We start from the raw sequence: 212,618 nt of genomic DNA, 5'->3' as shown, positions 1-212,618 counted from the left end.
CGGGGGCTCGAGTCGTTCTGTTCTATATATCTGATCAGATCTCTATTTATTATACCTATACGTTTACTCGATCCGGGCAATAACACCGAGGGCGATCATCTCCTAGATAACAAAAATCGAATGAAGCGGACACCTTGAAAGAAGGTACAATCCGCCAAACAACCCTCACTCTTCACAAAGAGTTGGGGCGTTTACATGTAGGAGCAGCCACTAACTTGTTTCGTCGTTCGACAAAGTTCACTAGTTTGATGTTGACACGTTTCCTGGTGTTATCCATGGTCTGAAGTTTGAAGAAATCTTTCTCGAAATCGATATCCACATTATCATCATTGCTATTTAGCAATTCTGTTGTAAAGCGTTTTGAATCCGTTCATGATGACCCACCAGCTGGCATCCTTTGTGGCATAGTTCTGTCAAAAAGATTTTAGCAATGTGGTAAATCCGTTTTTTTGGTGTGTGTGTGTGTGTGTTTGTTTGTGGTTTTTTATAGCTGCGTTCTATGACATACCAGAGTAATACAAGCGTGGATCAAGAGCATAGTAGCTTAAGCAGTCACCCCTAAAGTATTTTAACTAAATGATAATAATAATAATAATAATAATAATAATACTGGTCTTCTTGCAGCTTCATTCTATGACAAACCAGAGTAATACAAATGTGTTTCACATGCAAATTCGTCAGCGAGCAACAGAGTTCCGGTCATCGGATAAAGATCATGGAACTCTCGCAAGGTCCTGACCTAAAATGTCTTCCACAGTGATGTCGCGTGCTCCAAGTCAGCGTCTGAGGTGCTAGAATCTTCGAGCTTACGATAAAAAGCATTTGGTGATAGACATATTTCAGAAAATTTGGTCAAAGGACATATGTTCCCAAGGTAAACAAACGATCACGTTACATATTTCAATCGGTCACTAAACTCAGATGCAGTGTGTGTAAACTTCTTCGTATTTTTGACAAGATCCTCCAACGATGCATTTATGAATTGTGTGCTTTCCATTAAGTACCACAGACTGAGGGAAAATCCCACGTACATTTCTACGTTTTTGGATTGGCAACTTATCGTTTCAGAACAATTTTAAAAGTGTTTCAAAATAAGATGAGGCTCGTAGCACAATAGGAATAAAAGTATGTACAGTGAAATGTAGATTACAAATATTATGGGTAGAGCCTCTGTAGATTTCAATAACGTTGCAGTGATCACGTAAACGATCTTGGCCAAGTGGTTGTCAGCAGATCTAAAAATCAACAGCATTTGTAAATCTCAATATACCTCTTCTGTGGTAAAAATTAATGTGGAGATTTCATAACGTTAACATATGAGATCTCACGTAGTAAACTTCTGACGGCGTCGTTGACGCAATCTTCTCCTCGGTAGAGCCTGGTGGGCTTGCCGTAGTTGTCTTTCGTGCCAATCAATTTGTACAAATAGTAAGAGATGATATTTCAGGATTATGATTATCACCATCGATGGATACGGTGAGTGAGTCGAAATCTGAGTGAAAACTAAATGGCACACGCATACGATGGGTGAAACTTATATTTGATAATGTGTTTGTCCTTCTTTGGCATTTCTATCTGCATGATGTTAACGCAATCGGTTTCATGTTGCTTCGGCGATTATCGTTTGGAAAACCATGCAGGCTGTTTTGACAGTCGAACATATTTTGCTGGTGTTTGTTGATATGATCGTTCATCGGCCGGGCAAAGTGTTTGATCCAACAATATTGACTGTCTCTGCTTTAAATATGAATATATAAGTCGATGCACTGACACCAACAAGGAAATGAACTTACGTTTCTACGTCATCAATCTCCGCAAACAACACGTAGATAGTGACCAAGTATTTGCTGGCTCGATGAATAGCCAGCTCAATCCACACTAGTTTGTCCTTTAATGTTCGGATGAATCACTTAACAACTATAGCTTTTCCCTGATGATGCATCGAAAACTTTCCAATATTGATTTTCTCAAGCCAACTTTCAAATACTTTGTTCTAAAATTCACCTCCTCGATCCACCAATAGATTTCATGCAAGAGTGTCGCGGATAATAGCTCCTGTCATTTTGCGGAGAATATTATCCAAGCATATTTGCTTTCATTTGATGCCACTTAAACATTGTATGTTTCTTAGTACTTTCAAGGCTGGACTATTGTAATTCATATCTGTCTGGTTCGTCTCAGTATCTGCAACAGCAACTTCAAAGAGTTCAATACACGGCTATCCGTTCGATCCAGAATCAAGCACAAAATATGTTCGCTATGCTACAATTCTTTGACTGGCTCCAGTCAAATATACCTCTCTGACCTCACCCATGTGTAGATCCCATATAACAACGTACGTTCCTGTTCGAACACTCGCATTCTTATTATTCCACTGTGAAAACGAAGTTATATGGACAATGTTCTTTTGCGCATCAGGGCCATATACGTGGAATGAATCGCCCATAGATCTGAGACACAAGGACACTACGATATCGTTCAAGAGGGCTCTTAAAACTCACATATTTCGACTACAAAAACAGATTAAAAAAGTTAATATTTTACTTGTTTACTTCCTTAAAAATCGTCTGCATGTATCTATTTTGTAATTTTCATGGCATTTGTTTTGCAATGTTGTCGAGATTATGCGCTTTACTAAGTCCATATTATTATTGTTATTATTATTATTATTATTATTATTATTATTTGCTAATATTTGTTCAGATCAACAGCTGATGACCAGATATCATAAACACCAGTAGCAACAACGCGGCGTTTCGGAAAGTTAATTACTACTGGTTTGTATTTTGTTTTATTCATCTTCTCATCGAACGCCATATTTATAATTTTCTCCGATTATGCCCCGGACAAAACCTCAGTCAGTCCATTCCCGTAGAAAAGTAGGCTGCGTGGTTCTCAACGAGTCCAGCATAATCTCGGTAGCGGATATGATTGTAGGACTCTTGGCCAGGCGGTGGATTATCATAAGGCTAATTAGATACTAGTTTTGCAATGTTCGTTGTCAGTTGATTGCATTTATCTTAATCAATCCCTCACACACATGATCCCTTGCTGATTCTAGTGCACTTAGCGTAGAATATCTGTATTATCAGCCGGATTATATCACATACTTCGATAGGTAGTTCAGTAAAGCCACCTGTCTTTTCAGCTGTCTATTCCTCCACTGGGGCTTCCTGATTTGGCTTCAGCAGCTGGTTCACTTGGGCAACTAACCGATATTTTTTCTACACATGTCACACATCATTTTTCCACATTTTCGTAGTTGCTTCTGTTTCATCCTTGCTTTATGTTGCTTTTGTGCAACGTAGGAACAAAGCGACATCTTCTATACTGTAAGTGTTGATACAAACATCGGGTTTGTCATTAGCCTCTATCAACTGATCGTCACTGCCACCACACTTTTCATGACCGGTTGACTACAACTTGACCAATAACTGGACATTAGCTACTGCTGGCACAGAGTCAGTTCAGTGCTTACATTAGTTACTTTGCACGTGACCCTATTTATAGAAGTTGTTACAAAGTTGTTCTCCGTACAGTTTATATTGAAATTATCGCAGCTCTAACTGATCACATGGTTGCGTTCTGATCATTGGCAATACTTCACGACGTTTACCAACTAAAGCAATTGTAATTATTCCTCTATTGTGATCATGGTACCATCCGGGCTGCATCTGAACCTTTTGATGTCTCTGATGTAGATGTTGTTGCCAACGCTTTTTGTTTTGTGCTTGATCTCAACATATCTTCGGATTACTGAATAATATCGCACGCGCATGGTAACGTGTAGGCCGATAAATCAGCCCTTCCCCCGTGATGATATTGATTTTCATGTGAGGGGCTGATATCACCTATTCATTAAAAGCTGCAATTATCTGCATCTAAATTTAGCTGCACACATCGGTGTATATTTTATACACTTACCGGTATTTCTCGTGGCTGTGCAGCTACCGTCGGCTGAATGGTTCTTTTGGTGACATGTAGATTATATTTCCTAAACAAATCATATGTTTGGTGACTTGTAAATCCACCTGGAATAGCACAAACATCTGCCCTGTGGCCATTTTGAATTTCGCGCTTGATATGTCTGTTACCAATTACCGGTATGTGTTTAAAGTGTACGCGGGTTTGTTCCGGAATGATTTGCATGCAACAAAATTGCATATTTTAATGAACAGGTGACATCATACCCACAACATCGTCCATCGGTATCAACAACAGATTTGTGGGGTTGGTCTATCGGACTAGGGAACGTAATACCTTCTGATTATTGATTCAAATAACGTCCCCGCGCGCATGGTAACGTAAATGCTTATGACTGTTTCTTGACTATTTTTCTCGTGATGTCATCTATGTCAGCAAAGGGAAAACAGTCAGTCATTGTAGCCAACTCCGATCCACCTAGGGCCATGTCCAAAATGATGTACAACTCTTCTGATTTTTGCTTTAGCGTTAGTTTCTCCGACGAGATAATCTGATCTAGGATCATTGCAAGATGCATTTTTACATAACAAAATTATATAGATCACTCGCCAACATGACCCCCATGTGGGGGCACAGTGGGTGAGTCCCTTATCTAATTGTAAAGAAAACTTTGTGTAACGTATCTAATTTTAAAAAAAAGGCTGATGTGCACCAGATTTTGGTCCTTCTCAGCCATTTTTAAAGACTGACAAAATCTGGTTGCTCGTTGAAATTCGTGTATTTCAGCTACTCTGTAGTACAACACACAGGACTGTTTTTTATACATTACTACGTTAATCAAGCAAACCCCCACCCCCACCCCCTACTAATTCCATAAGCAGTGTGCATACACATTGATTGTTACGATGTGACTTGTATAGCTTGAACAGTCATTTGAACACAGATTGATAAATAGAAACAACGATGCGCTATACCGATTATGTTAGCAAGTGGATTATTTTCAAAGTTGCCTTGATACAGTCCATTTACAAACTGATATAGTAATAGGGTCTCAAATTAAAGATTGCCTTTTGGAATAGGGAGAAAGAGTATTTTAAATGTGGAAAAGAGGTTGTGTACCTTATGTAATGCAAACAATATTGGAGATGAATTTAGTTATTGATTTGAATGATCTTACACGGAATAAACGATATATAGCAAACCTGAATTACAAACGTCCTGCTGTACTCAAGTTACATGACCTGTTCTACAGTACAAGCGAAACACTGTTAAGAAATATTAGTAGATTTAGGCAAACAAAAGTCGATACATTTCAGTCCTCTGTAAACTGAAGTTTGATGTCATTTAACTCATTCTGTTTATTTACATGATTATATAAATCGGTGTGTTTGATCTACCTTCTCTACAAGCATTTCATTGTTAATTGTATTCTGTGTACGGACATATTTAAATATTACATTGACGTGAGTATATGTAATGCTTTTCTTCGATGTTTTACGGCACACCAGCTCAAGCTGGTTATTTAGTACCTAGGTTATTGAAGTAATGTGCAGGTATTGCACTCATATGTATGTCCTACCCCATCCCACCCCAACCGATTTCCAAGGGGTAAGGGAGATATACTTGTCTTGTGCTGTCCATTCGTCAGTCTAGCTGTCATATTATACCTTGTAGGCACGATCTCAACAACTATTAAGCCAAACCGGATCATATTGGATATTTCGATGCATTGTGTGTTTTCTAGAACTCAATTTGGTTCTAGTGACTGACCTTGTTTATGAATTTTGTAAAATACATATTTGAACATTATGTCTCAAAAACCATGTAATCAAGTCGAGTGCAGTTGAATATAAAAGCAGTATTGCCTTTTGCACATAAAAAATCAATATTGCCTTTTGCACAAGCTGCAAGTTTTAGCTATCAGGTGTCTGAACAATTCCAATAACAGGGTCCTCTTTGCGTAAAATATTGATACTACAGTATGTAAACACAGTTTTAAAGTCGCCCTAAAGTCACAAGCACACGTCACCGAGAGATAAAAAAAGTTCAAATTTTTCCTCTGGATTCACCGCTCCGGTGGCCTAGAGGTTAGAGCGTCCGCCTCGGAAGCGGAAGGTCGTGGGTTCAATCCACGGCCGAGTCATACCAAAGACTTACAAAAATGGTACTGACATCTGCCTCGCTAGACGCTCAGCGTTAAGAGGATAGTGTTAGGACTGGTCAGCCTGGTGTTTGGATAATGTGACTGGGTGACATCATGCTACATGTCTGCGGCATGATGCTTCAGTGCTAGACATCACTATAAACTGCCACACTGCAGACATCGTAGCGATATGACTGAAAACTTTTAAAGCTACGTTAAAAATCCTAATCACACACACGATCCTCTGGATTCTTTTATACAACAGGTACGAATAATGATTAAAATATTGACAGAAAACAAACATTAATCACAGTGTTTGCATCATAGAGACAGAAGTCACTGTGAGCTTCAATTTAGTTAACAGTCATAGACCCTGTTGTTCATACTGCTGAATTTACTTCAATACTATGTTCAAACTTTGAAGTCACAATGACATGAGAGGTCATTGGAAACTTCACTGTAGGAAACTGCACTTTACAAGAAGTTTCCCCACAACAAATCCAGCATGATCAAAGGGATAAGATATGATAGTTACTGTCAACTACTTTTGGTACAGGAGAAAAGTGTTCCTCTGAATGTACCACACGAGAAAATCTTGGAAATTTTGAGTGAGTACTCTTTATATAAAAACAAACTGACCATATGTTATAATGATTTTACATGTGCTTACACTTATATTTTATTTTATGTGCTTTTTAAATAATCTTAAGACCGCTCCGGTTGCCTAGTGGTTAGAGCATCCGCCTCGGATGCGAGAGGTCGCGAGTTCGAACCCCGGCCGAGTCATACCAAAAATGGTATAAACGTATAAAAAATTGTACTAACAGCTTGCTAACTAGGCGCTCAGCATTGATGTTAGTGTTAGGGTAATGTGACTGGTTGGGACATCATGTCTGTGGCATGATGTCCAAGTGCTCGACATCACTATAAACTGTCACACGGCAGATATCGTAGTGATATGACTGAAAAATTGTTAAAGCTTCGTTAAAAATCCAAATCACACGGACACATAATTTGCATTATCTTAAAGTTTTACAAACTATCTGTTTTACTTCGTGTTTAGATTTTTGGAAGGATCTATGTTCCTAAATGTATGTGGAGCTTATTTTACATTTTTTAACATTTTTTTGTTGTTGGCTCCATATGGCCACTACTGTGCTAACATACATCCATACATCTATCCATCCATCCATACACGCATGCATACATAAATACATGCATGCATACATACATACATACATACATACATACATACATACATACATACATACATACATACATAAGTACATACATACATACATACATACATACATACATACATACATACATACATAAGTACATACATACATACATACATGAAGTTTTGCAAAGAGACTACATAATACAACTGCATCCAGACAAACATATTCGTATCAGAACCAAGATTTTAAAATGAACCATATCTTGTCTCGGGATGTTTAGGAATGCCTTCATCCGACAACAGCATTAATTGCTTACTACTAATACTCTGTTCAGCTTGAAGGGAACTTAGTCTCCCTCCCCCCCCCCACCTTGACAATGTTAGTCGATGACACTGCCCCTTTGCAGAAGCAACCAAAATGCTAGCAAGGTGAATGAAAGAAGTTTTGTTTTTAAGTGATATGGTAAGCCCTGATTTCGAAGGTCAACGAGCAAAATTTTGTGTATAGAAATATAATTATGTGACAGATATATTTCTGGTATCAAGGGACCAACCCTGACCTAACTCTAGTTGAAGTGACCCAAATTCCCTCGGTCATTAGCTGATATTTACACTAAGGAGTGCAAATCATTTGTGTGTAGGATGAACTAGAAACTATTTGTGTTTACATTATTATTTATTTAATGTTGATAATAGTGGAAAGGAAGCAAAACTAGTTACACTTGAGAACCAGAGATGAGGGGGCAGGTTTTCCGGTTCCCACCCAAGGAAAAAAAAAAATCGTACACACACAAACGTAGTCATTTGTCACTTGAAATTTGACTATCATTTTATTTTTGTGAAATGTTATTGGGCATTATGCACACTTTAAATAATTAGACATTAGACATATAGACGTTTGCTTTGGTGCTCTTTCGAGGAAAGTCAAAGCCCTTTTGAAACTTTGGTACCCGCCCACCCTCAACACTGATCCGCCCCTGCAGTTAAACCTGCATATAAAGGTTGCTCGTTGTATGTGCTCTTAAAGCAGGTAAATCTGAGCATTGATTTACAAAGATTATAGCTAGAAGAGAAAGTATTCCGATAGGTCCCTTAAGAGCAGGTGTCTTTAAGGAAGATGAATTAAGATATCTTGCTTATATGCAAACTAACCCTCCCTTAACCAAGTATAAACCACGTATAAATCATAACTTGACACCAGAAGTGTACAGATTTTACAGAGGACTGAAATGTATCGACTATTACTTGCATAAATGTACTAATATTTCTTAACAATGTTTTTCTTGTACTGTTGAACAGGTCATGTAACGAAAACAGAAAACGTTGCAATACAAGTTTGATATAAATCGTTTATTCCGTGTACTAAACTCAGATAATTCAAATGAATAACTAAATTCATCTCCAATATTATTTGCATTACATAAGTTGCACAACCTCTTTTCTACATTTAAAATACTCGTTCTCCCTAATCCAAAAGGAAACCTATGATTTGAGACCTTATTAATATAACAGTTTGTAAATGGACTGTATCAAGGCAACTTTGAAACATAATCTACTGACGAAAAACGTGTAAAGTGACCATCCTTGTTTCACATTTGTAATTCGTCTTCACATGATCGTGCACACAATTCAAGTCTCACGGCAACGAACAACGTTTGTGTCAGCTGTTTATGGAATGGGATGGGGTAGCGGTAGATGCATTCAGAATTATACGAGATTGCTACAAATAAAAATAGGTTTGTGTTGTAATAATGAATAGTTGAAATGCGGCACTGTTAACCGTAAACCAGATATTATAAGTCTATACAAATAACAGAACGATTTGAAAATCCAAAATGCGATTTTTTTTGTCAATAATTCCAAACCCCAATTCCTTTTTTCTTTGAATCAGCTCAGCAAAACAGTCTAAAACCCAAACGATGTTACGCTAGATATAAAGTTTAATGTATTATTTGCTCCAAAAAATTTATTTGATTGAATTCTTTTAAATAAATACTGAAAGCATGAGTACACCATTAACTTTGTGTATATTGAGTGCAGTGCCCTCCGTCATTTTGTTTTAGGAAAGGTCACAGCAAACTTCAAATGTTCACACCGCTCCGGTGGCCTAGTGGTTAGAAATTCCGCCTCGGAAGCGGGAGGTCGTGGGTTCTAATCCTGGCCGGGTCATACCAAAGACTTACAAAAATGGTACCAACATCTGCCTCGCTAGGCGCTCAGCATTAAGAGGTTAGTGTTAGGACTGGTCGGCCTGGTGTCAGGATAATGTGACTGGGTGGGACATCATGCTACATGTCTGCGGCATGATGCCCCGGTGCTAGACATCACTATAAACTGCCACACTGCAGACATCATAGCGATATGACTGAAAAATGTTAAAGCTACGTTAAAAGTCCTAATCACACACACACAAACTCAAAAGTTCAGGTGTTTTTCAAAACCGATCCCCTATTTTAGGCATTATAGGATTGCTGACTACATCTAAATTTTACTTACCTCCGAAATCTGAAAGGCTAACAATCTGCAAATGTGCTCACCTTCGAAACTGAAGATTTGAGAACTAAAGCGCTCCTGTAAAACACGAACCTATTTTACGTTTTGCAAAACACATGTTAACACAATTTGCTGCACAGACGTTTACTTTGTTAAATTACAATCAACAACACGTGTATTAGTTTCACCTTAGAAAGTCATGAAAATAAATAAAAGAAATGGGGACAAAAGTTTGGAACAAGTTTATTACTCTTAACATAGAAACGTGTCCTTTGAGTTGGTCGGCGAAGAGATAATATCCAGATAGTAGAGACGCTTCCTTAGCAAGTGTCGAGTGAGGTCGCAGTTAACAAAAGTCTGTGTTTGACTCATTAGTTTTGCGAAAAGAATGACAGCGGATAAGTTTATAGTGATGGAAAACAGCGGATCAGTTTATCGCGATGGAGGCAAGCAGAGTTCGATCATGCATTCATGAATAAAATATGTTTGTATGCAGAATTACACGGCACCTCTGCACAAAAGTTGTCCAAGATTTTCTGGGATGGTACGTTCTCATACAGTGTCTTCAAGCAGTTCACGTCAAAATACTTCTTTCTGACAGAGTTGAAATCGACACAATCGACAATAATATATTTCGCTCTCAGTAGACACTGGAAGCGATACAATCCAGTCGTAGTTCAACACCCAGGTCATTTGAAGGAGACAGACATGCGTGTCCGATACACGATCGACATAATGCTACCTCATCTCTATGGGTTTTTTTTTTCTGTACGAGAGATGGCAAACTCCAATAGTGGGTTTGATGTTCTTTTATTGGTATAGTTTAAATTCCACATGTTTTGCAAAGCATAACAAACACACGGATTTATACAATATTTTGAGTCAGTATATGGAACGGGTGACTGCAAGGCAGCTTGGCTGTTTTATCTGCCTTTTATTTTTTTATAATATCTCCCTTTTTACCAATATGAGATGGGAGTCAAGAATAGAGGACACTATAAAGGCTAATTTTAAGCTGATGTAGATAGTCCAGTGAACACCTGATTTAATTAAAATAGTCTCTCAAATTTACCTCCATCGCGATGAAATAAGAGAAGGGGGAAGGCAGGGAGTCTGATAAGGTAAGGGTAAAGCGTAGAGTCCTTTGTGGTATAGTCCTCTCTATACACTATATCACTCACTAGGAACTCCAGGAGTTACTCTTGCCGTGGGGTTATGCTGTCTTGTATGCATACGTCCGCAATTAAAAAAGGTCAACACACGATGGATACACAGATGTTCGGTTCTGAGAGGGATTACTACTTTTAAAAAAATCAGCGTTCTAATGGATTTAATATGAGTCAAAAGAAGCGGGATTTTACTTACCATTCGCATACAAAGGTCAGTCCTAATAAATTTATTCATTATTAGAGAGCGACTGATATTCCAAAAGTATTTCTGCGGAAAGATTCAATGTGAAATGCTGTCAAGCCCGGTTGGACTACGCTACCAGTAATGATAGCACTCACGCAGGCAACACACCAAAAACGCGGAGTGTATTTATGGCCCAACAATGCAGACACAGCAAGAAATAGTAGAATCGTTGACTGTCTATTTTCAAGGTTACAATCCAATGCAGGCAGTCATTCGTAGCCCTGTCCCACACTACAGCATGTTTCTGGGCAGCCTAGACAGCCCAGATGCTGCCAATCCATGTACACCTGGCGTCTTTGTCTCATCATAGCCACATATTAGCGAAGGGCTGTTTTCTACAGATGTTGTTTTGCTGCACTCGAACATGCAGTGAAAACAGCTAGACCACCTAGGATTGCAGCACCCACAAGGGAAAGAAAGTGTTATTTATCCTCTTTTAATGACTCTACGTCTCTGACAACGCTACCTACATCGGTATGCAACCGCTTCGTCGGCATCATTGATGGGTACTACCTTCTCTTTTATTGTATCGTTGCATGCTTTGCCTGTTTCGTCTGGTGAAATCCCTTGAATCTGATTTGAGAAAGTAATATATTTAGATCTGATGATCATATCTTTTATATATAAAAAAAAACTTAAACGCATATTTACTCGTATACAAAGAAAACGATATTGTCTTTTGTATGTCACTATCATCTAATAAAGCAGAACGAATGACATTCCCTAGTTATGTATCCTCATTGACAAACAACAGCTTTTCTCCGCAAAACCTAACTACAGGCATGTACACCTTTTTCAGATTTTGAGGTCTCTAACAAACACATAGTCTTTTGTGTTGCACATAATACCTATTCGAATCATAACATATGGTCATCCATCCATATATATATATATATATATATATATATATATATATATATATATATATATATATATATATATATATATATATATATATATATTAAACAGAAATGGGGATAAAACACCTCCATGTCGCACTTCATTACTCACACAGAAAAGATATGCAAGTTCTCTGATGCACTTTACACAAATTTTTTTACTTGTCTTGCCAATTAAAAACAAAATAACAAGATACAATTGAACGTTTATATCAATTATCTTTTTGATAAGGGTCCAGTGGTATATGAGGTCAAAAGCCTTCTAAGCATACAAGACATATATAAACTGGAATGATATTAACAACATAGTAACTAATGGCTTTTTGAAGGCAGACATGCATCAGTGGAGAGATGTCACCAAAAGTCAAAATGATTGTCTTAAAGCTTTATTTCACATATTCGAAGGAAAATTAATTCTAAAGCATTGGATGTTTCAGTGGCCATGGTGATACGTCGATAATTGTTTTTGTATATATATATATCATCGGTCTTCGACTTGATTATTGGTATTACAGTTACTCTTTTGCGGTCAAAAGAAATAAAACGATGTGCCCACATGCGCTTAAAAATACAAGTCGCACATGCAAGCTTTCACTAGCATATTTAAGGTGCTCTACTTGTATATAATCAGCACCACGTGAAAGATCGGTTTTGACTTAGCAATATTTTTTTTTTATCTCATGCAGATGTACAAAGACAATATCTCCATATACAGTAGTTTATTTAAGTCAGCCAATACAATACCTTGTTGATTCCACCTTTATCTGAATTAAGCATTTCAGAATAATGACTTTCTACTTTACAGCGATATCTTGCTGGCCTGTCACATTACACACAATATATCCTAGAAGAGATTTTTTTTTTTTTTTTTTTAAATCCTGGCAAACATCTTTTCAAAATGAATAAAATCTTTATTGTTCAGCTTCTTGGTAGATGAGTCAGCCCTGTGTCTAGTTTCTTCCATCATGCATAATCATAAGGCAATCTGAAACTGGGCCGAGAACTTCCTCATCAAATCGCATGGAAAACCACGCATAACATTCCATTTTCATGCTGTAAGATTCAATAATCCCTTGCGTATTTATGCAAAACCTTTTATATTGTCATGCCATCCCAGTACCATATACGTTTTCCAATTAGCACTGCGGGCAATAGTATTACCAGTATCTGCAAAGACTTTTACAACAACACAAAAAAAAGTATCAATAGATCTTGATGATTAATGTTACATAACACTGCCTTATACAGTATATGCACATTACAAAGCGGCATACCAGAAATGACCGTATAACGCCCCTTTTCATCTACAGTCACTTAACACCGGTGTATATACATGTACCATATTTTGACGCTTATCCACTGTCCAAGCTCTGTGGTTCAGTTCTTGGTTGATTAACTATAGTAACGGTAAATAAATGTGGTTTCGATTTGATGTCAACCATTCTCCCAATCTAACTAAGTTTGGAAGGAAGAAAATGATTTGTTAAAATCAAGATTTTAGGTTTAAACGATGATCACATGATCATTTTATAATTAATGGGTGCCATCATTTAATTGAGTCAACGAAGTCGCTTGTAATTCAGTTCTTTCTCGGGAGTGCTCCGAAAGTACTGATTAGATACATTCGACAAATTCCTTTAGTGAATAATCTAATAACAACATTTACACTTGACGCATAAATTGATTAGAGACGGAATGAAGAAAGGCATGCCCGCTTTTTGAAACAGATCTGGAAAAAGTGCGCATTAGATAAAAATATGACCCGGGTGAATATTGATAATCAGGTGGGGCGCTGGAATAATTTGAAGAAGAATTTGGGCTGAAGACAATCCGACATAGCGCGGTGTTGACTTATTATGTTTACAACGGTGACGTCATCAAATCTTGTGTTACACCTTTCGACTAAAAGCGATTGACCCACGGCTGTTGCCAATCAACATCAGATTAATTCGTACACATGTGAAGAAAAAAAAATGGCAGGGATTCTCAGTTCGCATAGACATTACATTGCTAATAATGTGATGAAACGTCGATTGAACGTCTGGTTTTAATGAAACCCAACGATGTTTAGGACCAATATCTTTTCAAGATTCAGCATGAGTCGTATAAATTGGCATATACGACTTTGTACTTACGGTGGCATTGGGTCTTTAATAACACCTTAGTAACGCTCAAAAGTATGATGGCGGGCGGATTGCGATTCACACTTAAACAAGCAATTTGTCAGTGAAATTAATATTTGGAGACTTATGAAGATATTCACAACAAAACTTAATCATCTATATCAGAAAATTAGTATACTACACTAAATAGTTAAGTGAAATAGAACTTAAAAGATACCAAAACACAACAACCATAAAGACCAGTTTTGACCAACGCTGACAGCGGGAGACAAAACCGTATAATGGCGTACCGTATTATCTCGATACCAAGCAAGAAACGAATCACAAATAAAACAATAATTTTCCTACTAATGAAAGTTGCCGTACTTATTCGTTGATCATTTATCTCCATTCCTGTATCCAGCAAATATGGCAAATGAGGCCAGTTTTGCAATAAACAACGTCCAACTGAACATGCTATATGTACTGCAATATAAAACGAGATCTCGCAAACGGTTTAATCGCTGTATTGGGCCTTCAACAGGACATGAAATAAACTTGCCACATTGTCGTGCGTAGCAAAATATTTAACATTAACACTTTTAAAATATTAAATAGTTAAAATTGTTACGAGAGTATACAAAGAAATTGATCTCGTACATTCTAGAGGCAGCTATGGTGTTTTCTTGAAATATCGCTCTTCTATTTTCATTACTTTAGTTCCCTCTTTATTAAATACATGAACTAACTACTTATTACATATTCATTACAGGTTTTCTCATAATGTAGTATGGATTACTGGTACAATTTCATTTACATATTTTGGGATGTCATCAAATATATCTATAAATGGAGTTGTACACGATTACAATATTCCTGAAGAACGTCAAGGTTTCAGTACAATGACCCTTATTCTCTACATTGCTTTTATTTGGCAATGAGCGATTTATTAGCAAGGTTAGTCATGTTATTTTTGCTTTTAGAAGTGCAAACATCATTAAGTCGGTGGCTTTATTCAACCAAGCTGGACATTATTCGGCTCTCGGCATGAGAAGTAGGAGACTTGAATTTGGATTGGGGTCAACGGGAAAGTAGATCTTTAATATGTTTCCAGAAAATGAAACATTGTTGAAATAATTTCTTACTAGATATGATCAAATACTTGTATTTCATTAAACCACGTTATAACGACCGGCAGATGGTGCAAGTGTATATTTAGAACAGAAATAGTCAAAACCGCGAGATTATGGACCCGCAAGAATACGAGAAACCAGTATACGAAGTATGTGCCTAGTACAACCACCCACAGTTATAGTATATTAATAATTTAAGGTCATATAATGTGATATAATAGATGTGCAGTTATTTGTTGTGCCTAGCGACCCTTCAAGTCCTATATATCTTCATGTATCTCATCTAAATTCAAACAGTCTTTTTTAGCAATGTACAATCTGCATATCGCCCTTGCCACAGTACTGAAACTACTCTTCTAAAAGTAGTTAATGACATTCTCTCTGCGTTGGATAGCGGAAAGATTACAGTCCTCGCCCTCCTTGATTTGTCTGCAGCATTTGACACAATAGACCATGATATATTACTTCACCGTCTCCAGCATGTATTTGGCATTCATGATACAGCCTTACTGTGGTTCAAGTCCGACTTGGTCAACAGGACACAAATTGTATCTGCAAATGGAATACACTCCAGCCCAGTTGATCTATGTTGTGGTGTTCCACAGGGGTCTGTTCTTGGACCTGTTCTCTTCCTTCTGTACACTCACTCGCTCTCAAGTGTCATAGATCATCATCCAGTGTCTCACCAATTGTACGCTGACGACACCCAAATATACAAATCTAGCCACCCAACTGAAGTTGATGCTACCATCCAAGGTGTAGAGAGGCGCATTTCTGATGTGAAATTATCGATGACATGTAACAAGCTGCAGATGAATGATGATAAAACTGAGGCCATTCAGCAACACCAACATTAAATTCACACAATCAGTACGAAATCTAGGTGTTACTCTGGACAGTACTCTCACACTGCACCAACATGTCATGAACTTATGCAAGGCTGCATATCTTGAGCTGAGACGCATCAGCTCCATTCGCAAATATCTTTCAGTTGATGCCACTAAAACACTTGTGTATTCATTAGTACTTTCAAGACTGGACTATTGTAACTCAATTCTGTCTGGTTCATCTCAATATCTGCTCCAGAAACTTCAAAAAGTTCAAAACACAGCTGATCGGATCATACTTAGAGTACCACGATCAGAGCACACCTCCTCGCTGCTCTGTACCCTACACTGGCTATCCATTCGATCCAAAATCAAACACAAAATGTGTTCTCTGTGCTACGTTTCACTGTCGGACTCTAGTCCAACATACCTATCCGACGTCACCCATGTGTTCACACCAGCAAGACACTTACGCTCCTCTTCTGACAATTGTATACTCATTATTCCCACTATGAAAACAAAGTCATATGGACAGCGTTTTTTTTGCATACCAGGGCACAGCAACGTGGAATGAATTGCCCAATGAACTTAGACACAAAGACACAGTGATAACATTCAAGAGGGCTCTCGAAACTCACTTATTTCGACTGCAAGAACAAACTTAAATACCTAATAATGTTTCCTACCTTAAATATTCTCAGCATGTAATTTTTTTTTTAATGTTTTCTAATTTCATAGTGTATTTTTTTTGTGATCATATCATTATATGTTTTTTTTTTATCTTATAGGTTTTGTCTAATGTTGTAAAGCGCTTAGAGCTTCATAAGATTGGGCGCTATACAAAGTCCCCATTATTATTATTCTTATTATTATTCATTAAAATGTATCCGATATTGTTGACCATTAACATAAGCATATGAAACATTGACAGTTAACATTTAATGCCGAGACTTGTGAGTTTAACATCAGCTACACTCTGTTTATCTTGTATGACACCGGAATTTATCACAGAGTCCTATGATCTGAGTCAGCTTCTTCATATAGAATTTGCATATCCTTTATAGACTGCTGACCAACGCTCGTCGAAATATAATGATCTAACCATGGTTCTGTGTGATGAGCATCACTGACATACGTGTGCGTAATAGAGTCAGTGCCAAGTAATGATCTGATTAAAATCAGATTTCCACTGTCTTGACTGAAGATCAGGTGCGACGGCCTAGTTGTCATGTTCTGGTGATCTCTGAATTAGTCAATGGAAATGCAGGTTTCAGAAATTTGAAAGTGAAACAAATCGTTCCGCACACATTGATGCTCTTTAGCCATACTTTTCAGTCTCCAACACGCGATGGTATATAACTTAATCTGGTTGGCTAATAAAATGAAGAACGATTATGTTAATAACATACGTCACTAGAACATGACCCCTAGGCGGCCGCTGTCAGATCTTCACGTAGAACAGTAGATATCTGATTTTAATCAGATTGTGCCAAGTAACTAGATATCTTCGTCATCTGTAGGTAAATACACATTAAGCAATAAGCAGTATGTGTCGTTGCATATAAACTCTAAACACATTAGCCATGGGTCATCAAACGTACGAACTTTCATATATGACTCCGGTGTCTTTCTCCACAAAGCAGCTATACCAGCATAGGGTCGTCAAACAAATGTTGTTGTTGTTGTTGTTGTTGTGGGGTTTAACGCCATTTTTCAGCACACGATAGACTATACATGGCGGTCAGTATTAATGGTGGAGGAAGAACTCGAGAAAACCCACGAGAACGTCAAACAAATAACCCTTTACCAGAGTCAATAGGCGTGACAACATGAGCAGAAAAGTTGGCTTCTAAAGATGAAAAATAAGATAAATTCTGACCTGTCAACCAGTGTTCCTGTATATAAAAAAATATTCGACAAATTACATAATTCTTTTACGTGTTGCACATTGTACCGCACCTATCCACAATAGACCAGTTTCACAATATTTGAAATAATGACCTCGCGTTATCTCGCAAAATCTCGAAATTTCAAAAGGATGTTTTCAATGTTGGGAGATTAATATGTTTTATGATATTTAACTGGATATTTGAAATAAAAGTGAAGATGTTTTATGCGTACAATTAATATTTGTGTTTTTGTTACATGTACCAATAAAGCCTGGATATGATATGAATCTCGATCCATTTAGCGCCTCGCTTTGGAATTTCGAGATTTTGCGAGATAACGCAAGATCATTATTTCCAAGGATTGCGAAAGGGGCTTATTGACTAAGAGACACTGATCGAATGGAATCTCTTTGCTGCGGATATCTCGCCACCCACTGGGTTCGCTGGCGCTGCTACGTCACTACCGCCTTTCAGGGCCGAAGACTTGAATGTGAATTCAGTAAGGGGCTTGACGGAGCATATCACCGCTATATACAGATATAATATTAGCACGATGAGTTGGTAGAAAATCCGGATCATTACGACACGTGAAGCGTTGAGTCATGATCCGGATTTTCTGATGCTGACAACAAAAATTTGCAAGCTGTCAAGATCAAGTTAAACTCACAAAACATAACTGAGAAAAGAAATTGCTTAAGATTTCAACCTTTCTCATAAATTTCAGTTTTTGGAACAGCTGAAAGGCGTATGAATATCAGTTTTATGAACAAAGTGTGTGTTATGGAAGTCTCATATTGTCACTACTATCATTGGTAATAACAAGAGTTCTTCGACGCATTGGAGACAGCAAACCTATATATGTGATTTATTTTTTTTGGTGCAGTTGTCAAATTGTCCATCACAGAAGTTATCACCAGCTGAATAGCTAGGAAAATTTCTATCCGAAGCTCGTCCGGTTGCTTTTGAATCAGTTTTTGGCGATACATTGTGAGAGGCTCCGGTGGGGACATGGAATGGGAATGACAACATTATTTAAAAGTTATTAACAGCGGGATTGAACACATTTTTGGAATTTGATGATACCGAGTTGTATGTCAAATGTGTAGCTACGGTATGCTTGTTTAGTTGGAATGAAGAATCCTCGATGAAAAAAGTCGTTCCCGCCTCTCCCGAGAATATGGTAATACAGAATAAGAAAACAACATTATCGTTTTCCCACCTCTCGGATTTGGCCGTAAAATTATGGCTCATTCTGGGGTAAGAAAACTGATATGCATATAATAAATGTTGTTAAATTCATTCGGTGTCAGATTGGTTCACTTACCGAATCACGTGACATGACAGCCTATTAACCTCCGAGAAACATTAATTTTTGGGCAAAGAAAAATGTTTCAATTTCAGTGATCGGTTTCTTAAAAATGATTCTTATTAATCTAAAAAAATATAACATTGCCAAGTTGCATAAAGTATATTGCAGTGGACAATATGCTTGTGTTTCAAGTTTGTATAGTAATAACATAAGTGTTTTATAACAGTACATCACGAAAATAATATTAAAGCGTCTTGAGATTCGTATAAGAGAACATTTATTTCAAAAGATGTTATTGTATTTAGTATACAGTCATATATTTATTAATTTTAACTGACTTGTTTAGGTTGTCTTGAAGGTAAATGAATAAAAAATATAGCAAAACTGTAAATAGTTAGTGTCTAAAATCATACCGTTTACATACTAATTTTAAAGTTCTACTCTGTTCATGAGATGGAATTTTTAATTAGTGATTTATGTCAGTGAAAACATAAATACACGCTTAATATATTCACCCATATTCTAGACACGTTCACTTTTGTTTAATTTCTATTTTGTTATATTTTACCTCAAATTATTGACCGGACATGCTTTTTCAACTTTGGTTTGTGCAAACAAACATGTGTTAATTGCCATAACCTGTGTCAACGTTGAGTTTATCGTGCGGGCGACAACAAGCTTTTTTGTAATCCAAATTTAGTCAATGTATAATAACTTTTGCATTTACCAATCCTTTATTGACACTTCACCATTATTAATCTAAGAATTGACGAATCGCTGCAATGTTTCTAAACATTTACGATAGCCAATTCATTATTGCGACTAACAGCTTGTCGGAGGGAAATGACTGACGTCAACTGTGACTGGAGGAGTGTCATATTTACGCTCGATGATTGGTAAATCAATCAGCATGATTGACAACTGGCGAGAGGTCAGAATCTATTGCGGAAACCTACTCCAGATCTTTCAAGATGGCGACCATGTTCCCATCACAAATTGTCACTGGTTGTAATTTTGCCAGGTCAAGAGCTGGAAAGCATGGTGCAATGTGAGGATCCATAGATATTAATAAATTCATGGTCTCTTTCTTTCACGTTTTCTTTTTAATAATAATAATTATAAACTCTGTTTTTTAAAAATATTTATCCTAGATATTAAATTCAGTTGTACTCACTGACTTTAAAAATCAGTGTCTTAAAGTCATGCTTTGTGTGTTTTTTTTCCGAATCGGTATTTATGTCATATAATGTGTCGGATGTCTTGCAAATCATGCTTTTTGTAATGCCTTATTTGTTCTTTGTAATGTCGGTAAAAGGTTCATTACAGCTTATGTTGACTTGTCACTTTAAATCTTGCCAACGTTAAATAAATCTTATATTATCTTATACTTTGTTTAGACACTTTTCCTGTCCCTTGCGATAAATCAATATCTCGTAAATTTCCACTGTAGCGTATGTCTAGACAGTTTCATTATAACATCATACGATAATAAGACGATCTTGTTTTGAAACGAAGCACAGCCGTTCATTCAATATCACACTGTGATAGGAAGCATCCTTGCTAGAACAGCGTCCATTGATAGGTTTACACTGATTCTATCAATGCCATCACGCTGTCGGAGGTTGGTGGGCGGCCGTGACACCATTACTTCTTCGAGAACGAAAACTTGATGACCTTTTTTAACATATCAGCTTCACAATAATTTCACCCTGACATTAGTTACACGGTCTTGAACGTCTCTGTGTACAGCAACTTATATATATTCTAATAAATTGGGTGGGGTTATGAATAAGCGAATCAGTCATCAAAGTTGATATAAAATGTCTTCCCTCGCTTTCCTAAGCAAGTCCAAGCAATGGGACACAGGTATAAATAGTTTAATTGCCGTAAATAACACTCGTATTAGAAAATAGATTTTAAAATAAGGCATTGAAACCTTTTTATTTAAATACATACACAATTAAAAAAAACACAGTTTAAGGAATATTGTGTGCGACCGTAAAGCCCCGTTCATTTAGAAAGAGGCCTTTGAAATAAGCGAACCAGTCCTGTATACATTCATAGCATTTAGTAACAAATCAAGTACGTCAGTTATATATGCAGCAATCGGTAACTATGTGCATAATACTGTATATATTGTGACATTCGCGCACTGGCATTTTTGTCAATGATTAAACCGGCTCACAATTCTGGCGTCGGGCCTTGTTATAACAAAGACATAAGCATATATTCAAAAATAACACACGCAAACAAAGAATAGCATTTAATATTCGGTGTGGCGACCCTGAAAGTCCAGCCGCTTTTGTAGATATTTATCAGTTCCGGATGCAAATTAAACTTAACCGCGAAAGAATCTTTCAGTTCGATATGAAGCAATATTTCAGGCCGATAAGAAGCAATCTTTAAGACACAGAAACTGAGATTGAATAGCAAATCAGTATACGTACATTGGCAGACTTAAAAAGATGCCTTAGAGAGAGGTTTATATATATATATATATATATATATATATATATATATATATATATATATATATATATATATATATATATATATATATATGATAGTAATGTGTCTTTTAAAATGTGTCTGGGCTAAGAAAGAAAATACTCAGTATGTTTATGTTTTCCACTTACTCGTACAATACAATGTCTTAACTAGGATATGGTTTGATGTATTATAAAACTTTACTGATCGATATAATGAACCATGCATTAAATCTATAGACATGTTGCCAATTGATTGTGGGAAGGAAACGAATCTAAATCATAGATTAACGTAATCGATTATCTTACAACAGGTGTCCAAGGAAGACCACAAAAAAGAAAATAAAGAGTTAGCAAGTCAAAGTCGCAAAACATAAATTTATTTTTGCTATAGGATATCTTCCTAATTTCGCGAAAGATATTACGATATTCAGACAAGCATAGGAAGCCCTGCAGTATATAAATCAAAAGACCTAAAGGGAGAGAATACTGGGAGAATATTTTACGAGGAGAAGTTATCTCTATACGACAAGCAAGATTATGTCTTCAAGACAGATAACATTTTAAGAAGTAAATAATACAATGTCCTGTTAAAATGGAAAGGATGTAACAATTCTTTGAAAATGTGCGATCCGGAAGAAAATGCTGTCTCACTAACGTAGTCCAATAAATCATTCTGAGAGTCATGTGTATATATGGTACACTATATCAATGGAAATAAATATCTGTTATACTTAATAATTTTTTTAAAAAAATGGATAAAATTGTTTACAGGCAGTTTGACTGAGAGAAAAAATATGTAATTGATTGATACGAAAACACCAAAATGAGAAAAAAAGAAACTTAACTGCCTCTAATTTGTCATCAAACTAGAAGAGAAATAAGAAGGATTGTGAATGAAACTAAAAGCAACTTGTGGCAAGAAAGCAAAAAGGCTCATTTAAAGAAAAAAAATTAAATACATAAAGATTTAAAGTTAAAGAAGAAACTAGCTGGATTTTTATTTGATTTGCTAAAGAGGTTGAGCCATATTTATGGAAAATAACAGCTAGAGAATTTAGTCATTTTGGCACAGTAAAGGTCCGGCTATATTTATCAGCTGAATTGGTAAGTAGAGAACCAGTGATGATGGCGTGCACCATGATCGTTATTTAGACTGGCATTATGGAATACAACCATAAAACACAATGAACTAAAATGAGCTTGAACGTAAAATTGAAAAACAGTTTGACAGACTAGATAAAATATTTGACTCGGAAATAAAAGTAGATATTAATTTTTTTTTACCAAGATAAAATGATCTACTTTACATATTGATATATTTAGGCCAGTAGCAGCAGAGTCATAGAAAGGTTTATAAGACTGGATCGGAAAAACCAAAGCAAAATACCAAACAAGTGTGTATTAAAGTACAAAATAAACACTAAAGATTTGTTGTCTTTTTTTCTCCCAAATTTATTATGTGCAATAGAAGCAAAGTTTAAACCGTAGGACTCATCCGTATGCAACACAAAAATATAAAACTGAGAAACGTAAACATTGGCTTCATAAGTGTCTAATGAATATACAAGATATAACCAAAGTTGAAACCGAATTAGATGTTTCAGTCAACGTAAAATCTATAGGACCAGTGACAATAAGAAATTAAATATATCAGTCAGCGTAAAAACTATAGGACCAGTAAGAATAACGAATTGCGAACGATATCAAATTATACTGAGAAAGCATTTTGTACTCAAAGTGTTTGAGAGAAGACGCGATGGCACTGAAAGCATAGAAGATTTTCTGTGAAAAGAACGGAAAAGGTCTGATCAATATAGATTTATGGGTCAACTACTATAGCAACTTCCTAAAAATCTAAACGATCGTAAATTGACAGAAATAAAATTATTAAAAATTAGCTAATCCGAAAGGCTTAGCAAAGACGGCGAAGCCTATTAACATGACTACGATAAAAGCACGGAACCCGAGATTGTTTAGAACAGATATTTATCCATACCAATCATGTGGATTTATTTGAAAGATGTCACGAAGAACTGAACTACCGCCTATCGAGACATTTTATTAAAATCTCAGAAATTTGGCAATTAGCGCAGAGGATGTTATGAGACTCTTCAAAACGTTATTCTCTCGGCGATATTTACTCGTACGTAAAGAATGGTACTTCAATGGTATGCTATACATTTGAAGAATTTTACATTTGTGCGCATGAATAATTATAAACTAAAGCAAAGACATTATTTTAGACTTCAGAGGCTAGCTCACGATCTTAGTTTGAAAATAGGCAAGTTACAATTAGAATTACTAAACAATTATGTTTTGTTTTTAATGATTTACACTGGAAAATCAGAGGAGAAATAAGTATTATGCCAAAACATAGCGTAAGTATTAAAGCGAGGATAAATTTTCTATATTAATAGCGATGTGATTGTGTTTGTGACTTCGATTTTTAAAATAGCTTTAACAATTTTTCAGTCATATCGCTACGATGTCTGCAGTGTGGCAGTTTAAAGTGATGTCTAGCACTGGGGCATCATGCCGCAGACATGTAGCATGATGTCCCACCCAGTCACATTATCCTGACACCAGGCCGACCAGTCCTTACACTAACCTCTTAATGCTGAGCGCCAAGCGAGGCAGCTGTTAGTACCATTTTTGTAAGTCTTTGGTATGACGTGGCCGGGGATCGAACCCACGACCTCCCGCATCCGAGGCAGACGCTCTAATCACTGGGCCACCGGAGCGGTTTCCATATTAATAGTAGTTGAGAATACGATACATCATCAAAGTCAGGATCATACAGTGTAACGTGTCAAGGGTCAAGGTCAAATAAAATGGAATAGATGGACAGCTCACGCCTTTTTCAGTTACTTGATCTCTCCAGTGTATTGTAGTGTCAAGAAATGGTGTGTTCACCAAAGTTCTTATTTAGATCATAAAAGCACAAAACAAAACAAATATAAATAGTCAACACAGTTTATCATATGACTTCCAGGCTTGTGTGTGTTTTCTGACAAAAAAATTAGTGCTCAAAATGGTGAAATATAATATTTGCAAATATGCAGGACAGCTGTTTGATAAAGCATGTTGAAATAACAACAATAGTTGCCGTGGTAAATTGCATGTGAAAATCAGCATAAAGGTTCAATTTGTCCTAATGCACATCTCTGACTCAAATAATCCAAATTTCCAAATAATCTTACACAGAAAAATAAGTTAATAGTTCTCAAAATTTGTTGATATGACATACAGAAGTGGCTGCATCCAATCAAGGTTCGGAACCAGACCCAGGTTTGTGTTTTATAGTCCAATGGTGACTACGGTAGAGGCACAGTCTGGAACCGGATGTTAATAGTCGTTTCGTTTCACAATTAATAGTTCCGGTTCAGTATCCATGTAGTTCTAGCCTACTTTTAGAAGAAAATAATTCCTCTCTCATTTTGGCGGTGATAGAAGCGTTAGATTTATACATTTTTGGTAGGGATTTAAAGGTAATTGTTTATTCTTGAGAAAATGAGATCAGGATGTGGTTGTCCGTATGTATTTCGGCAACAGTGCACAGTAAGTAATAAGGCCAAGATTTCATAAGGACATGTGCAGTGTACTGCCGTAAGTGACCAAGATTAGTTCATATCACCACACTGATATATAGCACCTCAAAGACACGGCTTAGGTTTTCATGAGAAAGATTAGCACCATTAAATTGAGCGCCTCCAGTAGTAAAAATGGCGCCCGATTTCAAACAACAAAAATGCAATTATTTCACAATAAATTATACAAAGATTCAACATTGATGATGAACAGTTTCATCACACTGGTGACGAAAAATTATGAACTTACATGAGTATTACCTTAATCCTGGAGAAAAATGAATACAGTTGCATATTTCTCTCTCAGAATAGAAGGTAAGTGATAACAGTTTACAATCCTATCATATACACACTAGGCTTCAAAAATCTTTACCAAAGATGATAAATATTTGAACAAATCATTTTTATATGATTTGCATATTGTATCAAATTACTTTTCTTTTGTGCAAGGGTCATATAACAAAAAGTGTTACTACAGTTACTATTATTTGCATTGGAAACAAAGGTACAACTTTCCAGCATGACGGGAATGTTAACAATAAAAGGGTATTTGCAAATGCACTTTATAAGAATATAAGTGGACAGGTAGCCAGCATTGTTTCAATAGTATGCATCTAACCTCACAATTTTTATGGTTGAGTTATCATATGTCAATTAATGCCCATTAGAAGTTTTTAAATTGGCACATAAAGAAGAAATGACAAACAGTAATGAAAGTATGTTGCCTTGTTGTCTTACCATAAAACTAGCGGAGTTGTAGGAGTAGATTTAGAAATACCAGCCTATTTCTACGACCACTTTAAAGAATATCTCTCAGCAAATCTAATTCCTATAGAGGATGATTTATATTTACAAAAAAATTAATTGAAGGAAGATACGATGGGTACAAAATATTGAGTAACACAATTATTATGTACATTAAAGAACAATAAATATATTCTATTCACTATCGTAATTTGAAGTTTTTTCATCGGGTATTAATAAAACTAAAAAAGATACAAACAGCAGTTATATTTGATCAAGAGCCGTGACAAAAATCATACATAAAGCATAATATATCTCAATAAAGGCAATACAACACTGAATCAGACTTTTTAAGTTAATGAATAAAGCTGTCTTTGGGTAACAAATGGAAAATTTAAGAAAGAGAACAAATATAAAAATCATGTACAGAAAGGGAAATTTGACGAGACTTTAGAAAATAACATGACTCCTCGATAGAGACGCCCTTTTAAAATATAAAATCAAGAAAACAAAATAGCGTGTCACCTTCGTGGTTACGCTCCACCACAATGCCCCAGAATTAAAACAGATCATTCATAAGTATTGGCAGCAAATCGAATCTTCCGAACATCAGAAGGACATATTTTAAAAAAGTTCTTTTGTTTGTTTGTGTACAGTAGACGTAAAAAGAGCAAGATGTAAAGTTAACATGCAGACCAAAAACGCAATATATCTCCTGACATCTAAGATCTGTGCCAGTCAGCATGTTAATTTCAGAAAAACGAACGAATAACCCCAAATGCCACGTTCGCAATAATTTCAACGCGAAACTCTGCAACCATTACAATTCGACAAGGAATTCATTCGAATTCCTCGAGATTTTACCAATCGAGTCGATTACCCGGATTGACCAATACAGAACGCATACGTGGCGAAAGAACGATGCTGGATATATCAGTTGCAAACTCATGGGGAATTTGTCCCATTATTATTATTATTATTATTATTATTATTAATCTTGTTTTCAGTACGAAAATGCAACATTTTCCTAATATATTTCCTTTGCTCCCTCAATGCATGACATTTCCGGGATATAATTTCCAAGTATTGTAGATGGTGTTTACTTTCGTCAAACGTGGTTTCCGTCTTTTGTCCTCAGCCTGGAATTAGGTCAAAACATTTTGGATGTCCGTGCGTTAGTCACGAGCTTCCCACTTTTACTTTTTTGAGAACTATGTCTGATGGTAGAGCAGTATGACATGTGATTTACCATTTAAAGACTTATTTTTATTATTTCTTTCTTCCATTTAATTGTCTGTAGATTCTTTCTGTCCTATGCAGGAATCCATTTTTCTCTTAATTTCTGTGTGTAGTGTTCGTTTGTTTTGTGAATATAAAGTGTTACTTACCGGTACCCTGATGAAGAGCTTATATATATATATATATATATATATATATATATATATATATATATATATATATATATATATATATATATATATATATATATATATATATATATATATATATGTACACATATAACAGGAGGTATACAGTAGCATAATAGAGACCAGAAGAAAACAAAACGTTAGAACAGAAAATCCAGTTTATTTAAATAAATTCCTTTCGCACAATTACTTGTATCTTTCTGACTTATCCCTTGATGCATCTTTACCGTAAAGAATTGTTTTTTGTTGTTGAAGGAATGATCTGCTTAAGTCCAATTCTTCATGGAAGTTGAAAATTGTTTTTAAACATTAGTACGCCTCTGAGATATCGCTTGCTTCATTATGGCTCTACTGGCGGCAAGCCTGTTCCACGTTTGTGAAAGAAACCCTTAAACACGTGCGCAACGTTCACGTGATCACGACAAAAGGGTTCAAGAGGCTTGCGAATGGGATGACCATAAATCGAAGAGGCCTGCACTGGTACAATGCGATTCATTTCCTGGAAGGGAAGAAGTCAATTATACATTTGAACATTAGGAACTTATATCTTACCAATTCTTCATTCTAATCTAGCTGCACTAATTCAGTATAAATACTTCTGTATGCCTCCTTCCTGCGTGTGGAAAGTCTGAGTTGAAGAAGAAAAAAAAACAAGTTGCTAAAGGGGAGGGGGCACATGTCCATCACATAAATACAACTAAATAGGAGAAATGTATTTGGATCAGGCCTCGAATCAAAGTTTTGGACAGGAGCATCTTCGAAGTCAGTTTATCTAACAGTCCATGATTTTGAGAAATTGTTAGGTGCTAACTCTGCTTCATTAGGGAATGTTGCTTAGTTATAGCAAACAACTAGGTTACATAACTAAAAAGTAACTATAATTTACAAAAGAAAAAGTGTTTTCTTACGGAATATTTACGTGGCACTTTATTTTGTCTGTTCTCTGCTTTTTCTAAAGTGAAAATATTGCGATCATTTTTTACTATAAACTTTAAAACTGATTATCTTTATAGAAAGAAGAATATGTGCTTAAATTTTTGTTAAAAGTTAAAGATAATTTATTATAATGTCTTCTGTCTCAAAACTATCGCCTGTCTGTGTAAGGCTTTACTGACGCTATGCCTTCTAGTCCCTGCACATCAACAAAAAACTCGTTATCATATGCGTAACGTCTACGTGATCACGACATAACAAACTGGGCTTATTTTTCTGCGATATAATAGATTTCTGGTTTCACCTTTTCTATCGTTACTATTCATCAGGTCAAACAAATTTATCCTTTTCTTTTGATCACTTTTTAAACAACGGAAGTAGACTAAAAATAATGAAGTATTAGGGATGGTAATGCAATCAATCCTCTTACCTCTCTGTGGATTGAACGCCCTATCGCCAAAACGCTTTTCCTGTCGTCCCTGTGCATCTTCATATCGAACCCGTGTCTATAGTGAAAGAGGCGGTCGTAGGCGTTATGGCATTCTCCCTGAAATGATAATTAGATGGCTGTAAGACTTACTTTTGACAAGTCTCACTTTTACTAAATATTTCAAAACTACTGTTTCGTGGCTATTATTAATTGTGCCGTTTTGTGATGTAAAGAACGTTCTAGACAATTTAAATTCGCAGGTCGGCTACGTTTCGTTCATCCGATTAGTAACAAATAACGTGGAAATTTTGATCATACGGAACCAATCCTCTCGCGAAATCCGCAAAGCAAACAGTCAGTCCTAAAGCTGGCTTGCTCTACACTCGTGCAAACGTGAATAGGTTTGACCATATTGTTATGTATAATTGATTTAATTATATCTGATTTAATATATAATTATTTCAATTTAATTGGTTGTCAGTTTTAAAAAGATATTTTTCATTAAATGATATTGTAATGTAAATTTATTCACTAGAGATGATACCTTTGTTAGAAAATAGTTTGACAATGACATACATACATACATACATACATACATACATACATACATACGACCTTTCCAACATATATACATATATTATTGTTGGAAAGGCCATGAATTCTGAAGTCACATGGCGTGAGCTTTGCCCAGCTTAAGGACTGTTTTTGGACACAGAAAGCGTTTTTTAACAATGTGGGAACTTATCGCAACTCCAGAGCACAAAGATGTGTCCATCTACTTTAACGTGTAGCATTTTATGGAACAAGGTACGCATTTCGTGCCCAAGTTTGTTATGTTTGGGGAAAACTGTCGTATCTTTGCATTTCTAGAGTTCTGCCGTTCCTTACAGGTAAGAGGCAAATACATTTTATTACATTTTAAAGATTTTTTCTTCCAGTTACAAAATATAATTAAATTTTTATCTGATGACAATGTCCAAAGTATTTCATATTTTTCTTAGATATGCTGTATTATTTTTATTATATAATATCAGTTGTGAAATATGTTTTATGGATTGTTTAATTGTACTAGCAGTTTATATGTATTTGTAATTACATAATTAGATTATTGTCGAAAACGACTTGCTGCCAACTTCATGCCCCATAATAATTATTTTTTGGAGATAAGAGGCCATTAAAGTTACAAAGCATCATATTGCGGATTTTCATTTCCATCATTCAATATTTTGTATTTACTACAAAACGGTTTCGGCAGCTTAGTAATATTTTAATTGTACTTTAATATTCAGTGGAGTAGCCCTGGAAAAGAAATACTTATTTGCAATTGACGTACGTTCTACTTTCTAGTGTGAAGAATTTAGCTGATTCATTTTAAATAAAATTATGAAAAAACGTTACATAAAATAACTTTTTTTGGCTATTAAAGTGAATAGATTAAGAGTGAAAGAACTACATATTCCTTGATAACTTGATGTTTTTTTCAAATATCACATTTGGGATGCATGCGGGTAATGCTGTATAATAAAAGTTAACTAAATTTCCGTTGATGATTGCAAATTTGTCATAGTTTACCGCATATACAATGTGTTGGACAAATTGAAAGCATTTTTTTCTTCTTCTTGGAGAGACAATTATAATATCATTATAATTATTTATAATTATGTGCATTCTATACCAGTTAACAAAGTATTGAGTTACCAATGTTTATTAAAACCACTACATGAGCGTGATCTCATTTTATTAGTAATAGGTGTTAATTTAATAACTCATTACAAGACTAACAGTAGTGCTCAAACTGTATAAGACTAAAAGAACATACTGGACCATTCAGAGTGGGGAGTTATGTTTAACAATTATTAAAAAAAAAACACACTAGACCAGTCAAACAAGAGGTTATTACATCACAAAATATATCGTTACCAGACCATCCAGGTCATGGTGACTATCGAATGGCGAAAGCGATGAAGCGGACAAAAAATAATAAACTGGCTTTTTAACACATATTATATAAATTACACAAAGCAACATTGTATTGAATTATACAGCTTTCTGTGAGGTAATATACATATTTTACAAGTTGAACATAAAATAGCAATGTATGTATCATGAGATAATGCTTGTTTCTTAACAAATAGATGAATAAAATTGAACTCAAAGTAGATGTGTCGAACAATAACATTCAAGAGAAAAACAAAAGTGTTAATTTTGCGGATGTCAAACATAAACAAGAGGAATCGTGAGCAATTCTCAGTAGTAAATGGGGGCACCCTAGCGACAATGGGAATTAGCATTACAAGACCCCTTGGGCAACTCTAGCGACAATGGAAAATTAACATGCAGAAAAATCGTGGGACAATCTGGCGACAAGGGAAATTAACATGGAGGAAAATCGTGGGTCACTCTAGCGACAAGGCGAATTTAACATGGAACTATAGTGTGGGTCTGTCTAGCGACAAGGGGAAATTAACATGGGAATAGAGTTTGGGTTTGTCTAGGGACAAGGGGAATTGAATATGGGATTTTTTTTTTAAATTTAAATTTAAATTTAAATTTAATAAAAGGGGTAGGCAATGGAAAGGCTATCTCTTTTCGAGAAATATGGCTGGCCCTGTAAAGGGCCTTTGGGTTTATGTTAATATTAATATTAACATAGATGGCATCTGTCACATCTTCTTCTTCTTCTTCTTCTTAAACTCCTTCTAACTGCCGGTCCATACACAAGTACCCTCTTGAGACATCCTTGTCTTTCTATGTAAACTCTCCTCATCCATTGACTAGTATCTGTCCTATCAACAACAGTCCACTTGGACCTGACATACATGAGCATGTCCGTCCTAAACATCATGGAAGACACAAGGGTGGATGACTCAACTGTGGTCCTAAACATCATGGAAGACACAAGGGTGGATGACTCAACTGTGGTCCACATCTTGAAGCGACGAGAATAGGTGAATCAATGCAGTGAACTGCGCTTATTTATAGGTACAGGAAGGATTGAAACGGATTGAATTCATTCACCAATCCGAACACGCGTTACAAAATTCAGTCAGCTCGCATCCAATCCGAAGAGAGCAGTCTGTGACGTCACGTGGTCTATATAGATTCGTTAGCGCTTGTGTGCAGTCAATCTATGCGACAGTGATTCAACATGACGGAAACTCAGAAAACGATCCATTGGGGTGCACCAGCAGGGGAGACTGCCCAAGGGAACCCGGACTTACTTTCAGAAGAGGTACATTGGGATTTTGTGGATTTTCTTACCTCGCAAGAATTTGTTCCGGAACCTCCGTTACCTTCTTCATTACCGCAAGTGGAGAATTTTAGACAGAGACAGAAAGAAGAATTGGAGAAATTTATGCAACGACAAAAGGAAGCGGAACAAGCTTTTCTCCTACAGCAACAGCAACAGCAACAAGAAGAGGTAAGAAAAAAACAACAGCAACAACAGCAAGAAGAAGTAGCAGCAAAGAAACAAGAGGGTGAAAATCAAACGGCTACGGTACTGTTGAACATTTTAGCGGAGTTAAGAAGTCTGAAACAAATGTATCAGACTTCTTTATCACGACCGAAGACAATACGACCTTCCCGAGCTAAACACGCCAACCCTGTGACTAAGCCTATCGTACCACCCTTAGTGATTTCAACCCAATCATCAGAAGTAGGCCTTGGCCGTGGCAAAGGCTTAAGGCAGTTAAAGTTGATTGGTTAAACTCACCCCTACACCAAAATAAAAAGGCCCTTTTCAGGGCCACCCACATTTCTCGAAAAGAAATACAATTTCAATTTGCCAATAACTCAAAAATAAACCCCACCCATTTTACCCTTATAGTACGTGTCTGTGTATGAGTGCGTGAGTGTAGCTTCTTATTTTAAAATCAAAACTCAAAGACACTTACCTTATATCATTCATGTATTCTTTTATCCATTTTTTACAATCCAATTCACAGCACAACACTTTAATTAAAAGTTCATTGACTTCTTCTTTCTCCTTGTTTAGTCTCTCTGTTTTTTGAATTTCTTCACCGTTTTTTCCTCATTTTCTTCCCTTCTTCTTTTCTTCTCCTGTTTCTTTGCTTCTTTTAAATAGAATTGTCTTCTTTCTTCCTCTGAAGAATCCCTCTCTTCTTTCGAAGAATCCCTCTCTTCTTCCGAAGAATCCCTCTCTTCTTCTGAAGAATCCTTCCTTTCTTCTGACTCCTCTTGTTTCTTTTTTGGGCAATCTGGAGACCAATGTCCTTTTTCTTTACAATAATAACAGGTATCTTGACTTTTGTCTTTTTTAGCCCCTGTTTTTTTTTCTTTTTTGACGGTCTGGACACTCTGAAGACCAATGCCCTTTTTTCTGACAGATATAGCAAGTATCCTGACTCTTATCTCGAAAGGAAGGAGAGTAGTCTGTCGGCTGGTCTGAAGAGAATTTTCTAATGACCCCTCGCAAAGCTCTGACGAAACGTTCGATTTGGCTAGTCTCTTCCATCGTTGTGCTCGGTTTGAGAGTGAAATGAATAGTGAAAGGACAAGACACACCCTTTTTATATACGCTGGTTTGCCATGACTATAAATTAGTCTATGGTGTTTGAACTTGAGTCATTTGACGTTTTGCACTCAAGATGAAACGATCCTATTCATTCGAGAAGAAAGAAGAAGAAGAAAGTAAGAGGCAGAAACGTGATCTATCGCCTCGTACCAGGGCTGAAATCTTGGCACAAATTCATGCCAGTGATTTTGAAGAGGACATGAGTGAACCAGAATCCGAACCCTCTAAACCAAGTTCACCACCCTTAGTCAACCCTGAAAAGTACTATTCCATTCGAGAGACGGAAAAGCGCTCCTCTAGAAAATTTAGAACCACGGCTTACACCTACACAGTGAAGTTTAAAGATTTCAAGGCCGACGTACCCTTGGAGAAAGCAGAAGTGTTTATCACCGAGATGTGGGATTCTTTGCTCACCGCACTCAAGCGACAATGTCAACCCAAAGAAGACGATCGCTTGACACTATCCATAGATCACGACGGTTTGAAATCCCCTGTTTGGATCGAGTTTAGCAGACCCGCACAACTAACCCCTTCCAAAATCATGGACAAGATTCAACACGTACAACAATCTAATGACCAGTTTGACATCACCGATGGTAAAGCCACACTGAAAATGGCCCACGTCTCTCTTCCTCAAGGGACAGGACGCAAAAAGATGTTATTGGTGGACAACCTTCGCAACACCAAAACAAGTCTCGTCCGAATTCACAACCCTCAAGACCAGATGTGTTTAGCCCGTGCCATCGTGGTGGGACGAACCTATGCCAACAAGAACGACACGGTAGAATGGAAAAGAACCTGGAAAACTATTCAACGATCCGATCGAGCCAAACAACGAAATGAAGCAGAACTCCTGTTACAACAAGCCGGACTGTCCAAAGACACACACTGTGGCATTCCTGAGATGCAAAAATTGCAAGATGCCCTAGCTCCACGCTACACCTTGAAAGTGCACCCTCAAGAAATGCGTGGAACTCTGTTGTTTCGAGGCCAAGATTTTAAGGACGGAAAATACATTCATGTCTATTATCACGATGAACATTTCGATACCATTACCAGTATCACTGGATTCCTGGGATACAGTTATTATTGTGAGAAATGTGATTATGGTTATAACAATCGAGAGCAACACAAGTCTTGTGGATGGAAATGCCCAGGATGTTTGGCCTCTCCACCCTGTCTGAGCGAAGAACCAGTGCCTTGTTCAACTTGTCTGCGCACGTTTGTCAGCCCTACCTGTTACCAGCAACATTTGAAAACACAAGGTTCACAGAAGAAATGTGCTTGTCAACTCCTGAGATTGTGCCCTACGTGTGGACAAGGCATACGTACCAATAGTACCAAGGCACACGTATGTCGAGGAAAGAAAAAATGTCACATTTGTCACCACATCGTGGACTTGGAACACGAATGTTACGTGCAAAAATACCAACCCCCACCAGAGGAAGAGGACGGTCACAAGAAGAAAGGCAATTTCATCTTTTTCGATTTCGAATGCATCCAAGAGACCGGCATTCACATTCCTAATTTCTGCGTGGCTCATCGAGCGTGCGAGAAGTGCATTCAAGAACCTATCTTCAGTCATTGCCCTCACTGCAGCAAGATTCCTGGAGGACGTGAAAAAATCTTTCGAGGACCAAACACGTTAGCCGATTTTGCCCAATGGGTCTTAGACCCCATCGACAAGACATGGAGCAAAGAGGACATCGAACGTTACGGAGATTGTCATCGTCATGCCACGGTGATGGCTCACAATTTCTCCGGATACGATGGACAGTTTCTTCTCAGATACTATACGGAACAAGGCACCGAACGTCCTAAAGTCACTTTGAACGGAGCCAAAATCATTTTCATGCAAGTGGGACAAGTACAGTTTAAAGATTCGATGAGTTACTTGGCCATGCCTTTGAGTCGAATGCCTAAAACGTTTGGAATGACAGAAATGGCTAAAGGGTACTTTCCACACTTTTTCAATACGGAAGCCAATCAACACGCCGTTCTACCCCATTTACCTGAGGCTCACTATTACGACCCTGACAACATGCGTACCGAACAACGAGAAGCTTTCTACGCTTGGTACCAGGCTCATGCCTCTGACCCCTTCGACTTTCAGGAAGAAATGTTAAAGTATTGTCGTTCCGACGTGGACATTTTACGACGTTGCTGTGGAAAATTTCGAGAACTGTTCATGGAACACGGAGGGGTCGATCCTTTGAAAGAAGCTTGCACCATTGCCAAAGCGTGATCCTTAGTGTATCGACAACGATTCATGCCTGAAAACACCGTGGCTGTCATCAGTCCTCAAACGACCCACTATGTCAAGCGTCAATACTCGGTCAAAGCCCTACGTTGGTTACATTACTTGTGCGACAAGGAAGACAAATGGATTCAGCATGTCCGCAACGGAGGAGGCGAAAAGACCATCGGAACGTATTCGGTCGATGGCTGGGACTTAGAAAACCCCAAGATCGTGTACGAGTTTAACGGTTGCTTATTTCACGGATGTCCCATCTGTTACCCTGACCGTGACACTAAAAATCAGTTTTTGCAACGAACCATGGAAGACTTGTACCAGGACACTTGTCAGCGACGCCTAAAGTTAGAACAGCAAGGATACCAAGTGGTGGAAATGTGGGAACACGAGTACGATCACCGTTTGAAAACCGATCCCGAGTTTAAACGCCTCGTGAAAAGTTACCAGTTCATGGACCCGCTGAACCCGAGGGATAGTTTGTACGGAGGAAGGACCAATGCCACCTGTTTGCTGTACCAAGCCGACGAAGAGAAAGGAGAAGAAATCAAATACTTGGACGTGTGTTCGCTGTATCCCTACGTGTGCAAATATTGTCGCTTTCCTGTAGGGCACCCGCAATTGTTCACGGAACACATCGACCTGAAAAACATTCGACAATACGAAGGCTTGATCAAGTGTAAAGTTTTGCCTCCCACGAACCTATACCATCCCGTCTTACCTCACCATTGTCAAGGCAAACTGATGTTTCCCTTGTGCCGTACTTGTGCCGAAACGTGCAACCAGGACCAATTTTGCCATCACAGCCAGGAAGAACGTACCTTGACGGGAACCTGGGTCAGCGTGGAATTGTTCAAAGCTCTGGACATGGGATACCAACTGTTAGAAGTGTACGAAATTTGCCACTTTCCCAAGACACAACAGTACCACAAGGGTGACCCTACTCAGAAAGGCATTTTCGCCGACTACGTGGATGCCTTTTTGAAACTGAAACAAGAAGCCAGCGGCTATCCTTCCTGGTGTCACACTCCCGAAGACCAAATACAATTCAAAGAGAAATACTACGCACAAGAAGGCATCTCTTTAGACCACATCGAAAAAAACGAAGGCAGGCGATCGTTTGCCAAAGTGATGTTAAATTGATTGTGGGGTAAAATGGCACAACGACCGTGTTTACTCAAGACGGAATATTTGACAGAACCTTCCCGCTACTTCCAGATGATTCACGACAAAACCAAATACATGAAACACGTGGACGTCGTTCGAGAGGATTTGATCTTGGTCAATTACGAAGAAGATCTGGACTTTATACAAGACGACCCTTTTGGAAATGTCATCATTGCGGCTTACGTGACAGCTCATGCTCGCTTAAAATTGTACGAAGCTTTAGAACTGTTAGAAGAACGCGTCCTGTACTTTGACACGGACAGTTGCATTTACATCCATCACCCGATTCAACAGCACCCTGACATCGAAGGAGACCGTTTAGGAGCCTGGACAGACGAGCATCCCGACGACAAGATTCTAAGTTTCGTCAGTGGTGGTCCCAAAAATTACGGCTACGAATACCGGGACAAACAAGGAGAAGTGCACACGACGTGCAGAGTGAAAGGACTGACTCTGAATCATCGTACCAGTCGAGTGGTCAACTTTGGGGTATTGAAAGAAGCCTTGCAATCGGGAGAGAATGGAAACTTTAAAGTGACCACTTATCAACCGAACAAGATTGTACGTTTACCCACTCACCACATCGTCAGTCGGCCCCTGGAAAAAATCTATCAAATCGTGTACCAGAAGTGAGTGAGACTTCCCAATCACTTTACGTTGCCGTACGGTCACATCGATATTGGTCAGCATATAAAAAGGGACAACGTCCAAGACCAATAGTTCATTGTTCATTGAAGTAACTTACCATGTCGTTGACGAAGAAGAAACCAGATTGGTTAGGAGTCAAATGTTGGACATCACCGAGACCAGGGTTTTGAGGCTTGGACACAAGAGGTGGTCCAGTATGCACGAGAGTTATTCAAGGAAAAAGGTTACTTTTCAACCTGTGTTAGTGACGGTCCCAGAAGAACCCGTCACCCAGGACAGGACTGTCGTGGACAGGCCTGAAAGACCCTTTCGGGAGGACACTTGTGTGACCTTACCCCCTACTATAGAACTGGTTAGAACTTTACCCAAAACATGTGGTTGTTGTACAGACACTTGTTTTTTATTCCACGTTCATGTGCCTTTTATACTTGTACTTAAGCCTTTGGCTTTTATGTATTTTTGTCTTTCGTATTCATGTTTGAAAAAAACATTCAATAAACGTGTTCTGAAAAAGTATATAAACTCTTGTCTTGTTTGTTTTTTCGTGTCACAAGTGACATTCCTCACACCATGGCTACCTCTACTGTCTCTGCTCCCTCTTCCTCTACTGTCAAAGTCATCGACGAACACTTAGATCGTGCCAGTTGGGAGGCTTTGTATCTTCGCCATCCCTTTAACATGCTCATTGCTGGACCTAGCGGTTCTGGCAAAACTGAATTCGTCAAACGTTTGATCGAACATAAACATCATTTGATCGATCGGCCACCTCAACGGATCGTGTGGTGTTACAAAGAGTGGCAATCGGTGTACAGCCTCTTGCGAGAAAGTCAAGGCGATTCCATCGTGTTTGTGGAAGGCATTCCTAAACAAGACGACGGCATCGTCTCTGACTCCCGTCAAACCCATTTGGTCATTTTTGACGACATGTTAGGAGAAGACGAAGAAGAAATTAAACTGTGGTTCACGCGCAAAGGGCATCACCGTAATGCCAGTGTCGTTTACATCACCCAAAATTTGTTTCAACAAAGTAAAGCCCATCGCACCATCAGTCTCAATGCGCATTACGTGGTCTTGTTTAAAAGCCCTCGAGATAAATCGCAAGTGCAAGTCTTAGCCAAACAGTTAGGAACGCCTTGGCTGACTCAGGCGTACGACGATGCCACTCAAACGCCACACGCCTATTTACTCGTCGATTTGAAACCTACGACTCCCGAGGATTTGCGATTTCGTACCCACTTGTTTCACCACTGGTGCCAAGACGGAGGGCCTGTCCTGTACACGTCTCCGTCCTCGACTTCATTTCACTCCCCATAAAAAAATCTATAAAAACCTCAGACCCTTTTTCGTCTGTCTCACACAGTGCGAACATGACGTCCCTTCAGTCGCATCTTCCCGTCAAATTGATTCGTGCCTTGTATGGCATCAGTCGAGAAAAAAATCCACAAACACGAGCTCGTGTCTTAGAAGCTAGTCTCAAAGAAGTCTTACGATGGTTCACGGTGACGGCACGTCAATTACTCCAAGGAATCATTCAGATTCCTCATCAAACCAAACGCTTTTTTGATCGAAACAAAGTCGCTTTGGTCCAACTGGCCGATCCCCGCATCGACACTCAAACCAAAAAACAAATCATTTTGAAGCCTGGAGGGAGCGGTACTCTAGGAGGGGTCATCATTCGCTCACTCTTAAGATGGGATCCTAATGCCCCCAAAGTTATACCCAAGACAAAAGTCCAACGAAGCCCCAAGAAGAAAAAGACCAGGTCCCCAAGGAGAACTTCTCCAGTGGCAGGACCCTCCTCTGACCAGACACCACCACCACCCCGGAAAAAGAAAAGAAGCCCCCAGAAAAAGAAAAGCCCACAGAAAACTAGTCGCAAGAGAGGCACTTCGGCCAGGACGCAACCTTACACTCGCAAACCACGACCTGCCACGGCGGTGACTGCATCTCCGGCAGCTTCACGTTTGTCCACTTCTCCGTTAATGACACCCAGAACTGAAGAGTACTTGGAGACGTTGATCACACCAAGAACTTCTCCGTTGATGACCCCCAAAAGAACTTCCCCAGTGGCAGGACCTTCCAATTTAGTGGCAGTGGCTGCTGCTCACAAAGTACCTTCTCCCAGAATCAAAGTTCAAGAAAGATCGGGCATGTTACAAAGTTTACTGGATTTGTCCAAGCAAGAACTGGCTCGATTTAGTCCGTTACGTACCCCTGCACGACGTGTCATGCCTGTCCTCAAACTAATACGACGTAAAGACAATCAGTGGCGACGCGTTCCAGTATAAAAAAGGCCTGTGACCAAGTCGGGTATCAGTGTTTTTTGGTGCTCCTGAAGACTCAAAGATGTCACCCTCCAGAAAACCCCAAGGAAAGAAAAGGAAAGGACTGCCACCACGTTTAGCCAAACATGGGGACATGTTATCTGTCCTGTCCAAAGCTTCTCCACCCCTACGAAAAAAACTCATTCAAACAGCCTCCAAAGAGGTCATCGATACCGTGTGCGAATGTTGTTTGAACGTTTTGAAAGGCACGATCCCTTTGTCCAAACACCAGAAACAATGCTTAGGCAAACATCGTCACGTTCTTCGCCAAATGGTTCAAAAGAAAATTCCCATTCGTCAAAAAAAGAAGATGTTAGTGCAACGTGGAGGTATTTTACCTCTCTTGTTAGGCCCCATACTGAAAGGAGTCTTGGGAACCATGTTGGGAGGACTGGTGGGAGCAAGATAAAAAGGCCTCGGAAGTTCCAAGATCTCAGAATCGACCCCTGACAACCCCATGGAAGGACGAAAACTAGCTTTAGTGCCTTACAAACGATGGATGGAATACCATCGGTGGCAAGAACAACACACCCCGCATTTACCTCCCAATCCCCATTTGAGCGAGATGTCCCAGTTACAACACGAATTGCAGTCCTTGATGGATCGCCAAGATTTGTCCGAAACAGAAAAATCGCAAAAGTACGGTCAACTCTTGCAACGACTGCAACTCTTTCACCAGAAAGCTTTAGACGAAACAGCTTTACCCACTCTGAAAGATTTTAAGACCTTAATGAAAAGTCCAGCACCAGTACCAGTACCAGTACCACCAGTACCCGTGACCAAGACAGAAAAAGGAGAAGAAGAGGAAGGGTTTCAAACTCCACCAGAAAAAGTACGCACGTTAACAACACCACCTACCTCCAGAATTGGATGGATTAAAAAGATGATGGCCACCCCTTCTTCCTCACAAGAGAAAAAGAAAGTGAAGACAGAAGTGAAGACAGAAGTGAAACAAGAACCGATATCCCCCGCTCAGACATCCTTCTCCTCTTCGACACCTATTGCTGACCGCACACGCAAAGCATTGCAATCCAAGAAAATACCCCAAGAGAAAAAGAGTAGCATCCTCCAAGAGTGGGTGTCTTATTAACTCACCAACCAACACAAAAAAATGGAAAAAGTCTTAGGCAGCATTTACTACGATCCCTCCCATCCTGCAGGTTACGCAGGAGTTCAAAAATTGTATCGTGCTGACAAAACGCGACTGAAAAGTCTCCGTTTACCTCAAGTGCAACGATGGTTACAAGAACAAGCTACCTACACTTTACACAAACCCATTCGACGCAAGTTTGCCAGAAGTCGCACCCGAGTGGAAGGCATCGATCATCAATGGCAAGCCGATTTAGCCGATGTCTCTCATTTGGCCAGCTACAATCGTGGCTACAAATATTTGTTTTGTGTCATCGACGTCTTTTCCAAATTTGCCTGGGTCGTGCCCTTGACTTCCAAATCGAGCAGCGAGTTAGTGCGAGCCCTGCAACGGGTGTTGAAACAAAAGCGGTCGTCACCCTCTTCGATGGCAAACGGACAAAGGCACCGAATTTCTGAACCAAGCTTTCCAAAAAGAATTAAAGAAACGTGACATTCATTTTTTTACCACCGAGAATCCCGAAACCAAAGCCAGCATCGTGGAACGTTTTCAACGCACTTTGAAAGAACGCATGTGGAAATATTTTACGCATCACCACACTCTGAAGTACATTGACTACTTACCGCACCTGGTGCAAGCGTACAACCAATCTTACCATCGAAGCATCGGACGTGCCCCGCAAGACGTGAGTCCCGACAACGAAGTGTTGGTGTTTGAGCGCCTGTTTGGTACGTCCCCGACGAGGGCTGTCCCCAAGAAAAGTGGAGAGTTGGCCGTAGGAGATTGGGTGCGCATTGGCAAAACCAAACGCACTTTCGACAAAGGTTACTTACCTAACTGGACGACCGAATTGTTTCGCGTCACTGGACGAGTGCATGGCCGTCATCCTGCCGTCTATAAATTGGAAGACATGAACGGAGAAGTGCTCAAAGGAACGTTTTATTTGCCCGAGTTACAACGTGTCACCAAAAAAGAAGACGACGTGTACGACATCGAAAGCATTCTCGAACGCAGAACCCGTAAAGTGGGCAAACGACGTGCCAAAGAAGTCAAAGTACGTTGGAAAGAATATCCACCCAGTTTTGATTCTTGGATCGACGCTTCGCAAGTCATCGACTATAAAAAGAAGTGACCATCATGCCCTTTCACACAGCAGACGCAGCTAGGTCGACCACTCCTCCTTCACCTAGTTCTTCTGTGCAAGATTTACAAAAACAACCCTTGTGGGTGTGGTGTGGAGAACGTGTGCCTAAAACGCAAATCGTCTTTTTCTGCCAAATCTTCGTGGTGTATTGTGTCATCGGGGCAGCCATCGCCAATTTGAGTTTGCAACAAGGAGACAAACAATTGTGGACCATTTTATTGAGCACTTGCATCGGTTACCTGCTTCCTAATCCCTCCCTGAAATTCACCTCGAACGGGAACCCCGGGAACCTTGTGTCCAGTGCCAGTGCCAGTCACCACTTCAATCACAACCAGAACCCCATTTTAGACGGAGACACGCCGCTGACGTCCAGTAACCCCTCGGACAGCCACAGAACTCTGGAATTATGAGTCACCAAAACCAATTTTACTTAACTTTACCCAGTGACAGTTCCATGGAGGTGTTTCCCAAGAACACGTTGTGCTGTTACACGGCCAAATTACCTCAGGCCATCCAGTTAGATCACGAAGCCCATTGGGAAGTGGCTTTAGTAGAAATGATTCACCCGACCCAAGTCCTCAATGTCCTTCCCAATCAAAATTTTTTTGATGTGGAAGTTCATGACGAGCAAATGCAACAGTGGATGGATAGCAATGTCAAATATGACAAGAAAACCCGTACACAAAAGTACACCACCTATCACTTGTTCATTCCCCCAGGCTATTATTTTAGTGGTCAACATTTGGTCAGCACCATAACCTCCAGGTTTAATGTCGTGTTTCTGAAAGCTTTGGAGCATGTCGACAAAAATGTCACCATGGAGTACCACAAAACAGCTCGTCGCTTCTTGATGAAATTTGAACGGAGTAAAATCCTGCCCATTTTATTTTGTCCTGAATTGTATGACATGTTGGGCGGAGACATGGACATGAGAAAGACCATGATGAAGAAAAACGAATTACCCATCGTTTACGACAACGAGTCTTTTAGCAAGTTATTTCGTGCCCCGGTAGAACTGAACCAAGGACTGAATTTGATGTTCGTGTATTCCGATGTGGTGGAGTACAACGTGGTGGGACACACCTCCGTACCGTTACTGCGTGTCATTCCTTTCAAAGTGGATTCTGCCACGAACACTGACGAGGAAGGTGGAAACACTTACCACGTCCACCGCGAATTTGTCCATCCTCACTATTTGCCGGTCAGTAAGTCGTATTTGGACACGGTCAACATTGCTATAAAAGGAGATCTGGGACAAAATATTCCATTCACCAAAGGAAAAGTCACTGTGAAACTCCATTTTCGAAAACGGTTCTCTCACGACTCTTAAGTCATGTATCCAGTGTACCGAGGGGTTGCTCGACAGCGAAGACACGGCTTAGGAGATATGTTAAAATCGGCCTTTCGTTCGGTGGCCCCGGTGTTGAAACCGATGGTGACACGCGGATTGCACGCCTTGAAAGATGCGGCACTGACGCAAGGCAAAGAATTTCTCCAAAATGTCATCATCGACAAACAAAACCCTAAAGAAGCCTTCATGAGGGCAGGCAAAAATGTCTTGCTGCAAACGGGCAAAGACATTTTAGGCCAACGAGAAACACCTATAAATGCCCTGCACGCTACCGAGTCAGGCATTCAGCAAGGACAAGGCAGAAAGAGACGACGAAGAAAACACCCTTTCACCAGACTTCAAGCGAGAAAGGCCAAGAAAAGAAGAACCGTTCGAGACTTAGACGTTTTCGATTATTGAGAAAAGAGACAAAAAAATGATGCACCGAGAATCTTGCGCTTGTTCCAAGACGGAACTGGATCTGTTTGCCATGCCCCCCACGATGATGACGATTCAAGAATCCCAGTGGGTGGAATTTCACCCCGTCTCCTCACTGACCGATTCCGCTCCCATCGAGTTTGAAATCAAAGGACAGCCCGAAGATTACATCGATCTGAATAGCAGTTACTTGTACCTGAAAGTCAAAATTCTAGATAAGACTGGAGGTGCTATAGACGATGAAGCAGTAGCTCTCGTCAACAATTTCATGCATTCCTTGTTCAGTGGAGTGGACTTGTATTTGAATAACAAACTGGTCAGTAGCAGCATGGATACTTACCCTTATCGTGCCTACCTGGAAAATCTCTTGACGTACGGAATAGATGCCAAGAACACTCATCTCAATGCCTGTGTGGTATGGGAAGCTGACGAACCTACCAAGTTTGAAATATTGGAAACTGATGAAAAGAAAGACAACAATGATGGATTTGTAGAACGAAGAAAGAGAATCACGGGAGCCGACACAAGTTTAGAACTGATTTATCGTTTGCATTTGGACATGTGGTTGCAAGAAAAGTATTTGCTGAACGGGGTGGATGTCCGCCTGAGACTGAATCGTAGCAGTGCCGCTTTCCATTTGATGGCTGATAGTGACGGTTACAAAACCAAAATCCTAGAAGCCAGACTCTACGTACGCCGTGTGGAAGTGTTACCTAAAGTGGGAAACGACATCAGTCAGACGTTGAGCAGAACGGCCGCCAAGTATCCCATACGACGCGTGGAAGTGAAAACCTTCACCATTCCCAAGGGACAGCGATCCATGATCGAAGATCATCTGTTCCAAGGACAGTTACCCAAACGTTTGATCGTTGGTATCGTCGAGAATACAGCCTTCAACGGAGCTGCCGAAAAAAATCCTTTCTACTTTCAACACTTTGGCGTGTCCAAAATCGAAGTCAGTCGCGATGGCAAGACCTTGTGTACCCGACCTTTCGAACCTGACTTTAAAAAGAAGAATTACTTGAGATCGTACTTGTCCTTGTACGAAGCCACCGGACAGTTAGGAACCAATACCAGTCACGGTATTACGTACGAGGATTATGCAGGAGTCTACGCTTTGTGGGCTTTCGATTTCACTCCAGACCAAGGCAGCGACGAGGGACATTTCCACCCTATAAAATCCGGCCAGATTCGTGTGGAAATTCAGTTTAAAGACCGAGACCCTGATGAAACGGTGAACGTCATCCTGTATGCAGAATTCGATAATACGATAGAAATCAACAGTTTGAGAGAAGTCATCCTAGATTACTAGAAACCATGGAAGACTGTTATCCCTCTTTACCTAGTGGAGAAACTTTTAGTGTTGCATTGTTGTTAAAAAATGTTAGAGTTGTTGTTGTTTAGTGTTAAGTGATTTTTGAATAAAAAATGTTGTGTTTTGAAAAAAAATGCCTTTGTCTTTTGTTTAGCTATAAGAATGTTGGATTGATGCTCTTTCATTTCTTACTATCCCTCTCATGACACTCACTGAACGTTGCGACTCAAAAACCGTGTGGGGGATGTTTTCCTTCACGTCCGCGCTTTGACTTTAAGAACCGGGTTGTTTCCAGTCTAACCATCCATTGTCGACTCATCCTCCTAAGAAGATGTGCTCCAAACTAGCTAAACTCAACGAAGCCTACGTGAATTTGCATAGGGTCAGACACAGTCTGATACCGAAGCCAGAAGAAATAGAGAATGTGAGAATGTTAAAAATCACTAAAGACCTGATAGAAAAGCTCTTCAGAGAAGAAATGAACAGGGAAAAAGAAGAATGGACAGAGAAGTACAGACTTCAGAGACAGCAGCAACAACAACAACAAGAGCAGCAGCAGCAACCTGAAGCTGACAGAGGCTTTGTCGATTGTCGTATGGACACCAAAGAGTTCTTCTTCTCTTTCCGAAGAAGCAGACCTATCGCCAGAAAGTCTATCCTCAGAGGACATCGCATTCTTAGAAACTAAAAAGAATGCCATAGCAAACAAAAAAAAAACAGCCCTTTTCAGGGCTACCCAATACTCTAGAAAAGAAATAACAATCGACTTGCCAATGTGTGTAGGTAGAGTAGTGTGAAAATAAACACTAACTCTTTTTTAAAAAATGTGAGGGTATGTGTTTGTGTGTTTGTGTTTGTAAGTGGTTAAGTAAGTTGGTATGGATAGTAGATTAAAATGATGTCTTTGTTTTTTTTGGTGTTTGAGGTGTAAATTTGGGGTTAGATTGGATTGCTTTGCGTATGTGGATAGTCTATTGAAGTGATTTATAAAAAATTTTACAATAGTGATGGGTAGCATAAAAAGTGAGTGAGTGTTTCTTTTAGGTCCGCGCGTTGTTGTTTTTTGGTCATGATGTAGGTAAGATCAATTTTATGTTTTTAGGGGATGTTTTCCTTCACGTCCGCGCTTTCACTATAAATTGAAACTCGTTCGGCAGTCCAGCTACCCTTGTTGATTCATCAACACCAAAAATGAACACGAGACTGGAGAAACTGTTGGAACTTCATGTGCATCTGGAATATGCCAGGCGCATATTAAATGAACTGGCCGCGGAAGCCATTGTGGAGCAGGGAAGGATAAGAGAGGAGGAGGAAAGAAGAAACAAAGAGGAGGAGAGAAGATATAAAGAAGAAGAGGAAAGAAGATACAAAGAGGAGGAGAGAAGATACAAAGAAGAGGAGGAGGAGGAAAAGGAGAGAAGAAGAAGAAATTTCAGAATCCCAGAGAGCGAAAATTGGGATTCTGAAGCGACATATCCTGCCTCTGCTCTCTCCCCCAAAAAGGTAAAAAGTAACTGGGGGACAAGATGTGTATGTGGCGCTAGGCCTGGAAGGTGCCACCATTAACCAGGTGTCCATGAAGTTCAAAAAAAAAACAGCCCTTTTCAGGGCTACCCAATACTCTAGAAAAGAAATAACGATCGATTTGCCAATGTGTGTAGGTAGAGTAGTGTGATTATAAACACTAACTCTTTTTTAAGATAGTGTGAGGGTATGTGTTTGTGTGTTGGTGCTTGTAAGAGCTCAGGTATGTTTGTGGGAATAGTAGATTATGGGTTTCTTTATTGTTTCTTAGCGTAGGTGAAGAGTATAGTTAGGGTTCTGTAAGCGCTCACGTACGATTGTGTGGATAGCAGATTATGGATTAGTTTATTGTTCTTAGCGTATGTGTTTGTGTGTTTGTGTTTGTGTGTTTGTGTTTGTGTGTTTGTGTTTGTGTGTTTGTGTTTGTGTTTGTACCCGCTCACGTACGATTGTGTGAATAGTAGATTATGGATTTGTTTATTGTTCTTAGCGTATGTGAAGAGTATAGTTTGGGTTTTGTAAGCGCTCACGTAAGATTGTGTGGATAGTAGATTATGGATTTTGTTTATTGTTTCTTAGCGTATGTGGAGAGTATAGTTTGGGTTTTTATTATATGAAATGAGAAAGTATAGTTTGGGTTTTATTATATGAAATGAAAAAGTAGGGGGATGTTTTCCTTCACGTTCGCGCGTTGTTTGGTCATGATCTAGGTAAGATCAATTTTACGTTTTAGGGGGGATGTTTTCCTTCACGTACGCGCTTTAAGTATAAGAACCCATAGTATTCGTCGTTCAAACCATTCCGCAAAGAATAAAAAAAGAAGATGGCTTCTAACCAAATGGACAAAATACAAACATTACAAGACGTTTTAGACAACTTAGGAATGATGGAGCAGATGTTAATAAGACTGGTTGAAGACCATTATTCCTATAGTCCCCATCGTGTAAAGATGGAAATTAATAACTTAAAAAAGGTAAAGGACAAGATTAGTGGTGTCATGAAAGAGATAAAGGAGGAGAAGGAGGATGAAGAGGAAAGAATAAGAATAAGCAAATGGAACGAAAAGATTGAAAAAGAAGAAGAAAATGAGAAGAGGAAGAAAGAAGAGGAGGAAGAGAAGAAGAAGAAAGAAGAGCAGGAGAAAAGAAAGAGAAGAAGAGAAAGAGTGTTGGAGATAAAATAAGAACTTGGTGGAGAAAAAGAAGAAATTAGAAGCAGAAGAAGAAGAAAACCCAAAGGCCCTTTTCAGGGCCAGCCATATTTCTCGAAAAGAGATAGCCTTTCCATTGCCTACCCCTTTTTTTAAATTTAAATTTAAATTTAAATTTTTTTAAAAAATCCCATATTCAATTCCCCTTGTCCCTAGACAAACCCAAACTCTATTCCCATGTTAATTTCCCCTTGTCGCTAGACAGACCCACACTATAGTTCCATGTTAAATTCCCCTTGTCGCTAGAGTGACCCACGATTTTTCTCCATGTTAATTTCCCTTGTCGCCAGATTGTCCCACGATTTTTCTCCATGTTAATTTTCCATTGTCGCTAGAGTTGCCCAAGGGGTCTTGTAATGCTAATTCCCATTGTCACTAGGGTGCCCCCATTTACTACTATTCTCTCACGCCCCCGTCTCGACCGCATCCCTCCCCTCCCATGTAATAGAGATTAGACTTGAATACAAAAAGCGCACAATTCTTCTAACAGCATGTGGGTACAGTGATCTATCAACATGCATATTTTAAGACGACGACCTCCAGTGTGCATGCTACGAATGCATACCTCTTCACCCTACATACGTCACTCTTTCAAAAGTACATAATAACTGGTGAGCGCCCAGTTGTTCTTCTTAACAAAATGTGGGTTCCGTGATTTATCAATATACATATCTTACGATGATGACCTTAATATGCATTAAGTTTTATAACAATTTTAGAGTTCATACACTATATCCAGCCGTAAATAAGACAGGTAAGAACTATTACAAACATCAAAGTGAAAAAAATTGAAAACATATGCACCTTCAAATAATGATAAAAATATATACCAAATTTCACACTGATCCTTACTGAAACGTCCCAGACAAAGCGAAGAACATGCTACGTTAATTAGATTGTGTCATACTAACCATCAAGACTAAAGGGCAACAGCTATGACAATTAAGGGAGCAAAGTGATTTGTCGATATGTGCATCGTCAGTGATGATGATAATATTTACCAAGTTTCATTTCAATCCATTAAAAAGTGTTGGACTAGTAGAGCTGTTTTCATTTGGTTATATTTTACACCAAAAATATGAGAAGAAAAGCAAATCATACACCCCAAATTTATTTTTCCAATTAATTTTCGTATTCTTCATTATGCTTAAAGCAGTAATCAAAAGTACTGTCATCATCTGTAGTTCCCACTTTACTTAATAAGTGTTAAATGGATCACCTGTATGTCATCATCTTTTGATGTACAAGCCTATTCACGTGGACATTCACTCTGTAATTGTGTTCAAACATCGAATTCTAGAAGGACCTCAACATTGCTGATGTGCAAAATGAGTTAACAAAATACAGCACATGCGATACAGTATTATGTAGTTATTATAATGATACATGTAACCATTTTCAGTTCTCCTTTGGCTATTTTAGGTCAATTTTTACAATACTCTAAAATGGTAATTATAATAATATTTTGATTAAATTTTATACCTTGCAATTATAGAAGTTCTTTACAAATGTAAGACCTGATTATATATGAAAAGAAAAAGAATATAATTTAAAATTCTTTTATGATTGAACATATACTTTAATATTTTTGTAAACATTGTACACGAGTCGACCTACAGACTTACAGACTAACGGACGCAAGGACAAATGGACAGATAATATATATTAGCTTTTTACAGTGATATTTTAACAAGTGCACAGTAGAAAATGTGATCATCTAGACAGATATTTTACCAATAATTCAAGTATATTCATTCATTATACGAGCGCATTGGTAATTTATTAGACATGTACTATCCAGTTTAAATGTAGAGTTTTATGTTGTTGTTTTCTGTGTCTGCTTTGAACATGAGCACATTATTATTATTCCAGGATCAAAATGAAAAATTATTAACATACACATATTACAATAACGGGATTTATCTATCTAGTAGGTTGCGTTCCGTAAAATACTCTCCGTCAAAAAAATATTCCTACCCTAACTTATTGTAAGACAAATGACCCAGGCATGCAATGCAATGTTCCTGCAATGCCTCCCGGTAACACACGGCATTGATAAGAACGTTTGCATGCTGTAAATATAATGGATTACTTTCGTAATGTATCCCCTTGAAATTAAGCGACATTCACACTTAAACGTTCCCTGAAGATATGCACAACAGTGCATTACATTCCATGTACATATGATGTTTAGAAATGATTTCCATGATGTCTGATTCCTTCTGTGAACTGATAATTTTGGTTATGCCGTATTTTATGCATAGACTCGAAATTTATATTTACCGCTATAACCATGGTAACCAACGTTGACATAACAATGTTAAATTGAAGATAGATGGTCAGTTAAACATAAACCACACGAGAACATTAACTGATACAGGACAACTTTTATTAAGAACACCAAAATTTTTAGCTTATTTATGATCAAATACTTTTATCAATGTCCGTTTGTAACTTGTTCAATATTTATAAAGAATATAGTCTATTTTGCAAGTATCAATACAGTAATGTTTTCCCTCGTTCGAGGGATAACTATTGTACCAAATATATCTTAGACGGTCCTTAGCGCTCTTTGTTCTGAATCAGATGGATTAACAATGTTGTGATATAAACTGCGTGTAGCTGCAAGACAAAACTAGCAATAACACTAAATTAAACTGCGGGAGCACAGTGATTTCTTGATATGCCTATATTCAAGTAAGGTATGCGCGTCTTTTTTTTCTGAAGAAAATTATTTAAAATTACATAAATTGTCCCTATTATGTAGATTCTGGCAAGACTATGACACGTACGTCAGTGCTAAAATAAACATAAGCGAAACGTTTTCGTGGAAACAAAATAAGGTGTCCGAGGTAGTCGGCTGTACATAATGGAAATATTCACATAATTTAAAAATGTTGCAAAACAAAAGCGAGTTTTACTGATGCGATCGTTGACAATTATGCATATTGTGATTCTTGAATATGAATGCAGGAGTTTTAGGTATAAAGTCAATATTTTCACCATCATATTATGACATCACCTTGTTATTTAAATAGCAACGATTGTCCAACTGTGAAGAAGTAGAATAATTAAATGAAAAGTTACTGTTAGCAAAAGTTTTATAGAACAAACAAAACCTAAATATAGCTATTGCAAGTGGAACGTTTAAAGGTATGATGGATACAAATGTAACTGAAAAGAGTTGGAAAAGATGGACGAGAAACAAATGCTGAGGACAAATGAAATCGTTACAAATGCTACATCTGCTAAAAAAAAATCAGAATTAATGTTAGATACCAACATAGCTATTTATACTGTTATATCAATGATTAGCAAAATTATTCCAATTGACAACATAACAGTTTGACCGATTAGACAGAAAGAAGAAAATATGACATCAGATAGGAACTAGCTACTTCACTGGATGTTTATCATTCAAGTTAGGATTAACTTCATGCGCGTTGACTCAGTGTTTAATACTATTCACAATATCTATTTCAAAAGTCCAACAAAAATAAAGAAGAAGAAAATGATAGGAGAAGAATGTTAGGTAGATGAAAGAATGTTGATAGTTGATGCGTTGTATTTCTGACAAGCATTATTATTACAACTTTTGAAACCGCTTCATGTCATGCAGTCAAATTACTAGTGAAACAGACTAGAGGAAAAAAAAGAGATAAAACAGGTTAGTGAATGTTTTTCGAGACCTCCTCAGACATACACTTTGCCACCATGAATGATTCAACTTTAGTATTGTGCTATTCTATCTTTTTCTCGAAAACATTTTATCATATTTTCATGTTTTCACTGGCTACTCTATATCTACTTTTTTTAGCAGTGAAAACGTTTTCTTTATTGATTAGCGTCAGAAGAAATTATCAATATAAAGTTTATCACCACCAGGCTATGTAAAGTTTAGACGCCTACGGTAGAAGCCAATTAATGGAACATTTTACAACTGGTATCTGATATACTGTTGGTTTTAAATGAATGTAAAATTTTATTTCTTGTTATTTTAACGACTACAAAATATTTATAACTGGTATTTTTGCCGGTCTTATTCATGGATAAACTTTCATTTATGCATTTGTCTTGCACCTTTTAAGAATGTTCGCAGCAAGAGCTGTTCCGTAATAATCTGTCTTGTCTTGTCTTTCCTTTCATTTCGTTTTGGTCATACTATTATATATATATTATTGTTATGTACCCAATTACTTTTCAAGTCAGAGTAAGTAACAATGAAAGATGGTTTGCATTAATAATAATAATAATAATAATAATAATATCATTGTTACAATGAAAAAAAAAACGTTTAGCTGACTTTCAAAATTTCATTACAATTCAGTAGAAGTTTAACAAGACAAGAAGCAAGCCAAACCATACCAAAAGCAATATCTGCCAGAGGCACAATCATAACAAAGCCAAAGATCTACGTAGAGTTGAACTTGGCAGGCAAATTGAAAACGCTCAGAAGAATTAGAAAAGCAAAAGCTGCATTTTTAAAGAAAGAGCAACGACAGTCTAACACATCACAAAATGAAATAAGACTAAATTTCATTAGATTTATACGGTGACCTACACACAAGCCCGCCCATACACATGTAATGAGATATTATAAAGCTTTACTTATATTCTTTCATTTGATTATGTGATCGCTGATCTCGGCTCAAGGCAAGCCCGTTTCGCTAATTGTCTTTACAGTTTCACTGCTGTAGTGATATGTTGAAAAGTGAAATAGGGTGAAATCTCTGGTGACAGGAAAATTGACCTTGGTCAATTATCCTATGTCAATTACCCGCCGGTCAATCACCTCCTGTGTCAATTACCCTGTATGAAAAGAACGGTATGTGGTGCGTCCGTACGATATTAATAGCAAGAAGATGCCTTCATGTGAGAAAGATGCTTTAATCAAACAAAAACATGTACATCTTATACAAAATAGTATCTGTCAGCAACAGGTTTTAGGAACTTAATTAAGATGAGAGCTTCCTTATAATTTGGATAATTTCCAAAACTGCCAATATTATATCTTTAGTCCGCTTACTCTATGTTTAACATATGTTCCTGTTCAATATATTATGCATGGGGTGGCCGTACGATATTAATAACAAGAATATACCTAGTAGTTGATAATTTGTTGATCAATTTGTCATCAGTAACTGTCAGAAAACGTTAATTTGCATTCAAATATGAATTTGGAATACCTCTTGTGCACAGATATGTACCACATATGACCAATTTTTAGTTGATTAAGCATAATAACAATTTTGCAGTGAGAACCAAATGTATGCTAACTGTTTTGACTGACATTAAATTCCAGTTATCCGCCAGTGTATATTCCTAACTATCACTCACTTTACACTTTTAAAGTTCCATAGTCCTAAACATGGAATACAATTCTTTTCCTCGCTATCCAGGAATTAAAAATTAATCCGATATTCTATAATGTGGTGTGAACTATCACGGGGTTATTTAGTCAGATCTATTAGGGTTGGCACTGTTTTTACTAAATGGAACGTGATTTTGACAAATTTTCATTAGTCTCATAGTACCAATGAGCTAGTGACTTTGACTAGTGCAGTTAGTAATTTCTGATTGGCTACTTGGTCGGTTTAACTCTGGGCCCAGCCATCCTATGCACAGTCAAATTAACCATTTTACCAACTTTTATTTACCATTGATTTTTGTTGTTGTTGTTGATTTTGTTTGTTGATGTTGTTGTGTGTTCATATTCATATGTTTCAATAGCGTATATAACTTGCTTTTGCTACCAACCTCAGATGGATGCAGGCGAATGCCAAAGAAACTATCAAGCCTCTCCTTTTTGGCCTTCTCTGCATCCTCGCTGGTCCAGGGCTTGATCCCTGGGAAAGACTTTGACCCGTCCCCACGGACTGCAATGTGCCTCCTCCTGATTACTTGGCACCGCTGAAAAAAAATAATATAAGGCTGGTAAGGAGGTAATGTTATATGTTCGAAAATTATATATTCGGAAAATAATTAGCTATGAATTCTTTAAAGTATTTACCATTATTCCTTAGCGTTCCTGCACTCAAAGTTGGGAGATCATTGTCAGCCAACACATCTGTCACTATTACGTCTTTGAATTGCAAGTTTTGATCGAATGTTTTTAATTATTGGAGTCATTAATCATTCCTCTGTGATAAAATATTTTTAATTATTGGAGTCAATAATCATTCCTTTTTTTATAGAATGTTTTTACTTGTTGGAGTCATTAATCATTCCTCTGTGATAAAATATTTTTAATTATTGGAGTTAATAATCATTCCTTTTTGATAGAATGTTTTTACTTGTTGGAGTCATTAATCATTCCTCTGTGATAAAATATTTTTAATTATTGGAGTCAATAATCATTCCTTTTTGATAGAATGTTTTTAATTATTGGAGTCAATAATCATTCCTTTTTTTTATAGAATGTTTTTACTTGTTGGAGTCATTAATCATTCCTCTGTGATAAAATGGTTTACTTGTTCGAGTCATTAATCAACCCTTTTAACTTGGAACTGAGATCTCCTTTCTAATTATTCTGTTGTAACATAATGTTGCTAATTACAATTAGAAGAATGGTGATAATATCTAAGTGACCTCATTTAATTTGTTATGAGAGTGTTTTGAGACACTGAATAGTAAAGATAATGCATTGTAGTCATGTTTGAGTGAAACATGGATAATACAATAATAATAATAACACCACAATGATATCATCTATTTTGGACAGGATTTCTTGTAATAACTTGTTGAAGATATTGCTCGCGTAAATTGTATCATCATAAACCAAATTTTCGACACAGTTTGATTTCAAATTCCCATGAACATATGTAGTTAAAAACTCTCGCATTCGCCACAGGCTGTTATATTTCCATCTCAAAATCCAACAATAATATTAACATTAATATTATTACACATATTTTGCAGGATAAAGTTATGCGTGTGAATAGATAGGTAATTAAGTTATTAGGTGTATTGGCAGGTGGGTGCATAGGTAATTAGATACATAAATCTGTATTTTAGGAGATAAAGAGGGGAGTTAAAAATTAGGCAGGTAGGTAAATAGAAGGAAGGTTTGTTTATTTGTCTTTATCTGTTCATGTTCCATATCCAGGCAAAATAGAAAGAACCCAACAGGCTAATTATCGATGTAATTTTGGTGTTGATATTTTCGATATAACAAAAGTTGAAAAGTTTAAAATGTTCTGCTAGCAGGAAATGCAGGCTACATAGAAGTTTCGCAGTGGCAATGCAATTACAGATCGTTGTCAAAGTGTCTGGATCTACAAAAAAATTAATTATCCGCTGCTAGACCATGCGCGCAAGATTTGAACTGTTCCCATCTTCGTTCATAAATATTTAATCATGACTAATGTAAGGTTTGGTTTGTTGCTTTACGGTTCAGCAACACGAGTTGGTTTGTGTGCCGAGACTATTTGAAATAAGTACTTTGCCCCAAAACACACTAGGGTAGCTGGTCCAGGCTTGTCTGATGCTAGTATTCGAACCCGCATCCTTTCGGTCTTGAGTAAGACAGGCCAACCACCGAGCCACCGCGGCTCCGACTAAAGCAGGGAGAAAGGTTGCTAAAACTGTAATTAGCTTTATTCCAAACCGTGTCGAAATACTCCAGAAATGAATTAAAAAGAATAATAGTATCTGAGATCTATGGACAAATTAATATTTTGTTAAATTTGTGTATCGGCTTTTTTATTGGTTACGTATGTCACGCTGATGATAATTTGCTCGAATCTACAGATCATAGATACAAATTGTCTCCAAGTCTCAATCATTTTGCTTCATATTTCTACAACGAAGTTCAATCTTCTCTCTTCTTACTTATTTTGTATTTTTTTTTTTTTTTTTGCAAAGTGGTAAAGTTCAGTTTTATATTGACATTTCATAAAAGTTTAGCCATGAAACTCATGGGACTTCTACGGAATTTCAGGCTTTACTATGCCGACGAAAATGACTTACTTCTAGTTCATTCTTCCAGAAACCATCCCTTTCTTGTGGAGTCCATTCGGATATTCCATATATGGATCTATGGTTCTCCTCTGACATGTTGGTGTCTCTTTTCACTTGATCACTACAGTAACGTCTGGTTGCTATAACAATATGTTCGATTACGTCACTTGCTGTCGTTAACGCCATGATAAGAGGGGAGTGAATCAACCAAGAGTGTATTTTAGTTTAATACAGCCTAAATAATTAACTTATCGTCTTTCAATGATAAATACCCATGCGATTTTTATTTTACTTTTTATATTTTTGTTTTTAGGACCACTTTTAATTTTTAAATTTCTTTTAACAAAGTAAAAAATATACAAGGTCTTTTTTTAATAGCAAGTATAACCAGTGCGAAAAACCTGCGAAATTCCTTATTTTTTAAAACTCCGACCCTATGCAAAGTCCAAAACTGTAGAATGGCACCTTAAGATAAATATGAAAATTTGTGCATTTAATTTTCTTATTTTCATATCATCATGCATGATTTTCTCAACAAAACGGTTCATTATTTTTGCTATGCATGAAAATAAGTTAATTATGATTAATTTGTTCTTGCTTCCTAACATACCTTGTGACCGTATTGTGTGAAATGATCTTAATTATAGGGAAATTAGAAGTCTTAGAACACAGGAGTGAAGTCAACTTAAATTTAAAATTGCTGCATTAAGTGAAAGAAAAACATGCTGAAAATGTTTTCATTCATTTTTAAGGAAATTAAGGAAAAACTGATGAGACAGCGGATTAGCTTATATGTTCATTTCCGGATGTGCTCACCTGTCTTGGAACACTATACATCCTCATTTCCAGATGTGTCCACCTGTCTTGGACCAACATACATGCTCATTTCCAGATGTGCCCACCGTTCAAGTTTCACATCAGTAGTTGAAGTAGTATAAAAACTATTGTCTACTCAAGGAGGGTGGGCAGACGGCAAAAGCTGATTCTACATATCGCCTCCCCCCACCCACCCAAGACCTTACGGGCAGGGCTATGCAAAAAGAAAAATCAATGAGATTTCATCTCTATGAATTAGGCTAGCTTCTCTGTCTGGAACAATTCGTAGCAATTGTTTTTCTTCGTAAACTCAAGTCCTGCATGAGTTACGTTTTCATTCAAGCTATTAGCTGTTTCGAGTTTATTAGTGTCGAAAGGCAAGATAAAGCTTTGTGCTTCAATGAGCATGAAATTTATTCGTGTATTCGTGTGATTAGTGTTTTACTTTCCGATTTTTCCTGTCTGCTTATATGAACACGAAAGCAGTGTGTCGCTCCATTTAATAAGAACACAAAAAATGAATGCTTTAGAGTTACCATGTTAAGATGTTTCGGAACTGGATCTTCAACTTGCAATCAAAACGATCTCGGACATAATTCATGTCTCAAATAGTTAAAACCAAAATAACTATTGGCAACTAATTTTCCAAGATGGCTACCAATATGTATGAAGAATACGTTTTGCTACGTATACCTTCATTAGCTGTAACACACTACATGTGTTCATTGCCAATTAAAACATTACATTTGCAAACCATGTGTTCTCTCCCCACCCCCACCCCCATTATATTAAAAATATGATTTTGTGCACATTTATGAAACCCCCTCATTGTTGTGACAGTCTGACTTATCTGTGGGACGAAGAAATAAGATACTTGGCAAGATCATGAAGGTTTGGTTTGTTTTTAAACCAACTACGCTTGGTGGGGTTGTAAGGGGCCGACCATTTAATCTTCTAATAAAAAAGCCGCTTCCTACAATGCCAGATAGAGAATTTTCCCCCGATGTGACTTTCCGTGTAGGAGTAGTGATATGATTTTCGAGACAGCCGCTATGGTGGCAAAATTGGATGTCTGGGCAGCATCATTTTCATTTAGGATGAACTAGACATCAGAAGAATTCATGTGGTGAAAACCGCATGCTGATATGAATTTCCGTTCGTAACAATAAGAAGATTTTCAAGATGATCCTAAGGTGTCCAAACTGTAAGTCAGATCGGCATTATTTTCAACTCGGACTAATTGCACATTTTAAGTTCTGTGGTGGAAAAGTCGTGCAGACAAGAACATCCTTTCAGATGGAGTAGTGACGACACTATTTTTAAGTTGGCCGTAATATTGTATGTCCAGGCAGCAACATTTTCATATAGGATTAAGCAGACTCATAATTTGTACTCTGGTGCAAACCCCATGCCAAAATGACTTTCCGTTCTGGCAGAATAATGGTAGCAAGATTTTCAAAATTGTTATCATGGCGGGCATTTTGATTTCTGACCAACGAGACATCGTTTAGGAACAATCCCATGTTGACATCATCATCCATTTAAGAGGCGAAAACGATATTTTTAAGATGGCCACTGAGGTGGCCACAGGCCCGGTCCTAGGGCAAGACGAATGAGGTAACCGCTTTGGGCCCCGCGCTTTCAGGAAATCAACTCCACAATGCAATTTTTTTTTTTTTTTTTTTTTGGCTTGGAGGCCTCGCTCATCATTTGCTGCCTTGGGCCCCGCACATCCTAGGGCAGTGCCTGGGTGCCCATGTTGGATGTCCGGGCAACACCATTTTCATTTAGGCCCATGATGGTGCTCTACAAATTATTGCGTAATTCTAACAGATTGGCATGTATAAGGTGAAGTTGTTTGCATTTGCAACATCCACATTAGAGAGAATGTTGGCATACCTCTAGGATTCTTTACATATTTTAGTTGTGGAAACTGATCAAAGCACACGGCTAATCTGTGAATGAATTTTGCAACAGTAGGACATACTAACTTCTGAAAGAGCAATGAATGAAGTACAAAATATATTTATATTTATTATCCCTAGATTATCTGATAACCAGAAATGTTTGATTGTAAGGTGACATTGGGATGGTTTCCCGACCCAGTGGTCAACCTAAAACGGGGTTAATAAAAAAAAAAGTAAATAAAAAAATAAAAAATAAATATATAAAAAGTAAAAAGAAGTTATTGGCTCCTTTGTTTACAATTTACCTTTAAATTCCACGAGGGACAATGACCAAGCAGAGATAGCTGTTTGTTGACAGGTGCACATATGAAGCAAGGAAAAGCCGTATACTATACACCAAACCAAAGTGAATTAGAAGTTATTTTAACAATGTATACCATACCATATAGTGTCTTTCTTTCAACTAAACAAGATAACCAGTGAGGAAAATCTGGGAAATAAATTCTTTTTCTTTAAATATTGAACCCATTGTAAAGCATGAAACTGACATCACATTTAGTCTTCCGATGAAATCCCCATGCCGATCTGACTTTCCGTTCAGGAGGAGAAGCAATATAAAGAATTTCAACATGGCTGACATGGAGGTAATATTGGACAACAGATCAGCAACATTTTCATTTAAGACCTACTAGACATCATAAGAAGTCTTTTAGTAAAATCCCCTGTTGATATGACCATCATTCGGGAGGATTAGCAATAGCAAGATTTTTAAGACGGATGTCCGAACATTTTCATTTCAGACGAAATAGGCCTTGCAATAACTACGTGTTTAAAGTTTAATGGCAACCCCCCCCCCCAAGTACTTTCTTCGGAGTAGCGATAACAAACTTGTTCCAACGGACGGACGCCATACGACAACAGGCCATCCCATAAGCTACTCTGGTTTATTACTAGTCGAACGAAAAAGTAACAAGGTCCCCTCCAAGGGAAAGACGCTCCAGGAATAGAAGAGTGGACCGTTTCTTCTTTTTAACTATCAAGTGTTGTAATCACATATGATATTCTTCAACGATTTTTAAATTTAGCTGACGTGGTAAACATATTGGATGTCAGCTTGGCACCATTTTTATTTAGGACAACATAGACATTATCATAAGTCTTTTGTTGAAAACCCCAAGTCATAAGATCATGCATTAAGAAATAGTGACAAGAACAAGATGATCTTTAAGTCAGTCGTTGTAACAGCCATATTGGATTTACGAATGTAAGAACTACCGACCTGTGGAAGATATTGGTAAGTTCTCTTCCTACCCAAGTTAGTCCAATTCGGGACTCGAACGCACGCAGGTAGGAGTGGGATGTGACTGCTCTGTGAAGGGGAACGCCTTTGGTCATTCAGGGCCCTCAATACTGTCGTGTTATGTATATTTAATTTTATTGTTTGTTTTACGTTTTTTTAATTCCATTACATACTATTGTAATTAACATTGTATGCTAGACTTGACCTTGTCCAAAACTGAGCTAATTTCTGCTTGACCGGATTGTTTTATTTTTTTATATTTTTGTATTATATTTAAACAACTAATAATAGTTTCATTATTATCTGTGTATGAGCTTATTATCAGGATTATTATTCAGGTAAACAAAGAAGTAAGTGTGTTGATCAGGGTCATGGTTTTGGAGTTACCCAAGTGAAATTTGTCGGCTATTGTGTTGTAAATAAATAAGGCTCATTAGACATGCTAGAAGGTTATTTTCCAGTAGGCAATGGTTATTTTTAGAAAATGCTAATTGTGACCCGAGGTCAAGCAGAAAACTATTATCATCTTCTGTATGGGGATTTTATCAATATTGCTTTAACATCTAGCACTTGAAGTTGTATTATGTTGCGACCAGTTTGGGCTGAATTTTATTTTCTTCAAATTATTAAATTCAAGTGATTATTTTCTCTGGAAATACAAAGGTGCTCTGATAAAAGTCTTGGATAAAGATATTCACTGGACTTTATACTGAATTCAAACCTGGAATAATATTTCACATCAGCACTTACGCAGCCCATAACTGACACATCATCACCTTCAATTTTGGAGTTTTATTCAGGACTTTTTATTACTAGGAATTGTGTCTTTAATTCTTTGATTATTTTTGGATTTAATTCGCAATACCGTAAGTTCTTTTAAATTTTTTTTTATCATTTTTCACTTTGTATTCTAGAGAAATAATTTGTTTAATTTTACAAAGCTTGTTGTCTTCACTCTTTTCTGTTAATAATTTTAAGAGCTTATAAATCCTAACAGTAGGTGTAGCAAAAACAAGAATTTCAAGATGGCCATCATGGCAGGCATATTTTCTTGGTTCTGTTTTCATTTAGGACCAACTAGATAGTTACTCTTGTGACAACACAATATCACTACGACTTTTCATCTATTGGTTGTAGTAATGACAAGGTTTTCATGATTGCTCTTGTGGTGGACATTTTGGTGTATTTTGTGGGCTTAACGCCATTTTTCAGACCATGATAGGTTGAACATGGTGGCCAGTATATTTGGTGGTGAAGAACCTGAATAGACCCACAGGAAGCTACTGGCAAGCCAACTCGAACCCACATGGACAAATGCGAGTAATTTGTAAAGCAAGAGCTTTAGAGAGCCCAGAGTGGCCGAGTGGTCTAAAGTGCTCTCCATTACGGATCACTGCCATCTCACCTCTGTCTGCGTGGGTTCGAGTCTCGGATTCGGCCAATGTGGATCTGTGAGAAAGCTTGCCAGTAGCTTCTCGAGGGTCGGTGGTTCTTTCCGGGGATTTCCCGGTTTCTTCCTCCACCATTAATACTGGCCGCCATGTATAGCCTATCGCGTGCTGAAAAATGGCGTTAAATCCTACAACAACAACAACAACAACAAGAGCTTTAGACCATTTGGCATTCTGGCGCCCACAGCATTTTGGATGTCAAATCAGCACAGTCTCACTGGAGACCAATTGGACACCATGAAAAGTATTCCAATGAAAACCCATGTTGATACAATTTTTCATTCAGGACAACATAATGGAATATGCTTTGCCATATGGCAGGTTTACAACATAAAATGTGTTCAATGCATACAACCCACATTTTTATGACCTACAAAAAGCATGCATCTGTTATCTTGTCAAATAGTGTTGTAGTTTACTTGATATTGTACTGTCCTTGTTCTACTGTTTTTTAAACTGCTGCCGTTTTGTCTTTATCTATTGTTGCACTGTCTTTTAACCTGCTGTCAACCCTGGCATGCTAATGCCTATATCGGTGTTTTTATAGTTTAACTATGTACAATCTGTGTACCTGTCTGTTGAATTAGGAAATACTGTGTCAGTAAAATAGCTCGTACAGGGCCAGCGTTTAATTTATTTTACGCAGTCCACCTATGTTAATGAAATTTCTTACAACTTGCAACCAATGTACATAAAATAGAACCTAAATATGCAGACTTTGCCACGTTTCCTATAACCCCAAAGAGTTGTATATTTAAGGGCTTTATCATGGCTTGCACAAGTTTTCAAGCAGCATTTTCTTTTCTTATAGAACCAGAGATTTCTTCCTTGTTCAGTACTGCAAAGAAAACAAAAAAAAAAAAAACGAACTGGTGCAACCTACAGAAAAGGGATGCTACTCCATCTGGCAACTACCCATATTGTGTCATTTAAGCCAATTTTCTCTCGATTTACTGCAATGGCTTCGTGGTACAGGTGCTGGCTCATTACGTAAAGTGTGTGTGTGTGTGTGTGTGTGTGGGGGTAATCCTACTATCTGACCATACCGGTGGCCATTTTGTGGTCTTTTGTGGTGTGCCCTTCAGCAAGTTACTTTACTCCACCTGCCTCAAAACTAAAAAACCTACTTGTGTTCCTGTGCCATAAAACACCAAATAAAACCAATTTTTTTATCTTAGTGTCCTGGTCAGCCAAGAGGTCAAAGGTACACACCTTTATGGTCACTTGCACATCTCTCCATACAACTTTGAGTCTAGGATAAACCAGTTCAAGTATGCCAGAAAGCATGCTGGTTAGCTTTCCCATGGTCTATGGCGCTTTCCCATTTTTTTCTCTCCACCAAATATACTTGCAATCATGCATTAAACCCCTTGAAGCAAACCAAACTTAGCTATTTTTGGAGAATTAAATAACATTATTTCCACAAAATACAATCTCACTCGTCGACATCTTTATGTCAAAAACATGGGAATGCACTGCCATCCTCATTTTAAAAAAACAGGAAAGGGGGGAGCATTATTTGGCTGTTTAATGGTTGAATACTCATTTAATACACGTTTGGAAAAAAATTTAATAAAGAACTTTTGCTAATGAGTTTTGATTTTCTGTGTAAATTAATTTTATGTTCAAGATACCAAACATCTGAAAGTTCATTAAACAAAATAATTCCGTGTGGTTTCAACAGCCGTGATGTATACACAAAAACATTGTGTATTACATCAATTTGTCGATTCACAACAAAAACTAAGGAAATTTCATGAAACAACTTTCAATGTCAAAACTATATTCTTTTTTCTTGTTCTGTTAGTAAAATGTTGATGATTTCATTTGCAAGTAATAGTGAAGCTTCTCATTTCTCATCCTTGAGGAAATCTCCGAATGTAAAAATAATTTTTTTTTAGTTCACTACAAACTTGTTTCTCCATAATGAACCATATATGTAACAAAAACTTGTTATCCATCAGGTACTCAATTTGCTTGCCCACCTTACTATCTTTTGATCACATTTGTGAACGAGTCAGCTAGTTTAATTATATTACTTGCACATTAATATTTAGAGCGGCACTTGATTGGCCAACTAAAATGACCCCACAAAGGACCACGACTGCTAGCTCTTGTGCAGTTAGGATTTGCATGCCTTTCAAGTTTTCCACCCACTTTATTAGATTTGATACAAATTACATCATTAACATGATAATATAAAAGCAGGTCTTCTTATAACAGAATGGAACAATACAACAAATTCTTCCAGAAGTCGGTGATCACAAGATGACCAACACTTAATTAGGTTCTCAGAGAAATGCTTATGAACATAGCTGTGACAGTACATTGACATTTTTCATGTCTGAATACAGGATGGCAGATTTCATACACGGTAACATTGAAACCAAATAAAAAGATGGAACTAAAACATGAAATTTCACTTGACAAAATTTGTTCAATTAAAATTTATTAGTGTTGCCACTAGTAGGCATTAGTTACATTTTCATTGATCAAAGTTTTGTAAAATAATGTTATTTTCAGCGAACCAAGAATGTTGTTTCGAAAGAATACTTAATAAAATATACAACTTATTAAAAGTTAGGAATTTCATGATGCTTATTCAAGTTCTGGGGTATCATCCACTTTTTTCATCAATATATCATGGTTTCAAAGATGCATCCATAAAGCCCTGTATGTATCAGGGTTTATCAGCATGTCAGCATAATAACTGCTATGTGCAGCCAACTAAAGGTAATGTTCTAAAAATGTAAATATAAGGAACTGCATAAAAAAACTTTAGGAAGATAATAATTGTAAATATTAATTCCAACCATAAACATTGGCAAAATCTTACTGAAGATGAACTTCCAAACAAATTTAGACAAAAGACAAGTGGTAAAAATCTGAAATTCTGTAAAACACACACACAATAAAACAGCTAAAGGTAAACATAAAATAGGTGACTGGCTAAAATGCCTCAGAAAAAGACCTACAATAATTAAAATACCTCTTTCAACCCTTTTATACACATAAGAGATGCATACAAATTGTAAAAAAAAAAAAATCAGCAACATTTTTAGTACATACAAGTTTATTGCTGATATTTTTTAATTTTTCATGCAAATAAAGTTTAAAACTGGAAGATGTGTTTGAGAGTTCTGGTACAAAGCAGACAATTATTAAAAACCTGCACAATATTCCACACCACTTTTAAGTAGCAAAGATTTTAAGACCGGTTTGTACAAGATGGTGCCAGCCATTAACAATGGAATATACATGTAATTAAAATGAAATCACTATAGTAACTTTGGCAGTTTTGATATACAATACTTAAACGGAGCCACAAAAGCATTAAATGCAAGCCACAGTGGCCTAATTTGTAATGATGGCATTGTGCTCACTACTGTGAATTCAAACAAAATGCATGCCTCTGTTCCCAATGAAACCCAAGAAAATGTCCTAAATACAAAACACATTTCACAGACTAGACATCCATGCCTCTTAGAACTGCAAAATAACCAGTTCCCAAGTTACAACCTTTCTGTCCTTGGAAAAGAAACTTTGTTCCCATTTCATCATCATTATATAGCCAATATCTTAATGTGCTGACAATACCAAAAATTTTTAAATACAAAAATCAAGTTACTGATTAGCCCCCACTTCTTAAGTAGACAAGTCCATTACAAAGCCACTAATTAAAGAAAGAACACACACTGCAGTACCACGAATGATATTTTTTATTCAGCTGTCAAGACACATTCATTTCTTCGATTTAGGCTTTGCTGTCTTGGGTTTCTTCACCTTTTTTGCAGGAGGATTTTTCTTTTCTGCTTTCCTCAGTTTGCCAAACTCAACATTGATCAATCGATTCCTCTGAAATAGAAAGACGGCATTGCAATTCTGACTTCAAGTAGTGGCCCTATCAGTAGCAATTAGATTAACTGATTACTAACTATCAACTATCAGCTATATCTAAGACGGCTGCAGCGTGTTAGTTTATAGTGATGTCTAGCACTGGGGCATAATGTGACAGACATTAGCATCATGTTCCACCCAGTCACATTATTCTCAGCAGGCCAACTTGTCTTAATGCTTAGCACCAAGCAAGGTAGCTGTTAGTACAATTTTTAAAAATCTTGGTATGACCCAGATGGAGTGTGAATCCATGACATGCATCTGAGTCGGATACTCTAACCGCTTAGGCCACTGGAGCAGGACATAACTTTAGATTTTTGTGAACTCATTCATAGATGTTCTGGACTGTATCACTGTGTTAGATCAGGAGAGTCAAGATATTTAGGATTATGCAGAATTTAATTCACAAGACTGCAAGTTTCTCTCATATTTTCACTTCATAGAGAATTTAATTGCTGCATGATTTTTCTTAAATTGTTGGTTTCACATTCTTTCTGTTACACATTTTAAGACCTAAATTAGTAACACAAAATCAGATCTGAACCGAGACTTCCAGAGTGGCAACAAACTCAGCCAGTAAGATGAAGGTTATCCCAATTTATGCGTGTAATGTGATTTGGATTTTTAACATAGCTTTAACAATTTTTCAGTCATATCGTTACGATGTCTGCAATGTGGCAGTTTATAATGATGTCTACCACTGGGGCATCATGCCGCAGACATGTAGCACGATGCCCCACCCAGTCACATTATCCCACACCAGGCCAACTAGTCCTAACACTAACCTCTTAATGCTGAGCGCCAAGCAAGGCAGCTGTTAGTACCATTTTTGTAAGTCTTATCCCAATTTAAATAATATGCTTAAATTTTGCTCAACATCTTACTTGTCCCAAATTCTGATGATATAAGCATATATTCTAAGTATGATCAAATAGTATCAAAAATGCAATATTACCTTGTTAACATGTGGATACTGCTCACTATCACACCCTTCTAAAAATTTGCTAATTATAGACCTGCCAACCGTAACAAGTCATTCTCAGCAAGGCAGTCAAAAAATTTCAACAAGTTTGAGCAGTTTTCATTAAGTTGCAATGAAATATCATGCACTGCTATTGTCCAATTGGAACTTGTGAATATAGGACTCACGGTACTAATTCCACTCCAATGGTAAACATATGGAAACACTATCATATTCAAAATTCAATAACTTAAAATTTATGGGTGCTGATAATGACACCTATAATTTTTCGTGCACATCTAACCTTGGTGCAAGCTTATGTGTGGAGAACACCATATGACCCGCGGCAATTTGTTTACATCCATGTGCATGAAACACGTGTTATTGATTCTGCACCAAATGAATCAGGTGCTACTTTCAGTATTGAGTACTCCTGAGTCAAGCCTGTAAAAATGCTAAAGTTGCATCAGTAGAAATTTGTCAATATTTTTTTTACATTACATATAGGATAAGCTCTCAAAAGATATTTTTCCTAAAATTTTAATTTTCATTATTAACCAATTATGGACCACCAAACCTGTAAATGCTCTATCATTTCTTCACCCATTTCTAGACTGGTTCACAGTTCTTCCGTATAATTAGTACCGTGTGTCCTATAACCAGATTTAATTTTTTTTGAAAAAGTTGTATTTTACTCCTTGATATTAGAGCATAATTGTAAGAAAGAATTGGCCATGCTTGTGCATGGATAATAGTGCAATAGCATTTTATGTGATACCAATATCTGTAGTTAAATTGCATCCGCATTACATGTTGCTGTGTTGTATTGTACTTATTAATGGCTTTTTCTTGTTATTAAAATAATTGTTTTCTGCCTTTGTATCTTCATGTTATCTTTCTATGGCATGCATGCTACACAAAAGAAACACAAGCATGCTGACATCAGGAAGTATGACATCACAGGGTATCAAATTACATGACGCATTGTATTTTCATCTCTCACTGGCTATAAGACAAGTTTTAAAAGTTTTAAATTTCAAAATTGCATTTCTTTTCTTGCTGACTCTCACAGAAATAACACACAGTGTATCCCTATTCACATCAATCAAACAAAACAAATAAGTGTGCCACATGACAGGTCAAAATGATATGAGGCCATTGCCCTTTTGTGACTAAAACAAATACACACACCCATGAAGCATCAAGAGATGCTGATATTCCAAACTTATTTAAACTATCATCACATGTGATTCATGACCCCCAAATGTTAATAAAAAGGTGTAAAAGCCAAGGAAGAGTTCCATAAGCTGTATTATACTGAATAATTAAATAACATAGTGCTACTTTTTAGTATAAAACTATGGGGAAGGGTGAATAAGCAAAGAATAGACAGAGTAATTTCTTCAAGCCTGGTAATGTTCCCCACAACAAAGGGGGTGGGGGGAATGTATATCAACCCAAATAACACATCAACATGAGGTATGTTACATAAGGACATCAAGAAACAAATTTGAAAAAGCTATCCAAAGTTCCTATAATGCTGACATTGATGTTGGAGACAGAAAGTGTATGCACAAACTGTTATGACTCAAGCTATTAAGTATGCTGGAGGTGGAGAAATGTGTGAAAAACTTTGCTATGCCAAGACAAGTTCATGACTCTATGCAATATGCAGACACTGATAAAAATTGTCACTGAATACACTACTTGTTAAATTTAAGTAATAGAACTGAATTGCATATTGAAGTTGTCTAATACATAAACATATACCTACATTTACCCAAAGCTCATAAAAAGTTAAGAAAAAGTCTAAAAATCATTACTGTGGCTGCTTTCCACCATAAGCAGTGTTAAATTACTTACTTTTTAATATAAAGCTGAAAAAATGCATACATTATTGAACAAAAGAGAAACAAAGCAAACATTGCAATCACTCAATTACAGTCAAAGGGGAGGTAATACACCTTGATTTGGCAAACCAAATAGCAAGGTCTAATTTACAGCTAAATGATTCCTTACTATTACTTGATGGTAAGAACAGAGCAATGTAGGTTTTATAAATAGCTTTTGTTTCAAATATGAAACCATATTTCTGACATGAAGCTTGTTTTCATTTATTCACAACAACATATATGGTGAACAAAACACATATCGCTTAGTGCACGCAGTAATCAAATGCTGAGATTTGGAATAATGTGTTCTGAGACCACAAGTTGCAACACCCTGAGTATGAAGGTTTTCTATCATGGGACTTGGTACGTGAAGAAAAAAGAGATCTGGTTTGGTGGGAGAGAGCAGTATGTTCACCATGCAGTTATACATCAAGAATGTTTCAAATGTATGAAGAGAGGTTGGGGAAGAAAAACTGCATGTGTAAAGAATGCAATACAGATAGGACTTTTGCAGAGTTATATTTGGAATGAAGGGTTGAAAACTATTATTTTAAGTGAAAATATCCCTCCCTGCTCCCTCAACAAAAGGAATGCAGAAAAGTTCCAATACTGTTTACCCAAAAATGTAATGTACCAATATGAGAAACATGCTGAACATAGAATAGGTGTCAAGGAGTTTAATTCTAGGATAAGAAATAAGACTGGTATAATTGATATTCAATGTGACTCGACATATAATAATTCAATTTACAGGTTGAGGCAATGCAGCATGTGCAGTTTTGTGCACAGTCCTTATTTTTACAATGTTCTCTGCTTTGATCTGCTGAGTGTGTCTCTAAAGATAAATGATCAGTACTGATACATAAGTGATTGTGACATAAGTGGCTTACATATAAAATCTCCCCCACCCCCACCCCATTTTGGGGAATTGTTGCATGTGTTAAATGGTATTTAACCATATAGGCCAATCTATGGGTACCATCATATGAAATTCTGCCATCAGGCCATACTATGCTCTTTTCCCTATGGCCTGAGCTATCTACTTCCACTCTCCATTGTATAAAACCATCCCCATCTGTCTTTTGTATAGAATTTTTCTCCAAAATCACATTCAAACCATGATAAAAAGACTCCATTATGATTGTCATATGTAAAAACCACCAAATTGATACCCTGTATGCACGTGGTAACCATGGAAACAACAAACTCCTATTATGGTATAGGTCGCATATAGGACTCACGGTACTAATTCCACTCCAATGGTAAACATATGGAAACACTATCATATTCAAAATTCAATAACTTAAAATTTATGGGTGCTGATAATGACACCTATAATTTTTCGTGCACATCTAACCTTGGTGCAAGCTTATGTGTGGAGAACACCATATGACCCGCGGCAATTTGTTTACATCCATGTGCATGAAACACGTGTTATTGATTCTGCACCAAATGAATCAGGTGCTACTTTCAGTATTGAGTACTCCTGAGTCAAGCCTGTAAAAATGCTAAAGTTGCATCAGTAGAAATTTGTCAATATTTTTTTTACATTACATATAGGATAAGCTCTCAAAAGATATTTTTCCTAAAATTTTAATTTTCATTATTAACCAATTATGGACCACCAAACCTGTAAATGCTCTATCATTTCTTCACCCATTTCTAGACTGGTTCACAGTTCTTCCGTATAATTAGTACCGTGTGTCCTATAACCAGATTTAATTTTTTTTGAAAAAGTTGTATTTTACTCCTTGATATTAGAGCATAATTGTAAGAAAGAATTGGCCATGCTTGTGCATGGATAATAGTGCAATAGCATTTTATGTGATACCAATATCTGTAGTTAAATTGCATCCGCATTACATGTTGCTGTGTTGTATTGTACTTATTAATGGCTTTTTCTTGTTATTAAAATAATTGTTTTCTGCCTTTGTATCTTCATGTTATCTTTCTATGGCATGCATGCTACACAAAAGAAACACAAGCATGCTGACATCAGGAAGTATGACATCACAGGGTATCAAATTACATGACGCATTGTATTTTCATCTCTCACTGGCTATAAGACAAGTTTTAAAAGTTTTAAATTTCAAAATTGCATTTCTTTTCTTGCTGACTCTCACAGAAATAACACACAGTGTATCCCTATTCACATCAATCAAACAAAACAAATAAGTGTGCCACATGACAGGTCAAAATGATATGAGGCCATTGCCCTTTTGTGACTAAAACAAATACACACACCCATGAAGCATCAAGAGATGCTGATATTCCAAACTTATTTAAACTATCATCACATGTGATTCATGACCCCCAAATGTTAATAAAAAGGTGTAAAAGCCAAGGAAGAGTTCCATAAGCTGTATTATACTGAATAATTAAATAACATAGTGCTACTTTTTAGTATAAAACTATGGGGAAGGGTGAATAAGCAAAGAATAGACAGAGTAATTTCTTCAAGCCTGGTAATGTTCCCCACAACAAAGGGGGTGGGGGGAATGTATATCAACCCAAATAACACATCAACATGAGGTATGTTACATAAGGACATCAAGAAACAAATTTGAAAAAGCTATCCAAAGTTCCTATAATGCTGACATTGATGTTGGAGACAGAAAGTGTATGCACAAACTGTTATGACTCAAGCTATTAAGTATGCTGGAGGTGGAGAAATGTGTGAAAAACTTTGCTATGCCAAGACAAGTTCATGACTCTATGCAATATGCAGACACTGATAAAAATTGTCACTGAATACACTACTTGTTAAATTTAAGTAATAGAACTGAATTGCATATTGAAGTTGTCTAATACATAAACATATACCTACATTTACCCAAAGCTCATAAAAAGTTAAGAAAAAGTCTAAAAATCATTACTGTGGCTGCTTTCCACCATAAGCAGTGTTAAATTACTTACTTTTTAATATAAAGCTGAAAAAATGCATACATTATTGAACAAAAGAGAAACAAAGCAAACATTGCAATCACTCAATTACAGTCAAAGGGGAGGTAATACACCTTGATTTGGCAAACCAAATAGCAAGGTCTAATTTACAGCTAAATGATTCCTTACTATTACTTGATGGTAAGAACAGAGCAATGTAGGTTTTATAAATAGCTTTTGTTTCAAATACGAAACCATATTTCTGACATGAAGCTTGTTTTCATTTATTCACAACAACATATATGGTGAACAAAACACATATCGCTTAGTGCACGCAGTAATCAAATGCTGAGATTTGGAATAATGTGTTCTGAGACCACAAGTTGCAACACCCTGAGTATGAAGGTTTTCTATCATGGGACTTGGTACGTGAAGAAAAAAGAGATCTGGTTTGGTGGGAGAGAGCAGTATGTTCACCATGCAGTTATACATCAAGAATGTTTCAAATGTATGAAGAGAGGTTGGGGAAGAAAAACTGCATGTGTAAAGAATGCAATACAGATAGGACTTTTGCAGAGTTATATTTGGAATGAAGGGTTGAAAACTATTATTTTAAGTGAAAATATCCCTCCCTGCTCCCTCAACAAAAGGAATGCAGAAAAGTTCCAATACTGTTTACCCAAAAATGTAATGTACCAATATGAGAAACATGCTGAACATAGAATAGGTGTCAAGGAGTTTAATTCTAGGATAAGAAATAAGACTGGTATAATTGATATTCAATGTGACTCGACATATAATAATTCAATTTACAGGTTGAGGCAATGCAGCATGTGCAGTTTTGTGCACAGTCCTTATTTTTACAATGTTCTCTGCTTTGATCTGCTGAGTGTGTCTCTAAAGATAAATGATCAGTACTGATACATAAGTGATTGTGACATAAGTGGCTTACATATAAAATCTCCCCCACCCCCACCCCATTTTGGGGAATTGTTGCATGTGTTAAATGGTATTTAACCATATAGGCCAATCTATGGGTACCATCATATGAAATTCTGCCATCAGGCCATACTATGCTCTTTTCCCTATGGCCTGAGCTATCTACTTCCACTCTCCATTGTATAAAACCATCCCCATCTGTCTTTTGTATAGAATTTTTCTCCAAAATCACATTCAAACCATGATAAAAAGACTCCATTATGATTGTCATATGTAAAAACCACCAAATTGATACCCTGTATGCACGTGGTAACCATGGAAACAACAAACTCCTATTATGGTATAGGTCGCATATAGGACTCACGGTACTAATTCCACTCCAATGGTAAACATATGGAAACACTATCATATTCAAAATTCAATAACTTAAAATTTATGGGTGCTGATAATGACACCTATAATTTTTCGTGCACATCTAACCTTGGTGCAAGCTTATGTGTGGAGAACACCATATGACCCGCGGCAATTTGTTTACATCCATGTGCATGAAACACGTGTTATTGATTCTGCACCAAATGAATCAGGTGCTACTTTCAGTATTGAGTACTCCTGAGTCAAGCCTGTAAAAATGCTAAAGTTGCATCAGTAGAAATTTGTCAATATTTTTTTTACATTACATATAGGATAAGCTCTCAAAAGATATTTTTTCTAAAATTTTAATTTTCATTATTAACCAATTATGGACCACCAAACCTGTAAATGCTCTATCATTTCTTCACCCATTTCTAGACTGGTTCACAGTTCTTCCGTATAATTAGTACCGTGTGTCCTGAAGACTGGAAGTATGGTATAATGTAGCATAGGCAACAATGAGTTCAATTTACACTTTGATCTTAGTGACCTCCAGTTCAATTTCGGACTCCACAGTTCCAAATACTATGGATGTCCATGGGTTCTTGTTTTATATTTCAAGTTTATGTAATCCAAGTTTGCTTGGGGTGGGTGGGTATTTTTTAACTTAAATTTTTACATGGCAGCAGTAATCATCTCTCCCACTGTAAGCAATATTCAGACTAAACCTGTACAAGCCAATGTTTGGATTTGTCCACAACAGCTATACTTTCATATTTGTTTGCTATTATTCCAAAGTGTTACACATTAGCTTGGGCTCACAGGTTCTCCACAATGCTTTGTCTCATGTCCCTCAAATACTGACCCTCTGTACAATAGTTGCCCACAGAAGAGATACCAGAAGCATATTCTTACTTAAAATAACCACATCATGAAAAAGTGCTGATTTATTATGTTAAGTGGCCTTATTCAACTATTAAGCACTATCTGACAGGCATTATTTATGTGCACATCGAATGTCAATTCTCAATACTCACTGGACTCACCCAAAACTCCGATAAAATAAGGAAAAAACTTAAGATATTCTAAATATGTATGCTCAACTGTTGAAAGCTGTGTGAACACTGGTTTTCAATGAATTTCTTCATTGTGAAGAATTTTTTATGCAAGGCAATTTGGCATGGACAAAAATGTGTGCCACAATGATATTACATTTGGACAGTATTCATTATAGAGCATGGTTAAAACTGACCCTTTTCGTTATGAAATGCTGGTCCAAATGTTTGCAACTAATACTTACTTCGGTCAAGTAAAAGTAATGATATATTATTTACATATATAACTCGTGTGAATGCTGCTCAGGGATCACTGTTTCAGATACCATAACAGGTTTATTCTTTTCTTCATTGTTCACATAAGCTTCTTAAGCTATCAGCCTGAATGCCAATTTGTACAATGATCCTTCTTTTTGCATCAGAAATGTAAGTACGGCAGCTAAGACCTGATTCAGACTTTAGACCTTTGTTTGTGTACAGATGATACGAAGTCTGATTCATTTATACATGCTTTATCCTTCTTGAGGGTCAATCTGCTGTACACCATGAACTAGCTTGCAGCCAGAGACACACTCATTGAAATAATTTGCTTTGTTTTGATCCTTTACACATTGTATGACTATAATCATTGTATGGCTGAATAAGTACTACTGTTTTTAATAAACCCCTATCAGTCACAGAAATCTACTGTCACTTATTTACAAGACAAAAAGTTCAGTCAGGATGATCACCATAATTCCAAATTATAGATATTAATAAAAATGTCTTGAACTATCATCTTTGTTGTGTGGTGGTTAATATTACATTTATTTTTTGTACAATTCCTCACAAGTTATAAATGGTAGAAAGTGACAATTTTCCACAATAAAACTCGCAACACTAAATGAAGCAGCCGTGGCTTGAAACCGGTTTGTGGATTGTCAATTTTTAGAGGCAGCTGATGGCAACAATTTGATAGTAATCAAAGAGCAAGGTAATGATGTTAATTCAAAACAAGTCAAGCTGTGCACATAGATCAGACAATTCATTTGAATCGCACAGCAAAAAGCATTTTGGAATACAGACTTCGGATTAATGATGAGAAAAGGTCCATCCCATGTGATGAAAATCCAGCTTGATTTAATAAAGTGTCTTTTCTATGGTAATTATTTCATTTTTAATTCATGTCTATATGAAACTGTAACAAAATAAACGCTATTTCTATTCCTTTTTTGTAGTAGCTTTTATGTAGAAAAGAATTTCTGATTCATTAACAGCAACAACAGGAGTGCCTCTAAAACACAACTGAAATTTGCAGCCTAAACTTAGTAACCTAACGGGGGAAATATTTAAGCCTGGCTAAATCTAGAAAATCCTACAAGTCTGAGATATTAAAAGACTGAGCATAATGGGCCGACTGCACTGTTCATTGTACTTACAGCCTGTTTGGCCTTCATCAATTTGAATCGGTCAAAATCACTCATCTGAGCCTTCTGAAAAAGAAATGGACTAAGAGTTAGCAACCTGTCTGGTTTCAATAAAAAGTTATCAAAAAATTAAATGACAGTACATGATTACAAGAGAACAGCTATTCCAATTTTGATCTTATTTATCTCAAATGAAAACTGTAGGTGTGGCAAGCAACTGTTCATGTAAATATACCCATACCTCTCCTGCATCTGTTCCAGCAATGTCATGGACTTAATGGATGACATTGACAAACGGGGCAAGGTTAGTAATTGGGTTAAATTGTTGAAGACCTATTTTATAATGGCACTTAGAATAACTGACACCACAACTTTTTTCAAGCTAACCAGTCTCTAATGATCAATAAAAATATTATTCCAAGAGATTTTGACATGCATAACATGTAAACTGGCGTAAACATTATGCACTAATTGTGTCAATGCTTTTGCATGTGAATGTGGATACATTCTAGTGTTATTGTTACTGTTGAGCCACAACACATTAACAAATAAAATGGTCAGCATTCATTTATTTTAACAACAATGAAACTTACACAAATTGGGTTCTATTAGAAAAATAAAGAAGTCTTATGTTAACCGACACATAATAGTGAAATTTCTGCTTTCTTTCAGCAAATTTCTTTCAGGCATCCCCTCACCACATTTTAAGATTCCAGATATAACGGTATTTATGCAGTATGAAAAAGACCTAGATTTTAGCAAGACTACAAATAATTTATTTATGCATATGTATTTAGCAATCTCAGCTCTAAGGGGGGGGGGTGCTATGAAACTCACTCCAAACTGCTGCCTAGGACCTAAGAAGAAAGAATGGTTGCCATTCAGTGAAGATGTACATATGTATATGATTTTAACCATACACACCAACACTGATGGTAATAAAAACTGCAGGTTGACAGTAATTTATTGATATGTGCATCTCAAACGATGTACACAACATGGATCAAGTCTCACAGAATCCACTAAAAACTATGAGACTAGTTACATTTACAAGAGTCAATCGCAAACTATATCGAGTTCCATTTTTGAAATGGCAGTAACAACAGGAGCACCATTTGTTGATATGCAGATAATAACTGTAATATTTACTAGTTTTGATGGTGATCCAATGAAAACCAAAATGTGGTTTACTGACAAGATTTTGTAAATTGCAGGTTAAAAAAGGACAATAACTACTATATGAAAAACATTAAAAGTGTTTTCTCTCTCTCTCTCTATATATATGCATCTTTAGATGATGACCATAATCTTTTTACTATTGTGACAATCCATTCAAAATGGAGATAAATGGTGTTCGTAAGAATTTTTGATGGAAGGATCACCAGATGGACACAATGTACAAAATACTCCTCCCTCAATAAAACCATGCTTATAACCAACATTTACATGCTGCCATATTGGTTTATACATACAAGCTGTAAGCCTGCCAAAAGTTTCAATTCTATACAATATGGTGTCAAATTTCTTCTTCAAATTTCCAAAACTTCAATGTAAAACTAAAAAAAATATCTTAGAATGGGACATTTGGGGCAAATGTTTATAGAACACATACAAAAATAGCAATCAAATGATAGCAATAATCTCTTGATGGCAGCAGTGGCAGCCATATTGGATGTGCGAGAGCACCATTTAGGACAAGCAAATGAAATCTTTTGGTGGAAACTACAGGTCAGTAACTCTTTTTATTCAGGAGTGTACCAATTGCAAGACACTGAAGATGACTGCTGTGGTAGCCATAATGGAGATCGAAGAGGCATCATTTTCATTTAGTACATCATAAAAAGTCTTCTTGTGAAAACCCCATGCCAATATGACCATCCATTCATGAGAAGTAGCAATAAGATTTCAAAGATGGCCATCAAGGTGGCCATACAAAACAGATCAGCACTATTTTCATCATGGCCCAACTAGACGCTAAGTAATAATCTCAAATACAGCGTTCTGTACAGGAGGAATAGCAACAAAAAAATTTTCATAATGGCTGCCATGTTGACCACACTGAATATATTGGATGTCAGATCAGCACCCTTTTCATTCAGGATCAACTAGATCATAGAAAGTCAGCTGGTCAAAAAACCTGTCAATATGACTTTCCATTCAGGAGTAGCAATAACTCAATTTTGAAGATGACTGCTATGTTGGTCATACTGGATGTCAGATAGGCACCTTCTTTTTTTAGTGAAAAACCTGTGATGGCATGACCATCCATTCAGGATGGCTGCCATGTTGGTCACATTGGAAATCAGATCAATACTACTTTCATCATATCACAAAGTCTTTTAATGAAAACTTCATGCTGATCTGACCATCCCTTCAGGAGTAGCAACTGCATTATGTTCAAGATGAATGCTTCGGTGGCAATAATGAATGTCCTAGCGACAAGATTCATTTAGGACCATCAAGGCAATGGGATGAATATGTAGCAAGTTTCATGACAGTCCTCCAAGTGGTTTAGAAGAAGGAGTGATAACAACCTGGGGTTAATGGATGCACAGATGATGGATGAATGATGCATGGAAGACCATCCCATAATACTTGTTGATGAAAATTAGAGCAAAGAAAAGCAGCAACTGGTGGTACAGACTGTACTTCTACACAGCATGAAACATTCTTTAAATTGTCAAGTTGCAATCTATGTAAGCATTCGAAGCTTGTGACGGGGGCAATTTTTGCTTGACATACAATATCATCTTGTTTAATTGTGAAGCACAAACTTACTTCACATGTCAGATAAGGAGTTGACCACATAACTTTCAGACGGCAATTCCTATCATATCCTGTGTTCATCATTCATGTGAGACAGTACACTCCCAATTATTATCAAATGTACTTTTGAGTTTAGAAATACCGTTTAGGCTAGCTCATAAAAAGCTGTATTTCCTTCCATGTGGATGTCACTATCAACAGGAATGACTTACCAATTTTATTTAAAATGTTATATGCCTATTTTGACTACTTGATAATTCTGATCACTTTAAAGCAAATAGCCATACTGGATATCCAGGCAGAACCATTTTCAATTACAATCAAAAAGAGCATCGCATTAAATCATGTTCATGTTTGTTGGTTTGTTTTTAGCTTTTTTAATTTGAATCCTTGAAGCAGTTTAAGAGGAGTAGTAATAACAAACTTGTGCTATTGGACAGCAAGCCACTGCACAAGCTCTTCTGGTCTACGAACAGTAGGACCAAAGGGGATAAGGTCATTGTCTGACAGAACTGTCAAAAGTCTTCATCTGCTTCAATGTTGGGTCAGCCACAAAAATTTGACTATTTGGAGTTCTCTAAATCACCTCTCAATTGCCTGGCTTCAAACTCATCAATCAAGGGTCTTTGAACTTGATTTTTTTTAATGGCAGATAGTTAATATTAATAAATCCCTGGCCATATCTAAGTTTATATTTTGATTAACACTATTGCCAACAAAATTTTCAAATTTTTTTCTTTTTCATGTCCACATTTTTCAAATCCAAACAATACTTCGAGGCTGACTGCAGAGGTTATGGATTTGGTCTCTTGCAGGCTGCAAGCCCAACTTGACCCATGTAAAGGTGACGTACTGCAGGAATTCCCAGAAATGAAAATTGACTATGCTGTAAATTAAATCACATCGGCCAATTGTTTTAGCGTAAGATGTAGTATATGCTTGTAATTAAGAGCTGACATTGTCTTCAACCCTTTGATCAGATAAGCATGGTATTGTTAAAAAAACAGTAGATTCAGAGTGAAATGACTCTGCATTCCAGTACTACAGTGGTAGATGGCTGATGTGTCAGTCATACTGGATGTCAGATCAGCACCAATTTCATTAAAAATCGTAAGTCCTTAAGTAAAAACCCCATGCTGATATGACCATCCTTTCAGAAGTAGCATTTGCTGTGGTGTCCATTCTGGATGTCCCAGAAAAACCAATTTCATTAAGAGCCTTAGAGCCAACTTGTCTGTAAAGTTTCGTGTCAATCCTCCAAGTAGTTTAGTAGGAGTAATGATAACAAGCTTGTGTTAATGGAAAGCCTGATGGATGTATGATGTACAAAGGATTATCCCATAGCTCTTCTTGTCGATTAATATCAAGCTAAAATTACCACTACTATACACAACACCACCTTCTTCAAATTTTGACTTTGTATTCCATGCAAACGTTGGAACTTATGACAACTGCAGTATTTGCTTTATCTACAACATGCTCATGTTTTAATTGTGAAGTGCAAACTAGTTTCACATGTCAGATAAGGAGCTGACCACATAACTTTCAGACGGCAATTCCTATCATAGCTTTGTGTTCATCATTCATGTGAGACAGTACACTTCCAGTTATTATTAAAAGTAGAGTTCGGAATACTATTCTGACATATGAAGTTCATTAACAGGGCAGTGTCTAGATTAAAATGAACACAACAATGAAAGCAAACAACAAAATGATTAACATAGGTCATTCCACTGGGCTATTTAAGCAAACATTCTTTTCGTCAGTTCTGATTCAGAAAAGCAGTCTACACTGCCTTGTCACAAACCAGCACATATGGATACTTCCCCTATTTCTCCAATTGAAACTGTTTATATTCTGCCCAAAATGATGAATATGGCCTAGTTTTAGTAATAAAACTTTGTGTTTTATAGGCATAAGGTAGTACAAGCATGCTTTATTAACTTCCGTGCAAATTTAGTAGCTTTTGATGCCCTCAAATATACACTGTAATAATTATACCCAGAACCATATGAACTTGAAACTCGTGGGAGTTAAGTCCCAATCCAAAACCACTACTAAGAAATTTTAAGACACAAGAATGGAGATAACGACTTTGTCCAAGATTTCACCTGAAAACGAGGACTTGTCACTGATGAGTAAAATGGTCACCCATTTTTAATAACAGCTGTTTATTGTGATCATAGTCCAATTTTATTACAGATGTTAATGTTGCAGTTTTTAAGATTAAAGTTTGAAGTTTATGTCTTCTAACACCAGTCTGCTGACACACTTGCTACCATATTTCATGTAATTTTTTATACACAAAAAAATATTAATTTCAGTGTACAAAAAATTACATGTAAAATAAATAATTAGAGAAAAAAAGAGAGAACATAATGTCCCAGTGTGCTAGCTCATCTGCATGTAGAGCACATTTCTTTGTAGCTGTTAAGTTGTGTAATGTTGGCAAAATGATTAAGATGCAGAGCTGCAAACCCTCCAGACTTGCAACTAGTGAAAAGTGGGATAAAAATTAGTGAACTTGAAACACAATTAGTGAAAAATTATATCATGCCACTAACTCCATTCACTTTGATGGTCAGTACTGCATTATATGAAAATCCCAAAATAAAAATAAAACATATTATTTACTCTGATTACATGTTCCACTATATTTGCAGCCAAAGGTGTCGACACGTGCGTGGAAAACTGAACTCAAGCAAATTACAATATAATGCTAATATTTCAATCTAAACACTCGAAAATTCATGTAGTTTCCCAACCTTTATGTGCTACCAATGTGTTTCCTCACATCGTCTCTGCCACCATGCCCAATGCTAAAATTTGTGGCACACTGTGCAAAAAGCATGATGTACATCGGTATTTGATGGCTGGTTGCACGGCAAATGTTTTGTATATTCCAAACTTAGTGTCACTTTTTGTGCAATACATTTCTTTTTCCTTGGTTGTGAAAATGTTTTAAAGATGCAGTGCTGAACGGTAATTCAAATCAGTGTTGGCAGCACATGCGTGGAGAAAATTCCACTTAGGCCCTAGTTTCTTTCAAAAGCATTTGTAAAATTTATACATGTAGATTAAAATACGCTAAAATGCTTGCTACCAGACCAACGTTACCAATTGGCTACTGTTCTACTAATATCACGACTAGCAGAGCAGAAAATTTGTTAATGTGATATCAAGACCACTGTCCATACAGCAGATGTTGTCAAGACCAGTGATCATAAACATTACTTGTTATTTGAACTCGCTAATAAAGATAACAATAGAGGGGTATATCACAGAATAGATTCATAACAAAATGTTAATTATATCCAAGTCAAAACAATACAAGCGCTTAAAATATTATTAACGGAGTCTGTGACCTTCAAATTGACTACAGAAAATGACAAGGTTTTTCATACTTTATTTTTGTACGACTACAATGAAACAATAAGACTAGTTCATCATTAGTCTGTGGCCTTCACTTTAGCAAGTACTCAGATATAATTTTTGTTGGATAAGAAAACACCACAGGGCTTCTGAACTCATTTTAAAATGCATGTGGTGTTTTGTTATGGAGACGGACTTAATAAAGGAGAGCAAATTAACGATAATTAAGGATTATGCTCTATGAAGACCTTTGTCCAGTTGTAATGACAATAAGAAAGCTTATGCATCAATCACTGTATTTTTCTCAGCAACAATTATTTATTTTTGTAAAAACAAAATGGCTATACAGTATCTTCGATCTTTTAAGTAAATGCAAATCTTCTTAGTAGAAAGGTTATGTTCGATAATTTTAAGGATTTTTACAAAAATTCAAAGGAATATGTACAAAAAATATGATACATTTAAATAATTATTGGTTTAATAACTGGATTGTGTTTAAATAATTAAAGGGTACCCCAAAAATACATGAAATATGGTATACAGTTTTAAAAAATCCAACCTTTCACTTATCCATATTTTCCCATCCTTTCACATGGGGCAAAAGGGAAAAATCACTTGACTTTAAAGGCCAAGTACTTTATGACCATTGGATTGATTTGAAAGGCCAAGTACTTTATGACCATTGGATTGATTTGAAAGGCCAAGTATTGTATGACCCTTGGGTCAACACAACTAGAGTCTCACATGTCAGATTAGGGAGTTAACAGCATTAAGTTTCAGACGGCAACTCCTATCATAATTTGGGATCATCATTCATGCGAGACTAACAAAAGCCAATATGAATTACAAAATCTAATTAATGTAATTTTTTGTTTACACTCTATACCTACAGTATATATGTTTATTATATGCCAAACCCAGGTTTACATAAATGAAATTTGCACACAGACGAAACTTCTTTGTTCAGTGACCTTGATCTCTGACGTTCTGATCCAACATTGAAAAGGCTTCTTCATTACCCAAAGTTCAAGCCATCCAAAGCTTGGTGAAGATCTGAACAGCAGAACTAGTGTTATTATACAGAAACCATTTCTACTTTCAGTCCCAGTTACCTCAGACTCGGACCTTTTGACCCGAAAATCAACGTTTTGTCCAGGAATGCAATGCAGACTACTGTTAAAATCGTGCAGAATCTGCTTCTTCTTGCAGTCACAATGACAAATTGAAAGACAAATTGAAAGTCATCCAAAAAGTAAAGTTCAGGTCTCGGATGTTAATTAAACATTAGCATGCCATAATCATTTTTATTCTTTAAATCACAATTACCTTGATTTTTAACCCTTTCTAATCATGAAATCCACTGGTTTCTTCCTTTCCATAAACGCAAGCCTTCCATAAAGCTTGGTAACTAGAGATGATGAACTTTAAATAATGTGCAGAAACCATTTTCATTCTTCTTTCAATGACCTAGACACTGACTTACTGAGCCTGAAATCAACATGGTTCTTCCTTACACCAAGTACAAGCCATTAACAAATTTTGCTAACTGGAGGGCAGAAAACTAGATACTGTGTGGAAATGAAATTAATAACTGATAGAAAGACCTCATAACATATACTCCACCATATCTCGGACATATAAAACATGGTAAAGAAAAAAAGAACAATAAATCCAGTCCTTAAGCTATACTCATTTCATATATAAGAAAAATATCTCCTGTACTTCACAGTGCCTTTCCTTTTCATCAGTCACAAAATAATGATCTTTCCCAAATTAAAGTGTTTAATCTAGAGCACAAATGGTGCAATAAAAATGCCAGACTCCTTATAAAAATCTTGCATGCTTTTGTTGCAACTGTAAGCGATACACTTCCTTTATTGAATGTACTGCCATTGTACATTTTTTCCTGAACAGTACAGTTGTGATATTAATATTTAAGACATCTATATCTGTGAGATGCTTATCAAACTACTGTGACGGATACCTCACAATGCGTGAACAAATTGCCTAGTTATGTCACCATGGCTCTGTGACAGCAACACGCACACTTAAGAGTCAAACTGCAAACTACACAGACCCAGACCTGCCAATGCATAATGTGCCTTCAGATATATAACACAGACCCCAATCTGCAGGCAGATTACATGACAGCACATCATGATCTTTGCTGATTTAAATTTGACTTAACTCTAAGCGAGTATATACATGTTCTTGACTCTTCTATATCGTATCAATGGTCTCTGCTGTACATTCCACTCGATACAAAATTCTGGCATCTCGATATTCATTTTCTTAGAACTTTATATTGTCAAGATTTTGATCTAATAGGGCTTTGTAACTTTCTAGGTCTGATCTTTGAACTTGCATGTTGATTTTACCATATTGTTGCTACATTATTACCTTCTCTCTGGTGGCTATTTTCTTGGCCCATGTCGTCTCTTCCCATTTTCTGGTTATCTCATTCTTCTCCCAGGCCTTTCTCACACCTTTGCTACGCACTGACCTTGGAATTTTCACCTTGAACTGAGTCAGATGCAGGGCCTTGAAGTTCATCTGTTTCCTGGCCACATTAGAACAGGGTCCATCTATTAAGGCCTGCAAATTGAGATATCCTTGTTGCTTTGAGAAAAACGGTTTGTCAAATGCATTGTACTAAACCAACCTCTTCCATTCCTGTCCTCGCACACAATATACTAAGCTTAAAGATAATTATACAAAATTCCAACCAATGCACACAAGCATTTGACAAGATTCAAGATAAATATATTTCAAGGCATTTGCATATCATTCTGTACAACAATACATGGGAGTGGCATCTACTGTATGAATTAAAAGAAAACTGAAAATATATTTTTAAATGCGCAGCTGATGGCTGCATTACAAGAAAAACAGGTGGGGGAAAAATCCGACAAATGAGGGTGACATGAAATGCTGCCATCATATGCACACTCGATAGTGATATCCCACTTAAACATCTCCACCCAGTATCCAAATAACTGCCATCATATGCACACTCAATAGTGATATCCCACTTAAATATCCTAACATCTTAGGTATAATATCTGTGAGGATGATAAATCAAATGGATGTAGATAGCAAAGTAAATGAACCATCAACCCGTTGTGTAATGAAACGTCTTGTCCGCACATGATGCTTACACTGTATAAAGGAACAAAAGTGGTACATCTTTTCAATATCAATACATAACAGAACAGTTCTAAGCATAAAGTATATAATAGAACTAAACTGTTTTCAGACCTACGAATTCACACACCATTCCCCCCACACACTCGTGTATTTGGGGGTACATGCAGCCAATGGTCAGACTTAAGGTGCATGGATATGTATTTTGGGGTACAATGATTTGGAATCAAATCAAATGCTCAACAAGAGTCCCTAAAAGGGACCGACACTCTGCTGTAAAGACCTTCTATAAATCCACAAATCAGTTTGTGTTCTTTTGTTCTTTTGTAACTTCCGAGTACTGAAATATATTTTAGGCCCACTAACATACTTAAATGGCAATATCTTCCTGCAAGTATTCGATAATATTTTTACTAGTACTAAATTATTTTTCACAAATATTGGTCCTTTAACATGGATAGGAGATAACTGAACATGAAATCGGAAAATGTCAAGATATATCCACTATCAAAGCCTGATTAAATATTTGTAAACAGAAAAAAATTACTGAAATGGTATACCTCAGATATAATTATTAAGTATTCTATGGATATATATAAACTGGGTTTCAGAAAACCCCATTAAATCATCCTTGGATCATCATGGTATTATTTCTTACCGTTATATACATTTGTGGGAAAATTTTGTTCTGACACCATAAATCAACTTTTTTTGCACATTTTTTGAGATCTAAATTCCAGGACACCTTTTAAACCATTCAAAAGTACAGGTCAGAAAATGCACTCACTTCATATTTTATTAAAAAATATATAGCTGTGTACTCTAGGTAAACTCTTTAGCCGACTACAGCATCACCTCATCAACCCAACCCTTTTCCTGCACATGTACAATCCATCCTTTCAGTGCATGAATATTTTTTAACTCCCTCAAGCTGCAAAAATTATCATTGAAAGCAACACATTTCCTGCTGCAGAAACTGCAAGGACCAAGTAATGTCTTCTTTATCTCAGACAGTCATGCCAATTCTCACTTTCAACCCCATTATTGGCAGTCCATCCAGGAATGAAATCAAAGTACAATGAGTGTCATCCATGTTAAATGATCATATGGTAGGCAAAATCATCTTTGTCAGTAATTTTCTCCTCAAAATCTTGGAGATTCTGGATCATTGATGTCCGTTCACGAAGCACAATATCATGTTCAATTTATAAACTGTTCCAGTGTTTCAATTCATTATCAAAATTCCTGTGCATACCTGTAAAAAGGAACCAATGCTGGCTTCCTTATGTTGGCCGACTTTGTATATTATTTTCGTTTAAACGGCACTCTTAAAAGAATGCAAATCAGCTTCCAGGGTCAGCTTGCTGTGTAATAAAATAACCTTTGTATTTGATTCTGCTGATATGTTTAAATAATGGGTTATTGCTCGCTGCCAGTTGTGTTTATTCACCACCCCAGCTTCTGTTTAGTCTGCCATTATTAATCATAATTTATTAAATTGGGCATTGATGTCTGCAGGGTCGTTAGTATACACAGCAATAACTTGCTTTATTAATAAATTTTGTAACTGACACTAACGAAAACATTGTCATTTGTACTCACACTGAATGCATTTTCAAATAATGACTTTTTATTTGTGAGATACTGTTATCTAGTAGTCAACATGTATATAATACAATCTTGGTTATGTTGCACCTTACACTTTGTCATGCATGAATGGCAGGTGCCTTCAAGCAATCAGTTGGTATTTCCCTCTCATTTGCAATTTTGTTGGCTCCAGTTTTCAGTCTGACGACATATTCAAACCTCTCAGTACAACCACACACGATCTGTTTCTCTATAATTCACATAAATGAACAATTTGTCATGTGTTACCTAACATAAGCAATACACACTACAGTATGGCTGCATGCGCCAACTGGCATACGCTACATATACAGAGGTCATGTACAAATTTTTTAATAAATTGCTCATGATAAGATCTACAATGATTATGGTGGCTTACCAGCTCAAGTGTTTTTTACTTATTTAAATAAAATATTACTAATCCAAGTTTATGTTAACAAAAAAGTAAAAAAAATGATGTTTCACAAATTTTTTATTAGCATTATTAGTAGATCAACCTGACAAGCAATGTTATGTAAGGTGTGCTGCAACCGATTCTTATCAACTTGGGCTTTATTGCTCAGATGCCACACTCCATTTGAAGATCATACCACCATTAAGAATCTGTAACAGGTAATCCTTGTGCCTATGACGCATGTTTGTTTAGTCACCGAACAATTTTGTAAACATCAATACCTAAGTTGTTTACATATGTAAATGTAACTTTAGTCTAGGCCAGGCATCTGCAAACTTTTAGAACTGGTGTGCCAGGTCTGCTCAATTGTAGAGTGCTGTGAGCCAAGACATATTCATTGCTTCAACTAATACAATGCAGAATAAAAGCCTGGAGTGTGTAGGAAATTTCAATGCAGTATTTATGGCTTTATGATCATTTTTACTACATACAATACACAAATACAACTTGTGTCGCATGTCTTTCCAAAAGAATCTGGTATGCTATTGAATGCCAACACCTGGTCCAGACCATCTCAAAGCAGGTACAATAATTTTTTCAAAACTGGTCAGTTATTCCAATTTCTTATGTGAAGGATAGAAATAAAACATAAAGCTTATGTTAAGTTTAATATCGATATGTGGTATCAATTTGGTTATTAAAGTCTTTAAGAAAAACTGCTCCTGAAACCAAAATATTTCTAAAACAAAAACCAAATAATACATAAACAAATAGATACATGAATTTTTTCCAAAAGTTATTTTATAAAAAATTGTTGTTTACCCTGTTCTGATCAATGACATCTACAATTACACAGAGCTTGCCCTTGTCTGGACCATAGGCAATGTAGGCCACACGGCCGATCTCCACAAAACGGAACTGAAATGACAAAAACAATATGAACATTATTAATATCAATTATGGTGTGTTCATTATATTTATGAATAGTGATAATGTAGTATAGAGCATGTCTACTGCTGACATTAGAACTGACGATGTAACAATTATACTTCAAATGGTTTGACCTAATAATTGCTACCATCTGGCATTTTCCTCAAGTTTGTTGTGTTCAAACCTGTTCTTCCTGTTGGTGTTCACAGACTAGCGCAAAAACCAAACTATGAACACTGCATGGCTTTGGAAAAAGGACACTATTACCAGTCTGCAACATGCTATTACATACAATCAGTGGAATATGATAGACTGGCAATATGTATCACGCATTATGCATATTAATTATGTATATTTAGAATAAAATGTACTCAGGTTTCGTTACTGCATACTGTGTTACCTGAGGGTGCTTTATTTTTATGTCGAAATGTGTCGCATGTCTTTCCAAAAGAATCTGGTATGCTATTGAATGCCAACACCTGGTCCAGACCATCTCAAAGCAGGTACAATAATTTTTTCAAAATTTATTTATATGTTGAAATTTCATATACATGTATTTTTCTGATGTACAAGTTCGGTTCACCACATGCTGCATGAGCAAAGTGCTTATGAAGGGAAAACCAATATACCTGGAGCACACAGGTCATACACTGCAACATGGCCAGTGGACATAAAAGCTCATAAGAGATTCAAACTTTACATAAGAAAAAGTCTTCTCAGTGAGCGGTCCACTTTATGGCACAATACAGTGTGACTCCGCTATAGTGCGCTCCGTTATAACGCGAATTCGAATATAATGCAGTCGTGGTGTGGCTCCCGAAATTTCATATACATGTATTTTTCTTGTACACAAAAATTCTTTCTTAAAAGTACAAAAAAAAAAAACGTAAAAACTTTATTATCATTTTGGAGAAGAGATTACGTATGAATAATACAAGACGATTGTGGCGTGGCTCCTGGAATTTTTTAAATATATTTTTCTCGTACACGAAATAGTTTTTTCTTCTTAAAAGTACGAAAAATAACGCATCAAAAGTTTATTCTGGGATCGCGTAGGTCTTCACCAACGTCGCAAATTTGGATTGTTTTTCCTTATTGGCAGCAAAACATACCATGTGGCAATTTTTTTTATTGGCGACATTGTTGGCTGTTTGAAACTTTATAAACTTTATATACAACCATTGGTTTGGAGTGCATAAATTCAGAGGCAACATGAAAGGAAGCCGCAAACTGGATATAAAATGCACTGAAATTTATCTATTGTTACATAAACAAATTCTTTGTCCATATTGACCAGCCATTTAAACAGTGCATTGCTATATTATAATCCGCTTATCCAGACATCTAGCATGCGTACTGTATGTTGTGAAATATCCGCTTTTTTGTTGTTGACATTACTGGTAACGGAGATCAACCGGACGAGGTATTATCTCATAATCTATCTTTCATCGGATTTTTGGCCGCTCGCTAGTAATTAACATATTTACAAAGACTGACAATTTGTATGTGGATGGTAAGTAAAGTTCCTCTTCTTTTCACACAGAATTAAATCCTTCGGATCACTCACATTTTCTGTAATAATCCCTGTCATCAAACCTGAACACCTGTGTCTCTATCGTCTGTTGACCCTTTGTTAATTTTCAGACACATGCGTGAAAGGCAGCACCTGGTTTATTCAGTAGGCATGGAGGGACAGTAACTAGAATAGTCTAAACGAAGGCAAATTCCTTTATGAAAATGTACCCAGATAAAATAATTTGCTGAAATTTCAAAGGAAACAGGTTACCTTTGAAGCACTGATTGTTATGAAGACGTAGTGAGCAAATGGAAAAAAAAATCGGTCTCAATCATGCAATACAATTATTTGATGTTGCCGCCGCAATAAGAAATGGGCATTTGTTTGGTTCTCCAAGGCTGTCCTTTAGCGGTGACTTCAATAACGCATGCACCCTTCATCAAAGAATGCCGACTACAATCTTTCAATAAAACAAAGAACTTTTCATCAAAGGTAGTCAGTACCAGACTTACATGAAAGTGATGGAATCTGATGGATTTTTGCATTTTCCAAGGTGACTCAAACACGTTAACTATGTCGTGAAAGTTTTCTTTTTGTAAGGGAAAATGTTTATGCTTACGAACGTTACCAACAGCGACTTAAAACGCAAACTAGCTTTTACCGACTTGGAATGTACTGAAAAGTAAATGTGCTTAGTCATTCGTTACGTGATTGTGCTACATTTTCCCACTGAATTCAGACCAATACAACCTGTGACAAAATTATTGAATATTTTAAAGTTGTGTGTGCATATTTTCGATGGAATCACTTGTATTGTGGATTCAGCATACATGATGAGGTTCGTGGGTGAGTACACGGTGTTGATACTATTCATGCTATACATTAGACAAGTATATATAAACAGTATTCATGTATATGTACCAATTCATGGTTCTCTAAAATAAACTATTATATATGTCTTCCCTGTTTTCACTAAAGGTGGATTTCTCATTTTATATGCATCGATTTAAGATAACTGTCTCGAGGAAGCACTTATTTTACCGCCTGCATTTATTACCTACACCCACTCCCCCCACTTCATAAGCTAACTGACCTGGTTGCTAATAACACGGTTCGGTCTATAACACGGTTGGGTTCTATAGCTCCCAACTACCGTGTTATAGCGGGGTCACGCTGTATCTCCCGATGTAGACGTATGTGAATTTATAAAACTGGTCTATTCCTATCTTAATTATCTGTTAGAATTGTATTCTAATACTTATTCTCGATTTTAGACAGGTCCAACTTGTGTCACAAAATGCAATGTTTTTCAATTTATTATAGTCTGTTTTCAAGTTCACCAATATATAACTGAACAGAAGAACTTTATTCACATTCACGTTGCATGTATTAGGGGACAAGAGAATGTTACTTCATGTTCTGAATGATTCTCGTTGGATACAGGTTCACATATGAACCTGATCATCATGATAACCTTGTACAGTCGTCCCAATGATGATTTTTATGAAATAACTCCACTTACATGCATGCATCACATGTTACACATGACTTCCCTCCATTTCTTTTTCCTTGGTGGTGAAGACATTTTCAAGATCTTACATGTGATGCTGAGCTGTGAGTAACCTTAAAAACTTCAAAGTTTCTTTAAAATTATTACAGGGTGGGTGGTCTTATTCTTCAAACAGAAAACAATCACATCTCATCTGTGAAGCACCAAGTATAAATTTGTGTTAATCTTTTTCACTACTACATTAATTTCTTATCTAAAGGTATCAAGCAGGTTTTACACTATTTTGTAGCAGTAAAAATAAAAAACAAACTGCTGGTTACAGGTAGCGGTTGAAACAATATTTATATTCATTGAGTATATAGTTACTAACGAAGGAGTCTGGCGTTTTATCAGTAAAGTACCTTATGATAAATCACCTTAATGTACTATAAATAAATGTATATTTATTATACTTATATGGTGATTTCATGTTGTCACAAATTTCATTATACTTTATTGTTAAAACGTCTAACTCTGTGTTGCTACCTCTACCAGGTGCTCAACAGAGAACTGACACATTTCTGGTTTAAGATGAGATGGTGGGTATGTTATAATTCAATCTTATTCCCTCGAAACGAAAATAAGTACCACAATATTGTTGGCACGTTCTATATTTAGATACATAAATAAAACCTCTCCCACGTGAAACCCTCCATGATCCACACTTTTTGTGGATTTTTCATGAAAATATTCTCTGAACCATATCAAATTTTTACCAATAAGTTTAAAATGGTTTTCTTTGTGCAGGTTATCATGTAAAATGTTCCAGCTATTCAAGAAATTATCCAATCAAAGTTAAAAGAATGGGAGCCCTGTAAAGAGGGGTACCCTCTCTACAAAAGTTTTAAGATTGTGGCACTCAACCGGACTGAAGCACCCTCTAGTTACGTTATGGCTACTTGCTGCCTAAATAACCACGCTGTGTTGACCAACATAATAAATTCAAATTCTCACCAAAAAAATGGACCCAATTTAAAGTTTCGTTGGCCTACATTTCGGTTGGCTGGAATGCGATGGAAGCCGGGAATGACAAAATTGGGTTAAGCTGAAGTATACTTTAACGACACGAATGCAAATGTAGTAATACTGAAGAAACCGTTTAGATAGCTTGGTTTCGTTCAAGATTCTTATCTTCCTTTTACTTGATTTCCGTATTCCCGCTTCCATCACACTCCGGACAACTAAAATGTAGCCCAACGGAACTTCAAAACGTGTCCATTAGCTTTGTGTGGGAATTTGAATTTAGTAGGAAAAAGATGTCCGAGTAATTAAAAAAATTAGTCCAAGTTCTTGGTACAAGCCAGATGACGCAATGAGAAAAACGTCAGTCAAGCGATGACTGTAAGAACACACAAAACCATCATTCTCTTTATATGTCTTACTCATTATATGTTAAAGCTAAAACTTAAATTTGCCAGCAACACCCACCCACCATTCTTCCGTACCACGTGCAAAAACTGCGATTGATAATTTCGTAATTTAATTTTGATTTGCATAACCAATATATTGATTGGTGAGTTGGTTAACTTCTTGACAAAAATAAATAACTCCCGTTGACAATTTTTTTGAAAAAAATGTGATAAATCTAAAGGAAAATAACGAACGATTAATACCTGGCTCAACACCATGATGGTGGTAACCGGAAAAGGAAGGTTTTGAGCATTGTGGGTAAGAATATCTTTTGCGTTTAGAAAACACGCACAAAACTCACATAGTTATTTTTATTTTGCCTTCTTCATTTAAAAATCATTTAAGGTTTTCTTTGATTTTGATTTCACACTGATGAAAATCTTGACTAGTATGCGACTTCATCTTAACTTGCAATCAAATGACTGTTCATGAAAACCATTATGAAATAAAGAGTCATTAGATTAACCGGAATAGAGGCATTTACCGAAATAATTACCGGAATAAATGTAATTACCGGGATAATTGTGTAATACCACGATAAAACAAAGATTTAAGAGTAAAACTTGCTGTATTTAGAAACAGAACTGGGTTTCATTTGAAACTCAACCTTTTGCAGCAAATGGTGGTATATTTATTTAATGTAAATCACGTATTGATTACAATAGGTACTGTCTAAAGACTTGCTTTAAACAAAAATCGGACATTTAATTCATTTGACAGGAAAAATTAATTCTGTAGGAAAAGCGCATGTTGCAATTGAAAAAATTTAAAATTAAACCTAAACCGGAATTGTTCATGAAAGCGTGCTCATAGTGTGTGTGTGTGTGTGTGTGTGTGTGTGTGAGAGAGAGAGAGAGAGAGAGAGAGAGAGAGAGAGAGAGAGAGAGTTTAATTTAATTGGCATCCAATTTCGTTTAGACCCTCGTGTCAAGTAGTGTCGATCAATAAAATGGTCTACAAAACCGATGTACTTGATTTTTCACCGCCCAAATTCACCTTATAAAGAAGTCAATAGAAAACATTAATTGTGTTTTAACACCAACATTTTGCTGAAAAAAGATAAACACCTGATTCTTTTTATTACATTTATTTTGAATTACGTTAAATCGAGCACACAATAATACACATTCAAATACGTGCATAATACAGAAAGGAAATAAAAGCTAGTACTATTGATTTTCTATGAAGACACTGGGCAATAAAAATACACACGATATATTTAAAAATATAAATATTGTTATATGATAGTGACGTTAGACGCTTCGCCATTGTAATTACCATTATAAAAAGAAAAATTGTACATCTTAATTTAAACATAAAACAATCTAACATAATTCACTTTGAATTATCGATGTTGAATGGAATATAATATTGGATTTAGGTATGCATGCATTTTTTTAACAACTGAAGAAAGGAAAATATCTCATTATGATTTTTTTTTAAATCTTCAAAAATATTGAGCGCATATCACTGACCGCTTGTGCTAACCCTAACCCTGATGTTTACGAAAAGGTAATCTCAGTTAAAAAATAAATAAGTCTCTCAGATTTAAAAATGTCAATAACTTAACATTGACAAACGTTGATATAAATATTTGTTGACATCCTCTTCCGTCATTTACTGTTGAGTTTTGTGCGTTTGCTTGTTTTTTGTTTGTTTTTTTTTTGTTTTTTTTTTTTTGTTGGAGGGGGCTTTTGTTGTTTTGTATTTTGTCGGAGATGACGAGTGCAGAAAACATGGTTTGACACAGGAAATGCAAATGTAATGGCTTTCACCATACCTTTTTCATCATCACTTCAAATTACCATGTCCCTTGTGTCTACGTTGTATAACTAAAACTGTAACTGTAATTTTAAATGCACAAAGAAATGAGAGTAAGTTTTCAGATCACTATTGTCGTGTTTAAACAAAACAAACACATAAAAAGTGTATATTCTCCTGTATCTGTCCTGATCACTGTTAATAGTTTGTGTAGCATGTAACATGTTACGAGCATTCCTCACAAGATGAACGTCTCGTCAATTCCCAAATCCGTCTGTCCATTGTCCATTACAGCACAACGTTTTAAAGTCCAGTAGTTGTTCATTATTGTGCAAAGTTACACAAGGTGGCTTATATGAACTTCTTGAAATAGATTGAATGCTTTAGAGCCACTAACCTTTATTTCTATATTTCTTGTCATATAATTGTTGCTTACACGAAGAGTCCGAAAGCTCATTGTTTTTAAGTTCACGTATGTTAAATACTTTTCTTGGCTTCTTTGCTTTTAGTAATTCCGTCATTTCGTTGATCATATCAGTCTGCTGGTTAATTTACCCCTCTGTATTATGTTTAACATTCCAATGAAAATAAATCCCAGGAAACTGCCCAATATATTCAACAAGAGCAACAGATGAATCTGATGATAACCACCTCAAACGTTTCTTGTACCTTTGGCCACCTTTTGGTGTGGCATAGTAACGCTGGATGATAAGGTTATCCTCAAATGGTTGAGCAGACACAGGAACGTGAACTTTGTAAATGAAAGTTCCCTAATTAATTTGTGAATAAGTATATACAAGGTAAGTTTGTCACTTACTAGTTCAGTATATTTAATCATTATAATCTTAATGTCTTAAATCAGATCAATATGTCCTTTCATGTCTAAATCGTAAAATCGTCGATTTAGTATTATTTATATGGCTTCAAGTGGCCTATATAGAATATAATTGTTCTTGTGACAGCGACAGACATTATTTCTTTCTTTTTTCATCTTGTAATTAATTATTTTAACGAATTATTATGAAACATGCTGAATACCTTTAAATAGTATGTGAATGAAAACGTTGATTCTTAATTATTGTCTCGCTTTAATGTACCTTCATTCAAATGACCCGTAGAGTGTGGATTTAGGACATTATAATGAATATCAATAACTAAACGAAAAATGCAAAAAAAAAAAAAAAACACCCCATTCACACTTAGACAGAGCTAACCTATCAAGTTGGTAACATATTGTACTATCGGTAAATTAATATTTAAAGTATCCTCAAACGCCATATCATTTTGATATAGCATTCTACATAAAAAACAAGTAATCTTTGCCATGGACTTATATAAATATACAAATTTCATATTTATGACGTAAATGATTTGTTTGAATAAATTAGTACTAATGAACTTTTATTTTCTTCTTTCTTCTATACATGTAAGTGGACATTATTAGATATTGTCAAAGAAAATGCTGTCGATATAATTTATTGCCAAAATTTTCTAAAATCATAGCTACAATAATTCCTTTAAAGTTTAGGTGAGAATTTAAAAAATATTAACGAAGTTCCAATCCAAGCAAGCATCGGTTGAACAGTGTGAAATGACGATACACAAACATGGTCGGTTATCCTGTACATTAGTTGGAAATATAACACTTTCTGTATGTTTTATTTAATGTAAATAATGACATAAACACGTTTTCTGCATGCTTATGATAAAGATGACATTTCTACGCTCATCATTATACGTTATCTAAATTCAGTAAATGTGCATTTCGTGATTTAATAGTGTGTGTGCGCACGCGTGTGTGTGTGTGTGATTTGTATTTTTAACGTAGCTTTAATAATTTTTCAGTCATATCGCTACAATGTCCGCATTGTGGCAGTTTATAGTGATGTCTAGCACTACAGCATCTAGACCAACAAGTAGCTTTCCGCTTTTTTTCTGTCAGAAAAAAGCGGAGGCCTACCTGTTGGTCTATGAAGCATCATGCCGCAGACATGTAGCATGATGTCCCAATCATTCACATTATCTTGACACCAGCCCGACCTGTCATAACACTAACCTTTCAATGCTGAGCGCCTAGCGAGGCAGCTGTTAGTACCATTTTTATTAGTATTTGACTCGTCCGGGGTTCGAACCCGCTACCTGCCCGCATCCGAGGCGGACGCTCTAACCACAAAACCACCTGAGCGGTTTAATATTTATTTCAGTAATCAACAACTGTACGTACAAAAACATCTGATAAAATTAACACAGATTTTTATCTGATGAACACCCTCGCATAATTCGTAAAATCGTGAACAAATTAACTTTTGATGACGATATAACAAGAGTATATTTAAGCCTTAGTTAAATTTATATTGTCTGTACGCTTACGTTTCATTAATAAATCTAAGCCATAATCTTCTTGAAAAGTGATGAAGTCTTCGTTTTATTTTGGTACTAAATAATTATTCAGGTAATTGCTTTTATTCCCGTATTTATTCCGGTAAATACTTTTATTCCGGTATTTATTCCGGTAAATACCTGTATTCCGGTTAATTTAGTATCGTGAAGTAACTGACCTTGAGCCAATAATAGTTGTTGTCAGTCCGTCGGTGCAGTCAGTTTTGGCAACGCTGGGAGATGCATTCTCATGGAATAATTCGTAGCTATTCAGCTTTATTTCGAAAATTAAAAATTGTTACAAATATCCAGCGGCACAAAGCTCAGGTAGGTTTGTAAAATTTAAGTGTGACAATTTCGACATTTCGAAATTTCGCTATCTGGAGCCGCGTTAGATCACGAGCCTTCTTAAGATTTGTTGAGGATTTTTATCTAATGCTTTTGATAAAAATGATAACAGCCATAAACTACATTGCCTTTTGTTATTGAAAATATTCTATTTTCCTTTATATTCAGTTGTAGAATTTATTAACTTTTGTAGAATATTCCTTATACTGTACTGTACTTACTGAGAAATGGTACAGTACATGTTGAGAGGGAAGTACCCCTGCTATAAGGGTAGTCAGGAACGATATATTATCGCGGTACTTAATGTTGTTATTAGTACATATTAAAATCGTGGTACATTGTTAAATTTTTTTAAGTTTCCCTGACATTCCATCTGTTTGTTCCTATAAAAAAAATATATCAATCCTATCTCGTAAATGTAAATGAAACCACTTATGGCGACAGATCAAGATCACCGTACCATGGGGGACAACTCTATATTATCGCGGTATTTGCCCAACTTAAGTATGGTAGCACGCACAGATTATAATAAACATAAATTTCAACTTACCGATAAGATGGAATGTCCACGCTTGCACTGGCTGAATATTTCCTCAAAAATGAAGGATCCATTGTTAAAAGTGAATACACTAAAGTCATGTAAGTTAAAATCCACGATAGCAATTGTAGAAATTAAAATAAAAAGAAATGTTTAACTTTGTCAGAATTTGTCTGAATTTGAAGTGCAATGTAGGTGAAGAAATCTATAAGTACAGATGAATCTAATAATATTATTATGATTACTGAAATGTTTCTGATTTTGAAAAGGTTACCTATTATTGCTTTCCTATTTATGTAGGGTAAACAGGATCATGAGCAACGTTTTGTAGATTTCTGTCCATATTTCTGGTATGAAATTCCAAGTGCAACCTTGTAAGTACATGTATGTCACCTCCTGAATATGGCTTATAATTATCAAACTGGAGACGATACACTGAGTATATTTTGTAATCAAGGCCATGCGGATATAGTTAGTTTGACAAGAGTTTTGGATATGATGATCAGTGGAATGGCATGCACTTTATAAAAACTGATGTTCATTGTTCTTCGATGTATAATTTAAAAAAATGGCACTTTTTTAGGTAATTGTGCTTTGACAGATTTTCGTACTTTCTGGCTATAGCTTTACATCTGTAAATAACCGATAGACGCCATGTGTTCAAAATTATTCAGGAAATCCTGTTTGCCATGATAATACAGCATTGGAGTATACTTGTATTTTTGTCAGAAATTGAAATTATATTTATTCTCATTTACAGATGTATTTATCATAAGATAAAAATAATTTATATATTATTTTCTTGAAAATAAAGAGAAAGGGTCTGATGTACTGTTAAAGACAATTTTAATTGATTTAAGTTGGCATTCCTCTTTGGTGATGTCATCAAAATCAAGAAAAGGTAAAAAATTTGTGACAAGATGTTGCCCTGAAAAAAATCCTTAAATGCTCATGCCTTTGAAACTGTTTCATCATTGTTTATGATAAGATCTTGTTTTTTTGTATAATGTTAATCTGTGTCACTTTAAAAGATTTCCTATGATGTCTTGTTGGTCCTAAATGAAAATAATTCCAATCTGACATCCAGCATGGTCACCATGGCAGCCATCTTGAAAGTTGTGTTATTGCTATTCCTAATTAGAAAGAGGCACTGATATGGAATTTTCATCACATTACTGATTATGATATGTGGTTGGTTTGGAAAGAAAATGATGTCAATCCTACCTCAGGTATAGAAGTCGTGAAGAATATATTGAAAATCTTGTGACTAATTCTCCTGAATGGTTGGTCATATCAATATGGGGTTTTCATCAAAAGTCACAAGATTTTGTTTGCCTTTTTTTCTTGAAGCTGAATGCAATATATGACAGAATATTTTGAATGCAACTAGTATTAAGTTTTAAATGATTCTGTAAAAATTAATAAATGTTATGATCATCATCTGAACATGCACCTGTTAACAAATCAGTTGGCATACAGTCTACCCTTATCTGCTAAGAATAGTTGTATTTCTGATGATAGGTACTTGTCTATTTTTAGCAACATTTACCTCCTGGCCTTGAAATAACAAAATTTAAATGTTAATCCTGAGAGGAAATATTTGACTCCCTTAATATCATTTGGCCTTTTCTGTGTTGTACTTCAGAAAATACATTTATTGAAAATGCACATAAAAAGTTATTAAATCACTACCTTTTCTCAGAATGTTGAATCATTTCTGCACTGAGAAATAGAGACAAGAAAAGACTTGATATTTATATATGATTACATGTACATGTATTGAGGGGTATTTGGTTATGATGATAAAAAGCGACATGGTTACCACTATTGAACAATTCATTTTCATTCCTTTTGATCCTGCTTAATGTACCATATTATTAACACCATTCAAGTTATCAGTATTCTTAATACTTTGATTGTTCAAGTTGCAACTTTTTTTTTATTTTGCTGGAGAATGCCTCGTATGACAGAATTATGTGAATGTAACTTGTATGAGAGGATCTTGTTAATGCATCAAGTCTCAGATTTCAATGGATCATCATGAAGCTCAGAAAATGTCATAATAGTCATCTGAAAATACATATATAATCAATCACTGTGCTCTTGCAAATATTGTTAGAGTGATTGCCCTTTATGACATCAAGTCTGATATGACAGAATCTTGTAAATGCACCTTGTTTTATAGTTTTCATTGGCTTGTCCTGAGATTTGTAACTGTCATGGTCATCATTTGCACATGAAGTATCAAGAGAATCACTATCCTGCCATTTTTTAAAGATTGATTGTCCTTTATCATTTTATGACATGGAGTCTGCTCTGACAGAATCTTGTAAATGCAGTTTCAGTTTTCATTGGCTTGTCCCTAGTTTTGACAAGGAGACTTTTCTAATGATGTCTAGTTAGTCCTACATTAATTTGGTGCAAACCTTACTGCAAATATGGCCAACATGGTGGCTATCCTGAAAATCTCACTACTTCTACTGGGTGGTTGATTTATGAACATGGAGTTTTCACCAAAAGACTCTTCATGATGACTACTGAAGTTGGTCTGAAATAAACTTATTGCTGATTTTATGCCCAGTTTGGCTGACATGGTGGCCATCTTGAAAATCATGTTATTAACAGGAATATTGTTTCAGCACTCATTTGTTTAAATGAAGAAATGGACCTATCTTGGATTCATAGAAATTCTTTTCAACTGGTAGAGCACGAGTTCCTTAAAGGAACTCGTTTTCCCTTTTGTCTTAGTTCACATTTCTACTGTGTATCAAATGCAGTCAAAGCAAGCCATCAGGAGACTTTGGCTATTTGGGGTAAGAGTATGCATTGCCAAACTTGATCAAAGTTCTTTTTTCTTTTCTTTGTAGCACGTTGCTGCGAAAATCCCAATCCCCAGCTCCTTTGCAGCAGACCTTGCACAGATTGTAGGGAAACACAATGTGTCCACAGCTGATGCAGTAAGGGAGCAGCATGGGCATGACGAGTCCTATCACAGGTTAAGCTTAAAATAAAAACGGGGGCTAGCTATTCTTACTAGCCATCTGTTGGCATTTCACTGTCTACATAATGTAAAAAAGCTATGGAAGGTGTACATGCCTTACATCAGTTTCAAGAACAAAACATGCCCGAAAGACCTTGTTCACAAATATAGCCTATCTTTAATTAGTAAACAATAACAGCTGAAAAGGTCACACCATAGTCTTAAGTTAAGAAATTTGAGATGGGTGAATTTACTTGCGTCCTGAATTTGGATTTGTGTCGTTGATGTACTTGGGTCCTCTACTCTGCAAACACATTTCAGGCGTTTTTCAATCTGCAACATGAAAACCACCATGAACTTTGTCAAATCCTTGAATACAGGATTGTTACACTTACATTTTTATTTGAGGAATTAACACTGGCTTATAAGTACCCATACAACTTTTTCATCAAAGAAAGGGGACTGAACTCCCATCCTCCAACCCTTTCTCAGTTGAAATTTTGTTTGGTTTCATAATGAATGTTAATGCACTTTCATTTCTTCAAAATTGCAGGTGTGCACCATTAGCAAGTTTTTCTTTAAATCTCAACCAAACAAAATCTAATTGTGAATGATCAGTCTTCCAAGCCGTCATATTCTTTCAAGGAGAATTTTTTTTACATACCTTCCATACGACAGCTTATTATGCTATCATGTTGTCCACTTGTCTGTTATTAATTTTGTTTTCCACACACACACTGTGGATGGCTTGCACTTAGGATCTGGACTTTATTGATTTAGGATCCAAAAGATCAAAAATTAAGATTACTGTGATGGAAAGAAGGAGAAAGGTTTCTGCACCATAATTTGAGTTCTCCACCATTAACAGTTATCAGATTTTGTGGATGGATCACTCTTAGCGTAAAGCAGAACACTACTGATTTCAGGATCAAAGGTAAAGGTTACTGTGACTGAAAGAGAGATAAAAGTATCTGCACAATAAGTTTAGTTCTCCATCATCTACAGTTGGGACCCCAGGTAGCTGAGTTTTCTAAGGTAGCTTCCTTTACAGATCACTCACATCAAACCTCTGACCATGTAGATTTGAGTCTTTGTTTCTTCCACAAAATATACTGGTTGCCATGTATGGCCTATTATATGCTAAAATATGGCATTAAACTCAAAAAGACCAAACCATGCTAACCTTTCTAAAGTTTTCAATCCTTGTGGATGGCTTGCACATGGGGTTAAGGAAGAACTTTGTAGATTTCACGGTCAAAAGGTCAAGGGTCAAAATGACTGCGATTGATAGAAGGAAAAATGGTTTTACACAATGACCCAAGTTCTCCACCATCTGCCAAACTTGAGTAACTACTCTGTCGGATCTACAGATCACACCTCAAGTGTATGCTGTTAGCTGCCATTTGGACAACCTTAGCTATTTACAAAACAAGGATTGACTGAGAAATTTTAAATGCATCAAAATGTTTTCATTCACAACTTCTTAGTTAATCTGGTTGTAAAATTAACCAAGATGGTTGAAATAGATTGCAGTTTCTTTGTGTTTTTCAAAGAAGAAATTTTTGATAAATAAAATATATGATTTTCATTAAATTATTATGCCAGCATACATCCTAGGTATGTTTCTGTTTTATACAAACAGCCAAGGTGGTCCGAATGACCCATTCTTAAAAACCCTAAAATATAGATTATGTTACATCAAAAGCTGATCCTTTTGTCGCTCAGGTCAGCTCCTGGATTTGGGAAAACATTTCATGATTCTTTTTCCTCTACTTGCAGCGTAGAGCTTCCAGATATGGTGGCTTTTACTGAGCGTACAGAGCAAGTGAGTGAGGTGGCCAGACTTTGCAACCATCACGGCATCCCACTGATTCCATTTGGTAGTGGAACAGGCCTGGAGGGTGGAGTTAATGCTATCAAGGTCTGAGGGAGTGACCATGTCAGAAAAAATATATAAAGAAAAGAAACAAAATGTCTGAATATGAGCAAAATATTGTAAGGTTCATATATCAGGGTCATTAAATTAACCCATATTTGGCCAATACTTTGACAGTGAAATGATCTATTTGAACGTGCTGCTCCTCTTTCTCCACCTCATTAGAATCTCAGCTTCTTCAGAATGGCAGCCATCTTGAAAATCTTGCTATAGCTACTTTTCCTGAATGGATGGTCATATTTGCATGTGGTTTTCACCAAAATTCTTTTAAGGATGTCTGGTTTGTCCTGAATGGAAATGGTACCAATCTTATATCCAATATGGCCAACAACTTCAACTGGTTGGAAAATATTTTTCTCAGTAATAGCAGATGGTTTCATCATTTGTGAGTTTAAATGAAAAAATAGTCTTATCTTTTATTCCTGAAAATTCTCATCAGACATCAGTACATTATGTCAATTGTTTTTCATATTTAATCTTTAAAACTTTTTTTCACTTTTGATGTACATTCAATTCTGACTGCTGATGACATTCCTCCTTTATTTTCACACCTGGATAATTTCCCTTTATGCATTGTAGGAAGGGATAATTCATCTTCGGCATCATAGGAAAAGTTAATCCTTTTGGTTACTGATGGGCACAGTTTTAATGTGGCAGCTGTATGAATGTACTGCTGATGCTTGAACAAAGGTGTATGATAAATAACTTAAAATTAAACTGTTCATCAACATAATGGCATTTATAATGTAGTATAATAATACCACTGTCATATGCATTATAATACATGTAATAGCAGAGATATAATATTCAAGTATTGAAACTAGTTTTCTGCTATTTACAGTTTACCAAGTGTAATTGGTAAAGTGCTTTTAAATCTGTGGAAGTTTCTCTTTCCTTTTATGCAAAATAGTTACTGTATGTATTTGCTTATAAGTTGAGTCCAACTTCATACAATGTTGACACTGATCTGCCATCACATAGGCTCCAGCAGATCAGAGTTGGTGTTGTTTCTTCTACTGATTACTCCTAACAAACTTCATAGACCCTGTTCTGCTAGTACATTATACTGTGGCAGATCTTGTGTGCAGTTGGCAGTTAGACTCAATTTATATATGAGTATATATATGGTCAAGTCACTATGAGATATTTCATATTTTTATTAAAGATGATCTGTTTCACTGGTTTCGTAGAAAATTTTGCATTATTTCAATTCACTTTTAGCATAGATTCTGATTGTGCAATTCCATATCCTGGAGAAAATACTGATCAGGTGCACTAATTAACTGACCATGTACAATAATTGACCGACCATGTACTCTATCTGACCATGTATACTATTGGACTCGTGTGTTGAAATGAGATGGTCTTTAAGGTGAGGAAATCTGATAACCTCTAGAAAATATTGCAAATCTTGGATGGTTGAGCAGATGTCCCAGAACTGTGAATGAAACCAGAGATGCAAAGCAAGTGTGTTGTTGTTGCAACATTATTTTTATGATTGTGTTTCTATGCACCCTGATGGATATAATGGAGGCATTATTTGTTCCCCTTTTCTGTCAATACATTTGCACATCCAAAACAGTTCTGTGTATAGGTCAGTTTTTCAGGTCTGCTAGGACATTTGTGTTTCATGAGTACATGTCTAGATTCCTTTGTTTTGCCTGCAGGGTGGAGTTTGTTTGGATCTGAGTAAGATGACTAAAATTGTCGCTGTGAATGCTGGGGACTTTGATTGTACTGTTGAGGCTGGTGTCACCAGGAAGACCCTGAACAACTATTTGAGGGATACTGGCCTTTGGTTTCCTATAGGTATGTAAACAGATGTCCATTCAAGGACATTATTTTATACGACAATCATTTTGCAACACTGACTTTTAATTGTTAGCCCAGCCATTTTATTAGTGTCATTGAATAATTTCAGAGGACACTCGTATTTATTAGATGGAACCTTGATAACTCCATGATAGCACATTAACATTGCAGCTCTACAATCCTGGGTCTTCTCACTTGTTCCAGCTTGTTTGAGTATAAAATTATTTGTCCATTCATTGCAATATCAGTTATCAGCGTTCTCCATTTCCAGTACTGTGCCAACAATCAGTTTCACCATCCTTCATCAGGAGTATTTAGATCATTTTGGGATTTTCTAAGTTACCTTTAAATCTCAAATGATTGAAATAGTTAGTGTCTGAAGAAATCAGAGCCCCTCAGACAAGTAAATCACCTGAGATTAATAGCTGTTCTTTGGTGTGCTATAATGTTTTCCAAAGCAGATATGCACACCCACAGTGAATGTTGTCCAATCTTACTTCCTAGGTCCTAGGTAGGCAGTTTGGATTGGCACCCACCTGCATGAGAAGAGGCAGAGGGGACTAAATTTGAACGTACATGGACTTTGCATTTAACTGAGATTTTTTTGCACACTGTGTAAAATCTGTTATCCATGGGATCATGAAACTTGGTGAAAGGATGATGAGTACCATACCCTCATCACAAAATAGGTCACTGTATTTCACACTTCACTGGCTTTGGTTAAATTTTGTTTCAGGTTTATTTTTCAGGCTTTCATGTAGAATCATTAACCAAGGTGATTGTATACGTGCCTATTATTACCCCACCCTTACAACAAAAGAAGGTCATTGTAACCAACTTTTTATATATAATGTTTCTGGATTTAACTCTTGACCACATTACTGTTTTGTCTAATGTATAATACTGCTGTTCCATGAAATTTTGAGATTGGATGCATCTCAAAGAGTACTACACCATCATCCTTAAACAAGGTTATATGACCTATATTTTATTTCGCTTTTGTTCAGTTTGGTATTTTTACTGCTCATGCTTTGATCATTAATCTCTGGGATTTTATACATCTCTTAGTATTATACCCAAACCAAAAAGTGACCTATATTTCACATTTTACTGGCTTAGGTTAAATTGTTGCATTTTGCTCATGGCAGGTTTTGGGCATGTACTTGGGGATGCAGCCTGATGAGTACTGTTCTCTCATTTCAGTAGTAGGTCAGTATAGACCATTTTTTACATTCACTGACTTGGGTCACTGTTGTATTTTTGTGTTCATTTATCATGTGCTGTTTATGCTAGAATCGCAAAATTGATGATATGCATCTCTGTCACTCCCACACCCTTACGGCAACAGAGGCCTGTTGTGACCAATGTTTGTAGCTCATGCCCACAGAAGTTTTGGCATGCTATATGTATACTACTATCATACCTTGATTTATGAACCTTAGTGAGGGGATGCACTTGACAAGTTATACATCCTTTTCAACAAAAGAGGTCTCTATATATTTCATGCTCAGTGGCTTTCTTTAGATTTTTGGTTAAAAGTTCATCTTTTGAATGATGTTTATGTTCCAGTCATGAAACTTGTTAACTGGATGAATCTTTTTTACTAATACAGCCTTAAAACCAAAGGTGCTGTGACCTTCATTTATGCCAGTGGTTCCCAGCAATGTATTTGCTGTGACTCTAATTTGGCCACCAACGGGACCTCCTGACCCTTAGGCTACTTTTCAGCATTAAAAGGCGTAAAAAAAATTTGTTCTGATTACCCTTGGTGACCCTCCTGAGACTTCCTTCTCTTCCTCAAGCTTGATTTGGCTGGCAACCTGAGGTTAGGAACTGCTGATTGATGCTTTATTTTAACATGGGTTGATTATTTGTGCATATTATGGCATTGATTCATCCTTGCTTGACCTATATACATCATAGCCTATTTAGAAGGACCTTTCTCATCATTGCAGTTGAAAGTCAGAATAAATGTTTATTCAGTGGAAAACTTTCCACGTTAATTACTATACATTTTGTATTGGGATATGTTACCCATGGATGTTAACTGAATGTGTACTGTAGATGTGAGTGGATATAGGAATTATGGATATGGACTTTATGCTGCATTCTGTTCATGGGAGGCCTTAACAGAAGTGGTTAATCAGGGTGATGCATGAACTGTGTATTGCTGGCAAACATTTGGACAAACAATGCAGATATGGAATAAGATACAAAAAATAGAGAAACAGTGAAAATATTCATATCCTGTGCAGTCAACAGGAATAGAAGAAATTTTTGTAAACTGTATTCTACAGATCCAGTGCTCTTAGCCATCTGCTCTTGCATTTGGCTGTTAGGTAGACATCAGACATTTGAGTGATCCCAAGCCCACTTGATCCTCTTGTTTGAGTTAAGTTTTAAAAATTACCATGGTTTCAAACTAACACTATGCTAAGCTTCAAAAGTGAGTACAAAGTTCTTGTCTTTCCTTTGAATGGTGAGACAGAGATAATTGTTCTGGCAGCAGTGGCATTGCTATCAACATTGCTAAAGTCCTATCACTATGTTTTAAACAGTGATGCATCTTCTACACTAGTTGCCATATTGAACTGAAACTTTTGCACAACATTATTATTTGCCTTAACTTTGTACCCTGGTTTGCTAGCATCTCTGTCTAGAATGCATTAGCAGAAAGCTAAAGTGGTTCACAGTTGGAACACACTGTTGTGCACACAATTTTTATTGTGCGTATATGCCCATTTTTGAACTAAGAATTACTGAATGATTGATTGATTGGGGGTAAGTGGAGATAGCAGTACATCAATTTTTGATTTTATATACAGATCCTGGGGCTGATGCCAGCTTGTGTGGGATGTGTGCCACAAGTGCATCAGGAACAAATGCTGTAAGATACGGCACCATGCGGGAAAATACCATGAATCTTGAGGTGGTATTGGCAGATGGGACAGTGTTTGACACAGCAGGGAAAGGCAAAAGGACAAAGTAAGCTATGATGCTCAGTAGTTCGTCTTGGTACTGTATGGCATGTCTCAAAGCAAATAGGTTATTTATTGCCAGGGCAATTGGAGTAAAGTGCCTTGTCCAAGGACACACCATGGTAGCTGATCCAGGTTTTTGGTTGTGAGTCCAGCATACTCAACACAGAGCCACCATAGCTTTCCCACAGTAGTTTTTTTGCTTGCTATAAAATTTAATTTAAAGGTATTTAGTATTTATCAGACAAATAATAGGAACAAAATTTGTGATTGTGATCAACAATGATGAAAGTTGCAAAAAGAAAGCACTTAAAATTATATTTTTTATATGCTCTTTTTGTTGGTTAGGAACTGCAGCAACTTTGCGATTTTAAATTTCAGCATGTATTATGCCATTTACAGACTCAGAAAATTGTAATTTTGCAAAATCAGCAATTCACTTGATTTGTACTATGCATTCCATGTGAATTGCATTTCAGCTATCATCTCATTTTTCATTTGTGGTCCAAGAATTGCATTTTAATTTTGCATTTATCATTTCCATTTTTCATTTGATTTTATTTTCCTTCATTTGGAACAAAAAAATATAAATTTATTTAATGTCAAGTTCTAGAGTGTTCAGTGGAGAGATCTATTGCTTTCATATCTTGTTTTATTAAAAGTGCTTTATTATATTGCCAGTCCATACATTTCAAATGACAGTATTGAATTTAGATAAATATAATTATAACCATAATTGCAAGTAATGTAAAAAATATAGTTTAGAGTATATTTTGGTCAAATTTTAATTCCTATTTCATTTAGTTTAAATTTGAATTGTACAGATGAAACTTCCAGTGGCAATGATAGCACATCGATGGGAGGGGGTTGATGTGTTAAGTCTGCCTTCTAAAAGAACATTGACATGGATTAAAAGAAGTGAACAATATTCAGTTTAAAGAATCATTTCTTGCATTATCTTGTGAAAATGATATCGACCATGGAAATTTGGTAGCAGCTTGAAAATAGTTGGTTTTTGTATCTATTCATGAAGTGTATTTAAATGTCATTGAATTTTTGTTTTCATTCTTTGTTCCAAATTTTGTATTTGTGCTTTCCTTTATCTTTTAAATGCATTCATTTTTTTGTTTGCATTCATTGAGCATTTTGTTTACATTCATTCTGCATTGTTTTTGTTTCATTGGTATATTTAAGTTTAATGTATGTGAATCTTTTGCACTTCTGTTAAATCTCATGTTCTAAAGGAGTCCTCACATCATTTGTCCAATCCTGAAAGACATTTCTGTCCAGATGCTTTCAGTCAAGTAAGTTACATTCTGCTGAGCAGTCTTTCTGTATATATCAGTTCATCCATCAATAATACAATCTTGTTAGTGCAAATAGTCCCAATTTTTTTTAATATGGATTACCCTCCAACTCTTTGCTAAAGCAGTTTCCTGTTAAAGAATTACTGCCGTTTTATACTTGCAGACTGAATGCATTGTATGGCACAATATTGTGAATGCAGTTAGTCTCAAAGTTTTCATTGAATGAAACATTAAACATTGGTAAATATTATGGTCATCATCTAAATATGTGAAGATATAGTCAAATCATTTTGCTTCTGTGTTTTTTGTTGATCCCATGTTAGTTGGAATCAAGATAATAGCAGTCTGTTTGATGGTGCCAGTAGTGTTTTTCATTTGCATATATTTTCTAAACCCTATCATAGATTCTCATCATACTTGGCATGAGTATTACAAAATAAAACCATTTATTCTGAACCATGCTCTCTTGCCCCATTGACCTTGGAGTCAAAGGTTATGGTCCAAGAAAAAATTGTTAAGGTGGTTTCATTTCCTTAAATTTCCTAAAGACTTGGCGGAAATTTTAGCCTGAGAAGATTTAAGTCCCTTCCACATCTGTGGATTAATATCCATTCTATTTGACTAAATATAGCTTGTATTAAAAAAATAAGAAACAGTATGTCTTAACCATTCTGGTGGTCTTAGTGGTTAGAGTGTCCACCTCAGCTGCAGGAGGTTGTGGGTTCAAGCCCTGATGGAATCATACCAGAGACTTATAAAAAGGGTACTTGCAGCTGGTTTGCTTGGCGCTCAGCATTGAGAGTTGTTGTTGTTGTTGTTGTTGTATGGTTTAACGCCATTTTTCAGCACAAGATAGGCTAAACATGGCGGCCAGTATTAATGGTGGAGGAAGAACCTGGGAAAACCCCGGAAAGAACCACCGACCCTCAGCATTGAGAGGTGTTAGGTGTCAAGATGATGTGACTGGGAGAGACATGATGCTACATGTCTGCAGCATGATACGTCAGTGCTAGACATCACTATAAACTGCCACACTGCAGACATCATAGCAATATGACTAAAATTGTTAAAGATATATTAAAATTCATAAAAACACACACACACATTATGGTCTTGCTGAAATTGTGGCAGAGAATGGATCCACTGGCCTTTCAGATCAATTTTTATATGTTAAGGGAGGCAATTTAAATTTAGTTAAAATGATTAGACCTTGTTGTTATCTCATGACTACTGTTCCCCTGATGGTAATACTTGAAAAAATGTTAGAAAATGTTTTTTAAAGATAACAGCCACAATAATTCCTAAAATAATGCTTTAAATGCATATATAATATCTTCGGTGACAGAAGAAAATTTAGAATGTTTTAAAGAATATTAGACTACTATTTACAATAACCAGGACTAGTCAGATCTCTGGATTTACTTTTTTCCATCTGATCTTATGTCAGTTGGTATCACTTCAGCCCTGTCTGCCATTTCAAAGCAAGACAATTAATCTTGCAACATGCTTGCTCATCTGTTTTGGCCTTCAATTCAAGGTCACACATTTTACAGCAATGCCTTGATCATTGGGTCAACATGCAGGCTATGGGCTTGTTTCGTTTTTGTGTTATGTTCTTGATGATTTCACACATTATTCAGAGATGCTACCAGGCCACGGGATCATGGGTTTCTTGCAACAAAAACCACTAATTGTGCAACTTCTCAAAACCAATGGGGGAAAGGTCATACAAAATTATTTGTGTTTCCTGTAATTTGTTGTACTCCCAAGGTTTGTCAAATTAAGTTTTGGTCGTCCATTTTGACAATAATCTCAATCAAGCTATCTGTATGATTAACTACAGTTTTTCAGAACTATCCAGGGGTTCTGATTTAATTGTCTCCTAGAGGGGTATAACAAACTGATAATTGATTAGTCATAACAGAAATTTATGTGTGTGTTTGTGTGTGATTTGGATTTCTAACATAGCTTTAGCAATTTTCTGGTCATATTGCTGTGATGTCTGCATTGTGACTGTATACTGAGTGATGTCTAGCACTGAGGCATCATGCCGCAGACATGCAGCATGATGTCCAACCCAGTCACATTATCCACACACCAGGCTGACCAGTTCTAACTCAAACCTGTTAATGCTGAGCACCTGGCAAGACAGCTGTTGGTACCATTTTGATAAGTCTTTGGTATGACTCGGCTCTAACCACTAGGCCACTGGAGTGGTAACAGAAATTTATAAAGAGTAGCAAGCAGAAATGCCAACCATTACAGTTTTTGCATAATCATTACATTTTTCCCACCTAAGGCCCCCCAATGCGTATTTCCTAAAGCACTGCTTTTGAAATTAAATGCTTGTATTAAATTAGATACAGTATTCATGTACATCATTTTAATATAACCTTTTAGGTATCATTTGACATTATACCCCCCTGATTCCCCCTTCTTTTAGAGGGTAGGTGTTAGGTACCTCCCACTCTTAAGAAAATTCCAGGCAGCATCTCTGATTATTGGCATATTATGTCAGTGGTGTTGTCAAGTTATTGTTTGCTTCTGTCAAACCATGCATCAGTCACTCAGTCATGTGCAACTTGTCATAGATTTTGATGGATCATTAGTAATCGGATGGCCAGAAGAGGAATGAACAGCTTGGTTCCATAGTCCTATCCAACATGTAGAATATCCTCCCCATTTTCCTTGAACTCTCATGCTCATACACAGGTTTCTGGACAGTCAGTGAAATTTGTGTTCTTTGTTCTCTTTAGGTTTCTTTTTGGCCAAATAAAGCTGTCAAAATTTTAGAAAACTTATACCAGGTACGCATTAATGCTAATGCTAATGATCAGTTACCCAGTTTCCCGATCAAAGGTAAATTTTATTGCGGGTATACAAACCTGAAGTTAACTCAGCATTTTTTTAAAAAATTCACAGTATCCAATAAATATCACTATATAATGTCATCTTCTTCATTGTCTGATACAGTTCTGAAATCCTCCATCATTGTCTAGTAAATCATCATGGTGTAGTCATCAAAATATTGTCAGACTCCCTTTCCTTGGCCACTTTGTCATATGCTGATGCTTATTTAGAAACTGAACTTGATCTTTGAAAGTAACACTTTGATCCTACAGTTTGTGAATCTATGATAGATTGTAGCTAAACACTTGTCAGTTGTGTGGCAAGATCAAACAACCATTTTGTTACTTGCCACTGCACCACACTCACAGCACTATGAAAGGGTTCTTATGTGAGAAAACAAGCTATGAAATTTAGGTCAGTGATTTACTGGAAGAATCATACCTCTGCTTGTCACTGAAAAAGTACACATATGGTTCATTTTATTACCTGTTATTATCAACATGCGAGTACCAGAATACCTGGACACCCATTGGCATCTTTGAATATATCATTTTGGGTATTATCTTTGTCACTGCTCCAGTGGCCTAGTGGTTAGAGCAACCGCCTCGGATGTGGGAGGTCGTGGGTTCAATCCACGGCCGAGTCATACCAAAGACTTACAAAAATGGTACTAACAGCTGCCTCACTTGGCGCTCAACATTAAGAGGTTATTGTTAGGACTGGTCAGTCTGGTGTCAGGATAATGTGACTGGGTGGGACATCATGATGCCCCAGTGCTAGACATCACTATAAACAGTCACATTGCAGACATCATAGCGATATGACTGATAAATTGTTAAAGCTATGTTAAAAATCTAAATCACACACACACAAATCACATCATCTTTGTCTTTTTCTTCACAGTCCTTGCCTTTTTGTGTTTGTGTATTTTTGTTTTTTTTTGAAGGGTTTTTGCACCTTGATTAGTGAAGTGGTATGTCTTCCCATCCATTAGGACCCTCTTTGTCCCACCCATCAGGTCAGGTCACATGATGGAGGAGGAGGAGGAGGCTATGGAAACTCACTAAAGCAGACAGCTATCAAAATGGCTTCTCCCAATGTAGTCAAAAAATGAGCCAGAACTGGTACAGTAACTGGAGCATTTATTAAAATAGGGAAAGTGAATTTTCCTATTGTACCAGCTTTTGAAAGTGCAATTAATGAATCATAAAATATAAAAAGGAAAAAAAAGTTATTGGCTAGCTTGTTGTTTTTTTTCTTCCAATTTACCATTGAAGTCCAGAAAGTGAAAATGACCAGGTGGAACTTGCAGTCTTTTGAGAGGTGTAAATTTGAAGTACAGCCATGCAGCCATGCTGTGTACTCTATAATCAAATTACACCCATAAAAATATGTTATTTTAACAGTACCTAAGATATACAATGTCATTTTTAAATAACCAGGATAATCATGCCTAATGCACAGTACAAAGCTACATTCCTCTATTCTAAATTTGGCAACTTTGTCAGCAGTTTATAATATCTGACAGTTCTCATTTTTAGGAAGACCTCAGCTGGGTACAATTTGACAAACTTGTTTGTGGGATCAGAGGGCACTCTTGGAATTATCACCAAAGCTACTATCAGGCTCTATCCACAACCTGAGGCGGTAAGCCACATAATTATTGTTTTGGGGTTTTTAATCTTAGCTTTAAAGCATATGTATGTTAAATATATCACTTGTCCAGTGGCAGCTTTGACTGAGATTTTATTTTGAAGCTTTGAATGTTGTGTTCAGGTAGTGTAGATCAAATGACATTCTGCTGGAGCGACATTACAATATGTAACCACCACAGTGGCTATCTTTAAATATTCATTATTGCCACTACCCCTAAATGGATGGTCATATCAACACTGGGTTTTAGCCATAGACTTCTCATAATATCTTGATAGTACTTGTTGAAAATGGAGTCAGTCTGATGTCCAGTATGGTTGCCATTTTGAAAATCTTCTTATTGCTATTCCACCTGATTGAAACGTCCGATCTTCATGGCGTGTTCACCAGAATACTTTGGTGATGTGTAGTTGGACCCAATTGAAAATTGTGCCAATCTGACCTTCAGTATGGCCACCAAAGTGCATATGTTGAAAAATCTTGTTATCACTACCTTATCTAGATCAGGCATCTGCAACTTCCTCCATGGTGCGGGATGGATAAGTGATTTTTAAAGCCACACCCTGTGATATAAATTAGCAGATAAAACTAGGTCACAGGCCAGATCATGCAGGTCATATTTTGCCCACTCTTGATCTAGATTGATGGTCATATCGGCATTGAGTTTATTATGATCTATTTGGTCATAATGCTAATGGTATCTCTCTGACCACCATGGCTGTTATCCGGAAAATCTTATCACTCTTTCCTCCAAATAGAAAGTCATATCAACATGGTGTGTTCACAAGAAGACTTCTTTTTCAGTCTGCTTGGTCCATGATGAAAATGGTGCAGTCTGTCAGTGAATATAATTCATCTTGAATATCATTTTATTCCAAAATGGAAAGTCATATCAACATGGGGTTTTCACCAGAATATTTCTTATGAGGTCTAGTTGGGCCAGTGTTTCCCTTTACCCTCATTTGCTCTTCAGAGACCCCCAAATATTTAATTTGACCCCCACTTTTGATACCAAAGTTTGTTTTTTACACAGTCTGACCCCCAATTTTTACTCTCTGTCTTGCACCCCTAGGGGATACACTGAGTTGGGCCTAATGAAAATGATGCCGATCTGACATGGAACAAGGCCACCATCTTTAAAATTATGTTATTGACACTGCTTGTTAATGTACAGTCATGTTCAGGTAGAGTTTTCACCAAAAGAGTTCTAATGATGTCTAGTTGATCCTAAATGAAAATGGTGCCAATCTGACATCCAATATGGCCATAGACTGGCTAATTTGAACATATTGTTATTACTGACAAATATGAGATGGTTTCAATACTTTAAAAACTAAGGCCTTATCTTAAATTCCTAGAACAGACAGTAGAGCATCAGTCCCTTCAAGGAACTCTTGTTTATTTTCCTGGCCATAAGACTAAGTGAACTCATAATATGGCCTCATATCTGTTATGCATCATGCATCCCTCAACAGTTGTAAAACATCTTCTCAAAAACCACTAGATGAGTTTCTTAATTTGACAGATAACATCTTTACTAGAACAGCTTTCAAATTATACAAATGATGCCTAATCACCATCATCCACGATATTAGGTTCAAGGTCAAAGGTTGTGACAAAGATTTTTATACTGTATTTATTGTGTAAATCTGTTAACTCTGACATGTCAGAAAATATTTTGTTGCTGAATTGGGTTATTTTGGATTCCTTCAAGGAAGGAAAAAAGGGACTTCTCATGAATTCCTACAAGTTCTTTTTGGCCTGTTGAATATTTTAAGTTATATGCTTTTTGATGCTAAATGTAGGCACTGTTATATGATGATTCTTTTGTCTAAAGCTAATCCTCAAACCTCTGGTGATTTGCCTCAACATTGGCAGATGTTATTGACATGAGGTTATACTATGCATACAAATCTGACATAATGCTTAAATGTAATATTCCAGAGTTATGTCCCTTTTAGTGAACAGAGTGTACACAGGAGTGTGTTGTTTTTGCTGCTGTATGTCCATATATTTAGATCATGCCTGTATCGTCCAGAATTTGTTTTAGCATGATGATGCAAAACTATTAAACTAAGAGCCATGAAATTGTACACCTTTTATTTTGGTCATAAGATGTCCTGGTTTGATATTTTAGCCATTTTATCAATTTGTCCAAGTGAGTTTATGGTATGGCCACAAATATTATTGAGGTGATCTTGCATCAGATTAGTAAACCTTGTTACCACTCTGGAGGCCATTTTCCTGATCCAATTTTGATCAAACTTGTATGCTTGTATCATTGAGATATCAGTGAAGTTTAATAATGAGCGAAATACATGCTCTGTAATGAGGTGATCTTATATCTTATTGACTGAAATTGTTACCTGTATGCAGGCTGTGTTTCTGATCAGCTTTGATCTAACTTGGAATATATGCTTATTTCATCAATAACTTGGACATGGTCAATAATGAGATACAGACATATTAATGATGTGGTCTGGCATGTCATTGGCTGAGGTTATTATCACTCTGGAAGTCTTTTTTAAATCTCATTTTCATCAGACCTGAGGCATGGGCTTATAAAGATAGTGTATGTGTTCAATGATGACCTAAATCCGTGCATATTAATGAGGTAATCTTGTATCTGATTGGCTGACTTTGTTAACATTCAGAATGCCAAAAATTTGATTTAGTTTTGAAACTGGAGGCTTTATTTCTGATCTAATTTTGATCAGATTTGGAATAATATGTTTATAAGACAAAAATCTTTGACATTTTCAGTAATGAGCAAGAGTCATGTTAATTGAAAGATCCTGCTTTTTACCATGCTGTAAGCCACATTTTTTTTCTTTCTGATTTTGATCAAACTTTTAAAATTAGATCTAAGAGCATTTCCACTAAGTTTATTTATGCATAGTTTTTCCATATTTATATAAAAATTTATTTAAATATCCCACTGCTGCATCATAAGTTTGTTAAAAGTATGAGTTATTTGTTAAGAATGGCATGTTTCATGCATTCTTGCAATTTAGCAGCTACCAGGGGACAAATTGGATGTGGCTAAGAGTGGTATCTTTGGTGGACAGGGAGAGATGACCCTTTAGCTTAATCTAGCTGGATAATTGCCATGGTCAAGATAGATACTGTGACCTCCTGTCCCAACATCATATACATTATGTCTACCAAAAATGAAACTGTCACAGGGTGGAATTGCAATATTAATAGATACTGCTTTCTAATTTTTAGACAATATCTGCAACATGTCATTTTGAGACTGTACAAGCTGCCGTTGATTCAACAGTTCAAGTTTTGCAGTGTGGGATCCCAATAGCCAGAATTGGTACTCTTGCTCTCACTTTCTTTTGAATCCTCATCTCAAAATCTTACTTTTACCTGTCCATCCACCTGTCCATCACACCTTGATTAAGTTTTGTATTTTGGACTTTTTTTCAGGCACTGTAGTGGGACAGCCATCTTTCAAGAAAATATCTATATATTTCTATACTTGCATGATATGGAGTAGGTAGGAAACATTCCAGGCCAGGTACTTGTGAGTCTGGTTAATTTTTGCACCAGCTGCATAATTCCATGCATCTTTGCTAGCAAAGCATATTATTAATTTAACCTATCTCTTTTATTGTACATACTTTTCACACAAATTTTCATGTATAGACAAAGAAAAAAAGTCTGGTATTATTACAGAATCATTTCATATGTAATGTCATGTTGGAATGGCATGGTATTAATCGTATCTACATGACATGTGACATGCCAGGACTAATGGTAAATTTTAAAGGCTTGTCAGGAATTTGTTGATTTGTCATGTGGTTTTTATGATTTTGATTTCATGTGTATATAGACCCCATTGTTTGTGGGGTGTTTTTTATAAGGGTAATATACTTTTCTATATAAGAACTTAGTAAGTTTGTATTGTTTTTAATGTAGCCAGTATACATTCACCATTCCACTCAAATGGGGATGGGAATTTTCAGTCTTTTTACCAGTTTCAGATTTTGTGATGACTCCAGAAGTCTGATTTGTGAAATAATTGTTTTTGAGACTTCTGCAGGTTGTATTGAGCAATTTCAGATACTGTGGTAAAATATTCATAGTATTTCCTGAAACATTTTTTTGTCTAACAGATACACAAACTTTCAGAGAACTCAGATATCATTGACAGACCAGCTCAATGAGAAAAGATGCAACATTACCTAACATGCATAAAAAGCAAGACCTCTGGTGCAAAGCTTCTCTTTCATATCCCAGATTTGCCATTTTTGGGCACGGTCAATAAAAATAAGGTTTTGATTCCTTCATGTGCTCCTTCTGTTGGAGTCATTATTTAAGATAAGAGTCCCCTGTAACACATTGGTAATATACTAATTTTGTAGCAGTGTGATTGCAGGTTTAATACCTGCTTCTGACAAGTGCAAAAGTAAATGGTCTTCTATCAAAGATGTGCAGTTTCTTCCAACTCGATAACTGTGGAGAATATATATTATTATCATCATTACTTAGCTGGCAATGTTGTAACACTGCGTCTGCATGTCTGTCTGTTACCATATCTTCCCCTAAACCACTTGGTCCAAATTCAAAATTCATTTGCCTTTTGGGGTAACCGTTTATAAGAAGAGTGTGATTCATAACTTTCCACCCCTTAGGTTCCAGACTGATGTCCAAGGTAAGATAAACACAAATTTCAGTTTCAATTTCAGTTTATTTTTAGACACTGTTCCACTCATACATTAGATATGCACTTGTAGCAGAAGACACTTAATGTTTGTGGCATATTCTGGATCAGTGTATGTGGGTGGGTGAGGTAATATTGGTTGAGGTATGGAGGTAGAGGTTAAAATATTGAATAAAAAGTATGGAGATTTGAAATGGTAAGCCATAATTGCAGTTGCTCAGATTATAGAGTATATAATTGAGAATTTGTTTATAATCAGCTTAAATTAAATAAATATTAAAACATTCTAGAAATAGTTCCAATTGTTATGAGTTGACCAAATTTTCTGCCATCTAATTAGATATAAATCATCACATGATACTGATCAAGAACTTTTTTATCCATCTGTAAATTCTGCAGACTACTTTTGGTTCCCAGTTTTGTAGGTCATTTTTATGTGAAGCTTTATCTACACAGATGCTTTACACCATGATAATAACAACAAGAAGCCCCATCCACAACCTTCAAGATTTCCAACCAAATTCTGCAATCCCCTGATTAAAAATGTCCATTAGAAGTTTAATCATTGTAATTGCAGTTGTTCCTGCATTCCAATTCTCACCCTTTTGCCAAAGAAAGAATATGGCAGACTTAACAAGCCAATCTTCAGAAATTATTGCATTTTGCTGCAACAGCGTTTCACCACCTGTTATTAAAGGTCAGGGTCGTATGATGAGAAAGGTATCTCACTAAAAATGAACATGATTTTTGCTTTGGAAGGATTTAAATGTATAGAAGGCAAGAGCAGTGTATGCTATAAGAACACTGCAGTGTATGGTAATACTGTTAGCTTATGCAAATTGTGTTTCCTTTCACTGCAGTTTAACAGAACTAATTAACAAACTTCCATTTGATAACCAGTGATGTCCATAACAAACACATTTGTTCATTAGAAACACTGGCCTGAATAGAATATACACTGTTCACTCACATGATGTGTATTCCCTACTTTAAATATTTTGTTATTTTATGTTGTTTGAGACCCGATCATTCTTGTTTTTTAACAAAGTCTGTGATCTTTTTCAGCTGTATAATTTTCAAGGGCTCAATATCCTGGCTTTCTAGCAACATCAGCCCTTTCTCAAATACACATATGGCTTCAGACTCTGTAAGAGGTATTACCTGAGGGTCCTCCTCATAACTGTCAATAATAGCTCCTACTTCCTGTTGACTGAAATAAGGACTCGTATCATCAAAATCTTGGGTGATATTGAAAGTGAACAGGATCCAAATAAATTAATAAGTTGACTTTTTATCAGATTGGTGTTTCCACTCTTGAAGCTATATTTTAGATCAGATTTTTATCACATTTCAGATATAGGCTATATTTATGAGATACTTTGCATCTGATTGCAGTGTTCCCATGCTACCGGGAAATTGGGGAAAAAGTTGGGAGAAATGATAATTTTTTTCCTGACTGAAAAGTCCTTGAATTTTGCAATTATTGACGAAAGTCAGGAAAACCCCGAGAATTTACCTCTACAACTTGACGCCTGAAACAATTACATAATTGAGTTGTAACTGAACTGATCATGAGTTATATTTATCGAGTTCTAATCAGAATATTAGGAGGTTGCAGTATGGATTATTTGGGTGCTTGCCATAAATATATTTGTTGAGACAATCCAAACACTCAGTGGATTAGGGTTCATCTAGTAGACTTTTTGTTTCACACACAGTTCAGTATCCATATCTTTTTTTATATGGATGGTATGAAAACCAGTCTAGCATCACAAGAGAAGAACATGATGGCATTAAAGCACAGCCACTTAGCGGACGGGCTAGCAAACTTTAACGCTAAATCGAGTTATACCTGCATAAAATCGATATGAAAATGTCTTTCTTCTGCTGAAAGATGATAAAACTAGTCCGTTTATGAGATTTTAGCTGGTACTAGCGATTTCGATTGCTAGTTGCATGAGCACATATAATCTCGCAACCATCATTTTCAAATATTGTAAGAAGACAATATATTAAAGGAAAGTCGTATACTGGTTGTAATAAAAATACAAACACAAAAGAGCAAAAAATTCTCAATATTTATTCTGAGACTTACTCCCAGAGTTTTGTTGTATCACGTGACTACCACGTTGATATGTGCTCTTTCACGCAGGGAGCATATGAAGCAGGGAACCAGGCTACTCTGCTTGATGAATCAGACTGGCTAAGTTTCTTGTAGTTGTTCTCAAAATAAATATGTTGAGAATTATATGTTCTTTCTGGTTTTTACAAAAGGTATCAGACTTTCATTTAATATAGCTGAAATTTTCTATGACGACATTAAAAAGAAGTTTGTTGTTGATATCACGTGGCTATTGGACTTCCAATGTCTTTTTTTTGTGAGTGTGTGAAGTCATGTGACAATGTAACTATTAACGCAAATGGCGAGTACCGGGTCAGGTTTCATTTATGCCGAGTTTCGTCTAGTCTGTCAGCAGATTAAAGACATAACAAATATAATATTTGCCATTTTTGAGAAAATAAATAATTTTCCAATTGATTTTATGCTAGTATAAGTCGATTTAACATAGTTTAAATTTGCTAGGTCCACTGGTAAGCTATCTTACAGTGGTGGCAGCTTCCAAATTTTTTTATATGTAATTGCTCTGAGCCCACACTCCATTCGAAATGTCCAAATGTGAAAAATGGGGTTGGAATATTCGGAGGAAACCCGGATTAGAAAAATGTTGAATCTCTGAGCCAAAGTTTGGTGCGAAACTATTACACAGTGACATGTAGCTTGAAGCGCTTGTTTCAGATCTTAAATAGAGTGCAGGAGAAATGGGAAATTGTCATCCTTTTGTTATATATTAAGCAACAATAAGAACCCATGTATCAATACAGGTTTTGGGACTGGTTTACTGAATTACAAGAAGACAAGTTGAATTTACAGAATATTCAGTCCTTGTTTATACAACAGTATATAATTTTGAAGGTCTTTTGTCAAAATTTAAATTAGTCCTTTTGTAGATATCCTGAAATGATGGAATTTGCAACCAAATAGTCTTAAAGAGTTTAGGTTGGTTGAAAAATCTGATGAGATGAGCCATCATTTGTGAAATGGTCAACTGTTAAGTTCTGTATGTGTGTGATTTTGATTATTAAAATAGCTTTAACAATTTTCCAGTCATATCGCTATGATCTCTACAGTGTGGCAGTTTAAAGTGATGTCTAGCACTGGAGCATCATGCCGCAGACATGCAGCATGATGTCCCACCCAGTCACATTATTCTGACACCAGGCCAGCCAGTCCTAATACTAACCTCTTAATATTGAGCGCCTAACGAGGCAGCTGTTTGTACCATTTTTGTAAGTCTTTGATATGACTTGGCTGGGGTTCAAACCCACAACCTCCTGCATCTGGAGCAGACGCTCTAACCACTAGGCCACCAGAGCGGTCATTAAGTTCTGTAAGCAGATGAGCAATATCATAGTCACTTGAGCCTTTTGCTTACATCGGGACAATCTGCTTTCTCTTTTTACTGTTTCTGATTAGGGCCCCAAGTGGCCGAGTGGTCTAAAGCGCTCACTGTTCCGGATCACTGCCATCTCACCTCTGTCTGCATGGGTTTGAGTCCAATGCTCGGTTAGTGTGGGTACGTAGGAAAGCCTGCCAGTAGCTTCTCATGGGTCGTTGGTTCTTCCCTGGGTTTTCCAGGGTTCTTCCTCCACCAGTTATACTGACCGCCATGTATAGCCTATCTTGTGCTGAAAAATGGCGTTAAACCCTAGAACAACAACAACAACTGTTTTTGATTCATGGATGGATGGATTTAACACAATTGTCAAAGGGAATGAGGATTTACAGGGCAAAATGAAGTTACAGGAATTCAGAATACGGCCATTTCTGGTGAAAACATCATGTCAGTATGACTTTGCATTCAGGAGGCGTAGTGATAAGAGTTTTAAGATAGTCACTGGCAGCCATATTGGACCTCACATTGGCACCATTTTCACTTAGGACCAACTAGACATCATGTATAGACTTTTGGCAAAAACCTTGTTTCCTTATAAATTCCTTTTTAGGAGGAGTAGTGATTACAAACTTTTCAAGATGTAGATTTTGTGGGACATCTGATTGTCACCATATTCTCTTATGACCAACAAAATATAAGAAGTCATTTAGTGACAACCCAATGTTGATATGACCATCCATTCAGGAGGAGTAGCAATAACAAGATTTTTAAGATGGCCATTGTGCTGGCAATATTGGCTGTCCAAGGAGAACCATCTTTATTTAGGACGAGCTACACCAGATGACTATGTGTGTCTCTATGTGTAAAATTTCATGGCAATCCTCCAAGTAGTTTCGGAGGAGTAATTATTAGAGTATAGGAAAGCTTGGGGATTTGAAGCTCGTGCGATCTCGAGCTCGATAATTTTTTCGAGCTTTCGAGCTCGAGTAGTACGAAAAATAATTTTCTTTATAATTTATTTAAACATCATTCTTGTTAATATAATAGTATTTCAAAAAGACAAGAGCATGCAGAGATTTATCCGATAACTTTGATCGCAATTTTGTACAGAAATTAGTAGCAACTGAACATGCTCTTTCTGAATCAATTGAAGTCGGTTTGATTGTACTGATGGCATCTGATAAACGCCTCAAATTTTCAGTCAGTTCACCATTACTTTTTGACAAGGAAAATTCTTGGCATAATTTCTTAAATCGATCAGTTTGAAGAGATCCCTGAGTGCTAGAAGCTTCCAATCGAAATCTAAGTTCATCAGCAAGTGAGAGCTCGTTATGGTTACTTGTTATTTTCATATTATGTGCTTCTTCATTTGCAGTATTTGCCAATGGAAATAGCCGCTTCATCAAATTTGTCGCTAATTCAATAGAAGTTTTGGATGGAACATTATCCAAATGGTGCAGAGAAATCATAAGATCCATAAGTTGTTGATTAACTCTACCGTCGATGTAATGATCAATATTTCTAAAAAAGTACGACTGATCTCTGTTCCTTGTGCAGATAATTTTTCCCTCATGAAGCTAATAGCAACATAAGCGGTTATCAGAGAAGCTTTTTTCTCGCTCATAGCATTAAGAGTAACCTCAACCGGTTTCAATGCCAAAACTATGGATTTCAATAATTCTATGTTCAAATTAGTTAAGAGATGCTCGGATCTGATTTCACTCAGCACTTCATTGGTGACATCGTATAATTTAATAAAGATTTCTAGCATTTTTAGGATGGAATTCCATCTAGTTTTGCAGTTGAGGGACAATTGTTGTTCTTTGTTAAATTCTTTGTTAAATTTTTCTGAGCTTTTAGCTTTAAACGCATCCGATCGTATGGTTGAGCCTTTGAAAAATTTAACGATTTCTCTCACAGTGTTTATGTTTTCCTTCCATGATTCACTTTGTATCTCAACTTCTTCAGCACTCAATTCATCGTCGCTTTCATCGAAATCATCAGTCTGTCCAGTTTCTTAGCGTGAAAAAACTGAAATTCCTTGACCTGGGCAATTTTCTCTGTAAAAAGTTTTTGTAACACCCAAATGCAATCCGTGATCAAGGCAGGCTTGATACAGAGCAGGCGATTTTTCTCCGAACTTGATCATGACACTTGCTCCATCACCGGTAGAGGCAACAATATCCTGTTTGAATGAGACACCAAAAGAATTAAGATGTTCCTCAATGAGCTCGTTCATTCTTTCAGCATTACAACTTCCGTAAATTCTGACAAGACCAAGATTGATACATTTTGACGAGACCGTATGAAGGTTGATGTTGAGAAATCGATGATTTCCGATACTTGTCCATTCGTCCAGTGATATTGAAAATCTCTTTGATTCTGAGAGTTCTTTCTTAATGTCCTGTATGACTTGTTGCTTCACTTTTTCTTCAAAATCACGAATAAGGGCCATCACCGATCTTTCATCAGGTAGCTTCATTCCTCTTAATGACAGCGATTGGCGAATAAATTCTGAATGAGTGATTTTCCGAATCGAGAATCCATCGACTGCAGCGAGTTTCGAGACTATTTCTTCCAGTGAAGTTTTGACAACAAAGTTATCCATTATTCTCATTTTCTTCCGCTCTATTTCAGACTCATCCTTGTTGACGTCAATATGATGAATGCTAAGCAGATGTCGACGCATTGTTGAAGTGTTTCCTTGTGGACATGAAATTGTTTGCTTACATTCATTGCAAGCTGTGAAATTATCCTTTTTGCACTTGTTAAAAAAAGTCCAAACAGCTGATTTCTTATTTTTTGACATCGCTACTGCTTTAGAAATAAAATATAAGTAAAAATTAACAAACAAAGAGCAGATACAATATGAAAAATCGCTGATAACACATTTATGTCGTTTGAACTGTTCAAAAATCAGTTTAAAAGAAATCCCTCAGGTGTCAGTTGTGCGCCTACTGCCCCTCTAGCACCACTCATCGTCAGGCCAAACGCTTGAGAAGTTCACCGGTTCTCTCGCTTGCAGAAGTTGAAAAACCTCTTCTCCCCATCAGCCGCAATCATAATAGTCGGAATTATTATCTTAGGAGCCCCCAGCGATGACCATTGCAAGGCATGACCGTTGCAAGGCAATGACCGCCCACTGGTTGACCAACACATGGGGAACCGTAGGCTGTGTGAATCAGTAAAGCCGCTCATTCCCACAGTCAATTAATTGTCACACGGGTTTATCCAGATAATATAAAAAAGCGGAGAATTTTTCTAGGCGTAAGCTCGAAGCTCGTCGAGCTTCGAGCCTCCGAAAATGCTCCAAAATTATCGAGCCTCGAGCTCTAGCCTAGGCTCGTCCCAAACTCTAGTAATGATAACAAACTTGTGCTTATGGACTAATGATGGACAAAAGACCATCCCGTAAGCTCTTACAGTCCTGATCAGTAGAGCTAAAAACATCAGTAGCATAAAAGAAATGGTCCAGCCGCATACCTGTCGGTGTGCACGTTTATTGATGTGTGGATATTTTTTTTAACTATTGTTATGCGTCTATGCTCTTAAAATAAGTAACAGAAAAGAGTGAAAAGCATCAAGCTTTGTAAAATTCAACAAAGAATTTATTTCTGAGAATACAAAGTGAAAATGTTGTTGTATGGTTTAACGCCATTTTTTAGCACACAATATGCTATACATGATGACCAGTATTAATGGTGGAGGAGGAACCGGGGAAAACCCCGGAAAGAACCACCGACCCACGAGAAGCTAGTAGCAAGCTTTCTCACATACCCACATTGGCCGAATCGGAGACTCGAACCCATGCTGACAGAGGTGAGATGGCAGTGATCTGTAATGGAGAGTGCTTTAGACCACTTGGCCACTCGATGCCCACAAAGTGAAAATGAAAAACAGAACTAAAGGTATTGCGAATTAAATCCCAAAATAGTTCTAGAATTATAAACACAAGTCCTAATAATAAAAGTCTAATAAACTTTAGTGGAAATCCAAATTAAATCCAATGCTAAAAGTGTTGATGTGTCTGTGATAGCCTGTTTCAAGGTGTTGTACCAAAAGTCTTTTGTTTTAAACACAGTAATATAATTCCAGGTTTGAATTCACTAATCCCAGTGATGTCTCTGTCCAAGAATACTATTTTTTTAATGAACACTATGTAATTCCAGAGAAAAAAATCACTTGAATAATTTGAAATAAATTCCAGCCCAAATGAATTAATGGACACAGCAATAATACAGATTGATTCTGCTAGATCTTAGAGCATGAATAAATAATTTTTCCGGTAACATGATTATATTGTCTTCCACTTGACATGAGGCCACAATTAACATTGTCTATTTTAAAAAAATTACCCAAGGGAAAATAATCTTTTGGAAGGTTCATAATGTTAACAAAATAAAAATGTTGGTTATAATTAGAGGGTCTTTTACTAAAATTATAATATATATTGGACTATGTCAGGTACACCAGGGGAATCACAATAACCTAGACCCAGGCCCAAATATGTTTACTTCTATTAATAATGATCCTAATATTAAACCCATACATATAGGGAGTATTTTATCTTTCTATTAGTTGTTTACAGAATAAAAAAAAATCAATAATTCAGGTCAAGTAGAAAATAAACTTGATATTGGACATGGTTTAGTCAAACATACAATGTTAAATTACAATAGCAAGTAATTAACTAAAAACAAATTTTAAAAAACTAAGAAACAAACAATGCAGATTAAATATACATAACACAACACTGTGTACTGTATACCTGTCTGTGTGCACATTTATTGACATATGGATATTTTGTTAAACTATATACCATTCTGACATGAGTCTAATTACTAGTAGATTCTACTTATTATTATTTTTTATATATAATTACATGTACAATGAAATATACAGTGAAGTGATAGATTCATTAGACTGTGATTTTTTCAGTGCAAATTTAAATGGAAGGGATGATGAGCATAGAAAAGGCGGGGCAATATTCTTATCCTGTTCAGTGCCCATTATATTTCAAGGTCTGATTATATTCTTTTTGTAAACTTCTTTGGGCTTTTACAAATGGCCTCACACCAAAATTTACAGATTCATGTCATGTGCTGATTAAGATCTAAACCTACTTATCAACTGTACCTCTGTGTAGTGCGAACAACACTATATAATATGCTGCAGTCAAAAACTGCCAAGATACCATGTTATTTGTCAGAGTGGATGTAATTGCTAGGCACCATTACCAGTGGGCACAGCATAGTCACTAGGTCAATGAGTCACATGTATTTAAGCATAATTTACAAGATAAATTGTTCACTTTTGATGCATTAACATTTAATTATTTTAAAAACAAAAATAGGTAAATTAAAAATGTCAGTAAGGCAGTTTTCATTGCTTTGCAGAATTCCTGGATGAGGTATCTGTTGATGCCTGTAACAAGTTCAGCAAATTGAACATGAAAGTAGCGCCATCACTTTTTCTGGAGTTCCATGGAAATGCTTCTGTCCTTGAAGACCAGACTAAACTTGTAGGTAAGGTCCTGACGTTATTTATTTATAGGAATCAATTCTAGAGCTAAGTACCATGAAGACTATTGTACCATGGTATACCGAAGTATTTCTGAATATACCGTGATGCATGCCATTGTATACTGCAGTTATATTAAGACTCACAATTTAATGTTCTGGGACAGCAGCCTGACACTTTTTTAATAAAAATATTAGTGTATTACTGGAAACAATACTATTTTGAGATGAATGAAAAGAAAATACATTAGTATCATTTATTTCTATACTGCTCATTTTTCATGGATTTTGTATTTTTTTAAAAAAAGATTTTTGTGTGTACATAAACGCTTTTTCTCTTTTCTCTCTATCGTTACTTATCTCACATTGTGATTAAAGGCAGATTAAAGGCAGCAAGTAGTCATTGAAACAATAAAAAAATGCTTTATAATTATTTTTTCAATGGGTTAAATTAAAACAATATTGTAAAAACAGATATTTTATTTCCAGATTACAGTATTGACTTTGATTTATCAAACAATAGTAGCTCTGTTAATATATAGGAATATAACACAAAAAGAAAATAGGCAGAGGTTGGGGCACCATTGTTTAGGCTAATTTTTTGTTGGGTCTTTAAATTTGGTTCTGGGCACCAATGAAAGCCATAAAAATTGATCAGCACAAAAATTTATGATACTACATTAGCTCTAAAGAAAATCACAGCTCCCCCTCCCCAGGATTACCTAATACATGTAAATAGTAGATGAATTTGTTATGTTTATGTTAACAGTTGTAATGTGCAAACTGAAACTTAAATGGGATGATAAAGCGTACACTATAACTGTGAAAGACATTGTGCTGACATTAGACGGCTTGTTGATAATAATAAGTAGCATTGACACTGAAGCCTACAATTTAATAGCTACACTATTGATATATTGGACATTAAATTCATAACAGGATTACTCAGGAATTTCAGTACATGCCTTTAGTGAAGGAAACTATTGATGTATTGGTAACATGAAAAAGCACCGTGGTGCATACCACTATAAGAAATACACGAGGATACAGTGCACTTGTAATAAATTTTAATGCATATCAGTTTACCCATTTTTGCACTCCATGTTTTGAGAGCAGTCATTTGTGTTTTTATTTTGTTGCGATTTTAACAATTTTTTAGCCAGTATTGGTCCTAGAAATGGTGTATAGTTTTAATGTTATTATATTTTTAAGAAGTTTTCTTTTAGTTTTAGCTCATCTGGCTGTAATGACAAGTAATTTGATGGTGTGGCCCTGCATCCATCATCTGTCATCTATCTGCCAACTTAACGCTTCTTACCAACTTGGAGGCTTTTGAATCAAATTTGGAACATAACATTTATATCATTAAGGTCTGAGATAAGTTCATCTATGAGCAAGATCCACACTTACTAATGAGATGGACTTGGATTTAATTCACTAATCTTGTCACAACTATGTTAACCATATTTCTGATCCACTTTTGATTAAACTTGTGATATGGTCTTTTGTTATAAAGATCGCAGATGAATTTGGTAATGAACAAGATCCATTCATATTAATCAGGTTATCATGCATCTGATTGACTGGGCTTGTTACCACTCCAGAGACAGTTTCAATAAAATTTTAATATGGATCTTGGACGAACTTGATAAGGAACATGAGCCACACATATTAATGAGGTGATTTTGTATCTGATTGACTGAACGTAAATCACTATAGAAGCCATATTTCTGATTTCATTTTGATCAAACTTGGAATATAGGCTTATATCATAAATATCACAGAAGAGTGGATAATCGGTGAGATCCACACATATTAATGAGGTGATCTTGCATCTGATAGATTAGGTGCCACTCAGTAAACCAGATTTCTGATCCAGTTTTGATCAAACTTGAAATGTGAGTTTATGTATTATAGGAACATGATAAAGATGAGATTTCATGCATATTAATGAAATGATCTTAGATTTGATTGGAAAATTTATTTGGAGGGTGCAGTATGGATCATTTGGTTGCTTGCAATAAATATATATGCTGTGTCAATCCAAATGCCCAGTGGATCAGATTCGTCTAGTAGACTTTTATTTTCAAAGTCAGCTCGATATTCGTTTCTTTCCTTACGTGGAAGGTATGAAAACCAGTCTAGCATCACAAGAGGCCAACATGGTGGTGGCAAAGCGTAGCCACTAACCGGATGGCCTTGCAAACTTTAAACGTTTTTAGATCAAGTGATACATGCATGAAATCGATATGAAAATTACTTATTTTCTCAGTAATTGTGAGTATTAAAATCATTATGTTTTTAATCTGCTTAAAGACAAGATAAAACTATGTCATTGATGAAATGTGACCTGGTACTCATGATTTTCATTGCTAGTCGCATGAACACAAATCTAATTTTCAAATGTTGTAGAGAAAAAAATACAAAAATATTAAGTGAAAGTCGTATACTGCTTGTAATAAAAATACGCAAATGAAAGAACACAAAATTCTCCATATATATATATTCCAAGAACAACTTCTGGAATTTTATTGTATCACGAGACTACCACATTGACATGTGCTCTCTGCTTGATAAGTCAGACTGGCCAGATTGCTGGTTTTTACAAAAAGTATCTGACTTTCATTAATATAATTGAATTTCGGTACAACAACATTATAAAGGAGTTTGTTGTTGATATCATGTGACTATTGGACTTCCAATATCATTTGAGATTTGTGAAGTCATGTGACTATTAATGCAAATGGCGAGAGTACTGGGTCAGGTTTCATCCATGCCGTAGTTTCATCTTGTCTGTCAGCAGATTAACTGTCGATATAACATAAGTTTAAATTTTCTAGACCCGCTAGTAAGATACTACCATATGTCGCTACCGCACAGTGGTGGTAAATTCCAAATTTTCTATATGCAGTTGCAGTGACCCCACACACCACCCTAAATGTCCAAATATGAAAAATGGGGTGGGAATATTCGGAGGAAACTCGGATTAGAAAACAGACTGCTATTTGTATTCCAAACTGTTGAATCTCAGAGCTGAAATTAGAAATTGTCATCCCTTACATTATATATTAAAAAACAATATGAGCCCCTGTATCAGTACAGGTTTGGGGACTGGTTTAACAAATTACAAGAAGACAAGTTGATTTTACAGAAAATTCAGTCCTTATTTATACAACAGTACATAATTTTGAAGGTCTTTTGTCAGAATTTAAATCAACTCTTTTGAAAATGTTTTTTAAATGATTGATTTTTAACCAGATCATCTTAAAGAGATTAGATTGTTTGAAAAATCTTGTTTGGGATTTTATTGGCACAGATACATTCAGGGTTAAACTCTTTTCATTACAAGGCAAGATTCTAATTACTGGCATTTATTGTTTTGTTTTTTATATATTGCAATAGGAAATGTTTAATGCATATATATATATTGCTATAGAATTCTTTAGAATTAAAGGTTTGAAAGGAAACAAAACATAGTTTACGTTCATTATGTCGTTCCCACTTAGCAACATAATTGCGCAAAATATAGTTAGAATTTTTATTCTGTACATTGAAATGACTTTACATGCCGATATAATCAAACTTGTTTTATGTGATACATTTTGTGGCTTTGTACATGATCATCTTTTCTGACTTCAATGTTTTTGGAGACCCTTGAAAGAGAAACATCTTTCGATTTAGAAAAAGCGTGTTTTTGTAATCTAAAGTGTTCTTTAATTCCATTCAGTAGTGGTCATATGTGAACATTGAAAAAAGTAATTTCTAATTTTGCATTCATCTTTGGAAATCATTTTTATCAAATTTCTTTAAAATAGGTACGGTCTTGTTTGGGAGGTAGTTTGCATAGAATTATGTTGATTCATTATTTAATCAGCTTACTTAGTGAAATGCTCAACTGTTATGTATGCCAAGTGAACTGTAGGAGGTCCACATGGGTCTCCTGTTAGTAAACATGGCCATATTTGATGAAGGATTATCATCATTTGTACAGACAGGGAAGGACATATTGTACAGATGCCTTTTATCAGATGCTGATAAATTCTGTACAGGAATTCTCAAGGAGTAGCCATGTAAAGGTTGTATTATTTTTATTAATGGCATAAATATTTGTAGCAAGTTGGTTTTATTTGTAAAGACTTCAATATGTTTTATTTATTTGTACCACATGATTTCTCCTTAAACAAAAAAATGACATAAAAACAATGAATGCGTGGGACCCGGCCTCTGTAAAACCAGGAGTATAAACTGCTAACTTCTAATTTTTATATTTAATAGATATATATTTCCATGTATGCAGACAGTGAGGCATTTACTAATCACTTTACCAATTATACTCACTTATAAGTCTAGTCAGATTACAAACAACAGCCTGCAGATTAGGGTTGATTTTATTGGTCTACTGATTACTCCTAGCAAACTGCACAGACCCAGAACTGCCAGCTCATCATATGACGGTAAATCTGGTTCTGTACAGTTGCAGTTGGACTCATCTTCTAAGCGAGTATATATGGTAATATTTAATGGAAGTTTAGATTTGGGTTTACATTTTAGCTCTGACTTATAGATTGATCAATTACAAATGTGCACACACAATTGCAATTTTTGCAGCTGAGATTGTACAGGAAAATGGTGGTTCTAATTTTGTGTGGGCCAAAGATCCAGAAGTACGAAATCATCTTTGGAAGGCCAGACATGAGATACTCTATGCATGCATGGCCCTTAGACCAGGAACAAAGGTAAAACTGTCACTGGAGGGTTCCCAAGGTGGAACTTTCTCTTTCTTTTAAACACTTACATTCACTCAGACAGAATAAGGATTACAAAATTAGAGAGCTACAGTGTACCAAGAGTTGTAGATTTATGTATTTCAGGTTTGATTTTTAGCTTACCTGTACAGAATTCTGGTGAGCTTATCCTATGACCCCAGTATTGTTGGCAACTGTGACCTATATTTACCACTTCATTGTCATTGCACAAAGTTATTTGTCTAGGATTGACTCTTAACATGTACATGTATGTATATGTTTATGGATCAGTTAGTATTATTGCTCTCCAATGATTTTTAGACATATCTTTATAAGCAGGTTTATATTTTTGGACTGGTCAGTCTCAATAAGGGAATGGTAGGTATATGTCTGGTGTGAATCAAATTGATAGAGATTGGCTTTTATTGTGGGAAATTTTTTAATAAGGACAGTACACTAGTACAAAAAGATAAATGCTGCGCAAATATACATAGGCATTTGTTAGCTCTACAGGTCATAGACTAGAAAAGCTTATATGATTGGTCTTTCCATCTGTCATCCTCTATCTGTTGGCAAAAGTTATCACTACTTCTCTGAAACTACTCCCTTTGAATGGATGTTCATATCATCATGGGGTTTTCACTAAAAGACTTTTTATGATGTCTAGTTGGTCGTAATAAAAATATTGCTGATTTGACATCCAATATGCCTGCCAGATCAGCCATCTTAAAATTCTTGCTGTTGCACCTTCTCCTGAACAGAAAGTCATATTGACATGGGGTTTTCATTAGCAGACTTCCTGTGATGTCCAATTGGTTTAATATGAAAATGGTGTTGATCTGATATCCAATATGGCAAACAACAGCAGCTATCTTGAAAATCTTTATTATTGTTATTGTTAACGCTATTTCACCTTAGTTGATGTTCATATCAACATGAGGTTTTCACTGAACTCCTTATGATATCTGGTTGAACCTAAATGAAAATGGTGTTGATCTGAGGTCCAGTATAGCCACAACAGCAGCTGTCTTGAAAACCTTGTTATTGTTTGTCCTCCTAAATGGAAAGCATATTGACAGTGGGTTTTCACCAGAAGACTTCTTACATTGTCTGACTGGTCCCCAAGCTGAGGTCCAATCTTACTGCCACAGTGTCCTTATTGCAAACCTTGTTATTATACTCCTTTGGAATGATAAGTCATATTGACAGGGTGTTTTTCCAGGAGACTTCTAGTGCCTAGTTAGTCCTAAATAAAAATGGTGTTGAACAGATATCTAACATTGCTGCCATAGTGGCCAGCTTATGATTCTTGTTATTACTACGTCTGAACGAATGGTCATATCATCATGGGGTTTTCACTAAAAGACTTTTTATAATGGGTTTTTTTAATCCTAAATTGAAATTTTGCTATCTGATATCCAGTATATGACCATCTTGAAAATCTTGATTTTGTTACTGTAGCTTCCTGTGTGCTGAGGTTCTTCCTGCGGTTTTCCTGTGTTCTTCCTCCACTAAATGTACTGGTTGCCATGTATAACCTATCATGTGCTGAAAAATGATGTTAAACCCATAACCAACAACCAACAACAATCTTACATTTGATTAGCTGAATTTCTTACCACTCACCAATCAGAATGCCACATTTGTGATTCAGTTTAATCAAACTTAAATATGGGCTTATATGATCAAGATCTTGCATGGGTTTTGTAATTGACTCGATCCATGTATATCAGTGATGTGATGGACTGAGCTTGCTACCACTCTCAAGACTATTTTTGATCCAGTTTTTTTATCAGACTTGATAGAGACTGAAGTCATAAAAATCATTCTGATTTTGGTTATGTAAAACTTTGTGCAAGAGCTGTGCATATGAATGAGGTTACTTTGCAACTGATTAGTTGAGCAAGTTAGCAATTTAGCAACTCCGTTTCTGATCATAATTTTATCCAACATGGTAAATTGGCATAAATCATCAAGATATATGTGTTTAGTGATCTTGCATAGAATTGGATGAGCTTCTTACTACTTTAGAGGGGGCCCCGAGTGGCTGAGTGTTCTAAAGCGCTTTCCGTTATGGATCATTGCCATCTCACCTCTGGCTGCGTGGGTTTGAGTCTCGGATTCAGCTAATGTGGGTATGTGAGAAAGCTTGCCAGTAGCCTCTTGTGGGTCGGTGGTTCTTTCTGGGGTTTTCTCAGGTTCTTCCTCCATCATTAATACTGGCCGCCATGTATAACCTATCGTGTGCTGAAAAATGGCGTTAAACCCTAAAACAACAACAACTACTTTGGAGACTGTTTCTGACTTGATTAAATTTGGTAGAATGTGTGAGTTTTATTATGAGTGAGACTTGTGCATATTTATGATGTAATTTTTATCTGATTGGCTGGAGTTTTGTTACTACTCCAACGACTATTTTTTGTATAGGATTTTGTAAAAACATGGTAAATAATCTTGGTTGAGTATTATGAGTGAAGTTCGCACATTAATAATGTGACCTTGCATCGGATTGGCTGGGCTTATCAACAGTCTGGCAACTATATTTCTGGTTAGATTTTAATCAGATTTGCTAAATAGTATTCTATTATCAAAATGTTGGATTGGTTTGATTATAAATACGATCTGCACAAATTAAGGTAGTCTTGTCTCATCTGATTGGCTAAGCATTTTACCATTCTGGTGATTTCCTATCATTATTTTTTTGTTTTTTGATTCAACAAAAATCACTTGACCACTTGAGCTGGACAAATGAAATGGCATATGCATTATTGCATGTGAAGATGACCAGAATAGAGTTTCATCGCATTATATAAATTGCTTAAATTTTCTAAATTTATGTAATTTTGAGGGCTTTGGAGGGAATTCTGCAGCGTGGACATGTGTTTTAGAGAATTAGTTCTTTCATAAGTGCAGCTAGAGTTGCTTCCCTTCATCTGTGAGCAGTGTGCATCAAAGTAGTATGAAACCAACAAAAATATATGAAATCATTTACCTATCTGTGTGTTCTTTTTATAAGCTGTAAATGGAAATCCACCAAACATTATCATCATTGATAAATAGCATTTGTAAACTTAAGTTTGTTTGCCCCGATGCACGGATTTATAACTTGGTGAGTTTTAATCTGACAGCACAAGCCTGTACTTTGCAACAGATGAAACATACATGTTTCACTAAAGCTTGTATGAAAACTTTCCTCCAAAAATATATCAAACAAGGAAGAAAACTTGTCGGAAATATGACAAACTAGTTATAAATGATAGGAACTAGATGTGCAGTGAGGCTTCAGAGAAAGTTGTTTTAGTAAAAACATTAATGTGGACATAGCCAGGACTTAGCATCAGATAGTGTACAGTATCATGATGGCATTAAAAGGGGCCAGTCTGCTAGCCCTGTAAATGTAAATGGAGATTATTCTGGGGGAAAATGGATAGGGACTCTGCCATGACCTAGCATAAGATAGTGTACCTTATGATGATGACATTAATAGTTACCAGTCTGTTATTATTATTATTAATTATTATTATTAATAATATTATTATCTTCCTCATGTGCTTATTAGCCCATCTTGATGAAACAAAGGTAAGCTGTTCTACTACCTGCAGCATTGGCATCCACACAGATAGAAGCTTATAGATATGTACATACTCAATGAATGTCAACCATTCTTTCTTCCTAGGTCCTAGACAAGTTTGAAGTGGGTTTCATAGCACCTACCTCCAGAGGAGGAGGCGTAGGTTGCTAACTTTAGTTGTACATTCTTGATTAAGTTTTTGTTATTCACCGAATTGTAAAAACTTGGTGAGGAGGTGAATGTTGATTGCACCCTCTTTACACAAGGAGGTCACTGTGAACTATATTTTATGCTTCACTGACTGGTTAAATTTTGTGTTTTTTCTGAAGCTCTATTTATGCTAGAATCATCAAACTAGATGACTGTATGCATCTATATTAGTTAACACACCTGTACAACAAAGAAGGTCATTGTAACCTACATTTCACATTTTACTGACTTGGATGAAGTTTTTGCATTAGGTCATAATGAAATACATTTTTATCACTCCATATCTGTACTCTTATACCAAGATTCATGACACTTGTTGAGAGGATGTGCTAGATTTGATAAGTACTGCAAAAGATCACTGTGACTCATATTTCATGCTTCAGTGACATGCATTCCGACTCATGACAGGAACATCAAACTAAGTTATTGTATGGATTTATATTAATAACACACCCTTCAAAAAAAATGAAGTTCATTGTGACTTACATTTTACATTTTACTGGCTTATTTAAGTTTTTGCATTTAGCTCATGACACCATTATTTTTTCCAACTATTTTACAATACTTTTATACTGGAATCATGAAACTTAGAGGAAGCCTCATGATTAGTACTAAACCCTCATCTTAAAAGTAGGACATTGTGACCCACACTCCACTAACATTGGTTCAATTTAATGTTTATGCTTTAAGTAATAAACTAGATGAATCGTACTACACAATTGTCAATACACAAGTGTATCTTCGACTAGTTGTGTCTTTAATCAAAAGCATTTATGTGCCCGCATTTATTAACAACCCACCCCACCCCGACCATTTTTTGGGTACATGCATCATTTTCTTCAGCTAACTGACTTGGTTGGTTATAACACAGGTTGGTTATTAATGCAGTCAGGTTCTATGGATCTCAACCAGTGTGTTACAGCAGAGTCACTTTGTATGTTACTCTCAGCAGGTTAACTGTGTGTTGTACATATGAATGAGAATAGGAATTAAATGTATGAACTAAATGCTGTATGCTTGCTTTTAATGGGGTGGGGGGTGGGGGCAGGGCATTACCTGTAGTAGTTGATCAATGTAATTATTGATGCATGAGATTTAATACTGCTGGCTATCACTCCTCAACACCTATGATTTTCACCCAGTACAGTATCAGGGTTATAGAGCTTAATAATAATACACCTACCCCATGATAACTCATGCACAGACTGCAGCATAAGCGAGGCCACAAGTTACCGAAGGACCTTTAAGAAAGGGATGGACAATGAGTGTGAAGGGGTGGTAGTACGGGTTGTGTGCTTAATTGCTTGTTTAATAGTTATGCTGGGAATAAAGTTAAATAAAAAGCTTTTCCTAATAAGTTCTTTGCTTTTCTAATATCATTTGCCTTTATTTTCAATATATTCAATACGTCTCCGGTGGCCTAGTGGTTGGAGCATCCACCTCAGATGCAGGAGGTTGCTTGTTCAAACCCCGGCCGAGTCATACCAAAGACTTACAAAAATGGTACTAACAGCTTCCTCGCTTGGCACTCAGCATTAAGAGGTTAGTGTTAGGACTGGTCAGCCTGGTGTCAGGATAATGTGACTGGGTGGGACATCATGCTACATGTCTGCGTCATGATACCCCAGTGCTAGACATCACTATAAACTGTCACACTGCAGACATCATAGCGATATGACTGAAAAATTGTTGAAGCTACGTTAAAAATCTAAATCAAACACACACGCAATATATCCACTCGCTGGAAGATCATTTAAAACATCACTCACATCACATCTGTAAATCTTAGATTTTCATGCACCTAGTACATGTTTTGCTTGGTCCTTTTGCTATCAATGGTCACATTTGTGAATGAGTATGATAAACTATTGATTAATGTTAAATATTTTCATTATCTTACATGTACTTACAGTGTTTTCAGTGTCCAGTTAGTCAAATGAAATGAGTTGACACAAGACCATAATTGCTAACTCATACACGTGTAGGATTTTCATGTTTTTTTAATTTCTTCTGTTCTACCCCCATTTACTTGATTTGATACAGAAGGCTAACTAATGTGATAATAAAAAAGCAGGTCAACTTTTAATTGAGTGTATAACAGTGCAGGCAACACTGAAGTTGGAGATCAAACACACTCAGTTCCTAATTAGGTTCTGATGGAAATGCTTGCGGGTATTGCTGTGACACTTGATTGACACTTTTAATGTTTGAATACATGAGAGCATATCACATTTATGATGATTACACTGAAACCAAATTAAATGACTAAACCAAAACACAAATTTCACTTGCCCAAATTTTTTTAAATTGGTATTATTTTTTAAAGTGTTGTCACCAGTAGGCATTACTAATATTTTAATTGATCAAAATTTCACCATATATTGTTATTTACAGTTTACTGAGATGATTTTAATACAAAAAAATTTAAACATAGGATGTCTTATTAAAAGTTGTGAATCTCTTGATGTTAATGCAAATTTCTGGACCCTATTGCTCTGTGTGACTATATAAATTAGAGATATATCAAGGTTTAATTAAGTAATTTTCATCACAGGTTTATTCATGTTCAGCAAAAAGAGGCCAGTGGGGTGGGGGAAGGGTCTTTTTCTATAAGAAAAGTTGGGATCCATGCCTGCCTGTGCATTATAAGCGGATCAGCTTGTTATCAGGATGTACTGTAGCAAGGGAGTGGTATAGCTTGTCAAGCAGTTTCTAAGACAAATTTTCTTTTTAAAAAGTAAACACAAAAACATTAATCACAGGTTTTTATCAACTCATTACAGTACCACTGCTTTTGATGTTGTATAAAAGAATGTTTTTATTGTTTTGTATATTTTATGTCCTATCACAGAAGTTAGATAGGTGGAGGTGGTTAGTTTGGTAGGATGGTAGCTGGGTAAGTGGGTTCACAAAATGTTAGCACAATACAGGCTATATATTACCAATTGAAAGTTCAAATATTTAATTTGAAAATTATTCAAGGTTCTAATATTAAGATCTATATTTAGAAAATGAGCTAAGAAGAATTTACTCTGAATTTATTTTCTACATGATTATGTTTAGAGTGGTCTTTGAGACTAGTAAAAGTAGATGCAAGCTATGTAATCATTGAATAAACTCTGGTTATTTGGCAGTGTTACATTTATTATGTAATTTGGGACAGTAACCTACATTACCTCAAAAAAGATCAATAATGCATCCATTATGTAATTTGGGACACTGACCTACATTTCCTCCATAAAGATTAATGTTACATTTATTATGTAATTTGGGATAGTGACCTGCATTACCTCAATAAAAATTATTAATGTTACATGTACTGTATAATTTGGGACAGTGGCCATCGTTACCTTAATAAAGGTTATTGTTACATGTACTATGTAATTTCGGACATTAGCCTTCATTACCTCAATAAAGATTAATGTTAAATGTCTTATGTAATTTGGGCCAGTGACCTACATTTCCTCAAAGATGAACATTAAATGTATTATATAATTTGGGACATAGGCCTACATTACCTTAATAAAGATTAGTGGTACATGTACATATAATACGTAATTTAGGACAGACTTACGTTACCTCAGTAAAGATGTTAACACCATGTAAAGCTTGCATGAATAAAAATATAGCATTTTATGTGTTCAGCACTTGAGTATTTTCTTAGCACTGGAAACATTTTGTACTAAAATGTTAGCATTTGCAAAATTACAAATACAGATATATAAGCTTTATGTTCAGAGAAAGATTCATCAGAAAGTACAATATTATGGCTCCCTTAGTGCATCATACAATATGATACCATTATTGATAACATTTTACTGTGGTAAATAATTTTTTTATCTCATTGTAGCCGTACTCCACTGATGTTTGTGTACCTATTTCTAGCCTTCCTAAAGTTATAACCAGGACAAAAGAGATGATACAAGAAGCAGGAATTATAGGCAAGTTATCTTCCTTTGACAAATGCTTGGTTTAATTGTAGAGTTATCACTTTTCAGGTCTGTAACTCTGACTTTAAGAATGTAAGAATTAAATTGATATATCAGGTTCACATGGTATAGTGGTCACCTTATCTACAAAGAAAGATGTCCTTTAAAGGGATGACATCTGAGGGGGGACATAAAATAAAAGTGTATTATTTCAGTGTTGGTGTTACAGATTCCAGTTGTAGGAGACCATCTTCAGAGGAGCTTTTCAAAAGAGGAAACAGTTTACAACAAAATAAAGAAATTATATAACACCATGCATAATTCATCATCAGTTCAAAATAATAATGTTTATTCTAGCTCAGTCACATTTCTATTCATATTACTTAAAAGGTATTTGACATATAAGGCCATGATCTGATGCACCTTGGTGACTTAGTTAATCAAAGAACCTAGACCTTTTTGTTTTTGACTGCATTTTATTGCTTTCTGAATTGCCTCCAAATAGGAGTCAACCTTGAACACTTTTTTAACAGCTGAAATAATCATGTATTGCATGTTATATACGGAGTAAAATCTGGATTCAAAGAAGCATTGCTGCAGTTCACAAACTTATCAATCATCTTTAATACAGATGGTTTAAACATTCTTATTCAAGACAGTGATATGTAATAACTTTTGTTCTCCTAAATGCATCTAGATCTACCTATATTGGAGTGTTCCACTTCATAATTAATACCTATGCAAATTAGCACAATGGGCTCAACCTCTCCAGCCTTCAAACACACCATGTTAGCGATTGTCAGCCAGTTAAGTACTATGTAAAATACTGGCTTATACCTAACCTTTTAATTGGCAGTGTTTAAACTGCCCAATGGATAGTTTTACATCACCTCCAATCAGGACTGTTTACTGTTTATACTTGCTACATGTAACATGCATGTACTGAACTGGTCTTGTTTTTTATGGAGATACTGAAAATCGTGATATTTGTAAATTGACCATGTCGGGGTGGGGGAGCTTTGGAGTACAGAATCATGTTTTTAGCATGGCACGCCATGTTATGGTAGGTCATAGTTCTCATTAAAATATTGCATGTATTCATCTGAAAATACATTTATATTATATAGCAATAAAGATTTATATATGTCATTAAACATAATCAAATTTACATTTGAAGAGCACATGTGCTCATATTAGCATATGATATTGTTTCTAATTTACTCTTTGCCTCATATAAAACCTTGAGTTTGTTGTACCAATGTTTAAACGGCTATTTTCCATGTGGTCTCTTCTTTTTCACAGCTTTTAATTACATTAATTCTCTCCTCAGTATTAGAATTTGTCCCATTTTAGTTGGAGGTTCAGACATTGTTATTAAGGTGCTAGGTAATAACATTATCAGTGCTCAATTGTAATGATGACTGTAATGACATTTTTGATCGGGCTATGGGGAAATAATATACAGAATTCAGATGGTTTATCCAGAAACCTCACTGTCCAGACATATTGAAACAGGAATGGAATTCATAAATATTATTTTGCTCCCTTAATCCCTTAATCCAGAAACCTGTGTTCTAGATCTGGAAATCAAAATCCAGAACCAGAGTATAAAATTACTATAAAACTATCCTCAGTAATCTGGAAATGATCTGTCCAGAAAAAGAAAATGCAAAGAATTGCAAAAATGAAAATACAATCAGTTGGGTAACACTGATTTACCTATGCAGATCTAGAGATGTGTCAATCTATCTATCTGTCCTTGGTCAAATTCTAGTGGCCTGGCCCATTAAAGTTCATAAATTGATCACATAATCATGTCTATGGAAAATGTGTGTTTTTTGCTACTTGCTGACGAGTGTGTTAATAACTAAATAAACACACTGGGATCCAAACGTCCTCACTAATGACATAACCATGTGGTTAATAAATTATGTGTGTCATAAAGTCTTGTTGTTTACCAACTGTATGTAAGTATCACAGTTTGTTGATGCTTGCAGAAATAAAGTGGATTGATTTAAGCTTTGGACAGTATAGGGTTTCATTTTGGAATAAAAAGCATTGTCAGTTATTGAATCCTTAGCAGCTATAACAGTAGTTAAATACAACTTATAAAAATGACTTCATTTTATTAGTTTTCCATAACACATTTAACTGCAAGATATCAGTTTGTATTTATTATATTTTTTACATTACATGTATCATAGTGACATCATATAGCAAGCTTAGTCAGGTAGAGATACTGCCCAGCATAAAAAATATTTGCTAGAATTGTTTAAACTTATCTTTATGTATTATGGCATGTTATAATAAATTGAAAGAAACATAAGTCAGCGGAGGTATTAATTAATTTATTTCAAACATTATTGAATATAAATGTACAGCTAGAAAATACATGTACCTGTATACAGTATGATGACATGGTAAAAGAAAAAACGGGTTTGATTCAGTTATTCAGAAAACTCGTTAATCGAAAGATATTCATTGGGAACGAAGATGTCCAGATTAACAAGGTTCCACTGTATATACATGCACCATGTATATGTATCAATTAATGAAATAAAAATAGATAATAAACTCATTCAGAAACAAAATAATTTATCGAGAGACAAAAGTCACTGGCTTGATTCACAGATGACAAAAGGGATTAACTCTATAAATAATGTTTGTAATTGGCTGCACCAAATTTAACAGACAACAGCTTAGTATTTGGGATGTTATGACTGTAACATCGAGAAAAAATATATACACATACATACATACATACATATAATCCAAAGGCTTTGCTATAAAAAAAAATTGTTACCAGGTTTAATTCAAAGAAAATAAGCTCAATTATATTTGTATCACCTGACATGTCGAAGCAGGTAAACAGTAGCCGTTTTAAATACCAACGGCATGATTAATGCCTTATTCATAAACATTAATTTAGAAATCTCTGGTTGCAGACTCAGTGCAATTAAAGCATAAAAAGAATAATTGTTTTGTATGAACAACTGAGTACAGCTCAGATTGACACACCTGACTTTCCTTATGAACTTTTGCATGTCATTCAAAACCACGGAAACAAGTCTCAGGTTCATTTTTAAAAAAACAGGACTTTCAACAGTTTTGGACAAATTTTCTTGTCATAAAGTTAGGGCTGTTCCAGTAAAACATACATAGGACCCAGGGAAGGCACTTTTAAAGTGGGATACTCATCCATAGATGCAATTTAGAATTGTCTTATCATTTAAATATGAATTCCATTAAATCAAAGTACTCAAGCATATATCTTTTAAAAACTGCCTTCCCTGGGTAGCATGTATGGAACAGCCCTTAATGAACAAAGATGTTTCCACACAAAATTGATTTTTATGATTCACCAGCATATACATGTACATGTATGTTGACACTTCCTGCAGGTAGTAAAACTTGGTGATTTACAGGTGTTTTTTCATGATGTATTTTGAAAAATATTTGAAAGTGAAATCACACCAGTAATAATTGTTTACTCCATGATGTATAACATTTACAACACAGATGTGAAAAATAAACAATAAATTCTAATACAATCTGGTATCTTTTCTCTGTTGTAATGTTATAAAATGATCCCCATTTTCAATGTATCATAAAAAATCTTTACTGTTTACATATATGTATGTATGTATATATATATATATATATATATATATATATATATATATATATATATATGTGTGTGTGTGTGTGTGTGTGTGTGTATAACACATACATTAAAAATAACAATATCAAATTGTGATCCATCCATGGCTCAGTAATACAAATATATAAACATTCTTTAAACTGCAAGCCTATAGATCAATGACTCATTCATTAATCATAAATGACATATGAAAATAATGATACAATGTATTAATAGTGCTTGTTTTCTAAATGAAATTAAAATGATACAAATTTAATCTGAATCCTTTCTTTTTTTCCATTACCGTCTCCCCTCTCATGCGTAAGGGACAAAAAAAGCAAATATCAGGAGCGAGAGAGGAACAACATATGGTGCTGATTGAAAACATTAAAACTGAACTTGTACCAAGTAACCAACAGTAATCTGGTTTGTCGTAACAGTATGTTTACGCTTTCCTTGGGATCTATCTAGCGTTCATAATATCAACGATACATATTTGCAATTGCCAGTCGACACTAGGCCTATATGTTAAATTTGTCTGTTACGAGGCACACATACTGTAGCGTATTTAATGCTTTGTTGTTTTGTTTCTTAAACCTATTATAATGTTCTAAAACTCAGTTATTATTTATTAAATATAAAAATGTCTAAATGGTCACCCCAACCCCTCTTTCTCTTTCTGGGTTATCATAGCTAGATACACGCGAAAATTCATGCACTGGGTGACACCAACCCTAGTGGCGCCACAGAGGGAGAGTATTTTGGCCACATGACTTGAGAGCAATGTAGAAGCTATACATTGTAATGAATTTTAACTGCTAGGACTAACAAGATTGCAGTATTGTACTTGCAAGTTAGTAAAAATGCTGAGGGCTGTTCCATTAAAACATACATGGGACCCAGGGAAGGCACTTTTAAAGTGGGGTACTCACCAATAAATGCAATTTATAATTTTCTTATTATTTTAATATATACTCTGTGAAATTGAACTGCCCTGGCATATATTTTAAAAAAACTGCCTTCCCTGGGTACCATGTATGTTTAAATGGAACAGCCCTGAATCGACTACCCTTAAACAAAAACTATTTTTTCCTAATTTATTAAAATACACTATAAAATGGCAGTTGAAAAAAAATTGTAAACTCGTTTGAAACAAACCTTGTAACCTGTAGATGAGAACAAGTACACACATGCCTTCATACCATTTTGTTCATCTAAATTTCTTTGTTGCAGATAAAACATTGCCATTACTAAATACTCATTAAAGTTGGTATATGAAAGAACTAAAACCGTCTTTCTAACCGCCAACATGAGTGCATCTATTTTCAGAAAATCGCTTTATTAATATAACTATTCACAACAGTTAATTGATAGGATTGCAAATTTATGGTTTTATTATTTGCATTTGTGGAGTAACGTCAGGCATTGGTTAAATAGTATTTGCTTTGCTACTTTTTTTCCTGTATTTTCCCAAAAATTAGTGAAAACAATTTTTACTTGACAGCGCTTCTCGAATTCTACAACAAGGCATTGTCCCATATGTTGGGACCTCAATACAGGGTCTGACACTAACAGAGGTCTGCTGGCCTGAGGTCACCTGATTTTCAGAATGACCACCACTTTCCTAAAGCAGGGTGATCTGTGGAGCCTGCAATTTTAAATTGTGGATATTAAAAGTATATCTATCCCATGTTATAGGATTGTATAAATCTTTCTTTTAATTATAAACATGTCAAACACAGCAAAAATCGAAAGTAAAATGAAATTGAAACAAATAAAACTCATGCTTATGCCATTTAATCCAAATTATCATTGTTGTTTCGGCTCCTACTGTAAATTATCATTTGAGCGCTTATTTTTGTTTATCATATAAGAGCATCAAGCATGTAGGCGATTGACTTTTTGTTATTTGGTTTCTCTTGTTTGAAAAATATGGAGATTCTTTTATAGTGTCCATCTGCCACCCCACCCCACCCCACTCACCCAAAAAAGACAAGAAACTCTAAAGATGTGTGTCGATATAATAGAACAAAACTCCAGAATTCCTGGAAGCATTAAGTTCCTTGGCTAACCCACAGCAAGAAGAAGGATGAGATGATATTCAGTTTGTTCTGCATGTAATACGATCGGGAACATTTGTATAGTACAAGTCACATGGGTCATGTCAGCATTCAACACCCAACTGTTTCAGTAATGGGTGTCATTTTTTAGAATTCGATTCTCCATGCCTTTAAATGGCAGGTATTCACTTAATTTGGATTAGTATACATCCGTATTCCTTTGGAAGGTTATTATTTAGATGCCCCTAGAGGTACATACAGCAGTATCATTGTTAAAAGGACGTAGACATTTTTGGATGAAATGAACCAAAAGGTGTGATCCAGTACAATCTGGATTGAATGTCATTCGTTGTGATGTCAGAATGAAAACTACACATATTGATAGACTAATTTGTAAAACCCTCAATTGTAATGATTCCACTCGAGTCACTGTTATTTTGACCAAAGTTTAGTCCATGACCATCATTGTAAAAGACCATAGAGATTGATAATTTACATCTGGAAGTTTCTTGGTGACAATTAAGGTGCAGGTAATTAAAAAATCAGGATTGAATAGACTTTGGTTAAAGAACATTAGTGTTAAATTTTAAAAGAACAATTTATGTTTAATTTAAAATGAGTAAGTATGCATACATGACCCATGTGACTTGTGCTATAGTTGGCTGCAATAACTTTAAAATTGGTACAATCAGAATCCATGAGCTGAGATTTGAGCCTCTGGCTGTTCTGAAAGTGAGGAGTCTGTTACGATGCTGAATAAGAGAGCCTTCAAAAAACTACATGTCATGTTTCAAGATGCTCATTATGTCGAGTAACATGCATGCCTATGTACCGATTATGTGAAATTATGTGAGTTGGACAAGATCTGGAAATAGGCAGTCTCTACCTGATGAACAGATTTATCAGGCCTATTGCTGATAATCGTAGGGTCAGAACAGGACCATATCATTTCCTCCAGTCTGGTTTTTTTCTTCAGTTATTAGTGATTGCTCCACTGACAATGTTTAACAAAGAAGCAGAAATTGTATACATTCTTTCAAGTGAAAATTAAATGTTAGAAACTTTCATTTTATACTGTTGAATTTAAACTGTTAAACAGAAATTTAAACTTAGGTCCATTCCATTTATAATACTGTGAGCTCTTAAACCGCCAATTGAACATTAGATCCATTCTAGTTTATTTAATTTTGTCAGTTCAGCAATTTATTTTTTCTTCGTAGGTTTTAAATTAATTTTTTGGGTATAAAAATATACCCAAGGTAGACAGTTTAACCATCAGTCATGCTATTTTGGGCCTTATGTCAGAGAGATATAGGAATGAATGGATGAAAAATATTGTTGCAGTGGGAATTGATAGTGCATCTTACAGTGATGTTGATGCTGCTTGTGATGATGATGATGATGATGGTAATAAAAACCATGCACAAGATTTGCCAGCATTACAAAATAAAGCATATAAATTGTTGATGATTTTAATGTAAATTGTGATAAAATAACAACCTTGTATGCATGTTTTATTTTGTTGTATAAATTACACATTTTTTTTCAGTAAGTGGATCCGTAAATGAGAAGGACTTTCTGTCAGTTAGAAGGAGCACCAGTTTTCAAAAGCAGGAAGTCCTGCAGCTTCACACTTAAAAAAGCTAGTGTCAGACCCTGGCATAATTGCATTTTTATGCTATATCGTGAATAAAATAACATTTAGACTTTGCTTTCAATAAGTTAAATATTTTCCTTAACATATCCCCCCTCCACAAAAATTATATCGGTGGGTGATTTTCTTGTTCAATAAATTCTATTGGTGGATCCTGAAAGACCTTCATCACATATAAGGGCGGCTACCTAATTTCAAAACTACCTTCCCCCAGTCCCATGTATATGTTTTATAACAGTCATTATTTTTCAGGCAGTTGGGGTTGCAAAGGATGAAATAAATATCAGTATTGTTTGTCTCAGTTCTTGTGATATGGTCGTTCATAATGATGGAACAATCTGGATGTACTTTAGTTTGGTTTACATTGTACAATATGTGACACTAATTGCATAACCTGCAAAATTTTCTAACTCTGTAGCTGGCCTATTTTGTTTTATAGAACAATATAAGCAATCAAAGTCACAAAGGATTAAATAAAGATCAGTAGTGTTTATCTCAGGTTGTGCAATATGGTCATTCATAGTAGTGTCAACATGCATATTTTACCAAGGCATCTTGATCACTGGTCACATTCAGCAGGTGGTTGCTCTCAACTATGTGTTTATATAATAAAAGCGATCCATACATTATGACTGGTCATATATGATAGGTGGTCGCACAAGACAGGTTTTACTGTACAAGGTATTATTTGTAAGATTTTGGATGAAAATAGCTATATTTGAAACAGATGAATAGAAGTTTTGTGCATTGACTTTTTGGAACAAGCTGAATCACATTTGTCTGCTTTGTCATCCTCTGCAGTAGTCAAGAGGCTGAACTCTGAACATTTTATTTTCAATTTAAGCTTTAATGCGGCCTTCAGCAGAATACAAGTAAGTTTCTTTACTGGTTAGAAAATATACAGGAAAAGTTGGACAGATATTATTGATTTTCATGGGGACTACAACAGTTGATTGGCTCGATGAGTGTTGTGATACTGTGTTATAACACAGTGGGTGAGACATAGGTTACTGCAAAATCCTTGTTCAAACTGAATTGTGAAACCTTTTAATCTGTTCCTTCAGTATATTGCATTTTTATGCCCCTGACAAAATGCCAGATGAGAGCATATTGGTTTTGCACCTGTCTGTCCATACATCTTTATATCATTAAGTATATATAAGCACATCTATCCAGAACCAGTTTTAACTCAGTAACACAAAACTATTAAATTTTGAGCTTTAAAATTGTACACACCTTCTTTCAGTCATAAGTAGATGACCCATTGTGATTTTCAGGGCATCATGGCATTTTTTTCCTCAAATTTTTTTAACATTTTTTAAACTTTTCATAATAACAAAATCTTGATAGCACTATTACTTAAAAAACATCTTTTGGTAACATTTGAAGTTTGAAAGCTATATTTGTATTTATATGCGGATGACCTGATCATATTTTTTGATCATTTTATTGATTATTCCAGTTTTTGCACATTTTTGTAGATGACCTGATTATATTTTCACACCATTATGGCATTTTTTGACATTTTTGAAGTTTTTCTCATTGAGACCTTTTGGATCTGCATGTGTATTTTACAAACATAAATCTTAAGTTCCATTTTGATTCTGTTTAGGTCCTATTGTCGGTCATGTGGGAGATGGAAATTTCCATGTATTCTATCCTGTCCATCCAGATGACCATGAAACCATGGCCAAAGTTAAGGATGTATCCTATAAAATGGCTCTGTAAGTAACAGCTTCTATTTTCAGAATTTCTTCTTTCAGGTTCATTTGTGTTTGGTCATGTAGGGGATGGAAATATTCACTCCCTGTTTGTGTTTGACCCACAAAAACAGGAGGAGAGACGGAGAGTTAAATTGATATCAGATAGGATTGGAGAGTAAGTAAAGTCTTCAGATGAATTTGATTGGTTTTCATCCGTCATAGATCTATATTTAAACTGATTGTCAATGTTGAGTAAGGCATGTTAACCTTATATTTTACCACTCTTTGCCTAAAAGTCAAGAACCAGATATTCAGAGTTGGGGAGAAAAGAGATGTCAGGAAATACTGGTACATTTTGAGCTTTGTTTTCTTTTCAGAAATTAGGAAACAAAATAAATTAGTTCTTTAGTTTAATAGCTTTGTTCTTTTATAAAAGAGTCTCACCCTTAAAGAAGTGTAATCAATCTTAGGCATTGTGCACTTTATTTTTAACATTTTCTGAACAAAATTGCAGAGAAGGTCATTGCATATTTTTTTCCCATAAACAATAATGTTAATGTTTTTAAAAATTACGATACAATCATGGTAATACTAGCCTGACATGCGTACACCCTATGCATAATTTATCCATGAGAAAAATGTTTAAAAAGTTCCAAATATCTGTGTAACTTGTTTTTAAGAAATTTTCCCATGTAGGTGCCCATCATCAGAATCTGGCCAGTGAAATCTCCCAATTTATACAGAGTAGTACCATTGCGACAACAGCAGTGAAATATAAATGGTTTTAGGTTCACACCTGTTGTTGTAGACAGTTTAGCTATATATAGGCTTCTTCTGGAAAATTATGATAATTGTCTGCAAGTAATTAGTTTGAGCCTGGTCAAGGATGTTCATTCCTTTAAATATGGTCTTTAATATTCTACCACATATATTCTGGTTCCTTGTAAAATAATTAGTTTTCAACATTTTATACTTTTTTATATGCTTTCATATATAGAGGGATTTGGTGTTTGCATATCGTTCTACCTAGCAGTATAAAAAAAATCACGTACCGAAAGCTTCATTTAGATACCTTATTTACTCACTTAAATGTCAATTCCAACTGCATACTGTACAGACCCAGGTCTGACATCGCAAAATATGCGGACAATTTTTTTTGCAGTTTGTTAGGGGTAGTACTTTGAACAAACAACATAAACTAAGATCTGTTGGCACATTATACCATGGCAGATCAGGGTACATGTTGTAAGCAATTGGATTCTACTTATAAGCATGTGTAAATGATCATGTTCATATGTAAAAAAAACATCAGCTTAAATAAACCAGTTTCTGCCAGTATCATGGGTGACCTTGACAGACCAGCTGGACTCTGTGGTATTAGTGTTTTTGACCCTAAAAGATGTATGCTTGGAGGTTTGATATCTCACCATTAGTATTTCTTCCTATTACAAATTATTTGTTGATTATTGTGAATCCTTTCTAATGAGGAACAATAGATGGATTGCATTGTCTACCTTTTAGGTTGGCTCTTGAATTGGATGGTACTTGTACGGGGGAACATGGGATAGGTCAAGGTAAGAGGGAACTCCTGGAGCAAGAAATTGGGGAGTCTGGCATCAAGGTGATGAGGCAGCTCAAAATGGCACTTGACCCCAGAGGAATCATGAATCCTGGAAAAGTCTTTTTCTAATAGATTAATTCTTGAATTGATTGTCTCAGCTAAATGGAAATTTTGCAAAAGCATTTGTTTTTCTAGATTAACAATATCAGTGTCATTACCAGTATTGTTTAGTTTATCTGAGATGGACTTTTCATACTTCCTAAATTATAGTTGACCAAAATGCTTTTGGTATGAACACTTGCAGAATAAGATAAACATGTGCAACAATGAAATTGTACTAAATTCCAATTTTTCAGCAGTGTTGGTTGATCTCTCACATTGTGAACACTTTGTATGGAATTGTGATGTTCAAGTTTTAAATAATTGGGGATTATTTTTTCTAAACGATTTTCTTATGGGATTAGGAGTGAGTCATGATTTCATGAATTTTGACTTGGAAACATGTTTGGAGTAGATTGCAACAATGAAAATAATATCAATGAGTTTTTGCACTTAAAATAATAATATTTACAGATATAGTTATTTTTTTATGAATTACCAGTCTTTCACATTTCAGAAGGTATTTATATTATGTTTACTGTCAGAAAAGTACTCAATTTATCTCTGATGCAATTTAAGAGATTTTTTATCTGAGATAAAGTTTTGTACAAAAGACAAATTCAGTATACTTTTTAGTGCTTACCTGTTTCTTATGCAGGTATATATATGGACAGATGAATAAAGGTAGGGAACTGATTGGTTTTAAATTTAAATATGCATTGTATAGTCCATATTATGCATGTATACTGACGGACTTTAAACACAACAAGTCCTAAAGACATCGTAACACAAATAAGGAAGGTAGTTAGGAATGTTTTTATACTGCTCTGTGTATTATTGATAGCTTTTTGCAGTACTCGTAATGACTTAGTCCAACTTTTGTCCAGATATTACCATGTAATTACATCTTTAAAGAGAATAGTTCAGTTTTTCACATGTGTGATAAAATACAGGAAAATATCTCCACTTTTTAATTGTTGTGCATTTCAATATTTGAAGTCTTTATATGTGTGTTTGTATGTATGCAAATTGTGTGATTATATTAATTGATAAAACTAAACAAATGAGTAAGATAAATACAGCTAATATTTGTATACAGTATTAATATATACTACTTACACTTTGCTGTTATTGATATAGGTGTACTTCACATAGCTGAGATTCCTCAAACTTTTCTTTTTTCTTTCTTTCCTTGCTCTTTTTTCTTTCATTATTTTTTATGCCTGACTTAAATGTTGAAAGGCCATATAGGAACACGCTTGTCTATCAGTCCATAAAGTTATGATTTGAATCTAAGTCACTATCCAGGCATTTTGTTGGGGGTACTCATGTTCCATGAGTACATATTTTTAGTTTTCAAATATTGCAATAATTGAAGCATGTAAAATATATAATTTATATTTATATTTACTCTATGGAAGTGTTTATTGTTACCATTTGTTTTCTTTGGGGGTGATGGGTAATCAGTTGGTTCAGGACTTTCCAGTTTTAACATTGTTATATGTTTGGTTAAATTTATTAATTGTGCACATAAAATAATAGTTCTGTTCAATTGTGTATGGATATACTTTTGTCTGTGTGTCCTTCTGCCTGCCATAGTTTTGTTTACTTGGTATCTCCTGAAGCCTTGGGTTATGTTCATAAAACTTGGTATGCAGTTATAACAGAGTTCTTTGTCACATATAAGAATGGGCATTGTCAGATTATTACTTTAGAATAGTGGATATTTATAAGCACTTTTTCCAACAGGTCTAGTTTAAATTACATGGTTAATATTTACAAATGCTGACAAAATATTAAGTTAAAATGGGGAATGGAGAAAATTTGTGTAACTGTTAACTTGAGATGAATTGCCAAAAAAGCTATTATCAGTCCTATATATTAGGTTATGTCTTTCTTTATAAGATCTACAGATAATTGACTAAAATTGTTCCAGTCATTTCAGCAATATAGGTAATCATCGGGGCTAATCCTATGGTTTCGTTGAGGTGTTTTTATGCACATTCATGCAGTCTGAGGTTGTTACAAGTCATGAATTTAAATACTCAATAAATAGTCCATTGTGGAAATGGTTGGGCTTCTTACTAATACATCCAGTTTGCATAGTCCATTGTGGAAATAGTTGGGCTTCTTACTAATCCATCCAGTTTGCATAGTCCATTGTGGAAATAGTTGGGCTTCTTAATCTATCCAGTTTGCATAGTCCATTGTGGAAATGGTTGGGCTTCTTACTAATCCATCCCATTTGCAAAATCATGAAAGTTGATACCTACAGAGATAACTGAATTCACATTAGATTACATTTTATATTTATTACATGCAAGTTTTTATGCAGAATTTGAGAAACTGCATTGGAATGTTATGCAAAATAGAACATATTTTTACATGGAGATGGTATGAAACTGTTGTGCACAAGAGAACGATATAATACATTGATATGTGGAGAGTGTGAGAGACATGGTAAGTTTGAATGTGGAAATATATTGTTTTGCCTAGGATATGTCTTAATATTTCACACCATTGATGATTTTATATGCTGTATCAATGTAGGAAAAATTTATTGATGATTTGTTTTAAAAATCTTGTAAATAATTGGTGATCTTTTTGTATTATGTATATCTTGTATAAGCTTAATTATGTTACAGAGTGTTCATATATTCATTGTAATTAAATTCCTTTGTGATGAATTATGGGAAAGAAATGATCTAAACCTGATACAAATATTGTAAAAATTGCATAGTTCTTTTACCTCTTTTTAAAACCATAACGTATTTAGCAGAGAACTGTTAGTCACTTTTGTTGATAAAGGTTTATTAGTGACACCTAGCGTTAGCACAGTGGTCTGGGTCCACAAGATGTTGTCGTGCTATGTAACATATGATGCAATATCCAGCAGTGTCAGTTAACTGAAGGAAATATTACATATGCATCCTCTTAGCTATGCAAGACCGAGGTAGAAAGGGAAATACTACACAAGGAATGCAAGTTATAATATATTGGGGAGGCAGAGAACCATTCATTAGTACACACATACGTAACAAAAATGACAACACAGGTATAAATCTGTGTACTCTCCAGCCAATCCCATTATATTTATAACAGTAATTCCTGCAAAAATGTGCATGAAGAATTATAATTTCTATAATCTTTTGCTAGATTCCATTTGAATCCAAATACTTGATAGTACACTCACTGATTTATGAAATACGGTATTATCTGAAACATTCATTATTACTGGACATGTCTAAAGGGTCTGATTTTTGACTGACAATAAAATGCATAAATCAGACATTGAGAGTTTCTAAACAGAAACTTGCTTGAAAATAATTTAAGTTTAAATTCTTACAGGAGGTCAAGGATATTAATTTCATAATGTACTTGAGACCAGCAATTTAAACAGTATTTATAAACTTCCTGGATGAAGTTTGGGAGTGAAGCAATTCATGAAATTAGTGTAAAATTTCTGGAACTATGCTGTAACTGTGCTATATCCAAATTTGATAACAAAACACTGTAGTGGCTTTCAATGTATTAACTGTTGTTTGTAATGGTTGCCTTTTTTTCTACACGTGATATTGAAACAACTTTTTGGACATTTTTATTTGAGTGAAATCATACAGCATAATGGAAATTCAAACTTCATGTTTGGAATACATTTTTCACTCAATTATCTTATAAAGTTGCCCTCATTATTTCAGAAAAGGATGTATATTTCAGAGATGTATTAGCAATAAATCTTTTTTCCTTAGAAAGTGGATATTTTCCATTAAATAAATGAAAATGGTGCTATTCAGACATCAGATATATCCGCTACTACATCCATCCTGAAATCTTGCTATCATTATGCCTCCGGAATATATAGTCATATCATCATGGGTTATTTTCTGAAAGACTTCGTATAATGTTTAGTTGGTCCTGCATGAAAATAGTGACAATCGGACATCCAATATGGCCATCATGGCAGCAGTCTTGAGATTCTTGTTGTCTCTACTCCAAAACAAAAAGTAATATTGATGTGGGTTTTTTTGTCAGAAGGCTTCTTATGAGCATGTTTGAAAATGGTGCCACTGATGTCCAGTATGGGGGCAACAGTGACCACCTTGCCAACTTTGTTAAGCTACTCCTTCTGAACGATCATAGCAACATGCCATTTTAAACTTTTCAGAAATTACTGTATCAGTTTTAGTCAGACTTGGTAGGAATATTCCTCATGATAATCTCTACTAAAGTTCTGCTAACGGTTGTCCCATAGCAAGAGTGTGAATTCCATTATACCCAAAACAGAAAATCAACTTTCGACTAGTTATCCAGAATGGCTTAGCCAGTTTTGATCAAACTTTGTAGGAATGTTTTTAGGAAATAGTGACTTGGGTGGCTTCCCTAGCAGTGGTGTGACTTCCTAAGCAACCAGCTTTAAAATCTTTTCTCAACTTTTCTCAAGAACATGCTTTATCATAATTTTCTCAGGGGTGCCACCCCTAGTAAAGGTATGGATTCCATAGGAAGCATATGGACATATTTTCAGCTTTTTCTCTAGAATGGGTAAGCCAGTTTTTATCAAAATTTATAGGAATGTGTTAGGACATCCGCTATCAAAATTTTATCTTGGGTTGTTCTGCTAGTAAAAGTGTGGCTTCTGCTACAATCAGGTGGAAAATCTATCTTCTGCTTCTCTTGAATAACTAAACCAATTTCAGTAAAACTCTTGGAATGTTTTTCAGCATCATTTTTTGCGGGAGTGGACTCCTGTAGCTGCTGTGTGACTTCCATAGCAACATGGTTGAAAACTTACTATTTCTCTAAAATGGCTAAGCCAGTTTTGATAAACCCATTACAAGTGTTTCTTATGACATGCTTTATCAAGACATTGTCCAGGATGGCACACCTAGCAGTAATAGGCATACATAGCAACAGTACCATACAAATATTTAAAATTTATTCTCAAGAATGTATGAGCCAGTTTTGATCAGACAAGGTAGGAATGTTGCTTAGGACATAAAAATTGTGCCCATGGTCACTACCCTAATATCACTATGGCTTTCCCAGCAAACATATGGAAAACCTAATTTCATCTTCAGCAGAAAAGCTGAGCCAAATTTGATCTAGCTTGGTAGGAATATTTCTAAGGACATGCTTTATACAAAACTTTTGCCTCGGATAGCTCCCTTATCAATGGTGTGCTTATTATAGCAATCATATGGAAAACCTATATCCAGCTTCATCAAAATGAACAAGTAAATTATGAGTGTTTCTGAGGATATTCTTTATCAGAGAGGTTTGTTAGGTAGCAGCTGGTTGAAAAACCTGCAGGATTATATATATATATATATATTCTATCAGGTATGACATTGTTATTGTTGTTGTTTTTAATAACTATCACTGAAAGAGTTTCCCTCCAAAACTGCCATACCATATCAGATCAGATAAAAATTTGTCTAAGTTGGAATACCTGTCACATTAATTCGCAATGGATGCCATTGAACCATCTAGTCAATCTTAATGTGTTCAGTGTAGTGTCCATCTTAATGTGTTCAGTGTAGTGTCCATCTTAATGTGTTCAGTGTAGTGTCCAGCTTAAGGTGTTCAGTGTAGTGTCCATCTTAAGGTGTTCAGTGTAGTGTTCATCTTAAGGTGTTCAGTGTAGTGTCCATCTTAAGGTGTTCATTGTAGTGTCCATCTTAAGGTGTTCAGTGTAGTGTCCATCTTAAGGTGTTCAGTGTAGTGTTCGTCTTAAGGTGTTCAGTGTAGTGTTCATCTTAAGGTGTTCAGTGTAGTGTTCATCTTAAGGTGTTCAGTGTATAATCACAATTCAACAGTATATCTGAGTACCACCTTTTTCAACACAGTAGCTTCAAATATTTATCTTGACAATATTTTGTCTTTCAACCAAAGGCATCTGCCTTTTTACTACATTTGCCTTCTATATACTTGGTGAAGTGCAAATATATTCAAAGAAATGCTTATAAAAGAGCTTTTCAAAACCTCTCTTCATAGTCAGTCCAAAGGAAGTAAATGTATGCAGTATAGGGCCTATATTATTTTAAAATGTGAAATTATTTGTCTAAAATGTACAAGATAAAACATACATTATAAATTGCTCTTTTATTTAATACTCAAGAAACATTTAACAGTTAAATATCTGTACTGTGTAATTGTCTTGGGAACCCCGGAAATACTTGTCTGCAGTTTGTATCCTTTTTACATCCTTAAAATGAATGAACATATATAATTTTTTATGCAAAATCCCTTACAATAGGCATACATATATTATATTAAGCATGTTTGTAATTTATTTCATGTGACGTTGTTAAATTTTAATAAAATTTCAGGGAAATTATAACTTGGAAGAATAAATTTATGCAAAATTTCAGTAGTTTCTTTTGTATTTTACCCTTGCATTTACATGTACTATTATGGTGTTGCATGAAAGTCAAGAGAAATTGTTCCAAAAGAGCTATGCCCCCTCACTTTTCAATCAGATCGGCACAAATCTAGGAAACATTAAAGTAGAATAATTGCTAAATTCGTTGTTGATAATTTCGTTGCATGAAAAGTAACAGTCATACTGTAATAGTTGTAGAACTGCATGATGTTGCTTTTCTAAAGGGCAGTTGCCTACAAATGCAATCTCAGCAGTGCAGTCCAGTAGAGGCTTTCATTCCTAGCCTGTCAGTGTGTATACATAAACATGTATTGAGGTAGATCACTGAATACTTTGCTAGGGATAAGATAACACGGTAATTTACAACAGGATGTGGAAACAGTCTTTAGTAAGTTTATATTTTGGTCAGTGTAACATGCTTGTTTGGTAATTGCTCCTCAATTTTGGGGGGAGGGAGGGAGTTGGCCCTCTTTTGTAAAGTTCTGGATGCAATCCTTCTAATTATATTATTGCAATTTGTGTTTTGCATTAACAGGATCCAGTATGTTTCTGCATTTGTTTTTTGCCGAAAAATTCCAAGCAACCACTTATATTTTGAAATGTTAGTAGTAATAGGGGCCACCCTAGCGACAATGGAAAACCTAGTCGAAAAGTTCGTGAGCCACGCTGGCAACAAGAGGAATTTAACATGGGAGAATTTAATGGGCCACTTCGGCGTCAGTGGAAATCCCAGTAAAAAAGGTCGTGAGCCATTTTGGCGTCAAGGGGAATTTTACATGGGGAAATGTAACGTGGAGTGAATGGGGAATTGAACATAGCGACAAGGGATTGGGACACTTTAGTGTCAATGGGACCTTAACGTTAAAAATAGGTATATCAAAATTCACATTTGACAGAACCTTTCCGTTACTTTCAGATGATTCACGACAAAACCAAATACATGAAACACATGAACGTCGTTCGTGAGGACTTGATATTAGTCAATTATGAAGAAAAACTGGACTTTGTACAAGCCGACGAATTTGGAAATGTCATCATTGCGGCCTACGTGGCAGCCCATGCTCGCTTAAAATCGTACAAAGCTTTAGAACTGTTAGGAGATGGCGTCCTGTACTTTGACACGGACAGTTGCATCTACATATATCGCCTGAGTCAACGTCACCCTGACATCGAAGGAGACCGTTTAGGAGCCTGGACGGACGAGCACCCCGATGACAAGATTCTTTTGTTTTGCGAGTAGTGGTCCTAAAAATTACGGCTACGAATACCGGGACAAACAAGGAAAAGTGCTCACCGAGTGTAAAGTGAAAGGATTGACTCAATTATCGCACTACTCGAGTGATAAACTTTGGGGTATTGAAAGAAGCCTTGCAGTCTGGAGAGGATCGAACTTTTAGAGGGACTATCTACGAACTACACACTATTGTACGTTTACCCACACACCAAATGGTAAGTAGACCTTTGGAAAAAGTGTATCAAATCGTGTACCAGAAAAGATTGCGGATTCCCAATCACTTCACTTTACCGTACAGTCACGTAGATATTGGTCAGCATATAAAAAGAGACAACATCCAAGACCGATAGTTCATTGTAACTAACAACGTCAATCGAGAAAGATGAATCCTTTCAAACAGCAAGTATCGAGCGTAAGACTCAAGTCCAAGAAGAAACTCGAGTGCGATGCTGTGCCTCACGATCACATCACCATTGCAGTACCACATCTTAGTTGTTTATATACTGACGCCATGGAAAACTATGTGCATCCAGTGGGACTTCCAGACTACAAGACTTTACCTTATGGACACGCTGATATCGCCAAGTATAAAAAGGGGAAGACTTCCAAGAACGAGATTTCATTGCGAGGACAAGAGACGAGAAAGATTATTCACTCTACGCAGATGAAAAAAGAGAAGGAACAAACATCATTGGTCCATTTCACCACCACCATACCGTCACAGCAAAGTGCGTCCAAGAAGGGAAAGGATTCAGTAGACCTAAATAAGCATTTTAGCATCCAAATGACTCAGACAGCGACCTCGAGAGAACTTAGGACGACAACTTACACATACACGGTGAAATTTAAAGACTTCGCGTCTGACGTTCCAGCCAGTGAAGCAGCAGGTTTCGTTACGGACCTACTTGACTCACTGTTAGAATAACTCAAACGTCAGTGTCAAGTCAAAGATCGAGGTCGTTTGAGCCCATTTATGTATCACGACAGTCTGATCTCTTCTGCATGTCTTGGGTTTAGTACACAGCAGAATTAACTTCTTCCAAACTATTGAGGGCTATTGAAGACGTGCAGACGATGAGAGAAACATTTGACATCACCGATGGAAAATTGACCATTCATATGGCATACGTTGTACCTCCATGGGAAGAAAATGATGACTGCACTTGATCTGCTTATCGATAAGTGTACCTAGCACAATGGACATAACAGCAGATCTATGAATGAAAGGGAGGACGTAAGGGGAAACATCTACGCTGGGACACAAGTGGAGCTGACCAGATTTTAAATGTGTGTGACGGATATAGAGAAAAACATGAACTTTGTCCTATTTGATTGTTTGTTTCTTGTTTTGTTTTAGCCTTTTTCTTAAAAATGGATATTATTTGTAGTATGAAAGGTGTCATTCTTTTATTTAAATGCATATATGTTTTATATAAAGTTAGTTTTTTTTTTTTGAAAGTAGTTCACTAGAATCAAGAAATAAATAACATGTGACTAGGTTTGTTCCATGTCCAAATGTTTATGTATTAAATGGATAGTGCTTAGACCAAAGCACAGACCAGAGAGCACATGTATATAATTGAATAAATGTTTTGTACCCATAAAATGGACTTTACTTATTGGAGTCTCTATTCTGTCTATGAGTCTTTCTTTTGGAACATCTCTGCCCTCTTTTCTGTGTTTTTGGATCAGTATTTGTTTGTTTCTGTATGTCTATGTTTGTCCCTATCAACCCTTTGTCCCTACAAGCACATTTCACCCTATAAATAGTTTTGACCCTATAAACCCATGATGTCACCAATGTTCAATTTCCTTTGACCTCTAGGTGCCATTCCCATATTAAATTCCCGTTGACGCCAATTTTGATATACCTATTTTTAACGTTAAGGTCAATCTCTTGTCGCTATGTTAAATTCTCCATTCACTCCATGTTACATTTCCCCATGTAAAATTTCCCTTGACGCCAAAGTGGCCCACGACCTTTTTGACAGGGAGCAGCAGAGGGGGCGAATCGGACATTTTGTCCAATCGTTATTTTGCTTAATTAATACTTTCTGCACTCAACGATCTAGTGTCGTCAGCGCCTGGTAAAAAAAAAACGACGACGGTCCATCCTACACGATGGTGACGTCATTTGGTTTAATTAACACCTTCTGCGCGCCGATCCCCAGTGTCGTCAGCGTCCGGTAAGCACATCGACGACCGCGTCGATGTCATCGCCCCCTCTGCTGCTAAGTGGTTATTTACAATGATCTTACAAACAGAGTGATCACTAACTCCTCCTCCTGTAGATCAATTAGGTTATTTGACTGATCGGTGAGTTTAAAATTAATTCTCGTTAAAAACCGATCATGGCATCGCATATAGACCGGATTAATCGGATTCTCAACGATTAAAAATCCCGGAGGGGCTGTTGGTGAAAATGAATAAAGGATATATCCCTGTTGAGCTTGATTTGATTGATTGGTATCTACCTGGTAACTCCCTTCGATAACATCACACACTAGATTGATTGCTATCACCGATGCGATATTTACGTTGTATGGAGCAATATGCCTACCATCATCCCCGTTATCGTGTCTGAGGATATAAGTTGATGGACCGATAAAATCATTAAGAGACTTTCTTAGTTCTGGCGTGTTGTATCTTGGAAACTTAAAATCGGGTAAATCGGCTTCTGCGATATTATACTCGGTTAGGAATTTTTGTTTATTATCAATTCTGCTAGTGGATATTACCCCGATGATTCTTTCATTGATATATTCCATGTCTAATATAAGTTGATTTAACACCTCAACGTGTTTTTGTGCTTTTGTTTCCCGTAGCTGTTCTAGTTGTGATTGGTAAATACGATTAATCTCGATAAAAAACCTATCGATATCATTTAAATTAACTTCGACCTCGACGACCGATCCAGGAGTTTTCTCGTACCTAAAATACCAATACATGGTATTCCTGTCTTGAAATGTAAACCAGTCGGGGGGTGACGAGTTTTTCATAACAAACAAAACATCTCGATAATTGGGATTAATCTCATGATACGATTGTTTGCCCTCGGGGTTTTCATAAGGTGGATTCTTAGGCCATCCTAGTATGGTTCTTATTGAACTGTTATAAATATCAACCATATACCCCGGTGTGCTTATTTCAATCGTCGACGATAACGTCGGTTCATGAACCGTAATAGCGATTTTTGATTCCTTTCCTGTGATCGATTTTATCCTGCGTTGAAATTCTTTATTGATTTGTTCTATTTGGTATGACCCAGTTGGTATTGTAACCTCCTCCCAGTTTGGGGTTCCATCGGGTTTATTTTTCCGTGCAAAAACCAGCGAGTTATTAGGTTGTTGTCCGTTAAATGCGTCCGCTCGAATATTAGGCCAACTGTGATATACTCGCAATTTTGCCAGCGCTATTTCCTTCACTGGAACCGGTGATGGAAAGTTTACACTAAATTCGGGTTTCGTTGATGTTATCGATATCATATTTGTTTGTACCGGAGTGGTGTTCTCCGCGATCCGCTGAAGTAATTGAAACCCTTCGGGGTTCAGTGACATTATTATTATTTGTTGTCTTTAGTGTTTAATATTAATAACCAGAGCCCATTGAGGTGGTTCCGGCTTCCAGTTGAAAATCCTCGATTTTTGACATCGCGGAGCTATACAACTGGACCATCGTGGAGAATTCAACATCGGATACGAACAAATTATCAATCGATAACGAGATCAACCCGGATAATTTCGAGTATGCGTCGGATACTATTTGATGTTTTACTGTATACTCGTTGAGTTTTTTCTGAAAACACGATGATATCTTTTTAGTGATTGCGTTGGCGACTCCAGCAACTGTTGTCATTGCGGAGACAGCGATTGGAACAGCGATCGGGGCTATCGTGGTTACCGTGGATAAAATAACACCGGTACCGGCTATTATACCCGACACCGAGTACACGACCGCGTCGATGGCGGTTATTTTACGACGGTATTTTTTTATTTTTACACGGTATTGTTCGGAAAGCGTTTTCAAGTTCGCGGAAAATTCTTTTGCGGTATCGAATCGATATTGATGTGACGTCGGTGATACCTCTGATTCAATTTCCTTGGTGGTCATTTTTATTTTAAAAGAGCTAGTGTTTTTAATTACTTAGATCCACTACAAATTCCGCATACCATGTGATGTTTGCCCTAAATAGACTGCTATCAACGGCTTTAATTATAAACCGTTCGATTGTATCCTTGTCGATGATTGTTGATATTGTATTGTTAAACCCGGATGAACTCGGCGATGATATACTGAACTGCATCGCCGAAATCAATGTCAATCGATAAATGCCCTTAACAATTGCGGTGACATCTATTGCATTACGCGTAGGAGTCCAATCGAATGATCCGTATTGAACCGTGTATACGCCACTGCCGATGATCCCATGAGGTGTTTTCATTTTTTCGAGTTGCTCTGTCATTCTAGGTAGTTTGTCCTTAATCGCTTCAACATCAGTTTTGATTGTTTTTATTTCCCCTCCATACGCGTCTACATTTTTTTTGTTCGCTTCAATATTAGTTTCGAGTTGCTCTGTTATTCTCGGTAGTCCGTCTTTAATCGCTTCAACATCAGTTTTGATTATTTCTATTCTACGCAAATTCGCGTCTATATTATTCTTGTTCGTTGCAACATTAGTTTTGATTGTTTCTATTTCCCGTGTATTCTCGGTCATACTTTTTTTGTTCGCTGCAACATCAAGTTTGATTGTTCCTATTTCATATGTATGTACGTCTATACCTTTTTTGTTCGCTGCAACATCAGTTTTGATTAATCCTATTCCCCGCCAATACGCGTCTACATTTTTTTTGTTCGCTTCGACATCAGTTTTGATTGTTCCTATTTCCTGTGTATGCGCGTCCACACCCTTTTTGTTCGCTTCAATATCAGTTTTGATTGTTCCTATTTCCTGTGTATGCGTGTCCATATTATTTATGATCGTTGTAACATCAGTTTTGATTGTTTCTATTTTCCGTCCATGCGAGTCTACATTATTTATGATCGTTGCAACATTAGCGCCGATTATTTCTATTTCCCGTTCATGCGCGTCTACACTCCTTTTGTTTGTTGCAACATCAGTTTTGATTGTTTTTATTTCCTGTCCATACGCAGTGATATCATTTATAGTTATTGTGATTTCATCCGGTTTGGCATTTTTTTTACCAAGGAATTTATCAAAGTTGTCATCGATCCTGTTAACATTTTTTCGTAACGAGGTAAATTGGCCCGACAGCGTCGTAAACTCCAAAATAGTATTTTTTATTGTTGCAAGATTCGGTTCGGTTACCGTCGGGGTTCCAAAAAAACTAGCGGTAGTGAGTTGTATATCGGTGACAGATTTTTTCACCTCGGCGACAGATTTTTTCACCTGCGCGTCAAGTTCGGTCACCGATCTATCTAACCTTGTAAAACCGTCCTGGACTAATGTTACCCTATCCGTCACCGCTGATATATGTCCACCCGGTTTGAGTCGTCCGTCGACGGTATACAACGCGATAGTGCCCTCGCCGGCATCACGCTGTCGTGTTAAAACATCATTCAGTGACACATTACCGGATTTCAATTTACCCTGGCGGTCTTGAAATACAACTATTTCGTCCGGGTCAACACTGGTTAAATTCAACGTATCAGCGATTTCATCCTCAATTAGTTTTTTTATGTCATCGGTGGCGGCCGTTTCCGTGGGCTTTTTCAGCGCCGAAACCGGTCGTCCCCAGATATCAATCATTATTATTGTAAATGTTATTCTCTAAAATCCGTTGAGCTTCTACGACCCCACTAGTGTATTCGTTTACAACCACATGAGGTGGTTTCCGCGATGATGAAATCGCCGCGAGTACGTTTAATACCTCACGGCCGCATATCGGTGGGTCACTTAACTGCTGTGTTGGCAGCGTGGAATAAAAAACCCGGGCTGAACACGCCCGGATATACCGCATGAACTCTTTCGGCGGGGCTAACCCGTATGAATCAAAATAGACGATCGCACGCGGATCAATTGCGTATGCAACCCAATGAGTTCCCGCTCCGGAGGACCCATCGAGGTTAATTATGCCGGTTTCAGTATTCCTTGGGGCCGCCGGTAATTGATCCCTCATAAAAACACCTCTGAAGTTTTTTATCGCTAGCGCGTTTGCGGCGTCTATTAAATCAAAATTAGACATTGGAGTCATAGACTCAGGAGTCATTGACTCAGGAGTTATTAACTCCCGAGTCAATAAACGGTTCCCGGTAGTCTTAGACCCTTTCCCGAGTACCATGAATACGGGGTTCCCGGTAGTCTTAGACCCTTTCCGGCCACGGGTCGTTTTTTTTTGTAGCCTTTCCCGGTTGCCTTCTTCAATGCCATCCCCGCCGCGGTACCAACGGCTCCTAACGCCGCCGCCTTAGCCACTGCTGGTGCGGCCGCGGCAATCAACGCTGGAATCGCGGCTAACAGCGGAAATATCCCACCGGTCTTTTCCATGTTTTTAATTGCTGCGGCTGAAAAATCTATTTGAACACCCTTTTTATTCTTCATCGCATCATTGAAATGTTTTATTTGACGCGCCGTCAACGATATCTTATGATTACCACCCGCCATCTGTGACGGCTTCAGCGTTATTGTGGTTCCGCATTGTTTAGCCGACTTTGATCGTAATTTCTTGACTTGACCATCAGTCAACTCTACACTGACGACACTATACGACATTTTATTGTAAACGCGTTTGTGTTTTCAATTACATGTTTTCCACTGGTGCATCAACGATTCTCATTCGTCCACCAACGCCTTCCAACAGCATTGATTTATCGCTGAGAATGACAGCAACCGCTCTATAATTAACACCACCCGGGGCTATACGAGCTCGGAAGTGTATATCAACGACGGATTGTCTCGTTAAATCAAGATGTTCCAACGAAAAGTAATAAATCGGATACAGGTTTTTAAAATCAAGTTGTGATATTTGCAAACCAGTGTCGACGTTTTGATCACGACCCATATATGACAGCAATCGATGATACACACGTGCGATATGGTTGTCGCCGTAATTAAGCTGTATATCCTCGGATGGTTCCTGTTGTCCGTTTATTCTCAGCGAAACATCCCTGACTCCTAATTGATCAAATATCATATGGCTGTGTTCTTGACTACCCAATCGATTCCTATTCTGCAGCGCTATGAATATATGACGCGGGGCTGAAACACCCTGTTTTGACGCCAGGTGCCATGTAAACGTATCGGCGACGTTATCCTCTTTAGCATCAGTTGTTACCGCTAGCCAACTCAACAGCGATTTCCCTCCCTGTTCCATAAATGCTAACAATCGTGCTTCCGTGGTAACTGATGGAGTCAGCACCGGCATCCACAATGCCATTTTAGTTAAAATGACTTTACCGGCAGCGACGCCAGCAGCATGCCATATTGCATTGTTATCATCGCCCCTTCGCGTCAGCGCGATTGTATGCTTAGCCCCATAGACAACTTTTCTAACATTTCTGCAGAATCCGAATATGTGATGGAGTGGAATCGCGCATGAAAACTTTCGGCGTGGTCCTTGCAACATTCCTACTCGTGTTGCAAACCCTAGATTAAAATTATCGTTAGTACTTTTTATGATATTGAACTCAGCACCCGGTCTTGCTCTGCGGTCTGGGTTGGCTGCTTCAGCTTGATTAGCAACTGAAGTATCTCTTTCCGCCAGCACGTTAATGTACTGAATATGATCAGCGTTATCGGTGGAGTCCTTCGCAAACATCATAGATGGGCCCGCCGATCTTGTATAATCATCCGAGTATCTCGCCAACCCAATTATCGTCGTTGCAACATCAACCTCGCGTTCTATTGATTCAATTTCTCGCCCGTCAATAAGATATCTGGCGCTCTCAAATAACGCCATGATACCGTTGTTGACGAAGCCAACTCGAACACGATGGTCATCTGCGTACGGTGCATTATCGGCGGCATTTGTCACGAGTTCTCCCTCAATTTCGATAAACGCTTCACACGGCAGAAAGTATTTACTGGTATCTTGGACCTGAAGTTCAATTCGCGATCGTAGGTCGGGTTGCGCTGCATAATAAGAATAATATTGATAATCACGGACAGAATCATCCCTGCGCACTGGGGCGTCCATATCAAACGCGGGATCAGCGGTTCGCGCAAACATTCTATTATTTATCATGTTGATGTTTTCAATTGAAATCCATCAACGTCGTTTTCGTCGTAAATTCTTTGAATTTAAACCACTACCCGCTATCGCGTTCATGAGCGCGTTGGTTGCCGCATCGGCGGATGGCTGAGCCGCCAACGACTCTAATTTTTCTTCCACGGCGTTATTTATTACTTTACTGACATTTGCAGGCATCACTGTCGTTGATGGCATTACCGGTGGTTTCTGTTTTTTTCTCCTGAATTTCACCAATGACATTAGTTTGTCCCGCGCGGCTGAAAACGCCCTTCCGGCAACATCTCCAATGGCACTAATACCCTTATCACGAATAACATCAATAGCCTTCATTCCTAATTGTTTGGCTAACGGCGCTACTTTTGGAGCCATTCTTGTAAATAACCCCGCAATGGTGCTACCGAGACCATCTCCATAGTACGCGCGGTAAACAGGCAATCGCGAGTTTACCACGTAGACGAGTACTGGTTTATCATGGTTGTAGTGTATGATCATCCTTATTAAAAACACCAGTTTTCCAATTAATCATCCACGAGTTCGTCTATGAGCGTTCGATATACATTAATGTCCATAATACCGCCTGCAAATAACCGCTTGCAAATATCAGCGGCCTCATTGATTATTTCCGTAGAGTTATTTCCGGCTCGTTTTCCTCCAATTAGTACCTCTAGCCGTGATATATCACTGAGAACACTATTAGGACAGGTAACGCCGTAGGATTCTTTACCAACAGAGTATCCTTTTCCTTTTTTTGGTGTTATACTCTTAACTTCCTTGTGGAATGCGTCGTAATCGGGATCACTACGATGTGGTAATGCATCTTTATGTTTACTCGCTAAATACACTATTCTTGCCCAGTCCTTTAACGACTTTATATTTTTCTCGTAACCGCTATTGATATGCTTCTTATCTCGTATGTTCTTAGCAAAATTGTTGGCAGTAAAATTAATTAATTCTTCCCTGTTGCTGAAGCCTCTAATTTCATCTATTGTGCTCTTCTTGAGTATAATACGGGGTATATTCCTCTCTTTTTCTTCCGGTATTTCTTCTTCTGGTGTTTCTTCGGGTATTTCTTCTTTTGGTTCTCTTGCGGTGGCGCCTGGTTCTTCTTCGTCGGCCATTGTAACATAGGGTTCTTGTGGTTCGGTTATAGCGAGTGGTGGTGGCCTCCGTGTTGTAGCAGCCGCTATTTTTGCAGGGAGTGTTTCTAAAGACCTTTTTGTTTGTTCGGTCTGAGCTGCTATCTTTTCAAGCGCACCAAGAACGGGTACAGTTGCCGCTGTAACATCCTTAGTCGCTTTAGTTACCGGGGCAAAGAGTTGTTCGCTTCCAACAGTAAAATCGGTTTGCATTTGTTGTCGCATTTGAAGTTTCTCTCTCACTCTGTCTCGTAACGGTATGAACTTTTTAAGCGCTGCTAGCCGCTCTCTGGCTAACCGAGTAGTAAGTGATTCACCTACCATTATTGTAAATTGATCCGCAATTTTCTAATTTTCCGCCGAGTGTACCATCGGGGGCTCCACGGAGTTTTCGTCTATAATCCTTCTAATGTTTTTGATCTTACTAGAAATCTCCCGGCGTCGTTCATAAACACGTCCGAGTTTTTTTCGTATTATTTCAACGGCAGTAAATAGTCCAATGAATGCATTTGCGTCATTGTGGTACAGGTTCTCATTAATCGTATGTTGTAATCGTTTTATAAAAAAATACTCGCGGGCCAGGGTAAAACGCCCCCGTTTCGACTGTTCGTTAATAATCTCATAATCGGATAATATTTTTTCACTGTCGAGACCATCAGATAATTCAATTCCTTGATTTTTTAATTTTGAAATCTCAGTTAATATATTATTGATGTCTTCGATATTCATTATTCTTATAAAACATCTTATTTCTAATATCAAAAATTTTAATAAAATTATTGGGGCCATTTTTGACCCCGTTTTTTGTATGGACAGTACAATGCCGTAGATCTCCACTCGAGTGTTGTGGCAGATTGCAGGCATACATGGACAGTACAATGCCGTAGATCTCCACTCGAGTGTTGTGGCAGATTGCAGGCATATACATATACTTAATTAAGGACATTCACATCTTGGAACCCCAAAGCATACATCTCCGGGAGGGAGGCCTAGGGTGACAAACGTCATCGTAGACCGCCCAGAAGATATGCTTGGGGGACATCACTACATGTACTTAATTAAGGATGAATATATTTACAATGAAATGATTGATGGATGATGGGACGGCACAAGACAGCACAAACATAAAACGGCGGGGCGGAACTCTACGGCCAATTCAACCAATCAAAAGCAACCCAATTAAATTAACCCGGTTGCATGATTGTGAACAAAAGACAACCACACGCCCGGGTCAAGAGCGTGGGTTAGTTTTGATTAGTTGAATTGGCTTTCGAAAGCCCCAGGCTTATAACGAGTCATCTTGTATATAAAGTGACTAATACAGCGGCGTCAGTCACAAGGTGTGTGTTAATTTGAATTCCCTTGAATCGTTTGAATCCTTAAATACTTATTAATGGTGTTTCACGGTATTTAAATGAAACCAAATACTCAAATAAAACATTAAAAAAAAGAATACAGCTGTTAGATAATAGCGTGTATTTCATTAGTTTTCATCGTAAAATGATTAATTAATCGCAACATTAATTGGACTTGAAGGGACGCAACATTAATTAGACTTCAAGGGACGTAACTCCTGTCATGCGACGCTATCACAAAACGAGTTATCTCCCTTTGATGTTATATATGAAAATCGAATTCTATGACCCGTCTTTTTTGAGATCGCTGTTTGATATATTCGTTCTGCAACAAATTGTATTGAGGCGATACAAATGTCAAAATATTTTCCTGCCTCATTCATCGACTGAAATATTTTTTCCTCGTGAGTTGTTGTATCAAATGACTTTACGGGTTTTACTTTCTTTGAGTATTTACCAGTTTGGCCTTTTTTACTATTTTCACTCTGAGAAATGGCTTGCAGATTACACAGTCTGTTATTTTGAGGGCATCCATCAATATGATCAATAACGAGACCGTCGTTGATCAGTCCGTTAAACGCTTCATATACCACCCTGTGAACAAGATATTTTTTCCCTCCAGCAGTAAACATTAAATACCCGTGATTGTTTTTCCATCCAACCGGCTTCTTCAGTCTACGATTTCTAACAATACCGTCGCGAGATGCCTCGTAATTGACGAGCAGGGGATGCGGCTGAAATTCTTGGTCCATTTGTATAATAATACTACTTGTCTAATTTATTATTTGGTTTAATTATGAATCTTTCAACGTAGTCTTGGGGGGTTTTGATGACGAAGTCTGCGGTGGGGTCAATGACGGCGTTTTTAATTCGTTTGTCATAATAGCGTTTTAGTTCCCTGTATCGCTTTCCACCACAATTAATACACAACTGGGATTTTCCTCTTACACCAACGTGGCAAACCAAGCACGGTAGGGGGCCAAGAGAACCATTACGAACGCTTTGTAAATGATACCCGCAGAATTCACCTCTACATGATTTATTGCACGGGGTTGTCGACCCAATCATCAACCATTTGCAGTGATTCATTATACTATATTCTTTCATTTAAATACTTGTTTTAATTATATGGATGAGTTCGAGAGATTAGCAGCAATTAAGCCCCGGAAAAATATTAGGTTTAATCTCGATAGAGTCCTCAAGGACACACCAAAAGCGTTAATAAACGATAAAACCCTGTTGAGTAAAATACGCGATTGTATCAATGAATTCAAGCGTGATGGCGCATCTCACAGTTGGTCAACATTTCGAATTGATGGCATTGTTGATGCTACCATGAACGACAACCGCGCAGCAATGATAATATCACAACTTGACGGTAAAAGGTATTTCTTCAGAGTAAAATTCATTGTCCGGGTGGAATCAGGCGATTGGATCATGCGTGATAAATTTGAACCAGTTCTCAGCGACAAGAAAACAGTCACTGTCAGCCGCGACTCCAAGCCGGGGTTGTTAACCGGAATTGACAAACCATACTATGAACGAGCGTATCCTGAAACAGCAGTTGTTTATGGAATATACCCGTTAAATAAGAAACCTGATATCGGAAAACTGAAACCGATGAAACAGTCAACTGGGATAAATTGTGTAGCAGAACGAATAATAGAGCATTTTACAAATGCATGTCGAGGAAACAAATTGACTGATTTACGACGTAGCAAAATCAACCAGTGGGAACTAACCGTAAAAGAGCGTGGAGCAACCATCAGCGACATAGCGAGATTAGAAACATCGCTGAGATTTCCAATAACCGTTACAACGATAACCGGTGAAGTATTATACGAATCGAAGTATAAATCGAAGGGAGCCCCAATCAAAATTATTGATCATAACGAACACGCATGGACGCCCGTGATCACAATATTTCCACGGGATAGAACAGTAAAGTATATACCCGAAGAATTCCTGGGAGAACAATTCTCCAAGGACGGTTTTCTCGCGGAGAGGAAACTATTTGATGCTATTGCCTACTTGTGTAAAAACGACCCTGTATCAATGTGGTTACTTCGCAGCGCTGAAAACGATGCGGATACCTTTGATCAGTTTGTAAGACCAAACGGTGAATTATATCGCACTGAAGCATTTCACAACAGGATGAAAAAAACCGCCATAGAATTTGAGGAGCATGATGAACAACTGCTAACAAATTGTTTTACGATTCCATCGGTTGTAGCTCATGTTGCAGCAAGGAAAAATGCGTGGAGACCAACGCGCAGGGAATTTCTACCGGATGTACAATCCAGTTGTTTGGAATACTATCACGGTGGACTATGGAACACTGAATACAACCGCGACGCTATGATCTCGGTTGATATGGTTGCCTGTTATCCAGCGAGTTTTCTCGGGTATGGATCCGCCGCTGAGTACTTTAGACGATTTGGACACCCCAGTCATGAAATGATTCGTGTTGCTATTAATGGACCACTGCCTGATTTTGATTTAACCGGATTCGCTCGCATAGTATCATTTGAATTCGCGGCAGGACTCCATCGCTGTTGCTATATTTGGATCGGTAGACACATGGCTGAAAAGAGATGGCTGCCAATAGCGCTGCTACGGTATATGATTGATTGTAGCATGCTAGTTTCGTTGATTGTCAGTGACGCGATTATATCATACCGGGCACAGACTGAAGTCTGGTTACCAGAACCGGAGCGTCTAGATAGCATAATTGACGAGTCCAGAAAAAACATTGATGCCGACGAGGAATATATCATCGAATGGTCCAGGAGGATATTTAACCAACGAAACCGCGAGGCAAAAGATCTCGGTAGAAGAATAATTGGTAAGTTCACACAAGGTGGAAAAAACCACGACTACAAACGATATTGCTCACGGCTGATTATAGATGACGCAGAATATGATTTCGTAATCAAGGACACAGTGGCAAAAAATAGATACGTGAACTGCAAAACAGCTTTCTTGTCCAATGGAACGAGGTTGGGTACAGTTGTTACCTACAGCGATGGAGACAGCCCGGCGTATCCACATTTGAGGGCGTCTATGCTGGGATATGCCGCTATCAATTTATTCTCGATGATAAATAGATTCCCCGATACCGCGGTTAGAGTAGCCGTTGATTCGTTTTATGTTGACGTAGCGTATAAGGGAAACGTAGCCGAGTTTACTAGTCCGGACGAGAGTTGGGGTACATGGAGAATTAAAAATGAAATACGACGCGATTATTCCCCGTCAGCAGATGTCACCGTTGAGAACAACTACTTACGCGGTGATAAATTGTCAGAATGGTCTAATGCACCATCGTGTTCTGATCCAATTTGTAGACACAAGACGGTTTATTTAAGCGGCTGTGGCGGGTCAGGAAAGACGACTCGGGCAATTGAATTATTTCGAACGCGGGCAAGTATAATCGTGCTTACACCGACTCATAGACTAGCGCGAGAGATAAAACAACGAAATGTTGACGCCGTTACTTATCACAGCTTCTTTCGATACAGCGGCGGTGAGTGGACTCCTGATCGAATGGGTGAAAAATTTATTCCCGACATTATCATCTGGGATGAGATATGTACTGTTTCGTTAGATACTTTACAAATGTTTCTTGAGTGGTTGCTGCGCGCGAATACAGCGGTAATCATGTGTGGAGACCATGGCCAACCACCACCATTTGTCGGCGAGGGTCCACATGATTGGTTAAGGGGTTTTGTGGACTATTATGAAGAAACCGATACTGATTACCGAGCACTTGATGAACAACTGCGCGAGGTTAAGAAATTAATCAGATTACAGCCGGATAGAATTCAATGTGAAATAATTCGCGAGGTGATTCCGGAAACGCCGTTAAATGAATTCTGGGAAACATGGAGACCAAACGATTTGATTGTAGCGAGTAGAAAGATAGTCAGAGACACACTTCAGCGGAAGTTGTTTACGTTGCATAAGGAAAAGTTTCCAACGCGTCCAGTGCCGTTATGTTATAGACCCGCGGACACACGGCGGCAGAACATTGAAGTTGAAATTCCAGCCCCGACAGCGTCGGGGACAAAAAAACAAATTCTCGTGCTGAATGATATCGTGCTCGTTGATATCAGCGTCGTCGAGGACGCGCTACGTGCTGATAAATCCCCGTGGACGCTAGGATACGCAACAACAATACATTCCTCGCAGGGACTAACCATCACGGACACAATTGTTTGGATAGTTGATAATCGCATCGAATGGTCGAATCTAGTCTATCTTGCAGTGTCCAGAGTACGAAGGATAAATCAGCTTCGAAGAATTGTTATTGACGGAGCCGATGACGGAGTCACTGACGAAGCCGGCGACAAAGTCACCATCGATGCAAGCGTCATTGATAGAAAACTCTCGGGTTACCGCCAACAGGATAAAAAAAAACAGCGGCGTTTTGATATTGATGCCGAATTAATAATCTCGCTACGACAACAACAGAATAATCACTGCGCGAGTTGCAATTGTATAATGAGTTGGCGTTATTCGGATAAAGACACTCGCCAATTTACCGTGGATAGGATCGATAACAGTCTCGGTCATGTCAAAAACAATGTGAGGTTGACCTGTCTTGAGTGTAATAGACGCAACGGCGCTAGTTAAGACCACGCGGGGGTAATTGAGTATCGTTAGGTATCACTTGTAGTTGCTCGCGTGTAAATCCGCGCTGAGGAGCAATTGAATCCAGTCTGTAGATCGGTGGTCTACCAGTTGATCGTGTTATCGTTGATATGTTATGTGTGGTAACACTCCAAATAGGATCGGTAGCCCTTTTTTTACCGCCTTCAAGCTCTCCTGGTTCATATAGATATCTAACAGTGACATCGCCAAGAATCGGCTTAGAAACGCTATTTATTTTTAATTTTCCGGGTATATACTCGTATTTAATCGCGTCGCTGGGCTTCATGTTGATTACTCGGGTAATCTCGTTATTTAACGCTGCAATTACACCTGGCAACCTTTTAACCCATTCACGAGATCGTTTTTCTTGGATGAATTCCTTCGCGTATTGATATCCAAATAACCGTTCAGCGAGAGTCCGATTGAATCGTTCAACAATTGCCTGATCACGATGTAGCGCAGTATGACCTCGTCGTATCGCGACGCTATGATGTTTCAGCGTTGATAAAACAGCGCCGCGAAATTCACTACCAGGATCAACTTGTAATAGATTTGGCCAGCGCAGAGGACCTCTTCGATAAATCCGCTCAAACGCATCGGCTACTTCAGTTGCTGACTTTGTTTTTAACGGCTCCGCTTGTTTGTATCGACTCGCAACATCAACTACGGTTAGCGCGTATTTGTAACCGTTGTCATGCGGCAAAAATAGTATATCAGCCTGATGAACTTCATTAGGTACGCTGACATCAAAGCGCGAGAAGTTGATTTGTTTAGGCGGTGGTAGATAGATTTGCCATATAGCCTGTTTGGATAACCAATTAGCCGCAGTGGTCTTTGTTACCTTTGCAGCGCTTGCAAGCTTACCAATTGCGGCCTTCCCCTTCCAGTATCCTCTCGGAGAATAATAGATGGAATCCATCGTTTTTCTTGGATGATTGTTATTAATTACCAGCGCCAATCATTAATTTACCTTTCATAGCCGATTTTACCAACCATGAGGCCAATTTTTCTTTGACGGATTTATCAGGAATAGCATTTAGCGCGTGAATTAATTTTACATCCGCGATATGACGCTGTTGCAGATCGCTACTTTTGTAAGCAACATCATGAGCATGACACGCCTTATCGATAGCGTTTATTGGATACTCACCGGGTTTGGGCTGATTTTGATCATCGAGTCTAATATCTAATCGTGTTCCGGGGCCACAGTAGTTATATCCTGGGAGGTGTTTTTCTCCTGGATACTTTGCCCACGGTGTTCCGGGGAGTTTTGCCAATTTGGCTGCGATGTCACCTCCTCGCTTTTTTTTAAAACATCTCCGGGTCTAATAGAAATAAATCTAAATTTCTTTGTACCGCATTGTACACACTTACCAGTAAGCGCCGATCTGTTATTTCTTGTCGTAACGGTTGTCATATCATTTGTGCCAGTACGCACTCTACACTTCACACAATATAGATCCATAATTTATGTATAGAGATATGAATATAATTGATTTTTCGGCGACTAAAACAAGAGAACCAGTTAAGCATGTTGCAGCGTTACCAAACTCGATCCGGATGATTATCATCGGACCATCTGGATCCGGCAAGACGCAATTGTTACTCAATTTAATAATGAGATGGATGAAGTGGGATAAGTTGTATTTGGTTGCTCCTAGCGTAGATGATCAACGATGCTACGAGGTGTTGAAAGATTTCAACGAGAATGCATCAGCGATCGCTAAAAAGAATGTTATTGAGTTTATTACGGATATCAATGATGCACCGGGTATTGATGATATTGATGGCGACGTTAACAATCTAGTCGTGTACGATGATGTTATGTTAGACAATCAAAAGAACCCAGCTAGGATATTTTCCAGAGGCAGGCATAAAAACACTGACGTGATATATGTCACTCAACGATACACTCAGATTCCAAAAGTAATCAGAGATAACTGCAATATTCTTGCTGTATTCAACGGCGTTGATACACACACGCTACGAAATATCTGGCAAACTTGGTGTGGCGGTGACATGGACTTTAATGGTTTTCGAAACTTTTTTAGTCATGCTCAGTCGACCCCACATGGATTTGTAACGATAAATTTACATGATCCTCGGACACGATATCGTATCGGACTTGACCAAATATTCGGTTAGTTGTAAATAATTTTCATTGTAAATAACCACTTAGCAGCAGAGGGGGCGATGACATCGACGCGGTCGTCGATGTGCTTACCGGACGCTGACGACACTGGGGATCGGCGCGCAGAAGGTGTTAATTAAACCAAATGACGTCACCATCGTGTAGGATGGACCGTCGTCGTTTTTTTTTTACCAGGCGCTGACGACACTAGATCGTTGAGTGCAGAAAGTATTAATTAAGCAAAATAACGATTGGACAAAATGTCCGATTCGCCCCCTCTGCTGCTCAGGGATTTCCACTGACGCTAAAGTGTCCCAATCCCTTGTCGCTATGGTCAATTCCCTATTCATTCAATGTTACATTTCCCATCTTAAATTCCTCTCGTTGCCAGAGTGGCCCACGACCTTTTTGACTGGGTTTTCCATTGTCGCTAGGGTGGCCCCTATTACTAATAATGTTCACTTTTCATTTTCTGTTTTAGCCAGACTTGGCATAAATACTGGATTGCGAGAAGCGAGGACTGCAGATGCTTGTATTTTTTTTTCTTCATATTGGACTTCAGGTTTTGTACGTGGTATGAAAGAAATTAAAACAGTACCAGTTGGTGGATTATAACACATGATTTTCTAGTTTTATATATGAACTCGTTAGACCACTTTACAATGATGCACATACCACTCTCATGCAAAATGAGTGTCTGCTGTGTATGTGGCTTGTTTGAAATCAAAAACAAATTGCTGAATTTATTTTCATTGTAACCTTGGTAATCATTGAAAATGCATATAAAAAGAGGCTGCTGATTTTGGTCTCAAAATGGGAGTAAGAAGACATCGTGTTAATGGGATGTGTGTTTCCATTACTATAATGCCCTTCATTTTAAGACATCCCATTAAAAGCAGTTATGATCATGGATCCTTTCATTAGATGATAGGAAAATTAAATGTATCATGTACTTCATTTTGAGTGGCCTCACTATAACGCAATATACTGTTTGCTGTCCATAAGTTGCATTATAACGAGGGAGTACTATACATACATACATACATACATACATGCATGCATCTCAGGTAGCCTAAGTGGTTACAACGTCCACCTCGAATGCAAGAGGTCACAGGTTTGAACCCTGACCAAGTCATGCCAAAGACATAAAAATGGTACTAGCAGCTGCCTCACTTGGTGCATTTAGAGGTTAATGTTAGGACTGCTTGTCCTGGTGTCAGGATAATATTACTGCACGGGACATGATGTTACATGTCTGTAGGATGATGCCCCAGTGCCAGACACAATTCAGACATCTAAGTGATATAACTTAACAATTTTAAAGCTGAATTTAAAATCTGGATCACGCATACATACATACATACATACATACATACATACATACACACACACACACATACATACATACATACATACATACATACATACATACATACATACATACATACATATATACAGTTATACATAACATATATCAGTTTTCACCTATGGTAATACTTATTTAGCAACTACATATCATATTCATGAGAATGGAGCATCAGGCTACTATTGCCTTTCATGTTGACATCTTACCTGTTTTTGCAAAAATTGTTCTGGCTATAGATTTAGTTCTAATAGATACATACTTGTAAAACTCTTTACTGAACTTTACCTAATATCTACAGTTTGTCTTAACCTTTATCTTTATTAATATTTGACTGTTGTGGGTCTGGTTGATGTCAGATGACCAATGTTTTCTGTAAAAAGATTGTATAATCCGAAAATTCAACAAGTTCATAAGGCATTGTCCCTGATTGTCTGGTATAGTCCCTGATCGTCAAACGTAACTACTTTCGTTTCCATCACAACAACGCCTGTGCTTGTTCCCTCACAATAACGTCTGTGCTTGTTCTATTTCAATGAAATTTAGCATGTAACTTGATATTGATAAAACCTTGTATGCATTGATTATCAGCATGCTGCATCATCATTCTTTGTCATCGTTTAGCTTGAGTTAAAGCCCCTTATTCATAGACTACCCACTTTCGTTTCTGCACAGTAATGCCATTAATTATTAAAGCATTTCAACTAAACTTTACAGGCAGTTTGATTTTGATATTGATTACCCCTTGGCCAAATTTGATTATCAAAGTTCTACATCCTCGTTTAACTGAGTTATCTACCATGATTTTTGACCACCTATTCTCATATTTTGATAAGATCTTGGCTACATTCATTTGTCTGCGTACCATGTCATTCAGCACAGGTAGAAGCCACGACTGTCAGACCCATTCACTTCACTGCAAACTAACTCCCTTATTAAATTTCAAATTAATTTAGTGTGCAGCTTGGTATTTATTTTATGACCAGGAATGCTGAGTCGCAGCTTCAGCATGAAACTGAGTATTTTTTATTGAAGTTATGGCCCCTGATTGTGGGACACACTAGCTTTCCATTTTTGCGTAATAATTTACTTAATGCCAATCGAATTAAAACCCAATTTGATATACAGCTTTACTGATGGACTCGCATACTTTTGTTCTTATACAATAATTCCCTTTGTTATTATTATATTTAATACAATTTTGTTGTTTGCAGCTTGATATTGCTGTAACTTAAGCGGAATTTGATTATCAGCTTTCTACTTCATCATTTACTCGAGCTACGGAGGCTGAATTTTGGGCCTACATTTGTTTTAATACTATATCTCACGTAATCATATTTTTTTCAACGAAATTTTGTATGCATCTCTGTGTTGATCAGATCTCACATGGGTTCGATTATCAGTGTTCTACGTCACCGGTAGTGTCTTATATTACAACACAACTCAGTTACTACATCATTTGTAGCGTCTTCGGGTATTACGGTAACTCAAGACATCACCCTCTTCCCCTAGACCTTTTTCCCGTCCACTCTCAGATTTCCAGCAAAAAGAGGGACGGGGTTGGTTCCGGAATATATTCTCATTCAAAAATTGTTCGTGTATGGAACGTAAGAAACAGTTGACTGATTGACGTATCTGGGTCTTTGCCAAATTCGGCTGGAGTGGTGGTGGGAGCTTACATCATTAGCGTTTTGTCAGATACACAATCATATCGCTTTTCTGCGCATGTCACTCTTTGTGGCCTGCATCGACAGGCCCTACTTAATTTTATATGCCTGTGCTTGATTCATTCTTGTTCTACTCTCACATCATATTTATCTATATTACTAGATATCTGTTCATCCTTTCTTTTTTTCTTTCTACCCTTGCCATCACACTTCGTCGTAAATTTATTGTATACGAACAGGTGACAAGCAACTTTTCGATCGCTTTGTATAACCTGAGTCCTTGCCCAATTCCGGGAAACTGAAAAGGGTGCGACACACATGCATGACCCATGTTCTATTTTGAGATGTATTTGTTTATTTGTTTGTTGCTTGCATTTTTTGGGGTGTTTTTCACCAAGTTCTTTGTGCATGCGTATTAGAATCAAGTCAATACGTCGTTTTCGCAACGTCACTACTTTCATTTTAACCTCACCGATTATGTTCCTTTAGCAAGTTAGAAGAAAGGCAAGGAATGCACGTCATTTTTTTTTTTAAATCTGCCAGAAAAGCAAATATTTCTTTAATTAAAATGATATCAACACGTTATATTAAAATACAAAACACACGTAAACATTATAGACCACGACTTATAAATATATAGCATGTAGGAACCATACATTAGAATGCCTAAGCGGACCTTCATGGTGCCAAACTTAGAACAGCTCTTTAACATACACTACAACCTGTAAAACTATTGACGTTAATTAATCATTGACAATCGAATGATTTCAATATGATCCAAGAATATACATGATGTAAAACCCTCGATGTTGAATCAAGTCGAAGAAATAGATAATACAAATATAAAAGACCTGGAATTGATACATTCGAGAAGAAAAAAACATTCACCGCACACTATAGTAATAGAGAAATGTATACCCATAATATATCAGATGGAGCTTATATTTCGTGTCTCTTGAAACATTTAGTTGTGTGCTAATTATAATTATTATTGTTATTATTATTATTATTATTATTATTATTATTATTATTATTATTAAGCACTGATCATTCACAGGAAACATAATAACTAAATACCGAGAATATTGTGACTTGAGTGGACCACGATTTTTATGATTGGTCTTGGAACAATTGTCGTCGATATCTGTCGAACTAACTCATTAAGAACTGAAATAATAAATAAAACTCTTGCAATTCAAGCTGTGTTCTTTGATTTGGTATAAAACGCAGGTAGTACGATTGTTTGGACATGTATTGCTCTTTTACGAGTAGAATTGTTCTGACTATCGGACAAATAGTATGTCTATCGGAATATATATATATATATATATATATATATATATATATATATATATATATATATATATATATATATATATATATATATATATATATATATAATCCTGACAAAATTATCCATACAGATGTTACAATTATCCATACAAATGTAATAATGATCCGGACAAAGGTTAATGCAATAAGTCCGAATATTCTACCTTTTGTTGCAGTGATAGTTTCCGCTATAACTCAGTGGCTAAGTCCGTGGAATCATGACAAGAAGGGCACCAACCATCTGATCAGCCCAAAAGCGAAAGGTACAGGTTGGCCTCAAGTCTGTTAAGTAAAATGTACAGGATCGGGAAATCGTCCCAGAAGTGGCATATGAGATGTTGTAAGAAGTTAAGTGCAATTTCTTTTTACGACTTGTTTTGATTAACAATTGATTTTTGTTTACTTTGCCAAAATAATATGCATAAAAACTCAGTTATCGACAGAATGAAATGCAGTAGTTGACGTTCAAATAAGCAGCGAATTTAATTTTCTTATATTGCAATTTCTTTATAAAAGTGTCACTTTCAATGCAAATTCACAAAAGCATTCAGATTTCTGCATTTGGAGAGAGGCACTAAAGAAAAAACAATAAAATCCACCTTGCTGGTACGAATACGTGATTTCAGTTCCTATTACCTATATTCGGCAATAAAAGCAAACAAACTTGCAGTTAAACATAAAGAACTCATCAGTCAACTCCATCGGTTCTATTATTTTGTATACATCTCTTTTCAATTATTCTGCAAATTTATTCAAAATCTGCAAATATAACTCATTACTTCTTTTCAGACTTGGAAGAAAGTTTCAACTTAGAACCATTGGAAACAAAGCCCATGCGATCCTGCTTCAAACCACGTCCAACAAATATTCTCAGTTGGAAGCAAACGTTTGCATTTAAACAATCAAATTATGCAAATATACTTTTTATCCATGTCAGACTGGCCAATATTACACCCATCAGTTTGCACTCGTCATGCATTTACGGCGATTGACGATGCATTGTTACTCATCATTCATTTAGGGTGACAGGTTGTGTTCAGTAACTTGCAGAGATTTAGCATCAGAAATAATATAGTCCGATAATTTTAAAATATAAATAACACAAAATTATGCTTTCATTCTCTTGAATCTGTCATCCCTTGTGAGTGTATATGTCACCAACTTTTGTCGTGAGACTCCTCGAAGGTCTGAAGGTCAAACGTGAGGATGCTGCTTCATTTTTGAAGGTCAAACGTGAGGATGCTGCTTCATTTTTGCGCACTGACTGGCCGTTCTTAAAGATTGCCACAAGTCTGTTTCTCCGTCCACAATGGCAACAAAAAATGTGGAGCAATGGAAAACTTATTGTAGGATTGGACCTTTACTAAAATAGCACAATGCGTTTGATGTCAGTGGCAGTCGGATACAGTAACGTAATGAGGTGGGGCATCGATACCTGTGCTGATATTGACATTGCGGATACATCCTGAAAAGTGACCAGATTGAACCTGAAATGACATCAAATGTACATATATATATATATATATATATATATATATATATATATATATATATATATATATATATATATATATATATATATATATATATATATATATATATATATATATATATATATAAAATACATGTGTGTGTGTGTGTGTGTGTGTGGAGAGAGAGAAAGAGAGAGAATTATAAATATACCAGACAGAACGGAAAGTGCTATCCCTGGATTCTATAGAAGAATGCTTGATAAAAGTAGGCAGAATTAATATTTTAATACAAATAATACTATCATAAAGGTTTAAGAATTTTTAATTCGTACTCTACGGAGATTCGAACCCAGGTCCGCGGGTAAACGGCATCTATTGCCTTGATTACACGCACGAGCCCATATTCCCTCACGACTAAGCACACGTGTGTGTGTGTGTGTGTGTGTGTGTGTGTGTGTGTGTGTGTGTGTGTGTGTGTTGGACAATTTGTGATGTAACTTCGCCGATAAATGCTTATGAACCTACATTTAAAAATTGTACATTATATATTTTTATGGAACGATACGGAAACCTTCATAACAAAGTATGCAATGCCTCCGAATTTCTCAAATCTCTGTGCAACTACATCATTATGACACATATTTTCTGCTTCTTCGTCGTCCCATCATCATCATCATCATCATCATCATCATCTTAATTTCAATATCATGAAGAGAAGCATCAAAGTAACAGATATGGAAGTAGTAGTAGCAGCAGTAACAATAGTAGTTGTAGTAGTAGCAGAAATAGTTGTAGTAATAGTAGTATTAGCAGTAATAGTAGTAGTTGCGGTATTAGTAGTAGCAATGTGATCTAAAACCGAGATATTTGTAACATTAGTTAGTGGTGATGAAAATAATAATATAATGAACTGTGATAGTGTGTGTGTGATTAGGATTTTTAACGTAGGTTTAACAATTTTTCAGTCATATTGCTGCGATGTCTGCAGTGTGGCGGTTTATAGTGATATCCAGCAATGGGGCATCGTGCTGCAGACATGTAGCATTATGTCCCACCCAGTCACATTATTCTGACACCAGGCCGACCAGTCCTAACACTAACCTCTTAATGTTGGGCGTCTAGCGAGTCAGCTGTTATTACCATTTTTGTAAGTCTTTGGTATGACTCGGCCGGGGTTTGAACCCACGACTTCCCGTTTCCGAGGCGGACGCTCTAACCACTAGGCCACCTGAGCAATCGAACTGTGATAGTGTTTTTAGAACGTTGATCATTGCTTTGTACGGTGGTCATAATAACAAGGGAGTTCCCCATGAACGGGTTTCAAATGATTCTTTATTACTTGTACGTTTCATATATAAGTCAAAATATTGATTTCGGACGATCGTTGTATGCATAAAATCAATTTGATTACTTTTGAGGTTACTAAAGTCGAAACCGTAGAAAGTCATACACGATTTTTCCAAGTAGTTTGTCCGTACTGCACGTACATCCTCAAAATCTTGCATAAAGAAATAAATCAAGCAGAAGCCATGACGTACACTGACATGTTTGGATTAAAGAAACGCATATAGTTATTCACTTATTTGTTTCTGTTTTTAATCAGTTAAATAAATGATACAATGAGCATAAAAGGACCAAAAATGTATACGCACGGTTGGAGGTGGAAAAAATAAATTAAATAAGTATACAATTATTTAAAGCGATACAGGCCTACTAGGTCTACCTATTTCTCCCTTTATCAACAGATTAAATTTAAGATGAGATACCACTGATGCCAATACTTGATTCACGTCAAACCTGGCCTCGAATCCATTACACTCGCGAAACTAACAGAGGCGGACTGGGAAGTGTGCGTGTGGTGGGGGTGGGACAGCTGGATGCACACACCCCCCACCCACCCCAATAACAACAAAAAAATATTAGCGTGACACAGAATTAACGTTTCCTATAACAACTTAGATGGTTAAAATTTGACCTGGAAACGCTGAGGGTTCTGTCCCACAAATCCCTCGCCCACGTGTTCAGCCCCCCCCCCAACCCCAATAAAAATTAAAACAACTATACTAAGTCGATATTTCTGGATCCACCAAAATAGGTCATGTTACCGGCGTATCAAGTGAGGTTTGTATTACTCTTGTTTGTCTAATATATCTCTGACGCTGATATAAACGATTTATAAAACAGTGTTAGTTTAAATTACTTTACTCTAAGGAAATAGTTCCGCAAGTTTGGAAAGCTCTTACTTAAACGGAACTATTTTCCACAACAAAATAAAGCTTTCTAGAAAGATTGCTCAATAACCACTCTAAATATACCAGAGAAATATATCTAGCGTGTTTGTGTTCGTATGTAGACTATTTTATACAACTTTGAGGCTATTACGGCGGTTATCTTTTTATCTTTGTTTTCATTTTTTATATAAATTTTTGAAAAAACTTCTTAACAAATACCTTTTATCATGATTAAACAAAGACCACGAGATTAATGAATTAAATTTAGGATGCTAACTGGTATGCATTTGCAGATGACCTAATTAGATCTGCATGCCATTACCACAATTTTTATTACATACATACATACATACATACATACATACATACATACATACATACATACATACATACATACATACATATATATATACATACATACATATATACATATATACATACATACATACATACATACATACATACATACATACATACATGCATGCATGCATGCATGCATGCATGCATACATACATACATACATAAATACATAAATACATACATACATACATACATACATACATACATATATATATACATAGATACATACATACATATATACATACATACATACATACATACATACATACATACATACATACATACATACATACAGGTTTGCACTTTTTGGGACTTTTAAGCTCATGGGACAAATTTTTTGTCAGCATGACTATGCAAAAACATGCCGAGTTAAATAAATAAAATTTGATAGGCATATGAGTTTTAACATGTAAATGTCTTGAAAAGATTTCTGGCCAATTACTGCAATTGTTACATTTTTTATATAATATTATGTTGTTTTTATTTATTTTTTTATTTTTTTGTTTTGTTTTTTTTTAAAACATGTTTTAATAAAGAGATGTTAGCACGATTAAGCAACGAGCTTTAAAGTAGACAATCGATATTTTAGCATGTACATATGTATAAGTGTATGCATACACAGATCATGTAATTATACGTTCATCCATTATAACAGTTCTTATTTATATTTTTTTAAATCTTTTTTGATGTAGTACTTTGTTCTGCGTGGCACACGTGTTTCAGAAACTACATTGTAGCTTAACATATATTTAATTGTCAGTGCAATATTCCTTCATTGTCATATTATACAAACATTCAGACATAATCTTAAAATTTTTAATTGCTAACTTATTACTGAGCATTTGTATAGCACATTTTTCATAATAGACCCGCTGATCCTGCAAGTGAATCACTATTCGTACCTGAGGATAACACCTGAACCGGCCTTTATTCATCATCTCAAAATGGGTACATATTAAACTCAAAATTTTATTCCACCTTAGTTTGTAGTAAGTCAAATCCAAGCTCTATTGATGTTTTTATATATTGTAAATATTCAGTATAATTAAAGACACCGGTGTAATATCATGAAACTATCGGATTTTTAAAATGAAAAGAGTTGGAAATGTGGTTATGTAACTATTAAATGTGTTTTAGGAAGTCACGGCCTGGTGGTGGGGAAATTTATGTGAGGTTATCTTTATCGGTACCATCCTAAATGTTTCACCCACAATCAAAAGACGGAAGAAAAAAAAAACGCATGTTTACATGCGTAAGAATAAGCTAGGTAGGCTTTACAAGTACTCCAATTATTTTACCCTAGTCCTGGAATGAATAACCCTATTCACGTCTTTATTACAATTATTTTGTCGGCTCCTCCGTGGATTCTTTTCACCATATGCACGCACCAGGAAAAGAAACAGAACTAATGTATTCTTTTAAAAGCCTGTACTTTCAAAATCTTTAAAGAAAACTTCAGGACTGAGAATTTTACTTCAGAAGTTGAGATTAAACTCTCATAAGCTAATTGTAATAAAGGTATACATTATTCGACTCGGTGGATTTTGCTTCCAAAAATTGAGACCAAATCTGAATCTTTTTACTTTACAATTTGATAACATCCGGAGATGACATTATTAGAACAGGGAAGACGGATCCAATGACTATTCTTTGGTCTTAGGTCATAGTCACTAAGCTATGGGGACCTTACATAAGCCCAAATAAAGAGCATCAGTTTAGTGTTGCAAGGACGAAACGTTTGAGAACCAATATATACATATATAATTTAAATGCTGCTTTTGTATAAATATTTGGTAAATAATGACGCTCTTATAATCGAAAGAGCAAGTTTCCATGGCTGATAATTAGCACATATAGTCAGCGTAAAAGATGTAGAAATGTGGACGCGATTTACACATTAGATGTACTGGTGGATGTTTTGTTGTTCTTTATGCTGTTTTGGGTGTTGTTGTCAGTATCGGACTTGGTCACAAATTTGGACCTGCCCTGAGATCAAGCGATCAACCGTCATGGCAGCCCTCTTCTTTTAATCTCAAACATATATACCTCTGCAAAGATATTACCTCAAATCCCGCGACCCATCTGCCCTAAGGCGGATAGTGATGGCGGTAGTGATATAGCCAATGTAACAGTAGTAATACCTTAAGTTCATCGATGCTTGACGAACCACCATCATGATCAGGGTTGATGCCACCAAATCCCACCGACGTAAAACCGCCACATGTGACATAGTACTGACGGAAGTGTATCTTGTTGTCAAGTTTTATAAAGGCCTTATTTTGCTTTCGTGCGAATACCAACTAAAATGTAAATAAAAAAAAGTATTACGCAAATAGTATTTAGTTTAAATATAATGACAGAAAACACATAGGAACACAATGTGAACAAAAAACGAGTACCTCTCTCTCTCTCTCTCTCTCTCTCTCTGGTTGTTGAGGACATACGTATGCTAGTAAATGGTATTTGAAGAATTTTGCATGGCTCATTACTTACCGACTAACGATCTTTTCTGCTTTACTTTGACAAAATAAGTGAACATGCTAGAATGTTCTGATTGTAATCAGATTGATTGAATTAGACTCGAGCATTATTGAAATATTTGTTTAAATGAACATTTAAAATAAAAGAGAAAAGTCACTTTACAGACCATTTTCAAATTGCCGTGCTACCGGAAATTCCTTCCCAGATAATAATGCATTACTTTAAATCACTAGATATATTAAAGTCAGTAATTCTAAATTATTTAAATCCAATTTCAAGAAATGTTCGAATCATATGTAAATATTATAATATTTGTATAATCAATAAATCTCTATATAATGCATATTCTGTCTTTTTCTCCTAATCCTCTTCTTTTGCAGACTAAACAGCCTAAAGGCTCTTTAATCAAATAGACGTCTGTGACTCGATAACAACTATAACTCCTTCGATAATTCTGTAACTTTTATTCAAAATCACCATTATAACAAACGTACAAGCAACAAAAACAAAAGAAAGAAAAACAATGAACAAATGAAGGGAAAATGTCAGGATGGAGACGGGAAGAGAAAGAATAAGTAAACAAATAAACAGTTCAACACTTTCAACACTGAATGCAATTCCTACTAGCTTATTACATAATCAGTTATATTGAAGCCATCTAAACAAACCATCAACTATTTTCAAGTTTCAATTCCATTAGAAATAGTCATTTAAACCTTTTTAATTTCAATGCTTTTTGTGTTCGAGTGCACTTAATATATATATATATATATATATATATATATATATATATATATATATATATATATATATATATATATATATATATATATATATATATAACTTACTGTGTGCCATTCCCCATCATTGACAAGGACACCGGGTACCATAAGATCGGCAAACGACGTTTTGCATCGTATCTTGTACTGAAGATAACCATTTCTCAGTACGACTGAAACGACATCGTAAAGGTCGTTACGTCTCGTGGTGTAAAATAAAAGTCCATTATCCGAAGTGGTTCTGAACTCAAAAGTCAACGTTTGACTGAAATATAATTAAGCGTTAATTAGAAACGAATAAAGTCTACAATCATTTGAAATATACATGCAGTCAAATATGATTTTACATTGACACTTAACATCAATAAGCCACGAAATAGACAGAAAGCAGAAAGACGGACAACATATTCATTGAATGAATGTCAGATAGTGGATACATGGATACCATGATAGAGGTTTGCAGACTGACCTTGACTTTGTCCACAGTTTATTTAATATTTAGAGACATTATACTATACAATACTAATCCCAGATATACTCGTGTATCAAAGCGGTTAATCGATTCACATATCGATTTAGATATGGCAGTGGATATTGTATGTGTCACTGTACTGTACGATACTAATCCCAGCTATATTCTAGTATCAAAGCGATAAATTGATTAACATATCTATGCATATACGGCAGTGGATATTGTATGTGTCACTGTACTGTACGATACTAATCCCAGCTATATTCTAGCATCAACGCGATTAATCGATTCACAGATCCATATAGATACGCCAGTGCATATTGTATGTGTAAGGGTGACAGTCACATTGAAAATTTACAATTTCACGCAGAAATAAAACAGGCAATAAAAAGACTAATTTATATAAAGAGAGGAACCTTTTCCAAGACTTAGTGATTTATCCAACGCTCTTTCTTCCATCAGGGTTGTTGAAAGCACATATTACTTTGATTTCTCGAGAAATAAAAAAATGTAATAACAATTCTAGATTAAATACGAGAACATTCTCAATGAACAAAATAACTATTAAAGACATGAATAAGCATTCGTGTTTATTACATTGCAATAATTTTGTTGTCAACATTAAATAAAAATTTAGTTTAAACAGTTTTTTATTAGTTACTTTTCTTCCCTCTTTCGGTGTCAGATGTTATCATCCAAAGAAGTAACATAGATATAACTTAAATTTTGCCAAAGAAAAATCCCTTTAAAAAAAACACCAACGTACATGAAAAACGTTTACTAAACGCGCCCAGTATTCAGGGAAAAATATATTTTCTCACCTTTCAAATGCACTATTCATAAACCAATGATACGACGTTTCTCTCAGATGTTTGTTTGTTTCCGTAAGAAAAACAATAAACTATCAGTGACAAATGTCACGTAGGTGTTTGAATTCAATTGGTACAATACTGCGAAAATCTGTGTAACAAGACATTACTTGGTTGACTTAATTGATTTTCGAATAATATATCATTGATTGGTGGGTAGAAATTATTTTCTGTTGTTTTTTTTAATCTATTCAGAAGATGGTGCTGGTAATAATACTGTGCAATAAAACTTGAATTTCTCCAACACAAAAATATTGTCAAACATAATTAAAAGCTAGATAAGAGCAATCATGACAATTAAATGTTACAGAGAAAGATGAAATCATGAAAAATATTTTTTGTAAAAATTACAAAAAAGACAATTAATTAAAATGCAAATAAAGATTTTAAAAGAGGTGTTGACACAAAACCGTTTCGAATATTTGTCATATATATGTATATCTTTGACTATAATTATTGATTTTAAATACGTAGACAAAATGTTACGTTTAGAATTATTTGAATCTTTCATTAGCAGTTCTATTGGACTTAAAAAGAGACACACACACCCAAAAAATAAAAATAAACTCTCTAAATATAGAAAGGTGTAATGAACGAAGTGTATTTTATCTCTAAATCAGTTATAGAATATGTCAGCACTACGTTTCACGGCTTACACTGACCAATTCCTGACCCACGTGAAGGAGCTGAGTATTGTTTACTGCATGAATATCATGTAACTTTTCTCATTGTTCTCCTTACAAATTGTCTGTCCATTCGCCGCGGAAAGAGGTGCCTTGTTTAATTAATTACAAATACACATATAAAGAGGTGTGTGTGTGTGTGTGTGTGTGTGTGTGTGTGTGTGTGTGTGTGCGTGGGTGTGTGTGTCCTTCCAATACCGTTATGCTGCTAGGCATGCAAATTGGAATTTGGTGAAAAGATCACTGCAAATTCTAAAGTATATAATTTCCTATTCCCCCCGCCGCCCCCCTCTCCCCGCCCATCACACACTCGTAATTATGAATAAATTAAAATAGACAGCAAAACAATTGGATAAATTCTCATAAAACTAAACTCTTAGATGACAAATTGAGACTCATAACCAGAACAACTTTTCGGTTGAATTACAGCCTTTAATATTTTGAAAATTAAAACTAACAACAATATGTAATTACCAATAAATAATACTTTTTAGCTGTTGTTTCTTGACCTAACAAATTAAAATATTTAAATATTAAACATGAAGAGACCGAGTGGAAAATACTGTGTAATACACATGTCACATTGAATAGAGTAAAAACGTTTGGATAATATACGTGAATTGCATACTATTTCAGAAATTTTGTCTAGAATTTCTGAAAACGAAATAAAACTCACCCATCAAGTAATTCCGCCGTTAAAGAATCAAACGAAAGACGACTAGTTTCTATGGGTTCGATTTTCACTGCTGTTGACGATAGCGCATCTATGGAAGACTGCAATTTTAAATAGAAAACAAAATACTGTGCTAGGGAACGAAAGTAAAGATGAAAGAGTGAAAAAGAAAGAAAATAAATGAATTTTATGTAATAATGATTATATCGCATCAGATTAAGAAAAAAAGTAATGGAAGGCATAGCAGTTCGACATTAAAGAAAACCAAAAAACAACGTAATGCAAGATGACTGTTTGATAGTTGTAACATGTTCATTTCGAAATAAAAAGTATGTAAAAAGGTCGCGATAAAAACGAACAAATTAATGATTCTGGTCTCATGGAAATTTCGATGTGAATAGAATGAATATATTTTGGAATCAGTTAAACTTGAAAATGCATACAAAAATGTAACATTTCAAAATAAACAGTTGATATTAGTACGTTAGACTCTTTAAGGAAAAAATACAAGTTATTATACTCTCATATTATTTCGCGCAGATTCAGAATCAGCAAATCCTGGCTAAAGGAATGTTATCGACAATAAATGAAATTGTACGACATAACAGTAAACCCGCTCTGTTTGTGTTGCGTGCGTGCAATAGGAATGTCTGTGTCTGATAGTGTGTATATGTCCGTGTGTGTTTGAGAGAGAGAGAGAGAGAGAGGACTTACCCGACAATGCCTTCCATGAATAATGTCAGGCTTTGATAGTAAACAACTAAGAAAAACAGTTATTTCATATACTAAAAACTGAAAACTGCAAGTTTTCATTCTTAAGACTGGAACTTAATCACGCAAAGAAATTTTAACGAAAAAGTTATAAATTCTGCTTGAAAGTTCGCAATGTACTGTTCTGGTTATGGAAATCAAGCTTATCCCCACGTTAAAATCAGGAAATCTGTTCTGGACTAGTTTTCTCTGGTGTTTATATATGAAAGAATGACCAGGCTGTGAAGAACTAAAAACTCATTTGGCTTCATTCACGTATCAATGAACTAACGTACTGACACAGATCCGGATTTCATCACGTTTGAGCATGTGAAACCGCGCATGCGAAGTAAATAAATATATTCCATATATGGAACATTGTTGACTAATTTCATTTTATGAATGAAACAGAAGCCTCGTTAGTCATCCACCAATTGCGGTCATGTCATCGTTGCAGTGCGTAGTGGGGTCACTGCTGACGAAAGAAATTCACAGGTGAAACAGCTAATGAAAACGTATACTGAGTGATAAAGATTAAGTGCGTCATTACCTTGTATCAACACTTCAATCACGCATCTGAAAACAAAATTACAGGTCAATTCGTACAAATACCGGTTTTAAAATTAGAGACATATTTTGCGCAGGAAAATATTCATGTTGTCCTCAAAGTGTTCCCAACCACAAAATTATTTTTTTGCTGAGCTTTTTAGATTCAAAATCAAGTTATTTTGTAGACGACAAATACGCAACACTGAAAATATTAGAGCAATATAAAATTTTCCTGAATTTACAAACGGCGTTTTCCTAAACTATATGATAGAAATTTAGTGAAGTTCGACCATTTGCCCATAAGTAATGAATAATTAGATAAAAATTTGGTACTCGCCGTTTGCAAAGCTTAGGTTCAATTGCTACAAAATAACTGTATGTTATATCTGAGTGCTGAACAATAAAGGAACTTTTACTGTACACTATACAATAAAAAAGACGCACCTAGCTGCATTTTACCTTTGATTTATAACATAGAAAATCGAGCTTATCTGTTCATGTAAATATAAATTTTTCTCGTGTCGTGACTACAACATTCCAATCTTGAGCATTAATTATCTAGAATTCGTATGTCACTCTAGAACAATACGCTGACAAACGGTTGAATTTTTAAGCGGCTACTACCGGTACTACTACTACAACTACTACTACTACTACTACTAAGGTTCCTCCACCTGCTACCATTACTGCCACTTCTACTGCTACTATTGGAAGGAAGCGGGGTTCAAAACATTAAATGTAAAACTAACTGAGTGTACAGTATTTTAATAATAATAGGAGGGGTTACATGTGTAACGACAAGATGACGCTTGTTTTGAAGAGGAAGAGGTCCTTGTTTAATGATCCCATGAAACCCGTTTGGGGGATTCCCTTCAACGGATACTTTCCGCTGCCACGAACTCGCTAATACTGGCAAAGTTCTCGCAAATACCAGTCGTAAATTTTAAATGCTTTCTACGAACACTTCCATTAGATGTGACAATCAAACCCCAGACACACCCAAATCGTATACATTTAAAATATATTTGTATACATAAAAATGTTTGCTTTTACTTCCCGGATTTTGAACTACTAATCCATACCTATCAAGGCATGCTCGAATTCCTTTAAATAAGTTTACAAAATTAACTGCGACATCTTGACCGAATTCTTTTACGTACGTTTGCGTCCTATTTTGTGTATACACAACTGCTCTTTCTTAATCACATGGGAGAACAAGGTGAAGCTCTAAGATGATGATTATGATTGCAATGGCGACAATTAAACGTAATAATAATAATAATAATAATAATAATAATAATAATAATGATAATAATTTACAATATAAATGATTGGTTGGCGTTGCTCCCCGCCATTACTTATCGGACTAAACATCCACCAAAAGGAAACAAAAAAAACTATCAAATTTGTTAGCGAAATATAAAAGTCAGTTTTAGACAAAATTCCCTCAAGTCAAGCATAGTTGGAAAGAAGTTCGTTTGAAATACATTGTTCCCACATTTTCTGTGCAATATAATATAATACCATATATTTAAGTGGGTATAATCATAATTTTGGAGGCAGAGTTTATAATAATGGTGGAATGTTCTACATTCATTCACAGTGACAGATTAATATGCATTAGTTTCCAGAATTGGTAATATGATGTCAGTGAGAATGGGAATTTACATTCATACAATATCACGAAAACATGTGAATTTTTTTGAAAAAAAAAGAAACTACATGGTACAAAATTTGCCATTTAATGTTGGAATTGCACTATCCAGGATGCATAAGTCACGATTTGGTAATATAGGTAATAAGAAGAAATACCTTTAAAATATAGGACACGCTTTGGCTATACAGGTAGGAGGAAGAAATACAACTAAAAAGGATACGCTTTAGCCATACAGGTAGGAAGAAGAAATGATATTAAAAGATAGGACACGCTTTAGCTATATAGGTAGGAAGAAGAGACGTCATTTCAACTTTTTGTCGGCGGGGGGGGGGGGGGGCAGGAGGGCAAAACTTAATTGGGGGGGGGACTTGATGAGCTTGTTAATTTTCGTACATAGGCAACAGCAATTTTACATTTTACAGCATATGCAAATGCCCCCCTGCCCCTCCCCCCCCCCCCGAAGTCACTGGTAGGAAGTAGAAATGCTATTAAAAGATGGAACAGACTTTGGCGATACAGGTAGGAAGAAGAAATGCTATTAAAAGAGAGGACACGCTTTGGCTATACAGGTAGGAAGAAGAAATACTATTAAAAGAGAGGACACGCTTTGGCTATACTGGTAGGAAGAAGAAATGCTATTAAAAGAGAGGACACGCTTTGGCTATACAGGTAGGAAGAAGAAATGCTATTAAAAGAGAGGACACGCTTTGGCTATACAGGTAGGAAGAAGAAATACTATTAAAAGAGAGTACACGCTTTGGCTATACAGGTAGGAAGAAGAAATACTATTAAAAGAGAGGACACGCTTTGGCTATACTGGTAGGAAGAAGAAATGCTATTAAAAGAGAGGACACGCTTTGGCTATACTGGTAGGAAGAAGAAATGCTATTAAAAGAGAGGACACGCTTTGGCTATACTGGTAGGAAGAAGAAATGCTATTAAAAGAGAGGACACGCTTTGGCTATACTGGTAGGAAGAAGAAATGCTATTAAAAGAGAGGACACGCTTTGGCTATACAGGTAGGAAGAAGAAATGCTATTAAAAGAGAGGACACGCTTTGGCTATACTGGTAGGAAGAAGTGCTAGCAAAATATAGGAAATGTATTATGAATACTGTCTTCTTGATGGTCGAAGGTGAATTTCATTTCCTAGTAAACTGTTCACTGCAGAAAGATTTAAGATTATACGTAAATAATGTATATCATTTTCAGAAATATTTTTATTTTAGAAAGAACACTGCAGGTATTTAGGTGTTTTTATTCATAAACTGCTGGATTTATTTCTGAAAACGTGCCACGCCTTCCAAAATATGATAACCTTCGTTTATTCAGAATTAAAAGTCTATTCGCTGTGAAAAGAAGAATTTATTATTATATGTATTTATATAATTCGTGAATATTTTATTCCAATCCTCTGCTTTGTGCATCTGATCTTTCTACATCCGATTCTATACCTTCCGTTCAATAAGTTTTACCTTTCTCTTCCCAAAATATAGATGTTATAATAATAATAATAATAATAATAATAATAATAATAATAATAATAATAATATTATTATTATTATTATTATTATTATTAGCAACACCAACATCATCATCATCATCATAATCAACAACAACAACAAAAAAAACCAACAGCAATAATAATAATAATAATAATGGTAGTTGTAGTAGTAGTTACAATTCTACATCCAAAGTGTCAAATTTTGCAATGATTTAGTGAAGAATAAAATAACTAACTAAAATGTAAATAAATAAATAAAACAAACATAAATAAATAAGCAAAGAAAAAGCAAACAATTTACTTACTTATGTAGTTAGCTAATTAGTTTGTCAGTTAATAAATTATTCAGCTGAGATGGAGAGAAATGTCGATTATGGTAAAGGTGATAATGAATATTGTGTTGGCGACAAAGCCATAAAAACTCATCGAATGTTAGACAAAATGATTTGTTCAACTCACATAATTAGTGTAACTTTGTCAGTACGTACAGCAAATCACGTTTACCAAATTTTCTTTGGCATTAATAAAAGTTATAAAAAAAAGTAAAAACGTTAGTTTTTGTTTTAATCGCATGTCAGCTATTTTGAGTAATTGTCGAAAACAGATGCGGGCCGTCACCAACCAACTATATCGCTTACCGATAGTCATGATTCGCCAACGCCTTCAAATATGATAACCTTCTTCATCAAAGAAAGAATTCAGAAAGAATACAGAAAAAAAAACTGTTTTAATTTGCGCAGTTGTGTTTCGCTTATATTTTATTTACAGCAAAGGACAACAATCGGTATCATATGAAACTTCTCACTTTAATAATATGGACCCCAATATCTTCAGTCAACTCTTATTCAGTGGAACAAATCAATTAACAGTATTAAAAAAAAGATGATTTTGTTTTAAAATTTCAGACACAAATAAAACAGTAAAAAATAACTATTATTTCATGTAATTGATCATTTGATAGTATCTGCACTTTAAAACATTATTGAAAACTTGGTTATAATCGGACTGCGGGTCTTGCGGCTGATTTGTCTCGTGATATAAAGATAGAAGAGGACTGATAGTATAATAAAAAAATTGACGACAGAAACTTGATCTCCGTAAGTTTTTACACCTTTTACCCCGAGTCGTTGTCTAATTTTAAATTGGCGATACAGTGGTCTTCTCGGGTGTTATAATAGTTCGTCCTCAGATGTTGACGTTTTTGGCGAGATCGAATGTAACTTGTAAGTTGAAAGATTCATGTATATGACAAATATTATAATACTAAAGTAGTTCTGTCCTTTCTTGATTTTTGTTTTCAAAATAATTTATTACAGCAAAATTTTAATAAATCCACCTGCCTTTATTTGACTTAATTGTGCTTTCACTTCTGATGTTTTTCTTTTTTCTATGTATCTTCTCTGTCAACTTTGTCATGCAATAACTAGCTTTTCCAATATATATATACGATCTTCATCTTCATCAATACATTAAATCCAGTAGCTTCTATCGTTTTCGTACCGATTTGCTTGTTTATTACATATTTATTTCATGTTGCACCTTTATATCATCCGAGTCGGGGTCATTGAAGTACAAATTCTGTTTTTTCATAACTACAATTTAAGTTTTCGATAATGCGATGACAAATATCGTTTTCATTGGTCTGATACAGTAGTCTAAAAGATGTAGCAAGTATGCACTCTTGAAATATATGCTAAAATTCTATAACAAAATAATTTAACATTTTATAAGGATATTCTTAAAATTGATTGTCCACATTTTCGTAACATGGTATAAATTATCTTCTCATTCTTTGTTCAATTTGAAAATTGGCACGATGATTTATGTAGTCAATGATTTATACTCTCAATAAAATATCAAAGATGAAAATATGTATTCCACTTTCGGGAAATATGTATTTTCGTTTAGTTTTATTTTTCTACTCTTGCACGTTCAATAATAATACTAAATCCTGGTCAAATTTATTTTACTAGTGAATATAGAAGCATTCCTTCATCACACGAATACGGGTTTCTGATTAAATGTCATAAATTTTCTGAAAAAGTCTGTTTCAGGGAAGAAACGTGAAAATAAATATAAGGAAAGGCAGAATAAAGTAAAATCAAGAAAAGAAAGATTAGGAAAAACACCTGGACTAATTTTCTAAGACTAAGGCGTCGCCGAGATAATGCCCACGTGGTATTCAAAAGCCATACACATTTAAAAATGTTATCAAGCAAATTCCTTTCCCAAAATATAACCCAGAAGCTTCAAAAATTAGCAGTGAAGCTGTTTTCGTTCCTATGTCGCCGGAATCTTGTCTTGAAATTGGCAGTATCTGACAATAAAACTAAATCAGCGTGGTTCCCCTGATAATTAGAGTGGTAAGCTGGAAATGGGGAATTTGGAACCTATACGAAAATTGAATCAATTTCGTGGTATGTAACTTTAACTGGCACACCTATAGAGGGGAAAGTTATCATGATTAAAACAATTAATACTCTCTCTCTCTCTCTCTCTCTCTCTCTGCCTGTTTGTCTCTCTCTCTCAATAGTTCGAAACGAAGTGTCAATTTCCAAGTTAATCAATCGTTAGAAAGCTGCTTTTAGCCTTTATTACTGTAGTTTTCGCCTACGGAAAAATAAAAGTTAACATACAGAGTGTGCCAGAAAATTAAATACGAAGATAAGGAAACCTCATTACTAAACATTAAAATAAAGAGAATGTGTTAATATGTGCACACACACACACACACACACACACACACACATATATATATATATATATATATATATATATATATATATATATATATATATATATATATATATATATATATATATATATATATATATATATATATATATATATATATATATATATATATATATATACATACATACATATATATAAATAGATACACACAAACACAAACACATACATACATACATACATACATACATACATACATACATACATACATACATACATACATACATAGAAGTTTTTGAAATTTTAGCAGTACTCTGGCATCACCACCTGTGTTTAAAAAATTATGTAAATGTTTAAATTTACGTTCTTTTTCATGTTGTAATATGTGGGCAGTTAACAGTGATGGTAATCATGCTAAATGATAACGTCCAGGATCAGATTAACCCTAATAAGGCTATAGCTTTAGGCCGTTCTTTACGACCTCCATTCCAATACATAATACATACGGACTAGCGTTCCTTCCTATTAGCTATAGATCCCTCAAGACCTAATCCGGCCCTGTTTATGCTGAATGCGACAGTGACCACAAAAAGGACTGACATACGACTCTCTCGCCCTCCCCCGCCCCCAATAATGTTAAAGTACATGTACATCGCTGGCATGTTCAAACTGATACAGTTTCAAGAAGATAGTAATTTATAATTAGGTACTAAGACAGATACTTCAATTTATTGATTTATACTGTAAGTATTATCGATTTTTGAGTCTGCATCACGCGTTTTCTTTTGAGCTATTGGTAAACAGCTAGTTTTGAACTAGCCGCCCTATGTGTATGGCTTCCACCTCAGTACATTAACAGGTGATATATTGATCTGTTTTTCTCCTTTCTGTCAAAGAAGCCCCAATCAATTTATGTGTATTTGATGATTTCAATCAAATTAACTGCTGTGCGGATGCTGGTTGGAATGAGTAAACTGTGTCCTTTTTTTGCCTGTAAAGAACTGAATCATACCAGTACCGTATTAGTATGTTCAAGACTGCAACAAAGTTAACGCTAGTCCGCAAAACGGCATTGTTGTTGTTGTGGGGTTTAACGCCATTTTTCAGCACACGATAGGCTATGTATGGCGGCCAGTATTAATGGTGGAGGAAGAACCCGGGAAAAGCCCGGGAAGAACCACCGACCCACGAGAAGCTACTGGCAAGCTTTCTCACATACCCACATTGGCCGAATCCTAGACTCGAACCCACGCAGACAGAGGTGAGATGGCAGTGATCCGTAACGGAGAGCGCAAAACGGCATTGTCCGCTATTATATTATTTATTTGGTCTACCGTACCCTCTTCCAGCCAATAATCATAGTAATAATAATGAAGACTTTGTATAGCGCCTAATCTTTAGAGGCTCTAAGGGCTTTACAACATTAGACAACACCTACATCATGTTATGATTACAAAAAAACAAACACTATGAAATTAGAAAATATAAAACACATGCTGAAAATATTTAAGGTAGGAAACATTATTAGGTCTTTAAGTTTGTTCTTACAGTCGAAATAAGTGAGTTTTAAGAGCACTCTTGAATGTGATCACTGTGTTTTTGTGTCTAAGTTCAGTGGGCAATTCATTCCACGTTGCTGGGCCCTGGTATGCAAAAGAACGTTGTCCATATGACTTTGTTTTCATAGTGGGAATAATGAGTATATGATTGTCAGAAGAGGAGCGTACGTATCTTGCTGGTGTGTACACATGGGTGAGGTCGGGTGAGTATGTTGGACTGGAGTCAGTCAGTGAAACTTAGCACAGAGAAAAAATGTTGTGTTTGATTCTGGATCGAATGGATAGCCAGTGTAGGGTACAGAGCAGCGAGGAGGCGTGCTCTGATCGTGGTACTCTAACTATGGTACGAGCAGCAGTGTTTTGAACGTTTTGAAGTTTCTGGAGTATATATTGAGATGAACCAGGCATAAATGAGTTACAATAGTCCAGTCTTGAAAGTACTAATGAACACACAAGCGTTTTAGTGGCATCAACTGAAAGATATTTGCGAACGGAGCTGATGCTTCTCAGCTCAAGATATGCAGCCTTGCATATGTTCATGACATGTTGGTGCAATGTAAGAGTACTGTCCAGAGCAACACCTAGGTTTCGTACTGACTGTGAATTTAATGTTGGTGCTGCTGATATTTATTGTTTGAGGTAAAGGATGTGAATGAGAAAGTCTTTGTGTTGTGATCAGAATGGCCTCAGTTTTATCATCATTCATCTGCAGCTTGTTACATGTCATCCATGGTTTCACATCAGAAATGCACCTCTCTACACCTTGGATGGTAGCATCAACTTCAGTTGGGTGGCTAGATTTGTATATTTGGGTGTCGTCAGCGTACAATTGGTGAGACACTGGATGATGATCTATGACACTTGGGAGCGACTGAGTGTACAGAAGGAAGAGAACAGGTCCAAGAACAGACCCCTGTGGAACACCACAACATAGATCAACTGGGCTGGAGTGTATTCCATTTGCAGATAAAATTTGTGTCCTATTGACCAAGTAGGACTTGAACCACAGTAAGGCTGTATCATGAATGCCAAATACATGCTGGAGACGGTGAAGTAATATATCATGATCTATTGTGTCAAATGCTGCAGACAAATCAAGGAGGGTGAGGACTGTAATCTTTCCGCTATCCAACACAGAGAGAATGTCATTATTTACTTTTAGAAGAGTAGTTTCAGTACTGTGGCATGGGCGATATGCAGGTTGTACATTGCTAAAAAGACTGTTTGAATTCAGATGAGATACAAGCTGGGATAGAACAACCTTTTCTAAGATTTTTGAAATGAATGGGAGATTAGAAATCGTTATGGTCGAGTGATGGTTTCTTCAGCCGAGGCTTTACAATGGCAGTTTTTAATTTAAAAAAATGATGGGAATTCTCCAGATGAGAGAGAGGTATTAATAACATCAGTTAGTGAAGGCAATACTGGATCTAAGCACTCAAGCAGCAGTGATGTTGGAATTGGATCAAGTTCACATGACTTTGGTGCACTCTTCATCACGACTGTACGTACGAAATCCACAGAGACAGGTTCAAATGCTGCTAATGGTTGCCGCTCAAATTCTGTATCCCAACTGTATGGTGACGACGAGTCAATTGAAATTGTGGTGTCAAGCTTATCTCTAATGGTTTATACTTTGTCACGGAAGAAATTTACAAACAGGTCCGGAAGGTCGACTGGAGAGAGGGTAGTTGAAAATGGTGTACATTTGTTCCTTGATATTAGCTTGTTAGTAATCTCGAAGAGCTCTTTGTAGTTGGAACTTTCCATGATCTTAGTAGTGTAGTGGGCTGATTTCGCTGCATGGACTATGTTTGTGACGTTCTTCTTAGCGGCTTCATAGATTTGCTTATGAATAGTGAGTGGTGGAAAGCAAAAGCCTCTTTTAGCAGCGCGAAGCTGGTCATAACACTGCTATACCATGGAGAACACTTTTGAATTGATACTCTGCACTTGGTAGCTGGGGCATGTTTGTCGAGCAATGAACTCAGGCAGTTATCGAGTTGTTCTGCTGTAGGAGGTAAGCAAATTGTTAGGTTTGCTTGGATGTCATGCATTAGTTTGGTTCTGTTTATCATACAGAGGTGTCTCTTAGTAGCAGATAAAGGTGTAGGGTTAGGGACTGGTACGTCAAGATGGCATACAACGAAGAGGCGATCTGATACAAGTTTGTGGGATACCAGAGAGTACCGTAGAATATTATCATTATGTCTATGAAGAATCCAGTCTAAAATGTGACCATGTTTAAGGGTGGGTTGGTTAAATGACTGTTTGAGGTTGAAAACATTAATGGAATCTAGGCGTTTTTATGTAATTGGGTTTCCGGGACAGTGAAAGTGAAAGTTGAAATCTCCAAGAATAATTTGGTTCTTACCTATCAAATTTCCATACTCCAGGAGATTCGGAAACTGCTCCAAAAAGAGAGATTAAGTCAGCTTGTTTTTTTTCTACTAGGAGGAGGGCGATATAGGCAGAAAAAATGGACTGACCTTTGTTAAATTGTGAGTTTGGTTTGGACTAGTTCAAACGATGTGTGGTAGAAACTGAAAGTTGTGGTGTGGTTAAGACGTTTGATCATGGAGTTCTTTGTGATGACAGCAATTCCACCTCCGCGAGAGTGGCGGGGGAACGACTTGATGGAGTAACCGGTGGGTGTTAGATCCGCGCACTTGGGCTTATCGCCTGATGTTTTTAGCCATGTTTCTGTTAGGAAAAAGACGTCGCTATTGTGATCGTTGATAAAATTAACTATTTCTGTGCGCTTTTCCGGTGGTCCTACTGATTGGGCGTTGAATAATGCAATACACAGAGGTATCTCGTGGATAGTTGACACAAAGGTTGACGATTTAATAGGGAGTTGAATTAGATTATCTAAATTAATAAATTGTTGAGCCGAAAAGGACATAAGGGAGATAACTGCAATTCTTCTTCCTGTTCTACGCCGGCCAGCTTAGAAACAACGTTTCTTTATTCGCTTCTGTTTACATTTAAGTAATGATGAATGTAGTCCCAGTTCGTTTAGTCTAGAGCACAATATAGTGTGGAGAGCCAAAGAGTGGTCTTTTAAAGCAATTAATGAGGGTCCGTCATAGCACAAACAGGTTTACTGGCGAGTATCACGTGATGGCGGAACAAAGGAAGTTGTAGCAGTGGAGAAAGACAGCTGAGAAAAAGTATAATTGTTCTCGTTTCCAAAACAAGGAGATGAAGAAACACATACAAACTGAACAGCCAATGCATGAAAAACACAATAACGTAGACGAAGACAGACAACAAGCACATATATAATGAAAAACTGCATGAAAAACGGAAGCCGGTTAAGCGATAGCGGCCATCTTGGGTCAGCCAACACGCACCCACCCCGACCACAGTATATCTAATTATATAACTCGAAAACCGTTTTGTACATGTACAAGCATTATTAATTTAAAGTTTTATTGATTCTGTTTTACCGTTAAAAATATGCCCCTTTTTAATTTAGGGAGACATGATATTCTGATTTCGAGAAGATATTACTTGATGTAAAGCATTATTAACAGTTTTATGCACTTTTGTAAAACTTAGAATATTGTTTGTTGCAGACAGGCTCCTTATATTATTTATATTTTTAGTTTTATTCATTTGGTACATAAAATATTATCATCAAAATATTTTAATTATTATTTTAAATGTGGTCAAAACAATAACATTTTAAATGCTGCATAGTTACGAATTATACACAAATATGATAAAGCCATTTGTATTCACGCTGCATCATTATAGAACACTTACGTGGCATGTAATAAAAATTATAAAGTCAATATTCTACTTACAATAAATTTAATGATTCAGAGAATTTTTTCCACTGTAGTTTCAGCTTTTTTATTTCAATCGTAGCAGTCAAAGCGGTTGGTATCTTGCACAGTGTTTGTGGTACGGAAGTACCGACTTTTATTTTTTACACGCGTTATAGGACTCACAGTACTAATTCAGTTCCCATAGTAAACCTATGCAAACACCATGATACTAAAAATTCAGTAACTTTAATATTTTTGAGTGCTCATGATCAAACCCATATTTATCAGTATAGATGAAACCTGGATGTCAGCTTCTGTGTAGAGCAAAGTATATAAGCCGCGGCATTTTTTGGACCTACATGTATTTGAAACATGTGCTTTCAATTCCACACCAAAGAGTCAGGTGCTAATTTTAGTAATGATTGTTCCAAACTTAAGACTGTTAAAGGACTGAAATTCCATCAATAAAACAATGTCTCTATAAAAAAAAAATCACCTACAACTAGAATAAGCTCTCAAAAGATTCTTTTTCCTACAACATTAACTGACATTATTAACCAATCGTGGTCAGCCTAACCCATTTCCATACCATTATTACCGTGTGTCCTATAACCACGTGCCTTATGATGTACATTATGCAGCTCCGTTTGTTACAAACTACTACTCGCAATTGACGCATTTATTTTTCCAAATTACGGAACAAGGTCTGATTGGAAATTTTTAAGGTTTAAGGGATTAAATAAATGTGCCATATAGGTACTTTCGAAGACAGGAGATGGGGATAGGATTCGTAATGAATCAATGTCAGACTATAATATACAATAAGAATATATAATAACAAATAAACAAAACTTAGCAATTTCATTCATTCGTTTATAATATCTAACCTGAATGTCACCAGGTGCTCCCAAACACTGTCAACTTCTTGGCGTTTCGAATCAAACGTGAGCGTCTTTAGCAACACGGTCGCCATAATTGCTTGGGTTAGTTTCTGTTTTCAAATAACAGATGTGATGTGGTTCGTCTTCTTTGAAAATCTCAATAATTCCGTACATTTTTGGATTACATCTTTTTGAACACATGTATATAAAAGTTCTTTCTATTTATTTGTTCATAATGTTTTAGAAATAGTTAAACCTGACATTGCATATTGTGGACGCAGACGACACTTCAAAAAAAAAAAAAGAAAAGAAAGAAATAGACTATTATTGAGTCCAGGAAAAGACAGCGAGCAGTCTGTTTGCATGTTTACATTGGGAGATCACGCCAATAATTCGACAGTATTAGGAAACCTTTGGTGACAATCAGGTTAAAAATTATAACTCATTGAATGAAATGACCAAGTTATGTGCATTTTTATATATATCATTAATGCTTTTCGCTTTTAAAATCGGTTGGGGGGGGGTACAAAAACTGGGAGGGTGTACGAATACTCTTATCCAGACCAACGACAGCAAGAGATGCACTATATACTATTGTGTTACTATAAAAAAAATACAAACCCGTTTGTTTGTACCCCCCCCCCACCGATTTAAATAATGGAAACCTTTAATGTGATAAAAAGTGCAAGGAACTTTACTCAATTCATTCATTGATTTATAGTTTCTAACCTGACTATGAGTAGAGTGGCCCTAACACCGTGATCGTCTGCGCGTTTCATGCTGAACGGAAGTTTCCAATGTAACAGATGGACATGCTCGGATCCATTTCCAGTTCCTGGATAAGTCCATTTTCATCAAATGGGTGTGTCACGACTACAGCTATACATGCATAAGTCGTCTGCTTTCCGATATTTACAATGTCGAATCAAGCAAAGGAAAATAACTACAACAACACATTTGCTTTTCACGTGGATTTAACAAGCGGTTTAATTTCTATTTTCATGTGTGCAAAGGGATATAATTCCAAACTCTCAACGTAATGGTTGCCGAACAGGATGACCTACGTCATTATGTTGTCTGATGGAAATGAACTTGCCTATAGTGTACGCAATATGGCGCCGTGTTAGTATGGAAAGTCCGTTAGGCTTGAAAGGGTGCAAGGGATGCCAGCATCATTGCTATTCTGGTCACAGTCAGGTTAGAAATTTTAAATCAATGATTCAATTGGCTTAGTTCTGTGCACTTTGTATCACATTAAACATTTTCGTTATTGAATTCGGTGGGGGTGGGGGTTTACAAACGAATGAGGATATATTGTCAGACTAGTTATGATGTCGTAGCCTCAACTTGATTTGTTGTGGCTGAGGCCACGAACTGATCCCATATCATGTAATGGAGCAAATAAAATCATCACTTAAATCAGAAAAACAAACAGTGCAGAAATCTGCCACATAAGTATAATCATCTTGTGAAAGAAGTTTGGCTTATTTTTAATTTATTAGGCCCTTACACGATTTTTACAGATATTTTCTGCTTATTGGTGCACACCGATACAGAAGTTGATAATTTTGCTACTTGTAGCTGAATATAGGCCTAATATATTTTTAGGCCTAAGGTCGTCCTTATGAGTTTGTCAAGCTATATTCTCCGGAAAATTGGAAACGAGTTGTGACCAAGACGTCGACGTTCAGAGTACACTTGCAATTAAGCAAATTATCGTTCTTAATTCGTGTCTTCGTGTTATTTGAAAAATAACAATAATAATCAGTTTATTAGGCCAAAGGCATTGTCTTCATGTTATTATTTCGATTAAAAAACCACAAACAGGATTTTTTAAAGTAAAGAATAATGAAAAAACTCAATTCGTGCGCCAAATCGCGAAAGTTGATCTGGTCTAGACATAATCAGTGTTTGCAGTAGTATACCAATCGAGATACCGATACTCTGGCCCCGCGTGTTCATGGTCGGCCCTAGGCTCGCGTACTCCTAACGCCGCCTCTGATTTTGTATAAGTGGAAAAAACTAATGTAAATGCAGTGTCTCTTAATCTTGCTACCAGACCGCAAGGATTAAAATTCTTTTCCCATTCACCCTTTGACGAAGTCACAGATCGCGATTCTTCAAATGGACACTAAGATTTAATAAAATAAAGTTAATGTATGAAAAGACAACAAAGAAATGGTATTTTCTAGTGTTCTCCCTTTGATTATTTAATGCATCTTTCTCACTCCCTCTGTCTCTCTCAATGTTCAAGTGTTTTCGTTTTGATAAAGTATTACAAGATTTATGCTCCAGTTAGGGGTATTTGCTTTTCAAAATGACATATGCTTAGAGTTTATCTTTGGGGCGAATTACTGCTGAAGTTTTTATCTCCACTAGTTTGTCCCTTCCATTTCTATATACTGACGCTAACCTTGCCGAGGTGAAAGAACACTTGCACTGTATTATGGCGCAAGGGGCGGAACCCTGTATGTCCAAAGTCTGGAAGTTCGAGTACGGTATTTTCTACCACCTCCCGAGTTATTCTAAAAATTAACCGATTTAAAGGGGTCACATAAGCCAAGGAAATTTCAGGTCATGTGATGCAAATGGTTTTAAAATCCTTGTTCATATTACTACACTCGAACTGTTTTGGGATTTTAATGTTATTTATAAGTATTTTTTATGACATTTAATCTTTATACACAAGTGAAAGGAGTTTCATGAAGAAGAAAAAAATTGGTTATGTGCGTAGTTTTAAGTGCGAATAAAACTTCTGTTTTATAAATGACACCTGTCTAATTAGGACACATTTACCATATTCCTAAGCTCTCCTTTATACACAAATTTACTTGTACACTATCTGGACTATTGTATGCGTACTAGAGTGCCAGCGAATTCGAACGCAATATGTCTTCAGACATTCTTGTCGTAAAACATTTGCCCTTTTGACAGAGTTTCAGAGATTCTACAATAACTGAAGATATAAAGGACAATTTTTGAAGGGTATTGGTTTTAAACCAAAACTCTATGTTGTAAAACCAAATGCTCTTTCATAGACTCAATTAAATATAGACAGGCATATTCATTACTTCCGTTTACATACAATTTGCAAGCTACCAGGATAATATGTCACTAACAGAAAAGATCTGCAAATGTATTGTAATAAACCTAGGATATCTGCCATTTTTATTTACGCCTCCGTTTATAGCTTTGTTAGATTTTAAGGGAAGTCGGTGTTGGGAATATATTTCTCAGCCCGAGTAATTAACCAGTTTCTAGGAACGACGTCAAAATGTACAATTTTTACGACAACTAATATTAGCATGGTTTAGTTTTGCAAAATGGTATACATGTCTAGTAGCTAGAGATGGTGCCGTCGTAGGAAGATAAGATGGTTCCAGTTGTTTGGGTGTGCCTTTCGGTATGAAATATTCATGACAGACTGATATTTTTGCCATGGAATAATTGGGAATGGGCCACGTCTTTATTCTGAGATGCCTTTTATAGTGGCTGTGAAAGCAGATGGTGGAAGGATACATGTAGGGTGAGTGTGTAATGCGGTTCGAGGCTGTGTTTTTGATTGACTCTGAAATGGAATCGGAAGTATTAATGTTCGGCCTTTCGCTTAGTGGAGAAGCCTTGTAAATTGTAACAAGGAAAAAATATGCAATTATAGTTGCGTTATCTGTGGACACTGATTTATTATAGAAAAATTGCTTCTATTTTGCACGTTGTGTAATCTTTTAGTTGACAGCGACTGCTGTCTTGAAGTCCTTAGAAACAAGTGAAAACAAGGAACTTCCAGCCAAACTCACACAAGTGTTTGATTCGCTTGGTTGAAAGACCCGTGCGTGTAGCAGTATATATGTTAAAGATTGAATGCTTTATACGCTCTTGAGACATTGCCTGTTGATATCGTTGGCCGTCTTCAAGCAACTAGACCGCCGCACTAGCGACCAACTCTATCACAACCCAAAGTTCAGCCGCCGCCAAAAGTTAGAACTAATCTTATAGATAAATTTACCCCTGAGAGAATTGCCGCTATCAGTAACCCAGACCAATTAATTAATATTGCTGCGTTTTGATATCGTGATAGAGATAGGTATGTAAGACCCGAATATGTTAAAATTTTAAAATCTGCCGATTGGGTTAGGGATATTTATCGCGTCGCTACTGGTATTCAGCAGATCAGATCTACGGAAGATATTAATCAGTATATCATTTATAACCAGGCAGTAAGCGAGTATACTGAAGAAGTAAAACAAGAAAGGAAACGAAAAGAATAAGAAATGAAGTTGCAACTTAAAGAAACTAAACAAAAAAGGATATTACGCTCAACAAATATGAAGAAAAAAGCAGACGAAACATCAAGCAAGGAAAAAGATCCAGGTCCTGACCCCGGTGTAACTGAAGTGGTATTGCTGTTGAAGGAAGTGGTCATGTTACTCCATGTCCCAATAACGTCCTTGCCGATGTTGAAAGACTAGAAATTCTGACTGGCGAAACGAGCTGGTAATACTTCCCCAGAAATCATTAATGAAGCAGCTGCTGTTTGTCAGAGATTATTTATAGGCGGTATCATTGAACATTGATGTTTATCAGCCCCTCATCGATGAAATCGTTGAAGATTATCGCAGTGATTAAGGGTATGATCATACATAATCGTCAACGTGGACCTGTAATGGTCAGGGTGATAAATTAGCGATTGCCTACATATAAGCGATCTACGGAGATGGACTTGGTGATATTATTCAGGGTCTGTTTATAAGAATAGACCCAAAAGCAATACCGATTGCAAAACAATTAGGAATGAAAGCTATTGACGTTGTTCGTGATAAACGTATTGGTGCTGTTGCCAGTAAAGCATTTTCAGCAATCAAAGATAGACTAGCACGATTAATACGACGAAACCCTCAGCCAGTAAAATTGCCAAGCACTGAAGTTATGCCTGCAAATATCAGTAAAATAGTAAATCAAGCTGCAAATCAAACACTAGCAGAGTTGGATGGTGTACTCCTGTCAGAAAAAGAAAAAATGTAACTGCTAGTCTGATAGCAGGAAGTAGTCTTCGTGTTAGACGATAACAAATATAAATAATGTTCAAACGTGTATCAGATCTAGCATTTGTCATGGATTTGCCATTTCTTACGGATGAATCTATGCACGATTATCAATATTATTCTTATGATACACGAGAGCCAAATCAGCGTGGAAGAATTGAGCTGCAAGTTCAGGATACAAGTAGATATTTCTTACCTGCTGAAGCATTTATTGAAATAGAAGTGAATTTCTAAAAACAGATGATACTGATTATGTAGCTGATGTTAGAGTTCGTTTTTGTTAATAATGGCATTATGGCGTTGTTCAACAGTGCCACGTACAGTATCGACGAAAGAAACATTGAATCCTGCTTGGAAAACGTCGACATTGCCACGACGATAATGGGTCTAGAAAGATATTCAGATGATTATAAATCATCTGGTCTATAAATGATGTTTACCAAAGACACTTCTGACTACGCTGACAATATACAGTATAATATAAGACGACCAAGAGACAATGCCGACAACGTTGGCGCTGATGTGTGGCCGGTGGTTCATGGCGCTAAGCCAGAATTCAACTTACGATTCGCAGCGCGTCGATCAATACTGAAAGATGGTCGTAGAAGATTTTCATGTGCAATTTCTCTGCCACATATCTTTGGATTTTGCAGAAATATCAGAAAGGTTATTTTTGGAGCCAAGCACACAGTTGTACTTGTGAGAAAGGCTACCGACAATGATGCAATCTGGCGCCTTATCGGTGATGTAGGTAAAGTAATGATGACAAAACTTTCATTGTGGATGCCAACAATGATAGCATCACTCGCTGAAGAACAACGGTTGCTCTCTTTCAAGAATCAAGGTGGTAAATCAACATTATCATGGTTGACAATGACCACAGATGGTGTTCAAAGTAACACTAATGGTTTAATCACAAGGTAGATAGCATCACAGCAATGTGTTTCTGCACCGCGACATATATTTTTTGCTTTCCAAGATGCTGTACGAGTAAACTCACAAATACACAGTGCAATGATATTTTACAAACTTGGTGTTACAGAAGTTTCACTGAGAAAAAATGGGCCTCAAGAACCATCCGAAGATATATTATTTAATTTTGATAATAATTATGTTGCACGTGTTTATCATCGTTTGACGTTCATGGGACTTATCAAAATGTGGATTCTGGTTTGCAAATATCATAACTAGATTTTACAACGCTGTATCCGATTTAATATTTTTCGCTGGAACACTTGTATTTATCACAACTGATGATGAGCTAAAAAAAAAGTGTTATGTCAATAAGTCAATAGTCTCACGTGGAAATTTTATCAAAATGCTAGAACCTGGCTCTCGTATCAGTGGTAAGATAAATATTATATTTGTTCTGTCATGATGATGAGAGTTATATAAAAGGAAAGGCTGAGACTTGAAAAATATCTCAAAAATCGCTAGCGATTTCATGTAAAACGTTTGTGTGACTGTTAGGTTTAGTAAACGTTTGTATGAAATATAAAATAAAAACCGCAGTAGTCTTGATAAGTGGAGCGTTTCTCATCCAATCCTATTTTGTTTGACAACGATGATTCAATGACATGTCCTCACATGGTAAATCGAATGATGAAATCGACGCTGTTGCCTCAACAAAGTTGTTTTCGTATTTGTTTAGATTAATATGGGGGGGGGCGTCTGAGAGGGGTTAAAAATCATGCTGTTGTCCAAGTACAAAATAGGGGTTTAGCTCAGAAACACACTTTATGCTCACCACTTGCAAAACAGGAGTACAATTCCCTTCACTTTCTTTAGTGAAAGTGATTGGCAATCCCCCCCCCCCCCCCAATGTTGGAGATAAATCAATGACTGGTCAGGTGAAGAAGATTGTCTCAAAAAGTCTTTTTCAAAAAAGTTTACTCATTCAACATTCTGGACTCCCTTTGATGACTGAATAGAAAAAGATTCCCTGTACGCTGGAATGACGGGGCTTGCTCACGGGTAATAGATCTTTTTTTACACTGGGTAAGCTCTTGATCCCACCTGATTTCAAGATGCTGGCAACTTTCTTGAACTGGGTACTACTGCTAATTCTTCCTTGGATTGGCGAGCTGGTGAAACCTACTTGAACTGGAAAATTACACCAATCCCTAACAGGATCAGCATGCTTGCAATGTCCTTACACAAAGTCACTTGGATCTGTGAAGATCTTGAGCGCTCAAGGAATTGTGGTAAACCACATTAAGTCCAAAGAAAAGAATGATGCTATTCTGAATTATGGAAGTGACTACTACATTGGACTGTGACTATTTTTATTTTGTTCTAGGCCTCCAACTACCAACTACAGAAAGGACTCTACACTGGACTAGAGACCAGGAAAATAGATTATAACAGTAGGTAATATATTTCCTCTAAAATTCCCATATTTTAATTATTACTGAGCCTTTCAAAGCATCCAATAGATTTATATGCTACTTTTTTATGTATAATTATATACCTGTACATTGATAGACATAAGACAAAGCTATAGTCTGACTATACTTCCCCGTTTGTTTGTACTGATTTCAATAACAGAAAGTTTTAATGTGATAAAAAGTGCACAGGACTTAATCAATTCATTCACTGATTTATAAATTCTAATCTGAATGTGACTGGAGTGGCCATAACATTGGTATTCTCTGCACTTTTCATGCTTAACAGACTTTCCATACTAACATGGCGCCATGTTGCGTACACTATAGGCAAGTTGATTTCCTCAGACAACATTCCGTATAATTCCGTAGTTTACCATAATGTTGAGCGTTTGGACTTATTTGACTGGAATGACTGGCAAACAGGGTCATCGTTTACACTGAAAACTTTGGGTCCCACCTGGGCATAATCAAGTTTGAAGTTATAAATTAATAAACGAAGTTATGTGCATGTATTATCTCATTTGTGCTTTGCGGCTTTTAAATCGGTTGGGAGGTACAAACAGCAGCAGAGGGGGCGAATCCTACAAAGGTCTAGAGACCACCAAATGATAAAATAAGCCTTAAAAAAAAAGCTAATCCTACAACAAAACGAGACTTCCAAATGCTAAAATAAGCCTTCAGAAAGGGGGGGGGGGATTCTACAACAGCAACGAGACAAAAAAACGCGACCCCCCCCCCCCAACTTGTTGTCGCCGCCCGGGGGCTGCTCTCTTCGAGTTTCTCACGTTAACCATACAATGTATCAAGTCCGATACGGTATCGTGTCCGCGGGTCGTGTAAATTTATTGTCACAAATCCGTGCGGGGTTCTTTGAGCGCGACTAAAGAAATTTTTGAATTTATTTATGTCCATATCACCGCTACACCATGTCTGATGAATGTTTCTCAGCGTGTGAACATCAACTCCATTAAACACCGCAAGAAGATTACAGTTGTCTCTAATTACTTTAGGAATTTGTGTATAACGCTGAGTAACATAAATCACATCAGTGTTTTTATGACGACCTCGTGAAAATATTCTTGCAGGATTTTTTTGCTTGTCCAGCATCACATCATCATACACTACTAGGTTATTTATTTCCCCGTTAAGGTCTTCCACGGACGGAGCTTCTTCAATATCAGTTATAAATTCAACAACATCCTCGCCGTCTTCACTCAGCGCTTTTGCACTCTCATTAAAATCTTTTATAACATCATAACAACGTTGATCATCCACAGACGGAGCTATCAAGTATAGTTTGTCCCATTTCATCCACTTCATTATCATGTTCAGTAGCAGTTGCGTTTTACCTGATCCTGACGGTCCTATGATGATCATTCTGATAGAATTTGGTAGCACGGAATTATGCTTGACTGGTTCTTTCCTTCGCGTCGCAGAAAAATCAGTGATCTCCATTTGTATATAAGGAATAATAATTATGGATCTATATTGTGTAAAGTGTAAGGCACGAACCCCTACAAACGACATAACAACCATTACAACAAAAAATAACAGACAAGCACTCTCTGGTAAGTGTGCGCGATGTGGCACAAAAAAATTTAGATTTCAAAAAAAAAGCCTGACAAAGTCAGCGGAGGTGACATCGCAGCAACCCTCGGACGACTTCCAGGTACCCCTTGGGCTAAATATCCCGGAGAAAAACATCTTCCGGGATACAATTACTGCGGTCCAGGGACACGACTAGATATCAGACTTGATGAACAATCTAAACCAAAACCGGGAGAGTATCCGATAAACGCTATCGACGCAGCGTGTCACATACATGATGTTGCTTATCGAAGTAAAGATCTACAAGACAGGCATATCGCGGATGTGAAATTAATTCATGCACTAAGCGCCATAAAAAATAAATCATTTAAGGAGTCACTCGCTAATTGGTTAGTAAGATCAGCGATGAAATCTAAATTAGCATTAGGCGCTGGATAATTAATAACAATGGAAGCATTTCCAATGCAAGCGATTTATTATTCCCCAATCGGATACTGGAGAGGTAACTCAGCAATTAATAAACTCGCCAACGCGGCATCAGTAACACGCGAGGTTGCCAAAAAATGGCTGTCAAAACAAGCAATATGGCAAATCTACTTACCACCACCTCGACAAATCAACTTTGCACATTTTGATGTTAGTACCCCCAATGAAGTTCATCAGGCTGACATACTATTCCTGCCTCATGATACTGTCCGTAGAAAAACATACAAATACGCGCTAACAGTAGTTGATGTTGCTAGTAGATACAAAGAAGCAGAACCGTTAGCGACTAAAACAGCCGCTGAAGTTGCCTCTGCGTTTAAACGAATTTATCAGCGAGGACCTCTAAACTGGCCACGATTATTACAAGTTGATCCTGGTAAAGAATTTCAGGGCGCGGTATCATCACTGACAAAGCAGCATAACGTTGTTATACGACGAGGGCATACTGAAATTCATCGGGATCAGGCAATTGTTGAGCGATTTAATAGAACACTCGCTGAGAGATTATTCGGATACCAGTACGCGAGGGAATTCATTTACGATACGAGATCTCGTGAATGGGTTGCAAGACTGCCAAACGTGATAGCCGCACTGAATAATGAAATTACCAGAACAACAAACATGAGACCTGTAAATGCAATCACAAAAAAATATATACCCGGCGTCGAACGTGGACATATTTCAACGCAGCCAGGGACGCTAGCGTCCCCGTTGCTGGGTAATGTCACCGTTAGGTATTTATACGAACCAGGCGAACTAGAAGGAGGAAAAAAAAGAGCAACCGATCCAACATGGAGTGTTGCTACACATAAGATATCCAGCATAACCAGATCAACTGGGAGAAACGCAATCTACAGATTAGATTCAACTGCTCCTCAGCGTGGATTCACACGCGAGCAACTTCAGGTGATTCCCACGGATACACAATTACCACCTCGATCACTTAAATAACTGCAGCAGCACCTCTGCGTCGATTACACTCAAGACAGGTCAACATCACATTTTCACGCGTATGACCGCGATTACTATCTATTCTATCTACGGTAAATTGCCTTGGATTATTTTTCGAATACTGCCACAGCAATAAACAATTACAACTCGCGCAGTGATTATTTTGCTGTTGTTGTAATTGTATAATAAATGTTTCGTCGAGATCAAACTCTCTGCCATTTTTTTTGTCGCTCTGTTTGTAACCGGCTAATTTCTTTCTTATTGTATCATCAGCGATTGATCTGTTGATGCTGTCGTTGACAACATCATCTAATACAATTCTTTGTAACTGACCTATCCTTCTTACTCTTGACACGGCTAAATAAACTAAATTTGACCACTCGATGCGATCATCAACAATCCAAACTGTTGTATCTGAAATAGTTAGTCCCTGCGAACTGTGGATGGTCATAGCGTATCCTAGCGTCCACGGGGATTTGCTCATTTTCAGTGCCTGTTCAACAGCATCAACATCAACTGTGACAATATCATTTAATACTAAATTCTGTTTCTCCACCCCCGACGCAGTCAGGCGCCC

At 36.4% G+C, this 212,618-nt stretch overlaps 4 protein-coding genes across 5 annotated transcripts; 1 reads left to right on the top strand and 3 right to left on the bottom strand.

Moving 5' to 3' along the window:
* Positions 1 to 27,699: 27,699 nt before the first annotated feature.
* LOC149782995 (uncharacterized) lies at positions 27,700 to 56,060 on the bottom strand. The gene is made up of 4 exons (XM_089934953.1): positions 55,869 to 56,060; positions 53,658 to 53,810; positions 28,923 to 29,039; positions 27,700 to 28,058 (listed from the first exon to the last, which is right to left on the bottom strand). Exons 1-4 carry the CDS (start codon positions 56,043 to 56,045, stop codon positions 27,900 to 27,902), a joined length of 606 nt encoding a protein of 201 aa, XP_089791079.1. The 5' UTR covers positions 56,046 to 56,060; the 3' UTR covers positions 27,700 to 27,899.
* An 8,977-nt stretch (positions 56,061 to 65,037) lies between these two features.
* Positions 65,038 to 91,684, bottom strand: LOC149782994 (large ribosomal subunit protein eL14-like). Its single transcript, XM_089934558.1, has 5 exons — positions 91,628 to 91,684; positions 86,842 to 86,937; positions 83,256 to 83,450; positions 74,730 to 74,783; positions 65,038 to 65,188 (listed from the first exon to the last, which is right to left on the bottom strand). Exons 1-5 carry the CDS (start codon positions 91,640 to 91,642, stop codon positions 65,075 to 65,077), a joined length of 474 nt encoding a protein of 157 aa, XP_089790684.1. The 5' UTR covers positions 91,643 to 91,684; the 3' UTR covers positions 65,038 to 65,074.
* Positions 91,685 to 95,735: 4,051 nt separating this feature from the next.
* On the top strand, positions 95,736 to 155,154 carry LOC149782993 (D-lactate dehydrogenase, mitochondrial-like). 2 transcript variants are annotated; one of them, XM_089934556.1, is made up of 12 exons: positions 95,736 to 95,891; positions 99,318 to 99,445; positions 101,210 to 101,351; positions 103,034 to 103,175; positions 106,004 to 106,163; positions 111,855 to 111,960; positions 115,195 to 115,288; positions 125,490 to 125,618; positions 130,221 to 130,348; positions 137,989 to 138,079; positions 147,185 to 147,299; positions 148,646 to 155,154. In XM_089934556.1, exons 1-12 carry the CDS (start codon positions 95,805 to 95,807, stop codon positions 148,812 to 148,814), a joined length of 1,491 nt encoding a protein of 496 aa, XP_089790682.1. In that variant the 5' UTR covers positions 95,736 to 95,804; the 3' UTR covers positions 148,815 to 155,154. The 2 variants fall into 2 exon arrangements, with proteins under 2 accessions (XP_089790682.1, XP_089790683.1); XM_089934557.1 differs by lacking the exon at positions 147,185 to 147,299 and adding an exon at positions 147,034 to 147,145.
* A 23,146-nt stretch (positions 155,155 to 178,300) lies between these two features.
* LOC149782992 (contactin-associated protein like 5-3-like) lies at positions 178,301 to 189,332 on the bottom strand. Its single transcript, XM_089934555.1, has 5 exons — positions 188,976 to 189,332; positions 188,265 to 188,362; positions 185,634 to 185,829; positions 184,446 to 184,604; positions 178,301 to 179,728 (listed from the first exon to the last, which is right to left on the bottom strand). Exons 1-5 carry the CDS (start codon positions 189,072 to 189,074, stop codon positions 179,630 to 179,632), a joined length of 651 nt encoding a protein of 216 aa, XP_089790681.1. The 5' UTR covers positions 189,075 to 189,332; the 3' UTR covers positions 178,301 to 179,629.
* Positions 189,333 to 212,618: the final 23,286 nt, after the last annotated feature.

Source organism: Sinohyriopsis cumingii, chromosome 15, assembly GCF_028554795.1.
Source record: "Sinohyriopsis cumingii isolate HCF-2022 chromosome 15, ASM2855479v2, whole genome shotgun sequence".
In the NCBI taxonomy this organism is placed as follows: domain Eukaryota; kingdom Metazoa; phylum Mollusca; class Bivalvia; order Unionida; family Unionidae; genus Sinohyriopsis; species Sinohyriopsis cumingii.
This window is presented reverse-complemented; position numbering and strand designations above follow the sequence as displayed.

Coding starts and splice junctions, on each gene's coding strand:
- LOC149782995 (XM_089934953.1), bottom strand. CDS start 56,045: ATGGCGTTAACGACAGCAAGTGACGTAATCGAACATATTGTTATAGCA. Junction 53,811..55,868: donor TCTGGAAGAATGAACTAGAA/GTAAGTCATTTT, acceptor ATTTTTTTTCAG/CGGTGCCAAGTAATCAGGAG. Junction 28,059..28,922: donor GGCGTTCAATCCACAGAGAG/GTAAGAGGATTG, acceptor CTTCCCTTCCAG/GAAATGAATCGCATTGTACC.
- LOC149782992 (XM_089934555.1), bottom strand. CDS start 189,074: ATGAAAACTTGCAGTTTTCAGTTTTTAGTATATGAAATAACTGTTTTT. Junction 188,363..188,975: donor TTCATGGAAGGCATTGTCGG/GTAAGTCCTCTC, acceptor TTAAAATTGCAG/TCTTCCATAGATGCGCTATC. Junction 185,830..188,264: donor ACGGCGGAATTACTTGATGG/GTGAGTTTTATT, acceptor ATTATATTTCAG/TCAAACGTTGACTTTTGAGT.
- LOC149782994 (XM_089934558.1), bottom strand. Junction 83,451..86,841: donor ATGTCATTGATCAGAACAGG/GTAAACAACAAT, acceptor CTCAATTTGCAG/GCCTTAATAGATGGACCCTG. Junction 65,189..74,729: donor TGATGAAGGCCAAACAGGCT/GTAAGTACAATG, acceptor TTTCTATTTCAG/AGGAATCGATTGATCAATGT.
- LOC149782993 (XM_089934556.1), top strand. CDS start 95,805: ATGCATTCTCATGGAATAATTCGTAGCTATTCAGCTTTATTTCGAAAA. Junction 111,961..115,194: donor TCTATCCACAACCTGAGGCG/GTAAGCCACATA, acceptor TCTAATTTTTAG/ACAATATCTGCAACATGTCA. Junction 138,080..147,184: donor ACAAGAAGCAGGAATTATAG/GCAAGTTATCTT, acceptor TTCTTCTTTCAG/GTTCATTTGTGTTTGGTCAT.